General features: G+C 33.9%; 1 pseudogene; it reads left to right on the top strand.

Moving 5' to 3' along the window:
• The first annotated feature begins 46158 nt into the window (after positions 1-46158).
• LOC149569566 (AP2-like ethylene-responsive transcription factor At1g16060 pseudogene) lies at positions 46159-184146 on the top strand (annotated as a pseudogene).
• The last annotated feature ends 104212 nt before the right edge of the window (positions 184147-288358 follow it).

Here is a 288358-nt window from a genome sequence, read left to right as displayed (position 1 = left end):
ATGTTGGTTGTTACAAAACTATGCAATGTTAAATTGAACTATCCCTCAGTATGGAACTTATTAAGTATCTATGTAGTATTCTAAATTTTGTGAGGTTTGGGATTTCATCCCACATTCACAAAAGAATATATCTTTATTTTTCTATATAGTGTCCAGTCAACAGCTCTTGAATGAGATAGCCAACCACCAATGGTTTGATAAATTTCACATTGTCAAATTTGTGATGCATAGAAAATTGTCTACTGATTTGACAACTCCTATGAAATGACCTAATAGAAATAGATGGCTTCACTCCCATAATATTTTACACCACAATATGCCTACTTGAAAAATAGACATAAAATTAATAGATCAAAGAAATAGTATGTGTCGAGTGATTTAGGTGTTAAGCAATAGTAAGTGCCAGGCTATTTAGGAGCTGAGTAATAACATAAAGAGTATAGTGAAGGCCAAACATAAGAGTTTTTGGATGTTGAGTGAATAATTTTTGGCATAGTTTTTTTTAATGGTACAAACTACTATGTAAACCATTTTGGGCCAGAATAAACATGATTTTTTGATTATAGAAGAAAGGATGGAGTCATATTACGAATCCCTATACAATGCATGCAACCAATCAGATTTAGGGAAGCTTAAGGTGGTAATAAGTATAAAAAAAAGTCATTAATTTTTACCTAATCCATCTCCACCTATGCCTATTTAAGGAATGTAAACCCTAAAGAGTTTATCCATGCGTGAGGAGATGAATGCTAAGAGTTTAGAGAGAATTATTGGTGGCTATGATGGCTATGAAAAAGATATGCAAAGAAGAATTAGTCTAAGAGGAACAAAGAAAAGAAGTGAGAGGTTTAGAGAGGATAGATCTGATTAGAAGGATCAGGAGACAACTAGTAAAGAGGAGATCTGTCATCAAGCAGAAAGGTGCTAACCAAAGATCACGTGTTGAATCATTCTAACAAGTGATATAGAGTAAATCTCTTAACAAAGTAGTCCTAATAGGTTATTGTAAATCTCTTAATAGAGTGCATACTTAATTGTGAGTTTAAAATCCTTTAGTCAAGGTGAAACCTAATGGTATTGTAAGCCTTTAACAGGGAAGACCCCTCATAGGGTAGATCATAGTTTATGATCAAAACTTTTTTGCCATAATTGGCCACACTTTACAACTATAGTAGTGAAGATTTGTGGGTGTTAGCTGATGATTTATTTTATGCTATGGATGTGATGCATGTTAAGTTATTATTAGTTTACATGTTAATTTATGAGATGGATGATGGTGATATGTTTTAGAGGTAAAAGTTTTAATTGCTAATTCACCCCCCTCTTAGAACTTACTTTTCCATTGTTATTTCCAACAATTGGTATCGAAGCTTTTTTCTTTTGAAGGAAAGTTTGAGAACTTTGTAGGTAAGATCTTGAAGATGGAAGTCTACAAATTGGGAAAGACTACTGAGAACCAAAAGATTGAAATACAACTTGCCCTACATCAATTGAAGGAGGCAAGAGATGAACTAAAGAGAAGAAAGGAATTTGGCCATTCAACAAGATGAAACTCAAGATCAAGAAGTAGACACTACTAGATTATTTGAGGATGGAAACTTAGAAGAGTTTGATGCAAAAATTTCAAATCTAATGGAAAAGAACAATGCCCTAAGTGAAGAAATCAATAATTTGAAAATAGAACAAGAAACTCAATCAATACTATTGTGTGAGACAATTGAACTGAAAAAGAAAGCTAAAGAAGACAGAGCCATGATTGAAGAAGACAAAAGACTTCTAGCTAATAGACTTGAGGAGAAGACATTAGATGTGCAAAAGCTTGCAAACATGCAATTTGATACAATGAATCAACTGATGATTGCAAATGAAGAACTGAATAGGAAAGACATTGTGATTAAAACTTTGGAAACACAAAATACCCTACTGTGGAATGAATTGAAGAATGAGAAAGAAAATCTTAACAAGCCTAGTGAAGCCATCAAGTACTTTAAAAGACTAATGGAAGCACCAAGGTCAAGCAATGACACTATTGGTTTAGGCTATTCCACAACTAAAAAAGGAGAATCATCTAAAAGTGGTGAACAAAGGAGCAATAAAGAAAAGAACATCAAGCCCACTTGTCATCACTATGGAAATTGGGTCACACAACAAATATTTGTAGGAGCAACACTAGAAATTAGAACCCTAAGTAGAAATTCAAGGGACACTATCATAAATGCAAGAAGCAAGGACATCAAGCACATGAATGCAAGACCAAGACCACCAATACTCAAAAATTTGAAGGTTATTATTACAATTGTCAAAAATATAGAAACTAGGCATATGAATGTAGATCCAAATCCAAGTAGACATCAAACAAATAGACAAAGGGACATCATAATGGAAATCCTTATCATTGGGATTATAACACTAGGTACAGTTATCACTATTACCAAGAATATGGTCATATCCTTGAGAATTGTATAAGGACACATTTCAGAGGAAATTAAAATAGATGGTTGAATGATATTGTATGCTTTAGTTGTCTTCAAATTAGTCATGCCAACAGAAAATATCCAACTCGATCACCTACACTGAGCAATGAATTCAACAGAGGTAAAGGAAAGATTGATGTTGAAAAGGTGAATATGCATATAAACAATAAATGAAGAAACAAATAAGATTGAAACACATCAAGTTAAGATGAGGTCACTTTATCCAATGGATCAAGTGATCACATCACCCCCAACTAGGAAATCAAAAGTATGTGTGGAACTGGCACTTGAAAAGTCATATTATGCATCAGTTCCAAGAATATAAGGTGTGAAAAGATTATATTAGCATGAATCAAGATGCAATGAATTGGTTAGAGGTATGAGACAATCTATCATTATACTATTTTGTGTTGTTGTCGAGCATTTGGAATATTGTAGTTATAGCTGGGTTTTGGAGATATGCTAGTTATAGCTGAGATCATTATGTAAGTCGAGCATGTTGAAAATCCTATGATAATCGAGTTTATAGTTGTATAAGCACTGAGTAATTAATTTTAAATTAAAAGGGTTATATAGTTGATTTTTGACTCATTTGCACCTACTAGAGTTTGAAGAGCACGAAGAGCATGAATGTGATTAGCAAAAGGATATTCAAGTGTTTGCAAACTATATTCAACTACTACTCAACACCATTCTATATATTCAAAAGGTATTTAGCTTGTGTCAAGTTACATTGTTTCATTTTTGCAAACCCTAGTGAGTCAAAAATGGTAGCTAGTTCTTCAAAAATAATTAGGAAAGAGGGGAAGAAAGTTTTCAACATTTAGTTAATTAGCAATGATGTGAGACAACCCTTGTTCCATGCCATTCCTAAGATCACATATAAGGGAGATCCGTCCGGTACGTTATCCATGATACCAAAAAAAGTGCTAATGATTTAGGATGTGCGATGTTGTTATACTTGAAAGGTTGGCAAGGTTGGAGACATGGAGATTAGGGAAACCTATCAAAAGTTGTGCAATAATAATGTTTTAAGGGAAGAAAATAAGATCATTGAGAGAAAAGGGTTAACTCGTGCCCTATATTTTCCCCAAGTTTTCAAGACTGAATAGATTAAAATAGATTTTAGAAGGATTCATGACAATCAGATTTGGTTAGAAAATGGACCAATTAGGATATCAAAGAGGATTTTGCATAGAGTGATAGGGTATTCTACTCTTGATCAACCAAAGAGAATAAGAAGTGATGCAAAGGAAGTTATTGAAAAGAATACTGGAGTTGTGTAGAATAAAAGAGGAATGGCAATTGACACAATTTCAGATCCCATGGTAGCCTTTCTAGTCAAAGTTATAGCACAAAAGCTATTTTAGTCGAGTCGACTAAACAATGTATCTTGCATGGTAGTTGACCTAGGCTACAAGATTGTAAAACATGATCATTCATATGACCTAGCTGAGTTACAACTTCAACAATTGTCAGAGAACTTGGAAGCAATTAGGAAGACAAAGAATTCATAGTGTAAGTTTGGTTCACTTATCATGTGCATATTTTTTTATGTCAAAAACACATTGCCTTCTTTTGGTAAAGTTGTTTGGATGTCAAACATGCCGATTACCCAACAAGTAATAGAGTGTATTGAACAACTAGGAGATAGTTTTGATTCTATTATGACAAACTATTTTGATGACTTCAAGAAGTCAATGAAACAAAGATTAAGAATACCTATATCCCTAGTAGAACAACACTGATGAGGCATATTAATATCTCAAATTTGATTTAGTTTTTATATAGTTTGAACTTACTCTTTGAGCCTTGTGAAAAAAAAATTCCCAACATATTTGTTTTAAATATCTTGTGAACTTATGCTGAGTATGGCTAGAATCTATTGAACTTATGGATAGTGGATATGACATACCTTGCTTAATATTATACATAATGTGCAATATTCAATATAAATATTTTAAGCTATGCTCTAGTATGTGAGTAAGTTTAGAAATGTTGTTGTGCATATGTTCTAAATGTTTCTAATTTTTAGGGAAGTGATGTGAAGAGTGGTTATCACTATATTAAAGGAGGAAGTAATGAAAGTTGTTCATGGAAAAAGAAGTGTAGGTTAGTTCTAGACGATAAGCCACGTCTACAAGAAGAGTAATTATTCTAGAAAAATCAGGAAGACTTGACTTTCTATATTTCTTGCGAACTATTATTTTGTTACTTAATCAATGTTTTATGTCATGGTTGACATTCTGCCTTCTTTTTTGGCAATGTTTGTTTGTAGCTTTTATGTTATGTTTGTAATAAGTATTGAATCCCCTATATATAAGGAAGAGGGGATCATCTTGAAGAGATGAAAATAATTAATAGAACATTACTAGTTTAAGATTCAAAAGTTGCTCTTTCTTGTTCTTCATGAATTATCCAGTCATGTAATCAAAGAAGAATTCTAATGAGAAAATGATTTTGGAATACTTGTTATGTGCTTAGTTGAAGCCAACCAAGGGGGCCCACTTGGGAGATGGAATAGATTTAGGTAGAGTAGATTCATTTCTTGCAATTTCTTGTTTTAAGATAGATTAACTGCATTGGTCCTACAACATAGTTACTGTGAAAGTTTTTGCAGCACTTGTGGAAAATGATCATAATGGATCTTTGAATTGTTAACTCATTTATAATTCCTTTTCCAAAGTTTTTATAGTTATCTGTTGTTAGTCTAAGTGTGTTTACTATTCTATATCAGTAGTATATATTCCTTTCATGCATTTTACTTTCCTATAGCATAGGTGTTGAGATTATTTAAGGAACTTAGTGCACATATCATGCTGACCCATTTCAAGTCCTACATCCCTAGGTTGACAATTCAAGTGTATTTTTCATGATGGAATAGATAGTTCTCAAAAATGGACATAGTACCCTTGAGAGAGGAATAGTGGTGTGCTTATCTTGATCTATTATGAAACCATGCATTTTTGGCATCATTTCCGGGGATGGTGTCAAACTAGGAACCTTTATGAGTCCTTTATTTTCATATTAGTTTGCTAGTTCAAAACCAAAAAACTATGGCTTGATTAACAAGTCACCAATTCAATTGCATGCATCGAAGAGGGCAACAACAAGATGAATATGGGAGATTTCTTCCATGGGAGCCTGTTAATTTGAATGAAGCAATTGAAGAAGAAGCTAAGTTTCCTTTTTTGGATGCTAGCCCTATTTTTCCTACAGAATCATTCTCAAGAATAGAACCCCTAGATACAAGTGGTCTTTAACCTTTTGCTGAAGTTTTGGCCAATTTCCTTGATAGTACTATTCCAAATCCACCAGTTGTTAACCATCCAATACTAAATGTTTCTTTTTAGTAGCCACCCCATAATCCAATGCTTTGAGTAATGACACAACCTACTTTTCCATTTCCTCTTCCAAGCCTAAAAAATAATGCTAATCTAAAAAATATACCCGTAGTTGCTCTTCCAAAGTTCTATGGCCTTGCAACTAAAGACCCTAATACTTTCTTATTTGAGTTTGACATGCTCTATCGTAGCTTTGACTACACCACTGATGCCCATAAGCTCAAGTTATTTCCAGCAACACTAAAAGAATCAGCTCTATGGTGGTTCATGGGATTAGAAGCTAATGTAGCAAGTACTTGGGATGAAATGCAAACTCTCTTTCTGAAAAAATACAAAGAGTTTTTCAAAGAAAATGATTCAAGAGGAGATGATATCTTTAAAATATCACAAAAGGAGGATGAAACATTGGAGACTATGTTTCACATTTCTTGTATACACTATAGAAGAATCCTCAACATGTACTGTCAAAGGATTCACAAAAGCTAGTCTTCTTGAGAGGGGTGAATGATAATTTTCTAGAGGCACTAGACCTGATGGTTGGTGGTGATGTATATCAATCTTCTTGGGATGACCTTAAGAAAATTTGTCTTACCTACTCAAGGTCAACAATGAAGAAAGGAAGGGGACACTGGACTACAACTACTAAAGGCATTAGTCAGGGTATTTCAAAGCTTGAGATATCTAATCTGCTCTTAGATTTTAAGCAAGACATCATAAATGACATCGCTACATCTCTCGACACAATGACTATAAAGAAGAAGCATGTTGAAGCTTAGGTGCAATTAGCAGAGTACTATCCACACTACTGGAAGAAGAAGAAAGATTGCTAGTGCAAATTGGTTGCTAGTGTGGAGAACCAACATCTTCCAATTGAGTGCATCATGATAGATGAGGAGGATGAGAAAGTATTCTTCATTTCTCAATGTCAACCGTGGGCCCAACATCAAGGTATGCCTCAAGATCCTTTAAATTTTTTTAAATCTATATGGTAATCAATGGATAAATTTTAGTACCCAAGGTCCTTCACAATAAGGTCAACCTTATTGGAATAATGCTTGGAAAAACAATCCACAAGAGCCTCAATGGTCTGATAATTTCCATCTTTCTTGGCCAAACCAACAAAACAATCAATGGCAAAATCAACAGAACCAATGGAAACAACCACAAGGAAATTGGCAGTCTACAAACTAATGGAGATGACCTCAACAATGGCCTAACCAAAATATTTGTAATCTACAATTACCATAGTTTCCACCTCCAATCCAACAACCTACATTAATGCCACCACCTACAAGTTCTAGACCTCAAAATAAAACTCAGTTACCTACACAACCTTAGCCAAATCCAAATAGCCAACAACTGCAACAACCTATGTATTCTACCAATGCTTAGCAATATCTTGCTTATACTATAAATGTTACAAATATAAATTTGAGATCTGGTACAACCTTACTAGCACCTAAATTGCCTCTCATAATTGAAATACCAAATACTCTTGCAACATCAAAAACTACAATTTCTAAGCCACAAGTGGTTGACCTGACCAATGTAACTAGTTCAGCTCAAACTCAAATAGTAGTTGATCCTCCTTTTTCAGAAAAGCTCATACAAAGTAAACCTGCACAAATAGAGGAACAATCCTTTGACATCATTGATCAATCAAAGAACATGCATGTCCAAATACCCTTATTCCAAGCTATTAAAGATGTTCCTATTTATGGAAAATCCATTAGAGAAGCTTGCCTAAAAAATCCTAGGAGAAAGAAAAAGGATCCAACTATAGTCCATGTTGTAGGACAATTGGTTGACATCATGTTAGGAAAATTGATCATTCCTAAATATTCTGATCTAGGAAGTCCAGTTGTGAATGTGATTATAAATGGCCAGTCTGTTAAAAATGCTTTAATAGATCTTGGTGCTGCTAATATCATGACTAAGGATACTATGGAAAAGTTGAATATAGAAGGGTTAAGAACTACACCAACAATTATGCAACTTGCAGATAGTTCTACTATCACTCTTGATGGGATGATAGAAGACATAGTAGTAACCCTAGACTCTCTAGAGTACCTTGCAAATTTCATGATCTTGTCTCAAAAAGTTAATTTATCTGGTTACCCTATCATTTTAGGATGACCATGATTAGCTATAGCTGATGAAAATATAAGTTGCAGGTTAGGGAGTATGACCATATCTAATGGATAGGTAACAAAGAAATTTGATATATATCCTCCAGCACAACCGCAACTAGATTTAAGTACATTAGTATGGCCAAATTTAGGGGATGGAGAAGAAGAGTTAAACTCTATAGCACAACTTATGATGTTACATAGACAATCTTTTCTAAAGCTACATGAAGATGATTTAGTAATTCAAAGTATTCTTAACAATACTTGTGTGGTAGAAAAAGATGTATCTGACAATTCTATCTTAGAATTAACTACATATGAGGAGTGTAATGAGAGTTGTTTTCTACTCAAGGAGCTAGACATTATCCATTAGCTCTTACCATGTGAAATAGATAGAAATCCAATCTCTGAAGCTACTATAGTTGATCTTACAACTACTATTGAGTTGTCAAAAGGTCATAATCTCCATGTCAATCCCAAATTGTCTTCTACACAAATGACACAGTTAACAAAACTTCTTCAAAAATATGAAAAGGTTTTTGCATGGGACTATGATGATATGAAAGGGTTGAGTCCTAAATTATGCACTCATAGAATATACATCAATGAAGGGTGCTTGCCACCTTGTCGACCCTAGAGAAGGATTAATCTAGCCCTCAGAGAAATAGTTAAAATTAAATTGCAAAAATTACTTGATGATGGTTTTATATATCCTATATTTGATAGTAGATGGGTATCACCTTTGGTCATAGTGCATAAAAGGGAAGGAAAATGGCGGATTTGTGTAGATTACAAAGAATTGAATAAAGCAACTAAAAAGGATCACTTTCCTTTACCATTCATTGATCAAGTTCTGGACACTCTGGCTAGTAAGAAATACTTTTCTTTTCTAGATGGGTGCAATGGTTATAATCAAATACTTATAGCTCTTGAAGATCAAGATAAAATCATATTTACATGCCCATGGTGTACTTTTGCATATTTTGTCTTGCCATTTGGCTTGTGTAATGCCCCTATAACATTTCAACGAGCAGTGATCAACATTTTTGCTAATATATCACATGATTGCATGGAAATATACATGGATGATTTCACAACATTTGGAGTCACCTTTGAAGAAGCCTTGATGAATCTTGAAAAGGTTCTTGTCTGATGTAAAGAACATAATCTATCACTCAATAGTGAAAAATGTTTCATGCTCATGCAGGAAGGAGTGGTGCTTGGTCATTTTATATAAGCTATAGGAATACAAGTGGATCTAGCTAAGATAGAGGTATTTCTAATACTGCCCATTACTACAAAACCAAAAGATATAAGATCTTTTTTAGGTCATACTAGATATTATAGATGTTTCATAAAAGATTTCAGTAAAATAGCCAGTCCTTTGTATACATTGTTGACTAAGGAAATTGAATTCATTTGGACACCCAAATGTAATGAAGCCTTCTTGCATCTTAAGAAACTCCTCACTACAACACCAATTTTAAAGGGACATGATTGGTCAATTCAATTTCATATCCATATTGATGCATCAGATTATGTTGTAGGAGCTATATTAAGACAAAAGCTTGCTAATCTTGAGAATGCCATCTACTATATTAGTAAATGCCTTCATGGACCTGAACTAAATTACACAGTAATCGAAAAAGAACTTCTAGCTATAGTCTATGCAATGAAATAATTCAAAAATTATGTAATTGGATATCCTATTTTTGTTCATACTGATCACTTAGCTATAAGGTAGTTAATGAACAAACTAGCTATAACTGGTAGATTGGCAATATGGCTCTTGTTGTTATAGGAGTTTGATATTACCATTATTGATAAGCCAAGAAAATCCAACATAGTTGTTGATTATATGTCTAGATTGACCATTACTGATGAAGATCCAACTCCAATTGAAGATACTTTTCTAGATGAGCACTTGTTTCATATAGCAACTCATACACCATGGTATGCAGATATAGAAAATTATCTTGCTGTAAGTAGAATGCCCCAACACTTCTCTCACAAAGAAAGGAGGAAGCTAGAAAAGAAAAATTTTCATTATTCCTGGATAGATAACAATCTCTTCTATGTTGGACTAGATTAGATCATGAGGACATGTGTCAGGGAAGATGAGATATATGATATACTGCATGCTTGTCATGATGAACCATGTAGAGCCCATTTTGTAGGAAAAAGAATAGCATTGAAAGTACTTACAACTAGATATTATTGGTCAACCTTTTATAAGGATGCAATGACTAACTATGAAAAATGCTAGAGGATGGGCTAACCAATGAAAATTGATGAGATGTCACTCAATCCACAAATTGTAGTAACACCTTTTGACAAGTGGGGTATGGACTTCATAGGTCCAATTGACCCACCATCAAGTGGCAAATCCTACATCTTAGTATGTACGGATTATGTAACCAAATGGGTGGAAGTTAGAGCAATGAAAAATGTAAGAGATGACAAAGTAACCAAATTCCTATATGAATAAATATTCACCTCTTATGGAGTCCCCAGAGAACTTGTTATAGATCAAGGAGTCCAATTCACATCAAATCTAATTACTGGGATTATGAAAGAATACAACATAAGGCATCGAAAGTATAGTACCTATCATCCTCAAGAAAATGGGCAATCAGAGGTCACCAATAAAGAAATTAAAGCCATTCTAACTAAGATAGTACACATACAGAAGAATAATTGGACTAGCAGATTAACTGATGCTGTTTGGGCATACATGACCACATGGAAGACAACAATTGGATTCAGTCCATTTGAACTTCTCTATGGTAAAGTAGCCATGTTTCCTATTTAATTTGAGCATAAAACACTATGCACTACTTTAGAGTTGAACATCAATATTCCTATAATACAAGAAGAGAGACTTCTCCACTTGAACTTGTTGGATGAAACAAGAAATATAGCTTTGGAAAGAATAGAAATTATTCAACAATATTGAAAGAAATGACATGATGCATATATCCATAATAAACAATTCAAAGTAGGAGATTGGGCCCTCCTATATGATTCTCGCTTCAAAGAAAATCCAAGGAAGTTGCTGACTCAATCTCTAGGGCCTTATGAAATTCAATATGTATTCAACAATAGAGCAGTGCAACTAACAAAAATTGATCCTATCCGATTCAAGTTACTTGCAAATGGCCATAGGTTGCACCTCTATCATAAACCATAGACCAAATATGAGTTCCTATATTAGTTTCAACCAACTAGTTTACTAGCTCCTACAAACTTTGTTCCTGTAGCAGATGGTGAAAACTTTCTTCCTACAACCATTCCATGATAAACTTTAACAAAACCCTCATAATAAGACCTCATTTAATATGAGCTCCATTCTTTCACTCAATTTTATCTTTCTTCATATCAACCCATCTCATTTCTCTATCCACCACCCACTCACAATCCATGTCACCTACACATTCTATTTTGCTTGTTTTCAATAAACTATACTATCAACACCTTTTTTGCGGTCATCAAACTTCGCCACCTCACCAATTTAGAATTGCTTTTACAAAGTTTTTATAGGTATTTGTTGTTAGTCTAAGTGTGTTTACTACTCTATATCAATAGTATAGATTCCTTTCATGCATTTTAATTTCCTACAACATAGGTGTTGAGACTATTAAGGAACTTAGTGCATATATCGTGCTGACCCATTTCAAGTCCTACGTCCCTAGGTTGAAAATTCAAGTGTATTTTTCATGATGGAATAGATAGTTCTCAAAAATGGACATAATACCCTTGAGAGAGGAATAATGGTGTGGTTATCTTGATCTACTATAGAACTATGCAAACACTACTATGATATCTTTTTTCTAGTGGATGTCGACTACACTTATGTATAGGAAGCTATACAAATGGTTAGATGGTTGAGACCTTTTCTGTATGAAATTAATATTGATGAGGCTTCAATAGCCATTACTGCAATATTGGCAGAAGAAATTGGCAAGGATGCTACATCCTTTGGTAATTATGAGGCAAAGTCTAGAATAACTATTAACTTGCAGACTGCCTTTGTCATGAGGAAAAAGAATAAGATTGTAAAGAAATTGAAAGAAAAGTTTGGAAAAGGTGAATAAGAAGAAGAAGAAGAAGATGATGAGGATGATGATGTTAGATTGTTGTAACCCTAAAAGGACATAAAATACTTGTATAAAAGGGTTTAGGGTTAGGTATTTTTATTATGTTGTGATGTGAAAATGCTTCTTGTGGTGGTATTGAGCTGTAAGGGATTATAGATTGTAATCAAGTCATAATCACTAGATTGTAATAATATTGAACTTGCAGTTTGGTGGATGTAGCCCAAGGATTGGGTGAACCGCATTAAATCTTGGTGCCTTGTCTTCATTTCTGTGTGATCTATTATTTTCTGTAATTGGTTATATTTGCACGTAGTTTTTATTTTTGTCTGTGGTTTTATCCTAACAAGTGGTATTAGAGCAAGGTTGTCTTTTAGTTATCCTCTATAGGAAAGTCTCACAGTTAAGTGGGAGTCTTATGGTTGAGTGGGAGTGATGGTAGATGAGGGTTGATAGGTTTAATGGGTAGAACTTCCATGAGGGTTGATAGGTTTAATGGGTAGAACTTCCAATTATGGAAGATGCAAATGGAAGACTATCTTTATCAGGAGGATTTATAGAAGCCATTGAAAGACAAAGCCAAGAATCAAGGATCTATGTCAAATGATGAATGGGATATTTTGGATATAAAGGCACTTGGAAGCATTCAGTTATGCCTAGCACCATTAGTGGCATTTAATATTACAAAAGTGAAGATGGCAGAAGAGTTGATGAAAACCCTAGTGACACTGTATGAAAAGCCCTCTGCTTCAAACAAGGTATTTCTCATGAAGCATTTATTTAATATGAAAATGGCAGAAGGTGGATCTGTTGTAGATCATTTGAATGAGTTTAATACTATTAATAGTCAGTTATCTTCTGTGGGTATCAATTTTGATGAAGAAATTAGGGCTCTCTTGATTTTTTGTTCTTTTCTAGAAAGCTGGAATGGCTTGGTAATGGCTATGAGTAATTCTATTCTTGGATCTAGTACCCTAAAATATAATGATGTGATCAATTTTATTTTGAGTGAGGAAACTCGTAGGAAAAAATTAGGTGGATCTACATCAGGAAGAACTTTGAATACAAAAAGTAGGGGCAGAACGACTGAGAGAGGAAGTAATTCTAGAAATCATGGGAAATCAAGAGGAAAGTCAAAGGAGAAGAGGTCTCAATCGAGAGGACCGAACAACTACTAGTACTGTGGGAAACCAGGCCATAAAAAGAAAGATTGTTGGAATCTAATGAAAAATGAAGGAGATAAATTAGATGGAGACAAGGAGGCAAATGTGGTAAGTAAAAAATTTGAAGAGGATGCTTTGCTTTTGTCTTTAGAAAGTGTTGATGATTCATGGGTTTTAGATTCGGGTGCTTCATTTCATTTTACACCTCATAGAGGTTATTTCATTGATTATGTCCAAGGAGATTTTGGGCTTGTTTATTTGGGGGATAATGAAACCTATCAGATTTTTGGAAAGGGAAAAATTAAGATTAAGTTGCAAAATGGGAATCATTGGCTACTACATAAGGTAAGACATGTTCCAAGGTTGAGTAGGAATTTCAATTTTAGTAGGGCAACTTGGTGATGAGGGTTGTGTAGTTACTTTTAATGATAAAAATTAGAAAGTTTCAAAAGGTTCCCTTGTAGTAGAAAAAGGTGTGAAAGTAGGCACCTTATACCTTTGTATAGGTCATATTGTTCCTTCTACTTTGCTTGTTTCAGAGAAAAATGAATGTTCAGGAACAATTGCTACAGTTGAGCAAGGAGAACAAATAGTTGTTGTAGATTCTAATATAGCGCTATGGCAAAATAGACTTGGGCACATGAGTGAGAAAGGTATAAAAGTACTTCATTCAAAGAAAGTTTTAGCAGGTTTAAAATGTGTCAATATGGATTTTTGTGAAAGTTGTGTGTATAGAAAATAAAAGAGAGTGAGTTTTGTAAAGACTAGGAAGGAAAACAAAAAGGAGAAATTAGAGCTTGTGCATACAGATGTATGGGGACTAGCTCAGGTATCTTCCCTTGGTGGCTCTCATTATTATGTTACATTTATTAATGACACAACTAGAAAAGTATGGGTTTATTTCCTTAGACAAAAATCTGATGTATTTCAATTTTTTAAGAAATGGAAATGCTTGGTTGAAAATGAGAGTGGTAAGAAATTAAAATGTCTCAGATTTGATAATGGTGGTGAGTATTGCAGTCATGAATTTGAAGATTATTTCTCCACTAATGGTATTTGCAGATAGAAAGCTATTGCAAGGACTCCATAGGAAAATGGAGTGGCTGAATGCATGAACATGACTATAATGGAGCCCGTAAGGAGCATGAGGTTGCATGTTGGGTTACCCTTACACATGTGGGTGGAGGCTATCAATACTACTATATATTTGATTAATAGAGGTCCCTCTACTCCTTTGGGCTATGGTATTCCAGAGGAGGCATGGACTGGTAAGAAGGTGAGTTATTATTTTCTCAAGACCTTTAGTTGTGAAGCTTTTACTTATATAGACTTTGAAAATAGAACCAAGCTAGAAGCTAAATCAAAGAAATGTGTCTTTGTTGAATATGGCATTAATGAATTTGGTTATAGGCTTTGAAATTTTGAAAATTATAAAATTGTAAGAAGCCGAGATGTCATATTCAATAAGAAAGTGTTGTACAAAGATCTGTTGCAGCAACATGAGAAGAAAGAAGATGATTATGTAGTGTTGCATGATACTCCAAAAGATGATGTTCCAGCCATTCCTCATGATGTGCAACAACCGCAACAACAAATACCACACACACCGGTGAATTTTAGATAGTCAATGAGGCAAATTAGACCTCCACAAAGATTTTCTCCCTCTTTGTATTCTATTTTACTTACTAATGCTGGTGAACTTGAAAGTTATGATGAAGCTATGCAGGTGGATACTAAGATTCTATGGGAGTCTACCATGAAAGATGAAATGGACTCTTTGCTGAAAAATAAGACATGGGATTTGTGCAAGTTGCTTGCAGGTAAAAGATTTTTAAAAAATAAGTGGGTTTATAGGCTGAAAGAAGAGGAAGGAGGTATGAAAAGATTTAAAGCCAGGTTAGTTGTAAAAGGATTTTCATAGAAAAAGGGAATTTATTTTGATGAGATATTTTCTCCTGTTGTTAAAATGACTTCTATCCGTACTATTTTAAGTCTTGTGGCTATTGGAGATTTGCATTTAGAGCAGCTTGATGTTAAAACAACCTTCCTTCATGGTGATTTGGATGAAGAAATATATATGGCTCAGCCATAGGGTTTTGATGTCAAAGGTAAGGAGAACTTAGAGTGCAAATTGAAGAAAAGTTTATATGGCTTGAAGCAAGCACCTCGGCAATCGTATCTAAAATTTGACAGTTTTATGCATGAGCGTGGATATAATAGGTGTCATTAAGATTACTATATTTATTTTAAGAGGTTGAATGACGATAGCTACATTATTTTATGCTTATATGTTGATGATATGCTTGTAGCTGGGTCTAACATGGATCATATTAAGGGGCTAAAATTTTAGTTAGCACATGCATTTTCTATGAAGGATTTGGGGGCAGCAAAACAAATCCTTGGTATGAAGATTTGTAGAGATAGGAAGAACAGAACATTGACACTATCTTAGGCTGATTATGTTGAGAAGGTGTTGCAACATTTCTCTATGGAGAATGCTAAAGTTGTCAGCACACCTTTACCTGGTCATTTGAAGTTGGCTAAGGAGATGTGTCCCAAAACACAAGAAGAGGAGGATAAGATATCCAAGGTACCCTATGCTTTAGCTGTAGGAAGTTTGATGTATGCTATGGTATGCACTAGGCTAGATATTGCACATGCAGTGGAAGTCATTAACAGGTATATGAGTCATCTAGTAATTGAGCATTGGAATGCAGTCAAATGGATTCTCAGATATTTGAGAGGCACATCCAATACGTGTTTACACTTTGGGGGATCTACTAATGATTTATAGGGCTATGTTGACTTAGATTTGGTAGGGGATATTGATACTAGGTGGAGTACTACAGGTTATGTCTTTATTGTTGGTGGGGTAGCCATGAGCTAGGTTTCTAGGTTACAGAAGATTAATGCTCTATCCACTACAGAGGCAGAGTATGTTGCTACTATAGAGGTAGCCAAGGCGATGATATGGCTTCAATTCTTCTTGAAAGAATTGGGACATCCTCAGAAGGATAATTATTTGTTCACAGATAGTCAAAGTGCCATTCATCTTGCAAAGAATTCAGCTCTATATTCTAAGACCAAACACATATAGTTGTAGTACCATTTCATTCGGTTAGTTTTGGAGGATGGATAGTTAAAGTTAGAGAAGATACATACCAATGACAATCTAGTAGATATGTTGACAAAGGTTGTAACAAGGGAGAAGTTGAACTCCTCTTTAACTTTGGTTGGTCTTCTAGATTGAACATGAATAAAAGAATAGTAGAGTCTAGGGTGGTTTGATCTAGTGGGAGCCCCATGTGGTAGTGGTATTGCTACAAGATCAATCTCCAAGTGGGAGATTGTTTTTTAGTGTGGAGCCTAATTAGTCCCCAAGTGGGAGATTGTTAGATTGTTGTAACTAATCAGGAAAGTAATTTACATACTTCATAAAAAAAATTTGGGCCATGGCTGACATTGTAACTGACATATGGCCAACATATGGTTGACATGTTGTAACCCTAAAATGGCATAAAATACTTGCATAAAAGGGTTTAGGATTAGTTATTTTTATTATGTTGTGATGTGAAATTTCTTCTTGCGGTGGTATTGAGCTATAAGGGATTATAGATTGTAATCAAGTTGTAATCACTAGACTGTAATAATATTGGACTTGTAGTTTGGTGGATGTAGCCCACAGATTAGGTGAACCACATTAAATCTTGGTGCCTTGTGTTCATTTCTGTGTGATCTATTATTTTCTATTATTGGTTAGATTTGCATGTAGTTTTTATTTCTATCCATGGTTTTATCCTAATAGATGAGGTAGAGGAAGAAGGTCAAAGACATCTTGAACTAACTCACGGTTTGGGTGAAGACAAATATGCTAAGGAAATAGGTGCCAAGGAGGAAGAAGCCAAGGAAGCACCCAAGGCAATTGAGAAGAAGAGGAAAGAAAATAAATAGGTAATCAAGAAACCAAAGAAGACTATGAAGCAATTACAACAAAAGTGAGCTGTACCTTTAACAAGGTCAAGCACAATGGTAGCCACTACATAGGCGAGAGAAGTACCAAAGGCTAAAGGAAAAAGAGAAAGTGCTACAATAGAGCTAAGAAAGCATTTCAAGAGATTGAGGAAGAAATATAATCCTCAAGAGGATTCAAATGAGGAGAGGAGATAGTCTGATGACCTGAGTCAATTCAAAGTGCCAAGCCACAATCCTTCATCTGACATTGATAATTTATGTGAAAATATAAAAAGAATTGAAAATTTGTCAAATTTCACTCATATAGATTTTAATAAGTTAGGAAGTGTAGACAAGAATAATATTGAGGAGGCCATATATGATATGATGGTAACATTCAAGACCACTTCTCTAGAGATTTCCAACTCCATATGAAAGTGCTTATATGGTAGAGTTGAGAAAAAGTGGCAATTCAATTTAACAACTAAAAGACAAATAAGAGAGGCTACATTAGCCCAAGTTATGCTTGATTTGGATAAGAAGATGATTGCCAAGGCAATGGATATGCACAAAGGGAAATTTTCTCTGAAATATAGAGCATTTAATATATTAAAGAAACAAGTAGAATACGTGGCAACCAAGAGCATATTGATTTGGAAATCTATTTATGGGTTATCCATAAAAGCGATTACTGAGAAAGGAGAGGAAGAAGAGGTAGATGCTACAAAAGATGTTTCAATAAAGGAAGGAATTGTGGAGGAGAAAGAAGATGGAACAATAAAGGTTAACATAGCTAAGGAAGAACAAAAGGATGCATAAGATGTTCAAGTGCTGAGTGCTAGTTCCCCAAATGCAGACCAAGAGAGTCAATAATTATCAAGGATGTTCCTGATAATACATCTTAGAATGTTAATCCTTTTACTGAGGATTCTTTGAAGAAGCTACAACAAGAATCTACCAATGCAACCATTCCATGATCAAATCCAATATTGGGGAGAGTAGATGAGATTTAGAAGGTAGAAATTGCATCTATAGGGGAGAAGCAAAAAGCTACACCAAATGTGCCCCCACCAACTATAGAGAAAAAGGAGAAAGAATCACATGATCTACAAAGAGATCAAAGTGTAAACCTTGGACAAAACATTGCAACTACACAAACACCATCTGAAATGCCTACAATTTTCATTAAGATGAAAGAGGTAGAGGCGCAAACAATAGCTACATAATTGCCAATCCTAAATAGTTAAGGTTTACTAGCCATAGTGTTCATTGACGAGGATGGAAATGAATAGAACAAGGGGAAGGAAGAAATTCCTATACCCATTCCACCATCATAGGGTGAAGTACAAAAAGAGGGAGAAAATATTGAAGAGGACAAGTTGAGTATTGCATTTGAGGAACAAATTTCTATATAGACACTAGTTACTTTGACAGTCTCTACATCTCCTAGAACTCAAACTCTTTAGAAGTTGAGTACACAAGCCACACCATTACAAATATCAAGGCCAAGTTCCAAAACACCCAATATTTTTGATGCTACATCATTTGAGGATGTCATCTTAGATGAAGTGATTGAATTATCCAAGTTTGATCTATCAATAATCACTATTGAAGAAATGAGTATTCTTCAGGATGCTCTACAATAAAAGAAAATGCAAGAAATCCCGAGGGAGCATAAGCAGAAGAAATAATTGCATGAAATCAAAGATATATTCATAGATGATTTGAGCCTCCTAGATTCAAATGAAGATAAGCCTATTATAGAGAAACTTGTCAACATAGTGGACAAGATTCAAGATGAAGACCTAGACACAAATATAAAACTATTAGAATGATCTGAAAAGAAGTTTCATATGAAGGTTCTAGAAAAGATATCTAGTGTCATTACACTTAGACATGTTGATCTAGCAACCAAGATGAAAAATGTAAAGAAGGTGTTAGTTAACATTTTCTCTCTATACACAAAGCTATGAATGTAGAGATATTCACTAAGGAGACACAACTAGCTATTGACTAGCTGCAAGGAGATTTGCAACTCATAGGTACCACATTAAAACAATCTCTTGGTAATAGTCAATTACATTTTTAGTGGTTATTAACAACTCAAAGTAGGCTTGCTGAGCTACAAGAAAAGGATGCTAATATTAGATCTACTTTGATCAGTATCTAGTCCAAGTTGACAATTCACATGGAAGTATTGCACATGGAACTAGCCTATGTTGAAACATTGATGAAGAAATACGCCCATCTTTCTACATATGAAGGCTAAGTTGACCTTGCTTCCTGGCTAGAAATACAAGTTCAATCTCTAGATGCAATGAAAAATAATTGGGATGCAACTTTGAAGTTAATTTAGGAGCTACACAAGCCATTTTGGGACAAACACACTATTAGTGTATAACCCAAATGACATAAGTGTCAAAAAGGGGGATTATGAAATTTTGGAGAAAATGTCTCTCAAGGAAGATATCTACTCAATAGGAGTAATAGAAGAAGAAAAAAATGAAGCATTTATTTAGGGGGAGTAAAAAAAAAAAGGTAACTTCAACATTTTTTGCAAATTTTGAATTTTTGAAGATTTTATATAGAAGTTGAGTAGTGAACATACATTATCTAACTTATGCACAAAATAAGGATATATATGCCATGATAAAGTGTTTTTACCACTATTGTCAAAGGTGCAAACTGTTGATCTAATTTTGGTTTTGACAAGGCAGTGACAAAACACTTAGTCATTATCTAGAAAAATTATAGTGCAAGGCAAGTGTATAATATATGTCAAGCATAAGTCTCCAGACAATACATGCCGAGTAATATGATAGTTAGTGCCGAGCACTAGTAGGTGTCCATCAATTAGAGTGTGTTGAGCCATTTAGGTGCCGAGCCAACGAAAATAGCCAAGCAAACAATATGTGCCAAGTGATTTAGGCATTGAGAAACAGTGAGTGCTGAGTTATTTAGGAGTTGAGTAACAACATAAAGAGTATAGTTAAGGCTAAGCATCAAAGTCTTTGGATTCCAAGTGAATAATTTTGACATAGTTGTTTGTAATGGCACAAACTACTATGTAAACCATTTTGAGCTGACATAAACCCAATTTTTTTAATTATAGAAGGTAAGGATGGAGTCATAGTACAAATCCCTGTACAATGCATACAACTAATTAGATTTAGGGAAGCTTAAAGTGGAAATAAGGATCAACTAGATCCATTGATTTTGACCCAGCCCATCTCCACCAATGGCTATTTAAGGAAAGTAAACCCTAAAGAGTTTATCCATGCATGAGGAGATGAATGCTAAGAGTTTAAAGAGCATTCTTGGTGGCCATGATGGCTATGATAGAGTTATACAAAGCTGAATTAGTCTAAGAGGAACATAGACAAGCAATGAGAGGATTAGAGAGGATAGATCTGATTAGAAGGTTCAAGAGACAACCAATAAAGAGGAGATATGACATCAAGGCTAACTGAAGATCAAGTCTCATTATTATTTACAACATTCCCAAGACCAAGTTGTAAATTTTCTTCCTTAGATTTGAATTTTATCTAAGAAGAGAAAATTTATAGTCAAAATCCAAGGAAATGACCACCTAGATGCAATTACGAGGTTCAATCTTACTCTAAACACTTCCAATAGTTGTTGAACCTCTAAATCTAAATCATGGCGGTCCAAAATTAAAGAAAATAAGTCTCTAATGGTTTTGCAAAGATCACTCCTATGACAGTCTATTACCAAGAAAAAAATTCCCTTAAGCTCTGATACAATCTAAGAATTTTCGTAAGACAAAAAATGAAAATGCCAAGATCTAGAATCTCAATAGATAGCATAGAAAAGAGAGGAAAGATGATAAAATGATTAATCAAATAATAATGGATGTGAAAAAACAAATTTTCAAATATGTACAATGTAGATGCGTCTGCGTAAGTGCACAAATTTGTGGTACCAAAATGATGCCACTTTTTTTTCTAATCTAGGCAATAGTGAAGTCATATTATAGCATGATCTCACTATAGTGTAATCATGCTATGGATTGGGCAAGATGATCCTATGGCTCATGAAATTGAAATAATAGTGTGATTACACTATTTAAAAATCAATGAGCAAGGTGATGTGATCATTTTTTTGAAAAAGTTTTATAAAATGAAAACTTGAGAGTCATTTGTCCTTTCTCTCTATTTTCTCTCTAGCGAATTTGGCATCCTCTTATATTCCAAGGAGCATTAACATGGTGTTTAAAGTGAATTTTGAACTAGATTTACAAAAAAATAGCTCCATATCATCAAAATTCCCAAAATGGTCAAAGAGGTATGAATTGTAACTCTTATTTTTGTTAACTTTAATGTTTTTATAATACTATTTTATAAATTTTGATTTGTGTTTGTTTAGTTTTTTAAAATAATATTGTTTAATTGTAAATAATTTAGAAAATCCACCCCCTAATACTCCTATGAAAAATCCACCACCAAACCCTCCATAGGATCAACCTAAAAACCCTCAAAATGAAGATCAATCACTTCCACGACCTCCACCAATCGAAAGATCTCCTCCAAGGACCCAAGAAAATTTGTTAAATGAAATTGAAAGAGGGAAAATTGAGTTAGAAAAAAGTATTAGGAGGCTAAAGAGTTTTCTTCAAAATAATCCTAGTAGGGCACAATTGGCACAATCCCTTGAGACCATTGTGGGTTAGCATCTATTAGTAGTTAATTGAGTATATGGAATAAAAAAAGAGAAGAGTAAAAAAGATATTATGCTGATAAATTTTTGTATGAAGATGTAAAAAATGAGTAGATTACCAAAGATGATATATGTGCTTTGTTTAAAAAGCTGGGAGAACAAAAAACATTGAGAACTATAGCTAAAAAGGTTCCCCATCCATTGGTGCATTCATGAAGGTATTAAAAATAACTTTTGGGATAGATGGTGGATGGTGTTTGATGCCCCTCCTTGTAACAATCTTGAGGTTCCAAAGTATTTCTTGATGAAATTGTCTTGTGATTTTTTCCTAGGGGAGATCCCTAATTAGTTTGATATACTTCCTTCTCATGGTAGAGGTGGGGGATCATCATTTTATATGCAGGGGGCACTTTGTGACCCTAATGTTGTTAGGGCACCTATTGGCAAGCCGTAGGTGCAACATGTTACTATTCCTTCTATTGTGAAGGAACATGTAGAGGTTGACACACTATGCATTGTGAGAGATTTGAAACAAAGCCTCATTCAGTGTGTCACTCCTTTGATTGTGGATGATTCTAGCTCAAGAATTGGTCACATGTGCATGTCATGTAAATCTCTATGCACATTTGAAACTTCCAACAGAGAGGATGATGATAGATGACTTCCTCAATGCCAAATTTTGTATTGATACATAGGTAAATATAAATAATTATATTCTAAACTATTTTGATCACATCTTATATGTACACAAATGACTAATAAATTACTATGTCTTGACATTGTTCAAAATTCAGGGCCAGAGTATTGTTCGTACTAGCACTAATACCCTAACCTCATTTTACACCACATAAACAAATCCAAATGTATGTATCAATGTATTCATTTAAATTATTACATCTATTTATAATGTAATCATATGGATGATTAGCTCAAAAATTTCATCCATGTGCATTAGTTTTGTGTTGGACCATCGACTTTCATATTGGACTCTAAGCATGGGCATAATACTACTCATATAGAGGTCTATTCATTTGCATGTTAATTTTATTCAAATGAATATATATTTTAATAAATTAATGAATAATTAACTGATTTGGTTTATTACATGAGCATATGTAGAGTTAGAGTGGTCATGATGATGTTGATTCAGGGTCACCTAACTTTTAGATGAGTTCATTTTTCCTAGAGATATAAACATGTTATAATTAATTCTAATTTGTATGTATATAGTACATTATTTTTCACATGAATGTGATGTCTAATAGATTTACATAGACATACAATAGGTAAATATTACACCTTTAGGATCAACACCACACAATGAAGGACATGGTGCTACATTCGCAAAGGTACTCAAATATTTTAATTAATAATTTAGTATAAGGAAATATATATTCTTTGTAACAACATATGATTCTCAAGTTATATCATTTTCAACTATTGACATTAGAGAGTCCCCATATCTTCATTACTGTATTGATCACCTGGAGTCATTGCTCCAGTTGCTAGTTTTGAGCCATTGACAAAGGTATGAAAGAGTTTTCATTGTAATTTAGTTATTATTTAAATTAGATATGATATTCATAAGTATGATTGAGTGATAAATTTGATGATTTTTGTAGGGTCTTATTACTCCCAATCCTCCACATGCCATTGAGGTGAATGTAGAGATGGATTATTAGCTAGTGATAAGAAAATATTTTATCTTAGGTGTATGTATATTTCATTTTTTATGTATAATAGTTATTGATTTGCATACACTTTTTATTGTAGCTGGTCAATTTATAGAAGAGTCTAGATTGATTGATTAGCAAGTGTGTTAGAAAGACCCCATCATCCAAAAAACTCCTTCTTCTTAGAAATCAAAGACAACTAGGGATTTATTTTCTTTCCCTAGTAGGAAAGAGTAGATATCTAGAGATGTAAATTTTATGCATATATGGAATTATTAGACATTGATTTCATATTATTTTTGAAGTATTCAATTTTTTATATATATATTTCATGTATGACATTATAAGACATATGCTTATGATGTTTCAAATTATTGATGTATGACATTATACGAGATTATATGACATTATATGAAATTGCATGACATTGTTGGATATTGAAATTATTAGACCTTATGGTAATGGTGTAGGGGAACCGCAATAAATACTATAGAAATTCAATGCTAAGACTCTTTTGAAGTCTTTTGAATCTTTAGGATTGATTAGGAATGTTGGCTATTCATAGTGACCCATTTGTGAGAACTAAGTCCAAGATTGACGCCCTATAAGCCCTTGGTCAACTATGGTCAAAGGAGTAAAATAGACTAGAATATTAGGATAGATTAATTTTTAATGTTTTAACATGTTTTGATCCATGTTGGATTGGTTGGAAATCAATTTTGGTTAATATAGGCAAAGTTGCTAAAAAGTTGTCAAGCAACTTTTTGCAAAAGTTGTAATTTGAATCCCCAATGGCCATATTAGGTTTAAATGGTTGATATAAACATTGGGAAGGCCTAAATATCCATTTTAGGTGGGTGGTAGGCATAGAATGTGTAATATTTTATTTCAATCAATAAAAATACCAAGTTTTCTGCCAAATCTGATGCTGTAACAAGTTTTATAGATGCCCTCTGACACATAGGTATGGATTTGTGAAATTTTTGGGTAGCATGGTGAATCAGCTCTCAAATTAATTTTGAATGAGATCCTAACTCATCATACAACTCCAAATATTCAAGTTTTACTGATTGCTGCCAGGGTTTCATTCATCTACCTACGGTTTCATTAATTTTCTCTCATATCTTGAGATTCCACCATGGAAATTTAATGACCCTAGGTGGAATCCAAGTAGGAAAAAATTATTTTAATATTTTATTGGTCTCATATGAAAATATACAGATGGAAAAGAGAAATTTGATGTCGTAGGCATGCAAGATCCATGTGCATGCTAGTAATTTGCAACAACAACTCCCACAACTTGCTATAGAAGAGGAGTCAAGGCCTAGGATCTCATTTATAAACATATTATGTGAACCCACTCATGTTCCAATGTTTGGATTGTATTTTGGGTCAGGATTTTTGGTACTTTCTTCGTAAATGGAGGGCTAATTTGCTAATCCTCCTAGGCGAGATTGTAAGTTCTAATTGCTAGATTCTCATCATGGGATCCCAGTGCTTTGGTATGTTATATAAACCCCAAAGGGTATATAAATAAATGATTCATTCCTTGGGTTGTGTGGATTTTTTTGAAACTAAATCAAGTTTTCAATTTTTAAGGGCTATAAGCTTTATCTTGAGTTTGTGAAGCAACTATTGAATAGATGTTGCATAGTCTGATTCCAATGGTTGATTCAAGTTATTTTGGACATAAATAGGCCATGAATATGTCTTAGAGTCATCCCTAGTCCTTATGTGTATCTGGGGTGTAATGTGTCAAAAATGCCTTTTGAATGCCCTTAAGAGCAAGTAGTGATTAGTTGTCTTTGTGATAGGTTTTCCTTGTGATTGGGATTTCCTAGGAGTGGTTTTGGGTTACGATAACCAAACCATCTTGTTGAACACTTGTGATAGGTATTTTTGGGTATATTAGCTTTGTAAGGACACTATTTACATCATACCTTCAGTGAAGATGATTCTAGGAACCTTGTTTAACCCACTACTAGTTCTATTACATCAGGTAACAACTTTGAGTTTCTATTATCACATTGGATTTGATGCTTGAATTCTTGGATTAGTTGATTAAATTCTAAGAATTAATGATTGTGAATTTTAAGATGAATTTTTTAGGAAAATCAATAAACTTCATAATGAATATTATGCTAGACCTATGGGAATGTTTATACATTTAGAGATCAATAGTTTACAAACACCACAACATTTGGGGTCAAATTGCGACAACAATTTTCAACGATGGTGTAATTTGTGGTGATTTTAATGGTCTTTTTGGAATTGTCCCTGATGTTGTCACAATACCAATGTTGGTGTTGTAATTGCGATGCTCATGTGAGTATAAAAAAAGAAGAAATTATGTAAATTATTCCCTATTTTGTTTAATTGTGGAGACCTACATGCAAAAGAGGGTAGAGAGCTCTGAACATTGTTATGCCCTTGTGATCTCTGCATTTTGTTCTCATACCCTTTCTCTATATTTTCATTATTTTGCCCTTGTGATCTTTGCATTTCATTGTCATGCCCTTGCTTTGTGATTTCATTTCAGTGCCCTTGCTTTGCGATTTTGTTGTTGTGTTGTGCCCTCTCTCTGTAATTTTTGTCAAGGGCTATATAAGTGTTATTTTCTTTTTCTTCTAAATATGTATCTCTTTATAATTCCTTATAAACATGTATATCTTAGATATATTTTTAAAGGTGTTTATTACATCTTAGGACAATAGAAAAATTGATCCAGCTGCATACATATTCCATAATCCAAATAATAAAACAATAAAACTCACTCAACCTATGCTAAGTGACTTACCTCAATATCCTACACAAAAAGAAAGCAGACTAGAGAAAATAGGTAGAGTTCATAATAAATTTTACATAAATATATCATACCAGATATTTTTAGAAATAAACTAGCCATAACCTAGTTAAATGGGTCTAGTTTTTGATTAGTTGGGTTGATTACAAATTCCTATAGAACTATCATTAGGTTAGGTACAATAAAAAAAACAATCAACTCTTCCCAGCTAGCAGGATCAAATATAGTTTTCCAAGGTGATAAAATTGCATATGTAGATGCATCACTAGCATGCCAGGCATAAAGCACATTCCCCAATGTATAACAAATGGTTGGATATAAAGGCTCCATATATTGGCCCAATAATGGAAGCCAATGATGTAACCGTGCATGTCTTGGCATACTCTCCCTATGAAGATCCCAAGTATCTATTATTTCTATTAATTTGGATATCACTATGTGATGTAGAATGTTATGAAGTATCAAAGCCGATAGTAACTTATCCATATATCCAGAAAACATAGCATAAGTTTAGGGTCCCTTGGCTCCTAAGAATTTGCAGCAGCTATTCTCACTACTGGAAGAATAACTTTAGTAAAGAGTTGAGTGTAAGGAGTTGAAGAAGAAATTTCTTCTATGTAAATGCCATAATCATGAGGCTGATTCCCTTGCTGAAGTCTCTACCACAATGACATTATCTCTAAACCATGGAAAGTATGTTGAAGTTGTTCCCAACCTTGAAATACTCTTATAAGAAATTGATACTTGGGATCATTGCAAGGAGATTGTGCCAATAATTCAAACACTCTTATAAGAAAATGTAGATGCAATACATGACAAATTGCAAAACTTATAGTCCTCCCAATATTTGGACTATAAATTCTCAAAAACACTTGCAAGTGATTCCAATATCATAGTACCTAGTGTGACACTTTCCTAGATTCTATCTAGTGGCTCCCATAATACCCTCTATGTTGTCTAGTTGTTGTTTCTATCATGTAGTCTCTTTCTAAAGCCACTTCTTCTCTTTCTCTCTCATGCCTTAAATTTTGAGTATCAAAATTATGAATATTTTCCTCTAGCATATCTAAAATCAACTCCACATTGTGTTGTAACTCTAGTATAGGTGTTTGATCATCGATAACTTTCATTTCAGCATTCAAGTTTTTGAGATTGGTCAACACCCTCACTTGTGGACCTCTCATGTCAAGCACTTTCTATACTATTTCAACACCACGTTCTTGCTTCTAAGATAACAATTCTTTGGGTGCATATTCTTGTAAAAAATAAATTTTTTTGAACAATTGTAAACTCTTAGAAAGTGCATTGTTGTTTTCATGTATGTATGTATGTATGTATTTATATATATGTATGCATGTATATATATGTGTGTATATATACACATGTATGTATATGTATACACACACACACACACACACACACACACACACACATGTATATATATGTAGATATATGTATATATATACATACATACACACATATCTATGTGTCTATGCATGTGTGTGTGTGTGTGGAGAGAGCTTGTAGATTGTGAATTATAGATTTTTTTTTTTAAAACATGATATTAATCATTCCCCATTTGTTTTGATTGATTGTGGAGATTTGCGCACAAAAGAGGGTGGAGAGTTTTGAATGAGGGTGAAGAGATCTGAACATTGGTGGAGATAAGTGGAGATAAGTGGAGATCTAGGATTATGTTTTCATTCTCTTGTGATCACTACATTTCATTGTCATGTCATGCCCTTGTGATCTCCATGCCCTTGCTCTACAATTTTCTTCAAAGGGAGAAGAGGTACCTATATAGATGTCCTTTCTTTCCCCCTTCTAAACATGTATCTCTTATTGATATATAATAGCTTTGGTTAGGTTCAAGGATAATTGACTATGGTGATTGTATGCATATGTGCATGTGCATATGTATGTCAGTTCACTATGTGAACTGCTTTACATGCATACATACACACTTGCATAGTACTTGTGCTAAATTAAATTAATCATTCATGTCTTAAATTCACACAAGCAATTATCTTGCATTCAATCAAAAATATTCATACCAAACTAAGTATGCAGAAATATGTACTTATAGATTATATTATCTCTTGGTGATTGAGTAAAGATCTTGTGCATAATATCATCAAGGTAATGATCAAATGCATTCGCATTAAGTCATAATAGGATTGAGTAGATGATCCATTTACATTTATACAGATCAATGGCTTAATATAAATCATGTTTGTTTAAGCATTAACTAAACTAATTAGTATAAGGTTAATAATTGCTTATATCAATAGTCATGTCATGAGTGGTGGTGCAGAGCACCAAGGCATTATTGTGGATTTTGGTTTAATTTTTTGGTTCCTCACCTAATTAGGCTAGGATAAATAAGTCTTGGATGAAAAATCCATGGTTGTAATGAAAAGACACCATGTATGCCTAGGTCACTTTGGGCAAGTTATAAGCCAAGGTTGCTAGTTTGGAAAAATTAGGCCTTTTTGAGTTTTTGGTTAAGATAGCCTAGGATTAGGTTTTTTAGTTTTTTTTGAATAAGTCATAACCTTTTCCAAGTCTTAGAATTGAAAAATTGTGAAAATTGCAAAAGTTGCACTTTTAATGCAAAATTGCTAATTTACAAAATTGTAAAAGTTGCTAAAAAATGCAACTTAGTTGAAAAGGAGTTGTAACTATTCAAACAATAGTTATAACCATCGAGATGGATGTATGAAGGATATATACCTCATTTTTGAGGTCACAAAGGGAAGGTTGTAAGGATTGGGAGAAGTTGCAATAAGAGACTTTTTAGTTTTGAAGCAATTTTACTGGTTTCTTGTACTTTGTCTATATTGTATAGATTGGTAGGCATGATGAGATGATTGTTTGAAGAATATTTTTTCCTTAAATTTCTATTTCTTTTGGTTTCATTATTTTGTGTGAAGTTTTGTTGAAGTTATTCTATTTTTTTGTACAAGAGAGCTTGTAGGAAAACAATTTTGTGCACACTTCAAAGATGGGCCCATAGATGTGACTCCCATAGTTGGTTTTTAATGGCCTCTTGGAAAATGATAGTTATAAGGGCCCTCTCAGTGATTCCATGGTTTCAAGATTAGGCAATCATGTGTTTTTCTATTTTTCCTAACTAGCCCTAGGTCAAGTGCCTATGGGATTTGACCTTGTGAGCATGTTGTTTGGAGTATAACAGGAGAAGGAGACCTATTGGAAGGCTAAGTGTTTGGAAGGAAGTTAGAGAAAGGTGAATAGAAATTTTGGAGTTTTGGGTGTGTTTCCATGACCCCACTTTCCCATAGTTTCTTTGTAAACCAATCCTAATTAGGCCAATTAGGACTACGTTGCTTAGTGAAGAAAAGGGAGTGTTGGAGTGGATCCAAGTCCCAATGCTTTGGGATTGGATATAACTTTGAAAAGGGTATATAGAACTCTAATTTTTTTAAAGGTTTTTTTTTGGACTTTTGAAAGTTAGACACTAAAAACCTCTTAAGGAGGCCTAATAGGGCTAATAGGTGAATTTGGGTTTGATACATTGTGGAAGTGTGGAGATAAAACTAGTGATGTATTTTGTGTTATTTGGATTCCCTAAATCCATTTCGTGCCTTGCAACCATTGGAACAAACCATTTTTGTGTTTTCCTCATGTTGGCATAATTGTGGGGATTAGGTCCCAAAGCCATAATTTGGATGAATTTGATCCTTAGACCATGGGTTCTTGAAGAAGTTGGTAGTCTTGTTTTCATTAGCATTTGGAGGATTTAAACTAGTTATGAACTTGTGATAAGGTTGGGGATTTGGTAACTTCTTGATTTGGTTTTAGAGTGGGGAAGCCCATTTACACCTTTCTAGTTGTGCACTTTGCATCAAGTGGACATGAGACATGTCCTCTTGTGACATAATTTTTGTCTTTGCATATTTTGGAACAATACTTATGCCCAACTAAACAACCAAGAGATGTATCAAAATCAATAAATGCCTTGCTGTTTGGTGTTCAGTAAGTTCAAATATAAAGAGCAAATATTACTAATAATTATATTATGAAAATAGAAAAGACATTCATAGTCAAATTTGTAAGAAATTTAATCACCTTCAACATCTCTTTATATTTACCACAATAGGTGAATAGAGAAGCTTCTCTTTATGTATATGTATGTGTATATATGCATACATACACACACATATGTGTGTCTATATATGTATGTATGTATGTATGTATGTATAGAGAAGCTTCTCTTTATATATGTGTATGTGTATATATACATACATACATACATATGTGTGTGTGTCTATGTATGAATGTATGCATATATAGAGAGATCTTTTTTAAGGTGCTTATTACATCTTAGCACAATAGAAAAATTGATCCAGCTACATACATATTCCAACATCCTAATAATAAAAAAATTAAACTCACTCAACCCATGCTAAGTGACTTACCTCAAAATCCCAGACACAAATAAAGGAGACTAGGAAAAATGGGTAGAGTTTGCAAGAAATTTTACAAAAACATATCATGGTAGATATTTTTAGAAGGAAATAAGCCATAACCTAGTTAAAATGGGTCTAGTTGTTGATTAGCTGGGTTGATTACAAATTCGTGTAGAACTGTCATTAGATTTGGTACAATAAAATAAACAATCAATTGTTCCCAGCTAGTAGGATCAAAGATAGTTTTCCAAGGTGATAAAATTGCATATGTAGATGTATGTGTGTGTGTGTGTGTGTGTATACACAGAGAGATCTTGTGGATTATGGAGATCAATGAAGATCTAGGATTTCATTGCCATGCCCTTGTGATCTTTGTATATGTATGTATGTGTGTAAATATATATGTATATGTGTATATATACATACATTCACACACATATGTGTGTATGTATGCATGTATGTATATAAACAAAGAGATCTCTGTATATATACATAAAGAGAATCTTCTCTAATCATCTACTAGAGGAAATAGAAAGAGATACATGTTTAGAAGGAAAAGAAAATAACATTTACATAGGTACCTCTTCTCCCCTTGAAGAAAATCCTAGATCAAGGGACAAAGATCACAAGGACATGACATGAGAATAGAATCATAGAGCAAGAACATGGAGATTATAGGGGCACAACAAAAAAATGCAAAGATCACAAGGGCATGATAATAAAATGCAACAATCATAGTGGCATGACAAAAAAATCCTCGATCTCCACTAATCTCCACCAAGGTGACAACAAAATGTAGAAATTAGAAGGGTACGGAAATGAAAAGTAGCAATCACAAGTGTACAGAAATACAATCTCCACCAACATTCAGATCTCTCCACCCTCATTTAGAGCTCTCCACCCTCTTTAACATGCAACTCTCCACAATTGATCAAAACAAATGGGGAATAATTTATGTCATGTTTTTTTAAAAATAGGTATACCCACATGGGTTTCATAATTGTGATGCAAATTTTGGTATTGTGACAACATCGAGGAAAATTTTTTAAAAACATGAAAATCCACAAATTACCCTACTGCCACAATTTAACCCCAAATGTTGTATTGAACTTAAGTGTTTCTAAGACTTTTAGTTTGGAGATAGAAAAACCTATGGTTGATGTTCCTACCATTGAAAGACAATTATCTAATCTTGTGATTAAGATAAGAGGAAGAAGAAATATATTTTTTAATTAGATGAAGGCTTGCAACAAGTATGATTCATTTGATCCTGGTAGTTGCAGTAGCAAGAGAAGAGCTGATATTTCTAATGATACAATTAGTTGTAGTAATAAGTTTGGACAAACTTCTAGGATGATTGATGAAGAGGAATTGTGGATTAAGAATGTGTATGGGATTTATGTTTTGAATTTCTTCAGATGTTAATAAGTCCTTATGGAACATATTGTTTCTAAAACTTTGGGTGTCTAATGTAGGTGCATTCTTGGGCTATTGACAATCTTGCATCCTTGGGCTATATTACCTTAACCCCTACTTATAGAATACCCTTAGGAGAAGTTATAGTCTCATCTCACTTTGATCAATATTCCTCTTCTCCTCTCTTTAAGAACCTTAGTGATCCTATGGTTTCTCATGATCCCAATCCTTCTATGGAGCATGACTCTTCTCATTCATGTTATTATGAGGATGAGGATTTCAAGGTTCCCCTTGAACAATTTCATAAGATTGGTACTAAGATTGATAAAATGCATGGTTGACTTCTTCAAGAGAATCATAATACTAATACTATGGCTTCTTTTGATGCTCTTAAGAAAGTGATCTATAATGATGGACATGGATCTTTTGCATGGTCATACTCACCTTGTCCACACTCATGTTAAGATTTCAGCTCAAGCCACATTTGAAATAGGAATGGCTTCATGTATCACTAGTGTTGAACCTACCTTATCTCTTTCCAAACCTATCTCTAGAATCCCTTCTTATGTTGCTCCTATTGTGACTACTTATATTCAAACATTTAATCCTCCTATTAGTAGTCTTACTATTTCTTCTTTAGCTATGAGAAGTCCACCTACTTCATTTCCTATCTCACAATATTCATACAATAGTGTTCCTTACACTTATCCTAATACTCTTACTATGGTTCCTAATGTCCCACTTATAGCACCTTTTGTTCTAGCTAATTTTAACACTCTTCCTTGTGTGTCAAATGTGTCATTTCCACCTATTTCCTTTATTGATTCCATTATCATTAGTATTGTTCAAATTATTTCTTCCTTGCAAAAACTTGCTTCCCTTACTCAATCCAAGTTTAATGTGCCTAAATTTGATATGGATAGTCCTACACAAAAATAATGCAAAGCCAGAAAAATGGGCAAAGTTCACAAGAAATTTTAGAAAAAATATCATAGAAGATATTTTAAGAAAGAAACAAGCCATTACCCAATTAAATTGGTCTAGCTACTGATTAGTTGGGTTGATTACAAATTCTTGTAGAACTATCATCAGAGTAGGTACAATAAAATGAACAATAAGTTGTTCCTAGCTAACAAGATCAAATACAATTTTCCAAGGTGATAAAATTGCATAAGAAAATGCATCACTTGCATGCTAGGTATGAAGCACATTCCCCAATTTATAACAAATGGTTGATATAAAGGCTCCATACATTGGCCCAACAATAGAAGCCAAGGATCTAAGCCTGTGAGGATCTGAAGTATCTACTGCTACTGTTAATTTGGGCATCACTATATGGTAAAAAATGTTATGAAGTACTAAATCTACTAGTAACTTCTCCCACATCTCTAGAAAATGTAGCATAGGTTTAGAGTCCCTTGGCTCCCAAGAATTTGTAGAAGTTATTCTCACTACTAGAAGAATAACTTCAGTGAAGAGTTGAGTGTAAGGAGTTGAAGAAGCAAGTTCTGCTTCTATATAAATTCCATAATCATGAGGATCATTCCCTTCCAGAATCCTCTACCACAATGACATTATCTCTAAACCACTCAAAGGATGTTGAAGTGGTTCCCAACCTTGAAATACTCTTATAAGCAATGGAAAAGCAAATGCATATACAATCTATATATTACTATTATTTATGTATATGTATGTATGTATATATGTATATATGTGTGTGTATATACACACACACACACATGTGTGTGTGCCTATGTATGTATATATATAGAGAGATCTTGGCACAATAGAAAAATTGATCTAGCTGCATACATATTCCAGAATCCAAATAATAAAACAATAAAACTCACTCAACTCATGATAAGTGACTTATCTTGAGATCCTGCACAAAAATAATGCAAACAAAGGAAAAAGGGCAAATCTTGCAAGAAATTTTACAAAAACATATCATAGAAGGAAAAATCATTTGTTCCAAGCTAGCAAGATCAAATATAGTTTTCTAAGGTGATAAAATTGCATATGCATATGTATGTATGTATGTATATATACAATGAGCTCTTGTGGATTGTGGAGATTAGTGAAGATCTAGTATTTCATTGTTGTGCCTTTTTGATCTTTGTATATGTATGTATGAATGTATATAGAAATATATACATCTGTATATGTATATATATATTTTATATATTCATACATACACACACATATGTGTGTGTATATGTATATGTGTATGTATATAAACAAAGAGATCTTGGCACAATAGAAAAATAATAAAACTCAGTCAACATGTAGCATGGCCATAGATTTGATGTCAATGCCTATTGGTAAGTAGATTCCTCTTTTTCTCTCTCATTTTTCATATGTTTATTTTATGTGAACTATTATTTCTTAGGGGGCATTTTGTAATATTGGATTTATTTTATGCAAGATGCAATCGGGACATTCTTGGATGTACTTATGCTAGATGTATGGGAATCAATAAAGAATCATGATGAATTGCTCATAATAAATGAAGATGGACTTCTCTTGAGTGTAGCAGGAGGTGACTAGGACATTCCAAGTACTTTAAAGATTGATCCTTTCTTAAAGATTTTAGATGTTAACATGAAATTTAGATGTTGGGGGGCTAGGCAAATAAGCTTCCACCTTCACATGGTTATCCTTGATTAGTAGAGAATATTAAACTATTCTCAAAACCAAGTGAAGCTCAAAACTAACCTATAATTGCATGATAGCTAGGTATGTGAATCTCTTGGTTTCAGGCAATGTAGAAGGATGCCATATTTCAATATGCAATCTCAATTCATATTCATACAACATCAAGTGGAGCTAAGTGGAGCTGAAAAATGAAATAGGTTTGCATTTTTGTTAGAGGTCTTTAATTAGGTATTTTAAGTTATAGACCATCATGAACATTGTAACTTTTGCTCTTATAGGGAAGGGTAATGTCCCCAGCATGTAAGCAAATCAATACTTTCTATGTGTTGGCTTGCTGAGGACATTCTCTTGACCATAGTAGCTAGAGTTCTAATGTTCATGATAGTATATACTTTTAAAAACTTAATAGATCTATTAAATAAATGTAATCATGCTGCATTTTGTCAATTCCACCTATTTTCCATGCATATAGAATGCAACTGCATGTACATTATCGATTCAGAGTGGCAAAATCTTATTTTGGATGTGATAGAAAAATGACATGCACCAAAAGATGGGAAAATGATGTCACTTTTGTAGGTCTAGAACCTTATTTTGTACTTTAAATATTGATCCTTTCCTAAAGATCTTCAATTTTAGGAGGGGGGGGTGGCGCCAAATGAGCTTCCACCTTCATGTGGTTGACTATAATTAGTAGAGAATATTAAACTATTCTTGAAACCATGTGAAGCTCAACATTAACCTATGATTGCATGACAACTAACTATGTGAATGTCTTGGTTTTAGGCAATGTAAAAGGACACCATAGCTCAATATAAAATCTCAATTCATATGCATACGACATTAGGTGGAGCTTAAAAAACCCAACAGGTTTGCATTTTTTCTGGAGGTTTGTATAGACCTATTAAATAAATGTAAAGTTGGTGGATTTTTTTAACTTTGCCTATTGTCCATGCATATAGAACACAGTTGCACGTGCATTCTCTACTCAGAGTGGCATTCACAAGTTTATTGAATCAATGTTATGATGTTAATGATGAATTTATTAATGGAAAAAATGAGCTTCCACCTTTACATGGTTGGCCCTGATTAGTAGATAATATTAAACTATTTTTGAAACCAAGTGAAGCTCAACATTAACTTATGATTGCATGAAAACTAATTGTGCAGATCTCTTGAAATCTCATTTCATATGCATAGGACATTAGGTGGAGCTGAAAAACTCAATAGGTTTGCATAGACCTATTAAATAAATGTACATTTGGTGTATTTTTTAAGCTCTGCCTATTGTCCATGCATATAGAATGTAGCTGCATGTACATTCTCAATTCAAAGTGGTATTGACAAGTTTATCAAATGAATCATATGATGTTAATGAGTAATTTATTAATGGAATGAATGAATGAATTTTAGATTTTAACAGGGAATTTAGATGTTGGGGGGGGGGGTGTGCAAATGAGATTCCACCTTCCCCTGGTTGATCCTGATTAGTAGAAAATATTAAACTATTTTTGAAACCAAGTGAAGTTCAATATTAACCTATGATAGTATGAAAATTAATTATATGAATCTATTGGTTTCAAGTAATCTAGAAGGATGGCACAGTGAATTCAATATGCTACTATAATTCAAATAGCTTTAAATTTTTGGCTTCTTTTACCTATGGTCCCATGATGTTTTGTACATAGAACATCTGCCCACTCAATATACAAGTTGATCAAGTATAACTAATCCTCAATGCTGCAAAAAGAACTGATAATCCTCATTAGACAAGAAACAATTTTTTTTTTTATAAATATTTTGGCTACCCATTGCAATTGTGATGGCTTGTTTTGATGGATAGCCATCTCTCCTATAATGCAACTATCTCATACCCATCACACTTGTGATGGCCTTTTTTGATAGATTGTCATCGTTCCCACAACATGACTATCACAAATCTATCACAATTATGATGGTAGAGTGAAAGCTTATGCCATCATAATTTTGATGATCTACTATCACAATTGGGATGATGTGATGATGAACTCTTGCCCTTTCCCTCTTAGAGTTACGATAATTTAATCTATCACACTTGCAAAAAAATCCTTAACATCACAATTTGTGATAGCAAAAATCTAACATTTGTCTGATAGGAGCCAATTTGTTGTAGTGTCACTTGGGCGACAGGTGGCCACCATAATTCAGGCCCAAATGTAATAATGAAAGTTCAATATCTTTATGTTGGCTAAATTATCTATTGAAATTTATATCTAGTGCTACATGAATGGTTTGAATGTATGGTTTTCTCACATGCTCTAGATTTTTTCTACATGTGAATGGTTATATGTCACTTTAAATTCATACCAAAATAATAGTTTATAAAATTATGCTTCTTTATAACTTCAATACTGAGGTATTATACACACCACATTAAGCTCTTGTATTCCCAAAAAAATTATATTTTTAGATGCTCATGGAAGGTAACTTTAGTTAAAATAATAACTTCATTATCATTATAAACATCATATAATGGTTATAAAACTACTTTCTTTTACTTGGACTGCAAAATGTCATGTTGGGAACCTATCTTATTAGCAATTCAACTCTTCATGGAAAAAAATTCCATAGACAAACTAACATTCCTAAAGATGTGACTATTTCATTCTTTCCAAAGGTTGGGAAGAATACAAGGCATCATCAAATACCAAATCATATGATCCTTTTTATCTATTTATTTTACTTGTATTATTGTTTATCTACTATGTCCATTTGGTTATATATCACACATTACCTCACCTATTCATCTATTGTGAGATATTTTTCATTTTGTACTTGTTGTCCATACATGCACTAGATGAGACTCCAAGGCATCATTATAGTCTTCTACACCCACACCATAGTTGTAGACTTGTGATGTTTTCTTAGAAAATGAGCTCACAAAGTTCAATATATCATCTACTTTCTTTTAATAATGAGAGGCTTCTCCTTTTTATTTCCCAAGATTTATCAATGTCATTGTTTTTTAAGGTGTCTTGATAGATGTTACTAGATGTTACTTGTTCATTTGACATCATTATATAGGAGTTCCTATATATTAATGAATTAAAAAAGGAACATACAACATGTTTTCAAAAACTATTCATTTTGGGTCTACCACTTTGATGATCTAGGTGAGACTAAAAGTACTAGTCTCAATATCTGTTGTTATAGAAAAGTCAGGTATAAATTTATACTGAGAGTTCAAGAGTTGAAAATCAAGAAAACTATATTTTCATTGCACATTGTGAATTCAAATATCTAGAAGAAGGTTGATAAGTCTTGAGAAATAATGCAAGTCACCTAAGTCCTTACTAACAAATTATATCCTTTCACTAAGAAAGTGCTGATTTAGCTTTAAAAAATCTTAAAATGGTTCATTTAGCTTAAAAGTATTGGTTTTTTACTGAGTGCATCATGGGGACACCTAGGTATAGAATGCAAGAAAATATTCAAGATGCTTGGTGAGAAAAACAAGATGTCACCTAGCATTTACCTGACCAACTAGACCTAATAGAGTTGACAAAATGATCCCATAAAGAATGGATTGAAAGATGCCCCATTTATAAACTTTTCATTGGACAAGAATGCAAGTTTTTGTATCAACTAAAACGTGTTCACCAAAACCAAACTACGTGGACCATAAAAATGGAGCTACACATACTTATACGTTGGGAACACCTTACTTGTGCACTTTAAAAAACTTTGATAACTATCATGAGGTCCAAGATATTTCCATTCAAAACTTGTTGTTTCATTTGACTTAGTGCATCTTGGGGACACCTTCTTTGGGGCACCTAGATATAGAATGTACAAAAGAATTCCTGATGCTCGGTGAGTAAAAAAATAGGTCCCCTATTGTTTACCTGGCCAACCAGACTTAAGAAATATAATAGAATGTTCCCATGATGAATGGGTTGAAATATGCTCCATTTAGAAACTTTCCACTATGCAAGAATGCAAGTTTTTATGTCAACCAAAACATGTTTGGAAAAACCAAACCATGTGGACCATCAAAAAATAGAGCTATACTCACTTAGACATTGGAAACATCTTACTTTCACACTTCATATAACTTTGATAACCATCACAAGGTCTAAGATATCACCCTTTGAAAATCATTGTTTGGTTCAACTTGGTGCATCTTGGAGACACCTAGGTTTGAATGCATGAAAGCGTTTTTGATGTTTAGTAAGTTAAAAGAGATTACCCTAAGTGTTTACCTGGCCAACTAGACCTAAAAAAGATTGCAAAATGGTCCCATGATGTATGAATTGAAAGATGCTCCATTTGGAAACTTTTCACTATGCAAGATTGCAAGATTGTGTCAATTTAAATGTGTTCAATAAAACCAAACCATGTGGAACATCAAAAAATAGAGCTACACACACTTAGACCTTGGAAACACCTTACTTTCATACTTTAGAAAAATTTGATAACCGTCATGAGGTCCAAGATATTTCCCTTTAAATTTTTTTATTTGGTTTGACTTAGTGCATCTTGGTGATACTTGGGTATAGAATGTGTGAAAGCATTACCAATACTTGGTGAGAAAAAAAAAGATGTGCCCTTATATTTACCCAACCAACTAGACCTAATGGAGCTAACACAACGGTACCACAATGAATGGATTGAAAAATGTTGTAGTGCATAAAATTGTAACCAAGATTATGCAAACCTCAAACTATGAACAAATGAATAAGAAAATGACAAACAAAGACCATTCCACCTCTACAACTCAACAAAGGCGTCCATAAGAAGCCTTGTTGGTGTATCTTAGATGGAGAGTATGTTTGGTATGCTCTTAGGAATACAACAATGGATGAATCTCTTGGATGTGGGAATGCAAGTGTGAGTGATGGAATACGTACCTAGACTAGATGATATGAGAAATCAAAATGACAGAATGATGATGCAATGATAAGAGATTCTAATGGTACATAATGGATGATAATGACTTCTAATGACTCCTAACTCCCCCCCAGCCCAGTGGAAAGCTTGAGACAAGAAATCTATTTAAAGTAGATGGAGGAAGCATCTAGAATGTGCTTAGAAACCACTAGGAGATAAGGATAAGGATTAACAACTAAGCACAAGAGATAAGGATAAGGCTTGACAACTAAGCACCTTATCTCACATTCTAGATAGATGGATAAGACTGATGAGGTGTCATGTGTGTGTAGAAGGTTCCTATGGTGTAGACAACATGTGCTTAAAAGATATGTGGACCCATGTGATGACAACTCATATGAATGCACATACTTCTAAGCGGTTTGGATAAAGATTAAATTAAATGAAATTTAATTTAATCAAGGTCTAGAAGAATTAATGGGAATATGGACGATTTTAAATAAATAAAATTTATTTTAAAAAAGGAATATGTGGAGAATCATGTGTTAATTTAAATTAGCACATTAGAGCTAGGAGTATTTAAATTAAATTTAAATACTTAGGCAAAAATGAACCTATTTAATTAAAATAATTTAATTAAATAAGTAGAGGAATTTGACTAGTATTAATTAGATTAATATAGTCATTTGGGACGATTTTTGGTGTCTACATTTTGCCCCTCTTTGATGTGATGTCGGCACGACATCATATCAAAGAACATACAAGTTGCCCCAGAGAAGATAGGAGAGGACTGGTGACAACGACAAAGGAGAAGGATGATGGAAAATGACAATCTAAATGCAACTTAACTACATGAATGCAAGAGATTCAATTGTATTCATATGGAGAGCAAACCTTATTTTAATATTGCAAGAGGAGTTATGCACCAAATGCTATAGAAGCATAGATGAAAAGATTCCTTTGTGTGTATTAGACTCTTAACACAATGGATGTAGGTTTCAGAGTCATGAGGGAACAAATGACATATACACACTAGAGAGGTTTGGGCACACCCAAAGTCTTTTTAAGGAGCTTGGTGGAAAGTGTGCTAACCCGTTGCCCCCAGTGAGCAATGCATTAACATAACTTGAAACTTACATAGATGTGCTAAAGAATCATAAAAATATATCATATTGCAAAATAACACGTGTAATCAAGATAAGTCATTCAAATGATACCAGGATATGGAAGATCGAGGCACACTGGGGAAGGCTATCACTGACACACAAAGATAAAATTAACAAAAAGATATTATGACTAAGTAGTCATTCAATTCACCATGCTTGCCATGAACCTGATAAATTTGTTAAATTTGTTAAGCCTGTGTAGGAAGGATCCATTTTGTAAGGCAAAAACTGATTGATTGATTGAATTGAAATGAGATATTTGTGATTGGTTGCTGGCAATGACAGTAAAAGGAATGATGTTCTCAAATCATTGAGTCTAAATGTGAATTTGTGTAAGCTTGTTTGCAATCACTATTTGATGAGGTTGGTTTTATGGATGGAAGCTTAGTGTGGTGAGAATATGGATAATATAAGATAAGATAATGGATGAATTGAATTGGAATGGAATGGAAGGAATCGATTATGAAATATTCTGTTAGAGGAAAATATGTTGAATAGAAGACTAGAAATTTGATCAAGGTAGATGCAAATAGAATGAAGGAATTGATTATGGAAATGATGTGAATGAAGTGATTGGAAGAAGAGAATATGATGAGATTAGAGGATAAATGAATTGATTGAATAGATTGGAAGACTTGGATTGAATTTGATATGAATGAATAGATAGAATGGATAGAAATGAATTGATTGAATGATTGCGGAATAGACATGAATGAATGTGGAAGATTTGGATTGAATTTGATATGAATGAAATGAATAGAAGTGAATGAATGTGGAATAGAATGGATTGAGACCAATGACAAGGGAGAGCCACGGTATTTGTAAATGGATAGGAAGGTTGGGTAGATATATGAATGGAGGAATAATATGGATGACCAACTGATATAATGTCAGATAATGGGGAACCAAGAACCATATTTCAAAGGAGTGACCAACAATGCCCCATTCCAAGGATATGAAAATGGAAGGAAATAATGGTGGGGAAGGATTGACGGATGGTGTGAAAGCTCGCATATGGAGGAAGAGAAGGCATGTGCTCTTCTTAAGCATGTATGAGCATTTTTGTTGTTGTGCCTCTAGTATTGATTATGAGCATGGGTATGAAAGTGGAATGAAGGAAGGCATGAAAAAGGGATAATGATACAAAGGATATGGAGGAGGGATAATTATATGAAGGATATGGATGGAAAAGGGATAATGATATGAAGGATATGAAGGAAATGCGTGGTAAGAAGTGGATGAAATGAAAGGGATAACCAAGATCAAGGGTATATGGAAGAAGGATAGACATGCGTAGGATTATGGATGGAAAAGATATGAATGAACATGAAAAGAGGATGGGAATATGTATGCATATGGATGGAAAATGGATGCATGAACATGAATGTGACAAGGACTATGGAATGCAAGATAGGGATAACATGTCAAGATCAAATATATGGAAGAATGTAGGAAGTATATAGGATAATGTATGGATAATGGAAAAATGAACATGAACATGACAAGGACTATAGGATAGGGATGTCAAGATCAAATATATGTAAGAATTATGGGAATATGTAGGATAGTTAATGTGGAAAGGATATGGAAGGTACTTATGGATGGATGAGAGGAAAGGGAAAGTCAGGATCAAATATGGGAAAAGTATAAAGACATGTGGATAATGCGGAAGGGATATGGAAAGCACTTATGGATAGATAAAAGGAAAGTTTTTGAATGGCAAGTCTAACTCTCCCTCTTCTGGCACCTCTAAGAGGTTTTCACCAGAAGATGCGTCCTTTATTTTTTCTTTTTCACCATCCAAAAGCGCCCTAAAAGCGTTTTCACTAGAGGATGTTTCTTTGATTTTTTTTTTAAAATTTTCTTTTTCACTTTTTGTGACTAAGAGAGTTGACTTGGCTACCAAAGGATAATGAACAGTAAGATGGGAGCATGAAAGGATATGTATGGATGAAGCGCAAGGGAAAATGGAAAGTGTAAGTCAAGATCAAAGATGGGAATGACAATGGATGATAGATGGAATATGGAAGATAGGTAAGGAAGAACAATATGGATGGAACTTGCCCCTAGTGTAGAGTGCAAGTGGAAAAAGGTAAGTTAATGGATAGGTAAGTGAAAGTGGAAGACAATGGATACATAGTAGGAAAATGAAGGGAGGACTCAAGCATCTAGGTATATGGATGTATCCCTTGATATTTATGCTTCTTTAATTTGTTTATTATTATTTTTTCTTTCAAGGAATTGTTGGTATTTTCTCGTAGATGTTGATAGGGTAAGGAAAAGAATGCTAAAGTGAATTGGGGAATAGAAGAAAATGACCTATGAAAAAGTTTGGATTAAGGGAGTTGAGTAGGTAGGAGGAAGACATGGTTGATGGATACTAGGTTGGAAGACTTGTGAAGGAAGTGGAAAGATCTTCATTGGCACACACCTTGAAGGGTGGTGGAAAGGGGTAGATTGTGAAGGATGTGTAGGAGAAAGTTGGAATTTTGGGATATAGGGACCCAAAATGGATGAAGGAGATGATAGAGTTGGGATGGCGGATTTGGGTGTATAAGGACCCAAAATGGATTTGGAAAATGGAGGTTGGGAGAATTTATGAAGGAGGGAGGCCTTTGGATTAGCAGAATTGGATGTCATTTGGAATCTTTCTTTGAGATTCATTGCTACATTAAGTAGCTTTGGTATCCACATAACTTTTGCACTTTTGATTTTTAGCCTTTGTGGCTTTTTGATTGCATTTTGGATCTGATTTTTCTTTTCTTGGACATGTTGCTTAGATGGGACATGTTGATCCTTACGCTTTTGTGGATTTTTGACTTTGTTTTCTTTTTCTTTGGCATCCAATTTGCTTCCATTGGCCATGGTATGGGTGCATGAAGGTAAATAAGATGGAGAACGTATGGAAGGTGAATGTTGGAAGGAATTCAAGGACGTGCGCCTTTGTTGATCTTTACTAGGACTATGAGGGGATAAATTGGAAAATGTGGATAAGGTAGAAGGATGTATATAAGGACCTAATATGGAAGGAAGGGAAGAAGAGTTTGACGATGGAACATAAGGACCTAGAATGGATGGACTATAAGAACCTAGAATGGATGGACTGTAAGGACCTAAAATGGACTTGGAAGATGAAGGAGGAGAAGTTTTAGGTGTGGAAGGAAGAGTTTTGGAATTGGAAAAAGTGGAAGTTGTACCAACATCTTGAGGAATTATTTTTTTAAGGGGATACTTAGTATTCTCAACGCAAGATGCAAGTCTAGGTGTATGGGGTTCATGAGGAGATTGGATAGGTGTGATATGATCATGTGAAGGAGTAGGGTTATGAGGGGGATCATGAGGAATAATAGGAACATGAGATGGAGAGGGATCATGAAATATGGATGAAGGGGTGCATTGATCTTGACTTGGAAGAGGATCATTGAGTGGAACGAGTGGATTGTGAGATGGAATAGGTTCATGAGATGGAATGGAGGGAGTGGAACTATGAGATGGAGTACTTTGATCTTGACATGAAAGAATATCATATAGCTCAAGGAGTGGATCATGAAATGGACTAGAATCATATGAGGACATGGAAGGAATGGAATCATGTGGTGAAAGAAGATCATATAGCATGGTAAGTGGATCATCATATGTGGGCGTGGAGGAAATGGAATCATGAGATGGAGTAATTTGATCTTGACATGGAGGAGTATTAGTGAATGGAGTGGAAGAAACTTTTTCATGAAGGGGAATATCTATGGATGCTAATGCTGGAGATGGAATGGAATCGGTAATGTGCGTGGTAGGTGTAATGTCTTGATCTTGATTAGGAGGGGAATCAGAAGATGGACTAGGAGGGATGGATGAATGTTGAGGGATAGTGGAATGATGGGATGGAGAAGTGCTCAGATCTAGAGGAGAAGAGGAATCAATAACATCATGCTTTGAAGGAAGGTCTTAAGATGGAACTGGAGGTGTGGCTTTGGGTGATTGGCTCACATTATGCTGAATTTTCAATCTAGCCAAAAGTGATGTGAAATACCCATGACGAGGTGGGGATGACATTGTTGGAGGCTTAGGAGATGATGTTTTTGGAGGACTAGAGGATAATGTTATTATAGGATTAGGATTTTGTGGAGGTGGAATTATGGATAAAGGATTTGGATTAGGTTCATAGTAAGGGGGATTACATGGAGGATTAGGATTGGATGAGACATGAGAACTAATACCTTTGAAATATGAGAGATAATTCTTCATTTCCTCCATTTTCTTGGCAAGGGTATTTACATCTGAGGCATTGTGTGGGCCATGACTGGAATTGTATGGAGGGATATGAGAGCTAGAAAATGAAGGATACATAGCAAAGAAAATGACCTTTTCCTGCAGACTTATTTTGTCCAAGAGTGTATTCTTTAGTTCCTCAATTCCTATGGCGAGGTCATTTATGATGGAGGAATTATATTGGCTATGGATGGAATTGTCTACAGATGAAGGATAAGGAGATAGATTTCCCTTGTCAAAGTTAGGAGAATGATGAACATGAGATAGATTAGAATTGAAGTGGCATTGGACAGTGGGCAAGCGGGTGAAGACGCTTGCGGGGAGGGATTGGAAAGGGAGCCACGTGGGAGGAAGTGGCGGACTAAGGTGTAGAAGAGGCGTAGGTGAGGAAGAGCGGCGCTAGTGGCAAGGAGGAATGGAGACTGTGCGGGGAGGTGACAAGGGTTGCGAGGTTGTAGGTGAGTCGCAGGGAAGGGAGCGGAGCGGAAGACATGGAATAGATGGAGCAGGCAGCGGCGCCCGTGGGAGGACGCAGAGTGGGCGGTGGGTGGCCACAGTTACAGAAGGCAGTCGCAAAAGGGGTGCGAGAAGGAGCATAGGCCGCGCGGGGAAACAGTGGACGCAAGGGGGTATTGCAGCAACGGCAGTTACAGTGGCTGCACGTGGCAGAAAAGGGCATGTAAAGAAGGTTGCTGGGAGATGAGGGTTTCAAACTACAATGAAACCTCGGGGCTTGGATAGTGGCATAGGGCAGAAGCGGGCAGGGTTGCCGTGGAGGGAGGCAACAGCGGCGGCTGCGGGTGGTTCGGGTGCCGACGGCGACGAGCGATCGTGAGCAGAAGAAAAAGGCGGGGGCGGCACCAACAGGTCGCGGCCATGGGAGAAAAAGGAGCCACAGGGAGGAATAACAATGATAGAGAAGAAATTCCATGGGGAGGAAGCGTTGGTGGCGGGTTTGAGCTGAAATCTAGCGGTCGGAGGTGGAGCCCGGGGGCGGAGTGGCGTGATCGACAGCGAGGGGCACGGAGGTGAGGCTGCGGTGGCGGCGATGTGCAGGGGAGAGGGAGGACACAAAGAGTGTAGGGTGTGGCTCCAAGATGCGAGTGGAGCTGTTGGTGGAGGCGGTGGTGCCGGGAAGAAGAGGGAGCAGCTGGGGAGGCGGCTCGGGGAAATGAAATTCAAATTTTTTTAAAAAATTTTTTAAAAATTTTTTTATTTTTTTAATAACATAAATGGCATAAAGAAAAATGAAGAAAACCTACCCCAAGCCCCCCCCCTTTTTTTTTTTTGAACGATTTAGCAAAAGGGGATTTTTAAAAAAAAATTTACCCAACAAAGAAGAAGAAAATATAGGGTACTCACCTCATGCGCTCCAAATTTGAACCCGTGAAGTGGGTCCCACCGGGCGTGCCAAAATGTATTGCATAAAATTGTAACCAAGATTATGCAAACCTCAAACTATGAACAAATGAATAAGCAAATGACAAACAAAGACCATTCCACCTCTACAACTCAACAAAGGCATCCATAAGAAGCCTTGTTGGTGTATCTTAGATGGAGAGTATGTTTGGTATGCTCTTAGGAACACAACAATGGATGAATCTCTTGGATGTGTGAATGCAAGTGTGAGTGATGGAATATGTACCTAGATTAGATGATATGAGAAATCAAAATGACAGAATGATGATGCAATGATAAGAGATTCTAATGGTACATAATGGATGATAATGACTTCTAATGACTCCTAACCCCCCCCGCCCCAGTGGAAAGCTTGAGACAAGACATCTATTTAAAGTAGATGGAGGAAGCATCTAGAATGTGCTTAGAAACCACTAGGAGATAAGGATAAGGATTGACAACTAAGCACCTTATCTCACATTCTAGATAGATGGATAAGACTGATGAGGTGGCATGTGTGTGTAGAAGGTTCCTATGGTGTAGACAACATGTTCTTAAAAGATATGTGGACCCATGTGATGACAACTCATATGAATGCACATACTTCTAGGCAGTTTGGATAAAGATTAAATTAAAAGAAATTTAATTTAATCAAGGTCTAGAAGAATTAATGGGAATATGGAAGAGTTTAAATAAATAAAATTTATTTAAAAAAAAGGAATATGTGGAGAATCATGTGTTAATTTAAATTAGCACATTAGAGCTAGGAGTATTTAAATTAAATTTAAATACTTAGGCAAAAATGAACCTATTTAATTAAAATAATTTAATTAAATAAGTAGAGAAATGTGACTAGTATTAATTAGATTAATATAGTCATTTGGGACGATTTTTGGTGTCTACAAATGCTCCATTTAGCAACTTTCTGCTATGCAAGATTATGATATTTTGTATCAAATGAAATGTGTTTGCCAAAACAAGATTGTGTGGGCCATAAACAAATGGAGATAAACACACTTAGATCTTGGGGACACCTTACTTTCATACTTTACATATTTTTGATAACCATCACAAGGTACAAGATATTACCCTTTAAAAATCATTGTTTGGTTCAACTTAGTGAATCTTGGGGACATCTAGGTACAAAATTTGTGAAAGTATCCTCGATGCTTAGTGAGAAAAATGAGATGTATCGTAGCTTTTACCTAGCCAACCAGACCTAGTAGAGCTAATAGAATGGTCCCACAATGAGTGAATTGAAAGATGCTCCCTTTAGAAAAATTTTCATTGCCCAAGTGTTGGGACTCAAAATTGAAGCCTTCATTTTGAGAACCATTCTAAATTTTTAGTCTAATTGGGCCCCTATAAGAGCTTTTCATGCATGTGTACCTGACCATCATTTTGAGGCCTATGAAGTGTTTCATGTTTCTAACACTTTTTATTCAGTATATACATGCATCCCATAATGATAAATTTCCATTTTGAATCATTTTGTGAAGCTTCATTTTGAGTATTATTCAGATCTGCATTTTTGCCTTAGTGTCAAACATTGACAAGAAGCCTAGTTTGCAATTGAATATCTTGCACCTAGTTAAGTTTCATGACTCACCACTTTGGGAGTGTTTAGTATATGAATGAACCTATGTTTCAATTTTTAAATCATTTCAATATGTTTTGACTAGGCTTTGAATCCCTCAAAGTTGGTTGTTTACTATTGTCTTGTCGATTCATTTTGCTTAGAATTCTAGGAAGCCCTGTTTGACTAGTTATAACTTGACCTATTTGACTAAAATAAGAAAATTATTTTATCATCTCATTTTAGGAGTCAGACATGTACTATGTTTTAGATATGAGACTATGATGAATCCATTTGACTAGTTTTTAAATGTGCTTCCAAATGCAATTTTTGAAGTTTTATTGGTGTCTAAAAGTGTAAATTGATTGGTAGCCCTATTTGGGGTTTCATAACTTTGAACCCATGATAGATGAGAGAAAATGGATTGTACCACTATGTTATACTCTAAAACTACTTTAAGTATGCCAATTTTTGAGTCTTGACCAATCCGTCTACATGCTTTTCCAGATCTATTCCATTTGCAAAAATCAATGTTCTGCTAATGTTCTCAATCTTGTAGGTCCAAGTTCCCCACTTCAAACACCTACCAAATGCACCTAGTTATTCATCATGAGCCCAAATCATATATTTATATTCTCCTCATGATAGTGAACTAATGCCCCAATTTTTGTGCCCCCAAGTGTTCGTTTGACCTATTTTTGAAGCCAAAATTGAATGCACTTTATCATTTTCTGACGTGTTTATTTGTAGATAGTTTCACATGACCAACTTTGATGGTCAATATCTTTTGACCCAAGTTTTTTCATGAGATCAAATTTGACAGGGTGAAAGAATGTTAACTAGAGAATAGATATGTCAGATCTCATAGCCTAGTTATTTGTTTTAGTCAATTTTTAAATCCATTTCCAAAGGCTTCCTGGTAGGAAAATCATAGTTCGTAGAAAGTGTTAAAATGATTTTTAGAGTTTTCATTCAGTAGTCGAATTTGATTTTAATCAGTGCCAAGTGATTAATTGTTTAGTCTGAAGAGTCCGTGTTTTAGTTTGAATTTTTTTAAAGCTAGATCTACTTTGGGAGGCTGATTATTTCCATCCGATAGATAAAATTTGGGACATGAATGCTACTTGTCTAAATCAAGCTCTTAGCATTGATTTTTCTTTTTAATTTTGTATGCATATTCCATCATATGAGATTAAATGAATGTGTGCAGGCATACACAATGGAAAATGATGGAATGAGTCCAATATACTAGGAAAATTTTAAAGGTTCATAATAGTTGAGATTACCTCAAATAACATTTTCCTACACATATTACAACTTGTGATACCTAAAAGGAAAATGTCACATTGAAAGGGTTTCGCACAGAGGATAGAGTGGCTATCCTCTATAGGTAATATAATTATATTTAGATTAAACACAATGAAGAAGTATATGATTAAAACTTGATTGTAGTGTGCAGTTAAGTGACTGTAAAAGGGTGAGGGCAAATGAAATCACACTTATGCTTGGAGAGGGATTTGACATTGTATCAGTTCTTAAAATTGCTAGGAGGGAATTAACTAGTGAGTGGGAGGCTACTAGACTTGAAGCAGAGCATTTATTAACATTCTGTTTGATAAGAATCGAACAGGGGTATTTTCAATTCTTGTTTTCATTTTCCAACTCTTTCAAATCTCTCTCAAATTCATCTAGTGAGGTGGTCTCACTTGTTCTAGAAGTTCATGCATGTTGTTGAGAATTGTGTCTCAACCTTGCAAGTATTTTCTAAAAAATTCTAGAATTTGTTTGTGGTATTTTTCCACATGTTTATGAGTTGGAAAAAGGTGTATGAGTTATTAAAAATGTGTCTTGTCCCTAGTACAATATAGGACTATTTTTAGAGTATAAACAACTCATTATATGAATTTTATGGGGATCTAAACTAGAGGACAAAATTATGGATGAAAATGCCATTCTTGGACTTAAAAATGACAAGTGGGTAACATGTGGCATAGTTGTTTTGCCCATGGTTTTGGCCCATGGTTTTGTTAAACCACAAATGGTTTCCAAGTTGTAAATCACTATAAAAGGAGGGTTTTGGGAGGTGTTTGGATCATCAAGTTCTATTTGCAAGAGTGAGTGCTAGAAGGAGTCTCCTTGAGTCTAAGTCTGAGTTTGAGTTGTGGTGATGTGCTCCTGTAAGAGCTTGAATTGCAAGTGTATTGTAATCTTCTTAATTGTGAATACATTGTGCAGGTTTTGGGGGGTGGAGTTTTTCTCCTAGAAGGGTTTCCCCACAGTAATCATTGTGTTATGTGTTCATTATTATTTTGATTATGTTATTATGCATTTCTTGAGATCTCTATAGTAGTTAGTTAAATTTGCATAATCGCTCTCTCAAGATTAGTGTAGGCAAGATAAGTGTACGAAGTGATTATGTACATCTTTACTTCCTTACAAGTGGTATCAAAGCCTGGCTAGTTTTGGTTCTATTTGTTGTGTATAGTGTTTTTTGAGCTAATCAATGTTTGAGTGGGAGCTTGTGTAGAGGTTTTCATTTCTATGTTGTAGGATTGGAAAGATGGCAAGCATATTAGAGAGGATTGATGTAGAGAAGTTTTCTAGCACAAACTTTGAGATGTAGAAGTTGAAGATGGAAGATCTATTGATTGATTAGGATCTATGAGATGTGTTTGATGAGAATAAGTTGAGGCCTATAGATTTGACTTTAGCTGCACAATATGATGTGATAGATAAAAAAGCTAAAGGTCTCATTAGATTATGTCTTGCATACTTGATTTTGATTAATATACATGAAGAACCTACCGAAAAGAAGCTTTGAAAGAAGCTAAGTGAGATCTATCAAGAAAAATCACTTGTGAACAAGATTTTCTTGAGGAAGAAGTCATGTTCCTTGAGAATGGAAGAAGGTGGATGGATTTCTGAGCATCTTGAAAGTTTTAATATGTTGGTGACTCAGTTGACCTTAGTTGTGTTACCCTCATAATGGTTTTTGACACTTGAGTGCCAACACACTTAATCACATTCTACATTGGAGTAAAGTTTAGGTGCCAAGTGAAGTTCAGATGCCGAGTGAAGTTCGGATGTTGAGTAAAGTTTAGATGCCGAGTGAAGTTCAGATGTCGAGTGAAGAATAGATGCCGAGTGATATCAAGTGCCGAGTAGCATAAAGTGCCGAGCGACACAGTTTTGAGTAAGTGCCAAGTAATCCAGGAAACAACATGTGTCGATCATTAGCAGTACTTTAGGAGTCGAGTAACACAGTAGATCAACATAAGAGTATGTAATTGCACAAACTATGATGCAAACAGTTTTTACAGCCAACATAAGGTAAATCTCGAAGGATTTAATGATGAGATCAAATCTTTTATTTTTCCTAAGTAATTTGCATGCAGCTAATAATAAAATGCTAAAGGCATGCAACCAATCAACAAAAGATAAGTATTGAGCGAAAAATGAAGATTGATTGTGGATCGTAGATCCATACCTAACCCTAAATCTTCAAATGTCTTTATAAGGAAAACAAAACTTCATTATAAAGAATGAGAGGCGATTGGTATGAGAAGACATACAAGGGTTTGAAAGGAATTCTATTTTCAGAAGTGAGGATTATCAGATCACAAAATGATCTAGATCAGAGAAAGCAGAACAAAATACCTGCAATCAACAATCAAGGATTGTAATCAGTCAGGTTTTTGCACCTAATACTCTCTAGCAATTGTATTAGAATGAAAAATCCTATGGTGATAGGTTAGCTTAACAGCTATTTCGATAAATCCTTTAAATAGGTGACTAAATCCTTTAACAAGGTGACACTTCATATTAAGTGTTTGTAAATCCTCTAACTAGGTCACTATTGACATAGTGTAAAGCCTTTAACAGGGCAGGCCATCAGAAGTGGTTGAACAATATTGTTGCAGTAATTTTTGTGGGTATCATCCCCACCCCAGTTTTACCTTCTTATTCCTGGAGGGTTTTTGGGTTACCAAATTCCAGTGTTGTGAGTTATTGATGCATGTGTTTAGTTTATTGTTTACTTAATGAATTTACATGCATGCAATTTACTTTCAGCTAAAAGTTTTATTGGTTAAAGTTTGGTACTTCTGACTCATCCCCCCCTCTCATAAGTACTCTTTCCATATTTGAATATTCCAACAATTGGTATCAGAGCTAATCTAGGTTCTCTTAAGGAAAAGCCTAACAGCTTGGAGGAAAAGATCTAAAGATGGAAGCTTTCAAACTTGGAAAGATCACTGAAAATTAGGTGATAGATGTGCAACTTGCTTTGCATAGCTTGAAGGAATTTAGAAACAAATTGAGAAGCTCATTAAAAAAGAAGAAGGAGCTGGCCATAGCTGAGAATGAGATAAACTACAAGGAGATAGATACCACTAACATATTTTCCAGTGGAGACACTAAAGAGTTTGATGCAGCAATAGCAGAACTGATGGAGAAAAACAAAATTCAAGCAGAAGAGATAAGATCTCTCAAGATGGAACATGAATCATAGGCCATAATGATTTGTGAAATTACTGAACACAAGAAAAGAGTAGTTGAAGACAAAGTGATATTGGAAAATGATAAAAGAAATCTTGCAAACAGACTTGAAGAAAAATGTACTAAACTGACAAGGATCTCAAACATGCAGATGGATACACTTGCCCAAATGATGAACCTTCATCATGAACTCAATGTGAAAGATATTGAGATCTCTACTTTGAAGATGCAAAATGAACAAATGTAGAATGAATTGAACAAAGAAAAAGAGGTGGCAGAGAATCTCAACAAGTCAAGTGAAGCCATCAAATATTTTGAACAGTTGCTGAAATCTCCAGAATCTACCCATGATACATCAGGACTAGGTTACAATAGTACTGAAGTTGGAGAATCATCAAAAATTGTTGAACAAAGAAGTGACAAAGGTAAGAATTTGAAACCCACTTGTCATTACTGTAATAAGAAGGGGCATACAACTAATGTGTGCAAGAGCAGAAGATTCAATCAATCAAATACATCCAAGAGTAAAAGTTTCTGTCACAAGTGCAACATGCAAGGACATATGACACAAGATTGCAGATCCAATGTTACAAGGACTTAGAGATTTGATGGACATTGTTATAATTGCAAAAATTATGGACATAGGGAATTTGACTGTAGATCAAAACCTATGTGGACAACAAATCAACTAGCAAAAATAGAAGGGAATGAAAGTCATCATCATTGGGATTACAATACTAAGTACAGTTGTCATTATTGTGAAGAATATGGACATATACCACAAAACTACATGAGAACACATTTCAGAGGGATTTACAAAAGATGGTTGAATCAAACTACATGTTTTAGTTGTTTGAAAATTTCTCATATCAGCAGAAACTATCCTACAAGATCAAAGGCACCCAAGACTGAAGAAAACAAAGGAAAAGAAAAGGTGGATGTCGAAAAGATAAGGGAGAAAATGAATAAGATTTGGAAAAAGAAAGAGTGCAACACATCAAGTGGAGGGATCACTTCACCCTATGGGTCAAGTGATCACACTTCATCAAACTAAGCATGAGAAGTATATGAGATTGATATACAAAGCTATATCACACATTAGTCCCTAGACAATGAAGATATGCAAAGTATAAATGTACATGAAACAAGATGTCAAGACAAAACTAAATGCTGTTGCTGAGCTATCTTTGGATGTCGAGTCAAAACTCCAACAGATGCCGAGCTCCTAACAACGACCGAGCTGATAATTGATGCCGAGTTGAATAACTCTAATGGAAGCCAAGTAAAGAGGAAATGTAGTGGACCCCAAGTTAGGTTAAATTTCTTCAGAAGCTGAGTTGGCAGTTGAGCATTTAATGTGATGGAAATAGGGTATATTATCGCAATTTCAATCAGTTTTACTCATCACGATCACAGAGCAAAGAAGAAGAAAGAGAGCTGAGTGACTTCATAGCAAGAATCCAGCATTTTTCAGTAGATTACAACCTCATTCAACACATTTTTCATCGATCTAAAGGTATTTTCATTTGTACCGAGCTACATAGTTTCATATCTGTTTGTTGTATAAACCCTAGTTTGCAAACATGGCATCAAGTTCAATGAAAGTCAAGGAAAAAGAGTCATTCAAAGTCTAGTTAGTTTCAAATGAAGTCAAGCAACCTGATTTCCATCCTATTCCCGAAGTTGCCTACAAAAATGACCCAGCCGGAGCTCTCTCCCACATTCCCCCAAAAGTTGTAATGGTTCAAGATGTGAGGAAATGTTACAATTGCAAGATAGGAGCCCTAAGAGACATGGAAATTAGACAAGCTTATGATAAACTATGTGTAGATGGAGTACCGAAAGAAGAATTTAAAATCGTTGAAAGAAAGGGTTTGACCTGAGTTTTAGGCTTTCCCACCGTATTCAAAACTGAATGGATTAGACTTGTATTGAGCAGAATCCATGGTGGAAAATTGTGGTTAGAAGATATGCCCATCAATCTGACAAAGGAAATTATACATAGAGTAATAGGGTACCCAACCTTAGATTGGTTCAAAACCCTAAGAAGTGAATCGAAGGAGGTCATTGAAAGGAATACTGGTGCACAATGGAACAAAAGAGGTATGACAATTCATACCATACAGGATCCACTAGTAGAATTTGATGTTAGAGTCATTGCTCACAAATTCTATCAATCCAGTAGACTCAACAGTGTACCATGCATTGCAGTAGATGTAGGTTACAAATTGGTGAAAAAGGATCATACTTATGATCTTGCAAAACTACAATTGCAACAAATCAATGAAAACCTAGCTGCCATAAGAAGAACAAAGGGCACACAATGCAAATTTGGAGCAATCCTAGTTTGCATATTCTTTTATGTATAGAATGAATTTCCTTCTTTTGGTAAAGTAGCATGGAGGAATGATAGAACCATCATTGCACAAATTAATGAATATATAGAGCAAATGGGAGAAAATTGTGATACTTTGATGACAAGCTATTTTGAGGATTTTAAGAAATCCATGAAGCAAAGATCAAGGATACCAGCTTCCTTAGTAGAAAAGCATACTAATGACATATGTTTCTTAGTTGACATAGATTTCACTTACTTTCAAGTAGTAATACCAAGGGTAAGATGGCTAAGGCCATTTGGATACGAAATCAATATTGATGAGGCATCAGCAACAATAACTGCATTATTAGTAGAGGAAGCAGATAAAAATGCGCCACATTTTGGCACTTATGATGTGGTAAGATAAAAAATAAAAATAGAATTAAAAACTGCTTCTACATTGAAGAAGAAAGATAAATTAATCAAGAAAATCAAGAAGAAGTTTGGCAAAGAAATTGAGGCTGAGGCAGAAGAAGAAGAAGATGATAGTGAGGATGAAGATGAGCAGGAACAAGGGCCAATGGAACTAACTCAAGGTCTTGAAGAAGACAAGGAGAAAGGTGCAGAGGAAGAAGAAGCCAAGGAAGCACCAACTAAAGCTGAGCCAAAGAAGAGAAAGGCAACAAAACAGCCTTCAGCTAAGCCTAAATCAAAGAAAGCTGCTACTCCTTCACCTAGAAAGCCAACAACATGAGCATCAACAAGAGCCTCTACTCAAAAGGCCACAGAGAAAGTTAAAAAGAAGGATCACATCAAGGAAACACAAGAAGAGCCCAAAAAAAGAAGAAGATATGTGGCTCAACCTAACACTGATGAAGAAGACCAATTTGAAAAGGTAAATCATTCTTTAGTTGATACCTTATGTAAAAAGATTGGAAATGGTGATTTAAGTAATGTAAATAAAGTAGATTTCAATAAATTTACCAAGGAAGAACAAAATAGAATAGAAGAAACAGTCTATGGAATGATGGCACAGTTCAAGTACACTCCACTTGAACTAGATGGTCAATTGCCAAAAGAACTGTCAAGAATTGTAGAAGACAGATGGCATTTTTGCTTAAAAATGGAGAAGGAGATGAGGGAATCAACCCTAGCGAGTGTATTGCTGGATTTAACTAAGGAACAAATAAAGAATGCAGTCAAAAGGCATAATAATAGGTTCACACCTAAATATAGGGCATTCTTCATACTCCAAAACAAGATAGAAGAAATTGTTCAAAGAACAATGAAATCATGGAAGAATTTATACAAAAAGATTGAAGATCTTTTTGAAGAAGAATACAAGGAAGAAGCTATCATTCCAGAAGAAGAGAGGAGAAAAAGAAGAGAAGAGAAGACAGTAATAGAAAAAGGAGAAGAAGAGAAGAAAGTGGAAGAAGAGAAGAAGGAAAAAGAAGAGAAGAAGGAAGAAGCAAAGAAAGATGGAGAGGAGGAAGAGACACAAAAATAGGATGAAATGGCAACAACTGAGAAAGAGCAGCAACCAAACCAGAGTGTGCAAGACACACAATTGCCATCCCTGAGCCCTCCTCAAGCATCGATCTCACCTCCAGACACTGTAACTATTGTTGATGTTACTAATACTTCTGATCAGAATATCAATCCATTAACTATAGAAGATCTTAAGAAAATCCTTGACCAATCTACACAACAAGCAATATTATGTGCAAACCCAGTATTGGTTAGTTTGGATGAATTGCAAAAACTAGTAGAAAGTATAGTTAAAGATAAGGTGAATACACAAGAACCACCTTCTATCACAACTACTAGTAGTCAAATTGAAATACCAACAAGTATAATTGATGCTACAAGACAAAAGAAAAGTGTAGCTATAGAAAAAGGAACAGAACAAACAGGACAGACTATTACATCTGATCCTACAACATAAACACAAGGTACACTTCCATAGATAACAATAATTGATCATGGTAGTCAGCAGGAGGAGGAAACAGTGAAAATCCCTAAAGAATAGGAGGTAGTACAAACATTAATAAATTTGCCTACCTTGGGAACTCCTTCACATCAGCCATTGCAGATATCTGTACCAACATCTAGCACTACCAGAGTGGCAAGGGTACTTCACTATGGAGACCCTGAATTAGATGAAGAGATATTCATACCGAGCTATGACTCAAAAACAATAACCATTGATCAAATCAATAAGGTGCAGGATGCACTAAATAGAAGAAAAAGACAAGAAATACTCAGAAAAGAGTATAAAAATAAGCAAACACTTTATGAAATCAAGGACATCTTTATGGATGCCTTCAATTTGCAATCACTGGATGAGTCAAAGCATATCACAGAGCAACTAACAAATATTGTTGACCAGGTGACAAATGAAGACCTAGAAACCAATGTAAAACTTTTGGAATGGTTAGAAAGGAAATTTCAAGGGAAAGTGAATGAAAAAATATCAAGTCAAATTGCACTTTCACAAGTTGAATTGGCAAAGCTTATTGACAAAGTGAAAAAGGTACTTGAGAATATATTCTCATTGTACAAAAAGTTGTGTGATTTCTCATATTTCACAGAAGAAACAAGCCAAAAGATACTGAGCTTGGAAAGAAATTTAAACGTCTCAAGCATGCAACTACCTCATGATCCAGCTTAGAGTGAGAAGCATTTTGCTCAATCGCTTCACATTCACAAAGAAATAGCTGTATTAACAGCAGATGAGGCTAATATCAAAGCCAAATTAATATAGCTCCAATCCTCCATTACCCCACATTTAGAGATACTCCATAAAGAGCAAGTATATGCTGAAACTATTCTCAAGAAAGATCTAAATCTTTCTACAATAGATGGACTTATTCATCTTGCTGCCGAGACTACCATCTAGCATAAGTCATTGGAAATTGCTTTGAACAATTAGGATGCAGCTCTAAGAATGATTATGGAGGTAAATAGCACATTTTTGGCTAAATATGGTCTTAACCCTTAACCAATCTTTGACATAAGTGTCAAAAAGGGGGAGATAAGAGTTAATAAAGGGGGAGTTGCACAGATATGGAATGGGGGAGAAAAGATAAGAAAAGGAGCATGATATATAGATAAGGCACAATCAACTCAGGGCGAGTTACAAAATTTTTGAGGTATATATTGTAAAGCACAAATTTTGATCAAGTTCTCCTTAAAACTCTGTATATACCAAATAGATTAGTTAATGCATTCATAAGGTTAGTTAAGTGTTTTTCTCACTCATGTCAAAGGGGGATATTGTTACCCTCATAATGGTTTTTGACACTTGAGTGCCAACACATTTAATCACATTATACATTGGAGTAAAGTTTAGGTGCCGAGTGAAGTTCAGATGTCGAGTGAAGTTCAGATGCCGAGTAAAGTTTAGATGTCGAGTGAAGTTCAGATGCTGAGTGAAGAACAGATGTCGAGTGACATCAAGTGCCGAGTAGCATAAAGTGCTGAGTGATATAGTTTTGAGTAAGTGCCAAGTAATCTAGGAAATAGCATGTGTCGAGAATCAACAGTACTTCAGGAGCCGAGTAACACAGTAGATCAGCATAAGAGTTTGTAATTGCACAAATGATGCAAACAGTTTTTATAGCCGACATAAGGTAAATCTCAAAGGATTTAATGATGAGATTGAATCTTTTATTTTTCCTAAGTAATTTGCATGCAGCCAATAAGAAAATGCTAAAGACATGCAACCAATCAGCAAAAGATAAGTATTGAGCAAAAAATGAAGATTGATTGTGGATCGTAGATCCATACCTAACCCTAAATCTTCAAATGTTTTTATAAGGAAAACAAAACTTCATTATAAAGAATGAGAGACGAGAGGTATGAGAAGACATACAAGGGTTCGAAAGGAATTCTATTTTTAGAAGTGAGGATTATCAGATCACAAAAGGATCTAGATCAGAGAAAGCAGAACAAAGTACCTACAATCAGCAATCAAGGATTGTAATCAGTCAAGTTTTTGCACCTAATAATCTCTAGCAATTATATTAGAATGAAAAATCCTATGGTGATAGGTTAGCTTAACAACTATTTTGATAAATCCTTTAAATAGGTGACTAAATCCTTGAACAAGGTGACACTTCATGTTAAGTGTTTGTAAATCCTCTAACCAAGTCATTATTGACATAGTGTAAAGCCTTTAATAGGGCAGACCATCAGAAGTGGTTGAACAATATTGCTACAGTAATTTTTGTGGGTATGATCCCCACCCCAGTTTTACCTTCTTATTCCTGGAGGGTTTCTGGTTTACCAAATTCCAGTGTTATGAGTTATTGATGCATGTGTTTAGTTTCATGTTTACTTAATGAATTTATATGCATGCAATTTACTTTCAGCTAAAAGTTTTATTGGTTAAAGTTTGGTACTTCTGATTCACCCCCCCCCCCCACTCTCATAAGTACTCTTTCCATATTTGAATATTCCAACAAGTTGGGGTTTTGATGGACAAAGAAGAAAGGTGCCAAATCTTTCTATGTTCATTGCCAAAGTCATGGGACAACCTTGGCATGGCCATAGGGAGCACTTTAGTTGTCTTGAATATGAAGGATGTTGTTGGTTCTCTACTTTCTAAGGAGATGAGAAGTAAGATCTCTCTGAATGCCAAAGAAGGTTTGAGTGTTCAAGGAAGACCAAAAGAAAGATACAAGAACAAAAAGTAGCATGTTCATTCTAAGTCCAAGAATAAGGGGAGATCAAAATCTCCTAGTAAATCCAAGGCAATCTATTGGAATTGTGGAAAACCTAGACACTTCTGAAAGGACTGCAAAGAGGATAAGAAAAAGAAGAAGAAGAAGCAAGATTTTGATTCTAAGTCTGAGAAGGAAGATGGAGATGCTTTCATCATAACCCTAGCCACTCATGTAGGTGACAATGCATGGTTGATAGACTTAGGTGCATCTTTTCACATGACTCCTAATAGAAATTGGTCTAGTAAGTATGAAAAGTTTGATGGTGGTAAGGTGTATTTGGGTGATAACTCAGTTCTTGATATTGTTAGTCATGGAAGTATTCATGTGAAATTTTATAATGGAAGAATTAGAAGATCTAATGGTGTCTTGCATATCCTAGGACTAGCAAGGAATTTTTTATCTATTAGCAAACTAAAAGATGCAAGTGTGCATGTATAGTTTTCTGAAGCAAGTGTGAAAATGGTGAGAGGTGCTATGGTAATAGAAAGAGGAAGAAGATTGAGTACATTATACCAGCTTGATGCATGCATGGTTGAGTGTAATAGCACTTCTGATAAGATTGTGAAAAGGACTACTTTTTTGGAGAAGGAGAGAGTTTCTCTTTCAGCATATGATCATGTTTTTTGGGTACCCAAGGGTGCTCTATCTACTGAATCAAAGTTGTCTGCAAAGAAGACTATGTTATGGCACCAAAGACTTAGCCACATAGGTGAGAAGGGTCTATGAATCTTAAAAAATAAAAACCTTGTTGATGGGTTGAATGACTGCAATCTTGAGTTTGATTTTTGTGAGCATTGTATCTATGGTAAACAAAATTGTGTTCAATTTTACTCAAATTCTAATAAGTCCTCATGTATTTTGGATCTAATCCATTTAGATGTATTTGGTCTAGTTGATGTTCCTTCTATTGGTAGATCAGTTTATTATGTCTCTTTCATTGATGATTTTAGTAGAAGAATATGGCTTCATTTCCTTAGGAGTAAAGCTAAAACTTTCATTTGTTTTAAAGAATTTAAAGCAATGGTTGAGTTGTAGATTGGAAAGAAGATAAATTTTTTGAGAACTGATAATGGCACTAAATACTGCTTTAACAACTTTGACACATTTTGTAAAGATTGTGGTATTAAAAGAGAGAAGACAACTCTGTATTCTCTACAATAGAATGGAGTTGGAGAAAGAATAAACATGATCTTGATGGAGAAGACTAGGAGTATGTTGAATGGAGCTAGACTAGAACAAAAGTTTTGGGTTGAAGCTATAGCCACTACCTGCTACTTGATAAATAAGTCTCCTACATAAAATCTTGTTGATAAGACACCAATCGAAGCATGTTCAAGCCACAAGCCTTCAGTTAGACATCTGAGAGCTTTTGGTTGTGAGGCATCTGTTTATGTGCCAAAGGAGAAACAGACAAATTTGGACAACAAAGTTGTGAAATGTATCTTCATCAGATATAGTTATGGTGTGAAAGGATACAAGCTTTGGGATCCTATTGCACAAAAGGTATTTTATTCCAAAAGTGTTATTTTTAGAGAAACTAAGCCTTCTTCTATTACAATGAAACTAGAATAGATAGAAGAAAAGAAAGATATGATTCAACTACCTACTACACCTAAGAAAATTGAATTGAGGCCCTTAAAAAGATGAGATGTTGAAGAGAGCTCTATGAGTTATGAATCATTAGAGGAAGAGGGAGAACCTAAATATGAACTTGAACCAAATCTTGTTTGAAGGTCTATTAGATAGAGGAAAGCACTAGAAAGGTATGGATATTCTCCTAATTATTGTAGGTGTATATTTTCTTTGAATGCTAATATTGATGAACCAAAATCTTTAGAAGAGGCTCTTGGTATTAATGATTCAAAGTCCTAAAAAATAACCATGGGAGAAGAGATGGAAGCTCTTAAGAGGAATGAAACATGGGACCTTGTACCATTGCCTAAAGAATGGGAGGCTATTGGTTGTAAATGGGTGTTCAAAAGTAAGATGGGTTTAGATGGAAGCATTGTGAAGTATAAAGCATGATTGGTTGTAAAAGGTTACTCCCAGGTTGTAGGAATTAATTGTGGTGAAATTTTTTCTCCTATAGAAAAAATGACATCCATTCAATTTTTACTTTCTACTACAAAAACTTATGATTTAGAAGTTGAGCAGATGGATGTGAAGACAACTTTCCTTCATGGAGATTTGGTGGAAGAAATTTATATGACACATCTAGAGCACTTTGTGGTGAAAGGTAAAAGTCATTTGGTCTGTAAATTGAAGAAATCCTTGTATGGTTTAAAATAACGTCCTAGGATGTGGTACCAAAAATTTGATACATATGTATTGATTTTGGGATTTGTGTGATCTAAATCTAATCACTATATATACTACAAGTCTGATGGTGATTATTTCCTTGTTATTGCCTTATATGTTGATAACATGTTGTTTATTGGGAAAGGAAAAGGTTTGATTGCAAAATTAAAATCTTAGCTCTCAACAAAGTTTGAAATGAAAGATCTTGTTGTAGCAAGGTACATTCTAGGAATGGAGATTATAAGAGATAGGAAAAAAAAAGCTTTGGCTAGGTCAGAGTAAGTATGTTGGTAATATTATGAGAAAATTAAATATGTAGGATCCTAGACCATTGAGTGTTCTTGTTACTATGGGAACAAAGCTTTCTAGCTCACAGTATCGTTCATCCCCATTGGAGATGGAAGAGATGAGTCAAATACTGTATCAAAGTACTACTGGAAGTTTGATGTATGTTATGGTCTACACAAGACTAGACATTGCCCAAGCCATGTGACTACTTTCCTATTACATGTATAATCCAAGAAGAGCACATTGGGATGCAATAAAAGGAGTTTTTAGATACTTGCATGGTACCTTAGAGTACTCTATATGTTTCCATGGAATAGGGAATGAAAATTCCTTAGATATTCAAGGCTATGTGGATTCAGACTAGGCTGAAAATGTTGATAAAAGAAGATCCACCAGTGCATATGTATTTACATTATTTAGTGCTATAATCAATTGGATGAGCAAGTGACAAGCTATGATTGCTTTGTCCACTATAGAATTAGAGTATATGGCAACTACTCATGCTTGCAAGGAAGCTATTTGGCTTAAGAGATTGTGTTTACATATAGAGTTCAAATAGGGTGTAGTGATCATTTATAGTGACAGTCAAAGTGTAATCTTCCTAGTGAAGAACCCAACATTTCATGCCAGGACCAAGCACATTGATGTACACTAATTTTGTGAGAGATATGGTCAAGAATGGCAAGGTGAAGTTGGAGACTTCGATGAATGTTGCTAATGCATTAACTAAGCCCGTGAGCACAAAGAAGTTCAAATGGTGTTTAGAGTCCATGGTCCTCTTGACTCATATAAATTAAGTCCATGACACTTTGGATCCCCTGACTCTTGCAAGGTGTTTGACAAGTGGGAGAATGCTGAGAATTGTGTCTCAACCTTGCAAGCTTTTTTTGAAAAATTCTAGAATTTGTTTGTGGTAGTTTTCCACATGTTTATGCGTTGGAAAAAGGTGTATGAGTTGTTAAAAATGTTTCTTGTCCCTAGTACAATATAGGAGGACTATTTTTAGAGTATAAATAACTCATTATATGACTTTTATGGGGGTCTAAACTAGAGGACAAAGTTATGGACGAAAATACGATTCTTGGAGTTACAAATGACAAGTGGATAACATGTGGCATGGTTGTTTTTCCATGGTTTTGGCCCATGGTTTGTTAAACCAAAAATGGTTTCCAAGTTGTAAATCCCTATAAAAGGAGGGTTTGGGGAGGTGTTTTCATCGAGTTCTATTTGCAAGACTGGGTGCTAGAAGGAGTCTCCTTGAGTTTGAGTTTGAGTTTGAGTTGTGGTGATGCACTCTTGTAAGAAATTGCATTGCAAGTGTATTGTAATCTTGTTGATTTGTGAATTCATTGTGCAGGTTTTGGAGGGTGGGGGTTTTCTCCCAAAAGAGTTTCCTCATGCTAATCATTATGTTATGCATTCAATGTTATTTTGATTATGTTAGTATGCATTTCTTGAGATCTCTACAATAGTTAGTTGAATTTGTATAATCGTCCTCTCAAGATTACTATAGGAAAAAATTCTGTGCACCTTTTCTTCCTTTCACATGTGTAGCTAGAAAAATGCCACATCTTCATTACCTTGTAATTTTCCTTGTCCATACTTTTTGGATAGATCACTCACTTCTTGAGAAGCAATACAATTCATACTATAGAGAACTATACATTTTTCTTAGAAGGAGTTGATTTGGATTTTGCTTCATTTATGGTTCATACACTAAACATATTCCTTCGTATTGCATTGGAGCTTGCTGAATTGCAGGCACTCTTAAAATAGTTTTTGTCCAACCAAGATGGTGATAGGGTGTAATCCTCCAATGACAACTATAAGTTCTTCTTATTAGCTCAAGAAACCTGTGATAAATAATCATGTGGAGTCTTGATGGACAAGGCTGAGGTATACATAGGGACACAATAAGCCAAAGTCAGGAATCAATGAAAGGTCATTGGTTGACCTCCAAATCTTGTTGTGCAAAATCTATTTTAAATGGCACAAGGAGAATTGGATCCTCCAATTAGCCATGCCATATCAGATTTCCTATGTGGATTGTGAGTCATGAGGCTAGGTCAAAATAGTTATGTAGTCTTTTCAAATTGTAACCAATCAAGAGCCGTCATTATCAAGTTCTCTCCCCTATCTGTCTAGAATTCAAGAAAGATGAATGGATTTTCCATTTCTATTGCCCTCCTTGCTTTTTCTTTTCTTATCTTGTGTAGAAATTTTGATAGGCAGAAAGATTGTTTTTATCATCCTAAGTCTAAGCGATTGCCAAATCTATTATGAATTTGGGAAGATGTCATACTTAAATATAAAGTGGGTGTGGTGTGTCTCTACCATTGCAAATACCTTCTCCTTCCACCACCAATTGGAATGCATTGAGAGCTAGACCATGCTCCTCCACTATGGTTAACACAATACCAATGCTGGGAGAAGTTACATTGGTTTCTTTTATGCAAACATATAGCATAAAGAAGAGGTGCTAGTTTCGTATTAAAGAATGAGGGAAATAGTATTAAAATTTTATAGAATTGAAGGTGAATCCTCCTCCCAATTTGTAAGAAGTAAGACAAATGTGCATAATCCACATGACATGTCGATCATTAAAATAGAGATTCTAGATTTTGCAGGTAGTAGTAGACATTATGAAGACTTTTCTATAAATGCTTAATCCCACTTTGGGCTGGTTGGAAGCTTTTATGTTTTTATATACCCCACCACACAATGTGTAAGTGTTTAAAGACACATGTCTAAGACATGGAGGTTCACATAGAGGAGCCCACTCATGGCTAGTTGGGTGAATGTGAGACTAGGTTTCGACCAAGTGAGACTAAGTTTTGACCAAGTGCACATGATTTTTGAGATGATGACATGACACACTCAGAAGCTCATTCATAAGTTTTGGATGCAAAGAATTGAGCATTACGAAGTCATGCCAAGCCTAAGTTCAGGAAAAATAAATTTTGAGAGATACAAAGCAATAAAAATATGAGATTGGAAGGCTTCAAATGGAGGGTTGTGAAGCTACAAACACTTTTTGAGTTTGGGAGGCCAAAATTGAAGGCCAAAATCTTAATGTTTCAAACTTACACCCGAGGAGATGTGGGCCCCACTTGGTGATTCAACCAATGCCTCACATAGAGTTTGAGGTAAGATAATAAAATTATAAGATATTAAAATCAAATATATCTTTCTTTGAATTGAAAAGTGAACTTTTTAAAAGATTATGATTATAATCTAAAGTTTAGACTAAATAGAATTAAAAAATTTCAACTTTTAAAAGCCTTGTTAATGGCTAGGGCCTAAATTTTCAAACAAGCACCAGGGGCTTCATTTTTATCCAAAATTTGGAGTGTAATATATTGTTGGAAAGGGGAGAAGATGAATTTTTTGATTTTGAAGTCAAAATGTGTGTAGCTTCAATCAGGTGCAAGATAAAGGGGAATTTGTAAAATTAGGGGCATTCTCAACAAAATGGGTGTTTTTCATGATGGAGTTTTAGAATCAATTGGAAAATAAATATAGGAGGTTATTGGCTCTATATTTGGGGGAAAATGTTCTTAGGAATGTTGTTTTTTCCTTCAAAACCATATGGCATGGGTTTTGGCATGAGTTTTACTATCAATTCTGTGTCTTCTTGAAAATCATTTGTGTTCTCCATCATTTTGAAGATATTTTAATCACATTGTAGAGACAGAATGATGGCATCTGATTTTTAGTTGAAGGAAGAGAGAAGAGAGAGGCTTTGCAGCAACATGAGATGAAGATTCAAGTGGATATGTGTCACTTCCAAATCAAATTTAGATTCTTCTTCTTTGTTTATATCTTTATCTTTTCTTTCATTATAAGGGTTGGTTCCAATTTATTGGAAGGCTTTTCTATTGTTGTGATACCACCTAGGTTGTTGATGGTTGGCTATTTTCCAAACTATTGAGCAAAGCTCTAGTTGTGATCTCACAATTCATGCCCAACATTTCTGTCTGTATATGAACAACATTTAATAAAGTTTTATAGATAGTTCTAGTCTATTAAGATATTTTATGAGTTATTTTCATGCATCCTTATGTATTTTATTTAAGGAAATGAATAAAATGTAGCAATTAACTTTTATCTTCAGTTTGATTCTTGTCTCTTGTTTATGTTGTTTATAATTATTTTTGGTTTGTGAACAAAGAGCACAAATCCAATTGCAACCTATTTTAGGTTGTATGTTTTGGTATATTTTTCTTGTGATTCAAGGAGTCATCTAAATGCTTGATTTACCATAATGGGGTTACAAATTTTATGAAGGGATAGGTTGAGTATGAGGTTCAGTTTTGATGCAGATATCTATTTCACAAGGTGAATGGAGAGATTTGGAGTTTTTATATATGAGATATATCAATGATTTCCAAGGATGTGTGTTAGAAATTTGTGGAATTTCCCAATAGATAAGGCATTGATCAGCTACAAGATCTATATGTTTTGTTCATGTCTTGGTTATGCTGAAATCAACATATTAAACAAAGTCTTTTCCCTTTTATATTGAAGAGTTGAAAGGATTTACCCTCACTTAACTTATCAAGTTCATAGGTCATGTTATTTTTTATTTCATTTCTTTTTTATTTTTATAACCATAGAAGAATTGAGGATTCAATTTTTTTTATACAGATTTAGAGTTATGGTTTTAGGAACTAGTCACATAATATAATCTATAGGTTCACCTGCCTAGGTCTTGCAGAGCCTAAAGAAGAAGAAGGAGTATAGCCTTGTAGTTGGTCCCAATGTTTGAATAGGTATGTTGAACATAGGAATAATATTCCTGTATATGTATTTGTTCCTATCATTGGGTTATTGAAAAGCTGTTAATTTAGGAGCCAACACCAAGATTGCAAGATTTTATATCAATTGAACTGTGTTCACCTAACACAAACTATAAGGACCATTAAAAAATGGAGCTACATGCACTTAGACATTTGGAACACCTTAATTATACTCTTCAAATAACTTTGATAGCCATCACAAGGTCCAAGATATCGCCCTTCAAAAAATATTGTTTGGTTTGACTTAGTGTATCTCACAAAGTGCCAAAGCATTCCTGATGCCCAATGAGTGAAACAAGATGTCCACTAGAATTTACTCAGCCAACCAGATCTTATAAATCTTATGAAATGGTCCCACAATGAAGGGATTGAAAGGTGCTCCATTAGCAACTTTTTGCTACTTAAGATTGTAACACTTTGTGTCAATTGAAATATATTCACCGAAACCAAACCGTGTGGACCATCAAAAAATAGAGCTACACACATAGCTTAGACCTTGGGAACACCTTACTTTAACACTTCATGAAACTTCAATAACCATTTTGAGGTCCAAGATATCACCCTTTGAAAATCGTTGTTTGGTTCAACTTAGTGCATTTTGGGGACACCTAGGTATGACATTCATGAAATCATTCTTGATGCTTGGTGAGAAAAAAAAAGATGTCCCCTAGCATTTAATTTTCCAACGAGACCTAACAAAGATGATGGAATGGTCACACGACAAACATATTGAAAGATGCTCCATTTAGCAACTTTCCGCTATGTAAGCATGCAAGATTTTGTCTTCTTGAAAGTTTTATTTTTTCTTTAGAATCTGTGAAGGTAAAATATTTTGAAAATATTTCTAACCATTCCTAGACATTATTATGATCATTCCTCTATTCATTTTCCCTCATTATGCTGGTTGGTCCCATTTTATAGGAATTTTCAATACACTAGTATTGAGATTTTTCATAATAGCTTGGCCCGTTCCTTGAGTGGTTATCCAATACTCAATGAATGGAGCTATTCTAACATGTATGATTGCATATTCCTTCAATTAGGATTATAATAGGACACCATCCAAGGTTTTGGGATTTGGTGGCAATTTTTTCATATACTCCATTTGTATTTATGCTCCTTGTCCTTATAGGTCAAAATTTTGAATTTATGACAAAATCAACACTTGGCTTCCTAAAACCTCTTCAATTACCTTACTTTATGCATGTCTAACTAAACAAAACCATTTTTATCATTGAGTGAAGGTTATTTAGTATTTTTCCATATTGGATCCATAAGGAATGTCTTTTTATCAATGCAATGAATGTGTTTACAAAATCTACACAATGGAGTCTTGATCACAAAATCACAATAATATTCATCTCTTTATATATTAATGATATGAATTTATATTTAAAACTTAGCTTTTTTTAAGGCACTAGTAGGAAAGAGCTAAGGAGAGAAAACCTCTGATCTTTCCTAAAAAATTATATGAAATATATAAACATTGTTCATCAGATGATTATGTAACTACATCTAATCCAATGAACCATCCAGATCTTCTCTACCCTTTATCATCTCAAGTATTTCCTTGTGTTCTAACTCATGAACCTTCCAAGGTTTTTTATTGTGTGGTTATCCTATGTATTTGATCAAGTGGACATTCACTAGTAAATTTAAGCCTAAATTTTGACATGAAAAGGTCAAAATTGTGACCATAGTTGGTTGAATTGGTGACTAAACTTGTTGTCACTCTTTTTTAGTCAATTTTTTGACACAGACATTTTGCATCAAAATTTTGACTTCATAAAGGTAGACTTACTGACGCAAATTTTGTCAATTTCCTTAGTCCAACTTGAACTGTTATTTTCCCATTTGCAGGCATCATTGGTCAAAATTTTGACATAAACCTTGACTAATTTGGCATCGAAATTGCACCAACACCCCCTAGTTTTCTACATTGGTGCCATACATTTGATGTCAAAATGAAGACATGTGCATCAAAATTGAGACCAACAATAGGTAGAAATTTCGACGAGCTGTGCCAATTATTGTAAAAGCTTTGCTCTGATAGGAGCCTTCTAAACTGCACAAAATTTGATTCTAAAGCATAATTTATTTTTGCATGAGAGTCAGGGTATCATGCACATTTCTACCTCCACACCATTGTTTCATTTATCACATGATTTATTTCATACAAAACAATGGGAAGGAGGAAGAAATGTGCATGGTATCTTGAGTCTCCACCAAGAAATTATGCTTTACAACTCAAATTTTGTGTAGTTTAAAATGCTCCTATGAGAGAAAAGCCTTTGCAATAATTGGCACAACCCATCTAAATTGTAGTTCTTGAGACACCATTTCTTGTGAAGACTGTAGGGAAAAATAAAATTAGGAAAGAATTATTTATCAGGAATAAAGGGCAATAATTTCACTAACTAATCTCTAATTTTCAAACAGATATACGTGACAAAAAAACTTACAGTCCTAATCACATCATCATAATAGCACATATATAACTATAAGTATAACTATGTCTAAAACCAACATAATTTACAAATATCCACAATTCAAATACCATCCCTTGATTTTTTTCTTTAATGCAAAGTTTTAAGTCAACTATGTTATCGCCCTGGATGTAATACCAAACTGTCATTAGGCTAAAGACTACAACAAGATTTACAAATGCAAGGAGAACTACCCAACCAAAGTAGAAAATGACATGAAAAGTTAACAATCTATCAATTGATGCCTCTAGATGAAATATTTCTAGCAATTGAACTATACGTTATAGAAACAAAAAATTGCCTTAAAATTGACACCTCACCGATTGTTCATTTGCATCCGTAATGGCTTCTCAAAATTTGAAAGCTTATGATTTGTCAAGAACACAAAAGGCACTCGTAGTTCAACTGCATCAATAAAAGTAAAGTAGTTCAGTTGCACGGTGAGGGCAAGAGACTATCAATATCAATTGCAGAGTTGCAGATAGGTAAGCAATAAACATAAAAAGGTAGTACAAGGCACCAGTTGCCATGTTCTAATATGATGAACTACCTTGGAACTGGTTCTTATAAACCTTGATTGTTTAATGTTGGATTTGATCTAATGGTACCATTATCTAGAGGAGCTCCCACACCACACTTTCCTGCTAATTCTGAAGGCGCTAACAGAGCATCTTTGCTAGTTGATCTCCCTTGTGAGCTCAACTAAAAGAGAATTCCTAATTGAAGAATGCCAATGATAGTTACAATGTGCCTATTGACCGAATATAGTCATGATGTGCCTATTGCTAATAAGCACATTGTGACTATCTTCAACATTCTCCTATGGCTCTTGTGGTTCTAATCTTATAACATGAGGCTTCCTCTTCTTTTTTTGAGCATAAGGCTGATTCAGCCCTATAATAAGAAATAAATGGGTTTAATTTTGATTATGTACAACACATAGAAAACCAAAATGTAATAGCAATTTTTAACAAAAAATGAACTATATAAACTTATAAAGCTCATAATAATAATAGGCCATAAACTTGGACAGATTTGTTGTAGATTTCTAGGATGATTAGGGTGTACTTATCATCATGATCTAAATTTTGTAAGAGATTAGCATGTGCTATTTCAGCAAAGATAACCTCCTGAGAGAAATGAGCACATGCTAGTGATTGTTCGCTTTATCTAATCTGGTATTTTCTTGCTAGGTTTCAAATTATTAATTTATATAATCTTTTATTTTTGCTGGCTTTGGGGCATTTTCACATATTTCCAAACTTCACAATGAATAAATTTTTCTATAGGAATTTCAATTACTTTCTTTAAGCTATGCCATTATTGTATGTAGCTAGGACAACATTGTGGCATCTTTGGAGAAAATTGTGCATATGAATGCCCAATGAAAATTCCATTTGAACCCTTTTTGAAGCATTTGAAAGGTATTAATGAATCTCTTGAGAATACCTTTGAAAGTGTACCTTTTGCAACATTGTCTCACTGACAAAATCTAGTGTGCATCTAATACTCATTTCAGTATTATGCTTATGGTCTTGGAATTGTCAAGAGAAAAAGAAGAAAATAGGATGAAGTAATTTAATTCACTATAAAAGAGACACCTTAGTTCAATCTCATGATTCTTAAGTAGTTGCAATTGATTTCAAAATCAAGTGATAGAAAGTTAATTGAAGCAACAGATCTTCCTTTGTTTTCTTTTTAATCTTCCTTCTATGTGTTTCATACCCAAACCACACTATTTTTAGGATGTGTTATGCATGAATGACTAGGGTAGAGAATTAATCAAGCAACAATTTCTTTCAAGAAGCTTTAACAGAGAAAAATACCAAATTTAGATTAAATTTGCACCTTAACATTTACATAGTTTTCTGTCAAAGCAAAGACTCATTTTTAAGTTTTCACATGGAAGAGAAAGAAGAACCTAAAAACAATGTTGTTCATAGCTTGAACAAGCACCTTCCTTTCTGTAGCCATTGTTACCCCTAAATGTACCTTTGTTTGGTTTTATAAACATTGGGAGAAAATAACTGACCCAATTGTAATTCCATAAGAAAAACTAAAGAGTTATATGTGAAAAAAATGAATAAGTTAGTGTCATTTATTATTATTATTATGTTTGGAAGGGCTATAAAAAAATTATATAATGTGTGAAGATTATTATTGAATTTTAAATCTGAATGCATTTAAGTTGTCTTCAAGATGAAATCCTACATTTTCATTGCCATGAATAACTTATTCAGTTAAGCAAATGATTAATATGCTAACAATTTACTTATTATAAACACTACATTATTTCCAATTTCATGACATCTCATACAACATACAAGAACTGGGTTAGAGTAAAATGTGACATCAATTACTTGCATCAAATCCTAAGTGGTATGTGGGCTATGAGATCAGCTGGTTCATCCTCTTCTGAGAGGCTAACCTTGTCTACTTTGACCACACTCTCATCCTGTTAGGTCCTACAACCACTCAAAGACTCATAAAAAATATCAACTCAGTAACCAAGATAATATGACTAGATATAAACATTAAATATAATCATGAGTGGCATACATCATGTGAGGTAATCATATAAGAAATGAAATATGATCTCATAATCATACATCTATGCATTAAATTGATCATTGATTCATCTTAATTAATGCAATCAATTTACAAAACTAGAAAAATAGCTTAAATATTTCTTAATTGTTGTCCAAACAAAAGGTTGACTGGCCAAAAATTGACTTGATTGCCTTATAAGAAACCAACAAGGCATGTCAACATGCAAGACACACCACATTTTTTGGAATTAGGTTTTGGATCCACACTCATGTTTAATACTATTCAAAATTTGGACATTTAAACTCAGCTTGTCATATTGTATACCTTATAATATTTTGATGCTTGCAAAATAGAATAACCATGATTAGACTAAGCCTATGCAGATGGCTTTCATGATCAAACCACTTGTAGCAGATTCTAGTGAAGCCTAGTTTCTTGATGACTATGAGAATCTTATTGAATATTGAACCATGTAGAATTGGCCTATTAACTCATGGTCTTTATATTGACATTCATCTTTACCATTGTGCTTTTGCTTTGATGAATCCTATCAAGCATAGAGGACTAATTTCATAATGGATATTTTCCTTCCAGAAAGGATAATGGTGTAGAGTCTTAGGTAAAGACTGAGCATTTGAAGACAATGCAAGGCTTTTGGAACACAATATTAGATATGAAGGGTGTGGTATTGATGCATTTCCCACTGATTTTAATGTTATAGCTATTTTGATTGATTTTGATGTTGTAAATGCCTACCATTGCTAGCCATGTTCCAAATATTATTGATGCTACTTAGAACTTATGATAATTTTTTCATATTGTTGAATATTCTTGATGCTATTCATTGTACTTCTCATGGTAATGTCTACTATTATTGATGCATTGAGAAGGCATTTGTTTCAAATTGGTTTGGCCAATGGGTTTTACATGTGCATTACTAAGAATGTGGTAGGGTATTGTTTCCTCCCATAGAGGCCAACTTTAGGACAACACAAAAATGGCTTGGTTAATGTGAAGTTAAACGGCCATGCCCAATATGTATATTTAAATTTATTCCTTTAGTGGTGATCCATTGCACAAGAAAAACATCTCTGAACTTGACAAACTTGTCTGGTCAATGTGGTTTTGTGAATGTGTTATTTTGAGTTGCGCAATAGTAATCCTTATTTTGAGTTGAGCAATAGTAATCCTATTATCAATTTGGGTGATAAATTTGATTTGATGCAAATGTATGTTAGTATGCATTGTGTGTGCACTGAGAAATTGAAACATGCTTATTTCACTTACTAGGGATGTGGTAGGGTATTGTCTCTTTCCATTAAGGCAAAATATCAGAGGAAACATATTATATGGGAATCTACACGAAGAAGTGACAAAGAATTAGAGGAAGCCTCCATCCTCCAAGTAGATATAGTTATAGAGCATAAGCAAGGCATCATAGGGTTCATTCGGAATTCCACCAATGCCACCAAAAAGACATGATGGGGGTTCATCCTAGCTATCTATATTAATACCACCTAGTCATGAGACAAATACTTTTGACTTCATGGGAAGATATTTATGTTAATACTTATGCATTTTGATATATTTTTTTGATGCAACATTCAATTTCTTATTGTGATATTTATACAATTATATATGATTTGGCACTTGGATGGGTCATTTTATGGATATTATGGACTTTGCATATATTTTCTTTGATGTTCTATATGATGATACAATTAGTTCTACATGATTCTTATGTTGATGCATGGATGTACCTATGTGTATATGTTGTTATGATGTATATGTTAATGGTACTTAATTTTGTGATGTAGGATATGTGTTATGTGATGCATATGATATGAAATAGTTATAATTAAGATTATAATGGTTTATAAAATAGAAATATGTGGATGATGACATTAATGTATGGGTATATGTGATGATAGGATGCAACTACAAATTAAACCATGATTGATGATATGGATATGATATATTTGATGTATATTATGGAGTTCAATAACATGCTTTATGATATGTGATGTATGTAATATAGTATTTTTATTTATGCACTATATGTTATGTGATTGATATATGAAACACCGATGAGATATAGTAATGTAATGAAACTATGATGTAAATGAAATATGTGCAATGAAAATGTAATGAATGAAATATATGGTTAATGCACTTAACAAAGTGATGTGTAAAAGGAACATGCAATTAGAAAATGTACCTATACATTTAGGGAATGTTCGTTATATTGAGTTGAGAAGTAGTAATTCTATCATCAGTTTGGTTGATTCATTTGGTTTAATGCAAATTATGCATTGTGTGCACTGAGAGATTGGAAAATGCTTATATTAGTGGATGTTGATTATCACAGTGAGCCACTGCTTCCCCTGTTTTAATAGCATGCATTTAACCAACCAACCTTTTCAACCAAACTAAGCTTTGAGAATAGAAGCTGTGACATGCTCAGTGGAGGAAAGAGTTAATGTTTGTTGTTTCTTATTACTCCATGAAACAATTCATGCTCTGAGGCTAAAAGTAGCCACTGCTATGGTTTTTACATTATCTATTGAATCTACCCAATTGGCATTGGTGAAAGTTTGAAACCAACGAACAAAAAATAATTACACAGATAATACTAAATATAAGAATCTGTTGTACCCATTACATTTATCAAAAAAAAATTTGTTGGTTGCCAATGATCCATCTATGATTTACTCATGATGTTGGAAAAAATAGTATCAGTAAAAATTGCTCAAGGAGGGTGGGTGTAAGATGCAACTACTCACAAATGATGTGTAGAAACATCATCTCCTTTATGGAGTATCCAAAGGGATCAGATTCAAAGTCACAAATGTTAGAGCTAGGTATATTATCACACATCCCTAAATAAAGAGTCATTTCACTTGTAGAATTGTAATTGCTCTTTTAAAATAGAAAGTTCTGACCATAGTCGAGTTGTATAATGTAGATCTCTAGAGTAAATATAGTTTTAGAGTCCTCATTAGATGCACTGTCAGAAGAAGAGACCACTTCTTCTAAAGAATTTGTAAGGTTTAGAGCAAAGGTTTATTCTTTATACCATCTATTACTGATTGTTGATTATTGAGATGCCTAGTAAATATTCTCCATTCCTTTCAAACTACATCCCTATTATCTCTATCAATACACCCTCATTTTTTTTACTCATTTTATCATGGAAATAGCCAAGAATCTGATTTTTTCTCATCATGGGAGGTAAAAACAAAGGACAAAGCAATAGGCAGCTGAACATGTTTCCAAAATGTATTGAAATAATAGATACATAGCTTTCAATGACTCATTCCCAAATTTGAGCTTTTTTTTATTAAACAGTTGAGCATTTAAAACCTTAATTGATTCCAATCAACCAACTAGAGATAACTATTGGTTGAAATGCTGTTAGAATGCTCCATCAACTAGAAAGCATAGATTGTTTACCTATTCTACTAAATTGAAATCTCTAGATATTAGTTAATCTCCCAGTGATGAATAGGAACCTGAGCCTAGAAATTGTATATATTTACTATTTTACCAATCATTTACATAGGCATGGTCTCAAGGGTAGCTAGTGGCTTAGTACTACTGGCTAGTGGCTCGGTACTTACTAGTCATATAAATTGAACATGGTCTTCTAGTGGCATAGTCTTCTATATTGAACACGATTTATATTATATATATAAACTAAGAAAATAAATAAGGATCTAATCGACTTTACCAAAAAAACCTAATTCTATACAAATAAACAAAAATTCTTAACAACTTAAAAAATAGAATAAAATATACTAGAAACAAGAATTATGTGAAATCAAGACTTAACTATTAGAAATGGTTATTATGTCTGATGTTAATGGCATTCCTTCACCCATTTCATTCTCTATCCAAAATCTACCCAAGAAGAACATTTATTTCAAACAATATGCAAATCAATTCATAAAATGTACTACAATTAGTCAGAAAAAATATCTCCCAATTACCTATAGACATCATCTACAACCTCTTTTATCTCATGTTTGAAATCTTGCTATACCCAAGATCTCCAAATGATTTACCATTGAGAGGCCAAGAATCAAATTGATAGGATAAGCACCAAGCACTACACCAAAAAACAAATGTCTTACATTTACATGATCATTATAAAAATATCATCAAACTATATAAAAGAATATTTAAAGACCAATCTGTATCATAAGCAGAAAGAGATGAATATCTTCTCTTAATTTCCAAGAACAACATATTTATCCTTGTAATATTAGCATCTATGCACATCGAACCAAATGATTTGTTCTCTCTATTCTCTTTCTTAGCCTGCCATATAATGAGACGAGTGGTCATCAGAGAACAACATATATAGTTAAATGTAAAGAGTACAGTAGGTAATATAGTTAGATACATTGGAGGAATCTTCAACACTCATAGATTTTACTTTCTAATGTGTTCTTGTATTGAACTTCTTTCTTCCATTTAAGTTGAAATTAGAGGCCCCTAGATTAAAGATATTATTACAAATTAGTTCAAGAAAACTCAATGACAGAATTGATTATGAAATAAAAACATGAAATTGTATAAAATTGTAGATTGTGCACTAATCATACCCTTCCAAATTGTAAATAAGTTGGACTATGAGTAGGGAAAACACAAATGTTTAACCACAAAATTATTGTAGTATTCAACTATGTTCTTCATACCCTATAAAAGCTGACTAAGGTTGCAACATTTATAATGACTATAGACAAAAATATAAATTAAAACAAGCAATACTATCATCAATGTTTTTAAATGTAGAATGAAATGGTTGTAAGTATGCATTTCTACCACATGCAAACGATTTTGACATACAGACCTATGTAATCCAATCTCCCAAGGAATAGACAACACTACTTATCGCCATCTTTGCCAAAATAAGATTTGTCATAAAGCAATGTTAGAATAGTTACTAAAATGATCATAAATTATGTTGTTATAGTAAAAGAATACTTTAACTTAAGAAAAAAACTATAGAATATTAAAACATGACATCATGCTTTAAAAACTAAAAAGATACCTGTAATGAAGAACTTCATTTTGACTTGCTAATTGGTTGTCACTATTAACTATAAGCTTATCTTTAAAGTTTGGGTTCACTTGGTTTCGAGAATAGTTAAATATTCTCTACTAAATAGGGCCAACAACATGAAGGTGGGAGCTCATTCCACCCCCCTCCCAAGATCACTCTAAACTCTGCATTAATATTTAATAACATTCATTCATTCATCCATTTCTGAAATATAACATTCAATCATTATAATCACATGATAACATTCATTAAAACACAACATTCATGAATAATTCATTAACACACAACATTCAAGAGTAAGTTATTCATGAATAATTCATTAACGCAATATTCATTAACACCCAACATTAATGAATAATATTCATTAACAATATTCAAGAGTAAGTCATTCATGAATAATCATTTCTTTTTGGCTTTCTTGTTTTTTTTTTTTCATATAATTTCTAAGAGGAATATCAATGTCATCATCATCCCCCTCCTCTATTAGTTGTAACACATGTCACCTCCTCATCCATTCAAGAAAATCATGAGGCCACTGCACCAAAGGGGGGTCCGCTATAATAACAAGTACTTCATGAGTTAAATTCACACCAATTTATATTAGTGAATTACAAGTTTTTATTTAAGTAAAAGAACTATAAATCAAAAAATTAATTTAAAAGAACAAAACATATATTTTCTTTACTTGAATGTGTGACATGATCTACCTACTGATCAATCTAAACATCCTCCGACACTTATTCAGCATGACATGATTCTATATCCTCAACACAAAAAGGTTATAGCAAGTTCAATTAGAGATGTTAAATTGTATTAATAATTACATAATTATTTTTAAATAGAAAATTAGCATGTCCATCAACAATATGATGCACGAGCCAATAGTGGCATGTTGTGATGGTTAAGTTGTTGCGTTGTTATCCTTGCCATCAAGGTTCAAATCTCATGGGGATGAGGTCCCCCGTTTGTGGCCTCACTAGTTCATAGCTCCAGGTCAAAGCGTTTACCCCTCTTAAAATAAAATAAGACAATATGATGCACATCAAGGGCTTCATGATGCTGTGTATGATTTGTGTCACGATTAATAGGTTGCATTGCAATGTCATGCACATTATTATCAAATAGATTGTTGGTCAAGTATTCAATTTCTAATATATTTTTTGGCATATTTACCTATGCACATGATGTAGGAGACTATTTAGTCGGGGCAATGGAAGCTTGCCGTAGGCGTTTACCCATGACTACATAGCCTTGCTTGAAGGCAATTTGTTTGTGTTTTTCCTTGGCCTCTAGATTAAAATTAGTGCCTTGTATTTTTTATTAATTAAAAAAATTATTTGCATTTTATAGATAATTTTTCTCTGCAATTACTTTACTACTAATTACAACATGTGCTTTGATTTTCAAATATCCCCCAGAGCCAAGTTTGTGCTGCCCAACCTTTCCAAACTGGCCTTTGTTGCCTTTGATGTGTCTTGCAACCTATTAAAAGTTTGAAATATGTATATAGATATAAAGATCAATACTAATTAGAGGATTATTACATTAATGTACTAGTAGTTAATACTATTGCATACCTTTTCAGATTTGTTGGTGTACTTTCTTTTGGACATTCCCCTTTCTCCTTTGCATCCAAAATGAACTCATTCTAGTCCCTCAATGAAACAAAGGGAGGACACTCGTACTTCGAGTTTAGGATGAGACTCTTTCTATATGAGTCCCTCATAACCTTAAGATGTTTGGAAGCTTTTTGTAACAATTTCTTATGATAAAAAATATTACTACCAAACTCATGCTCTATATCTTTGATGAGCTCATCTTTTTTTTCTTTATCTTGGAAGTTCCACCTTTTAAGAAAAAACACAAAATTGTTAGATCTTGTTGGAAATATTCAATATATGATAAGTTACTAAGAGGGGAAGGGTGAATTAGTAACTTTAAATTCTTCTTTTTAATTTGTCACAAACCAATCTATGCTAATGTATGCATTAATACTAAAAATTAAAACATTCATCACACAAAAGAACACAATATTTTGGTGACCCAGAGACCTTCCAAATAGAAAGTAAAACTGGGGTGGGGATGATACCCACAAAACTTCAATACTGCAACATAAAGTTGGCATGTTAAGGCTTACATTGACCACTTCTAGTGATTTTCCCTGTTAGGAGCACAAAGGACTACTAGGTCCACCTTGTTGGAGGATTTACAAACATACAATGAAGTATGCACTCGGTTAAGAGATTTGTACAAAGACTATTAAGTCTACCTTGTTAGAGGATTTAGAAAACTAATTCACCTATTAAGATGAAGTAGTGGATCTGCTTACAACTTATTGTTGATAAGATCCTTTATGCACTTATCACCTTATGTGATAGATATAACTTTTCTGCCTCTGTATTGACCTTGCTATGTTTCTTGAACTGCTACTGATAATCTTTCACATATACTTCTCATTACTTCACTATTTCTTCATACATATGATATCTTACAATACACCTTACATATATACCTTTCAAATTTATGAAACTACAAGGTCAGCCAAAACATAAGTGAATAAATACATTACAAAGTTGGCCCAATAGTAAATAACCCAGGTTCACTGAACTGACTCGGTGACCTTCTAAATTATGGTGTTCACTGCATTACTTGGCATCATCATGCACTCAGTAGAAGTGAAGGCTTGGTCCATGCTAATCACTTGATGTAGTTCTGAACTCGGTGACCACTGGTGACTCAGTAGATGTAGTGTCACTTAGTAGATACTAAGTTTACCTTGCTTCACTCGGTAAACACTAATTCTTCCAATGCTCAGTTTACACAAAATCTACATGACACAAGCTTATTGCTCGGTAGACATTGTGAAGCTTGGTAGACACTATTGATCTTCATATTGCCTACATTCACTTAGTAGCCACTGTCTGTTCAGTGTAAACTACTAAACTCTTCAAAGCTTGGTTACCACTGGAATGCTTGGTGAGAGTAGAGAATTAAGTGCTGAGCTCGGTAGTTATACTAATATGGATAAGTGTTGTTACTAATGGAAATACTAACTTAATACCACAATATCCCCCTTTGGCATTAGTGAAAAAACACTTATAAGCCAAAATATATGTACATAAATTGACTCACTAAATTTTGGTTTTTCAAAATTGATCTTTGTAAAGTTGCTGCATATACATGCTAACTCTGTTGAGTGCTATCTCCCCCTTTCACTTATACTGATATCTCTCCTTATATACAAAATTTCCCTTTTTTTAATACTGATATCTCTCCCCCTTTTTGACAGTAATACCAAAGGGCTACATGTACTATCTATATAGTTACACCAAAATGAGAGAGAAATTCTTGACGTACCTTAAGAATGAGGGAAAATGAGGTATCCCAATTCTTTTGCAAAATTTTGTAGGTGGAGAGAGTAATCTAAACTTTTTTTGATAATTTGATGATGTGATCAGCCACTGAGAAGTTCTAATCCTACACCAATGTCTTGCAATGAGCAATATGTTTTTGCATTGTATCCATTATTGGCAAGATCATGTTCTGAATATCAATCAAGGTTGCTCTTATTCTTTCTTCTTCTCTTAGAAGTTCTGCCTGCACTTCTGCTAGATATTTCACCTTGGTGTGATGAGAGAAACTAGAAGAGGGGTCAACCTACAGCTTTGATGCACTATATTTCATGTCAGCATCAATCTTATTTAGCTTCTCCTTTATTTCATTGGTAAAACTAGACACATCACAAAGTTCTGTAAAAAGTGATGCTACATTATTAAAGGAATTTTCAAAATTGCCCAAAAATGTGGACAACCCCACTTGTTTGATTGCAATTTGCTAAGCAATATGCTCTAGCACCTTGGTATCAAACTTCCCTTCAGCCTTTTCAATTAGCTTCTCTTGTCTAGAGGAGTCCTCATTATATTTCTGTACAACCTCTTTTAACTGAATAAAAATATGTTGAGTGGAATCCACTTCAATACCTATAGCATCTGTAATTATATTCTTGGTATTTTCAATTATTCTGTACTCCTTATCTCTTTCAGACCTTAGCTACTTCTGCATAGCTTTCTTCTCTATGAGTTGACTGGCTAACCTCATTTCTTCAATAGTAGCAATCTCATAGTCAATCTTAGGTATTATTATCTCTATGTCTAAGTCAATGTCTTCTTCAATTTCCTTTCCAATGATTAGAAGTTTTAATGGTTGCCTTGGTTTTACTTGAGTGACGAATGGTTTGACCTTTGGAATAGACACAATAGTAGAGATAGAAGGGATAGCAGTGAAAAATGGAATAGGGCTTAAGGATTGAATGCCAATAGAAGTACTAACTAAACCAAAAACTGAAACACTTCCCAAAAATGGTGCCACACTTGGTAGAATACTCATAGAAGTATCTAAACTAACTAGAATTAAAGTAGATGCAGACAATGCATATGAAAAAAAATTGTAGAGCTTGCTAGAATTGATGAAGACAAAATTTTAGAACTTATTGATGCACAAACATAAGATGCAAAAGCAGAGGGAGCTAACTCAGTAGTTGAAGAGGTAACAGTTAGCTCAATAGATAAAGTACTTGATACTTACATTGCAGACACTTGGAGCTGGGAGGTGACTGGTGAAGATTGAGCAATTAATGTTTCTATTGTGCTCACAATTTCACTAGTAGAAGCTATCTCCATAGATGTGACAATATGTGGTGGAGTGTGAGGAAGAGATGCAATAGCTTCTGATGCAATTCTGACTAGATCATCTTCATCCTTTTCTTCCTCTTTTGCTTCGTCCTCCTTTCTTTCTTCATCCATTTCTTCTACTTCCTCCTCCTCTTCTTCCTTCTCTTCTTCTTCCTTCTCCTCCATTAGAGAATGCAATTCACCTTTAGTAACTATGATGAAAGGAGTGTTGTCATCATCATCATTATCATCATCATCACTATCATCATCTTTAATTATAACAATTTCTTCTAATGGCTTGTTGAGATGATGTACATCTCTCTAGATGTTTGAGGCATGCTTAACCACTGATTCTATGTTATTCATTAATATAAAACATGAGTTAAGCTTTAGAATCATTCCATCTTCATGTTGTTTCATTGCCTTCTTTACTTTAGCATTAGTTAGATTAGGTACTAACTATCTCAACTATTGCTCAAAGATGTCTTTTATAGTTTGCACTTTGTTCTCCCATCTAACTTGAATTTTGGCAAAAAGATCCACATGGATTTGAGGTTGCATTTGAGCAGGGGAGTATTTCCAAATACCCATCTTCTCCATGACTAAGTCCTCAATCCCTTTCCACTCAGCTAGAGTTCGAGTCTCATATTTGAGAACTTTGAAGTTACATATTCTTGCTTCAACTCTTAGCTATTTCATCCTTTCCTCAAATACAAGTGGAGAGTGAATGAATAATGGTTTACTTTTACCTTTCCTACCTCTCGTAGAGAACATTGCAATAGGTTTCTTCTAAGGTTTAGTGATAATCACTCTACCTTTCTTTCTTGTTGGTTCCTCTTTCTCTGATTCTTCTTCTTAACCTTCATCATATTCATCTTCTTCATCCTCACCCTTGCCTCTATTGATAGCTTGAGGAATCTTGATACTAAGTTCTATCCTCTTCTTGGCTTCCTCATAAGTGCTAAATGCAAGAAGATTTGGATTGGTTGGCTCATTTACTAAAGCCTCAATGATGTCTCTAGCTTCATCAATGTTAATTTCATAAGGCAATGGTTTTACCCATGCCACTCTTGGTATGACTACTTGAATGTACACTCTGTCATAGTCCACCATGAAGCATATGTCATCTTCGTAGTCTTCCACAAGCTTGGGTGGGATTTAGAATCTGTTATTCATTTTCTCTTTGAATGACTCAAAATAATTATCCAACACCCTTTCAAAGTTTTCACCCATTTCTTCAATAAATTCATTTATCTGATAAAGAACATGGGTGTCTTTTCTCCATATGATTGTGCTCTTAGATGGAAAGAATTTTTGAACATAAAAGAATAAATAGGTAAGCAATGAACTGAACTTGAAGGAATTGTTCTTGGAAGCCTTCACACTTTTAATGTTTTTGTTCAATTGCTTCAGAAGTACATCTAACAAATCAAATTCAAGGTTCTTCTTTATAAACTTGTATGCTAGGTCAACTATCTCACAAGGAATGTTGTTTGACTGACTCGACCTATAGATTTTATGTGCAATGATATGGATGCAAAACCTAAGCTCTATGTCAGTGACATTGTTTAGTTTCAAACCTCTACCATCTCATTCGACTAGGGTTTTCTTCTGCAGTTCCTCTTGACCTAGGGTTTTGGTTGATTTGGCCTTGCTTAGTACTGGTAGACCCATAACCTTGTGTATCATCTTCTTTGTAATCAAAATGGGTTGCTCCAACCATAATTGACCATTGTGAAACCAACTCAATATGTATCTTATCCATTTCACTTGGAAATTTTGAGGCATGTGAGGGATATGAATTAATCCTTTAACTTCCAAATGTTTATGCTCAAGTTTCAAAACTTTGTCAACACACATTTCAACTAGGGCAGCATCCATTTCTAGTGTCCCTAATTCTTGAACAAAACATTTAAAGTGAGTTCATATGTCATTAATTAGGAGTACCTTGGGCAGGATTTGTGACTGAGCTCCATATGGATCAAGTGACTCAAAAATGGTTAGAATGATTTTGAAGTTTGGTGCTTTCCATTCGACACCCTTAACCAGCATTTCAGAACCCTTATTTGGTTTAGTGATGCTTCCACTGGTAGACACCATTTCTACTCAGTAGATGATGAAATTTGTGAAAATCTTGCTATTGAATTTCTTGAAAATACTATAATGCTCTTTAAAATTGCTCTACTCTTCGAATGCTATGGATGCGATGAAAAATGAAATCAAAATTGCCTCTTTTGTTGAGAAATTTTCATAAATGCTCGGTGCCATTATGACATAGTGCATGACAGACTATCATCCACTTACCTAAATTGGCAAGAGTATCAACTTGGTGAACAAACCAAATTTCCTTTACTCCTGACCTCACTCGGTAAGGTCTAAAACCAACTTGCGTCAATGGAGTCTGATGTAACTCAGTGAAGGGTAACCTTTCTATGATTCCTAGTGTATTTGGAATAATGATTGGATCATTTGCATTCCTCATATTTCTTGGAACTACTTATGATTTTCTTTCTGAGTATAGCTCCAATACATTCTTAGGAATTTAGTTTGAGGGGATGGAGTCACCCACTTCTTGAGTGACTTCACTAGCATGATTCGAACTTGTATCCTTAGTAGATTTAGGAATTCATTGCTGCTTCATTTGTTTCCTTATATTATCAGCCCTTGCTTTCTTTTCATCTTCAACGTTGCCTATATTCATGAATTTTTTAGCTATATGACTGAGGTCAGTGCATGTGTAACACCTTATAGTAGTAACTTTCTTTCTTAGGTGATGCCTTGCACAATTTATGCCAGTGTGGCCATATTCTCCACAATAATGACATCTACACCAGGTATTGTAGTCCCATCCAAATATTGCCTTTACTAATTGCTTAGCTGGATTGAATGATTTGGATCTACATTGAGATGCCTTGTGACTATGCTTTTTGCATTTGTGAGATTTAGCTTCAAATTTTGGTTTCTCCTTGCATTCATTGGCTTTGTGACCATGCTGATTGCAGTTATAGCACTTTCCATTAAATTTTCCTTTTCCATTCCTCCAACATTTGTTTGATGTATGACAAATCTTCCCACAATGATTGCATGAAGGTTTTAGATTCCTTTTTGCACCTTGCTTGGAAGACTCAACTTTTTATTCATTCTATCCAGTCCTACTTTACCCTTTTGCCTATGAAGATTCTACTCATTTTGCTAATTCAATCGATTCATGTCTTCTTATGATTTCAGCATTCTCTCATTGATTTTTTTTTTAGCATTTAGGTCATTCTTCAATGATTTTCTTTTCACATCTTAGTTCTCTCATTATTCTTTCATTAATTTCTCTTTCATAATTTAGGTCACTTCTTATTCTTTCATTCTATGTTTTGAGAATCTTGATTTCTTCATTTGCTCTAGTGTTTGATCAATGAGGTCTTAATGTTGATTGGATTGATTCTGTTCTTCATTATTCCTTGCCTTCAAGTCTTCATTTTCCTTATTTCTTTGTTCCAAAATTTCACATAGCTTGATTGATTGGATTTCTTGTTCTCTTTTAATTTTCCTTACTTCTTACAGAGAACCATTCTTTGCTAGGAGTTCTTTGATTGCCTCATTCGCTTCATTGGAGCTACTTGATAGGAAAAAATCTTCAATCTTCTCTTCAACGTACTGATGGTCATCCATTTCTCTTGCAAATTCCTTCCTTCTTTTTAGGGATTTGGAAAGGTGCTCCTTTTCTTCTTTGAGTTGAGCTATGGCCATCTCCAGATCTAGCTTTTCATTTTTAATTGCCTTATCAAGTCTAAATATCTCCATTTGTCCTTAGATCTTTGCTCAAGCTGTCAAAATTTTATCCTAAGAACCACAATGCTCTGATACCAATTGTTGGAAATATTCAATAAATGATAAGATATTGGGAGGGGAGGGGTGAATCAATAACTTTAAATTCTTCTTTTGAATTTGTCACAAACCAATCTATGCTACTGTATGCAATAATACTAAAAGTTAAAACATTCATCACACAAAAGAACACAATATTTTTGTGACCAAGAAACCTTTCAAATAGAAAGTAAAACTAGGGTGGGGATGATACCCACAAAACTTCAATACTGTAGCATAAAGTTGGCCTATTAAGGCTTACATTGACCACTTCTAGTGATCTACCCTATTAGGAGCACAAAGGACTACTAGGTCCACCTTGTTAGAGGATTTACAAGCATACAATGAAGTATGCACGCAATTAAGAGATTTATACAAAGACTATTATGTCTACCTTGTTAGAGGATTTAGAAAACTAATTCACCTATTAAGATGAAGTAGTGGATCTACTTACAATTGATTGCTGATAAGATCCTTTATGCATGGATCACCTTATGTGATAGATATAACTTTTATGCCTCTGTATTGACCTTGTTGTGTTCCTTGAACTACTGTTGATAATCTTTCGCATATAATTCTCTTTACTTCACTATTTCTTCATACATATGATATCTTACAATACACCTTACATATATACCTTTCAAATTTACAAAATTGAAAGGTTAGCCAAAACATAAGTGAACAAATACATTACAAAGTCAGCCCAATAGTAAATAACTCAAGTTCACTGAACTAACTTAGTGACCTTCTGATACACAACATTCATTGCATTACCTTTCATTGTCATGCACTTGGTAGAAGTGAAGGCTCAGTCCTTACTAATCAGTTGATGTAGTTCTAAAATTGGTGACCACTAGTGACTCGGTAGATGTAGTGTCACTTTGTAGATACTGAGTTTACCTTGCCTCACTCGGTAAACACTAATTCTTCCAATGCTTGGTTTACACAAAATTTGCATGACAAAAGCTTACTACTCAGTAGACATTTTGAAGCTCGATAGGCACTACTGATCTTCATATTGTCTGTATTTGCTTGGTAGCCACTATTTGCTCAATGTAAACTGCTAAACTCTTCAAAGCTTGGTTAACACTAGAATGCTTGGTGAGAGTAGAGAATTAAGTGTTGAGCTCGGTAGTTATACTAATATGGATAAGTGTTGTCACTAATGCAAATACTAATTTAATGCCAATAGATATAGCTAGTATAAGAAAAGAATCGAATGAAAGGAAAAATGTTTCACCAATTAATGATATGAAAAAAATAGTGGGGTAAAATTAGTTTAGTTATGATGTTCGACCTTGTACGTATGGTGGGCTCAAATCTTTGTAGTGTGAGGTCATAAAGGCTCCTATAAAATGTATCATTTCTTGAAAAAAATGCCATGGGATAATTAATAGTAAGAACCATTAAATTGAATCTAAAAGTGAGCACTCTAAAACTCTAACAAGCAACAACAATGATGTTGAAAATCATTGAAAACTAAACATTGAATATGAAAGAAGACTCCCACTTTTGGTTCTCTATAGAAAAATTGGTTAGTATCTTCTACTAAAAGCATGATATTGCAACGTACTGAATGGCACATCTCAATGGTACACACACTTCCACTATTTAGATCATACAATGCCAATAGAAATATTTAGATCAAATTTGGAACTCACAGATCTAGTTCAAAAACATTAAAATGCAAAATAGACTTGTGCAGGGTTGTGCCCTAGCATAATAGACTTGTTAAATATCAATAGAGGAAATCATGAACTCTAAATTACAAGTGATATAAATGTACATGTTTCTTTTGGTCTCCCATCAGTGTAACTGCAATATTACCATTTGAGCAATCCAAATTAAAACCACCATGGGTACTAAATCAAATACTTCATAGCTCAAATTGAATAACTAAACTGGAGAATTACTGGTATAGACAAAAGGTCATTGATAATTCAAATAATCCTACCAAACCCCTAATAAAAAGGAATTCTAGAATAATTAAACAATTGGCATGATATGACATACTAAAGAAGGTCATGGGGCATCACTCCACATCAAAAGCCCTTGCATTGACCACTTCCTATCATGTTTACGTCTTGCAAGAAAATCCTTATTACAATATAAAAAATAATTATTTAAAGTACTTGGAATCTTAGGACATTTCAAAGGCATTGATTCATCATCACCAATCAAAAATGATGTCTACATAGCTCCCATGCTAGAAACACTAGTAGCTCTAGGAAATGACAGTGAATTATCACCAATACATGCACTATGATCTGCATCTGGTAGTGTACTAGATGGTGCATCTCCTACCACAAAAAAAATACACTATGTGATGCACTCAAGATTAAAGTACAAATTATCAACTCGTAATTAACACAAAACCAAATATAGAAAAACAAGGATTTACCAGTTGGATGTTCCTTTGTTGCTGACATTGCAATCGGAAATCTTGTACAGGCATCCATAAACCTTGTAGGAGTCTCCTACACTAGATGACCTCAACAATACATTGTTAGCAAAGACATTTTGAAATAATAAAAGTAAGAGTTAAGTTAAGAAGTTTTGAATGTTTGAAATATAAAATTCCTTCTAACTTGTCAACTAAAAGATTATTTTACTAGTGGTAGTCAGAGCTCTGCTACTACCAGCCTCACCACATTTTCCTTGACTAGGTTGTGGATCAATTGCCAAAAAATCCTATATAACAAGAATTTAGTAGTTAAAGTTTCTTACAACTCTTTAAAAAAATTGCATCAATAAAGTATTTTTGTACATATTACATATTTTACTTCACAACATAAAAGATTATAAAATATAAATCTTTATTAAACTTTTGTTATAACTAAAGATTCATTACTGCTTACTTCATAACGATGAGCTTACACTTTCAAATCTAATAGCCTCTTCATCATCTCCTCAGATTCCATATTTGCCTCATCCAAAATTTTCATAATTTCTAAATTAATTTTTAAATTATTTTCCTTCAACATTGTTGTTACATTGGGAGTTTCAACAATATCCTCATTAGAAGGGGTAGCTAGTGGCTTAGTACTTACTAGTAGTGCTTTACCCTTATCCCGAACATCAAATTGTGAGAGGAATATTAGTAAAACTATTATAAAAACTCAAAAAATGTAAATAAAATAATGTAATAATATAAAATCTTTCAACTATCTAATTTGTATAATTTCAATAAGGTTTACCCTTGCTAAAGAAGGGGTGGGAGTAGCATCTTGGTGGCTTCTATCATCTATCAGATCCATATCGTTCTGTCACTAAGATTAAACATAAAAAAATTCAGCTAACTGAAAGCAATAGACAACAAAAAAAATATTATTAACAAAATGGTATATAGTACTTACAACCCTCATGATAGTAACTTTGTTTATATCTATGTGATCTATATGGTAATCTATTAGCAGTTCTTCCCTTGCACTTATTGATTTTTTTGCACAAAGAAAAAATTCCTTCCCCTCACACACCTCAAATATGCAATTGGGTTGCTTACTAGTTGAAGAAGGTTGAATACTATTTATTAAACTTGCAATATTACCTATTACTTTTGGTCTCCCATCAATGTACATAGAAATTTTTTTACTTTGATTATTTTTTTTCTGTTGTATATAATTAGCTGATAGTGCATATCTACACATACTTTTTTTTATATCGAACAATCTTCATCCAATCATTGTAATTGTAACATGGATCGACATACTTGAACAACTCAACAACTTTTTTGTAACATACCTTTATCCCATCCATGGAAAATAGGCCCAAACCATGTAATGAGGATGGAGCAATGTGATATATCCTCTCATTAACACAAAAATTTGTGTTAATTGGAGGTAGCTCATTGGGTACCCATTCTTTCTCAATGTGTGTGTACTGAAAGGGCACTTTGATGTCGCCTTTGGTCTCATCATCATAAGAACATGACCCCCCATTAGCAAGGAAAAATTGCATGCATTTCTCAAAAAAATTTCTAATCTTTTGACCTCTAGTTGATCTCCCTATTTTAGCCATACTACACGTAGAGCTTTCATCTACCATTTCCTCATTTCCCTCATTTGATGTAGATAGATTTGACAAATACCTATTTGGTGGGTCCTGCAATCCATCAATTGGAAAGTGAAAGTGACAAATATAAAATGTAGTAAGTTGAAAGTGATTATACAATTATATTTCTATATGGACCTTCTTTGTCTATATATACATTATATGATTATATAATATGTTTATTTATAACATACGTGCTCAATGATAAACAAGAAGAATATAAGAAAATTATGTCTATTTATTGACTTATACCTGTTGATCCATGTCACTATGCATGATCCACACCAAAGGGATCAAATTTCCTGCATATGTTAATCATTTATCTTAAGTTAGCTAAAAATTACATGATATCCAAAACATGAACAAATTTACCTAATATATGGAATGCAAGATTGTCAACAGAAGGGGTGACAATGTACCTATAGTCAATTCACTATTTACAAAAAGGGTGATAATCAAACACAATATAAACATTGGTAATTATAAATAACATATGTTGTAATAATTAAAAATGAACACAATAAATATGTAATCAAATTTCCTACATATGTTAATGATTTACCTTAAGTTAGCTAAAAATTACATGATACACGTTTTCTACAAATAACATAGAAGACAACATGAACAATAGGCATCATTATAAACATGAACAAATTTTCCTTATATATGGAATGCAAGATCGTCAACAATAGGGGTGACAATATACCTATAGTCAATTGACTATTTGCAAAACGGGTGATAATTAGACACAACATAAACATTGGTAATTATAAATAACATATGTTGTAATCATTAGAAATGAACACAACAAATCTGTAATCAAATTTCTTGCATATGTTAATCATTTATCTTAAGTTAGCCAAAAATTACATGATACATGTATGCTACAAATAACTTAGAAGACAATATGAACAATATGTAACATTGTAAACATGAAAAATTCTACCTTATATATGGAATGCAAGATTGTCAATAGAAGAGGTGATGACGTTTGTAGTCATTGATTATCTTCTTCTTCTTCTTCTTCATCATCATTATCATCATCATCATCATCACCATCATCACCATCATCACCATCATCATCGCCATCATTGCCATCATCATTTCCATCATCACCATCATCATCCCCATCATTACCATCACCATCATCATCATCATCATCATCATCATCATCATCATCATCATCATCACCATCACCATCATCATCATCACCATCATCGTCATCACCATCATCTTGATCTTCATCATCTTCAATATCTTCTTCTTCCATAACATTATACTTTATCGGCCTTCCTCTTGGATCATGTCTAACAAAAAATGACCAACCCTATTTATGTGGAACCTCTGAGTAAAACACTTGCTCGTATTGGCTTGGAAGAACATAGGACTCATCTCCAACTAGCTCAAATGACCTTGTATTAATCATTGTAAATCCATTATCATGTTTAATAACCTTTCTATCTGGATCATTTTGATTTAGTCGTAATCTATACCATTTGATGAAAAATATAACTACTTTGAAGGTGTTAAATTCATACTTAATTATATCATCCAAGATGCCATAGTATTGATTTTGAGATTGTTGAGGATGTATGTCATTTCTAGATGATATAATGGTGACCTCAAAAACTACAGTTATCCCAGAATCAAAAGTTTTCTTTATTTCATCCAAATTTTTTATGCAAAATTTGTGGCCATGATAGTACATAGCTTTGTGGTTCTTTACCTACAATTTTTGAAGTTGTAAATTATTTGCATCATGAGTTGATATGAAACATACATCAAGTTATGATCATTAATAAATTTCTACGTACCAACTCTCCACATCTTAAACCCTTTACTAGATCAACTACCATCAACATAACATTGGAATCTCCATTATGATTAGCTACTATAACCAATGAAGCAACACCTTCCTATGTTAATGAGAAACCATTTTTTTGACACCATTCAATCCATTCTATCATCCAATCAAAATTTTTTTCAATATACAAATGTATTGCATCCCACTCTCGACCTCTTGTTTCAAAAAAAAAACACCAATTATAAATAACTTATATTGAAGATTTATAAGAATTAATTAAATACAATAACATCTTAGATTTACCTCTCACTTTCCTTGATCTACCTTTTTCCATCAAGTACTCCCCTTTGAATTTGTTAATTGAGTTGGGATCTCAAATATGATCTACATGGATCTTTGTTGCAAACTTAGGAAGATATTCACTACTGTACACCATGGTCTAGTATACCATATATCCCTACACCATAGAACCCTCAGGATGTGCTCTCTGTTGAACCAAGCCTTTCAAAAATTTCAAGTGCCTCTTAACCATCCACATTGACCTAGTTGGTATAGGTCCACACAATTCAATCTCCTCAACTTGATGTATGAGGTAGTGTTCTTGTGCATTGAAAAAACTTGGAGGTAGACACTTTTGCATTTCACACATTAGAAGAGGACTTTTTCTCTTCCAATATTTTATATCTTCTTTATTGATTTCTTTAGATGACAACCATCTCATGTATTTTTCAAGATCATATATAACCTATTTGACATTTTTGGCGAAGTGGTGTCGGAGAGATAGAGGTAGAACATATTGCAATATTTGTAAAATGATCTTGTTAATATTTTATAAAAGAATACAATTAAAACTACATGTAATATATAAATATATAGTGAATACAAAATAACATGAATTACCTTAATAAATGTATGCCAATAATGTGTTTTCAACCCTTGCCCAAATTTACTTTTCTTTGATATGAGATTGTTTATTTTCACAACAAATCTTGTGGGAAATCTTTTTTTTTTAATGATTTCTTTTATAGCATTGCTCTGCTACTCTGAAAATAACCAAGGGCACTTGTATCAATCTGGTCTCCATTTTTATTTGATCGAATGCCAATTTTTATTGCATGGTTGGATTCTTCAATGTCACTACAAGTTTTGACAATTTGGTCTTTGTCATGCCTTCCATCCAAGATTTTCCATAATATCTCTATTAAATTCTTTCAAATATGCATAGGATCAAAAAAATGCACAATTGGGAGTTGCCTGTAGTATGACAACCTAGTAAATTATGTAGGATAGATTTTTAGTCCTTTTGGAAGTTGGTCGTTGATGCCTTGACAACCTTCACAAGCATCAATCACATCATTAATAAACAAAACACAATATGAAAATATAAATTTGAAACAAAAACCATTAGATGGAATTACATTACCTCGATGATTTATTTTATTGTATGCAAACTTTCATAGGTGAGATGTCATTCTCTGTGGCTTTGGCGTAGTCTCTTCTTTCCCATTGGAAAGATGTTTTTTGATAATTCGGTACTTATGATTTCTATGCAGAAAGTGTCTATTCTCATCAAACACCTACTTTCTTAAACTTTTTGAATGATGAGATTTCATCTTTGGACCACAAATTGGACATGAAATTTTTCCCTTTGTCTAAAGACCTACAAGATTGTGTATAATTGGATTAAATGTGTTAACTTTGACATATCAAAAAAGAGGTGTTAAGAAGAGAACATACGACAAAAATGTGTTAGCCTAGGGGCATCGTGTATTGTCCATACAAGCATTGCATGAAATTGAAATTGTCTTGGTCCTATTGGTCTACAGATGTCATACATAGTAACCCCATTCCATAACACCATCAACTCATCGATAAGGGGTTCAATATATACATTGATATCTTTAACTTGGTACTTACCTATTTGAATGAACAAAAACATTACATAATTATTATGACCATTTTGATGGATTAGTATAATAAATTAATTTAGATGACCACTAAATCAAAAAATACCTAGAATAATTAGTGTCAAAATTATGTGCTCTCTCTTTATGGACAACCAAGGAGGTATGCTATTGTTGATAACAAAAATAGGCCACACTGAGTAAGTAGATCTCATCTCTCCAAAAGGATTGACACCGTCTACTGCCAATGAAAGCTTGAGATTATGAGGTTCTTCTTTAAAGGTTGGCCATTTTTCCTCAATTTCCTTAAATGCCAAACCATTTGTAGGCATTTTCATACTGTCATCTTGACTTTTATTGCATGCGTGGTAATCAATAAATTGTGCCAAGCTATTGCACCTAAATAATCATTGTAGACGTGGAATAATGGGAATATGCTAAAGAACCTTGCGAGGCACCTTTTTTGTTAATCGAACTGATTGATATCTACTAATATGACAAATAGGGCATTGTGTTGCAAATTCATGCTATTTATGATATATAATATGATCGTTCAAACATGCATGTATTTTTTGATACTCCATTCCAATATCTTTCATGATGGAAAATAATTCTCGGTACGAGCAAGGTAGAATGTTTGATGGTGGTAACAAACACTCACCTATCAACCTATGACCAAAAATATAATTTGTTAATTTAAAGAATATTAATTGCTACATGAACCCAATGTTAATTGTAAGGCAACTACAAGTAAAATAATGTAAGAAGATGGCATACCTTAACATATGTGTCATTGTTACGTTGGATAAACCATTCATAACCTTCAAGTTCACCAAAAACAATACAATGTCAAGAAGAGTTGTTTTGGAGCCTTCATATAGGGACTTGTGTGCCTTCTCAAGTATAGGTACATCAAGCTCTATGTCAACATCATCATCATCATCATCATCATCTTGATCATTGTAATCATCTTGATCATCATGATCATCTTGATCATCGTGATCTTTTTGATCATCATGATCATGATCATCATGGTATCATTACCTTCTACTTCAATATTCAAACCTCCATGTTCCCTCATTTGGAAATCTCCATTCTCTGAATTGTCATGGTCAATAACATGAAACTCAAGGATGTTGACCTCTATGAAAATGATGACCTTATATTAACCATGACCATGATGTCATCATCAAATCAAATCTTATGTAAATTATAAACTATTAAAATACATACCAGTGGACAATATTCATTTCCCCCTTCAATGTGACCATGTTGCCTACAATGTTACTCAGTTGTCATGATTAGATATCTTCGAGTCTTTAAGCCCTTACAGATTGTGCAAGGACAATAACATTTTCCATCACCTTTTCTTTTTAAGTTAGACCACAGTCTACCAATTGTCTCCCTATTTTTTTGTGCATTGATATTGTTAGACATGGTATTTCTTGAATGGAATGACTTGTTGGTGGAAGAAGGATGATTTGTTTGCAACTTGTAGATGGAGTAGTAAGAGGAAGACACATATAGAAATGAATACTAAAGTGAGATAGATAGAAAGAGGTATAGATAGAGAGATAAAATGATAAAGACATAAAGAAATATAAAAAATGAAAAGAAACAAATGCTTAGTTGACCTTCCATAACTTAGAGGACCAAATCTTTGCTGATTAATTTAACATAGATTGATGAACAAAAAATTCATAATAAAAATCTGATTTTTTTCCACACTTGTTCAAACCATATAATGAATGACAAAAAATGAATTGTATATGAGTCACTCCAAATCCTTATCTTTTAATATGCTTCATAGATGAGATTGCATTATATGGTTTGAACAAGATGTGGAAAAAAATGAAATAACAGAGTCACTCCAAATCCTTAGCTTTTAATATGCTTCATAGATGAGATTGATCATGACTCTATTGATTATTTGGAGTGATAAGGATACAAATAGAGTGTAGTTGCTTTGTAAGCTCATGGTTTTTAAGTCATTTTGAAGGTCACTATGTTGGAACAGTCAGAACCAAATGAATGTATGGAATAGTCAAAGCTTTAAGTAATAAATGAGATCTAAAATCACTTCTAACATTAAACAACCACTTTGATATGGCTTAGAGAACCTAAAAATCCAAGCATTATAGGGAAGCATCTAACACAAACAAAGCATTTTCCACATACTTTGCATGGATGATTACAAACAAACAAAGTCTTAAAGTTTGTCAATTACAATCTTCCATAGAAAGAAAAGAAGTTACCAATTGCCTAGCCTAGATAATTTTGTTGAAGGAGATCTATGTTGTGGAACACTTCCAAGAAATGCAAGTTACACTTCAAAACAAACAAAGAAACACAAAGTCAGATGGTACTTTCTACTTTTATAAATTCCATTTAATTCTAATATTAACATAAAATAGAATGAGTTTAAATGACCATAAAAAAATTGGCTTTAGAAACTTTCATTAATTCTTGGAAATTTTTGAAACATTTAAATTGAAACCCAAAATAACATGAATATTTGGACTTAGTTATCAAAAATTATTTTAGTAGCATATTGAGGACTCCAAGAGCCTTACAACAACCAAGAAGGGTGGAATTAATCCACCATTGGTAAGAAATAAAGATTGCATGTGCATATAGCCTCAATCAGAGAGGATGATCTTAACAAGAACATCACATAAGAAATAAGATTAAATATCAAAAACAACGATGTATACATCTTCAACAATCTCTCTGTCTCTCTAGACCTAAAAGAAATATACCTTCACTCAAGTCTTAAAATATTCATGAGCACCTAAAGTTTAATAAATCTATATACTGAATTCCAAATGCAACACTTTTTTTTATAAAGCTCCAAAAATATCACCAATGTACTTGATTAAAAAAGCCTATCTTTATTGTTACCAAAGCTTCAATTATAGAATTAGAAAAAATCACCATAAAATAATCTAGCATCTTGTCAAGAAAAGGTAAATATTCTAATGAACATGTCATATGATCCTCTAAACCATGAAGAACTATCAAAATTTATAAGACATTAATGCACCCTAACCAAAAGTTCCAAGAATTATCGATAGATAACCAATATGTAAATAAATAAAATTATATGAATATAATCATACTCTAAATTATCCACCCCCAAGTCATTAAAGACTTCCATTTCCTATATTTTAGGATGGATTGATGGAAGTATTATTGAAATTTTTCCATTAAAATCCATTATACCATTGACTTTTTATTTCAATGAATTTCCTTTTTTATAAGGATACTAAATGTCCTATTTAACATGTTCAATAGCCATCATTTATTTAGATTTTTAAGCTCTCCCTCATTAGTTGATTATTTTTTCAATATTACCAAATTTGTGCTTACCTTTACAATATCACAAATCATTCTCCAAAATATTCTCTTTATTTTTGGATGGTTGTTGATATGTCAACAATAATTCAATTTCCCTTTCCCTACAAGCTATTAAGCCTAGAAGTTGCCTTTATTTTTTATGCAAACTACTAAGCTAATTATAGATGAAATATTTAAATACTCTGCTTAGACAAAGGAGAAAACTATGTGCAATCAAAGCCCATTCTAAATGCATATCATACAAATAGGGAACATGACATTAATGGAAACAAGTTGTCAGCTTGGACTATTTTAAAATTAAATGAAGACTAGCAATTTGTAGTTGAATTCAAAGTGTTTTAGCTCTCAATTGGTATATACTCCTATTTGGATGACAAGCTAAACTTTCCATTTTCATTTTTGCAAGTGCACAACATATGGTAGGGAATGCAATATCATATTAGTACTTAATGCTGTATGAATTGGGCTCTTTAGTTGAGACTTGAGGCATGGGCAATTCTTCAAGGCACATATCAAAGTTGGGAGGATCCCACCACAAAATTTAGTGATGGACATGGTGAATATGGGAAGATGGGTACATGAATGATATGGTTGCTACTCATTGGGTGATCTAGTGTGCACTGTATGTTGGAAATCAACACTCTAGCTTTATAATCCCCACTAAGTAGTTGGATTATAATATTTTTAGAAAATCACCTAAATAAGGTTGAGGAAGAGCATTGATTCAATCATTGCATAGGAATTTTCACTCCCTATGAGGAAATTTCTTTGAATATCTGATAGCTATGCTACAGAGGAAGAATTTGAGTTGAATAGCATTGATTTCACCAATAATTCTATAAGTATAGTAACCCAAACTTCATAAATAACCCAAATTCCAAAAAATTACATATACTATTTGAGAGCATCCATATAAAGTTGTCTTATTTGTCATTATAAAGTATTCTATGAGCTAGTAAATACCAATAGACCATTTCACCAAGTCTTATCTGTAGCGAATTTAATTGGTGAAAATACGATATAAGTAAATAGATCGCAAGAGTCAACTGCATACCGAATTTCTAAAGAGGATGATAAATAAATGGTCATGTCTTAATAATCCTTGTAATCATTAATCCTTTCACATGGATTTGAAAGCTATTAAATGAATGAGTAGATCATAATGCACAAGACTGTGAAAGTAGCTTGAAACAAGATTTTTTTTTACAATTAGTATGATGGGATCTGGATAGTTTCTCCCTATAGAAATTATTTTTGTTAACAAATGTCTATGTAGACATTAATAATTACAAAATTTTCATTACATTAATGTTAGAATAGATTTGAAGGTGGATTAAAATTCAACCTTCGAACAAACTGCCTAAATCAACTAGTACGCTCCTAGTAATGTGGTTGTGGCTACAACTACTAATCAATATGAATGAAAATAATTTTTGAAAAGGAATTCTAATCAATAATGGAATGCATTTACAAAGGTATCTTCAAACACATTTTTTTATTCTAACTATCATCACCACAGACTTTGACAATCAATATCATAATGTTTAAGACTATTTTATACGATCAAATTACAGTTTCATATTATACTTCCCCAGCAATTAAAAGTCTTATTTAGAAAAAATTATACATGTTTGGAGAATTTAGTGTACTACTAGAAGGTTAACCAAGATCTAAAAGTGAAATTGGTAATTTAACTCACAATACGATTCAACAAATCTTAAACCTTTCACAAATCAATCAACAACATGAAGTGCATAAATTTTTCATATGAAGGTGTTGTATTCTACTAATTGTAATAAGGAAACATTACTTTAGAACTTCAAAATATTCATAAATAGTTAAACACAATAGATGACCTACACTAACTGTACAATCTATTGCTCAACATTTATTATAATGAAGAATTGGATAAATATGTTGAATGTATATCACTATAGCTTACCCAAGAATCATATAAACACAATAAGGAACAAGAGGATTTATAATGAACACATGTTATTACTATTAATCATAAAGGAATTCTAATTACAATATAAGTCACAAATGACTAAAATTTAGAAAAATAGAGTTACAAGACAATCTTTTTAGCTGTGCACTAGAAAGAAAGCAAGAAAACACTAAAAATGAGACCTAGAGCTACTTTTTATTTAGAAAAAGCTTCTGATTTGAAATTTCAATCGACTAGATCTGATGCCTCTATTATCTCTCTTGATTGAAGATGACTAGATGAGTGTGATTGAATGTATTTATTTGCTAGCTCCTAATAATCTATAATCTTCAACATCAAATTAGGAAATGTATGTCTCCCCTTTGAGATTAGAAAATAGGAATTTGCAAAGTATACTTCTCTTTTGAAATTAAAAATTACACTGTTGATGCATCATTAAAATTTGGAAAATGACCTCTTGTACTGCTCTCTTGTCATGAAAGTTAGGTTTCATTGATGATCCTACAGTTTTAAATTCAAAATTAGCTCCCATAGGTCAATTGTGCTTCTCAATTAGAGAAAAAAATCTTGACTCATTTTGTTGAAATTAGGGAGTTGCCTTCTTATTTTAGCAATCTCTCACTTGCATGACTATTATGATACTTTTCTAAACTTCACTCTCCTATCTTTTGGGTGATTGAACTAATACTACTATACTACCTTTTCTATCTACTTTGTAGTGAACTTATTGTGACTACTCCTTTGCCTCTAATTCTCAACAATAACCATTTAATGGGTGGGTTTTTTTTATAGTTACTCTTCACAACATCATTATCCTCTTATTCATACTGGTGATTTGGATAATGAACACAAATCACTGATATCTTTGTGCCTTTTGACAGTGACAAATGTAAATGATAAGTATGATATATTTTTCTCCAGCAAGACAAATTGTGATATTGCATTTTTCTTTAAAAAGTCATCGATGACTATCCCACTAGATAAAGAGGGTATGATCACTTATTCCTTAGACATTATGGAGTGTTGATTATTCTTCCATTGTCTCACCTCAAAACTAATTTTTGTCTACCTTTAAGGTCTAAGTTGGTTTAATGTCTATTTTATACTTTGAGATTTTTATGACTTCATTCTTTTATATCCTTTAATTATTACTGATCTCAATCTACTACATCTCATAGAGTAGTTATATATTTGACAAGACAATTGATGGATCCTCAAGAGCAACATTGTCTTTGCTAACTTTGAAAATAGTAGCAACATCCTCTACAATAGTGAATGAATCCTTGAGAAATAATGAATATTCTCTAAGAAGAAGTAGCTAATCTTATTCAAGAATCATTGGTTTGAAGAGAACTCATTACCCCTTTGAGAATATTGGTCTAAATTTGTTAAAACAACCACTAGTCTGATAGACATTGATCCTCTTGAAAGTAGTGAAATAACCCTCATGGGTAGTGCATACTTTTTGTCAAGAATAGTGATAGTACTTTTAGGAAATATCAAATTACATCATTGAAGAACAAACATTAATCCTTGAAGAATGGTTGTAATTCATTCTTAAGTAGCAATCACATTTGTTTAAGGACAATATTACATCCATAGGCTTTATAAAATAGTTACCAAAACCTTCAAAACTGGCACTAAAATATGAAGAATGGTCATGATGGCATAGTAAAACTCTTCAAAATCTTAAACCTCATAGAGTGCTTAAATTTCTAATTTAAAACTATACAAATGTTTTCTAAATATATCGAATGCCCTTTTTGGGGATGCACAGATAGGTGATGTGTATTGAAAGCATGGGACATTACATTAGTGTTTAATTTATAAATGAAGTTGATGTGGGACATTTTATTAGTGTTGAATTTACCAATAACAACACATTTATTTGTCATCAATGTTGATCGTGCACTTCAATGAAATTGAATGAATGGACAAGAGGGCTAAAATTGTCCAAATATGTGGATCTATTTCAAATGTCTCACACTGTTCTAACACAACTTACACCATTGATCTGATAAAGTAACTTTTCCCTTTCACATAAAGTACTCTTTTTATAAAACCCTAATTCTTTGAATTCATGCAAACAAAAAATTTTATAGTTAGAAAACCCTAATTCTTTGAATTCATGCAAATAGAAATGAATATGTGATGCCTTAGCAAGGAGTACTTCACATGACTCAAAACATTCTTTATACCATTCTGATTTCTTATCTGATGATTAACTGATAAATCTTTTGTTATTGGACACTTGTATAGAGGACATAGAAACAATGGATATCTAATGGAGTTTTCTAAGAGCAATGCCAAGGATGATCTAGTTGCAACTAGAAAAAAAAATGTCAGTTCAAGATGATACCTTGGTTGAATTGGATAAGAAAATTGCTAAGTTGAAAGTAATAGAGGATGAGTCAAATGCCAAGATACACTATGCCCTCATGCAAAATGTTGGAATGCTCTCGAACCCTCAACATCATCTTGCTAGAATGCTCTGGAACCCTCAACACCAATTTGAGCTCAAATGAAATGTGATTTTTGCCCCCCCCCCAGCCCACCATTTTTTTGTTTTATGCTACCTTGTGTGTCGCAATTGAGACCAAAATAATTGGTTGCAATTGCAACCAACATCGGCATGTTATTAAAAAAAAAAAAAAATTTCTTTATAAATCAACTAACCAACCCATTTAAAAGACTTTGTCAAAATTTAGGGTTAAATGCACTAGTGATTTGATGTAATGACAAGGTTTGAATAATGAAGAATCTTCCTCAAATAACCACAAGTTATGGTTCTTCATACCATATCATCTAAGACATGTATTAGTTACCACCACTACACCCATAGGGTATTCTAAATCTTCAGCATTTGTAACTAAGTGATCAACTTTCTATTTTTCCTAGACACAATGACACAAATAATAATATAGCCCTTCTTCATTGTCTTCAAGTCTAAGAATAACAAAAACATGACTTGCAATGATAGAAACATAATGTTCTTATTAATTTACCAAATAGTTTGCTACCAGTAACAAAGTTACATATTAAATTTACATTGATATGTATTACTTGGTTTGACCAAATCAAAAAAGTGGTTAAAGTTAATCGATGATTCCATCTCTACCATTTCTAGTGCTCATGGGGTACAATAGGTTTCAACTTTAATCAAAACTTGTAAATATCATTCATCCACCCATTTAGTCAACTCACATCCACTCGAATATTCCTCATTAAATGACGAACAAAAGCATACCATTTATCATGTGTGGATACTCCATGAACTTGCATTAAAGATTCTAATAGAGTGCAACTCAATCTTTTTAGTGTACAAAAATGCTCATATGGTACAATGTTAGTATTATCTATGAATCGAACAAATCTTCAAAATGTAGACTCACCTTCTTTAGCTAGACTCGTTGTAGTGTTAGACTAGTCAATAATAATTTTTGCATCTGACAATATTTCTCTATCTTTTTACTTTAATTCTTTATGAGTTAAGGCTCTTTTTATGCATGGGCCTACACCATTGTGCTATCACTTTCCATGACCAACCTTTGTAAAATTCCACATATATTAGATACTAGTCAACCTATGCATCCTGCTCAACAAATTAAGCATTCATGTATTCTTGAATTGAAATGCACAATTGTCTGACCAAATGATATGTTGATGATATGACATGCCCTTTTTAGCCAAATCACCATAAAATAGTTGAAAGAAACCATGTACAAACTTTGTAGAATGTGATCAATCATACCTAATGTAAAAATGATACCCCCTCAATATCTTCTCATCATCCTTTATAATTGTAGGTGAATGGATGAACATTATATGAACAAATATGGAAACCTCTTAAGAAGTATAAAAATTTGTTGTCACCTCATTTTGTGATTGTAGTGTGTAGTTCTATGTGAAGTCAACAACTAAAACAATGGTATCTAGTGCAAATGCACAAAATGAATTGCAAATCCATCAATCATGCCCAATGTGTATGCCTTGCATACTCAGAAATAATTTTTTCACAAAATATGTTCATGAACTCATACATTGGAATATTTTCAATCACTAAATAACATCTTTTACCATCTTTTCCATGTTTTAGAGCATATGTCATGGTCTTATATTTTCCAAAATCTACTATTTCATTTCCAATTGCCTGTGTACCATCATATGTTGACAAGTTGATAAATGTTGCAAACCACCACACATTAGTGATGTTCCATTCAAGTATGATAACTTGTAAAATAATTGGCCATCCCCTCTTTCACATAGAATGGTAGAAATGAATTCTCTTGAATATCTAGTTGTCTCATTTATGTTACACTCTTGCATAACAAATTAGAATGCAAAAAAAATGCATATATGCATAAGAACATCACACTATATAGAAATATCAATATGAGCCCTACAACAAAAAATTGCACATGTGTGATTTATCTTCGCATAAAAGGTTTACTCATTTCAAAATGTATTTGAATAATTTTAATATGAGGATACATACTAATAAATTTTGAAAAGAATTGTGTCTAAGTTGAATCCAAAAAATGTTTTGCATGTGGATCATGATTTTTACTACCAATTTTCCTTACCACATCTCTTTGATCAGGAAAAATACATTTTTTATTCTTCCAAAAATCTTCAATCAATAATTTCAAAGCTTCACTAATTTCTTTATCCTTCGGTGGTAGTCTATCACCAGATGTCCATAACTCATTTCCTGTTAGATCTTCCATTCTTCCTTGTCTTTTTATGGCTCTCATAAGAGTACCTTTAGCTTTTTTCATTATTTTTCTTGTACTTATAAGTAGTCAATCTTTCTTTATTTGGGCACATTGTTGATGTAAGTATGTGTCTTTTGATATTACTATCTTTGTTGTGTGAATTAGAAGCCACTATGTCATATGCACTCATTGTATTCTTTACACTATTTTTCTCACTCAACTCATCCATTGTTCTTAGCCCAAGAATCTTCGTGATGGGCCTAAATTTTTTATTCCTCATTATTTCAACAAATAATTATGTTTCATCTTGTAGTAGAGGTATAATCAGGGTACATGAACTTATACAGTAATAGAGGATAGTCTAATGATGACATCACTGAGTGCACAAGTCCTAAAGTTGCACGTGTGAAAATTTTTATAGACTGTGAGTTGATAATACTATATGGTTGCAAAATAATTAATTATCTTATTGTGGTCCTATTATAATTAATTGGGAAATCCTCAAGGCAGACTCAAGGAATTGTTTTGAGAACTTGGTATAAAGGAAAGTGTTTTCCTTGTTTGAGAAGTTTATATGGTATGAAAAGTGTCCAAGGAAGTGTGAACAAGAGCAAAGTGTTTGGTAAATGCTAGTAAGAGATCCAAGAGATTATTGGATGTGAAGTTTGTGATTTGGTATCAAGATTATAAGGAGAAGAAGTCTAGTTTATAGGATAGAGAAAGAGGAGGGAGCAGTAAAGTTGAAATCTATCATTCTATAAGGAATAATAAAAGGATAGTTGGATAGTGGGTTCATTGGTCTTGCCCCTGAATCTATTTGGATAGTGGGTACATCTACCATCTACAACTCCTAATAGGGTTGGAATCTCTAACATGCATTGAATGTTTTCATAGACCCCTACTAGGGTCCATCCTCTAACAAGGAATGTTTATACTAGTACACCATCTTGTGGGTACCATCCTCACTGGGGTTTTCTCTTTGATCAAGGGTTTCCCTTGTTAACACTTTTGGTTTTATTGTTGAAAGTCTTTAGAAAAACTAAGAGGGTGAGGTGAATCAATTATCCAAGGTCTAAATGTACAAATAAATCTTTTCACAATTCAGTAGATCCATATCCATAAAACATATTCATCATGCATGCATCTATTATATCATACAATCACTTAAATTTGTAGATTACTGTCAAATCAACTTTGCAAAAATGCAAGCATGACACATAATAGATTCAATAACAAATTTGATACAATGATTTTACATGGAAACCCGATCTGGAAAGAACTACTAGTAACATGCTACTCATCCTCACTCTTCTAAAGTAATGTCTTGTGAAAAGCCAACCTTGTTAAATGTGACCTAGTTAGAGGATTTCAATCACCCTATTAGGAGTGAGCCTTGTTAGAGGACTTTAGACCAGTCACTTGGCATGTCACCCGATTAAAGGATTTACAAATGACTATTAGGTCAACCTTAATCCAAAGGATCTACCCTAGATTGGTACAATCATTAGAAAGTAACTGTAAGGCTTGATTTGATGACAAATTACAGCATACTTCTAGATTTTAGATCTTTGTTTCAATCCTCCATTCTTCTTGGCTTTCATTTACTTCATCTTTGATAGCTTGTTCACTCTTCAAGGATCCATACACTTAAGCCTTCTTGCTTTGCTTGCCAATAATAGTCTCTTCTTCTTTAGTCACTGAATGAAACAATATCATAGACTCCCCATCTTCCTTAGGTTCTCGCACATGACAACCTTTTATTTTGACCAACCATCTCTATAAATAGAAAATCAAGATATTTTTTCATTCATCCTTTATCATGCATTTTAGGGTTAGGTAGGATTAGGTACCTAGTTCAATGAATCTACCCATCTTTTCATTTCATTCCCTTCTAGAAACTTCTCCTTCAATTCTCTTTGAATTTGCCTCAAAATGATTTATCTTGAATTCTGTGCCAGTAGCTCATAAAGCTTATCTTCCATACCATTCACACAATCCAAGAAATCAAACTTTTCGACTCAAATTCATTGAATTCATGATCTTTCTCATAATTTTGTGACTCGACATTAACTTTTTTTTAATGCTTGGCACAAACTACATTGGCTGGAATCCACTATAAAATTACTTGGCATGAACTAAAGTTTACTGGTGCTTGAAATCAACTAAAATTTTCTTGGCTTACACTGTATCACTTGGTATACACTAAAATTTGAGTTTTCTTAGCTCCAACTATTTTTTTGCTTGGCTCCAACTAATATTGCTTGGCATATACTATGTAGATTGTTAAGCTTGGTAGACTTAATTCTTTTTACTTGTTCTTCTAAACTTAACCAGTGTATCCATTCTTTGCAATGATAAGTAGATAATCAATGCACTATAATATCATTTTCTTTATTGATCCTTATACTCCTTTTCCATATCATAACTCAACCTTTCATCTAGGTGCTCTTGTTACCTCATTTGATCAAATCCTCTTCATCAATCAAACAAATGATAGTACTCAAATCATTTAACTAGTTGTCTTTCTAGAAAATAGAAGGTTTGACATCAGTGAATAATGATTGAAACACATTCTCATACTTGTATCAATATGTTTTCAACACAATTTTGCATGAGTATCTTGTTGTGGTTTTTTATTATATTACTAATATGGTTAAGATTTAATAAGGTTGATAACTATGATATTAGTTGGATAATTGATTCAGCTTGCCCCCTTTCAGTTATATTCCTAGACTATATATTATAACAATTGGTATTAGAGCTTTAGGTCCTTGACAAAAAAGATTTACAACTTTGGGAAATCAATGGCAACTCATTTCGAAAAGGATAGTCCTAAGCTTGATTAAGTCAACTATGATAGGTGGAAAGAAAAGATAAATACTCATCTGTTGTATACGAGTCTAGGTTATTGGCTCTTGACAAAGAATGATAAGGAAATTGTGAAAGAAGAAAAGCTTGAAGAATGCAGTGAAGCAAAAATAGATTTTTTCATGTATAATATGAGAGCTAGAGAAGCCTTACTATCAACTCTCCTAAGAATGAATATAGTCAGATAAAGTCACTAGGTACAACTCATATAATTTGGAAAGCTTTAGAATCTACTTTTGAAGGTGACACACATACAAAAAGGATAAGATTAAAAAATTGGATATGCATATTTCAAGATTCTAAAAAGATGGAAGATGAATCTGTAAGAAGCTATGCTAGTAGGATATTTGAGATTATTGTACAAGAGTCAAGTCTTATGGTGGATCCAAGGAATACGATGAGGTTATGTGGAAGATCCTAAAAAATATAACACCATCATTCAAGCAAGTACCACAGATGATTAAACTTTTGATACTGTGTACTAAAAAGTTCACCAAGGAAACTTTGCTTGGAAGATTAGAAGTAGTAGACGCTGGTATGAGATAGTCTGGAGAATTGACAATAGTGGAAACAACATTTAGTGTCTTAAGTATTTGTCCATGTTTATCAAGAAGTGCAAGCACCTATGGAAATTTTGCTAGTAGTAGTAGAACCAGATCTGGTGAAGATAGGAAGATTGAAGAAGGTATAGCCCTATTTGTAAGTAGGGTATTTTTTAGTGGTGAATGTTTGTAAATTTGAAAATTTCAAAAACTTTTTGCAAATAATTTGGCTAATATTTTAAGAATTAATACAACCTAAATTGCCACATTTTTATTAAATTTAGTTCTAAAATATTTAAAATTTCTCAATAATTTATTTATTAAAAAATTTAAAATCAAAGATTTGCCATAATATTCGATACATGATTATATTTGATTTGCCTAAATATTATACATTATGAAAAAATTAAAATTAATTCACCAATAATTATCATAATTATTAGTTACTTTAGGGATATATTACCAATATTTAATTTTCACTATTGATTTAAAGTATAATGTAATTATCCTCATAATTTCCATGAGATAAAACATGTTCAATTTTGATTTTTAATATTCCATGGTGATTATCAAACTTCCTATTATTATTGAGATTCACCAATATTTTCTACTCAAAAATTATGATTCTAAAATAATTGCTAACATAAATAATATTTAAAATTTAAAAAAATCAAAAGATTCATTGATAAAAATAATTTGTTTTTTCAAAATAATGAAAGATTCATCAATAATTTATATCATTTTCTGAAGGGGGGTTTCTTAAAGTTTACCCTGCTTGTAAGAAGAGAACCAAATGGTAAGAATATCTTTAAATGTTGGACTTGTAATGAATTTGGTCATTATGCATCTAAATTTGTTAAAAGAGAGAAAAAGTGTAAACGAAAGTTTAAGCCTAGAAGACCTAGAAATCGTTTGTATGCAAATGAAGATGAAGAATATGAGGAAAGAGTTCAGAGTGAAAGTGATGATGAGATAGGATTTGTAGCCATTAAAGAAGATGATATTGGCATAGAAATTAGAGAAGAGAAATATCTAGTTTCTCAAGTTGAAAATAAATCTGATTGGATAATAGATAGTGGATATTCGCATCACATGACTGGTGATATGAACAAATTTGTTAAATTTAGGAATCATGATGGAGGTATTGTTAGAGTTGGAAATAATGTAGCCTGTCACATTATAGGGATATGATCTATTACTCTTGATGGAAAGACTAACACTGATGTTGTTTACTTTGTTGATGGCTTAAAGCATAACTTGTTGAGTATTGGATAGTTGGTAGATAAAGGTTATTAGTTGCAATTCACATAAAAGACTTGCTTTATCAAAGATAAAGATGGTAAGCTAATTGGAATGGGTACAAGATCCAAAGGTAATATATTTCAGTTGAATCCCACTGAGATGACATGTTTGGTTGCAAAAGTGGATAAAACTTGGCTATGGCATAGAAGATTTTATCATATAAACTTTGATAACATTGTGAACATTAGTAGCACATTTTTTGTTAGATATTTTCCTAAGAAAATTAAGCCTACTAATGTTGTTTGTAAAGAATTTATCATGGCTAAATAGAAGAAAATATCATTTCCCAGCAAGAAATTCACTACTATAGAGAAGCTAGAGATTTTTCACACAGATATGAGTGGCCCTACAAGGATAAGAGGATTATATAGAGAAAGGAATTTCATGAATTTTGTTGATGATTTCACTAGAAATATGTGGGTAAGATTTCATAAAGAGAAATCTAAAGTATTTGAGAAGTTTAAAATATTTAAGAATAGAGTTGATAATGAATCCAGTGTTAAGATAAAATGTTTAAGATCAGATAAAGTTTACCTCTAGAGGGTTTAACATGTTTTGTGAAGAAAATGGAATTAAGAGATAGTTATCCTCACCCAAGACCTCTAAGTAGAATAGAATAGGAGAAAGAAGAAACAAATTAGTATCAGAGGCAACAAGAGCTATGATGTTTAAGAATGATGTGTCCAAGACATTTTGGAGAGAAGAAATAAATACAATAGTATACACCATGAACATAGTATAGATCAAGAAAGGTATGAATAAGTCCCCTTATGAATTATGGTTTGGTCATACACCTTTAGTAAAGTATTTTAGAATCTTTGGAAGCAAGTGTTACATAAATAGAGATGATGATGTTGGTAATTTTGATCCAAGAAGTGATGAAGTTATGTTTCTTGGTTATTCATTGAAAAGAAAAGCTTATAGATGTTTTAGTCATAGAACCAAGACAATAGTTGAATGTACAAATGTAAAAGTTGATGAAAATTTTGGAATTAAGGAAATGATAATGGATTACAATTTCGATGAAGAAGAAGAAAACACTGGAATTGTTAGAGAAAATGTTGAAGTTTTCTTTGAGACTAAAATTGATCTATAGAATGATCTAAAAATTGTTGAACAAAGAGGAGAACAAAGATCTGAACTAAGAGAAGAGATAAGATTTGAGTTAGCAACCCCTACCTTTAATAGAAACATGGAAAAGAATCACCCACAACAACAAATAATTGTTAGCAAAGACAAAGGAGTTATGACAAGAAATAGAGTAAATGAGGAATTATGATTGATTTCTCAAGTTGAACCTAAAAGTCCAGATGAAGCATGAAAATATGTATTAGCATGAATTTTGATGATATTCCTTTGGGTGATTATCCTAAGCATTGGAGAGTATTGACATGTTGCATTCATGATTGTGTTTTTCATTAATGTCAGCATAGCAATAAGATTGTGAAGACTAACAAAGTAGTAGACAAAGATCTTAGTTGTATGGACAACAATTTTATTGTTTGGTGATGTGCATTCATGGAGATGTTCTTCACTATGTTTTCATGACATGGTTAAATTCTTAGGATGTAAGTCAAAGATGTACAGAAGTTGTACCTTATTTACAGAGTAGTACAAAGACATAGCACTTGAGAAGTGGCTACTAATGTTTGCATTATATCTTCTAGTAGAGATATAACCTATTCATGTGTGATTAGAAAATGACTTATGATGGTATGATAATGAATTCAGCAGATACACAAGCCCTAGTATCACACATATGAGAAGTTGTACAGAGTGTGAGCCAAAAGTTCTATGGCAATTGTAAATTAATTAATTATCTTATTATAATTAATTGGGAAAGTCTCAAGGCCAACTCATGAAATTATTTTGAAGATATGGTATAAAGGAGAGATGTTTTCCTTGTTTGTAAAATATATCAAATGTATTGAGCATGTATCAAGAGTGAAAAGGAGAAGAGTGTTTACTGAATGCATGTAAGCGATCCAAGGGATTATTGGATGTAAATTCTATGATTTTTTTACAAGATCAGAAGGAGTAGAATTCTAGTTGATAGGACATAGAAAGAGGAAGGACCAATACTATTGATTTCTATTATTCTACAAGGAATAATATAGAGATCATTTGGACAATGGGCTCATTGGTCTTGTACTTGAAGTTGTTTGAGTAGTGGGTCCAACTATCTTCTACAACTCCTAATAGGGTTGGAATCTCCTAATAGGGATTCAAAGTCTCCTAATAAGGACTAATATGTACTAAATTTTGTTATAGACTCCTAACAAGATCTATCCTCTAACAAGGAATATTTATATTAGGACATCATCTTGTGGGTACCATACCCACTAGGGCCTTCCCTCTGATTAAGGGTTTCTCTAGTTAACATATCTAGTGTTAATTGTGCATGAGTATCTTGTTATGGTTTCTAATTATATTGCTCATATGGTTAAAGTTTATTAAGGTTGATAATTGTAATAATAGTTGGATTACTGATTCACCCCCCACTCTAAGTTATATTGGAGGAGTATATATTCTATCAATTGGTATCAGAGCATTAGGTCCTTGAAGGATAAGCTTAATAACTTTAGGAGATCGATGATGAATCTTTTCTGAAAGGATAGTCCTAGATTTGATGGGGCCAACTATGAAAGTTGGAAGGAGAAGATGAAGACTCATTTATTATGCATGGGTCTAAGATATTGGCTCTTGAAAAAAGTGAGAAGGAAATTGTTGGAGAAGAGAAGCTTGAAGAATATAGTGAAGTAGAGAGAGATATATTCATGTGCAATAGGAGAGCTAGAGAAGCTTTACTATTAGCTCTTCTAGAGAATGAATATAGTCAGATAAAGTCACTTCAAACATCTCATAAGATTTGGACAACACTAGAATCTATTTTTGAAGGAGATACACATACAAAGAGAGTAAGATTGCAGAATTGGATATGTGCATTTCAAGATGCTAAAATATGGAAGATGAATCTTCAAGAAGCTATAATGGTAGGATATCAAAAATTTTTCTAGGAATCAAGTCATGTGGTGGAATCAAGGAAGAAGATGAATTGGTGTCGAAGATTCTAAAAATTTTAACACCACCATTCAAGTAAGTAGCTCAGATGATTGAACTATTGATCCCTTGCACTAAGGATTTTTCCAAGGAGACATTTCTTGGAAGATTTGAAGCAACAAAAGTAGGTCTAAGATAATCTAGAGATAGGACTGGAGTTGAGACAACATTTAGTTGCCTAAATGTTTGGCCAAGCCTATCTAGAAGCCCAAGTACACATGGAAATTTTTCTAGTAGCAACAAAACTAGATCTGATGAAGACAATAAGATTGAAGAAGGTATATCACTTCTTCTAAGAAGAGAAAAACATGGTAAGAAAATCTTTAAATGTTGGACATGTAATGAGTTTGGTCATTATGCATCTAAATTTCCTAAAAGAGAGAAAATGTATAAGGGAAAGTTTAATCCTAGGAGACCTAGGAATTGTTTATATGCTAATGAAGATGAGGAATTTGATGAAAAAGTTCAGACTAAGAGTAATGATGAGCTAGGTTTTGTAGCTATTAAGGAAGATGATCTTGATAGATAAATTAGAGAAGAAAAGGCTCTAGTTTTCCAAGTTGAAAAGAAATATGATTGGATAATAGATAGTGGATGTTCACATCATATGAATGGTGATATGAATGAGTTTGTTAAATTTAGAAACTATGATGGAGGTATTGTGGTAACAATGCTTCCTATCATATTACAAGGATTGGATCCATTACTTTAGATATAAGAACTAACATTGACGATGTTTATTTTTTTGATGGTTTGAAGAATAATTTATTGAGTGTTGGATAGTTGGTGGACAAAGAGTATCAATTGCAATTCACAGAAAAGATTTGCACTATCAAGTATAAAGATGGTAAGATGATTGGAACTAGAGCTAGGTCTAGAGGTAATGTATTTTAGTTGAAACCCACTAAAATGACATGTTTGGTTGCTAAGGTGGGTAATAGTTGGTTATTGCATAGGAGATTTTGTCATGTAAACTTTGATAGTATTGTGAAAGTTAGTAGCACATTTCTATTTAGAGACTTGCCTAAGATAATAAAACCAACTAATGTTATTTGTAATGAATGTATTTTGGCAAGAAGAAGAAAAAATATATTTTCCTAGTAAGAAGTTCATTATGATAGAGAAGCTAGAAATTATTCACACAGATTTGAGTGGTCCTACCAAAATAAGAGGATTCTATGGTGAAACACATTTCATGATTTTTATTGATGATTTCACTAGAATGAGATGGGTAGAATTTCTTAAAGAGAAATATGAAGCTTTTGAGAAGTTTAAGATATTTAAGAATAAAATTGAGAATGAATCTGGTGTTAAGATAAAGTGCTTAAGATCAGATAGAGAAGGAGAATTCACCTCTGGAGAGTTTAACATATTTTATGAAGAGAATGGAATTCAAAGACAATTATCTTCATCCAAGTCTCCCTAGTGAAATGGGATTGCAGAAAGAAGTAATAGATCAATTTTAGTGGCAACAAGAGTGATGTTGTTTGAGAATGATGTATCCAAGATATTTTAGAGAGAAGCAGTCAATACAATAGTGTACACTATGAACAAAGTATAGATTAGAAAATGTATGAGCAAGACCCCTTATGAATTATGGTTTGGTTATTCACCATCAGTTAAGTATTTCAAAATATTTGGAACCAAGTGTTACATTAAGAGAGATGATGAAATTGGTAAGCTTGATCCAAGAAGTGATGAAGGTATGTTTCTTGGGTATTCATTGAAAAGTAAGATATACATATGTTTCAGTCATAGAACCAAGACTATAGTTGAGTGAAAAAATTTAAAGATTGAGAAAAAGTTTGGAACTAAGGAAAAGATGGTAGATTATAAATTTGATGAAGAAGAAGATAATTCTATAATTGTTAGAAAGAATTTTAAAGTTTTCTTTGAGACTAACAATGATATATGGAATAATATGCAAACTACTGAGCAAAGAGGAGAACAGAGGTGTGGACCAAGAGATTATATAAAAGTTGAGATGAAAACTCCTACCTCTAATAGGAACATGACAAAGAATCACCCTCCAGAGAAGATAATTGAAAGTAAAGACAAAGGTGTGATGACAAGAAGCAAAGTTAATGAGGAATTATGTATGATTTCTCAAGTTGAGCCTAAAAGTGTAGATGAAGCATGTAAAGATGATCATTGGATTCAAGTAATGAAAGAATAACTAGATAAAATTTTGAAAAATGAAACATGGAAGTTAGTTCCTAGACCTAAAGAAAAGAATGTGATAGGAACCGAATAGGTATTCAGAAATAAGATGAATGTACAAGGAGAAGTTGTGAGAAACAAAGCTAGACTTGTACGCAAAGGATATTTAGAGCAAGTAGGCATAGATTATGAGGAGCTTATGAAGTAAACAAGAAAATCAAAGTATATCAGATGGATGGTATACATTGAGTAGCCTAAAGGTTTCCCTCTGACAAAAGACAAAGAGATGGTATGCAGACTAAAGAAAGCTCTATATGGTCTGAAGCAAGTACCTAGAACTTGGTATGCAAGGTTGGATAAATATTTGGAAAAGTTTGGATTTGTTAAAGGTATGGTAGATAATAACTGGTCACAAGTTATCTAGCATGGATGAGACACCTATAATTGAGTAGAAGAAGTATAGATCCATGATTAGAGGTTTGCAATATCTCACTCACACTAGACTAAATATAGAAAATGTAGTTGGGATTATAGCTATATTTAGCTGATCCTAAGGAGTATCATTATGTAGAATCAAAGAGGATATTTAAATATATGAAGGGAATATCTGATTATGGGATATGGTATGAGAAATCAAGTGATTTCACTTTATGTGTTTATATTGATGTGGATTGGGAAGGAAGTATGGATGACAAAAAAAGCACTAATGGTGGTGCATTCTTTCTAGGATGAAGATTGGTTTCTTGGCTAAGCAAGAAATAAGATTGTATTTCACTAAGTAGAACTGAGGCAAGGTATGTAGTAGCAACAAATAATTGCAATCAAGTTATGTGGATGAAATAGATGTTGAAGGATATTGGCATAGAATATTTAGAACTTGTTATCATATATTGTGATATCAAAAGTATAGTAAGTATGTTTGAGAATCCTATATTTCATTGCAAGACTAAGCATATACCTATTAAGTATCATTTTTTAAGAGAAAAGGTAGTAGAGAAAGAGATTAGATTGGACTATGTCAGTAGTAAACATCAGATTGTAGATATCTTTGCAAAGCCCTTACCTAAATATATATTTGACTACTTGAGGGGTATGCTTTGGGTTATGCCCCTACCCACTTTAGAGTAGAGGATGTAGAGATTACATTACGTTGGTGATGATGAGATTCATGGAGAATTTGATAAATTATGTGATGAAGGAATCTTGAAATATGAATTCAAAATTGTTGAGAGAAAAGGGTTAACTCATGTCCTAGATTTTTTGAGGAACTTTAAGATTGAATGAATCAAGTTTGTGTTGATTAGGATCCATGATATGAAGCTATGTCTAGACAATGGACCTACTGAGATAACAAAAAAAATGATTTTCAAGGTCATAGGGTATCTAACCCTAGATAAGAAAAAAAACCATTTGATGTTTGTGCCAAGAGTAAATTGAGGCTAATATGAAGGCCAAATAGAATGGATGACGGATGTCCATCTCAACCATAATAGATCCAATGATTGAATTTTTAGTGAGAGTGATTGAGTAGATTGAATAGTGTAATGTGTATCAAAGTTGACTAGGAATGGAATATTGTCATGAAGGATCGTGAATATGATCTTGTTGAGTTGCATAGATTGGAATTAGCAAAAAAGTTGACATCCATTAGAAAGACAAATAATTTTGTGTAGGTTTGGATCACTTTTTATGTATATATTTTTTTTATGTTCAAAATTATTTTCCTAGTATTTGCAATATTTTTTGGGAGCATGAATAACCAGTGACAAGATAAATCAATAAATATATAACTCAATTAGGAGAAAATTTTGAGAATGTCATGGGCATATATTTTGAGGAATTCAAACTAAGAATGAGGAAAAGGAAGAGGATATACATGGAGTTAGTAATGAAATACACGAATGATGTATATTTTCTATTGGATATAGATAACATGTTTGTTCAAGCACTAAAGACAAGGAAGGCATGGCTAAAAGATTTTGATTATGAAGTTGATATCAAAACAATAAGTACATATATTGATGCATTACTAAAAGAGGAGATTGATACTTGAGTAGAATCTTTTGGTAAGTATGAAGAAGATAAGGTAAGAATAATTGTTGACAGAAAAATAGATTCTAAGGAGAAGAAAAGAAGGAGAATGATTGTAGACCTAGAGGAAAAACTAGGCAGACAAGGAAAAGGAAAAGAACCTTTGTAGCTCACACAACATCCTAGAGAATATGAAGAGAAAGATAGTGGTGATGAGGAAGAGGAAGAAAGAGAAGGAGATAAAGGTAAAACCTAGATGTGGTGACTCCACTCACAAAGAAGGCTAAAGATAAATAAATTGCAAATGAGACAATAGTGACACCCCTCTCTCCTCCACCACCAACTAGACCAAAGACCAGGGCAACAACAAGCATTATCAAGACAAAAAAAAAAGACAAGAGCAGTGAAGACTACTAAAACAAGTGGCTCTAGAGAAGGAAAGGAAAAATATCAAGCCCATAAGCCAACCAAAGAGAAGAAGAAGACATAAATAGAATAGAATCTAATGAACTGCCCACTATACCTATAAGAGAAAAGACTATTGATGAGGTATGTGCGAATATATGAAGCTCTATAGGCTTATCTTGTTTTAAATATGTAAAATAGAATACATTGAATGATGAGGAAAAATTCAAAATTGAAGAAACCATGGTGGATACAATGGCTAATAAAAAATTGGGTGATTTTGAATTAGAGAATAAAATTCCAATTGGTTTTTATAATACACTTGATAAGAGATGGAAAAAGGTATTAGAAGTAGAGAAAGACATTACAGAACACACATTAGCCAAGGTTATGCCTGATTTATCAAAGGAGAAGTAATTGTTTTTGAAGAAACACAAGAACTAAATTTTTTCCTAAATTCAGAACATTTATGGTTCCACAAAATAAAATTGAATTTTTAGTTTAGTAGAGTGAGTTTCTATGGGAAAACATTTTTGGTCTATCCACTAGAGGAGTGGAATCAAAGAAAGAGACTAAGGGTGTGGTCATCTAAGATGATCATAATGATGGAAAAATATTAAGTGTGCTGATTCTACAAGGAAACATTTCACCTCCACATGCCACCACACCCGACACTCCAGATGCCCAGAAAAAAATGCTCATAGATGCAGAAGAAGAGAAGAATGAGGTTGAGGAAAAAAAATATACACACAACTATAGACATTTCTACCACATGTCAAGAAGGACAAAGTGTTCCAGAACCTCACATTGAGGAAAATAAGGAGATAAATAAAGTAATATTGAGTGCTACTATTATTGTCTCAAGAACTGATATTCAAGAAAGACCAAGTGGTGACACCCCTTGACTGAATCCTAGAAAAGAGTAATGAAACAACACTTCTTCACTGAGTAAAGGTAAAGTAATAAAGCATAGCTCTCTAGATATTACAATTAGTTTTAATGAATTTAGTGAGATGCCAAAATGGGATCTAGTGAATCTCACTTTTGAAAAAATTATTATTTCGCAAGATTTTTTTGTAAAAAAGAAGAAATAGGAAGAGATGACAAGAGATAAGCAATAGAAGAAAGTGTTGCATGATATAAAGGATATTTTTGTTGATTCTTTTGATATACATAATTTTGATGGGTAAGCCACAATGATTTCCCATCTTGTACATATTGTTGAAAAAATAAATGTTGGAGATATAGAAGAAAATGAAAAGTTGATGACATGGTCAATAATGAAATTTGAGAATAAGGTTGTGGAGAAAATCTCAATAACCATTGTCGAGAAAAAAGTTGAACTATAGGGATGTATAAAAAATACTAGGGAGCTTATATAAAAGTTACAATATTTCTACAACATTTTGTGTGATGTCCCAAGATTCACAAGTGATCTTCTGAAAAACATCCAATGGATTCAAGATAAAATAGAACAAACTAGCAGTTCTATATCACAAACAGCTAAATCTAGCTCCAAATACTATAATAAGTTATTTTTTTCTCAAGGAAATTTTTTCAAACTAAAAGAGGCTAATAGAATAAAGAGGTCAAAATTGATATCTATTTAATCTATTTTGATACTTCATTTGGAGGTTATGCAACAAGAATTGAAATCAATACAAGTTCTTATTCAAGAAGATCATAATATTTTGGTTGTTGATAGTTTGATTGATTTTGAAGCTAGATTGGAGTTGCAAAATCACATTTTGGAATTAGTGAGAACCACATAGGATCATGCAATTTCCATGATTAACCAGGTTCAAAAATTATTTATTTAAAAATATGCTTTGATTCCAACCATTCAACCCCAACAACAACCATAAGTGACAAAAAAAAAGGGGAATATAATGATGATTTTATATGTTGAATGGAAAATGATTACAAAAGGGATTGTGAGATCATAAGAGTCAATTAGAGTTAGAATTCAAAGATCAGAGTCAAGAAGATAGATAGGGTATGACAGTGAAACAATTAGACTATTTAGAGTCATGTATTATACATATTGTATATTTTATTCTTTGATTGGTTAGTCAACACATGTTTTGAAGTTCTACAAGAAATGATTCATAGGCTTAGCAGAGTACTCATTTTTATTGTAATGATATAATCATGGAAAAATGTTTTTGCCACTAATGTTAAAGGGGGAGATTTGTTGGTATCTCTAACTATTGTTGTCTATTAGTGTCAAACACATAGTCATATACAAGGCAGAGTTAGTCAATCATCATTGTGACTAAACTACTCTATATAGGCTAAGTCATATGATTTTTTCAAATAAATATGTATACGTCGAGCTCTATGGGAGTTGAGAAAGTATTTGGTCACGAAGTATTTTTAGTATTATAAGCTGAGAATTATGATTACTGAGAAGTCAAAGCATAGTGATTCAAGCTACTTAGTGAATGTTGAGTACAGTAGAGACTGAGTGACAACAACAAGAATAGTAAATGTGGATTATCATAAATAAATTGTGTCAAGCTATAAAAAATTGACATTCAAGTTAGAATTGTTACAAACTTTAAGGTAAATCATTCCAAGATGGCATTGATAAGACATTTAATATTTGTAGAGGTTGTTACAAAGGCTATTACACATTTTGTGGCATGGATTACAAATCCCTATGAGTGGTGAATAACCAATAAGATGAAAGGGGAAGAGTCTAGAAAACTCTTTAGAAATCTTTAAATAGATAAATACTAAACCCTATTTTCAACAATTATCATGATTATCAGTAATAAGGAGAGCAAGCTATTTGTGCAATCACAAAGAAGATCAAGGTGATAGTGTGAACATTGTAGAGAATGAAAATGAGATATTTTAGAATAGAAGAAGTGGCCTTAAGAAGTAGTGAAGGACAATAAAGGTTTATAAGATCAGAGATTTGATTGAAGAGAGAAAATCGAATACCATCTTTTTAGAAGAAAATTGAGGGATAGGTATTGAATCCTTTTTAACAGATTAAGTCAGGGATAATCTCTTAATAGAGTGGTTCTAACATACCTTAGTAAATATCTTAACCCTATCCTTTATTGTTAGTGTAAAATCCTCTCACAAGGTAAGACCTAACAATCTTAAACACCTTTAACATGGAATCCCTATCATAGGGTAGATCATCACAAGTCATCAAATTGTAACCCTGATAGGCTAACTTTATGTTGAAAATGATTGAGTAAGATTGTTAAAGAAGGAGATTGATATATAATGTTTCAATCATTATTTTGTCATTGATGCTAAACCTACTATTTTTTGGTAAGACAACTACTTATAAGATTTAAGTACTATCACTTAATTGATTGATGAAGAGGATTTGATCAATTACAAGAATAAGCTAAGATAGTGATAACATGATGCATTGATAATCTACTTAAGGCTGGCTATACTAGGAAAGTTTAGAAGAACAAGTCACACAAAGTTTGTCTGATTGACCAAGTGGATAGTGGGTGCTAAGAAAAGTTAGTGCAAGCTAAGCATAAAATCAGTTGGAGTGGAGTAAAAGAAAAATCTAGTGGGCACTGAGCAAGATAGTTGATGCCAAGCACCAGTGAAATTTAGTTGATGCCAAGTGATTTCATAGAAGATGCTAAGTAACATAGTATGTGCTGAGCATCAGGAACAAGATAGTGCCAAGCTACTGCATTATTTTAAAGAGCATAGATTTAATGAATCTAAGATACCAAGTTTGTTTTCTTGGATTGTGTAAAATAGGTGGAAGATAAGGTTGATGAGATGGTGGCACAGAATTCAAGGTAAACTATTTTTAGGTGGACCTAAAGAGAATCAAAGGAGATGTTTCTAGAAGAGATATGTAATATGGTGTAGATACATTGTATCCTAACTAATCTATCCTACCCCTAAATTGGACAATGGAGAATGAGTGGGAAAAGATCTTAATTTCCTATTTATAGGGATGGCTAGTCATGAAGCAAAGGTTGTCATGTGCGATAACCTAAGGAAGAGAAGGAGTTAAGGATTTTGCCTTATCAAGTGACCTAGAAAAGAGTTTGCATTGGCATGATAAACAAGAAGGCTTAAGAGTATGAATGCTTGAAAGGTGAACAAGCTATCAGAGGTACAATGAGTGAAGGCCAAGAAAAATGGAGGGCTGATACAGTGATCTATAATCTACAAGTGAAGTTGTAAGTTTGCATCAGATTAAGCTTACTATTACTCTCTAGCAATTGTATTAGTCTAGGGTAAATCCTTTGGATTAAGGTTGACCTAACAGTCATTTATAAATCCTTTAACTAGTGATGTTCCAAGTGAATGGTCAAAAGTCCTCTAACAAGGCTCACTCCTAACAATGTGATTGAAATCCTTTGATAGGGTCACATTTAACAATGTACATTGTAACCTTTAGTAGGGTTGGCCTTTCATAGAGCATCACTTCATAAGAGTGAGAAAAAGTAGCATGTTATTGGTGGTTTTTACCAAATTAGGTTTTCACATAAATCATTGTGTTATGCGTGTTAATGAATTTGTTATATTTCATGCTTTATATTTCAACAAGTTGATTTGACAATAACCTACAAGTTTATAAGTTATTGCATAATCTTATGGATAACTAATTCACCTCCCTTCTCAATTATTCTAAAGAATTCCAACAATTGGTATCAGAGCCATCTGCTTAAGAGGACTAGTTTGAAGGTTCTAGAAGCACAAAGATCAAGATGTCAAAAAGAGAAGTACACAAGCTTAATAGAGATAACTTTCTTGCATGGAAATTTTTTATGAAACTAAACCTTGGAGGACCTAGAGATCATGCAAAATCTATCATTGATACTAAACATGTTGATCCTATTGGAGCCCTAACAGCTGAAGATTTGAACAAGAAGAAAGAACACAACCAAGCAATTTTGGAGATTGCCTCTACCCTAAGCTATGTCAAATTGATCATGTCAAAGGCTATGATAGTACAAAGAAAATGTGGGATGCTTTACACACCATCTATGGAGGAGAAAAAAATGTTCAAAGAGAAAAATTTGAGAGTCTCAGAGATATGTTTGATGATATGAAAATGGAAGGAGGTGAGAATATTTCTCAATTTGTTTCTAGGATAAAAGGAGTTACTGGTCAAATAGATGATGTTACTGTGCTAAGCAAAGTCTTGAGAATACTACTAGCTATTTATGCTATTAGAGTTTCTACAATTCAAGAACTAAGATGTATACCAAGGAATAATCTAACCCTTAAAGGTTTGGTAGGTAGGCTCACTAATTTTGAGCTATCTAACTTTGATAATTACAAACCTGACAGTCTTGATTCTTCTTTCAAAGCTAAGTTTTTATTGAAGGATTATGAAGAGCCCAAGAAGAAGAAGAGGAGAAATATAAAATATGTGTCTAGTGATAGTGATATAGATGAGGAAGATGTTGAATAGCTTGAGGCACTATTGGCAAGAAGATTCCACAGAGGTAAATACAAGTTCAAAGGTAAGTTACCTATCATTTATTTCAATTGTAATGATGTTGGTCATATTACTACTAGATTCACATAGAAGAAGAACTATAAAGGTGGTGACAAATACAACATAAAAAGAGATGATGACAACAAGGACTACAAAGAAAAAGGAAATAAGTCATGCTACATTGTTGAAGAGGAAACTAAAGATGAATTTGATGATCATGATGATGAAGTGGTGTATATTGCAATGAAGGAAAAATCTGATGAAGATGAGGCAACTGTACTTGTGACTTGTGTGAACTAAAATGATAAATGGATCATTGACAGTGGGTGTTTACATCACATGACTAGAGACAAAAGTAAGTTCATTACCTTAAATTGTTATGAAGGAAATAGTGTAAGATTTGGTAATGATGCACCTTGTTTGATAAAAGGAAAAGGTTCAACCAAACTCACAGATAAGATTTCATGTGACAATGCTTACTATGTTGAAGGACTAAACTAAAACCTTTTAAGTGTGTCACAACTGAATAATTTAGGATATAAGTTTGAGTTTGAAAATAATATTGCTAAGATATATGATACTGATGGAAAACTAATTAGAAAGGGTGATCAAACTAAGAGTAATCTATTCTACCTTGACATAGAGGATGCTACCTATCTATTTGTAAGATTTGATGATGTCTGGTTATGGCACAAGAGGTTATGTCATTATAATTTTGATAACTTGGTTAGTATCAGTAACATGAAGAAAGTTAGACGTTTGCCTAAGTTGAAGAAACCTGGCAATACAATGTGCAAACAATATTAGCTAGGCAAAATGACAAACTTAAGTTTTAAGAGCAAAATTTATACCTCCAAAGGAATAATAGAGATTTTTTATATTGACTTGTGTGGACCATTTGATGTACAAAGCTACAAAGGAGATAAGTACATTATGTTTCTTGTTGATAATTATTTTACAATGATGATAGCTATGTTTCTAAAACAAAAATTTGATGCTTTGTAAATTTTTAAGTGGTACTTAGCAAGAGTTGAGAAGGAAACAGGTGAAAGTCTCAAATTTTTGAGATCAGATAGAGGAGGAGAATTCACATTACATGAGTTTGAGATGTTCTATAATGATAGAGGAATCAAAACATAGACATCTACTTCTAGAACACCTCCACAAAATGGAATAGCTAAAAGTAGGAGCAGGTCTATAATGATCAGTGCTAGGACACTCATGATGGAGAAGAATTTTCTTTGAAATACTAAAGAGAAGTTGTAAGTATAGCTATCTATACCTTAAATCATGTGCTAGTCAAGAAAGGTACCCAAACAACACATTTTGAACTATGGTATGGATACTCACCTAATATGAAATATTTTAATGTATTTGAACCAAATTTTACATTCTTAAAGATTTTAGGAATGGAAAACTAGATGAAAAAAGTGAAGAAGGTATATTCTTAGGATACTACACATGAAGTAAAGCTTATAAGTGTTTGAATACTAACACTAACAAAGTTGTGGAAAGTGCAAATGTAAATTTTGATGAATATACAGAAGTAGATGAGGCTGAACCTATGAAGGAACTAGAAGAATACAAATCATTTGTATACTTTTATGAAGGTATGGATACTGAAGAAGATGTTGCAAATCAAGCTATAAATCAACAACAAGTTTTAGTGATTGTCAAGTCACATCCTATGAATGCCTAATTACATTCAGGAATTGAGCCACATTTAGATGCCAAGTTACAGAATGAAGTTGGAGCACATTTTGATTCTAAATTTGGTGTACATGAAAGAAGTGTTGATATACCTGATAGAGATGTACATAGTGACTTTGAAGCTGAAAGACAAAATGAAGAAAGTTGAGCTAAACCAAGATTGTCCAAATATGTCAAAAGACATCATCCTGCTGCACAAATCATTAGAGATAAAGATACTAGACCAATGACAAGAAACATATTAAGAAATGATACATTTTTTTTGAGCATGAAAGAAGAAAAATTAGTGATAGATGCATTAGAAGATGTGGACTAGAGTAAAGCCATAGAAGAAGAGATTGAACAAATTGAGAAGAACAAAACATGGAGTCTAGTTCCTAGACCAGAAGACGAGAATGTGATTGGCACCAAGTGGGTATTCAGAAACAAGCTAGATGAAAATGGTGAAGTCAAAAGAAATAAAGAAAGATTAGTTTGCAAGGGATATGCACAAGAAGAAGGAATTTACTATGGAGAGACATTTGCCCCTGTTGCAAGATTGGAAGGAGTAAGAACTCTACTTGCTTATTCTGCATACAAAGGTTTCAAAAATTATTAAATGGATGTTAAATCTACATTTCTAAATGGCATATTAGAGGAAGAAGTCTACATATAATAGCCAGAAGGATTTATTGATGTTAACAATAAGAACATGGTATGTAGATTACACAAAGCTCTTTATGATTTGAAACAAGCACTAAGAGCATGGTATGAGAGACTTCATAATTATCTTGTGAAGATTGGATTTGAAAGGACTAATGATAACAACAATATGTACATGAAGACAGCTAAGAAAAAGGTATTTTTTTGTCTAAATTTTTTGTTGATGATATCATATTTGGAGGTCAAGATGCTTTATGTAAGGATTTTGCAAATCAGATGATGCAAGAATTTGAGATGTCTATGTTTAGAGAGATCCATTTTTTGTGGGTTTGCAAGTATATCAGATGAAATATGGTATATACATCACTCAGTCAAAATATGTCAAAGAAATATTGAAAACTTTTGGATTGGAGGATTCCAAACTAGTAAGTACACCTATGGTAATAGAACATAAATTGTCAAAGAATGATGATTCTATTGAGGTGAATCAAACATTATACATGTCTATGATTGATAAATTGCAATATGTAGTACATAACAGACCTAACATTCCATTATTTTTAGGGATAGTTGCAAGATTATTTTATAATCCCAAGGAAAATCATTTAATGGTTGTAAAGAGAATAATGAGGTATTTGAAAGGAACATAAGAGTTTTGTCTATACTATAAGAAAAATGAGAAATTTGAATTAAGATCCTATACTGATGTTGATTGAACTGGAAACATTGATGACAGAAAGAGCACTAGTGGAGGAACATTTTTATTAGGCAAGAGGTTGGTTACATGGCCTAGAAAGAAACAAAAACTGCACCTCACACTCTATTGCTAAAGCTTAATATGTTGTTGCTGCTATACATTGTACAAACATTGTATCGAACAAACAACTACTCAAAGGTATAGAGGAAGAGATCTCAAAACTAGTGACACTTTATTGTGATAATACAAGTGTTATAAAAATATCAAAGAATCTTGTGATGCACACAAAGACTAAGCACATTGCAATCAAGTATCATTACTTGAGAGAATTAGTTCAAGATAAAGAGGTGAAGATGGAATATGTTAACACAAAAGAGCAAATTTCTAAGATCTTCACAAAAGCATTACCTAAGGATGCTCATGAGTATCTAAGAGGTAAACTAGGGGTGATACTCCTATCAAAGGCTATCTAATTAATAAGAGGAGTGCCCTGTATCAAATAAGATGATTGCTACATATTACAAATTGATGCAGTGGATCTTACTTTAGGAACTGCCTAAAGTAATCAAAGTTCTGCAACTACAAATTAGTCACATGCAAGGTGACAGAGTGAGAAACTAAAAAATATTATGTCTGCATATAAAGATGATAGGTCTTTGTCATTTTTGTCAAAGACGGAGAAATAGTATTAAATTGATCATCATTAGAGGGAGAAATAATTGATAGAGTTGCTAATATTTGAGGTGTCAATAGAGGGAGATATAGAAAATATAGAAAATAATTACTTACCCTCATTATTTATTTTCTTTTTTGGTAGTTTGTTGGCCTTACTATTTTAACCTAGTCAGTTTGGTTGAACAAAGGTGTTTACCATCTAGTTGTTTTGGGTTGATCAGTTTGGTTTGCTATTAGTGCCAAAGAGGGAGATTGTTGAAAATGATTGAGTGAGATCGCTAAAGAAGGATATTGATATATAATGTTTCAATCATTGTTTTGTCATTGATGTCAAACTTGCTATTTGCTGGTAAGAAAATTTCTTATAAGATTTAAGTACTATCAATTATTTCATTGATGAAGAGGATTTGATCAAAAGATGTAACAATAGCACCTAAAGGAAAGGTTGAGTTATGATTATGTAAAGGACTACAAGAATCAGTTAAGATAGTGATAACATGATGTATTGATAATATACTTAAGGTTGACTACACTAAGAAAGTTTAGAAAAATGAGTTACACAAAGTTTGTCTACCAAGCTTGACCGAGTGGATAGTGGGTGTCGAGAAAAGTCAGTGCAATCTGAGTAAAAATTAGTTGGAGCCAAGTAAAAAAAAAATATAGTGGATGCCAAACAAGACAATTGATGCTGAGTAAATTTTAGTTGATGTTGAGCACTAGTAAACTTTGGTTGATGCCAAGTGATTTTATAAAGAATGCCAAGTAACACAACATGTGTAAAGCATCCGAAACAAAATAGTGCTGAGATGCTGCATTATTTTAGAGGTTGTAGATTCGATGAATCTAAGTTGACAAGTTTGTTTTCTTGAATTGTGTGAACTAGGTGGAAGAAAAGGATAATTTGAGTTGGTGGCACAGAATTCAAGGTAAACCATTTTTAGGTGAATCTAAATAGGATCAAAATAGAAGTTTCTAGAAGAGATATGGAATATGGGGCAGATACATTGTATTCTACCTAATCTATCCTAACCCTAGATTGGATGATGGAGAATGAGTGGGGAAATATCTTAATTTCCTATTTATAAGGATCTCTGGTCATGAAGCAAAGGTTGTCATGTGTGAGAACCTGAAGAAGTGAAGGAGTTAAGGGTTTTGCTTCATCAAGTGACCTAGAGAATATTCTACACTAGCATGATAAGGAAGAAGGCTTGAGAGTATGAATGATTTTAGGGTGAACAAGCTATCAGAGCTATAGTGAGTGAAGGCCGAGAAGAATGGAGCACTGATACAGTGATCTATAATCTACAAGTGAAGTTGTAAGTTTGTATCAGATCAAGTCTTACTATTACTCTCTAACAATTGTATGACTCTAGGGTAAATCCTTTGGATTAAGGTTGACCTAATAGTCATTTTTAAATCCTTTAACTGAGTGAAATTCCAAGTGAATGGTCAAAAGTCCTCTAACAAGGCTCACTCCTAACAAGGTGATTGAAATCCTTTAACAAGGTCACATTTAACAATGTGCATTGTAACCTTTAATAGGTTGGCCTTTCATAAGGCATCACTTCAAAAGAGTGAGAAAGAGTAGCATGTTACTGGTGGTTTTTCCCAAAAAGGGTTTCCATGTAAATCATTTTATTATGTGTGTTGATGAATTTTTTATGTTTCATGAATTACATTTCTGCAAGTTGATTTGACAGTAACCCACAAGTTTGTAAGTGATTGCATAATCTTATGGATGCATGCATGATGGTAAATGTTTTATGGGTTCACTAATCTATGAAAAGTATTATTTATACATCTAGACCTTGGATAATCGATTCACCACACCCCCCAGTTATTCTAAAGAATTATAACACTTTATTACTACATTATTGAAGATTTGTGGGTGTCATCACTACCCTAATTTTACCTTCACCTTGGAGGGTTTCTGGGTAACCAAATCTTTATGTTATATGTTTCATTTTATGCATTTGATTGATAGTTAGATATAAATGTTACAACATTTGATTTTAAAAGTTATGCTATGCATGAATTAGATATGAGATGGAAAATGTGGTGAGTTATTTTAAACTATAAAAGTTTTATAGATCTTGACTCACCCCTCCTATGAGAATATTAGTTTCAAATTCCCAATTAAAACTTCCAATAGTAATCACATTACCTATGTTTGACTTAAATAAAGTGAATCTAGAAAATATGAAAGAATTGCAAACCTTGCTAAGTTGTAAGATCAAGAAAGAGTAGTTGAGAAGAGAACACAAAAACAAAATGGTATTGCATAATATAAAGGATATTTTTGTTGATGGGTTTGATATTTCAGATGTTAATTTCAAACATTCATTTTTTGATTAGCTAGTGTATATAGTTGATAAATTCGAGATATAATATATAAAGATCAATGATAAATTGATGAGATGGTTTGAAAAGAAATTTGAGCATAAAGTTTTGGAGAAAGTTCCAATAGGAACTTGCAATTAGGAAAGTTGAGCTTTCTAAACTTACCACTCGGTTGGAAGGAATTTTGAAAGTATTTCATTCTTTGTATATGAAATGTTGTGATGTTGAATTCCTCACATTTTAAAAATCAGCATTCTATTGATTTGATACACACATATATGAAGGCATATACAATTTTCATTGAGCAAGAACACAAGTTCAATCTCACCTTTATACAATAAGTTGACATTTGATCAACATAGATTAGATGAGTTAATGGCTAGAGACAATGACATAAGGAACAAATTAATTTCATCTAAATTTATACTACTACCCCATTTTGAGATAATTTAGAGGGAATTATCTATGGCTTAGAATTTAACAAAGAAAGATTCACATATTTCACCTACGGAGAATCAAATTGATCTAGCTTCTCAGCTAGAAATTTACATTCAAGACATGGAATCAACAAGAGAAAAGTGGAGTAAAGGACCTGAAGAAATTTTGGTTGAAACCCTAAGCCATTAGTGCCAAAAAAAGGGGGAAATATCCTCATGACATAAACAAAGTGGGAGATGATAAAAAGGGGAAGATATAAATTTGAATCAACATAATGAGTCAGCATCAGAGTTTATATATATATATATATATATATATATATATATATATATATATATATATATAGTATAGAAGAGATGTGTTTTTGAGACTGAATCACAGTCTTACAGGGAACATTATTTTTTAATTTTTTATAGATAGCTAAGTCATGGAAAAGTGTTTTTTCCACTAATGTCAAACAGGGGGAGTGTTGATCTCTAAGCCCAAGTTTCCTATTAGTGTCTAACACTAAGTCATTTCCAAGAAAGAATTGGTTGGTCATCACAATGATCGAGCCATCCAGAGAAGGCCAAGCTACGAAGGAGTTGTTCATATTTTAGTACATGTCAAGAAAGTCAAAGGTTGCCAAGCACCTGAGTAGAGACTGAGCCAACATACATGCCTAGTAAAATAGTGGAGATCAAGAATTGGTAAAGATAATTAATGTTCAATGAAGTTTTATATTTTGATCATATAGAAGATGAGTGCTAACATGAATGTTAGTTATGACTAAGCATCAGAACATTCATGTGTTGAGTAAACTAGTTTTGATATATGAGTTTTTAATGGAACAAACACTTATGTAAATCATTTTAGCCAGCTTCTACATGGCATTTAAAGATTTTAGAGAGAGCTAAGGAGAATATTACACATTTTTTCATAAGGCATTAATCCTAAGAAAAGTACATTAACCAATCAAAAAATTAGAAGGGTAAATTGACAAAAGGATGAAATATGGCTTGTTGATTAAGATCTAGAACTTTCTATGATTATCTTTTTAAGAAGGGTTCCAACCCTAAATTAATAGGAATGGAGTGTGTGTAAGCGAGAAGAAGAAGGGAAGGAGTGATCAAGCTTAGAACAAAGCAAGGCTGGCTAAATCTAAAAGGAGATCAGCTAAAAAAAACCTAGTAGTGAAGGACAAAACATAGATATCAGATAAGAAGATTAGTTTGAGATATTGAAGAGAAGTGATCCATAAATATCTTGTAGAGAAAATAGAAGGATTAGGTACTAAATAAGTTTTGATAGATTGAGTTAGGGAAAATCTCTTAATAGAGTGGTTTTGAAAAACCTTACTTATATCTCCTAACAGAGTCTTTGCTTTGTTGTAAGTGTAAAATCCTTTAATCAAGGTAGACCTAACAGTCTTAAAGCTTTTAATAGAGCATACCCATCACAAGGTAGACCATCAAAAGTGGTCAAATTGTAGGTCTAACAAGAATTTTTTTTTGTTGCAACAATAAAGATTTGTGGGTTTCATCCTCACCCTATTTTTAACTTCATCTTGAACTGTTTTTAAGTCACCAAAATTATCATTTTATGTGTTTATGTTTTCATAGATGTTGTTCTTAGATAGATTCCATTTCAGCATTACAATTTTATGTTTATATGGTATGAGAGCTAAGATTCAAGATGGATTAGGAAGGAATAGAGTTAATTGTTGTTTTAGTGAATTTTTTTTATTGATCTTGATTCACTCCACAATCTTAGTATCTTGTTTCCCATTAAAATTTCCAATAAGGAGTCATGACAAGAAGAAAGATGAAGAATAATACATGTTTATTATGTGAGTTTGAGCCTAAAATAGTTAAATATGATTTCAAAAATGACAATTGGATCAAGACAATGAATAAGGAAATTGATCAAATAGGATAAAAAAAAGACATGGACATTGGTATCAAGGCCAGAGGATAAAAATGTGATTAGAACCAAGTGGGTTTTCAGAAACAACCTAAATGAAAAAGGTCAAGTTGTTAGAAATAAGATTTTTTTTGGGGAGGGTGGCACAGGGGGTTGGGGGGGGGGGGGGTGGAGGGGGGGGGGGGGGCGGTGGAGGGGGGGGGGGGGGGGGAGTGGGGGTGGGGTGGTGAATTGGTATTGACTTGGTTAAAATTCTATTACATCTATATAGTGTCTTGATCTTTGTTAGAGAACTAGATCTTGTCAGAAGCCTCAACCTTATTAGGAGTTTATTCAACCTAGTTAGGAGTTGATATATACAAATACAAAACATATGCAAGATGATACCACTTCCCAAACATGAAGTGTATAATGTAGTTCCTCAATATAGAGAGATATATAAGAAAACCTCTTTACTTTGATACTGTTATCTTCAGTATCTAATATTTCCTTTACTACTCATCACAAAACTTTATCTCATTTTGCATTCATCTGATCGTACATTAGATTTTTCATATCAATCTTTACATCAATATCACATTATATCAAAATCATTACATCTCAAGTTCACTTTTATAATCTTTCCTTTATACCTTGCTACTTATAAATCATCTTCCTATTTGACCTTCATGTCTTTATCCACTTTGTAGAATACTCAATTAATTTCTATTGACTTAGGATTAGCATCTAGGATGTAGTCCCTAAATGTCTATTGTGATGTAGAGACTAATTAGACTTAGAGGCTCATTTTACCCAACTTATTTGGCATGGTTTCTCCTAGATTATTACCACAAAGGTTTGGGGGTAGTACCTCGAAGATGGGGTCAAGGGAATGCACCCCTTGGAGGGTTCTAGGGTAATGCCCTAGGAATGTTCCCTATCATATTATATAGTGAGGTCAAGGGGAAATACCTCGTAGGGGTTTTTGAGAGCAGTGCCCCTGAAGCCAAAAATGAATTAACTATTGTAAAATGCGTTGACTATACGATTCATCATGGAAAAGAGCATTGAAATATAGTTAAATGGATTCTCAAATATTTGATAGGAACATCTAGTAAATATTTACATCTTGGGGTCTCTACTACTGATTTATAGGGTTATGTTGACTTAGATTTGGCATGGGATATTGGTACTAGATAGAGTACTATGAGTTATGTATTTACTATTGGTGGGACAAAAGTGAGTTGGATTTCTCAATTTTAGAAGGTTAATTATTTATCCACTATAGAGGTAGAGTCTATTGCTGATAAAGAGGCTTCCAAAGAGATGATGTGCATTTAGTTCTTCATGGAATAACTAGAACACCCATAAAGAGATAATTATTTTTTTATAGATCGCCAATGTTACATTTATCTTGCAATGACTTATGATTTGTATTAAAAGACAAAGAACATAAAGTTATGGTACCATTTCATTTGGTCAATTTTGGGTGATGGACAATTAAAGCTAGAGAATATACATACAGATGATAATCTAGAAGATATGTTTACCAAGGAAATGAAAAGGGAGAAGCTAAAATCCTCTTCAATTTTTTTTGGTCTTCTAGACTAGACAAATTAGAGAATAGTAGAGTCCAAGGTTGTTTGAAATTCCAGTGTGAGCTATAAGTTTTGCAATCATGTTATGATCAGTCTCCAAGTGGGGGGTTATTGGTGTGGAGTCTGATAAGTCTCCAAGTATGATAACATTGTAGCTTCTTGTGGTAGTATTAAGATGTAAGGAATTGTGGGTTGTAATCACTGGATAATAATAACACTAGACTTTATGTTGGTGGACATAGCCTAGGGATTGTGTCAACCATATTAAAACTTTATGTATTGTGTTCTCTTTTATGTCATTTAGTATTTTTTGATATTGGCTATATTTTTATGTAATTTTTATTTTTATCTGTGGTTAATCCTAACAATGTTGTCCCTAATTAGTTAAGTAATTATTTTGTAACAAAATAATTCCTTAACCAAAAATACCCATTTCTCTATCTTGCTCTATTATGCATGTGTACTATTGTAACAAGTAACTGTCGGGTGTTCATTTTACATGAGGTTAATAGTAGGAATCCATTGCAAAATTCCTCTCTTGAAAAGCATTTTTTTTAAGGATCCACTCCAAGGTTCAGTATTTGTCTTGCAATGTACCAAAATCCACTCAGTAGAATATAAATGTGAGTGGTTACAAGGAGGCCTTTGTTGGTTCTAAAAACCTTTTTATCTCATAATCGAAGTAAATTTGTTCATTGTCTCAAAATATCACACCAAAAGAACAATATTTTTCTATTTTTCAATTTTTCAATGAATGCAATTCTAACAATGCAGCTACTATGAGGTCCTATTCTAACAGGGGATTAGTAAAGCAAATAATGAAACTAAAAGCAAATAACATGAAATTGAAATTCCTAAATTGACATAAGCTATAGAACACAACATGCGACAAGTTAAACCTTCAAAGAAATTGGTAGGAAACCAATGAAAACAAGAGCAACACTTCCTAGAATCCACTAATGCAATCATCGATGAGAATCTTTAACAAATCGAATGATGTTTCACTCTTCATCAAATCACAAGGCCATGGAAAGTGTGCTCATGCGAGATGAAAAGCTATGTAGACACAATTGGGTGATCTCTTCTCAAGCTCGTTACATTAGTGGAATTCATATATCTATAGAAAACACCAAAACTAAAAGATCACACAACCAAAAACAACACAATAAACCTTTAGCTTAATCACAATCTTATGAATAAAATTCACACAAATATGACATATTCAGGCAAGAATAACTACACTACAAATGCGAGCACCAAAAGCATAATTTTATTGCATAATAACAGTGGCCCTTGTTACATTTTACAATGGGGTATTTATAAAAAATCATCTCTTTAATTTTTATTGAGAGTGACAGATATATTGATGCAATAAAATGCTTTTTAAAACATTTAAACAAACTAAATATATACAAATTGACAATCTAATTGGTGCTTAGAAGGACTCCATCCATATTTTATTCATTAATTGGATGCATGAGCACTTTACATGTCAAAAACAATCAAAGCATGAGAGATAAAGTAGGAGGAAGCCATCAGTTGAAGTGGAAGTGCTTGGAGGTGCCAAAAATAGAAGCTAGACCTTCACTAGGTGTGTGTCAGAGTTAACTTGCCATCAAAATGCATTCCCAATGCATGGAAAGTGCTATTTTTGGAACTGGAAGTCAACTGTTAGCACACTTTTGAATTACAAAGATGTGGACCTATGGAGATATGAACCTATGAAGTTGCATGAAAATGCAAAGTTGCAAACTTGCAGAGCTATGGAATTGCAGAGCTACGGACCTCAACTGGGTCAAAATCTCAAAATTTTACTAAGTGTCAAAATTAAAATTCTGGCATCTGGGTTTTGTTCATCTTCATCCTAAAGCTATGTTTGGATGTTTTCCCTTGAATTTATCTATCATATCAGTAATCTTAGTAGCATCTAGAAGATCCAAAGACTCATACTTATCCTTGACCTTCTGCCTATAGTTGTACACCTCAATTCGAGTCTACAAAATCTATGAGTTTGGTGTCCAACTCTAACAGTGCTTCCTCTATCCTCAAGGCTTGTCTAATGTCTTCATCACTAGATGCCTCCTCTGAATTCTTCCTAAAATTTTCCATGACTACCTCAACTAGAAATATCTTCCCTTATTCTTCATCTTCAAAGATATCCAAGCATGCATCATTGCACAACTTTTCTGCTTCAAAAATTCGCTCTTGGGCTTGGTCCTTGAGCCTATGTATCTCATCATACAATGTTTCCATCACTTTATTTCCATTGGAAATATTCTCTATCCAATCATCTATCATGTCTAGTTCTTCTTTGGTATATACATCAATCAGAATGCAGTACCTTTTCCCTTTTATGGCTTGTAGAGTTTGCAAATATTTTCTCCATGCCCATACCTCATCCATGATATTGAAGTCCTGCCTCAAAATTACCATGATCTTATCAACATTACCATGATCTTATCAACATTATCTTGTGTAGCATGCAAAAACTTCAAACTTCCTATCATTATAGTGACACTTTTATCCTCAAGGCTATCCTGCCATTCCTGACATGCTTTCAAAAATGGATTGAGCCATACACCTTCCCCTTCTCTAAGAATGGTATTCAAAGTCTCGCCGGGGTGTTCAAGATCAAGAGGACCAATAACTTTGGCTAGATATCCCTTTAGGATCTCAACTTACCTATGAAGTGTTATAATTTCAATCTCATCCTATTCCATGTGCCTGAGAACCTCTTTGATTCCCATAGTCATCATCTGCCAGGATGTATCCCTTGCAGGCTTTCCTAATATAATATCTTTCACTTCATAGTCCTTAAGACTAATAGCTTCTACATCTGTACCTTTAGGAGGTTAAGCCACTTATGCAAATAAGTCATGGTTCTATATGGAAGTGAAGAATGTAAATAGCATTGCATCATGTAATGAAGACTCAGGCTTGTTCAAAAACTTTGCAATATCACAAATGTCATCCAACGAAGCATGGAATTGATTCTTGGCACTTCTCGTTATTTCTTTTCAAAACCATCTTGGGATTAGTCTCTCTACAACTTTGGCTCTAGATGATGAAGGGATGTGTTCAAATACCTCCTTCCCTTTATCACTCTTGCTCAGAGTCTCGTACTATGAGGACTCTTCTTCTATAGTCTCGATATCTGTAGATCCTGTAGTTTGATCCTCAACTTCTTGAGAAGGTTGTTGCACATATTCTGCTATCTGTGTCTCTTTTGATGCTTCATCAATAGCCTTTGGTTCAAGTTTTTTTTGTAATTATGGTTCCTTTTGAACATGTTCCTCTTCTAAACTTGGAGGTGGAGGAGTGACTAAACCCTTATCTAGCACCATGACCTGTGGTGGAGATGGAGGAGTGAATTGAGGACCTTGTGTTTCTGGTGGCATTTGCATCTAGTCTTGTTGTTGAAGTTCACCTATAGGGGTGTCTCTGATCTTATCTCCAACTAAATCCATACACATAGGCATGAAATCAAAATCCAAGATGGAGAGAACATCTTCACCTTGCTCCCTTTTCTCATTCACCCATCGTTGCACTTCATCTTTTGAAGAAGAGAGTTCTATAGGTTCTACTTGGGTGGGTGGTGGGGTACTTGTGGCACTCTACCTTTTCTACAATTATGTGGATTTTACCAACCAAGTTCTCCTTTGTAAGGGTACTTGTTCGTCCTCCTCATCTGGTTTCATTTCCTCCTCATCTGATTCTTCCTCTGGAATGGTCTCAAGAATAGATGGACTAGGCACTAATCTTTTATGGACTCTTTGCCTATTGTTCATTCTAACCTTACTCCTCTTTTGTTTCTGTAGAACCATAGGAGAAGTGAGCTCTTCGTGCATCGAAGAAATGGAGGTCTTTGGAATTTCTTCCTCTTCTTGTTGACTTGAAAAAATAGAGGGCAATGGGAATTCAACCTAGATATGAGAAGCTCGACCATCCTGGGGCTCTTGTGGACTCAATTCCTATTGCTAGGAGGAGACCTATTCTTCAACATGCTCCTCTAAATCCTCTGAGGAGAGGCTCTCTTCCTCTTTCCTTTCCTCTCCAAAGGGTGGTAGTATCCCACTAGATGATCAAGTTGGTAGACTATTTCAAGCCTAGTAGGTGACTAGAGTGTAAAGAGAGGAACTGTGACTTTCCTTCCCTTACGCCTTCCTAGGTGAGCATGTGCATGGAAGATCACTATATCCAGAATTGGATAAAGTGGAAATGGTTTCTTAATCCAACTCTTTGTCATTTGAATGACATGTCTCACTTAATGATTAATATCACCTCCTTCCTCTCTATCAACTTCTGCATTTAGAATGGGTCTCTCACCAACGTTATCTATATTGAATAGGGGATCTAGTAGTTCCTTGGAGTCTTGTAGCCTTATCTCATCAAGGATGGTCAAATGGAGAGCCTTTTCTATTAGATACAAAGTCATCCTACAATAGTCTCTAATGCAAACATCATAGTCATTTGTGGCATTCATCCAATGATCTTTAATGGCATCCTCATGATAGAACTCCTTTCTTGCAAGGTTTTCCACTTTACCAATAGTGTCAAAGAATGGTCAAGGAGAGTTATACTCTTCAAGAGGTTAGTTCTCCCATTCAAACTTAAAAGTTAGGATATCCTACTTTCTCCTCACCTAATATGTTCCTACTACAAAAGGCCAATCCCAAAAAGGTCTCCATTATCTTTTGATCCTCTCATGAGCTGACTCAATCCATTGGGATATTTCCATTAGGACCAACCTATCACTTGGGTACCTTGGGAGTTTCTTCTAATTGATAGATGCACCACCTATCCAAATGTATGTAAATGTCCTAAATTGGATAAAATATGCTTCGAGAGCTATAATCTGTGCCTTGGCTTCCTCGAAAAATGTCTTCCCATAATCTCTCTCTATGAATCAAATGATGGAAAAGATGAAGGCATCATTTACAATCTTGTACTCTTTCCTCTATGGTGAGAGCTTCTTTTTCACCAACTGAGGATAAACTATATAGGGCTAGGCATTGGGGTCCTGCATACTACCTTTCTTGTACAACCCAAGATAATTGGTTGCCCTTGCCACGAGTAAGTACACCACATAAGAAGTCATATAGAACTTCTTATTGTCCTTTATCATTCTTAGCTGGTCACATAATTTTTTTTTTAGTGTGGTGGCCCAATCCAATGGTATCTTCGCATGCCTGATGGTCTCAATGAAGTTGACCATAAATGGAGCAAGATGGCCTGCTACAGGTGAGTCCATGACTCTACTTAGGAGAATGATTAAGTATCTGATGTCATTCTTCATGTATCCTAATGTCATATCCACTTTTTTTATTGTCTTTCCCCGAGGTGGCTTCTCAATGAAGTATAAGGAATGTATGATGGCAATGGTCTCCTAGTGGTGATCTTTATACCATCTCTCAACTGCTTTATAGGAGAGTCAAATGAATTGATCAACTCTAGGCAGATGAAAGACCCTCTCAATGTTGTTAGGTCAAAAATCTAAGACCACTTCTCTAGTGATGCTCTTAACTACCCTCTCATTAAGAACAAAACATTGAGATAGGTTCATGATCAACTCAGTTGATTGTACTAACATAGGATGTGATGTTGCATTTACTAATCTAGATTGGATCAATGCGGACACCAAGGTTGACCTTTGTGTTGGATTTTTGCATACTCTCAAGAATTCTCCTAAGTCTATATGTTTGAGGTTAGTATCTTTGATCTTAGTGTACTCATCAAGTAACCTTGATTTTGGTTTATGCCTTGGAACTTGTAAACAACTAGTTTTGTTGGTGTTTAGGATGTGGACACCATCTAATTATTTTAGGATGTGAACACCATCTAATTATGCTACGTATCCATCACGAGAAAGAAAATGTGATTAGTCATTGGATAGTGAGAAAAATGTAAGTGAGGAAAAAAAAGTCCCCCTTGGGGACTTATTCATTTTTTATTTGGAAACTTATTTTATTTTATATATATATATATATATATATTTCAAAAAACTTAAATTTATTAAAAAAAATGTCATCCTTATGGATGCACGACACATGAAGGTGTGTGACTGTCATCGAGGTGAACAGTGCCTAGCACGGCGATGAGGGTGTGTGGTGCCCAGCATGGCACTCACACCCATGGTGCCTCTATGCATGGCACTTACACCAAGGGCATGTGGTTTCTAGCATAGCGCTTAGCATGCATAGCCTTCAGCATGGTACACCAAGATTATGTCGAGGGTGCATGTGGCATCAAGTGCTCATGCCAAGGGCTCTGTGAGCGTGGGGTGAAGTGCTAAGGGCATGCCCATGTAGTATGTAGTGCCAAGGGTGCAAGTGCATGGCACTCAACCAAGTGCCATGGTGGGGAGTGGGTCTACTCACCTACTCCCTCCTTTGTTCTCCTGTAAAAATGAAAATAAAATAAGGGGGAGGGAGGGTTTTATAGCCCTCTCTCCCTCTTGCACAAAATGTAAAGTGCAACGTACCTCAGTGTGCACGCATAGGAGAGGGGGTGTTTTTTTTTTTTGAATTTTTAACTCTAAGACTAACATTCAAAATTAATTTTTCTTCTCCCAACTCTCGAATCATGAGTTCGAGAGTCAAAAAAAAAAGGGGGTCCCCATTCCTAGTAAGGAATGGGGCATGTGTTGTGAATACCACAACAAATAGCCCCAAAAAAAGGAAGGAATGACCAAGGCATTTCTTCACCAGCAAACATTCTTCCAACATGTGTCAAACACTAACCAGACTTTGAACATCTCAAGTGTCTTTTGGATGACTCTTCAATCAAAATTTCAAAACTCAAAACCTTCCAACTCAGTGTGTGTGTTGTGTATTCATTTTCTCTTGACGTACCAGGATGTAGTCAATCAAAGTTTTCCAATAACTTGAAACAATCTTCCACTCCTCCCAACTCATTCATTTGGGGTTTCCCCAAAGGTTTTTTATTAATCAATTACTTGATCAGATGAGAGAATTAGTTCGAGGGCTCTTGGTGGGATGTCATGTTCTTTTGAGTTTTTGGCCTTTTGCATAATTGCTCCATGTCATTCAATAGGTTACTTTTGATGAAATAGTACTCTTGAATACAAGAAACTTTGTTTTGTGATGTATCTTTAGCCATTTCAAACTTTAGAATCCTTCAGACTTAACACCGTCCCTTTTCTCTTTCTTTCTTTTTCTTTTAAATTTTTTTTTAAAAAATAATGTATCCTAACTACGCTTTAACTGTGTAGCCAGAACATCGGTTAAATTTTTTTTTAAAAAATAATGTATCTCTTATGAGCATCCCTTGTGTTCCTCTTATAGAACTCTTTGAAAACTCTCATGCCAAACAATGATCTTCAGTAACCCTTCGAGAAGACCCCTGCTATTTGAATTGTTCAAAGTTTGGATCATTTCTTGTCATCTTTGATTTCAAATCAACAACACCTAAAAAAATCAAATCTTTAAATTCGCAAAGTGTTTAGAGCTTGGTGGTCTAGGCCTCTAATTTTCAAATTGAGAGTACCCTATTTTCACAATAAATATCTACTGCTTGGTTGGTACAAGACACACAATTATCTAAATGTTTTGACAAAGAAATACCTCCTCCTAAAATTGGGACCAATAAGTGGTTAGTGAAATCTTAAGAGAATTTCTCAAGTACACCTTACCCCCTAGGATTGAAGCAACTTTGAAAGGAAACACACAACTAAAAGAGAACACTCACCATGAAAGCAAACACACTTGCCAAAATAAACACAATTACAGGAATGAAAATCTAAGCTAAATGCATAAATTAAATCTAACTAATTTTTTAAAATTTTTTTCCGTCTCTTAGGCTTCAAAATAATGCTTGAGAAATTTCCCATTTATGGGAAAGGGAAGAAATTCCCCCATAAAGAACTGAGCCTAAAAGTGTTTTCTCCCAAAAATTTTGCAATTTGATAAGGGCTCGTCCACAAGTGTTGAAACTTGGTATGACTACCTAGCTTTTCTTTTGCCTTATCCTAGGGTAGAACAAGGTCAAAAATCCTAAATGATTTGATCTTGGCCCTCTTGTTGAACCATCTTTTTACAACTGCCTGATGTTTAGCCATGTGCTTTAATGTGGTAGTTCATTTCTCATCCATTTCTAGGAGATTCATCAATCTAATTTGAACTTTATCAACATCCTCAACATACCCACTTATGAATTTCAAAACTAAAATTTTGAAATTGAGTGGGAACATTGGTTCTTGTTTATAAATGAGCAAATATGGAGAAGTCCCCAAGGCATTTTTGACTCTCACTCGATCTATCCATAGAGTGTATTTCAATTGTGTATGCCAATCCCTAGGATTCTCCTTCAACAATCATTTTATTATTGTGATCAAGTTCTTGTTTGTGGATTCTGCTACCCCATTTCCTTGCGGGTAGTAATTTTAAGAGAACTTGATAATGACCTTGTTTTCAAATGCCCATTGGGTCAAGAATATAGATATGAAAGTAGATATGTTATCACACACAAGGGTGAATGACATTCCAAACCTGGTAACAATGTGTTCTTCCAAAAAGTCAGTCGCCACCTTAGCAGTGCAATTTTTGAATATCTCTACCTCTGTCCATCATGTACAATAATCCATAGCTATAAGGATGAATGTATGTCTAGTCGATGACAGTGGATTGACTGGACCTATGAAATCCAATCCCCATTTTGTGAAGGGGTGCACCTCATACATTGGTTGTAATGGCATTGCTGCATGCCTCTCCTTGTTAGCACTGGTTTGGCATATATGACAAGAGAACATGTGTTCAAAAGTATCCTTGAATATTGATGGCCAAAAGTAACATGATCTTAGAATCATGTGAGTTGTTGCTTCTATTGAACCATGTCTTGTACCATACTTGTCATGGAAATATTCCAAGACATCCTTAGCTTCTTCATGTCCTAAACATTTTAGATAGATCCCTTTGTAGTTCCTTTTATATAACTTGTTATCAAGTAACATGTAAGACTCACATTTCATTTTAAGTCCCCTATGTTGTGAACTATTCATCCACTTAGGGCATTGGTCTTGTAAGAGATAATAAACAATGTCTTGGTACCACACATCTATCACCCAACCTTGGATGATATCAACTTGTGATATAACCATCTTCTTTTGATCATCTTCATTTGTTTCATCAACAAACTTGAATTCCTTTTCATTTCCATCTTAGTTATTAGCAATCATTTTTGATAACCCTTGACCTTTGACTAATCTCATAGATTGAATTTCGAGATTGAATTCTTGAAGTATGGCCATCCACTTTCCTCTCCTTTCACCAAGTTCATTCTATTTAAAAAGCATATTTACTACTGGATTTGGTACAATTGCATACACCTTACTTCTGAGTATGTAGTGACAAAAATTCTTTACTACCTAGATTAATGTAAATGATTGTTTATCAAGATTTGAATATTTCAACTCTAGAATCTTCAAAGAACAACTCATAAAAGGAATTGGTCACTCATCTTCCTTCTCTCTTTTTTGTGTCAGGATCCCTATGCAAGAGTGTTCAGAAGAAAAGAAATAGATCTTGAATAGTAACTCATAATTTGGACACACCAAAAATGGGGCCATGGAAATGGCAACCTTAATATCTTCGAATGATTTCTTTATGTCTAGTACCCATTCTATCTTAGCCCCACTTTTGAGTAAATCATTGAGGGGATGGACTATCTTTGTGAAACCACTTATGAATTTGCATAGAAAGTTTATCTTTCCAAAAAAAGATTTCAATTCCTTCTGACTATGTGGAGGTGCTTATAGACACCTAAAATCCTTTAGAAAATAAAGTATTTTTATTTTCTGAAAAAGTAGAGATTTTTCTAAGCATTTTTACGCCTATGAAAAAGAACAAAAAAAGTTGATTTTATTTTCCCCATAATTAAGCTTTAATTTTTGAGATTTTTGGGTTACTAATCGAATTGGCTTTTGTAGCTTTGCAGATTGGAGCATCTATGAAACCACTAACCATGTTTCTTGCAGGTTCTCCTTACATGGTTTAATGCTCTTGGAAGATGAACTTGAATGTTTAAACACTTGTCTTTGAATGCATGTTGCTAAAATGAACTTGAATGTTTAAACACTTGTCTTTGAATGTATGTCGCTCAAACAAAATCTTGAATGCAAAAGGTCAATTAATCATTACAATATCTCACACTTCATCTTTTGGGGCATAAAAAGAATCCACATTTTAGAAACTTTCTAAGTTATAAATACAAATAAAAACATTTTGAGTGAATTTTTTATTGGACTTACCCTCTTTAATCACCCATCATTCTAACCATTGGTTGCAATATTAGCACCATATATGGGGATGGGTCTACCTAAGAAGGTGTTAAGTGCTCCACAAAAATCAAATTCCACTCACTTGAGTTTTTATTGGTTTTTCTAAGATAGAAAATTTCTTGAATGCACATTAGTCTCGCTAACACTTCATTTGGGCATAAAAATTGAACAAATCTTGACATAGAGGGCCTCTGGGCACACGCTTGAAATCGAGCTTTACACACATCTTTGTTTTGGGCTTAAAACATACTCACACTCAATCTTGAATGCCTTAAAGAAAATCAATCAATACTTGACGTGGAGGGCTCTGGGCTTGTAGGTTTATTTTCTTATTGACCCTAACTCTTCTTCTTGCTTGCATTCTTCGATCAATTTTACTTTTGTTAATGTTTCAAGTTAGAATTGAACATTTTCATCCTAAACATGTGTGTTTGCAAAGTCTAGATCAAAAAACTTAAGCGTAAGTTGGAAAAGAACTTTGTCTTTTAGCCCAAGATCATCCAAGTCTTCTTTCCCCTTTTCATCTTTCAGGGCCATCTTGGGTGCATAAGATTAGGATCAAAAATCTTGTTTAAGTTTTAGGAGGCCTATTTGGGGATTTCATCAACCCTTGGGATGACCTCAACTCCAGCATTCTGGTAGAGTATAAAGATCGGGAGGTGAATCCAAAGACACCTCTCTTGGAATCAAGATTTTGTCACTCAGGCTAAGCCTCAAGGAACTTTATACCCTTTAGAAGTGAAAGAGGAGAAGTGGGTTACCGCTCCTCTCAGCTATGTGACATTGTTTTTGTTTCATCTATGGATTTGGGCCTCACATAACTTGGCTATATCAAGGACTCCCTAGCTAAACCAACTGTCAGCCTTGTAGACAACCATCTAAGATGTTAATGTGTTTGAAGTGACTGATCGAAACATTTGTAGAACATACACACTCTGTGGTGCAAGTATCACATTCTGAGAATCAAAAACTTCTATCTGGTTGTTCCTATCTATTGCTTGATCTTTTACTTGTTGAATGAATGTTTGCCAAACTTGGTCAATCCTAGCTTAGGGAACACTTAGCATAGTCTCTGCCTATTTCAGAAGTTGAACACGTTCAAGCAAAACAACCAAGATCTTTCAAAGCCAAGCAGATTTAGGAATTTATGTCAGAACAACCCAAACCCAAATAGAAGTTTCACAAAGCCAAACTCAAGCCCTCTCAGGCATACCAAGAAATTTTAGCCAAGAGAAAGGAAGTAACACCAAGCCCTCGAATTGCCAAACTCCACAAAGCAGAAGACAAAGCTACCGACGAAGCCCTTCAAGATGCCTAGTTAGATCACACTATCATATTTAGCAAACATCCAGGAGTTAACCTTGATTATGAATTACCAAATAGGCATGATTTTTATGATTAGACCCAGTTGTTTCTTCACATCTTCTTGCATAAACTTCATGTTAGAGTCATCTTTGTAGGAAATCCAACCATTCTAGGTTATCCCTTTAAGAATTTTAGCTCATCCATCTCATTTAGATCTTTGCCTTAAAACCAAACCAATCCCCTCAAACCTAGCTAGCATCTCAAAAGCCTAATTTTCACATCCAAGCCTTCAAAATTGTTGTCACCTTGCCAAAGGTTTTCCATTCCTACCATCTTCCAAATCCACCAGCCTCACCGAGGTTATCCCTCTGACAGAGCTTTGTCTAAGGTAATATAGCTTTGTCACTTGTTATCCCTCATCACCTTGAGCTAAAGGTTGGGATCCACAAGTGGTCAATCTCGCATTTTTCCTAAAGGATCATCAGTCTATCCTTAAAGTTGACACAATCACCACCAAGCTTGCATATAGGAAAGAAGATCTTTCATGCTTTGGCAACATATCTTTGAAGTTAGAATCCCCAACCCAATCCTCCTTAGGTTTTTCATATAACTTTGCCTCAACCTAGCAAATCATTTGCATAGAAAAGCCTTCCCCTTTTGCATCAATAAGAATTGTTGCATCTCATGCCTAGGAACATTCTGCATTTTCATGCCACCCGTCACTTGCTTAGCCAAGAAGAAGAAGGAAATAATGGAGCCCTATCATTTCGATCAAACAACATCGCTCCCCTTGAGCAATCAACCATCCTTCAGCCTAGAGAACACTATACCATCACCTACTGACATTGAAGCTTTCATGAACCAACCAGGAAATGCAATATTGGTAAATGCCATTATAGACAAGAACAAAGAAACAATCATGGCTAACTTTTGAAGGGACAACATAGGAGCCTTTGACTTTGGAAGACCTCCTCCCTTATCAGATCCATCTCACCCATTGTTTGGGCAACTACCACTCCCAATAGGCTCTTATGATTCAAATTATCCTTAATATGTGCCAAAAGAAGAGCCTCAAGCCAATCCTTTTGATCCAACTGACCCAAACATACCATCCTCCACCCAAGTTGAAATCTCCATTCCACAAGCCAATCCAACTACCACCAGTCCACCATTGGTCCATACCACTCCATCCAAAACACACTTCGACAAAACACCTCATCATTCACTCCCTTCACTATTGCTACTACTGCTCTCCAACCTAGCCTTCCAAATCCACCCATCTCCCAAATTAATGCTAGCACCTTTGGAAAACCTCAGCAATATACAACCAAGATGCCACCCATGCGGCCAAGTAATCCACCTTTCATCACCCCCAGTTTGTTTACCTCAGCTCAGAGCACAATTCCATCATTTCCACTAGGTCCTTGGAGCTTGGTGCCATCAGCCACAAATCCACAAGCTACTACTATCACTCCATAAAGCTATCAAACCCCACAAGCTACCACCAATGTTTTTCCAAGCTCTCAAGTGACCCAAGCTCCTGCCACCACTCCACTAAGCTTTCAAATCCAACCACGAAGCTATCAAACCCCATCAGTTCCATTTCCAAGCTTTCAATTCCCACCACCTCCACCACCAACTAATCCATTACCTCCTATTACTAACTATTTTTCTATGCCACTTCTAGGAGGAAATCCACCACCACCAACCACTAATTACTTGGTCTCTTTTGCCATGCAGATACCTTCCCAAATGGGGGCACAACCCACATATATTGGTCAAACTCCTCAAATCCAAAGTCAAGTTCCACAAGCTCCCTGATCCTTTCCCCAAGCTTCACAACCATCTTATACCTTACCTCCACAAAGCAATCCATTTATAGCTAGCTTATGTTCCTTAATCCCAACCTCAAATCCAATATCAACAGCAAGCCTCACAACACATGTAGCAATATGTGCTCCCTTCACCTCAACAACCCATCATCCACCATTCAGTTGCCCAATCTATGTACAATCCCTACCAACCCATACCTCAAAGCCATCCATATTCCATTGCCCCATCTAGCACATACCTACCTCAGGGCACTCCTACATTAGGAGCACCCCAGCCATCACCCATTAATTCAGAATGGGAAGCCATGAAGATAGCTTTGAAGAACATCCAGGAGGGAAATGATCCAAAAAATTCAAGTTTGAGAGTTTTTTTCCTTACCCATTTGATAGAGCCATTACCATGACACCATTTTCCAAACACTTTGAGATACCCAAGTTTGACAAATTCAGAGGAAAAAGAGACCCTATCACACATATCAAAGAATTTTACATGCACTGCCAAGAAGTGGCATACGGTGACATCTTCCTCTTGCGTCTCTTTCCCAAAAGCTTGGCTGGACCAGCTCTTGAATGGTTTTATAGAATCCCATATGGCACAATTAAAAACTTTGCTGAATTGTCTGAGGCTTTTGTAGCCCAATATGCCCATCTTGTCGAAACAGAAATATCAGTAGTTGATCTTGTCCACACTAAGCAAAAAGGTGGAGAAAGCCTTCCTGAATATCTGCAAAGATGGCAAACCCTTACCACCCACATATCTTGCACCTTGCTAGAGCACCATTTGGTGAAAATATTTATTGATAATGCCCATCCTAGCTTGGCTCACCACATGACCATGAACTATTTGTAGACCTACAAAGATATCAAAGAGAAAGGAATGATCCTTGAGCAAGGACTCACTAAAGATGGTGTGGTCAAGATTTACAAGGAAGCCAACCAAAATCAAACACATTCAAATGACAGGTCTAGGTATTGGAACAAAAACAAGCATGTTGCAATAGATGGGGTTACTAATACGAGACATGTGAATATTGTTGGTCCTTCCCAAAATCAGTCCAACCTACCGTATCAATCAAACAATCAATAAGCTATCAACTACCAACAATAGAATCACCAAAGCTATCAAAGCCACAATCCAAGACCCAACTTTCAAGGGTCTAGAAATCAAGCTAATGCCATCAATGTAGCTACAGGACCAAAGCCTAAGTTCCAACCTACACCTAGAAACTATACACCCCTTGGTGAGCTAGTGGATGTCATTTTTGAGAAATTGACTAAGGAAAACCTCATCAAATTTCCTCCTACCCAGCAAATTGACCTAGGCCAATCCAAAGCTGCATGGTACAAAGCCAATGAGTGCTACAAATTTCATAGGGTAAAAGGTCACACCACCCTTAGATGCATGAAACTAAAAGATTATGTGTAGGACCTCATTGATTAGAAAGAAATTACCGTTGGTGCCCAAACCTCTCCCAATGCAGGCTTACAGATCTATCAAAATGCTTTTCCTCCTCACAACAACCAAAATCTTGGAAAAGAACCTATCCAAACCAACAACAACAATACCAACAACTGCCAGCCAAACCAACAACATGGGAAGAATAATGACCACACTTTATCCTACATAGACTATGGTAGCCTTATTAGTTGTATATCTGAAAAAGAGCCTTCTATCAATGTTATTAATATCTAAGGCCCAAACAATGAGTGTGCAGTCACCACTCAAAGAGCACGATTGAACATCGTAGCCCCATCAATCCCATCAACATTATCAACCCCAATAGTATCATCAACTCCATCCAAAAGCCAATACAATATCTTGGAACACCTTGGGAACATGCCAGTCCAAATCTCCATTTTAGACCTTCTCCACACTAGTCCTATGTACAAGAACATCCTTGATAGTGCTCTCATAGAATCTCGTGTCCCTTCAGATATCAACGCTATTGATTTTTGTAATCTTGTTGGACACCTTTCATCCTCATGTGCCCTATCATTCAAACCCACTAACATACCCGTGGTCGAGCCAGATCACACCCTTCCACTTCACATAGCCATCATGGTATCCAATTTTTCCATAAAAAGAGTAATGATAGATAATGGATCAACCTTGAATATTTGTACCCTAAAATTCATAAAACAGCCTGGGTATACTGAGGTAGATATCATCAGTGAGGTTATCACCATCAAAGCTTATGACAACTTGGAAAGAACCACAAAAGGAACTATTTTGCTGCCAATCAAGGTTGGGCCAGTCATCCAAGAAACACTTTGCCATGTTATTGATCTAAACCTACCATTTAACATCCTTCTCTATCACCCATGGATTTGTGCCATGAAAGCCATTCCATCCAATTACCATCAGTGCATCAAATTTCCACATCAAGGCACTAAGGTAACCATCCATGCCGATCTAGAACCCTTTGCTTACTGCAATGCGGTTGAAGCTTCATATGCAAACCATTGCCTTAGAATTGATATCGGCACAACCATCGCCAGCTCATCCCACACTTGTAATGACCCAAAAGCCATCCTCACCTCCACCCTATCTACTGTGAAGATCAATAACAAAGGCTATGGAGAGTATAGTCTGTCAGACACATTTTCTGTCAGGGCACTCCCACTTGATCCACACGCCCATGGATGATCGACATATCACAAAGCTAAGGAGATTCCACCTCCTTGATACAAATGGTTTGGCCCAACAACTTTTGTATCCTCACAAATTGCTCTTCATGAGGAGCTCACTCCAGATATCAAAAATTGGTTACATAAGGATGCACCTCCAAGAAATCAAGCACACCTTGATCATTTCGGCCAGAAGCATCCCCAAGAACATAAGCTCATCACTAAAAAATGGAACTATTAAGGTGGTTGTTTAGGACCAAAAGAAAGAGGCATGCAGTGCCCCATTGACACACACAAGTGGGAATCGAAGTCAGGTCTTGGCTTTGGCATACCCACAACTGGGGGCACTAATGAGAACGGTCACACTTTTTCAAACATTCACCACGACCTTGTCAAAATCGAAGACATTCCTGAGGAAGTTGAAAAGAGAGCTTACAATGATATCCCAGACCAAATCTTCCTTAGAGACTCTGTTCTCCAAGAACTATCCATCCATTTCATTGACCTACCACTCGCCCATCCATAACTCATAGATTAGGACCAACCAAGTGTCATGCACATTGATGAGTTCACATCAAAGGAAGCACTTTTGAGATTCATGGGAGCTAAAACACCTCACAAGAAAAAAAAGCCAAACTCAGCATATATCTAAAAGTTGGATCCAAAAGCATATTTTGGAGAAAATCCCCAACCTAGTTCCGATACACCCAAAACTGGAATGAAGGTGAATCTGAGACTAGCTAAGATAGCGAAGAGAGCCCCTCAGCAAGAAAATCTAGAGTCACAAGTAGAACATAAGGATTTAGCATTGCCTCCTCAAGATAATCGACCAGAGGTGTCTTCTATTCTAATTGAGGATACTAGAGAAGTCAACATCAGTTCTTCAGAGATCCCCAAACTTGTTCACATTGCTGCATCCCTATCACAAGACCAAGCTGACCTCCTCTTTGAGGTCTTAAGAGAGAATATTGGCTGATTTGCATGGTCATATCAGGACATGCTAGGACTTGATCCAAAGCTTGTAGTTCATCATCTTGCAGTCGATCCAAAGATCAAGCTCGTCAGACAAAAGCTTAGAAAAATGCACCCCAAGGTGGCATTACTGGTCAAAGCTGAATTAGAAAGAATGTTAGCTGCTAAGGTTATCTAACCTATCGACTACTCAGAGTGGATCTCCAACATGGTCCCCATCACTAAGCCTTCCGGTGACATCAAAATTTGCACAGATTTTAGAGATCTTAACAAAGCTTGTCCAAAAGATGATTTTCCCTTGCCCAACATAGATATGATTGTAGATCTTATAGCTAGACATGAAATTTTGTCCCTCATGGATGGATTTTCTAGGTATAATCAAATCAAGATTACAATAGAAGATCAACATAAGATAGCATTCACTACCCCTTGGGGAACCTTTTGCTACAACATGATGCCTTTTGGCCTAAATAATGCAAGGGCTACCTATCAAAGAGCTATGACAGCCATTTTCCATGATCTTATCCATAGCATTTTGGAGGATTACATGGATGATATCTTTGTCAAATCTCATACCTTCATGGATCATCTTGCTGACCTAGAGAAAGTCTTTGATAGGTTAGCCACATATCATCTCATGCCGAATCCCAAGATGTGTGTCTTTGGGGTCACATCTAGAAAGCTTCTAGGATTTATAGTTTCCAAATGAGGTATAGAGATTGACCCCAAGAAGGTCAAGGATATCTTAGGCATGCCTCCTCCCCAAACACTATGACAGCTTCGTACTCTTCAAGGAAAGCTTCAATCCATCTGGTGCTTCATCTCCCAGCTTGCAGATAAGTGTACGCCATTTGTACATTTACTAAAGAAGGATGAAAACTTCAAGTGGGATCCTTTATGTCAACGCAACTTCGATCATCTCAAGTAATATCTCACCAATCCCCCTATCTTGGTTCCACCAGTTCCTAGTTGTCCCTTGATCTTGTACATATCAACAATGCCTACTGCTCTAGGGGCACTTCTAGCATAGCTTGATGACTACGACAGAGAAAGAGCCATCTACTACATCAGTAGAACCCTAGTTGGTTATGAACTCAATTATACTCCTATGGAAAAATCTTGTTTGGTAGTTTCTTTCTCAACTCAAAAGCTTTGCTACTACATGCTAAGTCATACCATCCAACTAGTCTCCAAGATTGACCCTCTCAAGTATATGCTCTCCAGAACAACACTTACAGGCCATTTGGCCAAATGGGTTATGCTCCTTAGCAAATTTGACATCCAGTATGTGGACAGAAAGGCAATCAAAGGGCAAGCTATAGTAGATCACCTAGCTGATGTGCCTCTAGTAGATACATATCCTTTGATCACAAAATTTCTAGATGAGCATATCTGTCTAATTGAAGAACAACCCCCATGGAAATTTTATTTTGATGGCTCATACACATCTCATGGATCAGGGACAAGAATATTTTTGGTCACACCTCAAGGAGGTTACATTCCAAAAGCCTTCAAGCTACAATTCCCTAGCACCAACAATATAGCTGAATATGAGGCTTTCATAGTAGGATTAAAGATAGCTGCAGAATGGAACATCACTGAGTTACAAATTTTTGGTGATTCTCAGCTCATCATCAAGAAGGCCCTAAATGAATATCAAACCAAAGATGAAAAGCTATTACCCTACAAAGAGCTAGTTGATCAGCTAACCCAACATTTTACAAAGCTTTAGTTTACACAAGTGCCTCGAATGCAGAACAAAGCAACAAACACTATGGCTACTATTGGCTCGCTCTTGGAAATTCCCCAAGCAGCTATGCAGTATGAGTTTTTAGTCAAGCAGCTCCTCACACCTACCTATGTGAATGATGATTCAAATCGTGTTTGCATCTTGGTTGGTCCCCAATCCCCTTAGTACCATGAAATCCATGCTTACCTTAAAGATGGTATCATATCCCCTCACCTCACATGAACCCAAAACCAAAACCTCATCCAAAAATCATCTCGCTATGTTATCATAGCCAATACCCTATATTGTCGGGGTTATCATGATACTCTCTCTTGATGTTTAGATGAAAATGAGGCCACAATGGCATTAAAAGAAGTACACTCTAGACTTTGCGGTGCCCACACGAGTGGTATTTTCCTAACATGACAAATCCTTATAGCAGGCTACTATTGGCCTACCATTGAAGAAGACTCCTATGACTTTGTCAAAACGTGTCTACCATGTTAGCAACACACAAATCTCATGCACACTCCAGCACAGGATCTATAGCCTATTGCACCACCTTGGCCTTTCACTTGTTGGGGCCTTGATCTAGTTGGAACTATCACACCTCTCTCATCTGATGGACATAAATGGATAATAACAGTTACAGACTATTTCACTAAGTGGGTGGAAGCAGTCCCCCTAGTCTTAGCTATAGGATTTCAGGTCTCCAAGTTCATCTTGTATCACATTGTTTGCCACTTCGGCATCCCATCCACCATCTTCACTGACCACGGAGGTAACTTTGAAAATATCAACATGGAAGAACTATGCACTTCCCTCCACATCCATCACTATTTTTCTAGCCCATATTTCCCACAAGGTAACGGCCAGGTAGAGGCAACTAACAAAACCCTCCTCAAAATCCTAAAGAAAGTTGTCAATGATTCTGGCCATGATTGGCACCTACAAATAAATCCAGCCCTATGGGCCTATCAAACTTCCTTTCATACATCCATAGGAAAAACTCCATACTCCCTAGTTTATGGTGCTAAAGCGGTATTACCTATAAAGGTTGAACTTCCCTCCTTGTGCATATCTTTGCAAGGGAAAATATCAGATGAAGAATACAGAGTAGCTCGGCTCACCCAACTAGATCTCTTAGACAAGAAGCGAAAACAAGCCTATGATCATCTCAAAGTCTATCAAACTCATCTCAAAAGATATTTCAACAAGAAGGTGCTTCCATGACACTTTTAGTTGGGTGACATGGTCCTCAAAGAAAACATGAAAGTCCAAGCCGATTGAGAAAAGAAAGGCAAGTTTGAACCTACATGGCTTGGTCCATATGTTGTCACTACATCCTTTGGCTCCGGAGCCTATCAGCTATCTACACTTGAAGGAGAACTCTTGAATGATCCTACTAACATCATTCATCTCAAGAAGTTCTATGCTTGAAGATCCTTGGTATACCTAGGTTTTAAAAAATACAAAAAAAAATAGTAAAGAGAAATAAGCGTTCAATGGTGAAAACTTGGCAATTCAAGTGCCTTGGATAGGTACCTTGGTGAAAACCTGGTAATTTAGGTGCCTTGTGTACTAAGACTAATCCATTATCTGTCACTATCCTATCCCCATCCATCCACTCACAATCCAATAAAACACCTTCTTGTTCCCTTGGTGTTCCAACCAAATATCCAAAATCTAATGGAGCTTGTAAATACCTCATGTACAGCTTGTAAATCTTGTACCTTAGCTTGTAAATCTTGTATCATCCCTTGTATCATAGCTTGTATATCCAAATCTTGTCCAAAGCTTGTACCATATTCCAGCTTGTATTATATACCAAAGCTTGTATCCTAGTTTGTATCCTATCACATGCACACAAAGAACCCCATTTTCACTTAAGCTTTTTGCAAACCATCTACCTATCTTCCTATCAACTACTACAGACATCCCACCCTTCACAAACATTTCCATCTCACAAAAACCACAACATGAACAACCTTGTACATTTGTAACATATCTTGGTATGTAGGCTTGTACATCCTCTTTAGCTTAGTACTATTGTATCTATCCAACTTTCATGTCAGTTCCTCCTTGATCAACATCTTGCACATATCGCACAAATCTTGGTTAGCTATTCCAATGCATCCTTTAGCTAGATCTCCTATCACCAAAGTGTTATTCTTCTTAGTTCATCTTGCCAGATGCATCACTCATCTAGATCCATCAGCTTAGGTGCTCTCCAATAGATCCTTGTAGGATATAGCTTTTATCATGTCTGATCTTGGTTCGTTAGTACCTCGTACTACCCATCTCATTGGAAAATGGTTCTCTTTTGGATTTTCACTTTCTTTTGATTTGGAATCTTCCCTTTTGGGTCTTGAAGTATCTTTTCCAAGCAATATTTTTGTTCCCTCCTCAAGGTTGCCATGATCTTCCATATCATGGTATGCTACGAATGGGGCAATCTGAGTGTAAAGTATTGATTAGGTCTTTCGTTTGTTTTTATTTTCTTCTTGTGGGTTACCTAGTGTCAATTCCATGATGTTTCCTTGGGGTTTCATGTGTGCTACTGGGGCAATCCTTGCATGTTTTTTTTGAGTCAGTTTGTCAGTCCTCTGGACAGTTGGTGAAAAGGCCTTGATGTTCTTGGTAACCTTGGAAATTAACCAACAGTCCTATAGCAAATCTAGTGCTCAACTACATGGTGGTACTTCTCTTTGAAGTATCCCCCTGCTCAAAAAGCTTCAATGGATTCCCTTCATCTCCATTATCCCCCATCCATATCCAGCATCTATCTCTCCTACCCCAACTTATGCATCAGTATTTCTTTGAATCAATCTTCACTTTTAGATTTAGGGATCCACAATCCTAGTCTTAGGGATCCACCAATCCAATCAATCCACCAAGCCTCATCTTTCGAGATCCACAATCCTAGTCCTAAGGATCTTCGAAACCCATCTTCTGCCAATCTAACTCTTTGAAATCCTATTGCGTCAGCTTTATAATCCCCTCATCCTTCTCCCTATCCTTGATTCCTTTTTATAGCGCTCCACTCCTTCAGCCTCCACCTTCTCTAAAGTCTTAAGCTTGCTTTCTCTTGTGCCTCTAATTCTCCCTTTATCATTCTCCCGTAGTGAGAGTTTGAGCTAATTCAGCCCCTTCTCTTTGCCAATCTAAATCTCCTTACTCATCTCAAATTCTTGTATTTTTCAAGAAACTGTCAAGCCTCACTTTCTCTCCTCGCTGCCTTCTTGAGGGGGCATCTCGTAGTCCATTCTCTCCTCTTCTACTCTAGCCTAGGGCATCTTATTTTCTTATCTTTGGTGCCATGCCACTTGCAGCATCACATCAAAGAGGGGAAAAATGTAGACACCTAAAATCTTTTAGAAAATAAAGTATTTTTATTTTCTAAAAAAGTCCATGATGACATCATCATTAATTAATTAATTAATTATTTAATTAATTTATTTATTTTTATGCCATTAAATCCATTTATCTTAATTAAAAATATTTAATGTAATACCTCCCAAAAATGTTTAAATCTTATTTAAACATTATTTCCTTATTTATTAATTATTTAATTAATAAACTGACCAAAAATCCCAAAACAAATAATTTATTTATTTTTTGCCCAAAACTTGGCCAATTTCCTTAAGACCACTAACCTCTTCCAAAATATTCTAATCCTTCTTTAATTTCGATTAAAGGCTAATCCCATCATTTCCTACCCCTAATCCCAACTCAAAATATTTATTTAAGATTAAATATTAATCCTTATATTTATTAAAAATGTTTTAATGAATATCTCCTCAACCCAAACGTTTAAGATAAATAAACTTTATTTATCCTCATCCTAGGAAGTTCTAGACTCTTCTAGAAGGTCTTCATCCTCATCCTAAGCCTATCTCTAATCCTCCATTTAGCCTAATCCACCCCATCCACCCATACTAACCAAGCTTAGCCACTAACTCACCCACCCTCATTAAATGCCATCCACTTGCCCATCTCTAACATCCCCAATCTAATCCTAAACCATCTCTAATCCTACCCTTAATCATTTGCACAATCCTAAACAAGCTTAAGACTTTCCTAAGCCAAGCCAAAGTCTTCCCTCAAAATATCCCAACCACCAAGCCATAAATGCTCTTACAAAGCCATAAAAGACTCTTACAAACCCATTCATTGCTCTTACAAACCATTATGAAGGGTCTTTATGAAGATATTATCCCTTGAGCCTCCTTTGTTGACTCATCCTTTCCCTTTTCTCCATCCTCTCACCCTGTGACATGTGTCACTCTCTGATTGGCTGTAAGGAAGCACAATCCATGTGCTCTCCTCTCATGCAATCTGAGCCCTCCATAAGCTTTTTCTCATCCTTAGCTCTTAGCCATCAAGCCTTTAGCCTATAAATTGAATCCCCTCCCAAGCCATTTCATCATAATCCTTAAGCTAAAGTTATGATGTTATCTTGAGAAGCCAAAATTCATACTTTTTACATACATCCACATCCAAATCTCAACATCCATTGAAGCAAATTTGAAGCCCTTTGAGAATACATACCAATCCTTTACTTAGACTCATCTACCAAGAAAAGAGTGAAATCTTATTGGGAGAGTCCATTCATTTGGCTCACATTCCTAATTAGAGGTTCCTCTTTAGTCTCTCATATATGTTATATTGATCTTGTTAGTTAATGTTTGGTTTTTAAATAGATTAGTGTTTTCTTGCTAACATATTAGTGTATATAGTGCTAACTTCAAAATAGACTCAACTCTATCCAAATCAAAGGAGATTCCATCTTTGGAAATGACATGTCCTAGGAGCTTTCCTTTAGTAACACCAAATGAACATTTCTTGGGATTGAGGGATATTTCATATTTACAACATCTATTGAATACCTACTTTAGATCAACAATATGGGTACTTTGATATTTTGAAAAGATAGTAAGGTCATCCATATAGATGAATATACACCTATTTATCAATCCTTTGAAAGCTTCATCCATTTCTCATTGAAATGTAGCTTTTGTATTAATCAATCCAAAAGGCATCCTTTTGTAATAAAACATTCCCCATGTGATTGTGAAAGCAGTTCTTAGCCTATCTTCTTCGTCAACCATCACCTGATTATATCCTGAGTAACCATCCAAGAATGACATCATCTTTGAACCATTAAAAATTTGCAATACCTCATCTAGTGAGGGTAGAGGATAGTTATCCTTCTGAGATGCTAGATTCAAGTTACAAAAGTCAACAAAAAGATGAATCTCTTTGGTCTTCTTCCACACATGAACCAAATTTTCCACCCCTGTGGAATTATGGATAGGAAATATGATCTTAGCATCTAGTAGTTTCTTTACTTCTTTCATAATTATTAGTTTGATAATTGGATTTACTAGTCTCTATCTTTGTCGAAATGGCTTTGCATTAGGTTTCAGTGAGATGTCATGTGTGATAATCATAGGATCATAAGTCTTCAACTCTTCATAGCTCTAGGCAATGACATCCTTATACTCGATGAATAATTTGAGCATGTCCTCCCTTTCTTGTGAGGTACACACTTTTCCTATCTGTACCATTTTTGGTTCTTCGTCGGTACCCAAATTGTATGAATCACATTCTTCGATTCCCTTTTCTTGAGTTTCCCTTCTATTGAGTGCCAATTCATCACAGTCAAAGATGCATTCAAGTTCAACCATCCCTTTTGGAATAGTGCTAGTTTTTAAATTCAAAATCTCATCTTCATCTTGAAGTCCATCATCTTTAGGTCTGTCATCTGGTGTATCATCAATTTCCTATCCCTCAAATGATGACCACACATGATAAACTAAAGTATATGTTGATCATCTTGAAAGACCTAAAAGTTTTTGATATTATCAGGGATGGATGGAAAAATGACCAATTCTATTGAAAATATTTTCAACTTGGTCCTTTCAACTAGTTGCAATGCACTAGTTGAGATGGCAAGAGCATCTGCTACCATGTTCTTTCTCCTTGGAATGGATTTGATGTTTAAGGCCTCAAAGTCATCCAATATGTCCCATACCCTTTTTCCCATAAGCAAGTAATCTTTTGTCATTGCAAGAATATATGGATTTTACTTGTCGTATGACCAATTGGGAATACCCCTCAATTTTAAGAGTTGTGACTCCCTTTTTGAGTGCAAAGAGGAGTCCTCAGATTAACACCTCATATTCTACACCATTGTTGGTACATCTAAATTGCAATCAATATGTGGCATAAAAAGATCTACCTTTTGGGTTGATTTATTTGATACTCGCATCGATTCCCATCTTGCATTAAAACCATCAAAATGGAGTGTCTGAGTTGCATTTTCCTTGGGTTTTCTAACTTTATGCTTATTTTTCCTTAACTTCTCTTTCACCTAAGCCTTGAATTATTATTTATTATGAACCCATTGTAACTTTACTCATGTCAGGATTGATGAGTCCCCTTGATAATATGTGGATAGAGGAAGTGTGTGTTTTTCTTGTTTCTCCCAAATTTCCCCTATCAGCTCTTTGATTTCCTCAACTTTAGGTTTAGGATGAATGACTACTAAAGTCCATCCTTTACCTTTCACATATCATCTTCTTCTTTGAACTTTAATCATCCCTAGAGGAGGAGAAGATAAACCTCCACCATCTGAATAGGTATCACTATATGAAACATTTAGATCTTCACTTTCTTCTTCATTCTTTTCGACAAGGTTGGATGAATTCACTAAATCTTGACTTTTTGTGAGTTCATCTAGTGAGGTCTTTGTATCCTTTTTTTCCATCATGTGGGTCAATACCTTTGCAAATACTTCTTGACATGAAGAACATTCAAACTCAGAGTGACTAACTTTGTGTAATCGACAAAATCCCCGAAGGAGGAGGATGCTGGGGTCAGCTTCTTCTCCTAAACATTCTAAATTAGTCACCATACTTTCTATGAATTGTGTCCTAATTTCACTTTTGGGTACCGGGACCTTGGGTTCTTCCTTTTGATCTTGAGGTGTATTATTTGGAACCACATTCAATACCATCACTTTGAACAAACCCGAATCTAATTATAAGAATGCTATCTCATTTAGGGAATTGTAATCTATAATCATTGTTTTCAATTTGGGCTCAGCATCTATCTTGATTTGATTGTTCAATCCTTTCCATGGTAACCACAATTGAGTGAAGTCCATAGAGAACCATCCTCTAAGACATTTTGTCCATTCTCTACTCAAAAGTAATCCATATGTCTCCAAGATATCAACCACATGTATGTCAATAATATCCTAGATCCAAGGATCAATCGTTAACTATATCTGCACATCTTTCAATACCCCAATGACTTTTACCTCTCTTTTCTCCAACTGTATCACCACTTAGTTAGAGGGTTGAGGGCTAACTCCTAGCCTTTGGGCTATTGATAATGGCATTACATTACATGAATCTCCTAAGTCAATGAGGCAATTATGAAGATTCTTCCCATATATCCTTATCCTCAACAAAAATGAGGGTACCTCAACTTTTTCCTTGAACATAGTGGGCATCACTTCTATAGCATTTACTTGTTGCGACACTGTCTTTTGAGGGACAACATTTGTATTTTGGGAAACTTTTGTATTATCCAATGTCTTCATGAGTGCTTCTCTTTATTGTGGATAATTCTACAACATGTCAAACATGGAGATATTGGCTTTATTTTTCTTCAGATCTTCTACTGCATTGTACTTTTCAATAGACCAAGTGGACTTCTTCAATATTGTTGGTATGTTTACTTGATTCTAATACTGTTGTCCTCCCTGCACTGGTCTCACTAGTGGTAGATTGTTACTTGCTTTTGGATCAGGTGGAGTTGGTTGCAATCTAGGAGGAATTCCATCTGTCAAGGGATCCTTTCTATTTCTAAGATTGTATGTATTCTGATTGTCATTTTAGAAGGTAAACATCTCATCATGTTGAAGGTCAGGTTCTTGGCTAAATGGGAATGAGAATTCCTCACTTGCTTGTTGTTCCACTTGTATATTTTGTGTAGAATCATAAGATTCCAATAGCATCACATTGAATTGAATAGGAGGAGGATTGTCATTTTCTTGTTAGTTTTGATTCACCTCTTGATTACCATTATAGTACGAACCATCATTGTTAGGCACATTTTTTCTATCTTCATACTGATTGATATCAGCATATTGAATGTTGTCATTGTTGTTATTAGTAGGAATGATTCCATTATTTGTTTGAGTGTTCCATTATCATTTTTGTCTTTGGAAGCCATTGTTGCAATCAGGAGGATTTGAAGTTGTTTCCTCTGCCATTGTTTCCTGCATTGTTGTTACTATTATTGTTGAATTTCCTATTGTAATTCTAACCAAAATTGTTGCTATAGGGGCCAACATTATTTCTTTGGAAGTTGTTATTTTTTCCTTGTGAAAATCTAAGACATGTCAACTCATAGTTCATTTGTGACATGGTCTTCTTCATTTGACCAACTTCTAAAAGAAGATTGTTATTTGCTTCCATAGGAACTGTTTCTTTTTGTTCAAAGAAAGCTATTTTTGGGGTCTCATACCCTGTATATGTTATCACTTGAGTTTGTGGAGCAAGTGCCTACTACAATGAAACTAGGTTCATAGTTATGAACTAGCTAGGCACAGTGGGTGCTCCCATGGGGTATGTTGGTATCGTAGGGACTACTTGTGCTAGAAGCATCATTCCTCCTCTAGTAGGATTGGCTTGCTTCATGAACGTGATCACTTCTACAAAGACTTTGTCCAATGTGTCAATATTTGTTGCAGGAAGTCTTCTCAGAAAGATCACAGTAAGAGGGTCCATATCATTCAAATAAATTTGAATGGCGACTTCAACAAGTATTGTGTATGGCATTTCCAATTTGCGGTAGGCCATATGAAAGCGATGGTTGAATCATGAAATTTTCTCAGCTAGGTCCCTTTTTATTGATATGAACTGTTGATGAATGTTTTGAATTGTTCCAAAAACAATTTTTCAAACGTATCCCAATCTCCAATGCATCCAAGTGGAAAATTTACGTACCAATTGAAGGCAATTTCCCCCAAAGAGTAGGGAAATAAATGAAGAACCACATCCTCATTAGCCACTTGCTTTCGATTGCAAATTTCTTTCAAAACTTTGACATGATCTTTAGCAGTTTGTGTTTCACCATAGATGAATCTTGGGAAAAATTTCTCAAAATTCTTTGGGAGGTAATGGAGTGCACCTCTCAAGTTTATTGGCGAGTCTATAGCATTTGCTAAGAAGGCCATGGGAGGATTTAATGGACCTAACGGTAGTTGTTGGGGAGTAGCTATCGAAGTATGTGGTGGTTCACCAGGTGGTTGGAGTGGAGGTGGAGTTGAAGAAGATGATGAAAGTTCAAAAGGGAGTGGTTCAACTTGGGATGTTCCCTTGTCACTACGTGGTTTACGAAAGTGGGTAAGCTCGAGAAATTCATGTGTATTTGGTGTAGATCTTAATGCTTACTAAAATGGGGATTTTGGATCAATATCCTCTAGCTTGCATAAAATTTTGGAGAAAAGTGCACCTCTGTAAAAGTACACTTTCTCATAGTTCTAGATTTTGTGCACCATAGAGTTTTGTGGACCTATGGACCTGCAAATCTACAAACCTACATACTTGTAGACCTGCAAAACTACAGAGCTGCGTACCTAAATTTTTAAAAATTTCTAAAGTATTTTTTGCACTTATATAGAATGTAGTTTATTGCAAGGGTGCAAAAAATTCTAAACTTTGTCAAATTTTCCTCATTTTCGAGAGTATGTTCTTTAGTTTGTGGCCCTCCTTCTAGCACCACTTCTATTGGCCATTTTTTTTGCATGAGGTCAATAGCAGGAATCCATTGTGTAATTCCTCTCTTGAAAAGAAAATCTTTTTAAGGATCTGCTACAAGGTTTAATATTTGTCTTGTGACGTACCAAAATCATCTCAGTAAAAGATAAATGTGAGTATTCACAAGGAGGCCTTTGCTAGTTCTAAAAACTCTTTTATCTTGAAATTGAAGTAAATTTGTTCGCTATCTCAAAATATCACACCAAAAGAACAATATTTTTCTATTTTTCAATGAATGTAATTCTAACAATCCAGCTACTATGAGGTCCTATTCTAATAGGAGGTGAGTAAAGCAAATAATGAAACTGAAAGAAAATAACATGAAATTGAAATTCCTAAATGGACATAAGCTACAAAATACAACATGTTGCAAGTTAAACCTTCAAAGAAATTGGTAGGAAACCAATGAAAATAGGAGCAACGTTTCCTAGAATCCACTGATGCAATTTTTGGTGAGAATCTTTAACAAATTGAATGATGTTTCACTCTTCATCAAATCACAAGGCCACAGAAAGTGCACTTATGTGAGACAAAAAGCTATATAGACACAATCAGGCGATCTCTTCTCAAGCTCATTATGTCAATGAAATTCGTATATCTATAGCAAACACTAAAACTAAAATATTGTACAACCAAAAACAACTAAATAAACCTTTGGCTAAATCACAATCTCATGAATAAAATCCACAATATGACACATTTAGGCAAGAATAACTACACTCCAAATGCGACCATGAAAAGCATAATTTTATTGCATAATAATGGCAGCCCTTGTTACATTTTATAATGGGGCATTTATAAGAAATTGTCTCCTCAATTTGTGTTGAGAGTGAGAGATATCTTGATGCAATAAAATGCTTTTAAAAAAATTTAAACAAACTAAATATATACAAACTGACAATCAAACTAGTGCTTAGAAGGACTCCATCCATATTTTATTCATTAATTGGATGCATGAGCCCTTTACATGTTAAAAACAATAAAAGCATGAGAGATAAAGTAGGAGGAAGCCATTAGTCAAAGTGGAAGTGCATGGAGGTGCTAAAAATAGAAGCTAGCCCTTCAATAGGTGTGTGTCAAAGTTAATTTGCCATCAAAATGCATTCCCAATGCATGGAAAGTGCTATTTTTGGAACTAGCAGTCAACTGTCGGTGCACCTCTAAATTGTAAACCTATAGAGTTGTGGACCTATGGAGCTACATGAAAATGCAAAGCTACAAACCCATAGACCTACGTACTCTCAGAGCTATGGACCTTGACTCGGTCAAAATCTCAATATTTTACTAAGTGTCAAAATTAAAATTTTGGCATCTAGGTTTTTTTCATCTTCATCCTAAAGCTATGTTTGGATGTTTTCCCTTGAATTTCTCTATCATCTCAGTAATCTTAGTAGCATCTAGAAGATCCAAAGCCTCATACTTATCCTTAACCTTCTGCCTGTAGTTGTCCACCTCAATTTGAGTCTCTGCAAAATTTTTGAGTTTGTTGTCCAACTCTAACAATGCTTCCACTGTCATGAAGGCTTGTCTAATGTCTTCATCATTGGATGCTTCCTCTAAAGTCTTCCTAAAATTTTCCACAACTACCTCAACTAGAAATAGCCTCTCTCATTCTTTATCTTCAAAGATATCCAAGCATGCATCACTGTACAACTTTTTTGCTTCAAAAATTTGCTCTTGGGCTTGGTCCTTGAGCCTATGTATCTCATCATGCAATGTTTCCATCACTTTATTTCCATCAGCAATCTTCTCTATCCAATCATCTATCATGTCTAATTCTTCTCTAGTATATACATCAATCAGAATGTGGTACCTTTACACTTTTATGGCTTGTAGAGTTTTCAAATCTTTGCTCCATGCCCAAACCTCATCCATGATAGTGAAGTCCTACCTCAAAATTGCCACAATCTTATCAATATTCTCTTGCATAGCATGCAACAACTTCAAACTTCTTGTGATTATAGTGACACCTTTATCCTCAAGGCTATCCCACCATTCCTGAAAAGCTTTCAAAAATGGATTGAGTCATACACCTTCCCCTTCTCTAAGAATGGTATTCAAAGTCTCCTCGGGGCATTCAAGATCAAGAGGACCAATAACTTCGGCTAGATATCCCTTTAGGATCACAACTTATCTATGAAGTGTTTTAATTTCAATCTCGTCCTATTCCATGTGCCTAAGAACCTCTTTGACTTCCATAGTCATCATCTATTGGGATGTATCCCTTGTAGGCTTTCCTAACATAATATCTTTCATTTCATAGTCCTCAAGACTAACAACTTCTACATCTGTACCTTGAGGAGGGTGAGCCAATTGTGTAAATAAGTCCTAGTTTTGTATGGAAGTGATGAACACAAATGGAATTGCATCATGTAATGGAGAATCAGGCTTGTTCAAAATCTCTGCAATATCACAAATGTCATCCTCTGAAGCACAAAACTGATGCTTGAAACTTCTCATTATTTCTTTCTAAAACCATCTTGGGATGTGTCTCTCTACAACTTTGGCTCTAGATGATGAAGGGATGTGTTCAACTACCTCCTTCCCTTTATCACTCTTGCTCAGAGTCTCCTATTGTGAGGACTCTTCTTTTGTAGTCTTGGTCTCTGTAAATCCTGTAGTTTGATCCTCAACTTCCCAAGAAGGTTGTGCATATTTCGCTATCTGTGCCTCTTTTGATGCTTCATTAGTAGCCCTTGGTTTAGGCTGCTCTTGTAATGATGGTTCCTTTTGAGCATGTTCCTCTTCTAAGCTTGGAGGTGGAGGAGTGACTAAACCCTTATCTACCATCGTGACCTATGGTGGAGATGGAGGAGTGAAATGAGGACCTTGTGTTTCTAGTGGCATCTACGTCTATTCTTGCTATTGAAGTTCACCTGTAGGGCTATCTTTAATCTTATCTCCAACTAAATCCCTACCCACAGGCATGAAATTAATATCTAGAATGGATTGAACATCTTCACCTCGCTCCCTTTGCTCATTCACCCATCGCTGCACTTCATCTTCTGAAGAAGAGAGTTCTACATGTTTTTCTTGGGTGGGTGGTGGGGTAACTCGTGGCACTCTTCCTTTTCTCCAGTTATGTGGCTTTTTCCAATCGAGTTCTCCTTTGTAAGGGTACTCGCTCTTCCTCCTCATCTGATTCTATTTCCTCCTCATCTTGTTCTTCCTCTAGAATTGTCTCAAGAATAGATGTATTAGGCACTAATATTCTATGGACTCTTTGCCTCTTTTTCATTCTAACCTTGATCCTCTTTTGTTTCTGAAGAACCATAGGATAAGTAGGCTCTTTGTGCACCAGAGGAATGGAGGTCTCTATAATTTCTCCCTCTTCTTGTTGACTTGACAAAATAAGAGGCAATGGGAATTCAGCCTAGATATGAGAAGCTCCACTATCCTGGGGCTTTTGCAGACTCAATTGCTATTGCTAGGAGGATACCTATTCTTCAACATGCTTTGTCTACATCCTTTGAGGAGAGGCTCTCTTCCTCTTTCCTTTCCTTTCCAAAGGGTGGTAGTATCCTACTGGACGATCAAGCTGGTAGACTATTTCAGGCCTAATAGGAGACTAGAGCTCAAACATAGGAATCATGACTTTCCTTCCCTTACCCCTTTCTAGGTGAGCATGTGCATCAAAGATCATTGTATTTGAAATTGGATCAAGTGGAAAGGGTTTCTTAATCCAACTCTTTTTCATTCGAATGACATGTCTCGTTGGATGATTAATATCATCTCCTTCCTCTCTATCAACTTTTGCATTTATAATGGGTCTCTCACCAACTTTATCTATATTGAATAGGGGATCCAGTAGTTCCTTGGAGTCCTGTAGCCTTATCTCATCAGGGATGGTCAAATGGAGATCCTTTTCTACTAGATACAAAGTCATCCTACAATAGTCTCTAATGCAGACATTGTAGTCATTTGTGACATTCATCCAATGATCTTCAATGGCATCCTCATGATAGAACTCCTTTCTTGCTAGGTTTTCCACTTTACCAATATTGTTGAAGAATGGCCGAGGAGAGTTATACTCTTAAAGAGGGTAGTCCTCCCATTCCCACTCAGAAGTTGAGATATCCTACTTTCTCTTCACCTGATATGTTCCTACTACAAAAGGCCAATCCCAACAAGGTCTCTGTTATCTTTTGATCCTCTCATAAGATGACTCAATCTACCAAGATATTTCCATTAGGACCAACTTGTTGTTTGGGTACCTTGGGAGTTTCTTTGGATTGATAGATGCACTACCTATCTAAATGTATGTAAATGTCCTGAACTAGATGAAATATGCTCTGAGAGTTGTGATCTATGCCTTGGCTTCCTCAAACAATCTCTTCCTATAATCCACCTCTATGAATTGAATGATTGCAAAGATGAAGGCATCATTTACAATCCTATACTCTTTTCTCTATGGTGAGAGCTTCTTCTTCACCAACTGAGAATAAACTATGTAGGGCTACGCATTGGGGTCATGCATACTGCCTTTCTTGTACAACCTAGGATAATTAGTTGCCCTTGCCATAGGTAAGTACACCACATAAGAAGTCATATAGAAATTCTTGTCCTTTACTGTCCTCAACTAGTCACATAAATTCTTTCTTAGTGTGGTGGCCCAATCTAGTGGTATCTTTGCACACCTAATGGTCTCAATGAAGTTGACCATAAATGGAGCAAGATGGCCTACTACAGGTAAGCCCATGACTCCGCTTAGGAGAATGATTGAGTATTTGATGTAATCCTTCATGTATCCCTATGTCATATCCACTTTTCTAATTATCTTTCCTCAAGGTGGCTTCTCAATGAAGTATAAGGAAAATATGATGTCGATGGCCTCCTGATTGTGATCTTTATACCATCTCTCAACTATTTCATAGGAGATTCGGATGAACTGATCGACTCTAGGTAGATGAAAGACCCTCTTGATGTTGTCAAGTTGTAAATCTAAGACCACTTCTCTGGTGATGCTCTTAACTACCCTCTCATCAGGAAAAAAATGCCAAGATATGGTCATCATCAACTCAGCTGACTATACTGACATAGGATGTGACACTGCATTTACTAATCCAAATCAAATCAATGTAGACACCAAGGTTGACCTTTGTGTTAGATTGTTGCATACTCTTAGGAATTCTCGTAAGTTTATGTGTACAAGGTTAGTATCTTTGATCTTAGCGTACTCATTGAGTAACCTTGATTTTGGGGTTACGCCTTGGAACTTGTAAACAACTAGTTTCACTACTGATCTAGATGTGGATGCCATCTGATTATGTTACCTACACATCACAAGAAAGAAAACCTAATCAGTCATTAGATAGTGAGAAAAATGCAAGTGAGGAAAAAAAAAGTCCCCCTTGGGGACTTATTCATTTTTTATTTGAAAACTTATTTTATTATTATTAATTTTAATTTTTAAACAAAAAATTTAATAAATTTTATAATTTTTTTATTTTCAAAAAAATTAAATTTATTAAAAAAATGTCATTGTCATGGCCACGCGACACCCGACACATAGTGCCTAGTACATTGATGAGGGCATGCAGCACCCGACGTGATGCTGAGGGCACGCAATGGCACACAACACTTGTACCAAGGGCATGCGGTGTTTGACATAGCACCAAGTGCATGCAACCCTTAGTGCATTACATGGCACTCATACCAAGGGTTTGCACAACATCTGACACTCATGCCAAGGGCTCCACACATGCAGTGCAAAGTGCCAAGGGCCCATGCACGTGGCGCACAACACCAAGGGTGCAAGCGCATGGTGCTTGACCAAGTGCCATTGTAGGGGTGGGGGGGGGCTACTCACCTACTCCCTCCTTTGTTCTCCCATAAAAATGAAAATAAAATAAGGGGGAGGGAGGGTTTTATAGGCCTCTCTCTGTCTTGAGAAAAATGTAACGTGCATCGTGCCTCGATGCATGTGCATGTGAGAGAGGGGGTGAATGATTTTTTTTTGTCCCTAGTTTTAAACTCTAAGTCTAACTTTCAAAATGAATTTTTCTTCTCCCGACTCTTGAATCGTGAGTCTAAGAGTCAAAAAAAGGAGGTCCCCATTCCTGGCGAGGAATGGGGTGTGTGTTGTGAATACCACAACACTAATCTACCCATAACTTTATCTATACCATCCATACTAACTTGCACACTCACATACATCATCTATAAATCTTGCAAACCAAAACTCTATATATTCTGCTAGATAAACTATATTAGACTTAGAAATTTTTCTAAGTATAACTACGATAACTAAATATCCATGATTTTCCCTCTCCATATATATTATATGTTACCATAAATGACAACATCAATAGTGCAACCTATCTAAATTACCAACAATCTCCCCCTTTGGCATTGATGGAAATACATAAGAAAAATTGACAAAGTCCCAAAAATACAATCTTTAAAATTTGGCCTTCACAAAACTTTACAAAATTACAAAACTATGGATCACTATGTTTTAAACCATATTTTATTATATCTCCTAATAACAATATAAATTTTATATTAGTCCCCCTTTCTTTTTCCTTATCTCTTCCTTATATGCAATTTATTTTATTGCCCCACTTTATATATCTCTCACTTTTTTCATATATATCTATACAATCTATACAATTTTCCTTATCTCTCCCCATTTGACATCAATGAAAAAGGTACCAAAAATTATATACAAGTCAAGATTTTGTTGTAATACCTATAAGGTTTCTGCTAGATGGTGATTCATGAGATGTAGTCATCAAAATTCTACTTCAACATGATAAAATTCATGTCCCATTTATCTTTTACTACATCTAGCACTCTCAATATTGCACATAGAGCATAAGATTCTACCTCTACTACATCTAAATATGTATAGGAAACTTATCATAAGATTCCTTCACTACCAAGTATTCTTATAGCTATGCCTAAACAAGGTCAATCTTCAATTCAAGGTGTTTCCTTAGCAAAGAAAATATCTTCAACTTCATCTCTTTTTGTAGCTCTAAAATCCTAATGTCATTATTGATTCTACTCTCAAAAGTATCTACAATCTTGTTTGAGGGATCTTGGACTTCATTCATTAGTACTCCTAGTTCAATGAGTTTTCTATTCATCTCATTTGTGGTATCCCTAATTAGTGTGTGTGCTCCAACACACTTCCCATATATTGTCTTCCCTTTTGTCATAAAGTGTGTAAGTTCCTCGATCCTTTCATTAGGATTTTTCAAGTAATTTCTAATGTTGTTGCACACCTTTCTGAATATTTGTGTATCATGTAGAGTTTTTGCCTTGATTGGTGCTATATTTGATAAATTTGTAAACTCTATATCAAAAGCTTTAAAAAAAACTTTTTCTCTGTTATGTGGGTTTGCTTATGTCATTCTCACTAATATTGTGTCTTGTAGTCTATTTGTTACTTCCATCAACAAACTTTTCAAACTCTTTAGTTTCTTGTTCTTCTCACTTATCTTGCTAAGTGATGAGATCAATTCAGCTTGATCATCATCATCTGGTCCAGTAAGAGTTGCTAATTCAAGGGGTGTCCTTGAAGAACAAGGTGTACACTTTCCTTCTTATCTTCCTCCTCCTTTTTCTTCTTTTCTTATTCATTTTTTTCTTTTTTCCTCTTTTTCCTCCTTTCTCTTTGCCTTTGCTATCTTGCTATCTTCTTCTTCTTTTTCTTTCTTTTCTTCCACCTTCTTCTTCACCTCTTCTTCTCTTTTCTAATTTTCTTCTCCCTCCTTCCTCTTTTCTTCCTCTTCTTCTATTTTCTTTTTATTTTTTTATTTTTCCATCTAATTCTTTTTATCCTCTTCATTTCATTTAAGTTCTTCTTCTAGTCTCCTTTTATTTTCTACTTCTTTTCTTTTATTTTCTTCTATCATTCTCTTCTTTTCTTCTTCTTCCTTCCCTTTCCATTCCTCATCATTTGAACTTGTATAGGTATCCAAATTATCAAAATTTGTACCATAATCCTTAAATGGATCATTTGTTGTATCAACTCTAATATTAGTGTTATCAAATTTCACTGTGTCAACACCAATTGTTATTGGTGGGGTCTCTGCTGCAAGTACTAGTACAACTATAGTCTGATTATTGAGGGTTTTATGTTCTTCATCATTTCTATAATTTCTTCTTGGGTCTCTTCTCTCACCTCCTCATAATTACCACCCATAATCAGAATATCCCTAGACTTGTTCCTTAGGAAAGGTTCAAGACTCTATAAAACACTTTTCAAATGTTCTTCACTCTCAACTATACACAATTTTGTGATCTAATTTTATTTGATCTTCTTATCATCTTCTTGTAATATCCTTTTTCTATTTATCAAACTCTCATATACATAATTTGGGATTTGTTCTTTAATATCCTTTTTTTTTTTCTTATTCATGATCATGTATCTAATTGTAGAATTTTATAACTATAGCTTATCCATTTTGTTGTATAGATCATAAAACTTGTTCAACTAAACAAAGTTACCTTCATCAATGATTGCACTATTTAGTTTCTCAAAATTAGCCTTCCATGGTTTTCTTCATTTTCTCATAGACTATACTTCTCCTTTCTTTGCTAGCTCAATGTTTCTAATCTTCTTAGGTGGCTCTACCTAACCTCACATCTTTTTCCCTTTATAGGTCATCGATACCTTTTTACTTTTGCCTAGCCAAACTGCTATCTACTTTACTCTTTTGTGTTTCTGTGGTTCTTCTAGTTACTATTTAATTTTAGCTAATCTATATGACTTCCTCTTTGTTTCCACAATTTTTATTTCTTCTTCCTCTTTGCTAGACTCCAGTGATTGAATAGTTATGACTTATGATGGTCCTTCTACTGCAAGTGGTGGCACATACACAAAACCTTGTTGACCACCTTGCTTCATTTTATAAATTTTCTATCCAACTAAATTGTTGCTACTTTTGGGGACATTTGTACTTCTTCCATGATATTTCTCATGGTGGCCTCTACCTTCTTCTTTGATGATTTCTTAATAGATTCCAAACCTATGGAATTCTTCATCTTTGGCTGATTTTAGTATGACTTCTATATATCCTTCAATTTTATCCTTTGTGTTTTCATAACCAAGATGTTCTATATACAACATCCTAGGTTAAATTGGCTCCATGTAAGTAAATTTAGTGTCCAAAATAAAATATATGTCATTTCTATACTTCCTTACAATTGTAGGTTGTATCCTGTACCTCTATTTCATTTTATCTTGAAAGGTCTTCACAACTAGATCCACACTACTCTCAATCTTGTCAATCAATAAGATATCTTATGTACAAATTAGTTATCTTTTCAAAAGGGCATTTATAATTGTTAAGTAATTTAGTTACATATAAGAATAGAAACCTCTTAATCAAGTGGGAAAACATGTAAGTTGTTAGCCATGTGAATCTTAATTGACTATTCTTAACTTTCTTTATCCTCTCTAATTTTTCTATCAACTATGCTCCTAAGAATTAACACATATTAACCTTTACTTTCTCTACACATATCTTATACATTGCATGTATAAAAATATTTTCCATGTCATCCTCTTTAGAGTTGGCACAAATCTTTGATGCCATGATTTTGCATATAAATCGAATATCATGTTTCTTAATTTTTCTTATCATAATTCCTCATCCATTGTACTCATATTCAGTATTCTCTAACACAAGCTTCTTCACATTCTTTTCATTTACTAGAATTGAACCTTTATTACCTATTCCATTTACTTCATGAATTCGGTTTGATGATATGTCTACTACATTATCTCCCAACAAGAATTGCCCATCATGAATTTGGCTCAATATTATCTTCACCCAATCCTTATTATCAAAGTCACATGAAAATAAGAACTTAACTAACTCATTTTTTTCCCAAATTCTCATAATCATTCTTAAATATCATATCTTGGTTGTAAATTCGATAAAAATCATTTTTAATGTTTGCTTCACCTACTATTTTAAACTTACTCTTAAGTTAATTGGTTACATTTTCCAAATACAAAACTCCATCTAGGATAACCAAAAGTGTTGCCATAGGGTCTTCTTTGAGGGGTTGAATATGGTTTTTCTTAATCTTAGGTTTTGCCTCATTCTCAGCATTTTGAACCAAACTTTTCTCCATGTGTACTACAAATACATAACTCAATTTTACAGATTAAAATTCTAAAATTCATAAAATACCTTGATTATGTGGAATAGTATTTCCTGATGTATATGCTTTAATGTTACTTGGCTTTCCTTGCCTTGAATTCTCTCTCAATCTCCTCCTTAAATCTTCACACATTTGAATGATACTTGAAATTTTAATTTCAATCCTTTAATCCTTTGCATCTACCAGCTCCATTAATTGTGCAAGTAGGTAATCCTTAAAAAAGTTGTCCATTCTTTACTAATAACTTGTTTTGTTTCATATAACCACATACTATCTTCAAATCACTAGAAAATTTAATCATAGCTTACACACATTATACTCTACCTCATATTAATTGTGTGTACTCTAACTCTCCTTTTAACATCTCTTTTATCTTTTGTAAAATTACTTAATTCAAATGTGATGAATCAAATATAATTATTGACTTCAATCTCTCTCTAGGTACTTCATTTTATTGCTCTTCCAACATTACATTTGAATTAGATGGATTTGTAGCTTTGAAAAATGATTCCTTAAATTCTTCTACATGTTCTTTTATACTTCTTTCTTGTCTATTACTATTGTTATCATTTCTTCTGGCATTCCTATTCATTTTCCTTCTAAATTTTGGATTCCTGGTGTTGTTCCTCATATCCTTCTATAGAAGCTCTCTATATCACCAAATTTGATACATAACTAGCATACTGGTGCATTGTTTCAAAATTTGGGTCTAGGTTGGTTAACATACACTCTACAATTTCTTGTAATATGTCCAATGTTGTTACACTTAAAAAAATACAATGTTTTTCCTTTCTCCATTACATCATTTATTAGATCTTCTTCCTATAGAATTATTACCTCTAAATATTCTACTATTGCTACTACTATTATCAAACTTAGATTTATTACAATGTTTTGCTATATGACCAAAACCATGACAATTATAATAACAAAAATAAGTATCTGGTTTAAATGACTTACTTGTGCAATCACTTTTCATATGACCAAATTCATTACCTACATAGCATCTACCTTTGAATTAATATCTCACTTCTTTAGGTGATTTAGTTTGTTCAGATTGCTTACATCCATCAACATGTTTTGGTTGACTAGCTTGTTGAATCTCCTTAGGTGCATTATTAGATTGATTTGACTCAATCTTTTTCAAATATTTATTTTCTTGTATACACTTATGAATTTCAGGATCTGGTTCCTTCCTATCTTCATTCCTTCACCTATTTTTCTGAAATGAAATATCCAAGACTAGTTTTATTACAAGGTCTTCAAAAAGACATTTTTTAATCAATTTTCCTAGTCCTAGAATACAGATTCTCAAATTGTTTCTTAGTTTGGGTTAACTCTCCTTTCATAATACTATTATACTTCTCAAAGTTTTACATATTATAATCTAGTAGACTCAATCTCAAATGTCAGTTTGGTAATGTTGAATTTTAGATCTACATTGTCATACTTCAAATCTAACTCAATTTTACCATCGTCTTTCTTCGAGATCAATTTTAGATTAGTAATATTAATTTCATGGTTTAGGATCTCATTTTCTATCTTCAATCTTGAAACTTCATCACTATACTTGATTTTATCTTTAGGATCTTTCTCGGATTTGAGATAATTTATCTAGTCTTTCAACTTTCCAATGTGTCGGTGTTCTTTTTGGTAAAGAACATACCAGGTAGATTTAAACCTGATACCAAGAAACAAAGACTAGGAACATGCCTAAGGATGAGCTAAATCCTATATTCAGCAAGGCTAAATCTTAGTTCTAGGCCAATTAACAGAGTCATATCAGGACTCACTTCACTTTAGGCTCTGCAAAGCCAAGGTGGGAAAACCTAGGGGATTTGTCTAATTTATCTTGATACTTGATTACAAGACTACCCTCTATAGCAGATATGGTCAATATTCTTCTTCAATTTGTTGGTAAATCTCCTGATCATAGTAGCTAATCATAACCAAGGAAAGTAACCACAAATAAGCCATGACCTACACTTATAGTTCTTCAAAACATAAAATGGGAAAATAATATTCATTTTGATTTGGTTTCTCAGCACAATTAGGTATGCAACAGCAAAGAACATGCATCCTTCAAGCTAACCAGTCCCTTATCCATTGGGCACTAACTGAATCTTCACACATAGATGGATACCTAAAATATACTCATATATTTAGGTATTTGGTCTATCTGCTTGACTTGCAAACAAACATCAATATTCATTAAAACTCTCGTACTTATGGTGATATCCTTTTGGTGTAACTTGCAATCCTATTAGTATAAACAAGCATTTACTTGGAGCTTTGTTCCAACAACAAATCTATTCCGATATACAACCTTAAGGGCATGTAATTGGGTTCAAGCTCTTAGTTCTTAAACATAGAACATTGCAAATAACAATAGCAGGAGATGAGAATCATAATGAAACTAACAGATGAGGCTCTTTGTATTAATTTCATTGAAAAGAATACAACATCTGCATACAAAAACTCAAAAGATACTCATAGAATGACTGTTTAATAAAAATGCCTCAAAAGGAATACAATATGCTATTCATAACAGGAAGAATCATTGACAAAAATGGTATCACAGATCTAAGAGAACTCAAGATTGGAACCATGAATGGTCTCTCAGTCATAAAAGACTGGAACCCCTAGAAAGAATGAAAGATAGAAAAATATAGCAAAGGAAAGAATCTCGGATCTGATCTTCAAGTGACAAGCATCCATTTGAAATGCAATCCTCTGTGACTGAATAACTTCTTTCATCTCTTTACCATTTGATCTGATTTTTTGTTTCATCATTATCTGCAACTAATTTGCAAATATCCTAGTTCAATGATGAAATTCTTTGAATCACCAAAATATCTAGTTGCCTCATGAAAATACCAGTGAGAATTGAGTTTTTACTATGTGAATCTGATCAGAATTTGACCTTAACTACATTTTCACTGCCCTTTATGCATATTCAAGTCATTCCCTTGCCAAAAACCAATTCTGAACTTCCTCACCTGAAATCGGTTGCAAGTTTGGTACCTGAGAGAAAACCTTGCATAACTTGAACACACTGCTACCTGTGCAAAAACTAACCTCATATTTCAAAAATTTAGATCTTTCCAATTTTGGTGGTATATTGGAGTGCATATCTAGCCTCCAAGAAACCCCCTGAATCTCATTTTAAAAACGTTTCCCTTGCTGGCATAAAACCTCAGGTCTGCACATTTGATTTTTTAAATTTTTTGAAAAATTTAAAGAGATCTAAAGTTGGAACTTTAGAAGAAATTCCTTTTTTGAATTTCAATGATGTGAAAATCATTTTTTGAAATAATAATTTAAAATCATTATTTTTGCATTTTAAAATTTTCTCTCTATGCTTCTCAGGGCCCACTGGGCGCCACCCAAGCTGCCATGTGGCAGCTCTTGATTGGTCAATTGATTTGCCACCTCATCACCTTTGGCCTTGCCATGTCACCTGCCTATTTTCTCAGTCACCATGTGTCAACTTCTCGCATTCCCGCAATATTTAACTACCCTGCAACTTCATAATTCGGGGATGTGGGCACTGTCCGATCGGGACACTTGTCCTCATCTGGTCACATCTTGGTTTTTGACGCCACATCATCATTACTGCATGTTCATTCAAATTTTTTTATTTGTGTGCCACTTGGTTGACATCATCGAACCACAAGATTCAACATCAAGTGCTCAAGGGGAACCACCTCTTTCTTTGTTGCCTTTAAAAGGTGCGTCTCTTAAGACACTACCCATATTGCTTGTTCTTGTATTTAAGGACATATAATATCTGCTCTGTGAGCAATATGGGACAAATCTTATGACATGTTCTCGTTTCACTCTTAGAAGTTGACTCCTTCTTCTATTCTCTTTCTTAACGTAATTTTCTTCTCTATATCTGTGCATGCCTTTTGCTGGTGTGAGGTTTGAAACTTCATGCGTGGGATCCATTTAAATTGGCCAGTTTTCCTGTTAGACGTGGACTTCTTTGATTTAATACTCGACTTTTTTCTCAAGACTGAAATTTCAATTTAGACACCTTCTACCTTTGCATGGATGACTTTTGAAACTGCCTTGCTTCCTTATCAAACATTGGGTTAGCTTTTTTAATCATTGGCGCTGACTTTTTTAACATTTGCATGGACATTTTCATTTGTACTGTGGCTTGGCTCTACTTCTTTGTTTCTTCTTGCCGTTGCCTTCCTCCTTAATGCCTCCTTCCAACATGGACTGCTTTCTTTACTTGTCACCGAGTCTTCTAATTATGGTGTCTCTATGGCTTCTTAGCATGGGATGGTTTGCTCTTGTTAAGGTCGAATGATCATTCTCAATCTGCTCCTCTAAATAGCAGATTTCTTCTGTGGCTTTTCCCTTTTCAAATCTGTGATTTGTTCTTTGATTTCTGCCTTGACTCCCTTTACTTTGTCTTACATGATGAGAATGCTCTATTTTTTGGCTGCACTTTTTTTTTTAATCTTTAACCTTCACATTGCTCCTTTTCCATTGCCAGCATGTAGCATTCACTTCATTGCGTGAATGTCTTTTAAAACTATAGGCATCTCTTTTATGAGGCATTTTTCCTAACATATGAAGCTCTTCCCAAATTATTTGCAACATCTAATAAGCTCTTGGAAATCCTTGTATCTGCAGCAACTATCTCCCCGATGAACTAGCAGGGTGTCCAAGGGCTCATGATCGAGGTCGGATTTTCATTTATATGCCATGTAAGAAGACAAAAGGTGAAGAATATGACATACCAAGTACTGGGTTGATTAAATGAAAGCCCCCTAGTATTTTATAGGCAACTAGAATTCGGCATGTTATCGATTTGATTTAGTTCCTAGAGATATTGATTCGAATCTAGAGGCCTAGTTTCACTGTATGAGATGTCGTGATTGGCTTTGGATTGGTCTGTTTTGATGTGGGGGGGGCCTACTATACTATACTAATGGGCGGCCCCTACCCTTAGAATAGTAGGGGCCCCTAAACAGATTCTTCAAGAAAGTCTCCATCAGGCCATCCACCTCGAAGCTCTACATTGCAAACCTTTTTGAGTTTCCTGTTTTCCTACTGAGCCTAGTTGCTTTTGATTGACAAGGTCAACAAACCCCTTTCTTCAAGAAAGGAACTAATCATCTAGCTGATAAGAATCAGATACAAAACATTACATTTAATGAAACACAAGTAATTCACTTTCCCAAAATATGCACAATCCCCCATATCAATTAGCCTGATGCAATCAGTTGGACCCCAAAGTGGGTCTGGCTAAAAAAAAATTTGTTTTTGAGAAATTGAACTGGCAAATTAACCCTCTGATGAACTTGAGCTGACTAAAACCATTTTTAATCACTGATTAATCCTTTAAAACTCACTTTATCACTTTCTGCAAACTATCAAATTTGCACCAGGAGCTCCTATTGGCTGCCTTTGAAAATTGACCCGAACCTCTGACCAGGCTCTGAAATCAAACACATTGAATCTCTCCTCCACACACTTTCACCCAGTCAAATCTAGTCTCATGACGAATTTGGGGTCAAAAGATATTCACTATCAAAGTTGACCTCTCAGAATCACCTGCAGATAAACATGTCAGAATACCATAAACTGGATTCAGAATTGGCCTTGAAATCTGGGCAAATGAGCACATGGGGAAACAAAAACTGGGGCATTGGTTCTCTGTCATGAGGACATTATGGATCTACTATTTAGGCTCATGAAAAATAACTGGGCACAAATGGCCATCGGTCAAAGTAGGCTACTTGGATTTTGCAAACTAGAAACACTGACAGAAAACATTTTTTGCGAATGGAATTGACCTAAAAAAGTATGTGAATGGATTCGTCATGACTTACAAACTGACACACTTAAAGTATTTTTAAAGAAAAATACAAGGGTACAATCCATTTGATCTTACCAATCATGGATCAGGAGATATGACATCACGAACAAGGGTTCCAATCAATCTGCAAATGGTGATACCAGTGAAAAGATAAAAATTGCATTTGGAATCACGTTTGAAAACTGATCAAATGGATTCGTCATAAGCTAAAACTTGAAAAATAACAAGTCTCTGACATCTAAAATGCAACTAAAAAGGAATTTCAACATTTTTCTCAACTGGTTCAAAGTTATAGCACATCAAACAAGACTTCCTAGAATTTAGATTTAATTGCAAAAGCATGAAAATAGTAACTGACCAACTTTGAGGGATTCAAAACCTAGTCAAACAAACTCGAAACAACTCAAAATTTGAAACATAGGTTCTTAGGTATGGGTACTAGACACTCCCAAAGTGGTGAGTCCTAAAAAATTTCTAGGTGCAAGTTATTCAATGACAAACACAACCTCCTGTCACTGTTTGACACTTAGGGTAAAATTGCAGATTTGACACAAGCTTAAAACGAGACTTCGCCAAATGATTCAGAATGATGATTTGACCTCATGGAACAGGTAGATAGGCTGAATGGAAGGTGTTAGAAACATTAAACACTATTTATGCATTAACTCAATAGCAAGGTACATAGGCTTCACAAAGCATTTATAGGCCTGAATTTCTCAATGGTGCTCAAAATTGACCATGCAATTTTGAGTGCCAACATAATGTAGTCTTTTGCATCCTCATATCTTTATTTCAAAGCATCTCTTTCTTTAGTAAGAATATCCATCTCCTCGAGACCTTGTTCTACATTCTTGTGTAACTATTACATATCCATAAGGATATTACTAAAGCTATTAAGCTTCTTTTGAGTAACTATGTTCTGATACTAATCATTAGAAATAGGAAATATTGAGAAGTAGGGGTGAATCAATATTTTACAAAATTTAGCCCAAAATTGGATATTATTAACAATCTTATCAATTTCATAAGAAATAAAACTAACTATACTAAATATTAAACATAACCATGTGATAAGAGAACTCATAACATCATTATATTGTGTTAACTAGGAAAACCATGGCCAAGGGAAAAACTTGGTGGGTATGGTACCCACAAAGTGATCCATTAATCAAAGGTATATTGTGAAAGATGGTGACTTAGTTAAGAGTCTATTTTCCATAAATGACAAATCAAATAGTCTAACAAAGCCAAATTTCCAACAGAAATCACAAGGAACTAAAAAAGACTAGTTTGTAAGGAATATCATTTAAGGAAGAATGAGTTGACAATAGAGAGACATTTTCCCTGGTTGCAAGGTTGGAAGGAGTGAGAAAATTTCTTGCATATGCTACTTACAAAGGATTAAAAGTATACCAAATGGTTTTTTAATCTGCTTTTTGAATAGAATCTTGGAGGAAAAAATCTGTGATGAAAAAATTTAAGGATTTTATGATCCTATCAAAAGGAATATGGTATTTAAGTTACCCAAAGCACTATATTGTTTGAATTAAGTCCCTAGAGCATGGTATGAAAGGTTACACACTTATTTGGTGCAGCTATAGGCAAATAGAGTAACCAAATTTCAATATGGTGCATCACCTTTTTCTTTTAGCATTTAATTTTACACATTCCTTCTCTCCTTTCCCTAAAAGTGTAAGTGTAGAGATGTCTTTATTATAAGGAAGTATGCCTTCTCCTGAGATTCAACCTCAAAGCACAAGTCCCACACTTGGAGGTTTTTTTCATGTTACATGAGGTTGGTTAAGGGTCATACCTCAAGAAAAATTTTAGACTTTTCTATCAACATTTCCTTTATATCAAGTCCTAAAATAAGTATTGAGTCATCCTTGAGGATTTATTGATTTATAGTGAAGAGTATAGGGCATCATTAAGATATTACATTACACAATACATTACAAATAACTCTTTCCATAAATATTTTAATTACAATTAGCTTCTTGGGAACAATATATCGAATAATCTTCAGAAATCTTCATAGAATGAACATATGATTTCTTAGCCAGAGCATCCTAGAAATATATTGTACCTTAATAGAAGATAACTAAATGATCTTTATCTTCACCAAAAATATACAATACAATTACAAGAAACTACTAACCAAAAATGTTCTTTGAGAATAGTCTTCACAAAACTTTATGTAACTCACACAAATCTTCATAACTCTTTTTGTAAACATAGACATGGAATAAAAAAATGTTCCTCAATATAACTTGAAGTACACATAATGTAACTTAGTGACCACGAACCTCTCCAAATGAATTTTACTCTACAACTCTAGTTGAACTTTCTAGAAAAACTGATATGTTGACATCAATGATAAACAATGTCATGAATACAAAAAATATGTACTCAATTATCTCTTTGACATGCCAAAAAGATCCCCATACAACTACATAAAGAATTCATTCTTAATAGCTTCTCCTAGTCAAATTGGAAACATTAAAGGGTTGATTCAACTTCCCCTGGATATACAAAACCTTAGTTTTTCCCACCCTCCCATAGTTGTACAACCTCTTGCTACTAACCCCTTCCTTTGACTTTGTGTTGTATCCCCCTTCTCCCATGTCTAGTCATGGGTCATCTTGTAGGATCCTTGTTACCCCAACTCCTTTGGTGTGTAATCCTGATCCTTCCCTGAGGTCCCCAAGATCAAGTCCAAGCCTTTTTAGGCTATTGCTAGCTTGGCGACCTCTCTTGAGAATTAAATTTTGTCCCTCCTCCCCCCTACCAATGTCTAAGAGAATAAATTTTTTCCATGATAGCCCCCTTTCTTCCCCTATTTAGAAGGGTATCTCATCTTCCTCTAAGTTTGTTGGTGCAGATGTCAAACCCCTTGATCCTTTCCATTAAAAGGGTAATGCTCAGTGAAAGAAAAAACTATTAACAACCCAAATGTGATCTTGGAGGAAATGGCTATAGAACTTTAACTTACCCTAGTTTTCCCCTTCCTTATTTTTAGACCATCTATTAAGCTCCTCAAGAAGTGGACTTCCTCTACTTGATCTTTAAAAGGAAGTGTTAAAATTAATGCGTTATTTTATGGTATACTTTTGTTCTTGTTCTACCATAAGGAACTTATGTCACTACTATTCTCTCTAAAGAGTCATGGTATCTAAGATCTAATACTAAAAATACATTGGCAATCTACAAATGGAAGCCTAAACTAGACCTAGTGGTTGACCCTAGAGAAGAGTCCCTTACTTGGATCTATCTCCCTAGACTTCCTCTTGAATTGGAATAATGAAGTGTTCATAGGAATTGAAAAATCATTTGGTACTCTCCTATTAATGGATAAGATTACTCAAGATAATTAAAAAATCCTCTTTTCTAGAATTTGTGTGACTACTAAGGTAAACAAGAAGTTGCAAACTATGATGATGTTTGAATCTAAACATGGTTCCTTTGACTAGCCTCTAGAATATGAGAAAGAAGAGATGTTCTATATCAAATGTAAAATGTTTGGTTACCTTAATATATCATTCTCTTCCTCTGCAAGTGGTCTAGTGCCTTAGGGTAGTGTATATAAGAGCTTAGCCCCACTCTTCCCTACATCCAAGAGATATTCCTATTACCAATCCTAAATGCACACCTAGTCAACCCACCTCGATCCTTACACTGAGAAAAAATAGTCCTCTACTCACCTCTTCCTAGAAGAAGATTCTATTGGAATTTTAATTCGGAAACTAAGATACTAAGAGGGGGGATGAATCAAGATCTATAAAACTTTATCCTTCAATAAAACTTTACTACATGCACCATATTGACCATCTCATAGTTAGTTTATGCGTAATATAACTTGTAAAAAATAAATCTTGTAATAAGTAGATCTAACTATTAATCACATCCATGAAATGTAAACACATAACAAAAAATATTTGGTTACCCACAAACCCTCCAAGGTGAAGTTAAAACTTGGGTGGGGATGACATCTAGAAATCGTCACTACTGTAGTAACAAAGTTAACCTAAATTAGGGTTATAATTTTGATTAATTCTTTTAAAAAATAAATCTTGTAATGAGTAACAAAGTTAACACAACTTGTAAAGAATAAATATTTTAATAAGTAGATCTAACTATTAATCACATCCATCAAATGTCAATGCATAACACAAAAGATTTGGTTACTCAAAAACCCTTCAAGGTGAAAGTAAAACTTGGGTGGGGATGACACCCAAAAATCTTCACTACTGTAGTAACAAATTTAACCTAAATTAGGGTTATAATTTTGATCAATTATGATGATCTACCCTGTGAGGGGTCTACCCTACTAAAGAATCTTAAGACTATTAGCTCTTACCTTGTTAAATGATTTTAAACTTACACTGAAGTAAGGACTATGTTAGGAGATTTATAAAGGTTTGTTAAAACCACTATTATAAGAGATTTGCCCTGATTTAATCTATTAAAATTGACTCAGTACCCAATCCTTCAATCTACACTTGTAATTTTTGATTATAGATGTTTGCATTCTAATCTCTATTTTTATCACCAATCTAAGATAGCTCTATTGAGTTCTTCACTTCTTCATAAGGTCACTAACAATGTTCTTCACAACTCTCTCTTGTATGCAACATCCAAAAATTAACTTCTCTACACAATACTTCCCTTCCTTCACACACTTCATAATCTCTTCTATGATAGATCACCACACTTGTCAAAAAAAATGTTTGGATCTTCCTATTAAAAGACTTCTGTGGAGTCTTCTAGACACTTCCTTTTTTGCCTCTTCCTCTAATTGATTTCTCTTTCCTCATAGGGATTGGTTGTCCACATTAACATGTGTAGCAACCTTTATAACAAACTCTATGATCATTAAATATCATGTCCATGTCATCTTGAGCCAGTTTACCTAAAATTTTGTATCATTATAGACTTTTTATGTGCATCCTAAATAAATTGACTTGTTAGAAGCAAGAGTTAACAAACTGTTAGAAATGGAAAAAGAAATCTGTAAATAAGCAATACCAGGAAAGAATCTAAGTGAGTAAATGCATGAAAAGATATTACCATAAAATAGGAGAGAGAAAGCTTCAAGATCCAACACCATGAGACAAGATATTTGGAAAGGGGAAAGCAAAGAAAAGCCCTTGTGACATTATGAATGAGGCATGAAAAGCCTAAGAAGAGAGAGAGAGAGAGAGAGAGAGAGAGATAGAGAGCAATGCTCATACAATAATTGAGAAGAGGAAGAAACCTCATTGTTAAATGAGATAGGAGGGTCATCTCTTAAATAGAGATGAGAGAGAGGAGTTAGAATGTAACTCCCATGTCTATGAATGCCACCATTCATAAGTGTGTGAGGCCAAGTGTGAGATTCCTCTTAAGGAGGAATAATCTAAAATTAGAAATTACAATATATATTTGTCCTCACATATTCCACTAGATGACAAAATAAGATGTAGTGGAAAAAGGACAAAAATAAATATATTAGGATACCTTGGATTATATCCTAATATATTACAACAATAAAGAAAGGAGTTCTAACCTTGGTTTATAGATACACCAAGGAAAGATTACAACTTCTAACACCCCCCTTTAATCTTTACTTGGGTTAATTACATCAAAGGGTATTAAACCCATAATTTACAAAAATCTGCAATTTAATCTTCAATATGAAGTAATTTGATTGTCTTCAAGCCATTTGTAGGGCCAAGAGAAGCACATGAGTCCTTTGAATGTGGAAGCATAAACACATCTTCAAGAAGGTTCCTTGATGGATTACCTGAAAAAAAAGAGAACAACAAGACAAATATCCACAAGTAGAATGCCATCATATATGAAAATTTGAAATCCTTTTGAATAAGGATAATAAAACTCTCATAGAGAAACAATGAGTAAAACATGTTACCACAAAACAATGGAGATAACCTGATATCAAGATAAAGTATATGCTCAAAAAATTGTCAACAAGGACAAACTGAGTAAAAAGCTTGATCAATGCTCTCATGAAAATTATATTATACTAATGCACAAATGACCACAGACAAGGCCAACTAATGATACTTGCATCAATCTTGCATCAATCACGTGGATATAGATAGTCCACTTAATGAATCATCCCACTGCAAGCTAATGGGTGCGTCCCTCCATAACATGCATGACTCATGATCTAAGCAATAATGTATGCAGATCATTATCACATTAATATATGAAAATAACATAAAAAGGAGAGACATGTTGATCAAAGTAGAATAATCATGATTTTTGGTAGGATAATCAAAAGAATGGATTATGAGGATATAACAACATATTGCCTTCAAATTGGATCAAATCATCTGAATTTGGAGAGAAACTCCAATAATAGCATCCTCTTCATGGAGGAACAAAAATGGAACAACATGGAGGGAAACTCCATAAAAGTATTATCCTATCAAAATGGAAAAGATAGGATCAAATGGAGGGAAACTCCATATAAAATGAGTGCATACCAATATAGGATGGAGGGATACTCCATGGGCCAGATAAGGAAACTATGTATCAGTTATACTGAGGGGACCTACATAGTTATCCTTGAAAAAATTGGCTCCCTATGCAACTCAAAACAAATATCATATAAATCATGTATATCAATGGTATAAAACCATAAAGTGCCAACATGGGCATAGAATAATGCTATAAAAGCATAAAAGTGCAGCTATGGGCACATCAAAATATCAAAATGAAGGCAAATGTGTAAGATTACTCATAATCCAATTAAGTAAATATGATTTAAGGAAGATCAACTAAATATAGATATCAGGTATAAACGGCCATTGAAGGTAAGCATGAGTATTTAATTCATTTTGCAAAGGTATATATTAATTTCTGAAATATTATAGTCATAAATTATATATTTATCTAGGCATATATGTGGGCCCCCGTATATACTCAAATAAATATACGAAAATAGATTGGTTAAAGAAAATAATCACCTTTCCATTCTTAATATTTTGGAAAGTCACAATTTATAAAAAGTCACAATATTTACCTTGGTTCAAAAATATAACCTCAAAGTAATAAGAACATAAAGTCATGGGGCAAGAAAAGATCTCCCCAATTTTTGATACTATGCCTTCACGATGGCAAGTGATTCAAAAAGAATTTTTTTTTGAAATAAAACATTAAGAAAGATATAACTAAAAAAAACTTAGTAATTAATGATAGAGGTCAGATCTGGCAGATAATAATATACTAAAAAAAGTTTAAAAACTTTTCTAAAAAAAGTTTGAATAAAAGCTTGTAATGAGTAAGAGAGATTTAAAATAGAATATTGCACTTGTCTGACAATGAACGATTACCTGCCAAAAATAGGTTGACAAGAGGCAATAATAAAAGTAAATGATGCTTCTGTCAAGAGCTAAAAAAAGAAAAAGAATCTTGCATGAAAAGACAAGAAAATGTTACTAGGAATAGTAGAGATATGTTATAGCAGACTAACAAAAGGTGAGAGAGCAGCAATCAGTCTGATTCTGCTTTTAAAATTCTTACCATAATAAGCAATTATCTAAAAAAAAGGAACCTGAAAAATAAAAGATCTCGCAATAGCATCCACCGGGACACTCCTCCTAAGAGAAGCTCCATTTACAGAGGCATCACCAGGCATAGATGGACTGGTCGATATGAAGCCCATCTGTGGGACAAGTTCTGTTGGAACCAGGCGCAGAGCAAGAAGGGTTGCCAAGTTTATCTTAGGGCATATGATGATGAGGAAGCTGCAACACACACTTATGATCTTGCAGCTCTCAAGTACTGGGGGCTTGAAACTGTCCTTAATTTCCCTATTGGCACCTATTCAAAAGAAGTGGAAGAAATGAAAAATATTTCCAAGGAGGAATATGTGAGCTCTCTCAGGAGGAAGAGCAGTGGTTTCTCAAGAGGAGTATCTAAGTACAGAGGAGTTGCAAGACATCATCACAATGGCCGCTGGGAAGCCAGAATTGGGCGAGTTTTTGGCAACAAGTATCTATATCTGGGGACATACAACACTCAAGAGGAAGCAGCAACAACCTATGACATGGCTGCAATAGAATATAGAGGCCTAAATGCTGTAACCAATTTTGATCTGAGCCAGTACATAAAGTGGCTACGCCCAGCGAATGGTGCCCAAGTAGCGAGTATAGTAGCTAAGAAGGAATTGAATCTTCTCCCTCTGATCACCAACAATAAGGAGCCAAGTCAAAATGAGCAGAATAATAACAAAAAAAGGGAATCCATTAATAGTCTCTTGTCAAGAGGAGTAGAAAGTAAAGGGCCAGCAGATCATCATGAAATAACAACAAAAATACAACAGACTCAGCAAAGATCAAATGGGCCGGCCACGTTCTTGTGCTAGGCCAGACTGTTCACCTTCATCCACACAAGGTGGCATGAGCTTTAGAGATGGTAATGGAAATGGCTATCCCTCCCGAGACCGATCGGCGCTGCCTAGAGCTCGCAAATTTGGAGGATCGGAAGAAGAAAAATGATGAAGAAGTCGTGAAGTGGGCAAGAGCTGAATCATGGGGAGGATTGATGCTTTTTACTGTCAAGACGACTCTTTTAATGAGGTGGACTTGGCATCAAAATCAAGATGCGTACAACAGCAAAATATCAATTTTTTAAAAAAATAGATATATTTGAAACCCTATGCAAAAAACTTATGTGCTTAATGAAGGTAGCCTCTGCATTCAAGTGAGGTATAGATATATTAAAAAAAATTAAATTCAAGAAATGAAATGGATTAAAAATATTTTAAAATATGAGTAGACTAAGATATGAATTTGAAAAAGATAGGAAAACCCTTTGGTGGAAAGCCTTCCAAAGGGGGTTAGATGAAAAATAATAGAAAATAAGAAGTAACATGCACAAATTAGAGCAAAAAGAAGTTAATCAGGTTTGGCGGTAAACCAGCCAAACTCAAAAAAAAATTCAATTTCTTCCATCTTAAGAAGATTAAAGAAGAAATTAGTGAAATCTCTCTCAAGAGTCTCCTTCGAATCGTACCTTCATGCAAACACTCAAAACAAAGATTAAATTGCTCTGATACCATGTTAGAAATGGAAAAAGAAATCTGTAAATAAGCAATACCAGGAAAGAATCGAAGTGAGTAAATGCATGAAAAGATATTAACATAAAATAGGAGAGAGAAAGCTTCAAGATCCAACACCATGAGACAAGATATTTGGAAAGGGAAAAGCAAAGAAAACCCCTTGTGACATTATGAATGAGGCATGAAAAGCCTAAGAAGAGAGAGAGAGAGAGAGAGAGAGAGAGAGAGAGAGAGAGAGAGAGAGAGAGAGAGAGAGCAATGCTCATACAATAATTGAGAAGAGGAAGAAACCTCATTGTTAAATGAGATAGGAGGGTCATCTCTTAAATAGAGATGAGAGAGAGGAGTTAGAATGTAACTCCCATGTCTATGAATGCCACAATTCATAAGTGTGTGAGGCCAAGTGTGAGATTCCTCTTAAGGAGGAATAATCTAAAATTAGAAATTACAATATATATTTGTCCTCACATATTCCACTAGATGACAAAATAAGATGTAGTGGAAAAAGGACAAAAATAAATATATTAGGATACCTTGGCTTATATCCTAATATATTACAACAATAAAGAAAGGAGTTCTAACCTTGGTTTATAGATACACCAAGGAAAGATTACAACTTCTAACACAAAAAAAATTAGTTTATGTGCATGCATTAAATATTTAACAATGAAAGAAAACTAACTAACATTTTCTTGAGTTTTGAAACTCAAAGCAACCAACAACTCAAGTCCTCAAGAAATCTAAAATAGCTCAAAAAAGGCACCCATGAGAGGCCTTGTTGGTGTGTCTAGATTGGAGGGATGTTTGGTGTGCTCTCCCAAACACAACTATGTTTGAATCTCTTGATGTGAAGGTGCAAGTGTGATTGATGAAACTATGAAACTATGCTATCTGAGATGAAGAACACCTCAAACAATGGCTATGGAGAAAGCCATGTTTGAAAGCATTCAATGATGTGGAGATGAGATGCAATAAAGAAAACTAAGATAATGTGAAAAATAAGCTAGTATGCAAGTGAAATGAAGATCTAAATGCATGAATAAGCTAAATATAACAATGGAAATGCAATCTAAAATCAGCTACCAAGGGTTAGTATGCAACATGAAAATCACTATGAAAGCTCTAAACTCAAACTAGCATGAAATCACTATGAAAGCTCAAAACTCAAACTAACATGATAACATTGCATGTGGAGGAGATGAAAATGCTTGAGATAAGGGCTCTATTTATAGGCTTGAGTGAGGCCTTGGGTGAGGTGGCATCTATGTGGCATCCACATAGTGTTGAAATGAGACATGTAGGCAAGCCATGCAAGTGGTCAACATTTAAAGTTTTCTCACACGTGTGAGCAAACTTGGAGAGAGAATTGGGGGACAAAGCTTACAAGAGGTGTAAGAAGTGGGAGTGGTCTCACACATGTGTGAGCACACACTTAGGCTTAAGAAGGGTTTAACAAGATGATTAAGGTAATTAAGTGGGATTAAATAGTGGATAGGCTTAGAAGGATGAAAGTGATAGGTGTAGACTAGGTTTCTAGGCTAGGTTTAAGATTAAATTAAATAAGATTTAATGTAATCATATGTTTAGAAGAATTAATAAGATGGAGGGATTTAAATAAATAGAATTTATTTAAAAGGGGGATTTATGGAGGATCATGTATTAAATAAATTTAACACATTAAGGCTAGAGGTATTTAAATTAAATTTAAATACCTCTAGGAAAGTGAACCTATTTAATTAAATAAATTTAATTAAATAGGTAGAAGAATATGCCAAATATAATTAATTAATAAATAAATAATTATAATGTCAAGGGCAATATTAAATAAATTAATATAGTCTTTTAAGACAATTTTAAGCATCTATATTTTGCCCTTCTTTGATGTGATGTCAGGACAACATCATATCAAAGAAAAAAATATAGGTTGTCCTAGAGAAGGTAGGAGTCCTAAGAGTGACGACAGAGGATGAGAGTGCCCCCTCGCGAAAATTGCGCAAAAAAAAAAATTTTGGGCAATTTTCGTGAAAAGGTCTTTGGAAGATAAGGAATAGAAGAAAAAGGGAAGAAATGAATACATTGCATGACTAGCGGGAAAATAGGGGATGGACACAATGTAGGGAAGAAACAGGCTCAAAATAGGGCCTCAAGGGTCCTATATAAGCATCTGAGGGGCTCAAAGAAGGTCATTTGCACACTTAGAGAGCAGAGCATCCAGAACAAAGATGGACCTAATTGATTGTTTGCAGCTTGATGAGTGCATTTCTGAGTACCAGCAATTAGCTAACATGGGCCCACCATTGATTCATTTGATCCTCTTTATCATTTTGGTTGATCAGGCTAGGGTAGGTGCATTTATTGCACCCTAAATGAGGTAAAAAGTGGTTGTGATGGAGACGACAGTCTCCACCTTGTCATCTACGTAGATGAAAAACTAGAGACCACATCATCCACAAAAATGACAAAACCTATATTGTCATTTGCACAGATGACAAACTTGGGAATGGAGTTCTATGGAGACAATAGGGTTCATCCTATCGTCTGCATAGATGAAAAAAGGGGCTAGAGGGCAGCAAAGACAAAAATCCACTATTTTTCATCTCTGTAGATGACAAAAAGGCAGCCATTGGCAAAAAATCAGCATTTGCAAAGATTGATGTCTATGTTGATTAGTGTTTGCACCGATCAGTGACTCTACAGATCAACATCTATGCTGATCAACATCTACACATATCAACATCTGCACCGATTGGGACAAATTGATGAAGGAAAAAGTAGGATGCCCCATTTCAGGGATGGCATGGGCTAAAGAGACTGACCTTCTGCATGTCTATGCTACAAGAGGAGACAATGGTTTTTAAGTTGCAGGAGCACTATCCTTTGACCATGGTACTAGAGGAGTTGTTGACAGAGGTAGACTTAGGGCACATCCATTTGTGTGAGTTGGAACATGTTAACAAGTGGCTAGACTTGAGGGCACACTCAGCACAACTATTGACACTCATCGAATGATGGCACACACCTACTGGGAGCTTCCATTTTCCTTTGGGAGAGGTGATGATCACATTGTTAGATGCGTGGCATATTTTTCGAGTGTCGATCTAGAGGGCATATCCAGAGTATGTGTTGGAGGGGTTAGATCTATTTTTGTGAGAGTTCTTTGGTAGGCAATGGCAGAGGTTGCTGATCCAGTGATCATGGCTGACATGGAGAGGAGCCTTGGAGTAGAGACTACCCAAACTAGTAGTGTATCTAGTATCTCTAATCTAGTGGATGCTACAAGACCATGCTAGGAAAGGCTTTCTTATTGGCTAGGCATAGGTACTAAGCACCTTATTGTAGGATGATGGCAAGGTATACTGTTGGGACCAAACTATCCTAGTGAAGCTCTATCATGATCTACACATGTGTGCATATAGGACACTAAGGAACATGGGACCTAGATTGACACTACTAATGGTATGGTCCTAGGAGCACATCAGAGTGACACTAGTGATCACTAGATAGGATACTAGACATCCTGGTGAGTCATTCACCTATAGATATTGGCCACCCATTCAATATAGCTCCATAAAGTTTATGAGATTTTGGCAACAATGTTTGGATGAGATCATCATGTTCAATTGGACTTCGTATGATGGGGTAGAGTGATGGGGTGCAGTTTTGGTAGCTAGCAAAGAGGATGACTCTGAGGACTAAATGTACCTACTATACACACAGACTGACAATTAGCTGATGGGATGCTCAATGCATGTCATCATGCAATATATGCCCTCTAGGGTGTGGCGGCAGTTTGGGAGAGTTCAAAATGTTGTGCCAAAAAGATTTTTGTACCTTTTCATGTCATGAGAGTATGGTAGTTTATGGGGTCACAACCCCAACCTTTGATTGGCTCAGATTTCATGGGTGTTGATGCCACCAGTGCCTTGGGTACATAGGTAGGATCAAGGAGATGTGAGGGTGACAACAACATATGTGTAGTGGTGGGTAGCACATCAACGGGTTAGATTGATAGTTCCTAGGGCACCTCCTCTAGTAGAGCAGGCACACAAGGATGAGGATGGAGTAGGGGATGGAGGGTAGGTAGTGATGATGTCACCATTGGCATAGGGTGCACAGTAGGGACCACACGGGTGTAGAGCCCGTGTGAGGAGAGGTCCAAGGCTAGTACCAACATAGGCACTAGTACAAGGGCCACAAGTGTCAGTATAGGGACAAGGATAGGGACAAGGGTAGGTAGAGGACCCAAACATAGTTAGGGCTTAGTAAGATAGTCTTTGTGTAGAGGTAGCCTAACTATAGGGTGTAGCATAGATAGAGAAGACATGAGCTGACAGTACATAGCAAGCCTTGGCGGCCATACAGGCAAAGCTGCAGTTGTAGAGGGCAAGAACAGATAGTGTACAAGAGGCTTTAGCAACCTTATAGGAATGGGTGGATGTTAGGGAATTCACTAATAGGGAGGTCCATGTAGATGCTAAGGAGCTTGTGCAGCTGGAGAGACTCTGAGGAGAGGTGGCCACATTCCAAGCTAAGCGAGCTACCCATCAGGTACAACTAGACAAGTACCATAGGTAGAGGGACATAGCTAGACAGGTGCTATAGTCTGGGGTGACCGCCATATTTATGCAGGAGGCCATTTTAGCCAATCAAGTAGAGGCATGAGCCATATGAGAGGTAACCTTTTATAGGTCACTATATCATGAGGTCGTGCCTGCTGATCAGTGGTAGGCATATTTCTAGAGAGGCTTGAGCTCATGGACAATAGGGGGTAGGGCTAGATCAGAGCAATCTATAGGATAATATAGACCTCCATGAGGGGGTGACATAGGGGGGGTTGGGCCCTCACAGCCAGTGGCTTGATTTTGTATAGTGATTAGTTTTGACAGATATGTGCAGATGCAGTGAGTTTTTGAGGATGCATTTATAATACATGATTTTGTATACAGACTCTATAGACAATATTTTGATATATGACATGACATGATTTGATGGCCCTATGTGTGTGTGGATTATGTGATGCATATGATATCTATATGTGTATACTAACATTTGTGATGTAGGATGTAATGTGATGTGCCTATGATGTATATATATGATGTCTAACATATGTATAATGCAAGTTTGCTGGTGATTATGAGATGTATGCATTGTTTTATTTTACATGTATGGATACATTTATGATGTATGTGCCACTAGATGGATGTATGTAATGAACTAATGATGTAGACTAACTAAAAAACTAATGAATGCAACCTAAAATGAAAATTAATGAATGTAAGGAATGATTATCTATCAAAATTCTTCACTCGTAGAAACCAAGTAATGTAGCATAGGAGGGGGGAAATAAACAGGATCCTTGTCTCAAGAATGGCTCAATGACACCCTATACTACATGAATCCTAACTACATGATATCAAGAGATTTAGTTGTGTTTATATGAAAGAGCACACCTTAGTTTGATTCTACAAATGAGTTTATGCATTATATATTATAGAAGCATAAATTACACAACTCTTTTGCGTAGACTAGAGACTTTAGAACAATAGGTGTAGTTTACATAGTCATGATGGAGCAAATGTCATATATGCCTTGGAGACGTCTAGGTATGCCCAAAGTATTATTAGGGATCTTTGGTGGAATGTGTACTAACCCGTTGCCCCCAGTATGTAATGCATTAACATAACCTAAAACTGATACATATGTAATAAAGCCTCAAAAATAGATCATACCACAAACAACACATGTAGTCAATGAGAGCCATTTAGGTATGACCAAAATATGGAAGATCAAGGCACACCATAAAAAGCTTCCACTAACACACAAAATAAAATCAACCAAAAAAAGACCTCATGACCAAGTAGTCATTCAATCCATAGTTCCTGCCAAGAACCTTAGGTCTAGAAGTGAATGTCGTAATGTCATCTATAGGAAGGATTCATCTTATGAAAGTTGGTTTTGTTTGACATCAAGTATTGTAAATCGTTTGTTTTTTTTGGAAAATACCATGAAAAGAACAAGTTGCTCAAATCATTAGGTCTCAAAAGTGATTTTGTTCAAGTCCTATTGCGGTCACTGTTGTGGAAAAATCTCAGTGTAATGGGATGTGAACAAGCACTCGATGGGAAAAATGCCTCATAGACTAGAGGTCTTTCAAAATATGTAAGCGAAGTGGAGCCTCATGGACAAGAGGTCTTTTATTGGATGCATAAAAAGCATAAGCTAGATAAGACGTTGCATAAATAGGATGATGAAATGATGGGATGGGAGGGAAATGGAAATGAGCCTTATAGATAATGGATCAAAATGCTTTTTTTAGGAACTTTTTCTTCTTTTTAGGATTTTTTCATGAGTATTTTATGATTTTTTTTGGATTTTTCTAATTTTTTTGATTTTTTTGTATTTTTGTAGGACTATATCAACACTGTATAGGAACTGCAAGGCTCAAGCATAGAACCACTTGAGATGTTGGAAATTTACAGGCTCAAGGAGTGGATCTTCCTCTAGAGTGGCAATCTGATATGCCCCATAACCATATTTGGTTGTAATGATAAATAGACCAAGCCAATTAGCTTCAAACTTTCCTTTCTTTTCATAGTTCTAGAGATTCTTCATGTTATGCTGCAAAACCAAGTCACCCACCTCAAATTCTTGTGGCTTGGCTTTTTTGTGATATTGAAGCTGAAGGCAATTTTGATATACGTGGAAGTGGTTTAGGGCATTAAGGCATCTCTCATCAAGGAGTTGCAGCTCTTGCAAGAAAGCAACTCTATATTCTTCTTCAAACATCAAATTCTTGAGAGAGATTTTGAGGGAAGGGAGCTCAATTTTAATGGGTAAGACAGCCTCGAAGCCATAAACAAGGGAATAAGGAGTGGCTCCTATGGGGGTATGGATGGAGGTATGGTAGGCCCAAAGGGTGGGAGGGATTTGGAGGTGCCAATTATGGCCAACTACATCAATGGTTTTCTTTAGGATTTTCAAAATGGTTTTATTAGTAGCTTCAACTTGGCCATTGCCTTGGGGGTAGTATTTGGTGGAAAAATGATGGGTGATTTCGAATTTCCCACACAATGTGGCAACTTCCTAATTTTTAAAAGGCATTCCATTATCAGTCATGATATCTTGAGGTATCTTGAAACGACAGATAATGTAGTTCAAGATGAACTTCAAAATTTGTTTTTTGGTGATGTAGGTTAATGGAATAGCCTCGACCCACTTTGTGAAGTACTTAGTGGTGGCAATAATGTACTTGTGGCCATTTTCAAAATTTGGGTATACTTTACCAACAAGATCAAATCTCCAGTGGGAAAAGGGCCATGGGGTAATGGTGGGTTGAAGGTCTTGGGCAGGAGTGTGTATCAAATCACCATGTTGCTGATAAGGAATACATCTCTTCACAAATGATATGCATCTACTTCCATAGTAGGTCAGTAGTAACCTATTCTAAGAAGCTTTTTTGCTAAAATAAGGCCACTAGAATAGGCACCAAAAATCCCTTGGTGGACCTCTTCTAATTTTGTTCTGGCTTCATCTAAATTGAGACATCAGAGGAGGGTTCCATTGAAGTGTTTTTGGAAAAGTGTGTCACCTAGGATGGTATATCAGATTGTGCAATTGATGAAGGTTTTGCTTTGATTTTGGGTGAGAGCTATGGGAATGGTTTTGTGACGTAAATAGGCAAAAAATTTAGTGTACCATGGAGACTCGGGACCAATAATCTCACACACCAACTCTGAATCAATTTTATCATAAGCAGGAGTAAAAAGATTTTCAACAAGAAAGTCACATTTAGAACTATATTTAGGCATACCAATCATGGAGGCAATAGTAGCCATAACATCTATTGCTTTGTTATTAGCCCTTGGGATCTACTAAAAAACTAGCTCTATGAAATGTTGTTTAAGATCCTCAACTACCCTGGAGTATGGAAACAACTTCTAATCCTTTATGTGGCATTCATCTGTAACTTGTTTATTGACCAATTGTGAGTCTCCAAAGGCAAGAAGGCTTTTGATATTCCAGCTGATAGCTTGATGCAATCCTATGACAAATCCTTCATACTCAGCTATATTGTTTGTGCAAGGGAATGATATCTTATAAGACTTAGGAATGAGATCTCCTTGTGGTGTAACAAACAAAAATCTTGCCCTTGATCCCTTTTGTGTAAAGGAACCATCAAAGAATAACTTCCAAGGTGTAGCAGTGGCAATAGTCATAATGGTGTCATCTAGAAAATTTGTTACTATGGGATGGTCTCCTAGAAGAGGAGCTTCCACAAGCTAATTTGTAATTACTTGTCCCTTAATGGCCTTACACTTCTTATAAACAATGTTGAATTCACTCAAAATCAAGACCTATTTTGTAGCTTGACCAGTGAGGGAGGCTTTTGATAGCATATATTTGAGTGGATCTATCTTGGCAATAAGATGTGTAGTATGATTAAGCATGTAATGGCATAGCTTCTACATGCAAAAGACTACAGCCAAACAAGCTCTCTTGATGGCAGTGTAATTCAACTCATAACCAACTAGTGTTTGACTCAGATAGTATATAGCTTGCTCATTACCATTGTCATCTAGTTGTGCCAAAAGGGCACTTAAGGCAACTAAAGTGGCTGAAATGTATAGGATCAATGGTTGTCCTAAAATTGGAGGATTAGCCAAGTATGTCTTAATTTGTTCAAATGCTTTTTGGCATATACAATCCCATTCAAACTTGTTTCCCTTGCAAAGTAAATGGTGAAGTGGATGGACCTTATCTGCTACCTAGGCCACAAATCATCTGATGGACTATAACTTTCCTTGAAAACTATGGAGTTGTTTCAATGCGGTAGGTGGAGACATTTCCATGATGGCTTTTACTTTGGTGGGATCTACCTCATTACCTCTTCTTGACACAATGTAGACTAACAACTTGCCTGATTTGACCCCAAACACACATTTCTTAGGATTTAGGCATACTTTATATTTCTCCAATCTTTCAAAAATGGTGGTGAGGACATCAATGTGAGACTCATGTGTCTTTAATTTTCCTAGGATTTCATCAACATAGTCCTCCATTATGACATGTAGAAGATCATGGAATATTGTGGTCATTATGCATTGATAAGTGGCACCAGCATTCTTCATGCCAAAAGGTGTGACTTGATAACAAAAGGTTCCCCATGGGGTGGTAAATGCCATTTTATGTTGATCTTCTTCTACAATTTTTATTTGGTTATAACCAGAGAAACCATCCATCAAAGAAAACATCTCATGTCTAGTAGTCAAATCCACTATGATGTCTATGTTAGGGAGTGGAAAATCATTCTCAAGACATGCAAGATTTAAATCTTGAAAATCTAAAAAAACACAGATGCCCCTAGATGCTTTCCTTATAGAAAAAATGTTGGAGACCCACTCAGGATAATCAATAGGGTAGATGAACTTTGCCTCTAATATTTTTTGCAACTCTGCTTTGGCTAAAAGTGCTACCTTAGGATGCATTTTGCACAACTTTTTCTACACTAGTTTAATCTTGGGATCTACTGTCAAGTGATGCACAACCAAATCTATGTCTAAACAGGCATATCTCTATATGTCCATGCAAAATTGATTTTACTCTTTTTCAAAAATTTAGTCATTTCCTTTTTCTCTTTAGGACTTAGGGTAGCTACAATGTAGCTGATTTGTGGATTATCCTCTGTACCCAAGTTGACTAGAATTGTGTCCTCATTCAAAATAGATGACTTTTCTAGTGATAAAGATCTAAATGGCAAGTCAACTTCTCCCTCTTCTGGTGCCTCTAAGAGGTTTTCACTAGAAGATGCATCCTTTATTTTATCTTTTTCTTCATCCAAAAGTCCCCTAGAAGAGTTTTCACTAGAGGATGTTTCTTTTATTTTTCCATTTTTATTTTATTTTTCACTTTTGTGACTAAGAGAGCTAACTTGGCTACCAAAGTAGGCTTCCTCATTGTATTGGATCTCATGTTCTTAATCTTGGAGATTCTTAAGGCCAAAGAGTGCCATCAATGCCTCATTAGACTTACAGATATCGAGAGCTGGTGGTGTGTCCTGAAGGTCCCAGTCTATCATGTTAAGGTTGGTGAGAGGTAGGTTGGTGGATTAAAGATCAGTTATGGTAATGGCACAAATATGGTTATATAGGTCATCCTCAATGTATTGGAAGGGTATTTCAAATAATTCCTCCTCTTCAGTCTCAAAATCAGATTCAACCATACAATAGTTGTCAGCAAAGGATACTTTAGGTTTAATGGAGCCCAAACCACATCCTTTAGGATAACTATTAGCTTCGAGGGGTTGTCTAATTCCATCTTCTTTAGGTCCAAGTCTAGTACCATAATATCCCATTTTTTTGATAATGGAAGGGGTCTTAACATACTTATCCTTGGGGAACTCCATAGGTTCATCTTTTCCATCATAGTATAGCCAATCTAGGATATTAGATTCCATATGCTCATCACTAAGTGAACCCCTATGTTCAAATGTGGTCTTGTTAATATGCATAGTCTCTTTGCTGGTAGGAGGTGGTAATTGTGAAGGTTTTCCAAAGGAATGAGGGGAGAGTGGTAATTGTCCAACACACAAGGCATTTTAAAACTTATACTCTCCCATTCCTAAATTAGTAAAAGTAACCTTCTTCCCTATAGTATTGACCTTAGTATCTTCCACCTTTTCTTTTCCTTTACGGGAATTGGAATCATTATTGGCTAACTCTAGCACTATTGTGGAAGGTAACTCTAGCACAATCCTCGTCGAGTGGTTTCATCACAATCAATTTCTTGTAGGACAAGGGTATTCACATGAGTGTCTACCTCTTCAATGCAACCACACATGGAGTCAAATCCACATATATCATTGGTTTCTATTTTACCACATAAGGAGTCAAACCTTGATATGTGATTACTAGAATAGTCATAGGGTAATGCATTTGATGTGGAAACTCAATTTTCATTATTCACATTTTTGTTATTGTCATTGTTGTGATTAGGAAATTTCTTTTGGAATATCTTTAGCTTAGCATTTTTAGAGGATGGTCCTCCTTCTACCTACATTTCTCCATCATCGACAAGGTTTTGAATGAAGACTTTGAGTTTTATACACTTGTTTGTGTTGTGTCCCTTGATGCAATGGTATTTGCAATATTCATTTTCCTTATACCATTTTAATTTAGGTTGATTCTAATCAAAGGGTCATGTGTTAGGAAACACCATCAAATTTTGATCCACTAGTTTTTGGAATATGGCTTCCAAGGGTTCATGAAATTTAGTGAACACCTTATTGCGATCATAGTCATAGTTGTAATTGTTGTTGGTATTTTTGTTGTTGCGAAGGAAAAATTGTGTTTGATTATGAGATTGTTGACTGTTTTGATTCTGATTGTTACAGTTTGAATTATTGTTTTTTTGGTTAGGATAGTTGTTTTTGTTTCCTCCTTGAAGGTTTTGCACATTTTTAATATTAGTGACACTATCATGTGTGACACCTTTATTTTTGGACCAAAATTTAGGTTTTCTATTATTGTTTGTGTGATTGTTTGAGGATGATGAACTATAATGTTTAATGACACCTTTGTCTAAAAGCCCATTTTTAATTCTTTTACCCCTCTTGACTAATGTAGCAAAATCTTTAGGGCTAGCCATCTTCATGTTAAAAGACATCTTTGGTATCAATTTTTTGATAAATATATCCACAAGGTGGGAATCCTCAATTTCGTAGGGCATGCGGTTAGCAAGGTGCCTCCATCATTGTAGAAAGTTGGCAAATGTTTCACTATTTTGTTGTTTTGTGTTGCACAAATCACTTAATGAGGCATGGTGTTCAATGTTGTAAGAATACTATGTTATAAAATTTGTTGTTAGATCATTGAAAGAGGTAATGGAATCCTTGGGTAAGTTCATTAGCCACTTTAGTGTGGGGCCTCCAAGGTTTTGTGTGAAGAGCCTCTTAAGATAATCTTCATTATAGGCTACTTCTTAACACAACACTGAGAATTCCTTGAGATGTGTGATAGGACATGTTTTTTCCATATATTTATCAAATTTAGGAATCTCAAAGTTTGGTGGGAATGGTACCATGCTAATAGATCTATCAAATGGAAAGGAACAAACTTCCTCAAAAGAGAAGTCTTTCCCCCTTTATTAGTCATGCTATGTAGCAAATTTCAGAGTTCATGCAATTGTTGGACTAAATCTTGGTTTGTTTGCACTTGTGATTGTTGAGTATTTGTAAATCCATGTCCCAAGATACAAGGAGTTTCAAATGTGTTATGAGGTGGTGGGAGTACTCCACTTTGGCTAATGTATTGATATGCAGTCATTGGAATTAGCATAAATTTTTTTAACATACTTGTTGGAATTTGTGAATAAGAAAAATACATTGGTTGTGTTGGGATTACCATTTGTTGAGTAGACATTTGCCCAATGTTTAAGCATCCCATAGTTGGACCTATTAAGGTGGATTGCAGAATACTAGCAAGCATAGTAGTGTTGGGTATGGCACTAATGATTTGTTGGATATGTTCTGGACTTAATTGGAATGTCAGTTGTGTGGTGCCACTTGGTGTGGATGTAGCACTAGTTGTCACCATTGGTCCTTGGCTACATGTTTGGTTTGTGTTTGGCAACATGAGAGCATCACCCTTCATAATCTATCTAAACAAGGTGGTCTCATCAAAGCTTGTAGGGACATTAATGCCATCTTTAACCAAGTTTAGGAAGATCTCAATTTTGTATGCCCTAATAGATTTTTCCATCATTTCGAAATGATATGGATCTGCAAGGAATGTTTGGACATCATTAGGGATATTCTTGTTGTCAATAATGTTTTCCTCTTGGTATACTTCCTCATCATCATTTCCCAAAGTTGTGTTGCGAAAAGGATCTTCCGATTCTTGTGTGGATGTTAAGCTAGGCATGCCAAAGTTTGAACTAGAGGGAAATCCTCCCCCTAATGATGTTGCATGTGGAGGAAAAGGATTCTCCATCTCTTTTTTCCTTAATGTCTCTAATAAGCTTGACATTGGATTAAATGTGAATTTTTTGAATCATGTATGTACCATATAATAGTGACCAAACCAATGGGTGGAAGACTATGGAAGAAAGTGAGGAATGTGGGAGAGGACTATGGAACCTTATGTAATGAAAGGGGCCAACAATATAAATGTAAACAAAAGACCTTGGTTAAAAGTATCTTTCTCCTACCAAAGACGGTCAAGTGATCTTTAGGCAAGATAGGATACCAAATTGACTACTCACTATTTGGCGATGAACTTGTGATCCCAAATAAGTGATAGGTGTTTGCTTGTAGATAAAAGGTCTAGTGTTGTGATCTCAGAAGGTGTCCTTATGCCAAAGTTTTTAGGTTCAAATGATCAAGTTCTCTAGAGGAAATTTTCAAATGGAAGACTAGAAATTTGGAAAAAGAAAATGGTATGTGGAAAATGCAGGTGTGGTGGTCACTTATACAGTTAACTCAATCCTCACTTACTGGGAACAAAAACTTGGGGTTTACTCTTGGAAAGGTAGACCAATTTCAAAGTTTTGCATTTTACTCAATTCTATCATGGTGGTCTTCTTTAGCTTCTTCTTTTTGGATGTCTTTGATAATGTATTAGAATTGTTTGTCATTGTGTGCTGGGTTCTTCCTTTCCTTGTAGCCAAATGGTTTGGACAATTTCACCTTCTTATGTTTGACTTTGTTAGTCATGGAAAGAACAAAACAAGACTTAGTTTCAAGCACAAACTAGACTCAACCAATTTCAAATGCTAGACCAATATAGGACTTTTGAAAGTAAGCCTGAGTCAAAAGGGCCCACTTACCATTATTTCACTCACTTGAAGTTTAGCTCACAATTTTACTCATTTTGTACTTGTTTGATGTTTGGTATTGGTTTTGAATGTTTAAAAAATCAAGCATGCAGAACACGCCAATAAGCCTAATAAGGCTACAACTAGGATATACAAGGCTAATCTAAAAGGTGTCCTCAATATACAAAAGGTACATGAGGCCCAAATCTGTAGATGAAAGAAAATAATGCCACATAGTTGGGGGGAGACAGTAACTCTAATCTCCTCCTTCACTTCCCAAAGGTATAAAGTTCTTTGGGGCTTAGCAAAGAGTGAAAATATTTTACTTCCAAGAGAGGTGTCTTTCAATTCACCTTCCAATTCTTACACTCTATCGGAACACTGGAGTTGAGGTCATCCCAAGGGGTGATGAAATCCCCAAGTAGGCCTCCTAGAAAAATAAAAACAAGACTACTTATTTATTGTGCACCCAAGATCGCCCAAAGGCATGAGGGGAGAGAATACATAAGTGGCCTTGGGGTTTAAAAGATGCAGTTTATTCTTTCCAAATGAAGCTTTAGGTTTTGTAATCTACTTTGAAGACACATGTGTTTAAAGCATACAATTTTCTTTCCAACTTGAAATCATCATCAACATAAATGAAAAGTATAGATTTGCCAACAAGAAAGTAAATCGAGTGTGTGCATAAGCAAATTGCTGAAAATGAAATCAATTTCCTTTAAGAAATTCAAGAGTATGTGAATTCATTTTAAGCACCAATTCCAAATGTTTGCTAGCCTAGATATTCATGTCAATTTCCTTAAGGCATTCAAGAGTGTATAAATTTATTTTAAGCACCAAGTTCAAATGTTTGCTACCCTAAACATGCATGTCCATTCCCTTAAGGCATTCAAGAGTGTATGAGTTAATTTTAAGAACCAATTCCAAATGTCTATTATCCTAAACATCCATTCTAGTGAAATATGATTAAATTCTTTTAAGGCATTTAAGATTGGATGTAAAGTTTTACTTTAAAACATTCAAGACTGTGTTTGGATTTCACTCATTGAATTACACCATGCATTCAAAAGACAAGTGGTTATACCATGCAAGTTAATTAACCTCTAATCCTAAAGTAATAAAAATTACTACAAATTTTCTTAGTGATAAAAATCACTATTGGTTTATTTTAAGTGTTCTAAGGTCTATTTCTTGCATACAAACTTGTTAGTAATCCTTGCAAACCACAAGTTAGCGAAAAATGTGCTTAAAACTTAATGATTTTGCCAAAAAATTTAGATGACAAAACATAGGTGCAAACACCAAAACTCGAAGATGGTTAAATATAAAGATGACAAAAGGCAAAAAGGTATAGCTGGTATTCTAGTACTTTTGTTAGATGTAAATGATAGTTTAAAGATCAAATACGCTAAAAATTTAGATGACAAAAGACATCCAACACATAATTCAAATGATAGTTTGAAAAGCGCAAACAACAGAATGTTACGCGTAGTGGATAGATTAATTCTTCAACTTTAAAACCCACCCTCAATGTAGATGACAGAATACCCTATGCAGACACTAAAACTAGGTTCTCAAATGTAATGTGGGTAGTAGGGTAGAGACACTGATCTATGCAGAAGCTGATCTATGGAGATGTCAGAACGTAGATGACATTGCATTCGATGCAAACGAAAATGCAAGGTTTTTTTGTGACAAGCTACAAATTATTGATAGATTTTTGAGATGAAAATAGGGATGTGGATCCCACCAGGCATGCCAAAATGTATGCTAAAGAAATTGACCTATTGGAAGCAAGAATTAACAAACAAACATTAGTTGATGTGCATGCATTAAATATTCAACAATGAAAGAAAACTAACATTTTCTTGAGTTTTGAAACTCAAAGTAACCAACAATTGAAGTCCTCAAGAAACCTCAAACAACTCAACAAAGGCACCCATGAGAGGCCTTGTTGGTGTGTTTAGATTGGATGGATGTTTGGTGTGCTCTCCCAAACACAACTATGTTTGAATCTCTTGATGTGAAGGTGCAAGTGTGATTGATGAAACTATGAAACTATGCTATATGAGATGAAGAACACCTCAAACAATGGCTATGGAGGAAGCCATTTTTGAAAGAATTCAAGGATATAAAGATGAGATACAATAAAAAAAACTAAGCTAATGTGCAAACTAAGCTAGTATGCAAGTGAAATGAAGATCTAAATGTATGAATAAGATAAATCTAACAATGGAAATGTAGTCTAAAATCAGCTACCAAGGGTTAGTATGTAACATGAAAATCACTATGAAAGCTCTAAACTCAAAACAACATGAAATCACTATGAAAGCTCAAAACTCAAACTAACATGATAACAATGCATGTGGAGGAGATGAAAATGCTTGAGACAAGGGCTCTATTTATAGGCTTGAGAGAGGCCCTAGGTTAGGTGGCATCTATTTAGCATCCACATAGTGCCACAAGGAGACATGTAGGCAAGCCATGCAAGTGGTCAACATTCAATGTTTGCTCACACATGTGTGAGCAAACTTGGAGAGAGGAGTAGGGGACAAAGCTTGTAAGAGTTGTAAGAAGTGGGAGAGGTCTCACACATGTGTGAGCACACACTTAGGCTTAACAAGGGTTTAGCAAGATGATTAAGGTAATTAAGTGGGATTAAATGGTGGATAGGCTTATGAGGATGAAAGTGATAGTTGTAGACTAGGTTTAAGATTAAATTAAATAGGATTTAATTTAATCACAAGTTTAGAGGAATTAATGAGATGGAGGGACTTAAATAAATAGAATTTATTTAAAAGGGGGATTTAAGGAGGATCATGTATTAAATAAATTTAACACATTAAGGCTGGAGGTATTTAAATTAAATTTAAATAGCTCTAGGAAAGTGAACCTATTTAATTAAATAGGTAGAAGAATATGACAAATATAATTAATTAATTATAATGTCAAGGGCAATATTAAATAAATTAATATAGTCTTTTGGGATAATTTTAAGTGTCTACATTATGTTTTCTCTGTGTTACTCGACATATACTATTTTTGATGTGTAGTCATAACTATTTTTTGTTTTGTTGCTCAGCCTTAACTATACTCAACTCTTTCTATATAACTCAACATCAATGTGATTTTTTTTGTAGGAATTCATTAGGGTCAACTTGTACTAAAAATACTTAGTAACCAAAGACTTGCTCAACTCTTATAGATCTTAGCATAGAGATGATTATTTACAAGTCTTTACAAGACTAGGCCTGTATAGAGTAGCTTGGTCATAGTGATGACCAACTGACAATGCCTTATATATGACTAAGTGTTTTACAATAATGGACAACAAGACTTAGAGATACTAACATTCTCCCACTTTGACATTAGTGGAAAAAACACTTTGTCATGATTACATCTTTACAATAAAAAAGTAATAGTTCCTCCACCCCCTCTTCCCCCCAAGCCTATGATTCAGTTCTTATAGAACTTCAAAACTATTCTTTACAATACAATATATACTTTACAACTTACATGACTCAAATTACTCTGATTGTACCTTTTTCATACCTTGTGTACTATCTCATCTTTGAACTCATCATTCCCTAATGATTATTTGACTTCATTTCCCATTGTTATATTAATCATTTCCCCTTATCATTATTCTTTAATAATCATCATCACCCCTTTTTTTAAAACTTATATCTATTGCTTTTGTTGCCAGGGTTGTGAGGGTAGAATCAAACCATATTTATCAATGAATAGTTTATGAGTTTTATATACCTTGGGAAGTGCATCATCACATGTGGCTCTTGTTGATTCCAAAATATGAGTCTTTAACTCCAAATTTGCTACTTAGTCAATTAAGATATCAACAATTGAAAGATTATGATCTTGTTGTACTAGATCCTTTGTTGAGATGAGCTCTCATTTAATAACCTCTAAATTAGGTATCAACATTGACCGTATGGAGATTACTTTGGCCTTCATTCTATTATCTATTGTTTGTAGCTCATCCAATTCCCTTGTAAAAACTGTAATCTATTATAATGTTTAGAGCTTGATTAAATTGACTAATAGATAGCTCCCCTTGATTTCTTCATACTAGCTTGAATCCTTTATATGTTTTTTTGAAATTCATTTGTGAACCTTAGCACATCACAAAGTATGTTTTACAAATCATATACTCTCATTAAAAGTTCTTCTATGTTCTATATGAATGCCTGCAACTCAACATTTCTTATTGCAATGATAGTAGAAACTTTCTCTAATACTCTCTTCTCAAATTTCTTTTCAAATCAAGCCATTAGTTTTTTATTTGCCTCAGTATCTTCAGTGTTGACCTTTTACACAATTTGCACTAAATGAGAGATAATGGGGGCATGTTCATCAATAGTCTAAATGTCAAAGCATCAACAAATATGTCCTTCATATCACACAACACTTGTTTTTGTAATTGTTAACACCTCATCTCTTCTTCTTCTTCCTCGCTAGTATATCTTGTAAAATGATAGTTTTCTCGAAAGTGAGATTGGCTAGATCACATTTTGGCATATCAATTACTTCATCTAGAGTAATTGTATTATCTGGAGAACTATCCTTTATTTCTTTCCCTTTAATTATATGTGGAGTGTTGTTTCTTGACACTTCTAGAGTAAGAGTAGGTTCTGAGGTGTTACCACTCAATCTTTCTTGTACTTGAGAGCTTAAAAAAATAATGGTAGCAATCAACACTATATTCTATTATTATTTTCAAGTCTGCTTACCTCCCTTATCCTAAGGTCCTAAGACATGTGTTCCTTCTTGACCTGTAGTATAAATCTCTACATTTTTTTTCCTTTTCTTGTTCCTCTTGCTCTTGCTTCTCCCTTTCTTGTTCCTCAACTTCTAAGATCTTTGTTTGTTCATCAACGTGAGTGTAAGGTGTAGCAATATGGATAGGGGATATGTTGCCTTCAGGGCTCGGTACACCTGAACTCTCTTCATCACTTTGATCATATTCTATGGTTATTGTATCTATAATTTTCTCTTGTTTAGCTCCTTTTTTAGTAAATCCAAAAATACTCTTCCACAAAAAAATACTTTTTTGTATAACAACCTCAATTTTATTAATTTGTTTCTCTACTTCTATTGCATGTTTCCATTTTCCATCTAGTTTACTATACAAATAATTTGGAATTTTCTTTTCCAATTCAATAGGAGAAAGTTTATTGTTAGAAATCATATCAATCATGGTCTCTTCTACTTTATATTTATTATTATCTTTCAAAATATCATAATTAACAAATCTAAAACTTGATAGATGTGTACAACTTCTAATGTTCGCACATACCTCATCAATATTTGTTGGCTTAATTTGTGGGTACAGTGACTTAGTGATGTCTAGGTTCATTAGACTTGTTCCTCTCTACATATTCATCTTTAACCTCTTTCTACTTCACTATCCTTCTTCTCTTCGAGTGGCTCATAGTGGCTGGTATTTTCCTCTTTTCTGCACTAGTGTCATTGGGTCTTATTATTTTAACCACTCCTTTCTTGACTGGTGGCTTGACACTAACAATTGTTTCCACCTTGATCCTCATCTTTTTGGTGCAATAGGAGAGAGGGGCTTAGGTGTTGTATTATTTGTAATTTTCCTCACCTTAAGCTTTTTGATTTTCACTATTTTAACCTTCTTTGCTAGTGGGGTGACCAATGCTAGGGATTTACCCTATTTTTCTACACTTTCTTCCTCTTTTTCATCACCAATATCATTTTCTTCATCCTCTCCAAGATCTTAAGTAATCTTCAAAGTTTCTTTGCCTTTTCCTTGTGTAGCTAGCTTCTCTTCTAAGTATTCAATCCTTTTCTTTCTCTTCTTGTTAGTGGAAGCAATCTTGATATCAATTGTTATTCTAGCCTTTTCTTCCTCATATTTCCCAAAGGGCTCAGCTTCTACATCAATTCCTTCCTTCAGTAGTACAACAATACTTGCATTTACATTATCACTTTTAACTTCATAGCTAAAATATTTAAGCAATGCTTTCCTAGGCTTAAGTGTATGTACAAATGCATTATTTGTCTCTACCCGAAAATATATATCATTGTAATGTTTCATAACTAATTATGTTGGGATCCTAATTTTCTTTCTCATCTTTAGTTTGAACTCTTCAAAATATACATCTATAATATCTTCCAAATTTTCTCCCAATTGTGGTATAAAGTCACTAATCTGCCTTGTGACAAGTTTTTCTTGTTCCCATACAATATTTGCAATAGCAAGGAAATAATTCTGAGAGTAAAAGAAAATACACATGATTAATGATCCAAACTTACACATTGAATTCTTTTTCTTGTTGATTGATGTAAATTCTATTCTAATTACAAACATTGTAACTCATAAATATCATATTCATGATCCTTCATCATGACCTTCCATGCCTGATCAACTGCCATACATGACTTACTATTTAGTTCACTCAATTGATAAAACTTATGATAGATTACCCTAACTTTAAATTCAATTAATGGACTAGTGTAGGTAGAAATAGATAACCCACATCCATTCCACTCCACTTTTGTATTTTCCTCGATCACTTCCTTAGTTTGGTGTCACATTGTCTTTCTTTTGTCAAATGTAGGGTAACTAGTAACAACATGAATTGCCTTCTTTGTAATATTTATTGGTCTATTCTCTACCCATAACTCTATTTCATGAATTATGCTAAAAAAACACGTTAATCTCTATTTTGAAATTCCTTGGAAAATTAAGAGCATGAGTTAACCCTTTCCTCTCAACAATTTTGATCTCATCCTTTAGTATATCTTCATCACACAATATTTCATACACCACAAAAATCTCATAATCACCAACTTCACCAATTTTGTACATGTAATAACTTCTCACATCATGAATCTTAATGACCTTAGGTGGTATTGATGATAATACACCTACTGAATCTCCTCAATTTCATGGAAATCTTGGGTATAACATGAAGCTTAGGTGGAGGACAAGCCTAACTCATTAACAATTGAACATTTCTTATCTCTTTACTCTTTGTTGCAGATGATAAAAATTCCATATTCTTATGTTAGAGTTTTAAAACTCTTTTCCTTCTTAACTATTTAGCTCAATTGAAAATCAATAGTCAATCACTCTTTCATTTCTAGTTTGCTTCTAATCACCTTAAAATTGCTTTGCAATTTGCTCAAATTTCTTTGTTCCCTTAAAATAAAAATGCAAGGTGTGTAATATACCTTCAAAATCTTTTTATATACCTTCATTCATTCAATTTGAGTCTCCATTAATGTTGTTTCTTCTATTGGGTGGAATCCAGTTATCTCATTGATATTAAACTTTTTAACTCGGTCTCCACTATACAACTCAGTTGATTCCATCTAACTCAAGATATGCATTAGTTTGATACTGGGGTACTCAGTCCATATTAAAGTGCTTAGTCAATATAGATAATTTTACTAATGTTTGATACTCATAATGCAAATTATTCTTTTGTACTATTCTTTCCATATATCTATTCTAATGCATCTTTTCTCATGCTAATATGAACTTATGCACATTTTATGTTAGGAACTAATGTAAGATAAATAATTAAGTATAAAGTTCCTTACATACCTTTCTTAATTAGTTTGAGGTGGTGTGTCCACCTTCTTTATTGGACTAGGTGAACTTGACTTTATTTATTCCACTATTTTATTCATCTACCTTTTTCTTCCAAGTTTGATTCATCTCCTTCTTTATTTGTTCAATTTCCACTTTGCCTTTACCCTTGTTGTGTTCATGATTAGGTACTAGTGATCGAGTCCTATAGTTTTTCCTTGTATTTCCAAACTTGTGACAATTAGAACAAAATTTCTTCACCATATTCATGTTTGTCTAGTAGGGTTTTGCATTTGATATACATTCATATGCTCTATGTCTAAAATTTTGATAATTGTAACAATATCCCTCAAATCTGGGTGTAGTAGGTGTATTTTTCATTCTTGATCTACATTGATGTATTTGGTCTCCTTTCTTCTTGCAATAAAAATCATAAATAGTAAAATAAGGTTTAGTGTTTTGCATACCATTCTTGCTTCCACAAATGTTTGTAGTATGTCTATGTTTACCACAACAATAGCATGTAGGTTTGTCTTTTAACTTTGCATTCCTTAGCCCTCCTCTCTTGGGTGACTCTCCTTCTTCAATAAATGAATTTAGCTTTGTATGCCCTAGTCTAGAAGTGCTTCTAGATGAGTTGGGTGATCTTATCAATTCTTCAAAGTACCTTAGTGCTTCACTAGAATTGTTCATCATTTCCACTAGCTATTTTTTAGATCTTAACTCATTCCTTAATAGGCATGTCTATGATCTCATATTTTCTATTTCCATGTCTTTCCAATTGAATTCCTATTTTTCTAGAATTAGCTGATTCATCATGTCTAGTTGAGTGTTTGTAAGATTTTGAACATTAGATGAACATTCTTCAAGTTTGATAGCCATTTTTCTATTGTCATCCTTAGCTAGAACTTTTTCTTCTTCAACTTTCTTCTTATGTTCTAGTCACTTCACATAGCCTTACTGATTGGACTTCATGTTCTCTCTTCAATCCTCTGACTTCTTCATTTAGGATATTGTTCTTCTCAAGTAGATCTGCAATGGTTGCATCACTCTCATTAAAATTTCTAGTGTCAAACAAGTATTGTGTATGAAATTCTTCATAAAGTGTGCCATTCTATTGAATGGCCATATCATTTCTCTTTCTAAGGGATTTCCTCAGTTTCTCTCTTACTAAATCAAGTTGTTGTACGATGAGATGGATTCCAATCACTTGATTGTCAATAACCTTTCACAATTTGTAAGCTTTCATCTCCAAGATCTGAACTCTCAAGTTGTTAGACTTCCTTCAAGAGAACCAATTCTTTAATATAAATTATTGGAATATAAATTAGGAAACTAAGATATTGAAGGGGGGGTGGTTGTGGGGGGGGGGGAGGGGGATGCTGAATCAAAATCTATAAAACTTTCATCCTTCAAGATAACTTTAATGCATTCACCATATTGACCATCACATATCTAGTTTATGCATAACATAACTTGTAATACAAAAATTAAATGATGAAATAAGTAGATCTAACTATCAATCACATCCATGTAATGTAAACACATAACATAAAATATTTTGTTACCTAGAAACCCTCCAAGGTGAAGCTAAAACTGAGGTGGGGATGACACCAACAAATCTTCACTACTACAGTAACAAATTTAACCTGTTAGGGTTACAATTTTGATCACTTCTCATGATCTACCTTATGAGGGGTCTTCCCTACTAAAGACTTTTAAGACTTTTATGTCTTACCTTGTGTTGGCTCCTGATTTAATAGGTTTGAAAATGACCAAGAAACCAGACCAATGCATCTAAGGCTAGAAACTTCCTATGATGGATACACCTGACTGCAGTCCTGGGCCAACTATAAGGCATGACCCTTCTTCTACTTCAGGCTCTGCTAAACTTAGGTGGGTAGACCTCAGATTCAATTGATATTGTAGCAGTGCAAAAACATGTCCTTGAATCTATTAAGCAGATGAAAACCCTTATATCTCCTAATGACTTATGAAATGACATCGATCTACAATAGCTGAATGCAGATCTATGAATCTCAAAAGCTGAGTGAGGGCATTACATTTAGGTCCTTCAACATGAAAGGGTAAAACATGTTTGATTATAATGTTGAATTCAGAAAAACCTTAGATATGTAGCAGTAAGACCTAATGATCCTATAAACTAATCAGTGCCTTAACCATTGGGAAAATCTATGAATAAAAAACACACATATGGATATTTGATACCTATTTGTATCTTCAGATATCTGATATATCTATTCAACTTGTAAGTAGACATCAATGTTCAGCTTAAACCTCATTCTTACATGATATCCCCATCAGTAAACTTGCAACCCTATTAATTCCCTAAAGCATTTACATAACTTCTTGAGTCATAAGAAACAATGAAATAACATACAGCCTTAAGGGACTACAATTACAACCTAAGCTCTTTGTTCAAAGATCATAAAACATTGAAGATCATTGATAAAGGGAGACGAGAATTAGAATGAAACTAATGAATTTTTTATTCCTTGTATTAATTTCCTTGAAACAATACAACCATATGCATGAAATGAAAACATGAAAACACCTAACAGATCTAAACTATATGTATTATCCTTCCTAATGATGTTCATACAAGAGAGATTTGCTGAAAAATGAAAGTGGAATCACAGTTCTAGATCCAAAAAAGTGATCTCACAGAATGACTAAAAATTTCCTACCAATAATGGTCTCACAGTAACAAAAACTAGAACCCCTTACAATGGATGAAAGAAAGAAAGATATAGGAAAGAAAAATGAATTCTTGGATCTGTTATACAAATGCCATCTGTCCACTTGAAATTCAATCTCTTGCAACTGAATCACCTCTCTCTACCTTCTCCCATTTTGATCTGATTTGGTTTCATCATTGCTTTGTAACTGATTTGCAAAATATCTCCTTGCTAGAAATCACAATTGAACTCTAATACCTGAATTTGGTTGCAAGTTAGGAATCTAAGACAAAACATCATGTAGCTTGAACAAATAGTTTCCTGTGCAGAAACTAACCTCAGAATTAGAGAGTTCATCTTCTCCCAATTTCGACAATATATAACATCACATATTTTGCATCTCCGAAACCCCCTGAAAGTTTGTTTGAAAATCACTCCCCTTGCTAGAAATGTCTGACTTGCAACTTTGATTTTTTAAAAAATTTAAAATATTTCTAAAGTTTGACTATAGAAAAATACCTCCTTTGAATTCAACAACTCACATATACCCATTTGAAATGAATTTAAAATCACAATTTTAAAATCATTTTACTTTTCCCTCAAATTCCTCCATTCAGGTCAACATGTTTTGACCCCTTTTGCCACGTGGCAATGTCTGAATGGCTACTCGACTGCTACATCATCTGCCATGTCTTATTATCCACCACATTGTCATTGGTGGGTTCGCTGCCATGTGGCGCATCCCCATATTCTCGCATTTTTTAACGTTCAGGCAACTTTCTTTTGTGGGTAAGCACTAACGTGGCAAAATCCCATTTTGAGTTGTTGTTGATGAACTGTGACCTGGGTCCACTGCCACATGGCACCTAGGCGCATTCCTACTTTCTCTAAATCTTGGGCAACTTCTTATTGTGGGGAAGCACTATTGCACCATGTGTCCCTCATTTTTTGCACTGACATCATCTTTCTTGTTTAAAATTATCTTGAAATTACCTCTAGCTGTCACTAACAAGCCCCACGTGCATGAGCACTCAACTTGCAAAAGTTGTGTGTCTTTAAGACACCATATGTTCTATGTAGATTTGTATTTAAAAAATAAAAACCTCCCCAACATGGCACATGTGGGATAAATCTTATATATTTTTGCTCTATTCATATGTGGTTTTCCTTGTGGTGCCCTCCTCCAAGTTTGTAGATTCCTTCCCTTCAACTAGCAGCTTCCTCTTTCACGCCTCCTCCCTCAATTTAATCTTCCAGTGAAACATTGAAACATAAAGTACCACTGATCACCATTTAAACCTCTTTCTTCTCCTGCTTTTTTGTTTGGAGCTTGTCATCGATCTCTGCTATTTTTATTAGCTGGCTTCTTTCTTTGTGATTTGCAGCTTGGAATGCTCATGAGCTGCATTAATCTCCCCTATAGCTTCTTTGCTAGGCACCATTACACTTAGAACATTCCGCTGGTCTGCATTGACAACCAAAGACCTTAGCTTGGCCTTCACCTTTTAATTCTTATGCACGATCGATGGTGAAAACTTAGTTGATTACAACTCAAAATGCAAGAATCAGTGGCATTATACATAGAATGCAATTCATAGTCCTCAAGTACATTCTTTTTTTCCCACGCTATGTTATCGAACTCTATTAAGGATATCGCGATGGAAAGGAGGCAAGAAAGTCAATGACCTTGGCGTCATCTGTTATGGGCTACTTTTATGTGGCTGAAAACTTTTTTCATTTTCTTTTTAGCTACAGCTTCCAATCTTTTAAAATGCCCTGCCTCACATGGTCTCTCCCACCTCTTTGACTGTGAGATGCCTGTAATGTGGGGAAACTCTCTTATTGCTACATGAGGCTCCTGGACTACGGCTCGTTCCTGTCGCTCCCCTGTTTGGACCTCCAAAGGTTCCCCTATTCCTCATTATGCATGCTTTGCGTGGAGTGTTTATTAGGTTTGATGTGGACTCCCTTTTTGAGATGCATGGGCTGCTCCTTTCAATGCTATGTGGGCTTCCTTCATGCCCTGTCTTTAATACTACCACTTGGGTTTAGTCTTGTGCTGTTGGAATTTATAGCGGATTTATTGGGCTTCAAATTTCCTTCACGTGTGACTCTCTCCCTTTTTTAGTTGAGAATGACACCTCAATTGAAATGCACAAAAGATCTTTCAGTTGCCTTAGTGCAATCTCTACAACTCTCTCTTAACTTAATGTCTGTGAGTGTTTCTGTACCAAACATAGATGCTCTGCCCTTCAACATTGCAAGTTCTAGTTCACACAGAAAGAACATAGAAAAGCTAAGCTTAGAATTTGACTCCAAAGCAGGTCCGGCTAAATTTTTTTTTGTTTTCAAACAACTGACAATTGTAACTGATCCATTCATAACCTGATACTGATTGAAATCAAACTAGACCAATGAATCGACATTTGAAACTCATTTTATCCTTTTTTGCAACTTGTCACTTTAGTGCTAGGAGGTCCATTGATTGGCCTTAAAAATTGACCCAAACACCTGACAGAGCTTTGAAAACTAGCATACTAATTCTTTGCTTCACAAACTTTTACCCCATCAAATCTTGTCTTATGAAAAATTCCTAGTCAAAAGATATTGACAAACAGAGTTGCCCTCTCAAAATCATCTGCAGATAAACATGTCAGAAAACACTAAATTACATTCGAATTTGGCTTTGAAAACTGAGCAAACTAACACTTGGGGGCATGAAAACTGGGGCATTGGTTCACTGTCACGAGGAGAGTATAAATTTGCGGTTTGGGCTGATGATGAATAACTAGATGCATTTGGAAAATGTTTGAAGTTGGCTACTTGGATTTGCAAGACAGTGATCATCAGTAAAATAGAGTTTTTTGCAAATGGAAAGGCCTTGTAAAAGTGTGCAGACGGATTCATCAAGACTTGCAAACTGACACACTTGTAGTATTTTCAAAGGACAACATAGTGGTACAATCCATTTGATCTAGACGATCACATATTAGAATTTATAATGCCACGAATAGGGGTACTAGACAATCCGCACTTGCTGACACCAGTAAAAGGATAGAAATTACGTTTGGAATCGCATTTGAAAATTGATTAAACAGATTTTTCATGAGCTAAAACTTGAAACATGACAAGTCTCTAACCTATAAAATGCAACACAAAAATAATTTCAACATTTGGGTCAACTGGGTCAAAATTATAACACGTCAAATAGGGCTTTCTAGAATTATGTACAAAGTGTATAAGCAAGAAAATAGTAAACTACCAATTTTGAGGGATTCAAAACCTAGTCAAATGGATTCAAAATGACTCAAAATATGAAACATAGGTTCTCAGGTATGGAAACTAGATATTCCCAAAGTGTAAAATCATGAAACCTTTTTGGGTGCAAGATATTTAGATGCAAACATGGCCTCCTATCACTGTTTGACACTAGTGAAAAATGTAGATTTGACATTTGCTCAAAATAGGACTTCGCCAAATGACTCGAAACGACAGTTTATCATCATGGAGCATGTGGACGGGCTATATGGAAGGTGTTAGAAACATTAAACACCTCAGGGGCCTCAAAGGTACAGCTAGGTACACATGCATTTATGGGCATTCAAAGGGCTTGATTTGACTCAAAATTTCAAATAGATGCTCAAAATGAGAACACAATTTTGAGTGCCAACACTTGTTAATTGATTTTACACATACAATGAAGTAAGCACCCTATTAGGATATTTACAAAGGTTTGTTAAAACCACTTTGTTGAGAGATTTTCCCTAATTCAATATGTTAAAACTGACTCAATACCTAATCCTTTAATCTACACTTGTAATTTATTATCAGAGATCTCCTCCTTCCACTCTCTAATATAATCTCTAATTTGATATAGATTTTCTCATTCTTACACTACTTCATAAGGTCACTAACATTATTCTTTACAAATCTCTCTTGTATGAAGTATCCAAAGCATAGCTTCTCTACACAATACTTCACTTCCTTGACACACTTTGCAATATCTTCTATGATAGCTCACCACAATTGTTAAAAATAATGTTTGGATCTGCCTATTTAAAGACTTTTTAGAGTCTTCTAGATGCTTCCCCTTTTTCCTCTTCATCTAAATGGTTTTTATTTCCTCATAGGGATCGATGATCCACGTCAAAATGTGTAACAACTTTTGTAACAAACTGTATGATCATTAAATGTTGTGTCCATTTGGATTGAAATGGTTTACCTCAAAGTATGTATTATTCAAGATTTTTTTATGTTCTCTCAGTGTTACTTAGCACATATTGTTTCTGATGCTTGGTCATAACTGTTCTGCCTTTGGTTGCTCGACCTTAACTATACTCGACTTCTTCAGTACAACTCGACATCAATGTTCTCTATCTACTCAAATTCACTAGGATTGGCTTGTATTGCAAATACTTAGTGACCAAAGACTTTCTTGACTCCTATATATATCGACATATACATGGTTATTTACAAGTCATTACATGACTTAGCCTATATAGAATAGCTTGGTCAGAGTAATGACTGAATGACTCTGCCTTATATATGAGTAAGTGCTTAAAAATAATAGACAACAAGACTTAGAGATACCAACAGATTCTAGATGAATTAGTAAAACATGACCAAATTCTCCCTAACCCTTTTGACACAGAATCCTTGTAATCATCTACTTCAATAAGCCTAGATCACCTTTCAAGGTTTTTAGTTGTCTTGACTCCCCCCTCATCTCATACCAAGCTTAAAGATGTTGGTGCTTCCACATGTAGGATCAAACTCAAGATCTAAATATTTTTTATGGTCTTTCTTTCTATAAAGAGGTAAAAGACAATAAATAACTTTTCAAAGAACTTGTATGAATATAGTTGATAGAAAAAATAAGAAAATGAATAAGCTAGATCAAAGTAGAGATTTCAAAGTTACCACAAAGGAAAAGAAAATGTCAAGCTCAAAACACCCAAGTAACAAGAATAGAGAAAATGTGTAGGAAAATAAAGAAGGGACCTAAAAGGGGGAGGGGGGACAAAGGGACTAGAATGATTACTGTATCTTGGTGTTTGATGATTTAGGTCCCAAATTTTTAACTCCATTTCTTATCAAAAGTCTTATCTTTGAATTTGAGAGGTCTTAACAGTTTGACAAAGCATAATATTTTTAAGTGTTATATTCAAAAGACCAAAGTGGATATGATCTTGATTCAAGCAACAAAGATGCAATAGGAGGGTTTTGCTAGAATAGCTAGTAGTGTAGTCTATGGTGGATTGGGTATTGGTGAACTTTCTAAGGGCTTCTAGAGGTCTATCAATTATGTGGAATAAGAATACAATATTAGGTGCTTTACTTCATTCTTCTTCTCTAACTCCATTATTTTAACTTGTCACAATATTTTAATAGGTTGGCCTCAGAACTTGGTTAACATTTATGATCCAAATAATAAAGGGCATAGAAAATAGTTTTGGTCAAATCTATCCATCTAGATGCGTAATAATTGTAACACAAAATGAATGATAGTTGAAGATTTTAATTCTCCCCTTTATCCTTTAGAAAGAGTGGAAGGAATTGATGACTACTTGGATATTATGATAGATCTTGAGGAGTATTCACTTGAATTGGGGCTTATTGGTCTTGATTCATAGGGGTCTATGTCTATGTATAGACTAACAAGAGATAGGACAACAGATTGATCCAAGTGATACTCAAGATAGATTTATCATTTCTACTAACTAGAATAGTCTAGATGAATTTCATCTCATACCTAAAACTTGTACTAGATCCTATCCCAATGTTATTTTGCTAGAATAGATAACTGGCAAAAGAGTGGCTTCCCAATTCAGATTTGAGAACACATGTCTCCCATACAATAGCCTAAGGGATCTCATTTATATATATGGTGAAGTAGCTTAAATGTATTTTCCCTTGTGATTAATATGTTTTCTAAACAAAAAAAAGATAAAAATTAAAGTTAAAGGATGAAATAAGAACTCTCTTAGTAACTTATCTAAGACAAAGAAATATTTCATAAGGAAGATTGAGAGAGTCCAAAACTAAACATATATAGATTATGAAGATAAGTTAGAGTTGGAAAAATAAGAGGAACTTAACTGAAAATTGGTTGAACCTATGAAAATAGAAAGAGGTATTCTAAAATTAAAAATCTAGAGTCTAATGCCTTACTAAAGGTGACAAAAACACTAGGATTTTCCACTAAGCAATGTTGCAACATTGGTGCAGAAACATTATTGAATCTTTAATTAAGGAAGATAGAATGATGGTAATAGAGGAGGATGATGTCCACATTGAGGCTTCCAACTATTTTATAAATAGGGAAATTATCAATAATCTTTAGGATCTATGAGTTCTTAGTGTCATTCCTCAGCTAGTATTTGGTAAGGACAATTATAATCATATGGATAGAGTTACTAATGAGGAAGTTAGAAGGGCTTAATTTTATTTTTAGGCCTTTAAGTCTCTTGGTCCTAATGGCTTCCAACCTATTTTCTTCAAAGGATACTTGGAGATAGTGTAAAATAAGGTTTTCAATGAGGATTGTCACATTTTTAGAAAGAGAAAGTTAGCCAAAGATCTAAATTATATATATATATCACCCTGATCCACCAAAAAAAACCCTACTTCCCTAGAAGACTACATACCTTTAAGCCTATGTAATTCTACTTATAGAATTATCTCTAAGGTTTTGGTGAATAGATTAAAATTAGTTCTAGATAAATTAGTCTCCAAGGAATAAAAAGGATTAGTTTCAAGAATGAATATCACATATGTGGTTATAATTACTCATGAATTAATCCATTGTATAGATTCCAAAACAAAACCAATTATGTCTCTAAAAATTAATATCTCTAAAGCATATGATAGGGTTAACATGAATTTTCTAGAAGAAATTTTGAAAAGTTTGGGGCTAAAAGTACAAAGTTGTGTCACCTTTTAGGCTGACTTATCAAAATGACTAAATTTTGGTATTTCTATCTAAAAACCAATTTTGTTCAAACATATGATCTAGATAAATTCATTGTAGCCAAGTTATATATGGTCTCACACTTTTCCAATTGGAAATGTCTATTCAATGCATGTTTTATACTAGTTTGTATCCACTTACTAAAGAAATAAAATTATTTCAGAAAAGTGGCATTTCAATAAGTCTTACAATTTTTTTTAATATTTATTAATAACATATAAACACCATTTTATAGAGCTTAAAGTTATAAATATTCTCATCGATATTTTATAGTGTTTTAATTAGATATACTATATTGTAATTAAAAAATTCTACAAGTACATATTTTAACACTTGAAAAGATGTTGATTTTGAGAAAGAAAAAATATTAAATCATATCAAAAAAATTAAAATTACATGATTTTGTAGAGGAGAGAGTCCTCTTCTAGAATGTATAATTTTTCTTCTAGTTAGAATAGATTTGTTTTGAAAAATGTGGTGGGAGATGAAAGCTATCAATTTTAGGTGAGTTGATATTTGAATCATTATAAAAGAGAAAATATAGGTATGAAGCAATTTTTATTTTTGATTATTCTAGCTACATATGTTATCTATAACATAGTCTAAGATCAAAGGGAAATAAGTTTGTTTCCATATAGTTTTGTGGTGGGAACTAGACCCGTAATTTTCAACATTTTTTAGTAGCTAAAAAGTTATCTATAAAAATTAGGAAAATATATCAATTCTTATTCCAAATAATTATTAAAAATTATTATCCTAAACTTCATCCATTTATACACATTTCATTAGTTTATCTTATTTTCAAGTTCAAAATAATAATACCAATTTCATGTCGTTGAAAGTGAATAGTTATACTTTTGTTAGCCTTTTTCTTTACAAAAGGGTGACACAGGTTTGTGCTTTTACCCTTGGATTCAAAGGGAAATTCCTAATATGATCATGATTTGTGTCAAAACTACTAAGTGTGGACCCAAAATATTTCTTCTCTTTGCAGATTGGGCCAAGACAAGGAGACCCCTTGTCTACATATCTAATTGTCCTGGTAACATAATTTCTAGGGAGAAACTTGTAAAGATTTAACATAATTGTAGATTTGAAATAGGTCAAAGCTACTCCCAGACTTCCATCCTCAACACATCAACAATTTGTTGACAATGTGGTTATTTTTGGAAGAGCTCTTATATGTGAATTTCAAATATGGAAAGACCTTCTAAATGATTATGATAGAGGCTTAGGACAAAGCATCGACTTCCAAAAAAGTATGTTTCTCTTCTTTAATACTAGGAGAGACATACAGGTTCAGATATCTTGTATTCTTAATGTGAAATATTCCCTATCCATGACATTTTCTTCACTTTTACATTTTCCTCTAACAAGCCCCATATATCCTTCTATAATAATCTTATGGAGAGATTCTAAAAAAAACTTGCAAGGTGTAAGGGGAGACTTCTAAGTCTTTGAGGTAAACCTCAACTTCTAATGGCCTATCTTCAAAGCATTCCTATATTTTTCATGTCTATGGATATCATGCCAATTAAGGTTCTTGATACACTAGAAATAATAAAAAGGACTTTTCTATGGGTGGGCATTGAGGACAAAAGAAGAATGTCTTTGGTTAGATAGGAGAAAGTTTGTAAACCTATTTCTCAAGGAGGTCTTGGCATAAGAAGATTCAGAGAAATGAATAGAATCCTTATTACTATGGTGGTTTGGTAGTTAATCAAAGGAAAAAATATAATGGGCTAGTATAATTAGTGCTAAAAATTTACCCCATGTCTATCCGAACACCTTTCTAGAAAAGAAAAACACTAATGGTAGCTCCTTCCTTTAGAAACCATCAACAAGACTAAAGGTATTCTAAGAAAAGGGAGTAGAAAAGGTATTATAAAGGTATTTTCTACCTTGTCATTAGTTGTTATCAATTGACACTAAGGGTGGGTTGATTTGGAAGCATACTAGTAATGGATCCTTCTTAGTTAAATCTGCAGTCGTATCCCTTGACACCTATATGGAATATGATCACATATGGATGATGATTTAGACACCTAAATTGATTCCTAAGATCAATTGTTTCTAGTAGATCTTGGCACATAAAGGGATTCTGACCTTGGATAATTTATCCAAAATAGGTTTTTAACTCCCTAAGAGATGTGTGCTATGTGAAAATGATTAGGAGTCTATCGATCACATTTTCCTAAATTGTGATATGGCTAATAATCTATGCAGTCTTGTGTCCTAGTCTATTTAAAGTCAATGGGTTGTGTCAAATACTATTAAATATATGATCTGACTATGTAAAAGCTTTCCTTGTAATCACCTAGTTATTTACAATCTATGGCTCTAGATTCTTGCTATTGGCAACTGAACCTAGTGGAAGGAAAGGAATAATAGGAATTTATAATAACATAGAAAAATGACATACGACTTATTTCATATATTCAAAAGAGTAGTTAGGGATATTTCTTATGTTTCTACCTATCCTAAATGCACCTTCTTCCCCAATCTAATTGACTCCAAAGTGAAACAAATTTGGCATATCAATCAAAGTCTAATCAACATGAACTAGGCCAACATAAGGAAGAGAAAGAAGAATAATTCTCACCCTCCCAAGTCAAATTGGCTTAAATGTAATGTGGATGGTTTCTCTAAGGGAAATCCTGGTATCTCTAGAATAAGTGGCTTGGTTAGAAACAATAAAGCAGAAATGATTCAAAGTTTTGCAAGAGACATAGGAGTTAATTATGCTATCTTCATTTAGGAATGTCAAGATAAAACACACCCTGAGAGAAGGAAATAGTACTATTTATTTGTTGGAAAATTAGGGCCTAGATTGCTTAGAAGGAAGATTTATGTTAGGCATGAATTATTGTGAAGAACTCCATATTATTTTAATCAATAATAATACATAAACCATTTAGACCAAGAAAGAAAGAGGTTCAAAGAAACTTTGATTGGTTCCCTAGGAAGAATATTAAAAAGTATTTTAGTTCAATAAGGTGTGAGGCTAGTTTTTTACAATTGGTTGTTTGCAAGAGTGGGAGTTTGAAAAAAATGGAGGAAGGATAATTCCAAAGGGTCCATAACTTTTTTATTTTGTCAAAGTAAACGTTTTCCTAATTCTAGAATGGTTATCCAAATAGTTTATCATTTTTCTAAATTTGGTAACCTATTATTTCACTATAATGGGGCAATCATTAAATATATATCCTATGGTGACATTAATGACACAATTTTAGAAAAGATTTCATAAAAATAAGGGAGAAGGAAAGTATAATTTTTAAATAAATTATATCACGTCCTTAGTAAAACACATTCATATGAAAGTTTCCAGTGAGGAATTATGTCATTTCAGCTAGCCCTAGGACATCCATTTTCTAAGGAATACCTTTTTAATGATGAAGGTTGATAATTTTTTGTCAGGTCTTCAAAACTTGCAAAAAATCATGAATCTCAAAGGGTCTCTATGCAATGATTCCCATAAAGCTTTCACTTTGAGAATGAAAAATGTTGAAAATAACTAGGTGGAAAAAGCTAAGGAGACAAAATTATTAGGAAGTTCTTGAAGAATTGGGAAAAATAAAAATCATGGGAGGAAAATTGAAGAAGGTGGATCCAAGGGATAGTAAAAAACTAAAGCAAAACCTAGAAACATGGAATTATTTCCAAAAAAATCTTTTGATCACATATTTTCAAGCCATGAAAGGTTTCAACTATGAACTTTCCTCTAGGTTTGCTAATTCTTGGCACAAGGGCACAGTCATGATCGATAGAATTCACTTGGTGGTCACCCTAGAATTAATTATAGAAGCTACCAATCCTAAATATGAAAGGTCTTAGGTGGAACACCAAATTCAAGTTAGATACAACCCTCACATGAAGAAATTCTTCAAGGACAAGAAAAAGGCAGAAAGGATAAAGCCTAGAAATGGGTATGACAATTTTTCTCTTCCTCCTCCTTTTTCTATTGTTTGTCTCTAGGTTATGAAATATTTTACTTGTGAAGGGTGTTTCCATCCTTACAATTCTTATCATTTTTTCCTACTTAATTTTCCATGTAACAAACAAAAGATAAATGCGTCAAATTCTTCTTATTGTCTTCTCTTCAAGGTCGTACTTATAGTGGTGATAGCCCTCCACTCCACAAAGGGCTAACTTTTGTGCTCTATTAACATGTTATTTTTACTATCCCCCATTTAATAGGAGTATGAAATTGGCACTAGTTCCTCTGTCAAAATCAAAGAAATCAACTCCACTCCCCTAAATAATGATCCCATTGATCCTAAAACCTCTGTTCAAAAGGATGGTAATGGTGAACCCTCAAGCCCTACAAGTGACAACCAAAATGCTCTTTCTCTTGAAGAGTCCCTTCTTCTTGAAACCCTTACCAAAAGGAAGAATTCACCTCAAAATAACCCCCAAGGCCCTAACCCTAAATACAATAAAATTGAAACAAAAATTAAAGACATGGATAAACATGGGTCTAAGGAAGAGGCCAAAAAAGATGACAATATTAGGACTAAAGGGAAAATCCAAGAGTCTAACACTCTAGAGAGGAGGTTTGAACACATTCACAAGAAGAAAGAAATGAGTATGAGGGAGGACAAGGACACGAAAGTTGCAGAAGAGGAATTAAAGTGCTTGGAAGGTGAAATTGAAATGTCAGTTGATACTAAGAACACTAACTCTAAGGATGAAGGGTATGTGGAATTAGAGGATGAGATCGATGCTAGCAAAAATGAGGAAACATAAACAGAAGAACATGATGCATATATTGAGTTTGACTTAGGTGTGGTTAATCCTATCCAAGTGAAGCCCATCATGGACAAAGCCAAGAATTAAGAGAATCATAATAACACCATGGAAGAGCAGAATAAGGAAAAGAGTGAAATGAATGCTCTACAAGAAATGATAAAGGAGATGAAATCCAATTTAATAATGTTCTTAGTTAATATGAAAAGAAAAATTCTCCCATGAAAAAATGTACAAGGAGGCTATATAAATAACATCGAGTTAGGAGTCACAGCTTCTACCATTTGCAAAATTCAACATGAGATCCTGGAACAAACTTTTTGTACAATAGTTACTTGTAGAAACAAGATGAAAAATGCTAAGGAAGCTACTACAAGCACCAATGAGGAGGACCATGAAGGAGTTGGAGGCATCACCAATTGGTAGTATAACCTCTACCAATTAGAGAAGGATTAGAACACTATCAAGCATGATTGATAGTTCTACTAGTCTTTTATTTTTTACTGTTTTTGTTATCTCTAGGTTTAGAGATATTTATGTTTCTAAGAACAATCTAAACTTTATTATGTTTATGTGTTCTTTATTCCTTTGTGATATTAGTTATATTTGCATGTAATTGTGATTCATATCTCTTTAATCCTAACATGTATAATTATAATTTAATATTATAATAAAAAGATAAAATTTAATGCTAAGTTAAAACTAAAATTTTGAAATAAATTAATTTTTTAGAAATTTAATAACATTTTAAAATATCTTTTTTTCGCACACAAAATTATTTTAGAATGTAACAACTATAACATGAATGCAATACTAATATTTACTATTACCATTAATATATATATAATTTATTATATTCCAATTGATTAATATGTATTTTAAAACTAATATTTGTTGAAACTATTCTTTCATGTACTATAACAACATTTTGAAATATGTTTGCTTTAAAAAACCTAATTTTAAATATTATAAATGAGGAAAATGTTATTTATGAATAATAAACTTTAAAAATAATTTATTTTACAATAAGAAATTAGAATTAATATCAAAAACTAAAATTTAAGTTTGATTTTTTTTTAATATAAGAGAAGAAATTCCTTCTCAAAGTCCTCTCTTAAACTAGAGGCAACAAATGTATTATGAAGTAGACTAGGTTTTCTTTTCTTTTTCTATAGTGTCTGCATTTTGAATGGGGATAAACTATATTGTGATATTTAAAATATTTAATAAAATATTGACAAAAACATTTTACCATCAAAAATTTAAATTTAAATATATTATTTTTTAAATCAAAGATAATTTATTTTAGAATTTTTTTAATTTAAGAATAATACACAGAAATAACTTTATAAAAATAATTGTATTTAATAAAATAATATTTTATGTATACCTTCAAATAGAAAATGCCTTGACACCTTTTCAACTTCAAATCAAAACTTTTAGCATCACTCTAACTTGAAATTAATTCAACTAGAATCTCAAATTAAAAATTTATACAAAATTATATTAATATCAAAAGAATTAAATTCTAATAATTATTTTATTTAAATTAAACAGGTAAATATTTTATTCATAGATTCTTACAAAAAATACTAATCTAAATTTGTATATGTAATTAACATTGGTTGACCTACAATCATTAGTCTATATTATCCTCTCCTTATGCACTACAATCATTGTTCTACACTCACTTTTATGCCTTGAGTAAAGCTCCACCACAAGGTAAAAGTACAAACCTATGTCACCCTTTTATAAAGGAAAAGGCTAACAAAAGTAGCACTATTCATCTTCAATGACATAAAAATGGTAGGATTATTTAGAATTTGATAATAAAGTAAACTAAGGAAATGTGAAGAAATGGATGAATTTTAGGATTATAGTTTTTAATAATTATTTGGAATAAGAATTGATATATTTTCCTAATTTTTAAAGATGGTTTTTGACTTGCTGAAAAACATTGAAAATTAGGGGTCTAGATCCCACCATAAAATAATGTGGAAATAAACTTATTTCCCTCCAATCTTCGATTATGTTATAGATAACATGTATAGCTAGAACAATAAAAAAATAAAAATTGGCTTTAGACCTATATTTTATCTTTAATATCGATTCAAGTTTAACTAATCTAAAATCAATAGTTTTCATCTCCCACCACATTTTTTGAAACAAATATTTTCTAACCAAAAGAAAAATTATGCATTCTTGAAGAGGACTCTCTCCTCTAGAACATCATGGTGATTTTTAAATTTTTTGGATATGATTTAATATTTTTTTCATTATCAAAATTGACATCTTCTCGAGTGTTAAAATATGCACTTGTAGAATTTTTTAATTACAATATACTAGATATCTAATTTAAAAAATATAAACTCTATATGAAAATATTCTTGACTGTCAACTCTATAAAATGGTGTTTATATGTTATTAAAAAAATATCATAAAAAATAGTAATAGTTATTGAAACATTAGTTTTCTGAAATAACTTTATTTCTTTAGTAATTGGATACAAACTAGTATAAAATATGCATTTAATAAACATTTCCAATTGAAAAAGTGTGAGACCATATATAGCTTAGCTGGAGTGAATTTTTCTAGATTATATATTTGAATAAAATTGATTTTTAGATAGAAATACTCAAATTTAGTTGTTCTGATAAGTCAACCTGAAAGGTGACACAACTTTGTACTTTTGCCCCATAATATTGACATTTTGCCTTTAAGGGAGATCTAAAATATTACTAGAAATTGCACCTTAGTCTACAATGGGTATGTCATAGAGATATGAAAGGTCAAATAAGTATTTGTCCCTTTATGTGCCCCTCCCTCTCATCCTCTCTATATCTCATCTATCTATCTATCTATCTCTATTTCTCTATATATTCCATTGCTTTATCTTCTTCTCTATTTCTATCTTCATCTCTCCCCCCATATCCCTCTTCTTTCCAATCTTCATCTCCATACCTTTCTCTACATTATTAATCTCTCTCTCTCTCTCTTTCTCTCTCTCTCTCTCTCACCAACACACACACACACAATGTATTTCACTATTTATATATTTTCCTCTGACCCTCCCTCTCCCTCTCCCTCTCCCTCTCCCTCTCTCTCTCTCTCTCTCTCTCACACACACACACACAATATATTTCACTATTTATATATTTTCCTACCTATCTCTCCCTTTCTGTTTTCCTAGCTCGCTCTCTCTCTCTCTCTCTCTCTCTCTCTCTCTCTCTCTCTCTCTCCATGAATTTTATAATTATAATCTACTATATAATTTAAACATAAACAATCAAAACACTAATAAGTATTTGGAATGAGATATAGGACATGTAACTAAGACAAGTCTTGCTCCCAAGGAAGGCTAGACCATGTGTGGGAGGTTACCCTCCTCACAATATTAATATCACTTTATAGGGTCATCTATGGAAGGAAAATAAGTATTCAATTTTATTTATGTGTAACCTTTCAATGTAGTGGAGGCTAGGGTATGATCCTTTAAACAAGTTTTGGAGGATGAGCACTCACTACCTATTAGAGCATGGTTCCTTAGGAAACAAAAAAAGGGTAGCACTGATGTTTCATTTCAAGGTGGTGGAGGTAAGGGAATATCTATCAAGCCTTTAATCATTAAACCTATTATTCAGATTACTATTAAAATTGATGCAAAAAATAATATGCTATAGAGTTCTACTATTTTTTTAAGTATCTCATGAATTATATCTAAGATTACATCTCATAATTTTTTTAATGAATAGTTTCATAGTTTCTTGGGAAAATGAATAAGGATTTATTTTTTACACTATCACATGTTGCAAAAAAAATTATTTCTCTTTAATTTTGTTAAACCTAATAGCTAGAAAAAATTCTTTAAAATATGATTTTGAGACAAATTGGGGCTTCATTTCAAGGGCCATATCTTGGTTTGTTGGAGATCTTTTCTCTTTCTTTCCCTTATTGGCTCACCATTGGTAATCAACTTCAAAATCTAGAGAATGTGATTTGTTAGGTTTCGGAGCTCATTGATGATATCAATAAGGTTGAGAGAATAAACAATATGCTAACTCACACTAATGATAGGGTTTTAGTTCCCATTATACATTCCCAAAGAGAATCAATGCAAGATCTTAAAGGGAGGAATAGTTAATAGTAAAGATATAGATTTTATATGTATGTGTGTGTACACGCATATTTATTTATATATGGTATATATGTATGTGTATACGTACATACATACATACATACATACATATATATATATAGATATATGTATCTATATATAGATAAACACACACACACACATGTGTGTGTGTATATATATATATATGTATGTATGTATGTATGTATGTATGTATGTATGTATATACACACACACACATATATATATGTGTGTGTATATATATATGTATATATATACGTACATATATATATACATACATACATATATGTATGTATCTTTATATATATATATATATATATATATATATATATATATATATATATATATATATATATATATATGTATATATATATATATATGTATATATATATATGTATATATATATATATATGTATATATATATGTATATATATATATGTATATGTATATATGTATATGTATATATGTATATGTATATGTATATATGTATATGTATATATGTATATGTATATATATATGTATATATGTATATGTATATATATATGTATATATGTATGTATATATATATGTATGTATATGTATATGTATATATATATGTATGTATATTTAATATATATATATATATTACATATATATATATATATATATATACATATATACATCCTCTCTTTCTTTATATATATATATATATATATATATATATAGAGAGAGAGAGAGAGAGAGAGAGAGAGAGAGAGAGAGAGAGAGATCTTTTAAAAAATTGTAATTTCAAATTATAATTAAAAAACTCAAATGTATTGTCAAGTACTCTAAATTGGTTGTTGAAAAATTCCCTATAGAAATTGATGGTAAACTTATTAAAGGGGAGGTTGGAATTTTCGTTACTTCTACTAAATTGTTATGGCATCATGTTCTTATTGTGATGATGGAGTATATTTCTTCTACTAAATTGTTATAGTGTTGTGTCTCTGAGCATCAATGCATTGAGGTCTAACCTAACAAACCTATAATGTGTGAGGGTCCAATGATGATGATTCATAGTTATGTGAAAAAGTTTGTTTCTAACCTGCTCTAGATGAAGATTGATGAGTATAGTGGAAAAATTCCAAGCTCAGGAGAAAATTGGGAAGATGAAAATAATTTTAGGGGAATTAGGGCTTGAAATGCCTAGGTCTAGCAAAAATAATAAAAATAAGATCAATAATGTGAAACTGGTTTTGGATAATGAGGGAAATAGTGACTATGAAGAAGAGAAAGAGGGGAAAGTTGGTAATGGGAAAGCCAAGATGGAAACAAACATTTTGGAAATTAAGAAGACAATTTTGAACTAGTTGAAAGAATGTTAGGAGGTGACATGGCGTTTGTTACTTCATTGAGCTATGTGTAGAACAAAATTATTTTATTTGCAGATAAAGAAAAAGATACATAGATCAACCAGGAAGAGACGAGTACCCCTACTACTACCAAGAAAAATGATAAGTTGTCTCAAAAGAAAAATGTGGATGAAGAAGAACCTAGAGAAGCCATCAGTCTAGTAGACTATGATGAGTCGATAGACCATGATGTGTATATCTCCCTTACTAATTTTGAAAGGAAGGGTATAGAATGTTAGTCTAAGAAAAGGGATAAAGACTTCTAGGAAGAGAAAGCAATCAGGAAGGAAAGAATCTGTATGCTACAAGTTGTCGATGATGATGAGCTTAATGTTAAACTTATTAAAGATAACATTAGAGACCTGACTATTGATCCTCCACATGGGGTGTTGGAAACTACTAACATGGTCTTCTTGTATTCTCTTAGGCTGGGTAAATGGACCTTGCACTCTCTCATGTTGTTGAACCTGAAATACAAGGGTTTAGAGGGGAAAATTCATGAGATGAAGAATAAGAAATATGAAAGTGGGTAAAAGAAGAGTGTTATTGAGCAGTAAGGGAACCAAGAGGTAATAGAAGAGTTGAAGAAGAGGATAGATAAAATAGAAAAAGGTCACCAAGGATGTGTTGATTAAATGTGAGGAAATGATGGAATCTTGGGTTGATTATTTGAACAAGGTGGTGAGTCTCACAGAATAGGGCAAGGAGGTAAAATTAATGTTGGATCTAGATGAAGCTAATAAGGACGAAGCGATGGTTGAACTTGGCAAATGTACTCACTCTAACACTAAAAAGAAATAGGAGAAGAAGACCTAGATTGATCAACGAGACATGAATTAGGTTACTAAAAGGATTAAAAGTATTCAATAGGAGTTGAAAGAAAAGGTCAAAGATTTGGCATAGCTTTTTTCCACATTTTTTTGTCTATTTTTTGTTTTGTTTGCTTTAGTTAGGCTTTAAGATTGTTCTTTGTAGCTACTAGTTACAATGTTGTCTTTAGATAGGTTAAAATGAAAATTGATTTGGGTGTTTCTATTGATTAGAAAACTATTTCATTCTAGGACTTTAAGCTTTTTTATTTTTGTAAAACAATTAGAATTTTGGACCCCTTAAAAAAGCCTATTTTAAACTTAATAATAATTTTTTTAAAATATCTTTCTTAAGACACAAAAACAATATTTTAGACTTTTAGAAATTAAGTGAAAACAATTTTATTATTTACTATAGAATTTATAATATATTACAACTAAATTAAAATTCAATTTAAAACTTTGTAAATGAAAATTTATTATTTATGAATAATAAATTAAATATTAAATATTTAAATTTTATAACTAAAAAATAATATTTTTTTGAATAACAGTTAAAAAATGGTGTTTTTTTGCAATTAAAAATTAGAGTTAAAATCTTAAATTTAATTTTTATTTTAAAAAAAAATAAATACCATTTTTTACTGAAAAAAATCTTATTATTTTTCAATAATATGACAAAAAAATTTAACTATATTATTAGGTAAAAAGATTTTGTAGATGACTTCTATCATAAAAATGTATTTAAGCAATCATTCTTTTAAACATATGTTTAATAAAAAGAGATTTTACATTTGATTGACAAATGCTTTGAAATAGACAATGCCTTCAACATAATTATCAAATAATAGTTAACCTTTCCAACTTCAAATTAAAACATTTAATATGACTATAATATTAAATTAATTCAACTAGAACCTCATATTAAAATTTAAACAAAACTATTATGACATTAAGAAGAAAGTTCTAATAAATATTTTATAGAAATAAAAACTGAAAAATATTATATTAATAATTTCTTACAACAGAAAAAGGACAATCTAAATCTTTATATTTAACAAGAGCTCTAGTGGAGCTGGAGTCCCTGTCTTAGGAAGGGAGAAGAATAATGAGAGGAGCTAATATGAGGACTTTTAAGCTTGACACGACTAGACTATCATGATGGAATTGTAAAAAAATGAAGATTAATGATTTATGATAGAAATCCTAAATTTGAAAAAAAAATTAAATTTCAAAAATAGCTTATCAGTACAAGTTTAATTATAGTATACCAATTCAAGAGCAAAAAACTAATTTTAAATAATAAATTTATTAAATATAGAAAATTGAAAATTGTACTTATATGAATGTTAAAATATTTTAAAGAATGTAAACAATGTATTTAACTTAATAGATTCAAGAATTTATAGTTTTGTATTCTTTTAAATTTTGTTGATTAATTTATTTTTATTATTAGAGATTTTGTTTTGCAATTTTTAAATTAACATAAGAACTAATTATATTTAAAATTAATTATTGACCTTTTATTTAAAATCCTTATTAATTTTAAATGTTACTTTAAAATATGTTTCGCAAATAATATTTAGTAATATAGATTTAATTTTACAACCATTTTAATTTTTAAAATTGACATAACAATTTAATTAATTATGTTTAAAATTGATTATTAATTTTATATATTAATGAAATAATTATAATGTTTCAATACAAAATATTTTACAACTTAGCAACATTCATTGGAAAATGAATATTTGTATGGCTATTTATTTAGTTTAGACATGTTGTGAAACTACTATCAGGATTCAACATTGTAGTTTTTGAGTCAAACTCATTGAACCATCTTTCACAAGTAGTAGTTCATATGAACCTGTCTATCATGAGGAAAATTGGAGCACTTAAGCATGCTTAAACTGGAGTAGTACTGGATGAGTGACCTCATGGGAAGTCCTAGTGATTCATCTTTGTGAGCACCACTTAGATCCAATGAGTGTTAAGTGCTCCATTTATTCTCATGAGAGGCAAGTTCGTATGAACCACTACTCATGAAAGATGGGTCGATGAGTTTGACTCAAACACTACATAGTTGATTCTTGATAGCAATATCATAATTTGACTTTCTATTGTAAATATCTCCTATTGGTAAACATGTTACTTTCATGTAATGCATGTATGTAACAAGAAACAAAAAGATTGTTATAGTTACATTATTAGATGTTGCATATAAAGTTCAATTATGTTATGTAATGGTTGTATTTTTTCATTTTAAAAATGACCATGTTAAACAGATGACATATGAAAGGGACAAATTTACTTGTGAATTTCAACATGTTTTCTTTTTTCCTATCTTGTCAAATATTCAATATTTTTTGTTATGATGTTTTTTCTATTACATCTTTGTACGATTTTAATTTATGATTTGGTTTAGAATATAAAAGTTTCATCAATAAGCTATTTCAAGCGTACAAATGATCAACTCAAATGTACAATTGAACAACTTTAAATACCACATTATAAAAACATCTATATAAAATATGTGACAAATTAATTATTAATAATTAATAAAAATAAAATTTAAAAAGTTAAATGTAAAACTCATAATCCAAACATTTTGGAAAACATTCTCCATTTTTAAAAATTACCCTAAGTTAATCTCACCTTCTATTTATTACAACAAGAAATAAAATATCTAAGTCTCAAAAAAATATTTTATAAAATAATAATATAAATATCTAAAACCTAATAGAAATAAAAGTAGTTTAATACTACATCTGCTTATATTCTTCATCTTTCTGGGACAAAGGTGTATGTATAGAGATATGACCAATTTCCCTGTGCACTCTTTTCTGTGATGCCTTTTCCTCGTGCATGCCGTTTCCTCATGCAGACCGATGATAATTCTAAGAAATGAGCACTGACAGCACAAATCAAATTAGACATTGACCAAACCTCCAATCACTAAACAATGTACATTCATTTATTGAAACACATCAACCAAATCTCTATTGGTTAGGAAATCGCCAAGATGCAAGTGGAAGAATGTAAAATATCTTTCCCTGCATCTGTCCTTAAGGAACATGTGTCCACATTTTCTTTAATGTAATTAGTGATGTCTTTTCATATTTTTCTTTTTTTGTGTGGGAAAAATAGTTTAAATCTCAGAAAAATTCCAAGATTAGGACTTAAATTTTGTTGGGTTGTACAAATTAATTGAGAAGACTAATGAAAACATTAGTTCCTACCGATATAAATATTAGATAACTTACAGTCATTAATCTGGATTAGCCTCTCTATAATCACTATAAAGATTATTCTAAACTCACCTTCATGCGTTGAGTAAAGCTTGCCTAGAATATATATTTCTTTGGAATGCTACGAAATTGCTCACCTTTGAGGGAAACGCTGTGTCGTGAAAAATTACATCCCTTTACATCATATCATTGCGCAAAGATGTGCCAATCTTAAAACGGTAGGTATTTTTTATTTCATTGTTGATAGCGTTCAACAACTAGTTTACCAAGGGTAAAATAAATCAGCAGTGTACAGGTGTGCAATCGCCATCGTCCAATTAGCGTGTCCCTAAGAAAAGAATTTGATTCCAAAATGAAAGAGGCGAGAATTTTAGTGGGGATTTCACCTTTTTAGTGTTTAAATAGACGGAGATTGCTTTCGAATGCAGACAAACTCATCTGCTGCATTGTTCTGTTGTTACTTACAGAATTGTTGCATTCTGTCTCTGTGTTGTTACTTACTTCAAATGGATTACGATCTGGATGACATCAAAATGATAATTGCCACATTCGCTCTTATAATATTCCTTCTATGGGACGTTGCCCTAGATGTCGCCAAGGACTACTTCAAGCTCAAAAAATCTGCGTGGGTTCCGAGTAATCTGTACGTTTTGAGTGCCCTCACGATACAGATTCTCAGTTATGTTGATATTGAGAAAGTGAATGTTTTCGGAGCCTCGGTTGAGGAGGACATGAAAGAGTTGGTTGACAACCAGCTAAGAATGGACGCGGCAAGGCTCGCAATGTGTGTATTCGTCGGGCACCCAAGGAAGATGGAGCAGCGTAGCCGCCCTGTTCGTCAGACATAAATTAATTACAACAACCAAACAGTATGGTCGGCACAGACCAGTGAAATCTCTAGAAACACATGGAAAAAATGTGCAGCCGTTTTTTTCAACTACCACCATTAAATACATAACTAAATTTATCTCTACAATGCTCTGTAAATTTATTACTCATTCAGCTATAAATAGAATGGTTGAGACTGGGATTTCAGCGCTCATTTCCTGAGTATTTTGCTGTGTTAAATTCTCTATGTTTTTCATAGTATCAGAGCTATGAGTGTAAAAATCTGAGAGAACTCTTGCAACGTGAGTTGAGAGTGAGTTGAGAGTTGTAAGTGCAGGTTTGAGAACGATTGTTGTGAGAAGACTGTCCATACAGAAGCTGCTGAATATAAAATCATCATTTGCTAGTTGGTTATTGAAGCAAGGAGTTGAAGGTTTGAAGAAGATAAATGAGAGAAGGCTTCCCTTGTGCAAAGCAAGATGAGAGCAAGGAACTGTTGATAGAAAGCTGCCCCAAGGAGTTGTTAGAAATCTGCAACTTGTAACAATACTAAAAGTAAGTTTTTTTTTCTCTGTCTGAATGTGGTGACGGATCTGTAGTAGTGCAGCTAAAGTATTCTTGTTTTTCATATGTGAAAGGCTTGTATACGATGGACAAGATATCCATGAAAGAAAAATTTGAGATATGAAATTTGTGAGGGGCATGTTGTTTTATATGGTTATTTGCAAAGCTTTTATAGTTTCTATATTGAATTGGTGGTGTTTTCTTTTAAAAGAAATATCTGAGAAAAGTGAGAGTATCTTTGAAAGATATAAATTGTATATGCCTTAAGATGTGTGGAGATATTGAAGATTTATTGTGAAGAGATTGATAAGAATAGAAAGTGGTAACTTTGTTTAGAAAAGAAAAGTTTGATAAAGTTATTATAAGTCCTTGTTTGATAGGTTCTTAAAAAGGTCAATATCAAGGTGTGGTCTTTGCCAGATGCTTGATGCTTATGTGATTGTGTGCATGTGTGTTGGTAATTGATTGAAATCTAACTATGGCTGGTGAGATGTCTAATCTTGTGGTTAGTGAAAAATTGGATGGTTCAAATTATGCTAATTGAAAATGTGAGATGGAGTTAATTTTACAAATGAAAGATTTATGGGAACTAGTCACAGAAGAAGAACTTGAGGATCAAGATAAACTTAATAAATGGAATAAAAAGGATATGAATGCATGTGCTACACTTTTGTGGCAAATTAGTCCAGGGATTAGGCCTCATGTTCAAGGTTTAAAAACAACAAAGGCAATATGGGAAACTTTACAAACAATGTATGAAAGAACAAGTAAGTTAAAAGCAATGGATATTAAGAGGCAATTAACTCATTTGAAAATGAAAGAAGGAGATAGCATGAATGATCATATTGCTAGATTGAAAAACTTAAGAAATCAGCTTGCAATGATGAAGGTTGAGTATGAAGATGATGAAATCATAGAATTTTTAATTGAAAGTCTTCCAGAAGAGTATAATAATTTCATTCGCACTTTAGAATTAATTGACAAATTTGAAAATATAAAATTGCAAGAAGTCTATGGTGCTTTGTTAAATGAAGAAGAAAGGCTTCACAAGTTTACAAGTGAGTCTAGCAAGAGTCAAGCATTTGTAACTAGAGGGAAATACAAGTATTATAATAAAAAAAGAACATATCAAAATCAAAGACCTAATCAAGGGAATCAATATAGAAATAATCAAAGACAATGGTATCAACAAAGAGATAATCAAAATAGGCAAAATTATCAAAGGCCACAAAATGAAGGGAGAAATTACAATAATAATCTCAAAGGAGCAAATACTATCAAATGTTTCAAGTGTGGAAAAGAAGGGCATAAAAGTGATCAATGCTTTAAGAAATGGCAAAAGAGATTTAATCAAAAAAGGCAATCAAATTTTGTTCAAGAAGAGGGTGATCATCATATAATGATAGCTTCTTTGGCTGCTCAAGGTGATTCAAGTAATGCATGATATATTGATTCGGGAGCTAGCCAACATCTAACTCACAACAAAAATATCTTTAGCTCTTTAGAAGCAACAAAAGGTGCAAATATATTTCTTGGTGATGATAGTTCACATGACATAGAAGGAATAGGTACAATTTCAATGAAAGGTAATGATGGTAAAAATTTGAAAATAACTAATGTGAATTTTGTACCTAGGTTGGCCAAAAATCTTCTATCAGCGAGTCAAATAACTCAACATGGATATAAGGTGGAGTTTTATTCAGATAAGTGTTTAATCAAGAATATTAATGATGGATACAAAATAGTTGCTAGAGGAGTTGAGAATGATGGATTATATCAATTTCAAGCTAGTGTTGCTAAGAAGGCTTATATCACTACAAGATCATCCTTAAGTGAGTTATGGCATCAAAGGTATGGTCATTTAAATTATCAAAGTTTGGCTATGCTTTCAAAGATGAATATGGTTGATGGATTGCCCTAGATAAAATTAAATACAAATGTGTGTGAAGGATGCATGGTTGGTAAACAACATAGAGACACTTTTGAGAGGTCTACATGGAGAGCAAAGAGATGTCTAGAACTTATCCATAGTGATTTGTGTGGTCCTATGAATCCAACATCAAAGGGATGAGCTAGGTATATCTTGACATTTATTGATGATTTTTCAAGGAAAATTTGGGTTTATTTCTTGAAATAAAAGGATAAAGTGTTTAACAAATTTGAAATATTTAAAGCTCTTGTGGAAAATGAAAGTGGAAATAAGATCAAGAGAACTAGAACTGACAATGGTGGAGAATATGTAAACAATAGGTTCAAATCATTTTGTGATCATCATGGGATCAAAAGAGAGATGACTAATAGATATACTCCTCAACAAAATGGTATTGTTGAAAGGAAGAATAGGACTTTAGTGGAAATGGCACGTTGTATGCTACAATCTAAGAATCTTCCTTTGTTTCTATGGGCTGAAGCTATTAATACCGCATCTCATGTTTTGAATAGATCTCTCACAAATGTTTTGCAAAACATTACTCTTGAAGAAGCTTGGAGTGGAAGAAAACCTAATGTTAAGTATTTTAGAGTGTTTGGATGTGAAGCCTATGCCCATGTGCCAAATGAGATTAGAGAAAAGAAATTTGATAAGAAAAGCATTAAGTGCATCTTTGTGGGGTATGATGACCAAAGGAAAGGATATAGGTTATATGATCCTAGTGTGGAAGATGTGTTTACAAGTAGGGATGTCAAGTTTAGCGAAGGGTTTGATGATATGCCAATATCCACTCCTATTCCACATGTGGCCATTGAGAATCATGAAGATCCTAATGATTTTGAAACTGGTGAAAGTTCTAAGGAACCCTTTGACATGGATGAAGAATCTAGTCTTTCTCCAAAGACCAAGAGTATTCAAGAAATTTATCAAAGGACTCATCAAATTAATTATGCTTTGATGACCACCATAATGAAAACTAATGATCCTCAGACATATGAAGAGGCCAAAGGAAAACATGAATGGGAAGAAGCTATGAAAAATGAGTATGATTCATTGATAAAGAACAACACTTGGGAATTGGTAGAGTTGCCAAAAGGTAAGAATGTGGTTAACAATAAGTGGGTATATAAGACCAAGTTCAAGTCGGATGGGAGTATTGAAAAACATAAGGCAAGACTAGTGGCCAAAGGGTATTCACAAAAAGAAGGGATTGATTACACAAAAACTTTTGCCCCAGTAGCAAAGATTAGTACTGTCAGACTTATTATAGCATTAGCAGCTCATTTTAAGTGGCCTTTAAACCAAATGGATGTTAAAAATGCATTTTTGAATGGTGAAATTGATGAAGAGATTTATATGACTCAGCCACAAGGATTTGAAATACAAGGGAAAGAACATTTGGTTTGCAAATTAAGGAATTCTTTATATGGTCTCAAACAAGCTCCAAGGGCTTGGTATGCTAGAATTGATGAATATTTTCAAATTCAAGGCTTCCATAATAGTCCACATGATCCAAATTTGTATGTGAAGGAATTTTCTAGTGGTGATGTCATAATCATTGTGCTTTATGTTGATGATCTTATTATCACAGGACATAGCATGGATAAAATTAGTAACATAAAGTTAAGCTTACAAAATACATATGAGATGATAGATCTTGGTTTTCTACACTATTTTCTTGGTATACAAGTATGGCAAAAGGATGATGGATTTTATCTTTCTCAAACTAAGTATGCCCTAGACATATTGAAGAGGTTTCAAATGACAGATTGTAAAAGTGTATATACTCCAATTGCTTCGGGGTTGAAATTAAGCAAGGACATGGAAGGTGAAGATGTTAATCCTACCTTATATAGGCAATTGGTTGGTAGTCTTGTATATTTAACACACACTCGTCCTGATATTTCTTTTGCAGTTAGTGTGGTTTCCAGATTTTTGAGCTCACCTAAAGTCCCACATTGGATAGCTGCTAAAAGAATACTAAGATATGTGAAAGGGACTTTAACGATGGGCATCTATTATTCATTTCATGGAGATATTTCCCTTATTGGCTATTCAGATTCTCATTGGGCAGGATGCATGGATGATCGTAAGTCCACTACAGGTTATGTTGTCTATCTTGGTGCAGGTCCTATTTCTTGGTGTAGTAAAAAGCAGTCTACCATAGCTCTATCCACTACAGAAGCTGAATATACTGCAACAAACGAAGCAGCAAAAGACATCACTTGGCTATGAGCTATCTTATCAGTCCTTAGGCAACATCATGCAGGGCCTTCTCTACTTCATTGTGACAATCAAAGTGCCATATCATTGTCTAAGAATCCAGTGTTCCATGCTCGCACCAAACATATTGAAGTCTATCATCATTATATCAGGCATCTTCTCCAACAACAGGTGATTCATCTTCAATATTGCAAGACAGAGGACCAGATTGCTGACTTATTCACCAAGGCTTTAAGTGAAGCCAAGTTTGTATCTCTTCGACATCTTTTGGGCTTAAGAGCAGTGACATAATTGTCTCATGGTTGTCATTCAGGGGGGATTCTTATGAATTCCAACCATTGAATTTAGGAGATAACTGATTGTAAATGGGTACCTAACAAGGCTTTAGGCCAGGACCCATCATATGTAGATTATGGGGGGATATTTAGATAGTAGATATTTAGTATTGCTATTGTAATTAATTTAGGGGGGATGTCAACATAAATTAATTACAACAACTAAACAGTATGGTCGGCACAGACCAGTGAAATCTCTAGAAACACATGGAAAAAATGCGCAGCCGTTTTTCTCAACTACCACCATTAAATACACAACCAAATTTATCTCTAGAATGCTCTGTAAATTTATTACTCATTCAGCTATAAATAGAATGGTTGAGGCTGGGATTTCAGCGCTCATTTCCTGAGTATTTTGCTGTGTTAAATTCTCTATGTTTTTCAAGTTTGTCTTTCCACATTGCAACAGAGATTTATGCGTTGCAGAATGTGAATGATTCTGCAGTGGAAAGGGAAGCGGGGCCGTGGTTCGTGTCATCCGGCGTGATTCTCCTGTTGGGGGCCTCATCTCTCCTCCTCCTCTTGGGGCTCGTCATCCTCTCTGCTAAGGGAAGTCGTGATTTCATTCGCATTAACATTTTCGTCCATATATTTTCTGATGATGAGTCGAAAAATGAATGTGGCAAATGGAAAAGCTTAAGAGAAGAGATGATGAAGTCATGGGTTGCACTTTGTGATCAGTTCAATCATCAGTCCAGGCGCTGGGGTGATTGTTACAATTTGTGTTGTCGTTGTGGCCGTTAAAGTGCGATGCCGTTCGTCTCTTCTTCTTCTTACTCATAATAATGGAGGTAATTTCATATTTTATCTCCAATGCATTTTTATTCTAGTGGGATGGTTCCTTATGCTCTGCAAATGGTTCAAGGCTGCGCTTTATTCTGGAGCCTCTCTCCCGTACGAAGATATTATCTTCATAATTCGTTTATCCTTCTTTGCCCCGCCTCTTGTTTTAATATACCTATTAAGTCCTAGGTTGGGATATTATCTGTTCGATGTCCTTGATGATTCCTCAATTAGGGAAATTTCCATTTCCTGCGTTGTGATGGCGCTCCTTGCTTTGTGTGTTCCAAATTTTACCAGTCAGTTTAGTGGGATTATTCTGCTTTATTTGTTGGCTTTTGTTGGCTCTGGTATTCGGCAGCCAGTTTGTTCAGCAGCTCTTCAAATTAGATGAAGAGTCTCTGTCGGCAGATCATGAATATTCCAACTACCAAATATTTGGGCCCGAATTGGATGAAATTAAAAATCTACGGCTCACTTACTGGGCAGTCAATAAAAAACCCTTTAAAAGAATAAAGGCCGGTATGGATGAATGCAGTAAGATTGCTTTTAACTATGGAAGACGTTGAATTGACTGAAGGTGAGCGTCTACAGCTAAAGAATGATTCGATGCAAAAGGGTTGGCTGAAACAGGGTTGGATGGGAGTAGTAGCAAAGATATTCAAAAGTGTACCTGATGATATGATTGAGGATTTCAGGGATGCCTTCGCAGCTTACAGGGAGACGCGGGATGTGTTAAAATTTGTGGACTGCCCAGACAATATAGTTGTGGACCCCTTTAACATCTTTGGCACATTGAATTTGTGGGGCTTCAGCAACAGTATGGAGAGTGAAGCAGAAATGTTCAATCTGGAGAGAGAGCTCAAGCAGACTAAATCGGTTGAAGAAAAGCGGCGGTCCGCAATACATTGGAGGTTCAGACTACAGATTTTTTTGGGTAATCTTCCGCTTAGAGGATTCGACCTGAAGAGACTGTTGGAATGTCGGGATAATAAGAATGAGTTGGGTCAAATGCTGCGGGAATTGGTGGGCAAAGTCATTGTGTCGGCTCTGTTAGAAGCCGTGGATGTGCTTTTAAAGAACAGACGGAAGTGGGTAGAAACTTCTGATGAAAAGAGGATGGAAAGAGGAGTTGAAATGGCAGGAAAGGTTATCGGGCTGATAGAGAAGCTGGTGGAAATTGGATGCATTCGTGAAGATGAAGTTGCAGAGAGGAGTGGAGAAGGTCCAAGTCAAATTGGTGGAACGGAAGCCCGAGAGGAACATGATATAGAGGCTGCTGCTTCTTGAGATCAACTGTCCCTTTCATATATAAATATTTTTTTTAAAATTTAATATTATAATTTATTTTCGAATGTGGCAATATAAATTGCGATGTGACGTTTTAATTCTACCTTTTTCTTTAATAATTTGTAATTTGTATTCACCCATTTAGAAAGTATAGAAGGAAGTCCGATAGGAACATGATAATAGTGGCTGTTGTTTCTTGATAATGCCACTTTCAAATGTAAATATTCTGTTTTAAAATTTTGAACATATAATTCTAATTTTTTTTCCAATGTGGCAATATAAATAGTCATGCATGATGTGATAAATTCTATTAGTTTTCCTCAAATATTTTTTAGAAAATATTTTGTATTCACCCATTTTTAAAATATAGAAGGAAGTCCTAGAGGAACATGATATATTGGGTGTTGCTTCTTTAGATTAATGTGCCACTTTCAAATGTGAATATTCTTTACCAATGTGACAATATAAATAGTCATACAACCTTTTAAATTCTATTTGTTTTTCTCGATATTTTTTTTAAAATATTTGTATTCATGCATTTATAAAATATAGAAGTAATTGTCTAGATCAATTCTATAGATAAAATATAATTCAACAAAATTAATAAAACTTAAACTCTTCTTAAAATATATATATATATATATATATAAGGTATGTGCAGGATCATGGTGTACCAAACTATGGCCTTAAGTGGCAGTGAAAAATCAGCAAATCAGGGTTATGTCAACTTGACACATAATTTTAAAGTGGTTCTGGACTTTATATCAAAAAGTTGTAAGAAAATAATCTGTAGGAAATTGAATCTAGTTTCTAAACTACAAGGCCTTATCTGGAGAAAAAATTATTTGATTGGTCAAAAGTTTGGATTTTAATGCAGTACTACTAAAATTTCAGGGCAAAAATAAAAAGTAGGTGTATGTCTGACCACCTTAATCATAATCAAATTCTAATATTTTTAAATATAAGTTTAGATATAAAAAGTAGACTCATGCCTGGATGTGACGCATATTTTTGGCAATTTTTATTCTAAATAAATAATTAATTATGAATTTTCTACTATACTATTTTCAGAATTAAAAAACTCCCGTGTCTGACCACCTTAACTAGTTAAAAAAAAATCAAAATTAAGTTTTTCTTTTTTTTTGCTTATACTAGTCAAAGCATAGAATGTGACACATCTTTTGGATTTCACAAATCTTATACGGTTTGAAAGTTATAGCTATTTTTCAACCAGTATGTCAATCAACACTTTGTAGCTAACTCCGTTAGAAAATAAGTAATAATTACTTACTGAACTCGTAATTTGACAAAACTTACATTTATAAAAAGCTAAGAACATTCTTAAGAAACCCTTTTCATTACATCAAATTTTGGTTAAAAAAAAGTCGTCAGCTACATGCTTGAAGTAAAAAACACATAAGAACATGCCAAAAACACATTTTCGAGATGTTTTAAAGATGACCATATAAGGTTGGTATTGAAAGATATAGTAGGAATTATAAAGGTATTAATTGTTTTCATTTAGTATCAGGATGGGTGGGAAAAAAGTGGGAATAGATTTTGAAATTCTTTGAGGCATTTCAGAACTACATATTTTTCAGATCACCACTTTTTGGCACACCATGATCCTGCACATACCCTATATATATAATTTTTTTTTAAAATTCAAATAAAAAATTATTTAATGTACAAGTAAATATTGATGTGTAACGACATTCATAATAGAAGAATTGATTGATTGGGCTAGTATGAACATGCTAAAAATATATCTTTTATATTAAATTTAATAATCAGAATATTTTATTTTTATTAGATAATTTAATAATTTATTTATTTTTGGTTGAAGGTTCAACATTCTCCTAGTTAATTTAGTTAACAATCATGGATGAAGGGGTATCCATTAGAATTTGTTTGGCACACGATCTTGGCCTCATCCCTTTCACATAGATCAACCATCATGTTCACCATTATTATCATTTAAAATATTGTCAATATCAATAAATAATACACTAGAAAAACTATTAAAGTTAATTTTATTGTTCATCTTTTAAAAGAGGGGTAAAATGTTATTAATACTAAAATAACAATACAAGAGCTTAGGGACAACTTGACTAGCTATGATAATCACCTCATAAATTTATCTTCCAACAAAAAAATCTTTGAGGCTCCTTAGATATATTTTTTTTCTAGCCATCGTTTGAGCCTCCTTTCTACAATTAATTTTGTGAGTATTTTATAAGTCATAAATTACACAAAGTTGCAAGTGCGGAATTGGATCCTTCCCTTTTTGGAATGAGAACAATAAACATAACATTCAAGGACTTCATCATTTAATTTTTTTTTTTTTTTATCTCACCACCTCAAATATATTCTCTTGATTGTATCCCATAATTCCTACATCAATTATATATATAGAAACCATCAAGTCTTATATACTTACTCTTCTTTATAACAAGAATCATTGCTTTAATCTTATGCTAAATAAATGGGTTTAGTGAGAGTTTAATTCTTTTAAAAAGTAACTATGGAAGGGATACAATTAAGAACCAACCCCTATTTTACGATAGTTTGAGCATAATCTTCTATAAACAAATTCCTAAAAAATCAAATAGTGTCATGCCCAAAATTTCAAGGCAAAATTTGACTAAATTTTTTTTTTGAATGGTAATTTAAGCAATTGCATAAAGACTTGTATAGGTTTCAATTAAGTTACCAAGTTGATAGGTGTTTTTAGTGACAACTACTCAAGTATTTGAGCATCAGTTGTGTCCATTAGGGTCATTCATACTACTCAAGTCTTTGAGGATCAGTTGTGTCTATTAGGGTCATTCATACTTAAATCATTAACTTTAAAGTGACCACTTTAAGTTAGAGAATTGGCCTTGAGGATATAGTTGATTGAGTATATACATTTCTAGTTGGTGTCATGATTAAATGACCCAATTAGTTCAATACTCTAATTTTTATCCACGTCATCAAAATGTTGTTTTGTTCAAGGTATAATTTAGTGGCTAATATTCATAAATTGGCTAATTTTAGATTTTTTGGATAGTAATTTGGCTAATAACTTAAGATTTGATACAACCTAAATTGCCATAGTTTTATAACATCTAGTTCTAGAATATTTAAAATTGTTCAATAATTTATTTTATTGTAAAATTTAAATTCAAATTTATTATAGTTTAATGACAATATCCATCGCATGATTAGATTTGAGTCATCTAAAAATAATATATTATTGGAGAAATTCAATTGAACTAACCAATAATTATCATAATTATTAGTTACTTTAGGGATATATCACTAATATTTAGTTTTCACTATTGGTTTAAATTATATGTAACTATCCTCATAATATTCCATGAGGTAAAAATATGATAAATTTTGATTTGTAATATTCCATGGTGATTAATGAACTTCCTATTATTATTGAGATTCGTCAATATTTTAAACAAAATAAAAAAATGATTAAAAAATAATTGCCAATATTAATCATATTTCGAATAAAAATTTGAGAAATTTTCTAATAGAAATAATTTTTTTTTAAAATAATGAAAGATTCGTCAATATTTTATATTATTTTTTGGAGGCGACTTTCTTAAAGTTTACCCTAGGTTTGTTTTTGCCACTATTTTTGGGCATGGCATAAATTCCCAAAGAATCAAATAGCTTCCTAAGAAATATACCTATAGTAGGACAACATAAATCTCTTCTCGTGAGGGTAGTGACATTTCTCTTATGTTTTCTATCATTTGAAATATAGAATGAAAAATCTTCTTTTTTTTGTCACCTTTCTAGAGCCAATCAATTCAATTATTTTGTTTCTAGTTAAAGTCTTCCTAGAGTTCTAACTCATCTAACTTTTTCAAAGCAGTAGCATCCTCTCTCAATATTTCAGTATATAGACAGTGATCTCTAGTCTAGGGGGTAATATAATCAAGTTGCACTTGTGCATTAACTGTAGCCAAGAAAAAGGTTACAAAAGAATGCCTTGTTTAACCTTTTTAGACTATACTTTATGAACTATATAATTGCATAAGAAATAATGATGATCCAATATTATGATCTACTATAGAGAGAGAACGTATCAAAGTAGAATCTTGATACACACAATTTATTATGGATCTAATAGGTTTTGAAAGATATCAATTTAAAATTGTTGCCAAACTTTTAGTGCATCCCTTTTTAAGCTTCTAGCTTGGTGAGTTTTCAATGCATTGATGCTTGAGTCCTTGTCTAGATAGCTCCTACGTGGCTCTCTTCTCATCAAAACCCCTTAAGGCTTTCCTTATGTGTTCTTTCTGTGTTTTCCTTGCACTATTTCCCCCAACACCTCTATGTGGGATTCTCCCTTTTTCTCTGCATGAAGGTCTTAGGTGATATAGGTTTGGGTTGACTTCTATCTGAGTTCCTTTTCGATGAGAAGAAAGTCTATTTTGGTTCTACAAATTGTTCCTATCTCTAGCAAGTTTTTCTTCTAGATTCCAACCCTTTCTGTTGGGTTTCTATCACTAGCGTGCTTCATCAAGTAAGATCTTAAGGAACAAAGTAATGATGATATTTGTAGATATATTTGAAGTTAATTCATGGTAAGAAGATCATAAGAATAAAGATCTAAAGCTATGGAACTCTCAAAGTAAAGATCTACAACTAGAATCCAAATATGTGCAAAGAAACAAAGTTCCATCTATTTGCATGCTTCCCCTTTAGAAGCAAACATCTTCAAGTGTGCTTCTAAAGCAAAGAAAAGTAATTTCTCTAAAAAGGATATGCCTTAGTGTTTCTCTTCTAACCAAAGGGAATACATGAAGCTTCTATGCTGAAGGACATAGAAGATGAAGAAAGTTGAAGTTTTCCATGTGAATATATCTTGTCGAGATGCCTGAGAGATGTTTCAGATGGAGTAAATTGTTGAGTGTTAGACTGATATGAAGGAAATGATTGTCCAAATGCTTGAGGTAGAAAGTTAATTTTATGGCTTCTCCAAGTTAAGTGATAAAATAAAGTGGAAAGCATGGGGTGGAAAAGAAAGCGATAAAGTACTCAAGGCACTGATGGGCGAGTCTACACAATGTGCTCCTAAACCAAAGGAAATCAAAAGTAGAGGTAAGCTTACAAAAAAATAAGATAATGCCTCCTTCCTGTTAGTTAAAGTATTATAGTGCAAACCCTTGTGTCAAATTCATAAATTAAAAGGGTAGATCTTCTAGTAAGCTTAAGCTAAAAGGATTCGAAAAAGAAATACCTCACTACTATAGTGGATTAAAGTATGATTTATGTTAATCAGATTTATGGGCTATCATATGGGTAGAAGTAAAATGTTTTAAAGAGTCATTAATCACATACCTAGTTTATTGCGAATCACACCATTATAACTATTAGTTCTGAGTTATTTCATTTGTGTGGTGCCAACATTTGAATTTTTGAGCCTATATGATTGGATTTCTGCCAAATGGAGTTCCTCATTTCATAACAACTATTTAGTTAAAGTAATTTCTTACTCTATGTGAAATAGTAAGCTAATGGTAATCAAAAATACTGGGTGTGATCATCTGATTAGATTAGAGAGTGAGTTAAAGAACTTTTATGATGCTTCTTTCAAGTTTTTTGACCTAGGTGATCTACATAGAAGACCAAATACCCAAACCATCCATCCAATCACACATAATTTAAAGGAGAGTGGATTATTTGAAGGTTTCAAGTTCCCCATGGTTGGGTAAGAAAAATTGTTGGTGAGGGTAAAAGCACAAACCTGTGTCACCCTTTTGTAAATGAAAAAGCTAACAAAAGTATAATTGTTCACTTTCAATGACATAAAACTAGTATTATTATTTAGAATTTGAAAATGAAGAAAACTAATGAAATGTTTAGAAATGGTTGAAGTTTAAGATTATAGTTTTAATAATTATTTTGTATAAGAAATGATATATTTTCCTAATTTTTATAGATAATTTTTTAGTTGCTAAAAAACATTGAAAATTAGGGGTTTAGTTCCCACCACAAGACTATATGGAGACAAATTTATTTCCATTTGAACTTTGACTATGTTATAGATAACACATATATATCTAGAACATTCAAAAATAAAAATTGAATTTAGACCTATATTTTCTCTTTTATAGTGGTTCTAATTTCAACTCAACTGAAATTGATAGTTTTCATCTCTTACCACATTTTTCAAAAGAAACCTATTCTAACCAAAAGAAAAATTATACATTTTGAAAGAGGACTCTCTCCTCTAGAATGCCATATAATTTTTAAATTTTTTGATATGATTTAATAATTTTTTTCTTTCTCAAAATTGACATCTTTTCGAGGGTTAAAATACATGCTTGTAGATTTTTTTAATTACAATATACTATATCTAGTTAAAATACTATGAAATCTATATGAGAATATTCTTGACTTTGAACTCTATAAAATGGTGTTTTAATTTTACTAAAAATATATTATAAAAAATAGTAAGATTTATTGAAATGTGAGTTTTCTGAAATAATTCCTTTTTAGTAATTGGATACAAACTAGTATAAAACATGCATTTAATAGACATTTCCAATTGGAAAAGTGTGAGACCACATATACCTTAGCTAGAATAAATTCATCTAGATCATATGTTCAATAAAAAATGATTTTTAGATAGAAATACTCAAATTCAATCTTTCTAATAAGTTAGCCTGAAAGGTGACACAACTTTGTACTTTTACCTGTGAAGGAATGGATAGAAAGATATAATATGGAGACAAAGTAAATTTTATTGCCCAAATAATCTATCTTTCTTTCTATGAATAAAGAGTTGATGCAGTTGGCCTTTGAGATTTCAATGAAGGAGGGGTATTGTGACATTGATTTTTCATGAATTGCATCAATGTTTACTCAGAAGAAGGCATCAAGGAAAGAAGATATGCAGAAAACATGGTTTCAAAATCCTTGAGGGAAAAGGGGAAAAATGCCTAGGAGTCACTTTGGAACCAATCTAAAGAAGGAAATTGTGGGTATCTTGGCATTGTTGCTGAGATTAAAAGACAAGGAAGAGGTCTTGGGCTTCATTAAGCATCACTTGTACTTGGTCTAGGTCATTTTTGTTGAAGGACTATAAATTGACTTGGCTCAAATTATATCTGAAGAGCTTGCCTCTTGGCTAAACTCAGTGAAGGCATTTAAGCAATCCTTTATGTCATCACATTTAATATATGTCTTAGCCATGCATCATCTATGGCATGGTCTCCATCGTATTGAAGACTTTGATGAGAATACCAAGGTGTATGAATTCTATCCTAACCTACAATTGTAGAAGAGCTTTGAATTTTATGTAAAGGTAAAAGATGCCTTCACAATGAAGCTATGTTAGGAATTACAATGGTGCCATGAGCAGAGGTTTTCAGTAGAAGCTATATCAATGGTGAGCTAATTTAGATGTTGTTTCATTCAATTTCCATCTTTCTCCTACCAAAGAATTGGTGCATTTCATGGCTTCCCAAAGAGACTTCCTAGATATTCCAAAGATAAGGTAGTTCTTGTTGAGTTATGTAGACAAATATTAGAAGTGATACCTTATGTTCTAATGTGAAGAAGATAGTCGAGATTCCATTTCCAACTGTGGAAAGATCTTATTCTTGTGCCTCAATATCTAATCCCTAGAACTTAGTCAAAACCTTTGAGAAAAAAATTAATTTGATTGATTACAATGTTATAAGACCCCAATATGATCTGATTAGCTTTGTCAAGGATCATCTGAAGCTAAGTTATTCTTATAGGCATGTTCTAGATATCGAAGATCAGTGTGTTAGATGTCATTATGATTATCAAACCTGAGAGAGGTACTAGTCTAGGTTGATATTTGATCACATAAAGTTATATAATGACATTATTGATGTTAGTGATCTCATAGATGATGGTTATTTTATGAGGCCCTCTACTTATGAGAAAATCAAGGACACTCCTATAGTGTCAAATATTCCTAATGGTCACGTCATAGATATATTGGAAGTCCTTATGAATGGTAATATTAAGAGGAAAGACAAATGGGTAGAGTGTACTAGAACAAGAAGAAAGAGAACTAGAGCCACAAGTTCATCAAGTGGAGTAACATTTGAAACAACTCAATCATCAGCTACTACTTCCACTATTGTTGCTACATCAACATTAGCTAGACCACCACAATCTATTAGTTGAGAAGGAGACCAACGTCCTAAGAAGAATATACAAGTACCTCTAACTTGTGGAGGAGGCTCTCTAATAGTTATTGGAAAAGTTGCAGATAAAGAGGTAAAGATAAAGAAAAGGAGGAGAAATATGTAGTCCAGGATTCCTCCCCTATGCTAGTCATTAAACTTGATGGTGACAATAACACTATAGATGGTCAAGAGTAGGGAGCATCTCAACAAGGTGATACTCTAGCCCTCTTAGTTACTAAAACAATTGCCTTTCCATTTTCTAACCATAGCAAGGTGACACCCCAGCTGCAAGGAAGCTCTTTGATCCAAAAATCCTTAAATCAAGACTCAATGTCCTTTCAAATGAGTCTTGGTTGTAAGAGACTATTGATAGAAAGAAGAGTAGATGTGAAGAAAGTGCTCCATCTAAAGACCTCATTTAACAAGTGACTCAATCTCAATTAGTGTTAAAGAAGGCAAAGAAGTAGAAGACTCTAGCAGCATTGGCAATATATTCTTCTAGTGGACACATGCTAGTGGAGATCACAAAACCTTAGAGTGAGGTGGAGTTTTATGATCTAACTCCTAATGATTTTAAGGTTAGACTTATTGACATGGGTATTCCAGTGCGTGATTCTATGGTTAACATATGGAAGTCAACAAATGTAAAGATTGAAGATAAGTTGGAGGAGTTAAGGTCAAATCAAGAGTTACTGAAAACCTCAAATAGAGAATTAATGGACTACATTAGAGCTACACTTGGAAGCACATCTACAAGTACATTTGACCCCAAGTGTAGAGGAGAACAAGAATTTATTTCTCAAGTTACAATAAGAGAGTAACTTTGGCCAAGATGGTCATGCCTAGATAGATGAATTAAAGGTCCAAGGTCACTCTCCCATTGAAAACCTTGGAAATTTTTTGCTAGACATAGTTAGATTGCGAGAAGCGACGTCAAATCACCATCCCACATTGAAGAAATAATCAAAAATCCTAATAGAGAAATTTTCCCTAATACAAGAAGTGATTAAAATGAAGGAAAATATCTTTGTGACCCATGGAATACTTAGGTCAAGCCAAGAACAATTGCTTCCAATGAAGCAATTGTTGGAATTCAAAATTGAGAATTCAGTGAAGTTTAAGTATGAACTAAAACATGTCTATGATTTAGTGAATAAAGTAAAGGATAAGATATTTGAATACTTGAAGGTTTTGCACACTAAATCATATGGCACCAATAATAGCTAGCTGGTAGATATTGACCAAATGAAGACTAAGTTTTTGATGTTCATTAAAGAAGCTACTAGCCCAACAAACTTCCAAGTGGCAAAGATTATAGAAATCATAGTAGTGGACTATGTGCTAAAGTGTACAATGGAGAATCTCTAATCAAGGATCTCCAAAGTTGAAGAACTAAAAAGAATACATTACTATTGGATGGTTAGACCTGACAATACCTATGTTCCAAGTGTTATGGAGCTGAAGAATATAATTGACGAGATGAAGGCCTACAAAGCTAAATTTGTAACTCTAAAGAAGAATTAATTCTCTTTCAAAAGAATTAAATTATCCATGCAAGATGTGACAAGGGTCACCCATTCTCTCTCTCTCTCTCTCTCTCTCTCTCTCTCTCTCTCTCTCTCTCTCTCTCTCTCTCTCTCTCTCTCTCTCTCTCTCTCTCTCTCTCTCTCTCTCTCTAATATTGTGGCCATATTTGACATCATTCTCATAGGTTAATGCTTTTTAATAGATGACTAATCAGTTAATCCTATTTTTAGAATATATTTGCTCAAATTTTCTCTGTATTGTGTAACTGATGAGTTCTAAAGGGCCTATAAATATAAATTTTTAGAAATTGAATAGGATTGACAAAATTTCTATGTAGGAAAACCACTATAGTTGGGACTACTATGTAAGACTTTACATCTATATTTTGATTTTGTTGTTCATTTTAGTTTATTTTTAGCTCTTGCATGGTCTTTGGAATGAAATGTCTTGTTAATGAAAGTTGTGGGATTGAAAATAAACTAGTTTTTGTTACTTTCCTTTCTATGGTTCTATGAAATATTATCTCCATTCATAATATTTTCCCATTTCCTCTATTCTATGCAAGCTAATTTCATGTGGATTTTCATGGTTGTATGAGAAGTTTGGGATTTGGTTAATATAAGGTGCTAAGTAGGAAGCAAACGGTTGTTGTGAAATCTCAAGAACTTAGGCAATCTAGGTATTGTTTAGTTGATCACATTCTCTCTTCTTGTGTAGTATGCATTGGTAGATAGTCTTGCATTTTTGCATCTCGCATTTAGTAGATAAAATAGACTACATATTAGGTATTAGAAGAGCTTAAAAGTGACTCTTATACTTTCATAATTGTGGAGGTTGTGAATCATCATTTGAAATCTGCCTAGATTGCTTGAAGTGTTGGGAAATCTAGTTATTCCACTTCTACTCTGTAGTTAAGAGCATACCCCTAAAAATTGTTGACCTACTAGATAATATTCACTAAAAATCTTTGAAAACAAGGGAGTTATACCTTTAAATACAGATGTCCTTGATAGGACACCTACATTGACCCATTTTGTAGCTAGCAACTTTGTCTTTCACCACATTGGACACATTAAGGGTTAGGTTATAAACCAAAATCCAAGGAAGATAAGTTATTAACCAATAGGTTTCGGTGACTCTATTGGGGATTGAATGTAAAAGGATCTCTAATTTACAACACAAAAGAGTCTTTTTTGTTAAATCTTCCCCAGTATTGGAAGTTACAAAAGAAGTAACAATCTCTAGTGCTTTTTAATCATTGCACAAGTATTCTCAATAAGTATCTCTATGGCTTCAATGAAATAACTCTAAACTTGGCACTCATGCATTTTTTTAATTGTGTCTATTGATGCATGAGGAAAAATGGTGCTTCCTCATGAAGGCCAAATCCCAATAATACAACCCAACCTTGGTTTCCAAGATGAACAAGAAGACGTAATCAACCAGTTGATACACTCACTTGAAAAAGTAGAAAATCCATAAATGAGTACAAAAGTGTTATTTTTGTACTAGAATGAGAAGAAGCCAACGTTGAGTACTAGGAAGGTAGTTTTTAGCAGAGAAGGTTGAGGCAATCCTAAAAGAACCTATATGAGGATAGGCTAGTTCATCCTAGATCAAAGTATGCTAGGAGTGTTCATGATCATGGTCAAGTCAATCCAATGTTCTTTGTGAAGTACTGAGCCCCATTCAAGTAGTCCATAAGATCATCCATTCTTGGCAAAGGGAATTGATGCTTGATGGTTTTTCTATTTATAGCTCAAGAGTCTATGCACATTCTCCACTCTCTATCCTTCTTTGGTGCTAGTACTCTAGGTACTGCACATGGGCTCAAGCTCTCTCGAATCAACCCCTTCCTCAATAGCTTTTGAACTTGTCTATTTAGCTCCTCAGTTTCTGTAGGAGTCAGCCTATGAGTAGCCTTATTAGGAAAACTAGCTCCAGGGATTAAATCTATCTAATGACTGATATTCCTTACTAGTGGTAACCCTTCTGGCACATTATCAGAGATGACATCTTCATACTCACTTAATTAGCCTGAAACTTCAAGTGGATTTCAGTACTACCTTCCTTATCTTTTCTAGGAATCAAAGCATAACAAATACACTGATGTTTCATACCATCAAACAATTTTCTTCCATCAACAAGACATATCCTAGCACTACTGCATACCTTTTCACCTTCCTTTATCATGGGCTTCAATTTTTGGTGAACTCCATCCTTTGTCAGAGGGTATGTATTTGCATGACCATCATGTATAGCATGTCTATCAAATTGCCACGATCTTCCCAAAAATAAATTATAGACATCCATTGGAATAATTTCATAGAGAACTTCATGATGGTAACTCCCAATCTTGAACTTCACCAAACACTATTCACTAACCAGGACTTTATGATCATCCTTCACTCAAGCAATCCAATAGGGTTGGGGGTGTTTCTCCCTTTTGAGCTTTATCTTAGAGGCCATCTCCTTAGACACCAAGTTGTCAGTGTTGCCACCATCAATAATTACATCACAACACTTATCCTCACAATTACACCTAGTACGAAACAAAATTCTCTTTTGTCCAAGTTTAATCTCACCACTTAGTAAGACCCTTTCATTTGCAAGAACCTCTCCTCTTTCTGCATGCTCAGAATGTGATGACTGTGTGTCCTCATCCACATAAGCAACCCTTGCTTGACCATCAGCTCTCCTATCTATCCTTCCTTGTTTTTGAGGGCATTCAAAGGCATGATGACCTTCTTCATTGTAATAAAAATAGGTACCATGGAAGCCTCCTCTTCCTGATCCTTGTCCACATCCTCTACCTCTTCCTCTTTGATCTCCAAAGTTTTGATCATAGGAGTAGTTGAAACCCTCATTTCTCTAGTTTCTGCTAGTACCCACATCTTCATTTTTCTTTTGGTCTCATTTCAGCCTCTAGATGACCTACTGCCACCCCTTTCTCCTTGACCATGCCCTCTTTACCTTCCTTCAAACCTTTTATTTAGCTTCTCTTCAACTCATAGGGAAAATTGGCATGCCTCTTCAATGAGAGTCATTCTAACCATACTTAACTCCTCCTAAATGCTAGGTCGTAACCCACTAAGGTAACAAGAAACCTTCTCCTTATTTGCATCTACATGCCCTTCCCTAATAAGAAGTTAGTAAAATTCCTCTATTTATTCTTGGACAAATTTTTCTACTTCCTTTAATCCTTGCATTTTCTTGGACAAATCAAGCTCGTAGTCAACAGGAATGAACTGTTTCTTTAGTTTGTCCACCATGCGATCCCATCTTGTGATTTTCTCCTTTACTCTTCTATTTCTTTCCAACTGAATCTCTTGCCACCAAATTTTGGCATGGCCTTTTATTTTGGCCTTCACAAACTTAACCCTATCTAGATCCCTAATATCCTCATACTCAAAATACTCCTCTAGTTCATTGATCTAGTTGATCAACTCATCCGAGTTTAGATTTCTTGAAAACATATCCACATCAATTTTAGGTCTTTTTCCAAGCTTAAAAATGGCCCTAAAAAGCCTCTCCTTTGCTTGATTTAGGACTTACCCTTCATGTTCCCCTTCCTATCCAATATTTTCTTCTTCTTCATTTTCTTCCTCACTTTCGTTGCTTGTGGCAACATGTAGTCCTCTAAGGATCTCCTCCTATAATACTTGAACTTGTCTTTGAAGGGCTCTAACCTCAAGAGTAACAACTCTAGCCCTTCGACCACATTTCCTTTGTGGAGGCATCTTCTTGTCTCAAACCCACAACCACACAGTCCTGGTGAAAACTGCCTCACAATCGGCGCTCTATCTACACACTTAGGAAAACCCACTCTGATACCACTTGATGGAGACACAACCAAAGACCAGAATGAACATACAAGAAAAGGGAAATATTATTATCAATGAAAATTGCCCAATGGGCTTACAATAGTATGATTCTAGAGAAAGAAATCCTCCACACAATACCTTCTCTCTAACTCCACTAAGAACTACCTTTACAATGCCATAAATGTTCTTAAATAAGCCCCAAATGGCTTAGGGTTAGGAATACATTCTAGAATATGCCAATTGGCATCCACTGCCAAAATAGAAGGTTCCAAAAATCACGTTAGAAGTTGTTGTAAAATTAGAAGAATCTAGAAATGGTAGTCCAACTTCTGGGAGGCATAACTTTTGAAGTGTAACTTTGATTGACGAACCATTTACATTTTTAGAAAGCTCTCAAAGTTCTCTACAGCCCTATGGACCAGCTTCACTTGTCCTCCATTTTTTAGCCCCGTACAAGGCCATTTAGTGCCCCATATTTGACTTTGAAGCGCTCTTAGGAGGTCTCCAAGAAAATTAAAACTATAATAACTTTATGTTCTGCTCAATTACAAAATAACTCATTTTGTACATTTACACGTATCCCAAGGTGCTTAAAAACTAATAAAACTTTAACCCAAAAAGTAAGTGGAACTGTGAGAGTTGAAACCTTTATTTGACCCAAATGGGTATCTAGAAATGAAAACACATTAAACAGAAACTCTCTAAGCATTTTTTTGGGTGATACAGGATTGCCCTTATACCATTTGATGCTCCTGCATCACCGATGCATGGTCACTTAATATTCATGAAGCTAATCTTTGAAAGATAGTAAATTCAAAGCCCAAATCACCTCATAACCCTTCTAATATATATATATATATATCCCCCCACATTGTAGGAATGGTTTCCCCAAATCTCCTATTCATTCCCCCACTAAAGCCCTCACAGCTCCTCGCCCCTTTAATAATAAAACTGAAGAACAAATCCTAATTATCAATAATCAAGACAATAAAGATCACTAGTAGGAATGTCAGAATGTTGGTGTATTCACATTTTGGAATGGGCCAAGACAAGAGATGATCAATCTCATTAACTAGTTAAAGGAATTATGTAAAATCAGGTAAGTACATCTCACCATTATGATAGATTGACATATATATGTTGCAAAAATGAATATGTTAAAAAAGATTTCCTCTTTTTCTTTGATTGTTATTTTAAAGGTTGTGTTGTTAAATTCTTTGAATGGGGTCTAAATTGTAAGGAAGAATAGTTAAACTTTCCTATGCCAACATGGATTTCCATTTAATCCCTCCCTCTTGAACTTATACATGTAGAGATTCTTAGGATAATTGGACTTTCAATTGGTAATTTGATAGCAATAGATGCTTCTTATAAATATTGCAATACTATTAATTTTTTTTATCAATGATAAGAATAAAAATTTGGAACTCAAATCTATTAAGTTAATTACAAATAACTCTATATATAATTTGAAATATTATCAATTTGAAGAGAAAATCTCAGAAATAATCAAATTAGATAATGAGAGAAAGATCACATTTAAAACTTTTCAACCTACATTGAATCTTAAAGATACCTTGCCTATGATGAACATTATAAATAAGTAAGAAATCTAGGGGAAGATCATAAATGAGATAGTGCTTTTGGGACCTAGTAAGGTTACAACTAGAAAAGTAGCTACAGAATTGGAGGATGGTGAGATTAGATTAGAAAAAATAAAATCTAGAACTACAAATACAAGGATTGGAAATACTTTCATACATATTGCCAACGAAGATCAGAAGAGAGAAATGGAGACACTACAATATTCAAAAGAAAAATAATCTCAAAGCAAAGAAAAGGAAAAGGTTTTAACTCTAGATAATAGTAAAGAAATTATTCAATTGTTAGATTTGAAAGAGTTTAAAAGCAGTAGTCTATAGATGAATTTAGATCTTACCTATGAAGATCAAAACTATAAAGAAATAAATAGAAGAAAAGAAGGAATAATAGAATATAATATTTCTAATATAAGGATGCTAAGGACAATCAAAAATAATAGAAGACTAAAAAAAATAGTAGAAAACACAAAAAATTAAGAATATAAGAGAAATAAGTTGGAAAGCAAAACTATTAGAAAAAAATTCAAATCGTAGGACAAAAGATCTTGGTGAATATCAATATGACTCTTGAAGAAACATAAAACAAATGTCTTTTCTCTAATGAGTCTCCAGAGTGAAGAAATGCTAAATGTATAAAAGAAATAATGGAAACTCCAGTACAAAAGATGGAAGAGCTAGTGAAAGATATCATAGACAACAAAAAAGGCAATAAATCTATGCACCAAATTTTGGCAGACACAAACAACAACACAAGAATCACCTATTTATAAGATGAGTGAGAACAATGCAAGGGAGAAGGATCAAAGTAAGAAAAAAAGAATTATAATACAAGATTTTCATGACTTCCTGAATAATGATTCATCAAAGAATGAAGATATGGAAATGGTAATTTTAGATGATATAGAGAAAGAGAATTTGGAAATATTAACTGATGATTTGATCCAAGTTTTTGACTTTGACAATACTGATAAAAGTAGTGACTTATAGAAAGAGGATTTAATATAATGAGTTCTGAAATTAGGCAAAGATAATTACAACATTGAAGATTTGAGAATAGATATGTTAATCATTGAGGATGAAGATAAGAGAAATAAAGGTTTACAAACAATCAAATCTAGAACAATAATAGGTCAAGAAGATGGTACTAATTTGGGTAGAACATGGAGTATACCAGAATTCACAGATGACATACATACATATAATCAGATAAGTCTTGCAAAACAAATAATGAAAGAATTAGAAGATGAAGAAAAGATTGAGAAAGAAGGAAAATGATCTGAAAGTGCTTTAAATGCACAGGAGAACATAGAGCATTTTGGTATTCTGATAAATCAAGAAGGGATAAATACCCCTAAATATGGTATATTGAAAGCTAAAAGAGGAAGGAAGTCTCTTAAGAACTTAGAGAAGTAGATGGATAGGCAAAAGAACAACAAAAGATTAGTTAGTTTCTTAATACAAGGAATGTGAAGAACCTTCCCAAGCCAGCATGGAGATCACTACCTGGAATGCTAAGGGCTTAAACACACCTAGCAAGAAGCAATTACTAAAACATAATTTAAAATAAATTGATTCTAAAATTATAATGTTACAAGAAACAAAACTGAATAAGGAAGAAGGAATTAAGCTAGAAAAGATATTACGTAATTGAAACATTAACTTACATCAATTGAGAGGATCCTTAGGGGGATTAGGAATGATTTGGAATCCTAGGAAAGTAATTCTAAATGGACTAAAATCAAATAATTCATAGATGAGTAGCAAAATTAAAAGCATAAAGACTAAATTATAGTTAATTTTAATAAACATATATTGACCGATCCATAACATCAATGAACACATTCCTATAGGTGGAGATTTTAATACTACCATGAATATAAATGAAAAATTTGGAGGTGTCCAGAAAAGTTCCCAAGCATCTATAGAATTTTAAAAAAGGATAGACCTTAATAACCTAATTGATATTCCTATTAACAATGGTAAGTACACATGGAATAATAGAAGGAAAAACTTTTCATTTATAGTTGAGAAACTAGATAGATTCTTGTTCAAAGGTGAACTAAGTGAATTAGATTTAGATATACAAGCCTCAATTCTACCTATAGTAGGATATGATCACTATCCTATTAGAATTGAAATAATTGAACCTACTAAACCTATCAAAAATCTTTTTGAATGTGAAAAAGTGTGGCTTTTAGATAGAATTTTTATGGAACTTGTAAGAGAATGGTGGAATCAAGGAAATTTTAAAGGCTCTAAAATATACATATTAATATCTAAGATGAAAATGATTAAAGAAAATATACTTAAGTGGAATAAAGAACAATTCAACAATATATTTAAAGAAAAAATAGATAATGAAGAAAGCCTAAAAAAGTTAAACACAAAAGTAATTTAAAAAGGTATCAATAACAAGAACTTTTTGTTAGAAAAATAACTACTCGCCAAGCAAGAAAACATTCTAGCAAAGGAACAAGTCTTTTGGAGGCAAAAATCAAGGGGAAAATGACTAGAAGGAGACAATAACACAAAAAAATTTCACAATAGCATGATGTACAACAGAGCTAAAAATAAAATTATAAAAACTAAAGACGTGTTAGGCTCTATCACTGAAAATCTTGAGAGTAGCAAAAAAATTTGTAGATCATTTCAATAATTGGTTAAATAATTTTGATAGTTCAAATATGATAGCTCAAGAAAAATGCTTGAAAACATACCAAAAGTGGTTTCTATAGAAGAAAATAAAGCATTAAAAATTCACCCATATATTTGGAAGAAGTCAAATCTGTGCTATTCAACATGAATCCTAATAGTTCTCTAGGTCTAAATAGATTTCAAGCTTTCTTCTACCAAAAATGTTGGGATATTATCGAAATTGATCTCTGGAAAGCCATTGAAGCATCAAGAAATGGTGGATCATTACTATCAGAAATTAATAATACCTTTCTCACCTTGATAACCAAAAAAGATGATCCTAAAATCCCAAGGGATTTTAGACCTATAGCTCTCTACAACACCCCTTATAAAATCATATCCAAAATTTTAGCAAGCTAAATGAAACTGATTCTCCATAAGCTTATATCAAAAAAAGAAACTAGTTTTGTACTAGGAAGATCGATTCTAGATGGGATACTCATTATACAATCTAAACATTATACTCAACCAATAAGAATAAAATGACAAGCATGTTCATGAAACTAAAAATTTAGAAAGCATCTGACATGGTTGATTAGAGGTTTCTATGCAAAACATTAGAAGCCTTTTGATTCTCACACCAATGGTTTAATCTTATATATCAATGCATCTCAATAAATAAAATTTTATTTCTTATTAATGGAACTCCCGAAGGCTTCTTTGACACATCAAGAAGTATAAGACAAGTAGATCCCCTATCTCCATTCCTATACATCATCATGACATAGACCTTTAGTACAACAATTTCCAAAGCTCATATTGACAACAAAATTAGTGGAATTACCATAACTAAGAATGTTCCTAATATAACCCACCAACAATATGTAGATGATACCATTCTACTAAGAGAAAGTACAATAAAAGAGGCCCTAAACTTCAAGTCAATCATTCAATAATCTATGAAAGCTTCAGGAGAAAGAATGAATGCTAAAAAATCTGAATTTTTTTTCATTAACACCAAAACTAAAATAGAAAAATAGACCTGTAATATTTTGGGATATAAAAGAGGAACATTCCTGTGTTAATACTTAGGAATAGAGCTAGAAAAGGTAGTAAAACTAACAAGGGATGACGTAATATCCTTGATGAAATGGATAAGAAGATAGGAGGTTGGAGAGATAAATGACTAACAAAAATTAGTAAAGTTGCAAAGATCAAACCAGTCTTATTTGCCCTTCCAACCTACTCGCTTTCTTGCTTACCTCTATCTAAAAGCATTAATAAGAAGATTGAGGCAAAACTTAGAAGCTTCTTTTGGAATGACATTGAAGAAGAAAAAAAAATGGCTCTTATAAAATGGGAGAAATTATGTAAACCAAAGGAATTAGGAGGTCTAGGTATCAAAAACTTAAGTTGGCAAAATGAAGCATTAGGGGCCAAACTAATTTGGAGACTATTTATAGAAAGAAATCAAGAATGGGAAAAAAATTTGTATAAAAAATATCTAAATGCAGTCGATCCTTACTCCTTGTTTAGAATGAGGATCCTTCCTAAAGTATCCAAGAGCTAGAATTTTATAGTAAAAAGTAGATCCTTGATTAGTAAATATCTCACTTGGGATGTTGGTAATGGTGATGAAGCTCTCTTCTAGAAGGACTCTTGGGATGGTCATCCCCCATTAGATAAAATGGATATCCTAGCTAGTCTTAAAGATCAATTAGTCAAACTCTAGGGTTGTAAGGTTATCAATTATAAAACCAAAAAAGATATTAATGGAAGTATAAGTTGGGAATGGAAAATTTTTGATAATATTGACTTGGAGCCAATAGTTAAAAAGGTGTATGAAAACATCATTTATAAGGGGAAAATAGAGAAATTAGTGAGAAATGAAAAACTCATATGGGCAACATCAAAAGATGCCAGGTATAACATTAAAAATGGATATAGAGTAATCATTCATTCCTAAAGATGGGAATAAGTTAATACTCCCCTTAAACTTTGTTGGGATTCTTCCAGCTTACCAAAGGTAGGCTTATTTTTGTGGACTACCTCTTAGAATAGGATTTGACACAAAAAGATGAGTATTGAGGGCCCTTCAAGATGTGTGTTACGTAAGAATGACAATAAAGATATTGACCATCTATTATATTATTATTCATTACATAATATTGTTGGGAAGGACTTTGACATATGTTGGGTTGGACTTCGCCCTTGCCAGAAACTCTAGATGATCTTCTTCGGGGTTGGCCAACTGATAGTAGTTGTTGTATCTATGGTAACCTTTGGAATATTTTCCCATCTATCCTTATTTGGGAAGTATAGAAAGAAAGGAAGAAAAGAATATTTCACGATTAGTATATGACCGTATGTAATATTACTAATAAAATTAAGGCTTGTATTGTTGGAATCTTAAAATCTCACCTTAGGAAAATTCGATAAGAAGAAGGATCATTTTCAGAATGGGATTGTAGGTAATGAAAAAAAGTTGGGAAAGCCTAACTAATCCCTTGCTTATGTATCAAAAAAAGAATAAAGAGGCAAGGGACAAATGTTGTTGGATTCCACCCCCTAGTGGTTGGACAAAATTAAAATTTTGATGGAGCCTCAAGAGGCAATCTTGGTACTACTAGAATATGATGCATCATTAATAATGTTTCTAGCAGTTGGATCACTAAAAGGACAAAATCTATTGGATCAAGCACTAACAACCTCATTGAATTAGAAGCCCTTCAAGAACGTATCCAAATTTTCCTAAATCTAAGTATATCAAAACTTATTATTGAAGGAGATTCACAGATTGTCCTAAATGCCATTAGAAAAAGGGAGACACCAAACTAGGTTTTAAATTCTAAACTGGAAGAAGTTCTAAATCTCCTAGACTTCTTCGAAGATATTCAGATTTTGTATATTTTTCGGGAAGGTAATAAAGAGGCAAATCAATTAGAAAATAAGGGTGTTGATGCTGAAAATATCTTAATCTATAATTATAAGTAACTTGATCAAAAATTGAACAACCATCTTAACCAAAACTAGATAATGTAACTCTCATTCTTATTAGCTGAATTAGCCCTGAAAAATAATTTAGATAATAAGGATACGAACAAATATAACATCTTCATAACTTTTAAATATCTATGTATATATTTTCATACATTCACACACATACACACACACACACACACACACACACACACACACACACACACACACACACACACACACACACACACACACACACACATAAAAATCTTTGTGTGTGTGTGTGTGTGTGTGTGTGTGCGCGCGCGCGCGCACGTGCGTGTGTGTGCATGTGCGTGTGCGTGTGTGTGTGTGTGTGCGTGTGTGTGTGTGTGAACATGTATAAACTTTGGAGCATTTACCCCTCATAGAAAACAAAGGGGTAGATGGAGAAGAATTTTTAGTGATTAATCAAGACTTTGAAAGGTTTAAAAATATAATTTTAAAAAATAATAATAATAAAGGTTTTTTAATTTAAAATAAAAAATAGTTAAGAAAAGAGTACTTCCAAATATGAAAGGAAATCAGTTTAAGAATGAGGGAATAAGTAAGTCTATATGGGAACATATTTTTTAATCCTAAAAGTTTCTTTATCCCTATCTCTAATCTTCCTCCTAGCTATTCTTTTGTAATTTTAAATTTTTATTCCCAACATATGTAACCACTTTATTATACCCCTATATATTTCATCATTGCTTGACACTAGGCATCATCTTATATTAGCATTATTCAATTTCCTATAGCTAGCATCAATAGATGACCTCAAGTATTCTCGGCTCTTTTGGATCCTTCTTCTAAAATCATTAGTATTCTATTTAACTTTGTCTTGGTACTTGTTGCTTATTTTGCCTTGACTCTATTAAGCCTGATTTAGCTATAGTCTTACTATGGAAACCAATGTTAGCTTATTTCATTCCTTAGAAGTTCGTACCATATCATTTAGAGGTAACATGAAACCAAAAAGATGGAATCATCTTTTAAATCTTGCGGATGACATGACTAGGATCATTGTCAACCATGTTTTAGGGGAAGGTGTTTTCAATTATGACTTCTCTTGGAAAACCAATAGCAACATTGTAGGTTCCTTTATAGTTTGTTTCGCCAAAGCCAAAGTGGAGAAGTAGGTGATTAACAGGCTTTGTTATAATGTATACAATCCAACTTCGTGTGTAGGTCTTGAAGAATCTATTTAGAGTATAGATGAGAAACTTAGAATCCCTTTGCTAGAGCTTTACATGGCACATCTGCCTAGGAGCTTCAAGTTGACCATTGTCCCTAGATGTCCCTCTCTAGTAATCCAAGAGAATGCCTTATTTTTTCAAGAATGGCCAAAAATGGAAGCTAGTATCCATTTTCTTCTCAAGTGGAGAGGGATCATAGAAGACCATAGCAAGGCCTAGCTTAGGAACTATCTCAACATCTTCAATTCCTATATTCAACTGGGAGTGGAGATCAATAACCTAGAAGCTTTGGATTTTTGTATCTTGAATATGGAAAATTCTAGCAGGGAGAAAAGTGCCTTCAAATTTTTGGCAAACTTCCAAACTGAGAACCCAAGGACATAGTGGAAATCATAATGGTGTACTAGAAATAGGATGTTTAAGTTTATTGGTGTCCCCTTCTTGATATTTTTTTCGATGTCAAATTTTGATCATCTCGGAAACTAGTCAGAGGTTTTTCTCTTCTTGTTTCTCCTTTCTTGCCTTTTGGCATATCTTTATTTTAGAAATTATTAGTTCATGTCTCTTAGTTTCCTCCTTCTTAGTTGTTTGGGTATTAGTTCTCTTTTGGGCCCTTCCTTTCTCCTTGCTTCTATTCTTTTCTAATTCTGATAGGATTCTCCTGCCCTTGGCACTTAGTATTATTATAACCCCTATTCATCTAATTTTGGAATAGAAGTATAGTTCTTGATGAATTTGTTATTTTAGTTTTGGAAACATTTGTTTGATGATTAAAGGCTCTGCATATCTATTTTCCTCTTAATACATGAGTAATGTTAGAATCTTGCTATTAATTTCACAAATTGGTAATATCAATTTGCAAGTTTACATTCCACACATTGCAATTCATGTAGGAATAATCATATTTAAATTAAGTTCAAAATGTGAAAGAAACATATAAGAAAATAAATCAATCAACTATAGCAAGCATCAACAAAGAGGCAATGAAATATTTTAATGGAAATTGTTTATCACTCCCAATCCTTCCCAATATACTACAGTATAGCAGGAATGGATTTCATTAATCTAGACACTACAAGCATGTGTGCACATCAAAAGGACACGAACATTAAAAATTGATGGTATTCTACCAACTCATGACAAGCTACATATAGCTAAGAAGAAAAGTGTTAAACTTGTTACAAGAAAGGTTCATTCATCTAATCTTGTTGGTCTTATACTATTAATATTTTTTGAAAGATAGGTCATTTTTGATATGCAGGTTAGTAGAAGTACTATCTTAGGAGGTATATGTAGTTGTGACTAGCATCATAAGTCTGAATTTGGAAGACAAGTTGTATATTGGAAGAAAAGTTATTCCTGTCAAAATTAGATCCAATAATTGGACATTGTAAGATCTCATTAATTAGGAATATAATGTGGAATACCCCTTTTAAAAGCTATATAATATAGGAGCTCGATCCTAAGAAAGACTAGAGGTTTTCTCATTCTATTCTTTCTTGCCAGTGCCCATTTGAATGGAGAACAATGTAACTTTCTTTTTAACATCTAAATATAATATAAAGGCTTTGGCCATTTACCAATCAAAATAAATAAATTGTATGTAGATTGATGACATATAAATTAATTTTAGAAAACCCATAAAATAATTAAAGTTTGAATAAACCTCGAGCTATTTTATATTTAGATACCACCGTTGATTAAAAAATAATGCAAAAATAGTAAATAAGATCATAACACTAAAATTTATATTTCTAAAATTAGCACAATGAGAACTCTAATGGGTTTTTGATTCGTAAAAAAAATCAATCAGAAGACCCTCTAAAAATTATGGCAAGGCATGAATTTGGCTATTCAATGCTTAGCCAAATCTTGAGAGGTTAAGGCATAGGCTTGTTCTCAAGAAGCCTATCTCGAACCGAAGTCTAAGATGAGAGAAAAAAATCCCAGTCCATGTTGTAAGAAACTAGCACCCATTAACATGCTATTAACAAATTTATTAATAAGAGCTCTGCTATGCGAAAAATTGCTATATGCAAATATGAAGCCTATGGGAATGTCAGGCACGAAATGGAGAAAACAAAATCAAAAACTACAACCCAAAGATTTATCTTAGTGTAATAACTTTGGGAAATTAGATAATAGATTTATGGTCCCGATGACCAAAAGTTTTACGGCCCTGGAAGAACATGTAGGAAGAAATCTGATTCATTCGTGGGCAAATCGACAGTGAGGATCTCAGGACTATCCAACAACCCCCACTAAACTCTCAGGTAGATGTGAAACCCTAGCCCATCTCCCTTTCTCTACTGTGGAATAACTAGACAACCAAATCAGAATTTTCAATCTAACAAGATACGCGCAACCCACATTTTTCATGCCATCATCCCAATCAGATAATATATATCATTTGAACATGGTCCCATTGGCAGAGCCTCTCTATAATCCCAATTCCCCTCCATCATACATTCCTCCACATCATAGGCTAACTAAAACCACTAAGCAAGCTAACCCTAAGGTATCTTCAGGGTCACCCCCAATTAAACCCCAAGATAGGCCCATTAGTATTGCCATGAAAGCCATCAACAAAACCTAGTTTGATTGCCTTAAGAAAGGGGTTTTTGCCATCTGGAACGGTCCTATTAAAGATATCCCTATATTAATAGACTGGTTAAAGGAGAACTGTGGGGAACAGGTAAGTATTTTCCATCATTCAGATAATAATTTTTTTTAAAATGTGAGGAAGAATTTATTAAAAAAGAGTTAATCTCTATTTATGAATGTTTCTTCAAAGGTCATTGTGTTAAATTTATAGAATGTTTTCATAACTTTAACATAGAAATGGTTGATTGCATGACTCCCTTATGGTTTACCATGATTTCTCTTCTCCCAGAACTATGCGATGTAGATATTATTTATTCTTTAGGATCTATAATTGGGGAAGTAATTTTTGCTATCGATGCATCCTTTTTCTACTATAATAGTATCAAAATTCTCATTAATGTCAACATTAAACATCCTTTAGAAATCTAAAAGAAAGTCGAAACTGGTCAAGCCTCTTATGATATTAAATTCCAACTCTATAAAGGGAAAATCATTGACATCTTGAGATCTGATGAGTTACACCAAATCAGACCCAAGATCCTTCCCTTTACCACGGATTTTAGAAGCAAATTTCCAAAATTGAGCTCTGTGTTAAACCACAAGAAGCAAGAACATGGTAAAGAGAACTACCATCCAAAGCATCAAAATGGGCAAAATAGTCAGAAAAAACCAAGGATATCTTTAAATAGCATCATAGTGGATAAGGCAAAAGAGTCTATAGCAGCACCAATGTTAGATCCCATGGAGAAATCAAAAGGAGGGAAGGTTGGGAGCTCCTTAAAGAAAGTAAAAAAACATAAGAAGAAAGGAACATACATTTCTAGAAAGGACACTAACAGGAGTGGAAATGTCTTGAGTAAAACACAACAGCAAAATATCAAGGAAAACAATGCTAAGATTAGAGAGGAATTTTCTCCTAAACACTTCAAAGATACTAGCAATGTTGAAAACCAAGGAATTTTCCTAGCTGTTGCTTCAACAGATATGGGAAATGAGAATATTAGGACCAACAAAGAGGCAAGGGATGATCTAGACCAGCTGAACACAAATTTTGACCCACCTATGAGACACATAGTGCGAGGTGAATAGGAAGAACCCACAAGCAGTGATAAGGAAGAAACAATTACAACTACTCCTATGTTGGAGATTGCAGATATATTAGAAGCAAAAAATGTTGTACTACTTTCGAAACCAGAGATGGGAAGGAAGAACATTTCATTCTCTTTAGAGGAACAAGTCTAGGAAAGAACACACACACACACAGAGAGACTAAAATAGAGCATCTGAGTCACAACATTAAAGGAATCAGAGAATTCAAAATCTCAAAATTTTGGTAGACCTCGACTGAGCATGCTTCATCCCCCTTTACTCCAGAAAGGGATCAGGAAGAACCCTCAACATCACATCAAACAAGACAATTAGAGGATAACCAATTAACTCTGCCTCTAGCTCCAGACATCTTCAAGAAACCGCTCAGAGTGCTCAATATATGTTGGCAAAATCCCATTACAGTTAATAGCTCACTACACACTCCTTACAATATGACCCAGTAGATGCACAAAGGAGAGACTCATGCAAAGGATTCTCTAATATTGGTGTTCCAAGAATTTTTGAATGAAGAAGGAATCTCAGATCCTTCAAACACTAAAATAAATATCACAGAGGAAGAAGAAGTTAAGATTGACTAGCTTGCCGAAGAGTTGGCCCAAGTTTTTTGTTCAGACAATCTTGATAAGACATTGGAATCATAGAAGAAGGAACTTGTTCTGAGGGTCCTTAAATTGGGTGGCGAGAATTATTCTTGTGAAAATCTTAGAAGAGACATATTGAACATCCAAATGGAAGAAAAGTCAGCAACATTTTTCAAGCAATCGGAAATAGCTAATCAGATTATTGAAGAAAGTAACTCAAAGTATCAAGAACATTTATCAGAAAATAAGATTGACATAGTTCAGACTGTAGAGGGCAATATCAAACAACTTGGAATCTGCATGACACAAGAAGGGCCCAAGGTTCCATGCTATGGTAAGCCAAAAGGAAAAAGAGGAAGAAATTCATTAAAGGAACTTAGAGAATCAGAGAGCCTCAGCAAGGACCAACAAAAGATTGATCAACTATTCCATAATGGGAAGGTGAAGTGCCTTCCCGTTTAGGTATGAAGCTCACCACTTGGAATGCTAGGGGCCTTAATGCCCCTAGCAAAAAGAGGATATTTAAACATAACCTCAAAGCATTCAATTCTGATATTATTTTTATTTAGGAATCTAAATTAAATTCAATAGAAATAGATAAATTTAGCAAAATGCTTGGAGTATGGTGCTCTGTGTTTCAAGAGTCTATAGGGGCCTCTAGGGGTTTGGGCATTCTTTGGAATCCTAGGAAGGTTAATATTAATATTCTTAAATGCACAAAAAATTGGATAAGTGGGAAGGTACATAGTTTAAAATCGGATCTTAATTTTACTGTCATAAATGTGTATGGACCAATCAACAACTCGAATAAACTCGTAGTATGGAAAGAAATTGGGCATTTCCTGGAGAATATAGATAGCAAAATTTGTATTTTAGTGGGTGACTTTAATACAATCTTAGATATGAATGAGAAAATAGGAGGTTCCCAAGTGCTTTCACAAGCATCTAGAGAATTTAAAGATTGGTGTGCCCTGCATAACCTAGTTGATACGCCTACTAATAATGGGATCTATACATGAAAAAATAAAAGAAAGGACTTTGCCTACATCGCAGAAAAACTTGATAGATTTCTAATAAAAGGTGAATTGGATACTTTTAACTTAAACTTTCACTCTTCAATTCTCCCCATTGCTAGATCTGATCACTTCCCTGTTAGGTTTGAGTTCATCGAGCCCATCAAGCCATTGAGAAACCTATTCAGGTGTTAAAAGATGTGGTTTCTTGACCCAAACTTTCTCAACAACATTAAAGCTTGGTGGGCTCAAGACAACTGTGTAGGATCTAAAATGTTTATTTTTACTTAGAAATTAAAGATGTTAAAGGAGCGCATCCTCAAATGGAATAGAGAACAATGTAATAATATATTTAAAGAAAAATTGGACTTAGAAAAGCAACTTAAAGATTTAAATTCAGAAGTTATTAGTAAGGGTATGGACAACAAAAGATATTATCTGGAAAAAGAACTGCTAGCAAAGCAAGAATCGATCCTATCCAAAGAAGAAACATTCTGGAGACAGAAATCGAGAGAAACATGGTTGGCTAAAGGTGACCGCAACACAACTTTTTTTCATAACTTTGCTCTATATAATAGAGCTAAAAACAAAATCACACGCATTAAAGACAAGCAAGGAAATTTTACTGAAAAATCTAAAGAAATTGCTAGTACTTTTGTCAATTATTTTCAGGATATATTAAACAACCAGCAAAGTTCAAATTATACTATGCAATCTAGTTTATTAAAAGTTATCCCAAAAATCATTTCCCAAGATGATAACAAAAACCTAAATAAACCTATCACTTTAGAGGAAGTCAGAAAAGTAGTTTTTGATATGAACCCGAATAAATCTCCCAGCCTAGACGGATTCCAAGCCTTCTTCTTTCAAAAGTGCTAGGATATCCTCGGTCAGGATATTTGGAAAGCTATTGAAGCATCTAGAAATGGAGGATCCATCCTTGCTAAGATCAATTATTCCTTCATCACCTTGATTTCAAAGAAGCCTGATCCAAAATCCCCAAGAGATTTCAAACCCATAGCCTTGTGTAATACGGTCTATAAAATATTTTCCAAAGTTATAGCCAACAGACTAAAAGTAATTTTACCCAAGATCATCTCCGAGGAGCAAATTGGTTTCATGTCAGGGAGATCCATCCTTGATGGTATCATCACTATTCAAGAGACCATCCATTCTGTAAGGCTTAATAAGGAAGCTTGTATGCTCATGAAACTGGATATTCAAAAAGCTTATGATATGGTTGACTGGAGATTCCTATGTAAGATGCTAGAAGCATTTGGTTTCTCTCGTCAATGGATAAATCTAATTTTCAAATTCATCTTGACTCCCAAAATTTTAGTCCTTGTTAATTGCTTGCCAGAAGGTTTTTTCAATATTTCAAGAGGCATCTGGTAAGGGGATCCTATCTCTCCCTCTCTTTTCATCATCATGACTAAAGCATTCGAAAGAGTTGTGTCAGACGCATATAATAAATAGAGAATATCAGGTATCACTGTCACCAATAACCTACCTAATATTACTCATCACCAATTCGCTGATGACACCATTCTTCCAAGAAAGAGTGAGATCTCTGAAGCTTTCTCCCTCAAGAGCATCATAAATACATATATGGAGGCCTCAAGACAGAAGGTTAACACTCTCAAATCATAGATTTTCTTCATTAACACCCCGTCAGAGATGGAGTCACAAATATGTAGGATTATGGGCTTCAAGAAAGGATCCTTCCCTTGTAAATATCTAGGTATAACCTTAGAGAAGGGCTCAAAATCAGGCAAGGTGTGGGATAATACCCTCGAAAAATTGGATTCTAAATTATGCTCTTGGAAGGACAAATAGCTCACCAAGGTTGGCAAATGCACTAAGATCTGTGCAGTTCTTTCAGCCATTTTGATTTATCCTCTCTCATGTCTTCCTCTCTCCAAAGAAAATCTCAAAAAATTTGATTCCAAGATGAGGAATTTTCTTTGGAACGATCAGGACAAAGATAATAAGTTAGCTCTCATCAAGTGGGAAAACATATGCAAACCTAAAGCCCTTGGGGGCTTAGGGATTAAAAACTGACAATGGAAAAATGAAGCCTTAGGGGCAAAACTCATTTGGTGGCTATACCATGAATATAACCATAAGTGGGATAAAATCCTCTATAATAAATACCTTATCATCGAAGATCCACTTTCCATTTTTTGTATTAAATCTCTTCCTAAAGGGTCAGAATGTTGGAATTTTATGGTAAAGTGTCGCCCTTTAATCAATAAATTTCTAACTTGGGATGTTGGATCTAGGGATGAAGCACTATTTTGGGAAGATTCATGGGAAGGTAAACCCCCACTCTCTTCACACATGGTTCCTATAACCCTTAAATCTAGATTAACTAAACTTTGGGGTAATAAAGTAGAGGACTATTGTGTCAAGACAGACTTTGAAGGTTCTCCAACTTTGCATTGGAAATCCCTTAGAAGCTTAGATATTGATGCAGCAATGATTACCCAGTTTGAGAAGATTTTGGAAGGTAGAAAACCTTTGCAACCTAACAAAAGAGACACACTCATTTGGGTTGTGGCTAATAATGGTAAATACAATGTTATAGATGGCTATAAGGCCATTTTAGCAGCAAATAGACCAACAGCTATGGATATCCCTCTTAAGTTATGTTGGGATCCTTCCTGTCTCCCGAAAGCTAGATTTTTTCTATGGCTTGCCATTCAAAATAGGATTCTTACTATGGATAGATTGAACAGTGTTGGCTTTCAAGGCCCTTCTAGATGTGTCCTTTGCTAGCATAGCACCGAGAATGTGGATCATCTTCCATACCTTTTCCCTTACTCCCAAAAATGTTGGGAATGGCTCAGACAGATGTTAGGTTGGTCCTCCCCCTTTCCTAAATCCTTAGCTGATCTACTCTAGGGATGGCCATCTAACATGGGCAATAGTGTATATAGCAAGAACATCTCCCCTTCCATCTTGATTTGGGAAATTTGGAAGGAAAGAAATCATCGCATCTTTCACAATATGGAACTCAAACCTAAGAATCTTATGTCCAAAATAGAAGTCTGTGTAGTAGAAACCATCAATCCATATTTAAGGAAGGTGAATCTAGAAGAAGGATCATTTTCCATTTGGGATGGCCTCATGAAGAAACTTTGGACTAACTTGATCAATCCCCCTCTATACTATACTAAGACTAATAAAGAGGCAAGGAAAAACTGCAAATGGGAGCCACCTCCCCCAGGATGGGTCAAACTGAACTTCGATGGGGCTACTCAGGGAAACTCGGGTACAACTAGTATTGGATGCATCATTCATAATGAGAATGGTGATGGGATTTCCAAAAAAGCCTCATTTATTCATCCCACGTCTAACAATCTAGCTGAATTCAAGGCCCTCCATCAAGGTATCAAGCTTTGTCATAAGCTCAACTTATCTAAAGTTTATATCGAAGGTGACTCTCAAATTATTGTTAATGATATTAGGAAACGGTCCACTCCTAATTGGGTCCTCCACTCCCATCTTGAAGTGATCTTGTCTTTAATAGATAAACTTGATGATTATAGGATTAGTCATATTTTTAGAGAAGGCAATCAACTTGCTGATCAATTAGCCAATTTAGGAGCAGAAGGAATTAATTCCATGCTTATAAATGATAGCTTTTCCCTTATTCATTAAATTCTACTTCCTTAATGTGATCTTTATCCTTTAGTATCTACAACTAGTATTTTGAATACATTAACAATAACAATTAATCCATTTAAATTTAAATTATTTTATAAACTTTTTATTTATTTGACTACTATGTATAGCTAAGATGACCCATCTTCTTTAGCTTTTTAGTGTTTTTTTACATCATTTTTGATCTAGCTATAAATATGGCCTCATCTCCATTCATCATTAACTATTAATTGTTTATGGCTATGGTACTTCACTCATCATTCTGGTGATAGCTTCTTATGTGAAATCACCAGGAGTATCTAATAATTAATCATCCATCATGGTCTCTCATGAGTGCAGGCATTTTGCACTTATTTATCACGATATACCTGCATTTATATATTTACCTTTTAAGTTCTCTTGCCTTTCTCCAGTAGTTCCTTTGTGTCGTTCCAGGGTATGCAGTTTTGGGTGTATCCATTTTCTATTACCCTTAGCTATGGAATCCAACATATCCCTCTTTCATGCTTTTGAAAATTGCACTATGGCCTTTTCTGGAACGGTGAAATTGGAAAGATGGAATCAGATTCTACTTCCAGTGGATGACATGATGAGGTTTGCAATAAATAAATCCTTGGGTGAAGGCTTTTTTGACTATTGATTAGCTTGGAGAACCAATAGTGATATTATAGGGTCGTTTATAGGCTATCTGGTTAGAGCCAAAATTCAAGCTGACGACATAGTTAGGCTATGTCGTGACTTGTTTGTCCCTGCCTAGAGAAAGGGGCTCGAACAAGCGGTCTATAAAATAGATTCCAAATTTTGGATTCCATTCCCTGAAGAGTATATGAAGCTTCCTATTGGCCATCCGGATTTAGATACAACCCCCCGCCGTCAGTCTTTGGTTATTCATAAGAATTTGACCTTTTATCGTGAATGGACAAAGATGGAGACTAGCCTAAACTTTCTTCTCCACTAGAGGGGCATCATTCTAGAAGATAATGTGGAATGGCTTGTTAATTATTTGCATCTTTTTAATGCCCACATTCAGGCAGGGGTGACTTTTGAGAATTTGGGCGAGTTGGACTTTTATACTCCTAATGTAGAGAAAACGAGCAAAAGGAAGTGCGTATTTGAGTTCCCCCCAAATTTCTAAGTAGAGTAATCTAGTGACATCAAGGACGTGATCAAGGTTCTGTGGAAGGAAGGCAAAGGTCCGGCTAAAATGTAACTATCTATTAGGTTTAGAATTATCATATTAGATCTCTGTTTCATAGATTAAGCAATTTTGTTAAGTATGCCTAAGTTTCATTGGCTTTAGTACTATAGCTTGATATGTTTATATAGTAAGTCAAGCAATTTGTTCTTTGTTGTGTATTCGAACTTATCGGGTTAGAAATACCATGTGGTTAATGGTAAGGTAGTTACACACTTATCCCTATGAATATTTGAACTTTTCGAATTATATAAATATAACATATGGCTACTGTTAAGGAATGCTTCGCACTTAAGCTTGATTGATGCAGATCATTTATGCTCCTAGGATGGATGATTGTTTGGTACAAATCCTTGTGGGTTGTGATTTAAATTGTGCCTCCGTTTAAATAGGTATCACTTTGACTTTGGGATGGTATCTTATTTACGTCTTTAATATGGTTTCTTATGCTATCTGTGAACAATCGTTTGTTTGCAACTTATTGCTACCAGGTTAAGATTTATTAATTTGATGGTGTTCTTGCTAATTCTTTAGAACATAGATTGTAATATTGATATGAAGGGCTTTCTTTAGTTGTTGAAGTAATATATAGGTTGTTGGATCCTTAGTAAGAATTCATGGAAGAAATGCATTGGCTTATATAGATGAATTGGATGTTAGTTAGCGGATTAACAATCTATCAAGTTTTGGATACAGCATATTGATTTTCTATTGATATGGTCTCTCTTTGATTTTATGATATCCAAAAGGCTTGATTTTATGATATCTGGAACAATGCATATAATTGCTAGTAGATTCACCATTTAATGTTGTATGTATTTGTTTATAACATCTACTCTAACTCTTCTTGGAATGATACAACTAGTTAGGGTCACATTCTGTGGAAGGAGGGGTTTGTAAGGGATTCATGGCCATTCATCTAGCAGAAACCCTTCCTAGGGTGGCTCTTTTAGGTTCAATATGGTTTAATCTTCTTTGGACCATGCACTCTTTTAGTGATCTACTTTGATCTATCAAAATATTTGATTAAATAGGATCTCTTCATGCTCTGTTTTGATTTCTTGTTTTTTTCTGATTGATCTATTCTGAACGGATCTATTAATAGTTTAGCTTTAGTATAATTTTTCAGGGTGATCCTCTCATAGTCTCGTTTAGTGTCCTCTAACCTTTTAAGTTTGATTGTTCATTTGATTCCTTTTTGGAAGGATGTATCCTTTCTCTACCCTTCTGATGGTATATAATAAGTTTTGCTAACGCTTTAACATTCTTAGCTGACTGGTTGTTTTCAAGCTTCAAATTCACTCACCAATGGATATTTGGTACAATACCTCGAAGAGTAGCTTTGAGTTTCAAATGAAGATGATGTATTTAGGGGCATAACCCTATTTTGATGATGTTTTGTATTGATTTTTTTTCTGGTTTTAGTTCACTGGGGTATGCCCCTTTCATTTTGTAATAATATAGGACATTTGTCCCGGGCAAGACTGGAGGTTTTCTTCTCCGTTCTTTCCTACCAGTGCCCATTTGAATGGAGAATGCTACTGTAAATTATTCTTTTCATATAATAAAATTATCATGGCCTTGGTCGTTTACCGATTAAAAAAAAAGAAACTAACACCCATTTTGAAAAAGTATTTTCAACTTTTAAAACACATTTTAAATTCCAAAAAAATTAAAACTTTTCAATTTTTTAAAAAGGGCACCCATTTTTTAAAAAAATGGGTACCTAGTTTTTTAAAATTAAAATTTTTTATTTTTTCAAAAACAGGTACTCAATTTTTGAAAAATGGGTACCCATTTTTAAAAATTCAAATCTTTTATTTTTTGAAAATAAAAAATGGGCACCTGATTTTATAAAAAAAAATGGGTGCTCATTTTTTGAAATTTGGATCATGCACTCGAGCCTAATATGAGTTTGTGCCCATTTCTAGAAGAGGATGATCTCAATCTGTGGATTTTCATGGAATTGAGACTCATCTTTGTGCACTTACCTATTATACATGGATATTTTATAATTATAATCTAATATATAATTTAAACGTAAACAATGGAAACACTAAAAATATTTGGGATGAGATATAAGACATGTAACTAAGCCAAGTCTTGATCCCAAGGAAGGAAAATGGGTATTCAACTATATTTCTATGTAACCTTTGAATGTAGTGGAGGCTAGGGTATGATCCTCTAAACAAGTTTATGAAGATGAGCACTCACTGCCTGCTAGAACATGGTTCCTTAAGAGACAAACAAAGGATAACACAAATGTTTTATTTTGAGGTGGTGGAGTTAAGGGAATCTCTATCAAGCCTTTAATCATTAAACCATTTTTTTTGGATCACTATTAAAATTAATGCAAAAAATATTAAGCTATAGAATTCTACTAATTTTTAAATCATATCATAAATTATTTAAGATTCCATCTTGTAATTTTTTTAATGAATAGTTCCATAGTTTCCTGGGAAAAAAATGAATAAGGATTCATTTTCCATACTATCACATGTTGCAAAAATGTTTATTTCTCTTTAATTTTGTTAAAACTAACAGCTACAAAAAAAATCTTTAAAATTTGATTTTGAAAAAATAGGGGCTTCATTTCAAGGGCCACATCTTGGTTTGTTGGAGATCTTTTCTCTTTCTTTCCCTTATTGTCTCACCATTGGTAATCAACTTCCAAATCTATAGAATCTAATTTGCTAGGTTTTGGAGCTCATTGATGATATCAGTAGGGCTGAGAGAATAAACCATATGGTAACTCACACTAATGATAGGATTTTAGTTTCCATTGTACATTCTCAAAGAGATTCAACCCAAGATCTTAAAGGGAGTAATAATTAACAGTAAAGATATATATTTTATATAAGTATGTATGTATGTCTATATATGTATGTGCATGCACGCCCGCACGCACACACACACACACACACACACACACACACACACACACACACACACACACACACACACACACACACACACACACATAGAGAGAGAGAGAGAGAAATAAATTATAATTATAATTAAAAAATTCAAATGTATTGTCAAGTACTCTGAATTGGTTGTTGAGAAAATCCCTATAGAAACTGATGGTAAACTTATTAAAAGGGAGGGTGGAATTTTTGTTACTTCTACTAAATTGTTATGGCATTGTGTTCTTATTGTGGTGATCGAGTATATTTCTTCTATTAAATTGTTACGGCGTTGTGTCTTTGATTATCAATGCATTGAGGTCTAACCTATCTAACCTAAATTAAATTGGGTGTTTATGTTGGTACACTATTTCATTGTAGGACTTTAAGCTTTTTTATTTTTGTTAAACAATTAGAATTTTGGACCCCTTAAAAGGCCTATTTTAAACATAATCAAAAATATTTTAAAATATCTTTCTTAAGACAAAAAAAATATTTTAGACTTTAAAAAATTAAATGAAAATTATTTTATTGTCTACTATAGAATTTATAACATGTTACAACTAAATCAAAATTCAATTTAAAACTTTGTAAATGAAAATTTATTATTTATGAATAATAAATTAAAAACAAAATATTTAAATTTTGTAACTGAAAAAATTAAATTTTTGAATAATAGTTTTAAAAATGGTGTTGTTTTGCAATTAAAAATTGGAGTTAAAATCTTAATTTTAAAAAAAAATTAAAATTTTTTAAAAAAATTTACTATAAAAAAAAAAAAAAAAAAAAAAAACTTATTATTTTTCAATAATATACAAAAACAATTAGTTATATCGTTAGGTAAAAAGATTTTGTAGATGACTTCTATCATAAAAATGTATTTAAGCAATCATTCTTTAAAAAAACATGTTTAATAAAAGAAGATTTTACATTTGATTGACAAATGCTTTTTTGAAATAGGCAATGCCTTCAACATAACTTTCCAACTTCAAATTAAAACATTTAATATGAATGTAATGTCAAATTAATTCAACTAGAACCTCATATTAAAATTTAAACAAAACTATTATGACATTAAAAGAAGAAAGCTCTAATAAATATTTTATAGAAATAAAAACTGAAAAATATTATATTAATAACTTCTTACAACAGAAAGAGGACAATCTAAATCTTTATATTTAATAAAGATAGGATAACTTACAATCATTAATCTGGATTAGCCTCTCTATAATCACTATAAAGATTATTCTAAACTCACCTTTATGCGTTGAGTAAAGCTTGCCCAGAATATATATTTGTTTGGAATGCTACAAAATTGCTCACCTTTGAGGGAATCGATGTGTCGTGAAGAATTACATCCCTTTACATCACATCATTGCGCAATGATATGCCAATCTTAAACCGGTAGGTATTTCCTTTTATTTCATTGTTGATAGCGTTCAACAACTAGTGTACTAAGGGTTTATGCGGTATTATTACTCTCTGAAATGTAAAATAAATCAGCGGTGTACATGTGTACAATTGCCATCATCCAGATCAGGTTTTAAAGTTTACTGATTTCGCTCACGCTGTATTTATAATGTATTTACTGCCAAAGCTGTGGAAAACGAGTTAAATCTTGTAGGTTTTATTTGGAGGGGTATTGAACAGGAAAGGAAGTAATTTAGGCGAATCTAGAAGGTACTTCCAATAAAAGATTAAGTGCTACCCTGCAATTAGCGTGTCCCTAAGAAAAGAATTTGATTCCAAAATGAAAGAGGCAAGAATTTTAGTAGGGATTTCACCTTTTTAGTGTTTAAATAGACGGAGATTGCTTTCGAATGCGGACACACTCATCTGCTGCATTGTTCTGTTGTTACTTACAGAATTGTTGCATTCTGTCTCTGTGTTGTTACTTACTTCAAATGGATTACGATCTGGATGATATCAAAATGATAATTGCCACATTGGCTCTTATAATATTCCTTCTATGGGACGTTGCCCTAGATGTCGCCAAGGACTACTTCAAGCTCAAAATATCTGCGTGGGTTCCGAGTAATCTGTTCGTTTTGAGTGCCCTCACGATACAGATTCTCAGTTATGTTGATATTCAGAAAGTGAATGTTTTCGGGGCCTCGGTTGAGGAGGACATGAAAGAGTTGGTTGACAACCAGCTAAGAATGGACGCGGCAAGGCTCGCAATGTGTGTATTCGTTGGGTGTCTTCTGCCAGGGATGGCCATGTCGGGCACCCAAGGAAGATGGAGCAGCGTAGCCGCCCTGTTCGTCAGTTTGTCTTTCCACATTGCAACAGAGATTTATGCGTTGCAGAATGTGAATGATTCTGCTGTGGAAAGGGAAGCGGGGCCGTGGTTCGTGTCATCCGGCGTGATTCTCCTGTTGGGGGCCTCATCTCTCCTCCTCCTCTTGGGGCTCGTCATCCTCTCTGCTAAGGGAAGTCGTGATTTCATTCGCATTAACATTTTCGCCCATATATTTTCTGATGAGGAGTCGAAAAATGAAAGTGGCAAATGGAAGAGCTTAAGAGAAGAGATGATGAAGTCGTGGGTTGCACTTCGTACATGGAAGACATACTACTTTGTGATCAGTTCAATCATCAGTCCAGGCGCTGGGGTGATTGTTACAATTTGTGTTGTCGTTGTGGCCGTTAAAGTGCGATGCCGTTCGTCTCTTCTTCTTCTTCCTCATAATAATGGAGGTAATTTCATATTTTATCTCCAATGCATTTTTATTCTAGGGGGATGGTTCCTCATGCTCTGCAAATGGCTCAAGGCTGCGCTTTATTCTGGAGCTTCTCTCCCTTACGAAGATATTATCGTCATAATTCGTTCATCCTTCTTTGTCCCGCCTGTTGTTTTAATATACCTATTAAGTCCTAGGTTGGGATATTATCTGCTCGATGTCGTTAATGATTGCTCAAATGGGGAAATTTCCATTTCCTACGTTGTGATGGCGCTCCTTGCTTTGTGTGTTCCAATTTTACCAGTCAGTTTAGTGGGATTATTCTGCTTTATTTGTTGGCTTTTGTCGGCTCTGGTATTCGGCAGCCAGTTTGTTCAGCAGCTCTTCAAATTAGATGAAGAGTCTCTGTCGGCAGATCATGAATATTCCAAATTCCAAATATTTACCCCCACATTATTTGAAATTGAAAAGCTACGGCTCACTTACTGGGCAGTCAATAAAAAACCCTTTAAAAGAATAAACGCCAGTATGGATGAATGTAGTAAGAGAGGACAAAGTTGTAAAGGATTGCTTTTAACTATGGGAGACGTTGAATTGACTGAAGTTGAGCGTCTACAGCTAGAGAATGATCGGGATAAAGAGGGTTGGATGGGAGTAGTAGCAAAGATATTCAAAAGTGTACCTGATGATATGATTGAGGATTTCAGGGATGCCTTCGCAGCTTACAGGGAGACGCGGGATGTGTTAAAATTTGTGGACTGCCCAGACAATATAGTTGTGGACCCCTTTAACATCTTTGGCACATTGAATTTGTGGGGCTTCGGCAACAGTATAGGGAGTGAAGCAGAAATGTTCAAACTGGAGAGAGAGCTCAAGCAGACTAAATCGGTTGAAGAAAAGCAGCGGTCCACAATACAAGATTGGAGGTTCAGACAAGAGATTTTTTTGGGTAATCTTCCGCTTAAGGTCAAATCAAGAGTTACTAAAAGCCTCAAATAGAGAATTAATGGACTACATTAGAGCTACACTTGGAAGCACATCTACAAGTACATTTGACCCAAGTGTACAGGAGAATAACAAGAATTTATTTCTCAAGTTACAATGAGAGAGGAACTTTGGCCACAATGGCCATGCCTAGATAGATGAATTAAAGGTCCAAGGTCCCTCTCCCATTGAGAACCTTGGAAATTTGTTGCTAGACATAGATAGATTGAGAGAAGTGATGTCAAATCACCATACCTCATTGAAGAAAGAATCAAAAAGCCTAATAGAGAAATTTTCCCTAATACAAGAAGTGATTGACATGAAGACAAATATCTTTTTGACCCATGGAATACTTAGGTCAAGCCAAGAACAATTTCTTCATTGGAAGAAATTGTTGGAATTCTAAATTGAGAATTCAGTGAAGTCTGAGTATGAACTAAAACATGTCTATGATTTAGTGAAGAAAGTAAAGGATAAGATATTTGAATACTTGAAAGGTTTTGTACACTAAATCATATGGCACCGATAATGGCTAGCTGGTAGATATTGAACAAATGAAGACTAAGTTTTTGATGTTCATTAAAGAAGCTATTGGCCCAACAAACTTCCAAGTGGCAAAGATTATAGAACTCATAATAGTGGACTATGTGCTAAAGCATACAATGAAGAATATCTAATCAAGGATCTCCAGAGTTGAAGAACTAACAAAAATACATGACTATTGGATAGTTAGACCTAACAACACCTATGTTCCAAGTGTTATGGAGCTAAAGAATATAATTGATGAGATGAAGGCCTACAGAGCTAAATACGTAACTCTAAAGAAAAATTAATTCTCTTTCAAAAGAATTAAATTATCCATGCAAGATGTGACAAGGGTCACCCATATTCTCTCTCTCTCTCTCTCTCTCTCTCTCTCTCTCTCTATGATATTGTAGCCATATTTGACATTATTCTCATAGGTTAAAGCTTTGTGATAGATGACTAATCAGTTAATCCTATTTTTAGAATACATTTTCTCAAAGTTTCTCTATATTGTGTAACTAATGAGTTTTAAAGGGCTTATAAATATAACTTTTTAAAATTTGAATAAGATTGACAAAATTTCTATGTAGGAAAACCACTATAGTTGAGACTACTATGCGAGACTTTACATCTATATTTTGATTTTGTTTGTTCATTTTAGTTTAGTTTTAGCTCTTGCATGGTCTTTGGAATGAAATGTGTTGTTAATGAAAGTTGTGGGATTGAAAATAAACTAGTTTTTGTTGCTTTCCTTTCTATGGTTCTATGAAATATTACCATCATTCATAGTATTTTCCCATTTCCTCTATTCTATGCAAGCTAATTTCATGTAGATTTTCATAGTTGTATGAGAAGTTTGGGATTTGGTTAATATAAGGTGCTAAGTAGGAAGCAAACGGTTGTTGTGAAATCTCAAGAACTTAGGCAATCTAGGTATTGTTTAGTTGATCACATTCTCTCTTCTTCTGTAGTATGCATTGGTAGATAGTCTTGCATTTTTGCATCTCACGTTTAGTAGATAAAATAGTCTACATATTAGGTATTAGAAGAGCTTAAAAGTGACTCTTATACTTTCATAATTATGGAAGTTGCGAGTCATCATTTGAAATTTGCCTAGATTGCTTGAAGTGTTGGGCAATCTAGTTATTCCACTTCTGCTCTCTAGTTAAGAGCATACCCCTAAAAATTGTTGACCTACTAAATAATATTCACTATAAATCTTTGCAAACAAGGGAGTTATACCTTTGAATTCAAACGTCCTTGATAGAACACCTCCATTGACCCATTTTGTAGCTAACAACTTTGTCTTTCACCACATTGGGAACATTAAGGGTTAGCTTATAAACCAAAATCCAAGGAAGAAAAGCTATTAACCAATAGGTTTTGGTGACTCTATTGGGGATTGAATGTAAAGAGATCTCTAATTTACAACACACGAGTCTTTTTTGTTATCTTCCCCAGTATTGGAAGTTACATAAGAAGTAACAATCTCTAGTGCTTGTTAATCATTGCATAAGTATTCTCAATAAGTATCTCTGTGGCTTCAATGAAATAACTCTAAACTTGGCACTCATACATTTTTTTGAATCATGTCTATTGACGCATCAGGAAAAATGGTGCTTCCTCATGAAGGCCAAATCCCAATAATAAAACCCAACCTTGGTTTCCAAGATGAACAAGAAGACATAATCAACCAATTGAATACACTCACTTGGAAAAGTAGAAAATCCATAAATGAGTACAGAAGTGTCATTTTTGTACTAGAATGAGAAGAAGCCAACGTTGAGTACTGGGAAGGTAGTTTTCAGTAGAGAAGGTTGAGGCAAGCCTAAATGAACCCATATGAGGATAGGCTAGTCATCCTAGATCCCAAGTATACTAGGAGTGTTCATGATCATGGTCAAGTCGATCCAATGTTCAAAGAGCTCAAGAAATCTAATTTTCCCATATTAGTAGACCCCCTATGAAGAGGAAGCTCTTTCTCAAGAGACCCAATTCTGGAAGGCATCCATGGGGATTATTTTTCCATCCTATCCTACCTCCCAAAGACATAGTAAGTCCTCTTCCCCACCTATTTTTAAATATACTCTATCACTGCCTAATGCTCTCACCTAACACAAAATTGTAGCTCGAACTACTATCACTTTCCAACCAATCTTGGTTATTCTACCTACATCAAAGACAATACCTTGAGGTAATACTATTGGTTCTTTGTACCTTACTACTAACAATGATCTATCAATAGAAGAATTTCCCCAAGTTTTATGGTGATGGGAAGGATTCTGCAAATGAACATATTGGTACTTTCTTTGTAGCCTATAATGTTATCTCCCCTCAACACAAAGATTTAGTTGTCAGAATGGTTGTTAAAACATTGGTTGAAAATATAGCTGATTCATTCCAACATGTTCTTGTTTAATGCATCACAACTTGGGATGATATGCAAAATTGATTTGAAGCCTGCTATAAAAACATAGATGATGAGAATACATTTTTTTCTCAACTCAATTAGATCAAGAAGGAACCAAGTATTCTAATGAGGTATTACATTGAAAAGTTCAACAAATTACTTAATAGAATTCTTGGTGCAAATAGACCAACAATAGATAATCAAAAGATGTTCTTCATTAGTTATATGCCTCTAGATATTAGTTTTCAAATAAGAAGACTACATGTGGTGAATCTCCAAGCTCCCTAGACTCTAGTTGTAGAATTAGAAGATGATTTGATAGCAACTAGGAAATGGGAGAGAGAGATTCAGAGTGGAACTTCCATAGGCACTACTACTAGTACTACCAACAATACAAAAGAAATACTTCAAAAAATTTCAAATGAGATGATAGCTATAAAAGGGAAAAAGGGTAAGCCAATTCCTTCATTTCAGCAATCTTATCAAGATATATCTAGAAGACAACATGAAGGAAAGCCTTTACAATTACCACCTTCTCAACAAAAGCTTTCCATTGAGGCAAATCCTAAGAAGAAGAGCATGTGCATATTCCACTTGAGAGTAGATTATGATGGTGACTCTTTCCCTACAATGAATAGATACAAGAAAATGAATGTAAGTAATGAGCTAACAATGGATTATCATGAAAGTGAAGATGATTCTACTCCCCTTGATGACTTTGGAATATTTTACTCAAAGTATAAATCAAATTCAAAAAAAGGAAGTGACTATTTTGCCACCTTAGATGGAGTGAAAATTACCGTAACAATAAGAAGGTAGAAGAATAAAACTTTGGCAAGCTTAGCCCCCATTTTTATATTATTTAATATTGTAAAGATGCTTGTATTCAAGATTCTCCTCTAGAGTACTTAAAGTCTAATCCTACTAAATTGAAAAAGTTAGTTGATTATTGCAAAGTTGAAACTAGTAATAGGGTTCATACAAATGTCAATGCTATATTGTTGGTAATAATAAGCCTAGTACTAGTGCATGTCCCCTTGTTGATGAAGAACCAATCCTTCCTATGTTATTCAATGAAGAAGAATCTTCATTCCTATCTACCTCTCCTTGCCAAATAACCTAATCCCATTTTATGTTTCCTTGTATGTCAATGGTCACAAATTTAGTAGTTGTATAATTGACTGAAGTGCATTAGACAATGTCATGCCTTCTACTATTTCTCATGCCTTAGGCTTTCCTTAACTAAGACTTTTGGGAATTTTTATTTTATGGACACAAAACAAGTTCCCCTTATAGGTCAAGTAAAGGATGCCCAAGTAGCCTTAGCTACACACCTAGCAAAAAGAATGAAATTGACCATCGTTGTGGCTGATATCCCTACCAATTATGGCATGCTACTAAGTAGGAGTTTTTGTAGGGATATGGGAGGTGAAATAAAACTAGATTTCTCTCATGCTATTATCCCTTTTGGAAAAAAAAATCAAGATTGAACATGAAGAAAAAGCTAAATTGACTGTAATAAAATTTGATGATCCTAAAGCTCAAATCTTGTATCAAGAGATGTAGTGTGGGAACTACATGATATTTTATAATTTTAGTACTCTAGGAGAAGAGTTAGAACCTCCTTATGATCAAAGAATTTGGACCTTAGATTTTGATGGCAGTTGTGCAACTCTGAGATCAAGAGCAGTTGTGGTGTTCATTTCCCCTAAAGGATATCTGACACAAGTAGCACACAAGCTATAGTTCAAGAACACAAACAATGTTGTAGAATAGGAAGCATTACTCTTAGGCATTATTGCTGCAAAGAAAATAGGAGTGAAAATTATAAGATCTCAAGGTGATGTAGAAATGATAGTGAGACAAGTCCGAAGTTATTATACTATAAAAAACCCAAGACTTCAAAATTATAGGAATAGAGCTTGGGATGAGATAGAAGACCTTGATGCCTTCTCTATACAAGTTGTCTCAAGGGAGAAAAATGAAAGGGCTGATATGTTAGCTACCTCTTCATCCCTTCTATTACCTCATCTAGAATTCAAAGATATATTATACAAGGTTGAAATCCTATTCAGACCTGATGTACCTAATAATGTTGAATAATGGCAAGTGTTTAATGATGATAAGTAGATCTAGTGCTTTCTAGAAGGAGCCCAACCTTTCACTAATTAGTAATTTGAAGGAAGTGAAAGCTCCTGCGAAGATTTCTCTCCTGATAACAAGAAAGATTTGGAGCTAGGTGTAGAGCAATTAAAATGTAAGAAAATGCCTAGACACCTAATCTCTTTATAAAAATTATTTAGTAGACATGATTCATATAGCATAAGAGAAAGAGGTACGAAAGGTGGAACCTCTTATGATTATGAGTGAATGAATGTAGGCACTGAGTTTAAGCCTAAAATGATTAACATTAGTAGTTGTTGTTCAAATAAAGAAATAGCTATAGCTAAAAGGCTACTTTCTAAATATCAAGATGATTTTGCATGAGGTTATGAAGAATTAAAAAATTCCAAGAATGTTGAGTTTAAGCACAATATTCTCCTTAAGCTTGATGCAATTCTTTTTAGGAAAAAGCAACATAACTACAACCTAATTATACCAAATGCCATGTTTAGAGAAATTGATAAAATGTTAGAATCTAAGATCATTTATCCTATATACCATTCAACATGGATAGCTAATGTTGTCTTTGTCAAGAAGAAGAGTGGGGAGATTAGAATCTGTGTTGATTTTAGAAATCTAAATAAAGAATCTCTCAAAGAGTACTATGATCTCCCTAACATGGATCACTTACTGTGGACAGTGGCAGAATTCTAAATGATGTCCATGTTGGATGTTTTCTTAGGCTTCAACCAGATTGAAGTAGATTTGGATGATTAGTTTAAGACAACATTCACCACTCCTTAGGGAACATTTTCTTACAACAAAATGCCCTTTGGGCTCATCAATGCTAGAGCTACTTTTTAGAGAGCCATGAATACATCCTATGTGCTAAAATGTTTACACACTTCTATAAGTCATTATATCCAAGATTTCTCAAGAATGAGGTCTCGAATGGCAGCTCATAGGTCTTTATTCATGGATTGCAAGTGGGTAAAAGCACAAACCTGTGTCACCTTTTATAAAGAAATGGGGTATCAAAATGCGATACTTCAACATTAATGACAAAAAAAAGGGTATCTGTGTTTAAAATATGAAGATGATGTAAACTGATGAAATGTCTAGAATTGGATGAATTTTATGCCTATAATTTTTATAATTTTTTAAAGTAAGAATTTATTCATTTTATTTTATTTTGAAGTCTCTTTTTTAATTGTAAAAAATATAGGGTGTAGTTCCCATCAAACAAGTATATGCAAATCATCTTTTTTTGTTTTGATTTGAAAATATCTTATAGATGACACGTATAGCTAGTGGAAAAATAAAAATAAAAAAATTTGATGTATATTTTCTTTGTTATAAGTACTTAAGTTTGACCTTATCAGAATCCAACATTTTTTTCCTCCCATCAAAACTTCCCCATCAAATCTATACATTCTTGAAAAATAATTACATATTCATGAAGAGGATTCTCTCCTATATATATATATATATATATATATATATATATATATATATATATATATATATATATATATATATATATCTATATATATATATATATATATATATAGCTGAATGATATGATATGATTTACTATTTTTTCTCTTTTTTTGAGGGAGCATCTTTTGAAATGTTGAAATATCAACTTATAATATTTTGAAATTATAACATATTATAACTAATCAAAAACACTCAAATATTTATATAATGATGATATTGAGTTTGAGATCCATAAAAAGGGTATTTTTAGTTTTTGAAACAAAAAGTGTTTTGATAGAAAAATGAGATTTGATCAAAATAGGTTTTTGTATCATAAACGGTGACACAAATTTGTGCTTTTACCCAAGGGTTTTTAATAGAGGCCCTTGGTTTGACCTAGTTTGTGCACATGCAAGTACACCATAAAATGAGAGATTCAAAGATCAAAATATGCATGCAAATGAAGATGCAAGCTAATCTAAGTGATAACAATGCAAAGAAATGCAAGAAAGGAAATATAATCTATGAAAGGAAATAATAATGCAAGATTAATCTATGAAAGAAAATATAGATCTAAGCTAATATGAAAATGAAAGGATGGATCAAGATGATGAAAGCCATGGATGCACGAGAGAAGACAAGAAGATATAAGTTATCCACAAAAAGCTTTAATGCTCAAAATCCTCCAAAAATCACTCTCCAAACCTGCAACATAACAATAGCATAATCGTGGATGTCAAAAATGAGGAGAGGGCTCTCCCTTATAAAGAAGGATGGATGGTTAAGATTAAGAGGCAATAAGATTTAATCAAGGGTGGAGAAAGAATGATCTGTGTGAGATAAAATTCCACCAATGAGAAAAGAGGAGAAAAATTAAATGGAATCCCACTTAGAAATATGTGCATTTAAGTGTAAAGGAAAAAAGAATTTATTTAATTTTTATTTATTTTATTTCCTTTTTCAAGTGGGATTTCATTTGTTAAAAGTGAGCAAGTTCTTTTAATTAAATAGAAAAATTTAATAAAATTAAAAGAGGGATTTTTCTCTTAATTAATTAAATGTGGATTAATTATTTAATTAAAAGAGAGGTTTTCTTTTAATTAAATAAGACTTAGGATAAAATGATCAAATCTTAGGAAATGTTGAAATAATTGAATTAATTATAGTTTGATCAAAAAAATTGATTTGAACTATTTTAACAAAATATTGCAAACCATTGATTCAAAAAAAATTGATAAATTGAATAACGGGGGCCCATAGTCTAGGTGATCATTTTAGGGTGCATACATTCGCCCCTCTTTGACAAATGTGTGATTGATTTGGGAACACATATAGTCAAAGAAAGAAATTGAAGTGTGAGATCAATTTGGGATCACAAAACAACCTAGATATGTGGTCAATTCAGGAACACATCAGGACAAAGAGTACAAATAAATTTTGACTTAAAATTTGAGGATAAAATTGATAAAACTAAATCAAGGATTGAAGTTGATAGGTGTTGCCCCCTCGTGATTGAAATTGAAATGAGATAGAGGAGAAAACAAATTGATAAATTTGATCAAATTGAACAAAAGATATGTAAGATGAAAGATACAAGAATCACAAAACCAAGGTAGATCATAAAGGATGAAATATTATTCCCAAAGGTGAATTAGAAGAAAATAAGTGGGGTGAAAGAAAATGGAAGGTAAAAATTTGAAAGATATGGAAAGAAACAGAAAGAAGAAAATATTTTTTTTTTGTAAGAAATAGAATGCCCTAAAATTAATCAACTATTTAAGATAGAAATTCTAATTAAGATCACAAAAAAAGATAAGGAAATTAAGATCAAAACATGACCATAGTTGATTTAAAGTCCACAAGAAAGATGAAGGTAAAACCCTCTCAAGCTCATAATGCAGCCTAAAAATGCAAACTAACATGAAGTCTAATAATACAAGCTACATGAAAATGAAGAGGTGTACTTACAATAGAGCAACTATAACATAGAATTTTGTGTTCATCATTCATTAAAGAATCTAAAATAAATTATTTTTATCATTGGGCCATTATTAACGGACATCAAAAAATCACACAATCATCAGAAGTCAAAAGTGCAACTATGAAGATATGAATGTGATTTATATCAGATTAGAATGTGGAAAGATTCTAACATAAGCTTCAAAGACATAAAGGTCAAGATGACTTTTTTGTTAGCTTATCCAACTTAATGTAGCAAAACCATGCTTGCATCAAGGCATAGATGGCAAGATGACCATAAGAATGGTTGTGCAAAAGCAGTCAAGGATGATGCCTTAAGTCTCCTAAGTGTTTCAAGGGGACAACAACAGACACTCTAGAGTTTCAAGACCACACCCATAAGTAGAAAACAAAATAAAAACATGCCCTATGCCCCAAGTCCTCTAGCTATGCATCACAAAGAGACTTATTAGACAAGGACACTGAAAAAAAATCAATAATAGTCAGCACACAAAGAAAAGATCATGACATAGGTCAAGGATTAAGTGTTGTATTTAAAAATTTAAGTGTGTTAATTGATACTGAGTTTTGAGGATAAGGATTGAATTCTTACAAGTAGAGAAGATCACATGATGAAACTGGGTAAGACCGAACTGATAACTGTTGAAAAATACTCGATGTTAGGGGTTGTATTGAAAAATATAATTGGGGTGGTGTTGAAAAACACAATTTTGTGAGGTGTCCTAAAGACTAACACATCCAAGAGACCAAAGCTAACATAGTTATGCCCCCTAGACAAAGACCAATTCCAAACCAAGGCAACAGGGACAAGGCATGATGGAGAAAGGTTAAGTGTCGAAGACACGTGCTAAGAAACAAGGGTGCAAAGGCCTCAAGTAGCACCCATTTCTAGGTTTTTACCACTTGGATTATTATTATTATTATTGGAATATATAATTTTTTTGGAGATACATCAAAGTGCTTATTACTAAGATGATCATTTATTTAGGACATTTTCCAATTTTCATAATTTTGACAGTATATCATTTTTTTGGATTTTTGAAATATATTATTTTTTTGTATTTTTTCAAGATTAATAAATATGTAAAAAGATTCCCCCAGATAGAATGGGCATCAAACTCCCAAGCAAGATCACATCATGTAGCCCTAATGTCTAGCAAGGTGGAGGACAAGAGGGATGAACAAGCTGGCAGAAGAGATGGAAGAAAAGAGAATTAAGGAGAATGAAGAGAAGAAATCATCAAGAGAAAACTCCTCAAGAGTACCCAAGCTAGGGAAAAATTGTCATGTAAAGCACATTTGGACAAGCAATTAAACGCTGACATAGGATAAGTCACAACAACGTGATGCAAAAGTAGGAAAGGATGTAGTCCAAAGAAGTAGAAATGTCAAGAGACTTCATAGGATCATATGTTACTCTCTTTTTATTAGATCAAAGACCAAATGAGAAAAGGATAGTGAAAGACTAGAATGAATGGAGGAAAATATATATGAAGGCTAAACATGAAAGGAATGAAAGAAAGATCATTGTAAGATAGCTCACAAGATATTTCAACATTGTTAAGATCAAAGAGAGATGACTGAATGGATGAAAAATGTAGAAGAACTATGCATGATGCTTGACTATCAGGTTTTCATCATGGTACTTATCCTAGATGCCACAAGAGAGTTTTTTTACCATAGAATGAATTTATATCTCTTTAATTTTGCTACCAGGGTGCCTTATTGCAAGGTTTTTACCAAGGCACACTTTCAATTTTTTCTTTTTTTCTTTTTTTTTGAATTTTTTGGAAGAAGGCAAGCTTTTTAGATAATGTTCCAAACCATGATATGCCAAGGATACAAAATGATATGCTCAAAGATGTTGATAGGTAAGGCAAGATGGAAGACAAAAATGGAGGACAAGGTTTTATGCAAAGTGAGTGAGATTAGAAGATAGGAGGAATAGGAAAATGAGGAAAAAAGATAGAAGGTAGAAGGATAGTGAATAGAAGGATTGTGAAATGGTAGACAGAAAGGAAGGCAAGATCAATTCAACACACACCTTGAAGGGTGGCGAGAGGATGGAGGAAATTTAAATGAAGGAATACATGAAGGAATATGGTGAATGGATAGAAGAGGTTGCAGTTTAGGCACACGGAATGGAAGAATGCTTTTGGAAGAATATGAAGTGGAAATCTTTGGAAGGTTAAATGTCAACTTCACTTGTTGCTCAAAATTAGAGTCTTTCAAGAGAGACTTTGGAATCCATATAGTCATAGGCTTTTCATTTCTTTTTCTTGATTTAGAGAGAATGTCTTTAATGACGGATTTTGGAACCCATACTTGTTTTGTAGTTCTCTTCTTAAATACCTCTAAGTTTGACTTTATGCCCCTATGTTGATTAGAGGAGACACAGTGATCTTCATTTTTAGATGGATTCTTATATTTCTTCTTTTTCTTGTATTGAACATTCAAGTTACTTCCAAAAGACTTGGGAATTGTGGAAGAAGGAGGAGGATATGATTGGTTTAGATGGGTGGGTGGATGAAAAGGATTTAATAATATGCATCTACGTTGATCTTGAGTGCTAAAATGTTGACACACTACTATGAGTCATTATATCCAAGATTGCTCAAGAATGAGGTCTCAAATGGTGGCTCATAGCTCTCTATTCATGGAGTGCAAGGGTTTGTAATGGAGGCCCTTAGTTTGACCTTGTTTGTGCCCATGCAAGTACACCATAAAAAAAAAGAGATTCAATGATCAAAATATGCATGAAAATGAAGATGTGAGCTAATCTAAATGATAACAATGCAAGAAAGGAAATATAATCTATGAAAGGAAATAACAATGCAAGATTAATCTATGAAAGAAAATATGGATCTAAGCTAATATGAAAATGCAAGGATGGATCATGATGATGAAATCTATGGATGCATGAGAGAATAAGACAAAAAGATAGAATTTCTTCACAAAAAAGCTTTAATACTCAAACTCCT

Source organism: Cupressus sempervirens, chromosome 3 (assembly GCF_028749045.1).
Source record: "Cupressus sempervirens isolate cs-2001-9-10 chromosome 3, ASM2874904v1, whole genome shotgun sequence".
In the NCBI taxonomy this organism is placed as follows: Eukaryota; Viridiplantae; Streptophyta; class Pinopsida; order Cupressales; family Cupressaceae; genus Cupressus; species Cupressus sempervirens.
Note: the sequence above shows the minus strand (reverse complement) of the source record. Positions and strands in the feature narration are given on the sequence as shown.